Source organism: Muscardinus avellanarius, assembly GCF_963383645.1.
Source record: "Muscardinus avellanarius genome assembly, chromosome: 6".
NCBI lineage: Eukaryota > Metazoa > Chordata > Mammalia > Rodentia > Gliridae > Muscardinus > Muscardinus avellanarius.
Genome location: NC_137791.1, coordinates 109374892 through 109663249, shown reverse-complemented (window position 1 = coordinate 109663249; position 288358 = coordinate 109374892). Strand labels below are relative to the sequence as shown.

The 288358-nt window shown below is 35.5% G+C and overlaps 1 protein-coding gene across 1 annotated transcript; it reads right to left on the bottom strand.

Annotated features, from left to right (window-relative positions):
• Positions 1 to 71933: 71933 nt before the first annotated feature.
• On the bottom strand, positions 71934 to 251353 carry ARAP2 (ArfGAP with RhoGAP domain, ankyrin repeat and PH domain 2; the record flags this gene model as incomplete). The annotated part of the gene is made up of 32 exons (XM_080698069.1): positions 71934 to 72323; positions 75295 to 75429; positions 79810 to 79873; positions 82483 to 82518; positions 84412 to 84494; positions 92025 to 92152; positions 104333 to 104461; positions 107771 to 107888; positions 111484 to 111558; positions 113709 to 113777; positions 115340 to 115487; positions 119273 to 119378; positions 122457 to 122669; positions 126241 to 126404; positions 151058 to 151121; positions 151298 to 151496; positions 152153 to 152255; positions 154200 to 154344; positions 166430 to 166564; positions 167004 to 167178; positions 170390 to 170572; positions 171231 to 171316; positions 174704 to 174903; positions 177028 to 177143; positions 192311 to 192489; positions 200966 to 201086; positions 207401 to 207470; positions 222759 to 223109; positions 228266 to 228357; positions 229756 to 229832; positions 230900 to 230958; positions 250467 to 251353. The coding sequence occupies 32 exons, from the start codon at positions 251351 to 251353 to the stop codon at positions 71934 to 71936; spliced, it is 5100 nt and encodes a 1699-aa protein (XP_080554195.1).
• Positions 251354 to 288358: the final 37005 nt, after the last annotated feature.

Below are 288358 nucleotides of genomic sequence, written 5' to 3'. Positions count from 1 at the left end.
GTGGACAAAGGCTTCTTGAGCCAATGACACTTTATTACGAAAACCCCAATAAATTTATACACTTCACCAGTAAAGTTAAGTGAAAGGGGGGCGGGTGTCTTTCAGCTGGCTGTTGGCCTTTGAAGAATTAACTTCTGTTCCTCTCCAAGGTCCCAAGGTCTTGTAGATAAGCAGTTGCAGGTGGCAGCCTCCCAGAATAGTCAAGGCTTGGGAGCTTCTCGGGAACTTTTCCTGGAACTTTCCATCTTTTGGGCTCAGTTCATATAGCAAGTGTGGGGAAATGTGGTGATTCAGGTGGATGTGATGGAATTTCTTCAGGTGTTGGTACCTTATCTTCTAAGTCTGAAAGCTTAAGCATACTCACAACACAGTTTGGCAGACAAAATACCACAAACAACACCACAAGGTTCTTAGTTTTAATTGTTAGATGTATTTTCTTAACTGCTGAGTACTCTTCTTTAAACAACAAGCCTATTAAAAGTCTACTTATCTTTAATAATCCACTTCCCTGTCACAAACTCTCTGCAGCCTGCTTCTAACTTTCTAATTCCTTTCTTTCCCAGTTGGGACTTTCTTATGATAAGCTCTTTTTTATGCAAAAATGCTTTTCTTATTCTTACGGTATTTCTTTTCCTTCATACATATATATTTAAAATGTCTGTCCTTTATTTTGTAATATTTATTTCTAATTATGCGGCCAGTTTTTCTATCTCCTGGAATGCTCACACTGAGGTAAAAGTTAACAGTCTTTTTCTTTGGGTCTATTGTATTTGGGCAGCTAAGTTGTTTCTTTAAGGTCACACACAAGGTTTTTCTCTGTCTCTAGGCAGGATTTCAAGGGTAAATAATTATTTTGAACTGAGCTACTTTTGCCAGAGTTGATAGATAGTGATGAAGGTCGGAGGCCATTTGTGATTGCTGCAGCTGGGGTGCTTATCACAGTACCTGAATTCTGGCCAGTTTCTCATTATTGTTGAGCAGAGCCAAGGACGTTTAGACAAATTATTAGAGAGTTTATTTCCATGGACTCAGTTTCTTTTTATAGTTCTAATTTCACATCACTGGAGCAATTCGTGTAGAAAGTTAAAAGGAATAATAGTGAAGGGTATCTAAAAGTGGGGGGTACTTTGGCCAGAGACGACACCTCCTTCTCGGGGCGTTTTTGCCGATTTAACTATGTGGAGTGGGGGTCTCAACACATAGATGCCAAGGCATCAGGATGTCTTGGCACTTGAGAATGATATCTTTCTGAAGTTTTCCCCAGAAGCAAATCCCGAATTGCAGTACAGGACTTTATTTGAGAGGTGATCTCAGGAAGCACAGATAGATTGGACATTTGAGACAGGGAAGGAGAGGAAGCCAAGGCAGTGTGTAAATAAGCAGGTGTCCGACAGGGGCAGCTGCAACTCAGTTCAGCTGGAACCTCTAAGGAACACTAGAACATTTCTTAGAGTTGCCCCACCCATGGAACAATACAGTGAGTTATATTTTTTCAGTGACTATAATTTTATTTTTTCAATGACAACATTGGACCTTAACGCGCCAATGTTCTTATCCTGTCCCACACAAGAACCAGACTTGCTCTAGTGAAAGGAGAAAGCTCCAAGGGAGAGAACTTCAGAACACTTTTTATTGGGAAGACAAATGTATGTACTAAAGAAAAACCAAGAGGGTAAGGGAAATCCCTGCAGAAGTCAGTAACACACAGCCATGTGATATTTCTATGAGCATTAAGTATACCTATAATGTATCTGGAACACCCCTACCACATAGTAAAGGCTAAGGAAATGACTATTTGTTGGGAAATTAGTTTTTCAAACGCCCACATTCATTGTCATAGAGTGTTTGGAGTTAGAGGGAATAGGAAGAGTCTAGGAAGCAACATGTCTAATGAGACTAGAGCAGAGATTACTGACTAAAGAGAAAGATTCAGTGTTTTCCATTTATCTTCTTCTTCATTCCTACTTCTCCTCCATTCCCATGACTTTCCATTTATTTTCTCCAGTCTCTCAATTTCTGCGAAACCCACTTAACTCATTGGTAAAATTAGGATAGCGATACTTTAACCAAAAGCACAGGAGGGAAAAGTATGAGATTCATGTAAAATAGAAATTGATGAGAAGCTGGGCGTGGTGGCACACACTTGTAATCCTAGCATTTGAGAGGCTGAGACAGGAGGATGGCAGTTTGCAGCCAGCCTCGGCTAATTAGTCAGGCCCTTTGCAATTCGTTTCAAAATAAAGGATAAAAAATAAGACTGGGGGTATAGCTCAGAGGTAGAATGACCCTGAGATCCATCCTCAGTACTGCAAAAAAAAAAAAAAAAAAAAGGAAAGAAAAAAAGAAAAGAAATTGATGAGAATAATTGTGAAGGTACCGTTTGTAGAAGCAGGAAGGAAAATAGTAAAATTTAAATGATTCATAGAACAACAAGTGTCTTTTCATAAGAGCTGGGATGTTTCATTGTAACATCATAGTACAGGCATGATTCACAAGTTTGTGGTGACACTGCTTTAAACAAACAGTGCTGCCAGTCTTTAAAAAGTGTCACACACACATATAACTAGGTAGAGTGCAGAACACTCGATAATCTCGATAATGATAATAAATTATTATTTTTTGCCCTTACTATATCATACTTTTATTATTTTAGAAAATACTTTTCCATACAGTAAAACAGTGAAAGTGTTATGCCCCAGCAGCCTCATACATCTTGTGTTCATCTATCCTCTCTCTCTCTCTCTCTCTCTCTCTCTCTCTCTCTCTCCTCTTCTCCCCTCCCCTCCCCTCCCCTCTTCTCTCCTCTTCTCTTCTCTTCTCTTCTCTTCTCTTCTCTTCTCTTCTCTTCTCTTCTCTTCTCTTCTCTTTCCTCAGTACTGGAAATTAAACGTAGAGATAATCTATCTCTGAGATACTGTTCCCCCAAGTCCTATTGTATTTGTATTTTTATTTTTATACAGGGTCTCACTAAGTTTCAGAGAGCCTTTCTAAGTTGCTGAGGACAAATGCAAACTTATGTTCATCCTGTTTCAGCCTCCCAAGTACTGGAATAAAAGATGTGTGCAATTGCTCTTGGCTAAAATTATATTTGATTTTAACATTTTCTCTTCTGTTTGATTTAATCTTGTGTTATTATGTTCACCGTGGCCCTAGAAGCAACAGCCTATACTACATATACAAATATATGACATGCATGTATATCTGTAATATATGCCACATAGCCTATGCAGGTAGCAGGAGATACCATCTAGGTTTGTGTAAGCACACGCGATTATGTTCATACTACAAAGAAATTACCTAACAATGCATTTCTCCAAATGTATCCCTGTCATTAAGCAATGCATGACTGTAATTTGTTAGGATGGGAGAAATGTCTCAGGGATTAAACACATAGATTTGCTCCCTAGGAGCCATCACCTAATACTAGCAATAATTATGGACCTTGTGTCTGAGCCTTAATGACAGAAAACATCCCAGCATGGAGCTCTCAGCTGCTGTCAGTTTCTCTTTCAGTCTTATTAGTTTATCAAGATTAGAACAGTCACTCCAGCAAGAGGGAGAGTGACGGGGTCTATCTGGTGGGCAATAGTGGAGGATCTTAAGTCATTCTCTGTAGCTGCTTAGTCAGTTTTGATTGCTATACCAAACAAAACACCATACACTGGGTGGGCTAAAAACAGAAATTGATTTATCACAGTTCTGGAGCCATGAAACCCCAAGATCAAGGCACCAGCAGAACAGCATCCCATGAAGGCCTATTTTTTTCCCTCATAGTTGGCACATTCTATCTGTGTCCTTCACATGATGGTGAAAGGCGAGAAAGTCTAGGCACTGCCCACTTATGAGGGCCCACTCCTGGGACCTCACACTCTCCAAATGCCCCAACTTCTAGTGCAAGTATTTAATGGTTAGATTGAAACACATGAATATTAAGGAGACACATTCAAACAACAGTGGTAGGAAAACTCAAGTTTTCTACTGTATTTTTTCCTCAGAATTATCTTCAATTCAACATATGCTACCAAAATAAACTATTTTGATTGTCACTTTGATTGATCTGGAATAGAACATGTATTTGACTGCAAGTGGTGCTATCAATCTACAGACCTTTAAAGGGCAGAGCAAGACAAAGAAATACCTGTAGGAGGAGTCAGGAGGGCTGGATTGCAAACCTGCTTACTTGCTATTAACTTGCTATTGATTATAAATTTTTTACCTTAAAATGGCAGTGAAAACACCTGTTTGGGCTGCCCTATGAGAAAGTAAGCAAAACTAAAAAAAAAAAAAAAAAAAAAAAAAAAAAAATCATCATTACAAAGAGACACCATCTCTTCTCTCTACTCACTCTTTCTTTACACCTAGTACTGGGATTGATAGTCAGCACTTCATAAGCATATGGCTTTCAACACTGTGTTATATTATTTAAAGATAAGATGTACCTAAGTCACATTATATCTTATCCTTTAATTGCCCTGTAATTCTCATTGTTCCTTTTTCCTCTCCCCTCTCTCCTCCCCTCTCTTCTTCTCTTCCCTTCTCTTCTCTTCTCTTCTCTTCTCTTCTCTTCTCTTCTCTTCTCTCTCTTCTCTTCTCTCATACTAGGAATTTAGCCCAAGGGTATTCTACCTCTGAGTTATAACTTTAGCTCCTTTTATTTTTTAATTATAAAAATAAACAGGGTATTACTAATTTACCTTATGCTGGCTGGAACTTCCAATCTTCCTATCTCAGCCTCCCAAATATTGGTACTATAGGCATGTACTACCAATCCTGATGTATTTTCTCTTTCTTGATCTTTTTTATCTCCAATTATCCTCTAACTTTATGTCAATTGCTACTTTAAGAAAGATATCAAGTTAACTGATAAATTTTCAAAAATTACAAATTGAAAGAAATATCTAGCTATATATGAATGTATATATGAATGAATAAACAATTATTTCTTTTTCATATTGCAGTTGCTAAAGTTACAGGTATAAAGAGATATATTAGTACATGTATAATAAGAGTTTAGCCTACACTTTAACATTTAAGCATGATAGCTGTTTTATTAAGTATTTGCACAATATTGTCTTCAGTCTCACTTGTCGCCTTCCCTCAGGGATATTAACAGAACTCTCAGAGGTAGAACAATTCCCCAGCCTTCAGTGAAGCTAGATGTTGTCACACATACCAAGTTTGTGCTGAATGGATGGGAAGAAATGTATATGACTTTCAAGTCATTTATATCCTTATTCTTACTATGTGAGAAGTCCTGACAATGTGAACAGCCATATTTAAAGCCAGTGGCGGAGGCAAATTATTGAGAATGGCAAAACTGCCCAGAAACATAGCATTTTCAGATGTCCTCTCTGCACAGAACATTTCCAGATTTCCTCCCTGCACTGAGCCAGGTAACATGCAAGAGAAAACATAAAACGGGCGTGGTGGCGCACACTTGTAATCCCAGCATTCGGGAGGCTGAAACCTGGAGGACGTGGTTCGCGGACAGCCTCAGCTACTCAGTGAGGCCCTCTGCAACTCAGTGAGAACCAGTTTCAAAATAAAGAATAAAAACTAGGGCAGGGGGTGTAGTTCGGAGGTTGAATGCCCCTGGGTTCCATCCCCAGACCCGCAAAAAAAAAAAAAAAAAAAAAAACATAAACAAGTCTTTCTTAAGCCACTAAAAGTTTAGTTTTTGTTAGAATATATTAGTCTAGCCGGACGTGGTGGCACATGCTTGTAATCCCCATGCTTGGGAGGCAGAGACAGGAGGATCGCGCAGGTTCGAAGCCAGCCTGGCTGGCTTAAGAGACCCTGTTTCCAATTAAAAATATAAAATAGGTCTGGGAGTGTAGCCATGAGGTAGAAGGGTTTCCAGCACTCCCAGTACCACCAAAAGAAAAAAAAAAGGAATATATTAGTCTACTCATTAACAATATAACACAATTTCTAAAATTATTTTATAAAATAAAATAAGTCATTAAATTAGTACCGAAAAGAAATGCTGCACTTCTAATAATAAAAATGGAAAGTAACACTTGACAAATCTATTCTATTCTTGACCCACACTCTAGTAGGAAGAGAAGAGCATGATTCTTTTCCCATTGGAGTTTCCTCTCTAAATTGTAGCTTACAGTTTTAAATTCAGATAAATAAGTAAATAACCTTAAGTTCTATTATTTTAAAAAGCCAAAATCATGGTAGAAGGAAAGAAATATAGAGTAAGTCTTTCAAAATTTTCTTTTTTCACTTTCTTCACATTTCTGCTGGATCCTTTCTTTATCCAAAGGGTTTTATTTACCATTTTCCAGCTCCACTCCTTCACTGAGTTTCTGTATACTAATTCTTAACAATTATATAAAACATCCATCTTTCCTTCCAACAAAATCACCTCCCATATATGAACTGATTTGAGTGAGCTTTTGGTTTTGGAACAAAATGGCTCTTTAGTGTTATGCGTGGATATAGAATGTTCCCTAAAAGAACCATGCATTGATAACCAGGTATGATAATCATTGAATCATGAGGGTTCTAATTTGGTGAGTGAATAAATACACTGTAGTGGATTTAATGGGTGGTAACCAGGTCAGGTAGGGTGTGGCTGAAGGACGTGGGTCACTAGAGGCATAGCCTTAGGGATTGTGCATATACTTTTGATCTCCCTTCAGGATGTGAGAGCAGCGCCCTTGTGTTCTTTCTCTGCTTCCCACTTCATGTTCTGAGATCTTCAGATATCACCTGGCCTAACATCTTCTGTTGCTGAAAGCTCTGGAACTGTGAGCAAATAAATCCTCTAAGTTGTAATGGCCAAGTGTTTTGGATTATAGCAATGAGGATACTGAATGAAATACTAAGTACATTGAAAGGTAAACTTTGCAAACACATATAAATATATTATTTAATTCAAATAACCTCTGTAGTTATAAAACATATAATTTTATTGTTTTTTTTTCTCTTTTTGGTGGTACTGAGGATTAAACCCAGGGCCCTGCACCTGCTAGGCAAGCGTACTACCACTAAGTTATATCCTGCAAAACATGAACATGTGATCTTTATACAACATATGCAAAGATTTTTATTTTAAAATGAGATTTTAAAAAGTCTTTTTAAGCATAGACAATTCCAAGGAAAATAACCTAAAATAGCATTTCAGTATGTTTCTTCACAAAAATCCAATTTGCTCAGCATATTGTCATTTCTGAAGGTCTTTCACATACTCTAGAGCAAAATGGAAAATTACATCTTACTATAGAAACTTGTACTTCTTTAAGTACACTCAAGTGTATACAGTCACATCTCATAAATTTCCCAATTTATTGCTCAGGTGCTCACAAGGGTGATCACAGAATCCAAAATTTTCCAGATGAATTGTGAAGGTTAAAATTCCATGTGCCATCCTGACATCTTTGAGTCTTTTTGGGCTCCAGAGGCCTGAGTTCTCCAGATGTGGCCACATAAGTGCCCATCGAAGAAGAATGGCCAGTTGTTCCTTTAAGAAATATATCAGCTGTGTTCCTCCCAGTCCTTCGTGGGCTTACCAGGTTTCTCTTCCTTGCAAGTCCAAGAAATTACTCAAATAACAAATCATATCCTCCCAGAAGAACTAGGGGACACCTTACACTCTTGATACAATAAAGCCTACCTCTCAAGCAGCCATGGGCTTATGTTGTTCCTGGGTGAAGTCTCCATGTGGTTTTGCACAGTGAGAGGTATCCTCCCTTGGGCTGTGCGTACATGTTGCCAATAAATTGCTCTCTGTCTCTCTACATGGGACCATGCATTGTATGTTTAGCCATCTTGTTCTATTTAGGATAGGGATCCATCCTTCACCAACAGAGTAAAAGGTAATTGATCAAAACTCCATCTGAAGCCAGGCAGGGTAACACACACTTATAATCCCAGAGTTTTAGAGGCTGACAAGAGGATCACACAGGTTCAAAGCCAGCCTCAGCTACTGAGTGAGGCTTTCAGCAACTTACTGAGTCCCATTTCCAAATAAAGTATAAAATAAGTCTGGGAGTATAGCACAGAGTAGAAAAGCCCCTGGGTTCCAACCTCAGTACCACACACACACACACACACACACACACACACACACACACACACAAAACAGACTCCATTTGAACAGGGCAACAGTGGTGCATGCCTGTAATTTCAGTATTTGGGAGGTTGAGAAAAGAAGATCGCACATTACATATCTGCACACTGTAACTTAGTGAGACCTTGATTCAAAAATTAATAAATAAATAAATAAATAAAATAAAAGGGGGCTGGAGGTGTACCTCAGAGGTAGATCCTCTCTTTGAGAACACACACACACACACACACACACACACAATGCACACACACAAACACACACACACACACACACACCCTGTTCTGAGGCTTCCAAGTACCAAAATAACTGGAAGCCTCAGGGACCAGTTCCAACAGTAGAGCACAGAACTCAGATCTAGTTAATTCACTTGGCCTTTGCCTCTTCCGGCTACACATTACCACCAGTGGAAAGGAGCAAGTAAAGGACAAATGCTTGCCATCTGGAGGAAAGCCGTCTTCCTTCTTCTGCCACTGATATTGCAGTCCTTACCCCATTCGCTCTTTGTGGACCAAAACCACAGTTCTCGTGATTTACATTAACTTTCTTTTTGTTGTTTCCCAGGGTATCTCAAAGTTTTGTGTATCTTAAAAGGATTTTCAGCATAAATAATAGCTTGAGTCATAAGCAATCCTCTTATATATAACCTTAGTCATTTTTATGAGTTCATTTTATGAACCCTGAAGTTCATTTAGTTTGTAGCTTAATTATTTTCCCTCCAATTGGCCATAATCTTAAGCATTTTGTGTTCCTTTCAACCAACTACGTATGTTAAACTGCTGAAGTGCTGAGGGAATATTGGTTTCTTTCCTTTCACATGCCTTGAGCTTCTTATTTAATTTTTAATTAGTACAATGTAGTCATACATCTCAATAGGGTACAAGATCATAGAGGCATGCATGCACACATCACTCATTTAGCCCTTCCCCAATTCCCACCCCATTCCCTCCCCACTCCCTCCTTCTCGTGTTTGGTTTATTGATTGACTTTGATATGTTTGTGAATGTACATCATGTACATTAGGGAATTTCCCTCTTCCTTCCTCCCATCCACCTTGGTTAGGTCACCTTATTTGCTCATTTATAGTTTCTCCTTTGTTGAGAGTTCTTCCTATGACCCTTTTCTCCCTAGCTCTGCATATTAGATAGAGCATCTGATTTGTGTGTGTGTGTGACTGACTAATCTCACTTAGCATAATGTTCACCAATTCCATCCATTTCCCTGTAAATAATATAATCTTATTCCTTTTTATGGCTGAATAAAATTCCATTGTGTACATATCCCATAGTTTTGTAATCAATTCATCTGGTAATGAACATCTTAGCTGGTTCCATATTCTGGCAATTGTGAATTGTGTAGTTATGAACTTAGATATGCATGTGATCCTTATGAAAATGTATTAACTATCTAGTTGCTAGCACTGTATCTCAATCATGCATTTGTCACAAAGCCACATTATTTTTAAATATGCACCAAGTCAGAATGCCCATTTGCATGGTTAAATATGAGTTCCAATTCATTTCTACCTGGAGCATATGAGAGTTTGCTCAATGAATTAACTAAAACAGTAACAGAAATGTAGATTGATCTATTTGTCAACACACAGATAACAGAAAGGAACATTGCATGGTGGTAAAAGATATTTTTATCTCTGCATATCTGGAAGGCATACTCCAAAAGAAATAGAATGCTAGCCAGATATCTAATTTTATTTTTTTTAATTTTCATACTGGTGCATTGTAGTCCTGCATCGTAATGGGGTAAAAGATGATAGAGGCATGCATGCACACATCATTCACTTAGCCCTTAACCAGTTCCCACCCTATTCCCTCCTTCTCCCTCCTTCTCATGTTTATTTTAGTGATTGATTTGATATGTTTGTGAATGTAGTTAAAGTAAAAAAAGTTAAAGTAACCACATTTTCCAAAAGAAAAATCTAAATGTGCACAATTAATTTTAATATTATAGCTTATTTAACCCAATTTATACAACATGTGATTACTTGGGTATATAACCAATGGTTAAACATTCCTTATTTATGCTAAGTCTCCAAAATTCGGGGTTTTACACTTACAGTACAGCTTAATCTGGACTAGCCCCATTCAGAGAGCTCAGCAAGCACATACAGTAATTCTATAAGGAAAATGCTAGAATTCTTATCCTAAATTCATTTGTTATTGGTACTATAATTGTCAAAATGCTCTGCACTTGATTTCTTTATATGCTTACATGTAAATTAAAGATGGTAATAATATTTTCTAGTTCAAATGGTTGTTACTGGGGTTAAAAGTGTATGTAAGAATAGATTAAAGCACCAGGAATATTAAAACTTATTTAGAAGTAATGAATGTACCAGGATCAGAAGTACAGCCTCTTTTTTTCATAATTTTATTTTCTTTCCATTAATGTGTGCTAGCTAGAACTGATTGATTTTATTGTTAGCATGGAGGAAGTTGCAGACCACAGGGGCACTTTCCTTTTAATGCATTAAAATTTCCAACTAACCAAATTTTAATTAAAAACCTGACGAGGTCACCCTGACTTATTTCCTTTTATTTCATCCTCAGTTCTTTGACTTTCTCATGACACTGTTCTTATCCATCATCTTTTGTTCCTCTCTTCACATTTTATACCACTTAATTATGTGACCTTGGTCAAGTTACTTGATTTCTCTGAAACTCAGTTTCCTTTTTTGTAAAATTGAGGTCAGGAAACCCTTTTATATTTGCAGTCTTTGTGATATTCAATGATGTTGCATATGAATATACTTATACAGGGTTGGCCCTTCTTATAAAAAACTAAAGTAAATTTAAATATCTGTCTACAGCACTATACTCTTTTGGATTCCTTTAAGTATTCATCATGCAATTGTAATAAGTGCTTATACACAAGTGAGAACAATAGGAACAATTTCCAGTGAACTTGCTTTGCACTGTTATCAGTGATTTTGTTGCATCTGTTTATGCAGGCGAATGTAGACACACAGGTACACAGACACACTCAGGCACAGACATGTATGCTCATACACATCACTGAGAAAATTGTCAAGAAAACTTTGACTCACAAACGAAAAAGATTTCTAGAGTTTATCTACCTTCTTCAGTAAATGAGTTGAAAGAATTGTAAGGTTGATCATTTCTAAGATCTCATAGCTATTAGTGAAATTGTTCAAAATAGAATACTGAACTGAAAATTGTAATAAATATATGGTAGTTGTGATTTTTGCAATATATTGTATATTATTCAAATAGCTATTAATATCTCTTTCTATAAATGATCTGTGTATTTCATTGTAATCAATAAAAAGAAGGGATTTTTATTAAAGATTAAAATACAAACTACGAATACAAAGGAATCTACCTTTCCTCTTTTTTAATCAATATTTTCAACCACAAGACACTTAGTCTCTATATAATAATGCCTTTGAGCTCCTGCACAATGCTGTTCCTGGGTTCTATACTTTCAGCTTGACTTGCACACCCACTGAAAGAAACTGTTGGGAATTTTCCATATCTGTGAGAACCTAAACTCTTTACTCCTGAGCTTGTGATTTTCATGTATCAAAGGAGCCCTGACAAAGTGACTCGGGGCTGCACTCAGGACTAAACACCCTGCAGTGTAGTCGCTGGTCGGCTAATAAAGACTTTGTATTTGGCTTAAACAAAGTCTGAGTGGTCTTCTCTGGTGGTCATTCTATAACTGGAGAATGGTTGGAATTAATTAAAAACACTAATCTACACATTTGAGAAGCCTAATGTACTTATATACAGAACAAACACAAAAAGACTTGTACCCAGACATGTTATAGTCAGAAAGGTTGAAAGAAAACTATGAATAGAAAACCTTATAATCTGTCTGAGAAGTAAGATTCATCACTTAAAAGGTCACTGCAATAAGTTTAACTCTTATTAGAAATGAAGGAGAACAGATGTTAGTGGGTTGACATTCAGAGTACTAAAGATAAAAAAAAAAAAACTGGTAGCCAAGAATGTTACATAAAACCAAACTGCCTTTTAAAATGGAGGTAAAATATGCTAGACATGAAGGTGCATGACTATAAACTCAGTACCTGGAAGGCTGAAACAGGAGGATTGCAGGTTCAAGGTCGCCTCAGCAAATTAGCATGATTCTCAGCACTTTAGCCAGACCCAACTTTTTAATAAAAACTAAAATGGGCTGGGGGTATAACTCAGAGGTAGAATGTCACTATAGTTAATGCCTAATACAAAAAAGAGTAAGTAAAATAATTAAAATAAGTTTCAGATGAATCAAAACAGAAAGAATTTATTGCTGCCAAATCTTTTTGAAGAAATGCTTTAAAAGGTTTGTAAGGCTGAAAACAAATGACATCAGAAAGTAGTTAAAACACACACACACACACACACACACACACACACACACACACACACACCAGAGTGTCAATAGACATAATTATGTAAGTAAAAAAACCAACATAATTGCATATTTCTCTCTTTTTCCTAATTTTTAAAGTAATTGCAGAAAACAATATAAATATAATTGTGCAGTTAGACTTACACAAAAATGAAATGTATTTGACAACAACAGCAGAAGATGTGTGTGAACAAACCATAATGGAGTGGGGAAATGAAACAAGATGGTAGCAGAACCCACAGGGGAAAATTAGGACAATACGAAATGGTAAGTGAGAAAAATAATGTAAGATATTTAATAAACATATATTCACGCTCTTCTAATCTCAGCTTCTTTGCAAGACATAGGACTATATAGAGTCATAATTTTAATAATTCATTGCTGGGTTCAATATATATATATATACATTTATAATAATAGCACCAAAAGGGGAAAGAAAGGGAATAAAGTTTTATAAGAGAAAGTTTCTGTTATTTGAATAAACTTTATTTTAAATCTGAGTATATCAGGTATGATGGTGCACATTTGTAATCTCAGTACTTGAGAAGCTGAGACAGGAGGATCTCAGGTTCACAGCCAGCTTCAGCCACTTAGCGAGGCCCTCCACAATTTAATGAGATCTTGTTTCAAAAAATTTAAAAAATAGACCTGGGAGGTATAGCTCAGAGATAGCATGCCCCTGGTTTCAATTGCTAGTACTAAAAAAAAAAAAAAAAGGAATAGAAATAGCTCAAAATATTTAAAAATTTTAAAGTAGTTGTTACTCTAAAAATATCTAGTAATGAGAAGGAGAATGAGATAGGAGAAGAAAAAGAAGCAAAAGAGACATCTGAAATACAAAAAGCAAACTGGCAGATGTAAATTCAATCATGTCAATAGTATCATTATATGTGAATGAACTAAACGTTTCAAGCAAAAGTTAAAGATAATCAGACTGCATAAAGAAACATGAACCAGAGCTAGGTTGTGGTGACTCACACTTGCTTATAATCCCAGCTTTTGGGAGGCTGAGACATGAGGATCTGGGTTTGCGGACAGCTTCAATTACTCAATGTGGCCCTTTGCAACTCAGTGAGACCCTTTTTCAAAATAAAGAATATAAAATAGGGCTGGTGGTATAGTTCAGAGATAGAATTCTCCTGGGTTCCATTCCCAGTATTGCAAAAAAAAAAAAAAAAAAAAAAAAGTAAAGAAAACAAAAAAGAAGAAACACGAACCAGCTAAATGCTCTTGATATTCACTATGGATTCAAAGAAATAACCCCCCCCCCAAAAAAAAAAAAAAACTAAACAAGAAGCCAGGCATAAAGATTGAAAGTTCTAGGCTTATCTGGGCAACTTTAGAAGCCCTGTCTCAAAACAGAGTAAACAGAGATGCAGATGCCAGTCAATGGTAGAGTGCTTGCCTCACATGCACAAGATCCTGAGTTCAATATCCACTACTGAAAATTAAATTAAAATTAAAACTGAGAATAATGAAGGAAGAAATAAACAATTCAAAAATAATAAAGACACAAGCATTGGCTTTTAATCATAGAGCAAGTAAGCAGAGAATGAACAAGGTAATGGGTACATAGAAAACCCTGTGAACCATACTTAGCTGCTATCTATGGAACACCTCCTCCAAGAATAGAAAAATAAACATACTCCTCAATTGCCTATAGAACATCCTTAGAATAGTCAGTATTTAAGGGCATAAAAAAATGTCTCAATAAGTACCTCACTCAACCTTCTCACTGCTATAATCCAAATACTGACCACACAACTTAGAGAAAGGAATAGTTATTTGCTCATAGTTTTTTGGTTTTTTGGAGATTCTGGGTTCAGTTCACATGAAGCCAGGATCTGAAGCTCAGGGCACGGCAGCAGGACACGAGAGAGAGAGAGAGAGAGAGAGAGAGAGAGAGAGAGAGAGAGAGAGAGAGAGAGAGAGAGAGAGAGAGAGAGAGAGAGAGAGAGAGAGAGAGAGAGAGAGAGAGAGAGAGAGAGAGAGAGAGAGAGAGAGAGAGAGAGAGAGAGAGAGAGAGAGAGAGAGAGAGAGAGAGAGAGAGAGAGAGAGAGAGAGAGAGAGAGAGAGAGAGAGAGAGAGAGAGAGAGAGAGAGAGAGAGAGAGAGATTAGGAAAAATGAAGTTCTACCCTCAAATAATGGAGGCAGAAAGCAGAAAGAGCATTGGAGGGAAAGAATACATAGAGTCCTTGAGGCCACACCCTATAGACCTCTTCTTATCAACCAAGCCCTGCTTCCAACATTGTGGCTATCTTTCCTTGAGGAATAAAGCTAAGCCATTTCAATAAGTTTAAGTAGGTTGAAATTATACAAAGCATGAGCTGGGTGTGCTGGCATAATCCTGTTATTGCAGTAATTGGGAGGCTGAGACAGTAGAATTGCAGGTTTGAGGAGAGCTTCAACAATGTAGCAAGGCTCTTAGCAACCTAGTGAAACCATGATTTAAAAAAAATGTGCTAAGAGTGTAGCTTGGAGGTAGAATACCTCTGGGTTCGAATCCCAGTACAACAAAAGGAAAGAAAGGAAGAAAGAAAGGAAAGAAGGAAGGAAGGGAAGCAGGAAGAAAGGAAGCAAAAATTTAAATATATTTTGCAACCACAGTTGAATTAACTTATCAGTCAATAATAAAGTTTATAAATTCACAAATATGTGGAAATTAGCTCAGTTAAAGTTTGCCATGGATTTTTGCATATCTTCAGAAGTAGTATTGGATTTTTTGTGTCATTACAAACCACAGACATCTTGTATATGATATTCTTATATGTGTTCCATCACACAAGTATATTGGAGTGACATTTCTTGATGATTCTATTACTTTTTTGTCACTAGAATTCATGTGGCAACTTTTTAACTTTTTCTAAATGTGCTTTTCTTATTAAGCACTTACTTTTCTGTAGCCAGAAAAATGCAACTCTTATTTATGATATACTTAAAATCAGATATAACCAGGTATAGTGGCACACGCTTGTAATCTTCACACTTGGGAGGCGGAGACAGGAGGATCGCACAGGTTCCAAGCCAGCCTCAGCTACTTAGTGAGGCTCTCAGCAATTTACTGAGACCCTGTTTTCAAATAAAATAGAAAATAGGTCTGGGAGTGTAGCCCGGCAGTAGAAAGCCCCTGGGTTCCATCCCCAGTACCACCAAAAAATAAATAAATAATAAATAAAATAAAATCAGATATATGCATGTGCCCATATTATTTCATATTTAGAGCTTGCATTCCTCAACCTAGTTTTTGCTTAAATGTATGACCTACATTTTTATAGATATAGTTTTGATAAATATAAATTCTTAGTTTCATAGTTGACATAAAACCAAAACTCAAATAAAAAGAAATAGGTACAACAAAGTTAAAGTTAACAATATAACCAAAAATACTGGAGAAACTCATATCAACAGATTTATTTTCAAGCCATGCATCTCTCTCATACACAATACATAACCTTTCATATAGTATCACCAATTATATTTTCTAAATTTATAATGATTCTCAAACTTATGTTAGCTTCCACTACTTTGATTATATCCTCATAATTTTTCATCCAGACCATTAAAAATATTGCCTAGATGCTTACCAAAAAAGAGCCTCATGTCCCTCACATTATGTTTTCAAAGAATATTTCTAAAAATATAATTAATAACAATGATAAATTCAGCAAATTCCCCTCCAGAAATTTTTTTCAGTCTGAAGTATTGCATGTCAATTGGAACTGTGACATATAAATACACCTGAAAATATATGTTTCCAAATATATAGATGTTTTTAAATTTTGTTTTGTGTTGCTACAGGTATAGGACTAATTTAGAAGAACAATACATTTTAGTTATAAAATATAAGGCACATCACTGGTCTAATTGAGAAGAGATTGATATTTAGCAGAATAAAATATGTTTCACATGAGAGCATAACAGAATTGGAGATTGCAACTGGCTGTTCCTTAATTAGAGTGGATATCATGAAAACTAGAGCTTTCAGAAAGGAAGAGAAGGATCTGTAACTTTATGGCGGTAACTCTCATTGCAAAGACTGACAGAGACAAAGCTATTAATAGGTTACTTGTTATAGATGTTGGCATATTTTTTAAACTAAATACTTGACATTTGTTTTTGAATTTGTTTATTTTTTTAGCGCTATAATTATCTTCGATGAACCCAAAATCCCTATGTTAATTTGCTACAAACAATATCCTTGGGAAAGTAATTTTGAAAGGTACCCCATATTAAGCAAGGCAGAGCAAAGACAGAAAAGCAGACAGGAAGGAGAAACCAAGAGTGCAGAATAAAACTGAGATTCATATCAAGAGCTAGAGGTCATAGAAAATATCCATTACTTATTGGACATTAGTAAGAAAGTTGAAATTATTTGTTCAAATTTCAACAGTAGGTAAACAAGAGGGCTGGGTGGTATTATCTCACTCCAAAGGCTGAAAAACTTGGAGACATTTTGAAAGATTTCACATGAAACTATTGGCATCATTATGTCTATGATATGGGAATTGGGAGGTGAAGCAGGAGTGGGGATAGAGGGCAAGAGGTCACTTTTTCCTAGATTTATGTATTTCTATATGTTTCTTTTTGTTTTGGAGTGCTGAGATAAAATCTGGTTTATCAAGCATGTTAACACAGAACTTTGCCACTGAGCCTCACCCCAGCCATTTCTATATGTTTTAGCATTTTTTTTAGATTTTGATATCTATTTTGTTAGAAATTTATTTTACCTAGATTGAAATATATTAATATCAAATTAAAGAAAGTTTTGCTTTTAACATTGTGCATTTGTCTTCTCCTTGTCCAATTTTATTTCTTTTGTTAATAGATTCATCAGATTTACATATACATACTTAATATTAGCCAGGTGTGGTGGTGCATGCTTGTAATCCCAGCATTTGGGTTGCTGAGACAGGAGGATATCTGTTCAGGGACAGCCTCAGCTACTTAGTGAAGCCCTATGCATCTCAGTGAGACCCTATATGTTTTAACTTTTTATAACCAATTATATTTGATTTGAGTTTATTATCTCCTTTATGCAATGTTCCCAGATTCTTCTTTAATAGGGAGAATTAGTCACTTGTTTCTCTGTGAACTTCTCAAAGGGAAGAACCATGCCTAGCAAAGCTTTTGATATATATATTTGTTAAATGATAATTTGATTCAATATTATTCTTTCACAGATTATATAGATGGGCCACAAAAATAAAATGGTTTATTTAAGGTAGTTTCCCAAACTGCAGTCCTGTGGAACACCAGGATTAGCACCTCCTGAGAACTTGTTCAAAAATGCAAAATCTTGAGTTTCAATTCAGACCTAGAGATTCAGAAATTCTTGGGTTACACCCCCGAGTCAGTGTTTTGCAAGCTTTCCTGGTGACTCTAATGCATGTCCAAGTTTAAAAACTTATTTGACACCAACATGCTTAGTATGAATTAGGCAAAAATAGACACTTAGAAATGAGAGCTTTTATCAAATTATAATGTATCACATGTAAAAAGGGACCAACTGACTAGCTCTTCTTCAAATGACTAACTTCTTCTTCTAATAGCTCTTTTTCAGGTTAATTTTCAGTTTAGAACAAAAAAAATCCCTTTATTTTTATATTTGTCTCAGTATTACTCTGTGGCTACATAAATTATCTTTGTCATAATGCTAAAACATAAAGTGAAATTATTACCCAATACTGGGCTTCTTTATTGACAAGTAAGGCATTTTATTTCCACAAGCAAATCATTTTAAATTATATGTTTTTGATCTTAATAAATCCAGTTATAACTAATTATATTAGCATAAAGTTGTCTCTATGGAAACTTGAATTTTATTGTCTATGCTTTAAATACTTGGGCTTGCAATTATAAATTTAGAATGTTGATGAATGGGGTTTTCTATATGATGTCTTTTCTATAATGACGGTGCATGCTGTAGCTAGCAAGTTATAGCTTTCGTAGGGTCCTTCAAACATAATTATTTTAGAATTTATAAACCAAGATGCTTGAGTAAGAATTTCAATATTTTTTCTCATGCTTATGGAAGAAGACACTTTATTAAGAAAAAAATAACTAGAACCACATCAGCTGGAAAGAAGTCATAGGTGACTGGGGCATGGGATGAGGGTGCAAGTGAGACTGTACTCTTAGTTGCTGTGGCCATGAAAGATTTCTCCCACAAAAAAAAAAAAAAAAAAAAAAAAAAATCTGGGTTTCTCCAGCTACTTCTTTGGAACAAAAAAAGAAATCCTCAATGTGTAACTACTGGTATCATCCATGCTACCCCACATTTTATTTCTTCACCCATATAAAGGCTATGTTTACTTGCCTGTTTAATTCAGTTCTTGTACATCAAGTCAGTATATATGAACCACTTAAAAAAAGGAAGTAATACGTAAACATTAATACAATCTTAATTCTAAGGTCTTCTGTGTCTCAAATAAATCCCCAAAAAGGAGAAAACCTCAGTTTTAAAAAAAAATTTTATTGGTACATTGTAGCCAGACGTCCTAATGGAGTGCAAGATGGTAGAGGCATACATGCACACATCACTCAATTAGCCCTTACCCAATCTCTGTTTTAAAAATATTAATTCTCATTAAAAATAACTATGGGCTTCAAGTGTAGCACATCACTTTATTTTCCCATACTTGTCATTCTTATAAAATCACACTTTTGCTTTATCAAAATAAATTTCACAGTGTTTCAGTCTCTCCTTTCAGCAGTACTAAAAGATTGCTAAGAAATGGATGGTCTTTATATCACTAATGAAGAAACCAAGAAACGTAAACACAGTTGTGTATTCTTATCACAACACTGATTTCAAAATTCAAATCTAAAAGCTAGTAAAGTTTTTTTTATTTGTTGTTTAGTAAGATTTTGTTTTATTTTATTGGTTCTGTATTTTACCTCATTCAAATTAAATTTTATTTAACAAATTTGCATTATTGTTTGCAAATAGCAAATCTAATTTTCCTATTAAGGGTAATTTAAATAATACTTTATTTTAAATTAGAACTTCATCTTGATTTCAACTTCAAGGACTATGCTCATTAGTATACATTATAATTTATAGAAATTATTTAATTATTTTACAAAACTATTTTTGCGTATGTCATCACGAGGTTTATAAGGAAAAGTGATGTTTATCATGCCTTGATTTAAAAAACTCTAAATGATATTGTGAAAAGAGTTTTGAACTCAGTAGCATTTATTCCCAATTCGGTCTTGACATTCTCTCTAAAAAGTAGATATAAACTATGACCCTTCTCTGACAGGGCTACAGGTGATTTGCAATGCGTCTATCAAGAGATTTTTTTTATCCCAATGGATGGATTAATGTCTAAGCATCTCACCAGGTGTCCTTCCCAAAGGAAGTTTGTTTATACTGGCAGGTGTCCAAGTGTTTCTCTCTGACCTGTGTCCAATCTATTTCTGTCAAAATAGCCACCACTGTCTAAGAGAGCCTTAACCTAGAGAAAAGTTATGGAAAGGTATATTAGTTTATGAAACATAAAGAAGCAACATGTCAAAAATACATGACATAATAAAAAATGTTTATGACACACATATTCATGCGGAAAGAGACTATTGACAGGAACCAAAAGGAAAGTTGCAAGGACAATAGGCTTAACCAATAGGTGGAGAGCTAAAGAGAGACGAACCAATGGGAGGAGGCCTTGTGGGGGGTCCATAGTAATAGCCAAGCAGGTTTCCCATGGCAAATTTTAATAGGTGGGTTTAGAGAAAGTAGATATTCCTTGGTGGTCACTCTGTAATTGAAAGGTTGTCATTGTAGCATATCCACTGAGTTCATGCCAGATTCAGAGGTTAATGGAGCAAGTCAAATATAGCCTGCTTCTAAGAGTAGGAACACATAGAAGAGTGATCACTGTGAGTCAGTTAAATAAGGCAGATCCCTAAATTGATGACATTGAGGACCTGGACTGAGGTACAGTATGAGAAACTTTGCCAAGGGTGACTAACCCTACTTAAACCTGCATTCAAAATGACAACCTGAAATGACAAAAATTTACTATAGCCTTCAAGATAGAAGACCTGTATTTTACCTTCTTCCACAGAGATTCCGTTTTCTTTGTGTGTGTGTGTGGTACTGGGTGTGGAATCCAGGGGCTTTTCTACCTCTGGGTTATACTCCCAGACCTATTTTATACTTTATTCGGAAACAAGGTCTCACTAAGTTTCTGAGAGCCTCACTAAGTAGTTAAGGCTGGCTTTGAACCTGTGCTATCCTCCTGTCTCAACCTTCTAAGCACTGGGATTACAAGCATGCACCACCATGCCTGGCTTGAAATTTCTTTTTTAAATGGAAATGATATTAAATACTATGCAGAATTTAAATATAAGGTATCATCTAAACCAATAGCTACCATATGAGGGAAACTCAAGCAATAATAGAATCTAAAATGTATAGAGTATACTAACTGTACACAAAATTCCAATCAAGGAATAGTAAATTGTAATTCTATTCCATCATAACTTTTATTTCTTAAACAATGTTTTACTCAGCAACTCACAAACAGTTGGACACATTTTCACATACATAACTGGTAAATATCAATCATTTCACATACAGATAAAGTATGATTATAAATGACAGAGCCACTCCCAGGAAGATGGCAACCGAGAAAAGCAGCGTTTATGAGCCCTGCTAAAACTCAATCTCTATTGCCACAAAATTAGTGCTTTTTATAGCCAGAAAACGCCACCAGCAGAGAAATAAAAAATGTAAACACAAGGGACAGAGAAAAAGAAGTCTAGAAGAACAACCAGAGACCAGAAATCAAGCCCGCAGTGCAGCAGTGGGGCAGTGCCGGCACCATCTTCCCTCACAGCACCAGGATCCAGAGAGGAAAGGTAAACAAGGAGCTGAAGTGAGCAGCTGCAGATCATTCAGGTGTAATTCAGCAGTTCTTTCAGCGCAAAGAACATCCCAAACTCCCAGTGGTCAAGCTCATCACGCCTTCCAGAGACTCAGAACAGAGCTCAAAACCAGAAAAGAAACATGCCAGCTTCACAGCCACAGGTGTGACAGCGGCACCATATTGCCAGCAGCAGCAGCGAGTTCACTGCACCCTCGACAGTTCCTGATCAACACACACAATAACCATGAGTGAAATTGCGGCCTCTAAAGGAGAAATCCCTGTACTGCACACCCAGGGACTTTGATAATCTCCTTGGGTCTGAGATTTTGCAGTCCAACCCAGTGAAGGAGTAGTAGTAGCAGAGATACCACACCCTAGTTGCAGCTCCCCATGGGAAAACGCCCAGCCTGGCACCCCCACGGTCTAGCGCAGCCTCGATTAAATTCCTGGGTCTGAGACTTTACGATACAACCCAGTAAAGGAGTAGTGGCAGCTGAGATTATCACAGACTCGAGATACAGAGCACCCTAAGTGAAGTTGTAGTGACCCAGGAAAGGCACAAAATTCTGAAATCATGGGAAAAAGGAACAATAGAGCAATGAATGCTCACAACCCTATATTATCAGAACCTGATAGCAAAGAATTTCAGAGATCTCCAGAAGATCAAATCAGGAATATAACTGTAGAAATAATACAGGACCTTTGAAAAGAATTTAGAGAGAGCCTAAAAAGACATAAAGGATGCAATCATTGAGGTAAAGGCCTCAATACAAAGTATAAACAATCAATTAGACCACATGGAGAATAGAATCTCGCTCCTAGAACATGATAACTCCAAAAATGAATGCCTAATTTATAACTAAAAAAAAAAAAATCATACAGCAGGAATCTAACATTGAAGAAATATGGGCCCATTTTAAGAGAGCTAACCTAAGAATAATCGGAATAGAGGAGGGAAAAGAAGGTGAAACCAAAGGGATCAATAATCTCTTCAAAGAAATAACCTGGTTTGCAAACCATATAATATCAGAAAAGCTTTAAACATATATTTAGTTAGTATCAACAGTAATCTAGACAATCAACGATATAGACAAGATCTTTACTCTAAGAAGGCTTGTGTTACAACATCTCAAGATAAGCAATTGAAAGGTCCAAAATATCAAAAATTGTAATGTGCAGTGGAAGAAAAAAACAAGCTAATGTAAGGAAAAGTGGTTTAGGGTTTATTGTAGACTGGAAAAATGATTGCAAGTCTACTTTAGATTGGATTTGCTGGAGAAGTAACTCAAGTGAAAACCAAACAGCAAATGTGGCAATCCAGGTACAGAATTTCAAGGCAGAAGATTCCAGGTAGTAACAAAAGCTAGTACAAAGGCCCCAAAACAATCACTTAGTGCATTTATAGCAACAGAATGACACCCAGTGTAACATAAATAGATTTAGTCTATGGAAGATGGCTTTTTAATGAAGACTAAGTGTGAAAGTTAAGTGGAAGACAAGTGATAGGTTAGACAGTCTTGCCAGAATGTGGATTCTATTTTAAATGTACAGTCCAGAGTTTTAAGCAAAGAATGACATAATATAACAAGAATAATTTCCATCTGTTTTTTTTAAAAGGTATTTGGATCATATACTCCTCCCAGGCACATCTATTGAATCAGTTATTACAATTATCCAACGTCTTCCAAATGTTCTCAGAAGCATTATTTTAGGATGCTGACATATTGCATTGGATAGTTCTTAGAGGCTTTGAAAGATATCTTAGATGTTTGATGTGGACATTTTCTTTCTAATGTTTGTCCATTCTAGAACACTTAGGTCTAGATTACTTAAACATTTTTCTTGCAATTAATTTTCACACTAAGTTAAATTTTATTGTACTTGTCATGGTTGGCAAAACACTAGTGAAATCCATAGAGTATTAATATTATTCAGAAACATGGTTTAATAATTTTTTGCTATCATAAATATTGACTATAAAGGCTAATGAAGAAAAAGAAACATTCTGGGTAACATAAGAGCACACACTTTAAAGATTATAAGCAGGCAAAAATAATGGAATCTGGCCGGGCGTGGTGGCGCATGCTTGTAATCCCTGCTCTTGGGAGGCAGAGATAGGAGTTTCCGAAGCCAGTCTCACTGGCTTAAGAGACCCTGTTTCCAAATAAGAATATAAAATAGGTCTGGGAGTGTAGCCCGGTGGTAGAAGGGTTCCATCCTCAGTACCACAAAAAAAAAGGACTCTACCCTATTTGCATTAAATTGGTTATATTTTGCTCACCAGCACATATTAAACCTTGTTACAAAAGGTTTAATAATTTAATATTGAATGGTGAAATCTTCCAAAGGAAGCGAAGTGTAGGGGAAAAATCAGGCAATATTTGTTTTGTCTCATGATTAAGCTGGTAAATAAATAAGATGAAGGTGTAGATGCCTTGTTAAATTGGTATAGTGCACAGCCACCTCATTTCCAAGAGAGGAAAATGTAATGCCATACATCTTGCATAATAGTCCGTCTCTGGTAAGATGAGTTGATAACACAACGGAATTTTTCCTGGCTTTACCTGACAGAAACTTGATCCATCTTTTAGCAAGAGCAATTTTTTCTACCACATTCAGCGATACTAGCGTCTGAAGGGCTTTCTTATCTCATTTCTTATTCATCAATCTTCAAAAGACATGTTGGAAACAGCAAAATGTAAATCTCTTCATAACTAAATTAATCCAATTCTTTTCATTTGTCTTTCATATGACACGGCCTCTTTGTCAGCTGAACATATGTAACAAATGCATGTCATTTCTGAGCGCTCAAAGAGCAAGATCTAAAAGAGAGATAATTTCTTTTGACAAATGTATGTCAACACAAGAAACTACTTTTTTTCTGATGATTTACTTGTCATGTATTTTTTAATTACTACCTACACATAATTTATGGAGGAAGACTATGATAATCACTTTATATATCATTCCTCTGATGAACATATTTTCTTGAGTTTCTTAATTTAGTATTTTGTCAAAATGGATAAGAAAAAAACCTATAACTCTATACTGTCAGACTTTTCCATGAAATGTTTCTATTAACATGCAAATTTTAACCTTTCACCTGATATTAACCAAAAATCTTGCACTATGAAATTTAATTGAAGAGACACAATTCATAAAAGGAATGTAATTTCTCTAATAGATTGTTTGATTTCCCTTACATATTTTTACCATCTGACATTTAGAATTATTTTTTTAAGAATACTTCCATAGCAAATATATAAACAATCTGTATGCTCTAAGAAAATAAAATTCTATGGAAGTAATATCCAATTATCACTAATATATAATTTTTTACTCATATTTCAAAGCAGTTTAAAATGTTTATATGAATAATTTTTAGAATCTAATATCTATTAAAATTAACATAATAAAGAAAAATATTGATATGTTTCACTATTTTTATGCTAGAACTTATTATAAATTAGAACTACATTATTCCTCAATATACTTTAAATTTTCTCTGCCTCATCAACTAAATATTTTTATTTAGTTTTTTCTATCAGTATTATAATGCCATGAAAGATATAGAAAGATATAAAATGCTTTATACTTTCCTCTAAAAATAATATAGTTTAAAATTTCTAAAGATAATTTTAGGTATCTTTGAAAAAATATATAACAGTTAAATAGAATGTATCAAATAATGTGAGCATAATTAGGCAAATATAAGATAAAACTAAATTCATAAAAATCAACATATAAATGAAGCTGTTCACATTTTATATTATAAAATTCTATACAATTGCCATAGATTGATCAAAATCTTGCCTACAAGCTGTTTAATTGACAATTCAAGAAAGAAAATTAGGTATGTCACATATTTCAAAGTTCCCTTAAGATGAACATCATGCCCACTGTGAAGAAAAATCTTAATTGTTTCCAATACTATTATGAGGAAAATAATGTCTCATAAGGGTCTCAAAATAAGAAGTCTGTAAAAACTTCAGTGAAATACATCTTCAAATCTTTAGGGTCTCTTTTACCCACAGCATTTCTCAGACCTAAGTTCAATTCCTAAAAATAAATTCATAAACAAGAAATAATGCAAAAGGTTTCTAGGAAACACATCCAAGTGATATTCTTGGATGATGTTTTGAGAAATAGAAATCAACAGTGTACTAGTCAACTGTTTATCACAGTGACAAATACCTGAGATAAACACCTCAGAGGAAAAAGGATTTATTTTGGCTCTGGACTTCAGAGGCTCCAGTCCACGGTTGGCTGGCTCAATTGCTTTGGAGCTGAGGTGAGTCAGAACATCATGGCAGACTGTAGGAGAATAAAGTTGCTCAGCTCATAGCAACCAGAAAGTAGGGGAGAGAGAGAAAGAGAGTGAAATAAAAGGGGCCAGAGTTAAGAAATTCCCTTCCAGAGCACAAACCCAATGACCTATTTCCTTCAACCAGGTTGTACCTCCTAAAGCATCCACTACCTCCAAATAGTCCACTCTATAATCAGTGGGCTAATCTGGATTTGGATTTTTCCAAATCTTGATTTAGAATTTTGGATTTTTCCAAAATCCCCACCTCAGAATACTGCTGCATTGAGGACTAAGCCTTCAAACATGAAACTTTGAAGGACACTCCAAATCTAAGCTATCTAATAGGCAGGTAGCTTGATTCTTTACTTCCAGGACAAAATCTTAACTGAGAGATGAGATGGAAGGTTTAGCAGATCCAAGGAGTGCAATATAGATGTGGTTTTAAAAGAGCCATGTTCTGACTCCTCATATAAGGAAATTGTGCGATTAACTTGGAGCCAGAGGTCATTTGCACCATAATTTTGAATCCACTCTACAAGAAAGATGGCTGGTCAAAAAGGAAGTTTGTGCTTTCTTGATTTTTAAGAATATTGTTTTTAATTGAAATTATGGTCATTATAAAGAACACTTGTGGAGAAACTGTCAGTATATTAGCACTATTCTGAACACCTGAGGGGCATCTACTATTGGGTTGATAACATAAGTATGCAATTTTTGTATGTACAAATGGAATTTCACTCAGCCATAAAGAAAAATAAAATCACTTCATTACAGGTAAATGTATGGAACTGGAGAATATTGTGCTAAATGAGATTATTTAGTCACAAAAAATAAGAAATCAGATGCTCTTCTAATATGTGGAAGCTAGGAAGAAAAACGGGTTATAGGAGGGAGTCAAGATGAAGAAGGACAAACTACAGATGAGCAAATAAGGTGACCCAACTGAGGGACATGGGAGAGGGAAGAGGAAAATTCCTTAATGTACCTGATGTACCTTCACAAACATATAAATGTCAACCACTAAGCCAAACATGAGAAGGAAGGTGGAGAGACCAAATGGGGTGGAAACTGGGGAAGGGCTAAAGGAGTGATGTGTACATGTATGCCTCTACCATCTTGTACTCCATTAAGATATATGACTACAATGCACCAATAAAATTTTTTTTAAAAAGAAAATAAGATTAAAATTAGCCTGAGGTGATGTGACTAGTGGATTGTGGAACTGACAATGGAGGCCAGGATTTCTGGCTCCAATAACTGGAATGATTCAAAGCATCTATTTTAAACTTCAAAAACTGCTTCACTTCACCACGCAAAATAAAATATAATTTGGAATTTTTTTTTTTGTTTGAGAAAAGCTGCTCTATATAAGAATAAATTACTTGGGAAAATATATGAAATATTATTTGCAATCATGCTAAAGAAACAACTCTTTTGCAATACTGGGGGAAGCAAACCTATCTATTACAGAATTATTAAAATATGTCCATGGGCTGGGTCTATGTATGTGAATATAATTTGTCATTAGAATTCAAAGAAAATATTAATAAAATTTTTCAAAGAACAATGAAAAACTGAAATTGTCAATTTATTGATATAAATTTGAATAAAATATCTAAATATAATGGAACAATATCAAAGTACAATATACTTAGGTTGGTATCTGTAGTGGGTTGAATTTTGGCCCCAAAATATATGTCTACTTGGAATCTATGAATATGACCCTTTTTGGGAAAAATGTCTTTGCAAGTATTAAATAGATTTGATTTAAGACACTTGATATGATATCATCCTGGGTAATTCAGGCAGGATTTTAGCCAAAGACAAATCTTCTCATAAGAAGAAAAGACAAAGACAGAAAGAACAAAAATTCATGTATAATTGAGGCATAGACTGAAGTACTGTTACTCCAAACTAAGGAATGTCTGGAGCCACCAGATACTGGATGAGTAAGGAAAACAAAATTCTCCTTGATTCTTTAGAAAGAGTAATTTAGAACTTCTGACCTCGAGAGTGTGAGAGTAAATTTCTGTTGTTTTAAACTATCTAGAGGTATGAGAAAGTAATTTTTTCTTGTTTTAAACTATCAAGTCTAAGAAAATTTGTTGCAGCAGCCCTAGGCTAACACAGTACCTGTCGACATAGGCATAATGTACTGATGAAATGGTCATTTCAATTGACAGTTGTTTCTCTATGTAATTAAATGTCATGGATCAGAAATACACTATGTTTTCTTAATGAGCAAAAATTATAGTATTGAAATGAGAATAAAAATAATAAAACATGTTTACACATAAATGCATACTTATGAAAATAATAACATTTACTTGTAATTTTAACAATGACAGTATAAAATAATTTACAAAGAACTGATTTACAAGGATATCAAAGCTTTGAAAATGAGTATTCTAAAAGAAGATTGCTTTTTATCTACTTTAGAATATCAAATATTGTTCTGGGAAAACAAGGTACATAAGAGAAATCTTTAAGCATGGAGAAGGTGATTCTATACACTATATTTCCCCCTTGTTGAAATGTAACACAAAAGCTCCTTTTTAAAATCATATGTGTAATATTCATAAAAGTTTTCAGCTTTTTCACACTACTTTTCTATATTTCTTTGTGATTTTATCCCCTCTTCTGCCAATTTTGCAGCCATCATTATTTCATTGGCCCTCAAGTGTGTGTTCTCGAGTTCTCTTGCACCCTTCATTTCAAAGGTAGACAAAAGCTGAGAAGAAAGGGGCATTTTCAGAGAAAATTGTGTGTGTGTGTGTGTGTGTGTGTGTGTGTGTGTGTGTGTGTGTTTGGATGTGTGTATGTTATCTGTTAAATATATATTATACAGCATGTGGTAAATACTGTGTATATTTACAATATACATACATATAATTGATACATGTATGTAACAACTGAGATGGGTAAGTACTTTCCAGAAACAAATATTATTATAATATTATTATAGTATTATATGGAACTACAAAAATAAATAAGGTAAAAGCTAGACGAGATTTTTTCTGCTTATCTTCTGCATTGTTCTAATCCTGTTATTAATTAGCATCCTTTCCAGAGTTCCGCTAACCAAGTCCATATACTAATTAAGAAACTATAAACTGCCTACACATAAAACATTTTATGGATTTTTCTAAGAGCTTTATTTTCCTGTCCTAGTCTTAACTCCATGTGTGAAATGACAATCTGAATTACACTCAAGCACCAAACTACTCATCTACTGAAGATCTTTGTGGCTATCAAAACTAAGACTCCGCCAGGCATGGTGGCACACGCTTGTAATCCCAGCGCTTGGGAGGATGAGACAGGAGGATCACACAGGTTTGAAGCCTTAGTGAGGATTTCAGCAACTTAGTGAGACCCTGTTTCCAAAAAAGTATAAACATAGGTCTGGGAGTATAGCCCGGAGGTAGAAAAGCCTCTGGGTTCCACACCTAGTACCAAAAAAAAAAAAAAAAAAAAAAAAAAAAAAAAAGACTCCTCTTTCCTGCTTCCATCCTGTTTCAATCTTGTCAATTTTACGGGAGGTCTCAGGGTTTTCCAAACTGAATGGCATAATGAACATTCTTTGCCTTACAAACAAACTCAGCTTCTTACATAGATAAATAGCTTTCCCCCTCAGCCTCTGAAAATAGTCATCAATTCTATTCCCCAAATATTCCCAACTTTCTGCTTTCAAGGTACATGACAAGACAGTTCATTTGCCAAGTGAATGGACGTGCCTTGGTCAGCATTGCACAAAAAAGAGTGGAGCACCGTGTACGCTGCTCAGCACAGAGACTATTGCCAGCCTATGATGGACATATATCTAAGTGAGAAATAAATATTTGTCCTTTCAACCCACTGAGATTTTAAGTTTTGTTTCTGAAACATTGCCTTGTTAATCTATCTTCTAGGCTCTGCTACCATCAAAGGCCCTTCACATTCTGTAGAGAAATGTCTGTATTTGTCTGACCTTTAGCTTATTATAAATTATACAAGTTTGGTATAAAACCTAGGTCAATATTTCATAAGATATGTTCCACAGTATGTTTGCAGAAAGTAAAGTTGCATATAGCTTCATATACTCATTAGCATATTAAAGCTCTGTGAATTCCCACCACAAACAAGCTCTGCCTTAAACCTGGCTTATACATTAAGTTTTCTAGTTACATCATACCATGAAACTTTCTTGGGTACACCTAAAAGCCCACTTTTGGCAGAATATCAACCTGTGCTATCATTATTCATTTTAGGCAGGGAGGAAATGTGGTATGATTGGGGTCTTCAAATGAACTCTTTACTGTCTTTCTTATATTGGGAACTGTGCTAACAGACATTACTGTTATATTATTTAAACCGTACGTATAATCACATAACCCTTTAGACAGAGTAGTATATTTCATATTTTTAAATAGTTGTAAAGACAACCCACTAGTAGAATTCAGGTAATCTCAAAATCAAGAAAACGGACTTTCTTCACAGGGAAAAAGACATAGATGTCAGGTTTAGAATATTTCTGAAATAAATTAATGATAGTAAATATATTTTAAAAATATAAATGGTACTAATATATCTCCACAATTTAAAAAAAAACATGTTAAATATTTCAATCATTCTAAAATATCTAAATCACAATATACCAATGAATATGAAGTGTTTCTAAGTATCTTAAGTTGTCATTATTAAACAATTTATAGAGAAAGTATAAGTTGTAAATATCATAATGAGTGAATTAGCATTTTTATGTTTCTTCAGAATTTATCAGTTGTGATCGCTACCTTTTAAAGAAAAGACTATAATCTTCATTTGTATGTTATTTGGGTAGATATAAAATTTTGCTGAGGCAGAAAGTATTAGTCTTATAACCTCAGAACATTTCATTTCTCTGAGGTTCAACTTAAGCCTTAGATATTAAAATACGTATTTTGGTAGAATATGTGCCATTTTTCATAGCTAAGCACATTATCTTAAAAATTCTAGCCACCAAGCCATCTTCATTGACATCTTTATAATGCCAATTACTTTTCATATTTTCCTGGTGCTGATAATGCCTTGTTTTATTCATATGAATATCCATGAGCCTGTATATTTCAATGCACTAGACATATTTTCTGCATGGATTTTCCTGCAGATCTTAATACCAACCTGCATAATTTTATAAAATTTATAACGTAAGCACGTGCAGCCCACACTGTGTTTCTCATCCACTCATATTTTTCAAAAAGTAAAGCTCCCAAAAGATCAGAAGAACTGTTTCAAAGGGCTATGTAGCCCTTACCTATATTCCCTGACATTTCCAAAGGGCATGCTTCTTCATGCTATACATCTGATTCCCCTATGAGTAGAAAAGAGATTTCAGAGTTGCAGAACAGAGTGCACACCAGGTGACTTGTGTTACTGGTGGTCACAACTGTCTTGGAAATAGTTTTTTCTTATTCTGATCTAAATTCTATCTTGTGGTGGGCATGGAGAGTTTTCTCAAAAATTCATGATATCAAGTTTTGCTAAATCATCCAAAAAGTTTCGTGATGCCTTACTTTACCAAAGTTTATTCAAGTAACATATTAAGAACAAAGTAAAATAAAATTATAGTTCAGAATTTAGTAAACATGATGTCTTTCAAGTCAATAAAATATACTTTTCTGTGTAAAACCCTTAAAGTGTTAATAATGATACAATATACTGCACATTGATTGTATTTTTAGTTTAATGAAGTTTTATTCTTCATTAATGATATTTTTGTTGAATTATCACTATTAGATTTTAAGGAATAAGAAAATGTTTTTCAGTAAGAGCTCTATAGTTCCTCTTTCATTATCATTAAGCTATTTTAGACATAAGAATTTTATAATTTATAATTTGATCCAGATATTAACACTATGATGAAAATATGAAAGGTTCGCAAATTCAATTCTCATTTGCAGATCTGAAAAATATTTCAGAAATTTTCTTGTAAAATTTCCATTTTTCACAATAGAAAAGGAAGAAGCATATAAGTCTCAAATAATTTTTGAACAGATTATCTACTAAAAGCAATCATTGAATACCTATTTTGAGCAAAGACTTTTGCTAGATGTTGGTATCATAAATATTTTCATTCCTACTTTATACATAGAAATAAAAGAATGCCCATTTCTTCCACTGTGACTTTAGATTGTTCTGGATTTACTAGCTAATGGAATTAGACAAGAAAATCAACAAATAATATGAAGACAAAGAAGAAGAAAAAGAAAGGAAGAGAAAGAATTTCTATTAGCTGACTATTTGTAATATATTAATGCTTAAAAGAATCCATAATAAAAATTAGAATGTTAGCAAAATATAAAATCACTATTAAAATCAATAAATTTTAACTTTTAGCTACCCAGTAGAACAATATTCAATAGCACAATAAAGGTAAAACATCTATATAATGCCATTTTTAAATTTCTGAAAGCTATTAGTGCTTTTATGCAGATATAATAACTCAGATTAAAAATATATGACCTCCCCTGTTTTACATGTAAAATTTGAAATAAATAAAAGATAAACCTCAGTATTTTCACTTATTTGCTGGCATTTCAAACTAAAAAAATTGATTGTACGTCAAAATCACAAAGTAAATTTGTAAAATTTGTGAGAAAACACTAGAGAAAAAAAATCTATATGCGGCACTAACATGCCTGATTTAAAGCAGGCTTACAAGATACTCATTTACAAAGTGACATTCTAGTCCATGGAATTCCTGCACTGAACATCCCCCTTTCCCCATGAAGATATAATAAGTAGGCAATTGTCCAAAAGTCAAGGGAGAGCTATCCCTTAAAACTTGATTAGGCTGGCACCCTGATCTCAGTCTTTCAGCCTTCAGAAGTCTGAGAAAAAATATATTGTTTAAGCTACCTAGTCCATGATATTTTGTTATAGCACCCCGAGCATAGTAGAACACTACGGTAGCAAATTTAATTTTCCTTTTTATAGAAAAAAATGTCTGAACTTGTGTGAGAACTTAATAAAGAAAAGTATAAGCCAGGCATGGTGGTGCATGCTTGTAATCCCTAAACTTAGGAGGTGGAGACAGGGTATCGCCAGCCTTGCTGGCTTAAGAGACCCTGTTTCCAAATTTAAAAAAAAAATGAAAAAAGAAAGAAAAGTACATAAATGTATTCCAAATTATGGCTGGTATTACTCCCTTTTTTAATTAAAGAGATTCCATCTTTACTCCTTAATGGTATTTTTTCATATTTTTCTATCTGCAATAAGATGGACTACTCCATAACTTAGAGGGAATATTTTGTTCATCGGATATTATGATTAGATATAGAATGTCACCTGAAGAGCTCATGTACTAATATTCAGAATTGATGCAATTAAGATATGAGGTTTGTAATCTTATCAGTGGATGAATCCAATCTGATGGATTTACAAGATGGTAACCTAGGCAGATGGGGTGTGGCCAGAGAAGGTGGGTCCCTGAAGGTATAGATTTAGGAATTCTGCTTTTGTCTTAGATTCCCCTTGATTGTTTGTTTTCTCTTGCTTCTGACCTCCATGATATGAAAGGGAGCACTTGCTCTCTCTTTCTGTTTCAGCTACAATTCCCTAAAATTTGTACGCCGTGGATTCACATGAACTGAACCTGAAATCCAAAAAAAAAAAAAAACAAAAAAAAAACCCGAGTAAATAAATCTTCCTTTCATTAAGTTCTGTGGTCAGTCTTTTAGGGTTATAGCAGTGAAAACAGGATATAAGGAGATAATTTTCTGGCAATTCTCTTTGGAAGATTTTTCTGATTATGATAAGATGGACATGGTACATTGGAGCAAATGCTATTTCAAACCATTCTCAGTTTGTTACTTTTAATGCAGGTAGTTGTAATATGTGGAACTAAGAAACTTTACCATGAGAAAAGTATTAAGAGAATTACAAAATACTAATGTAGACATATAGTATTATTGAATCATAAACTGAATGTCAGCAACTGCTGACCTCCAATGTTCCTGTTATTTAAGCCACTAGGAATTGGATAGTCCATTGATTGCATCTTATTTGCTCATGTATTATGTAATTTTTCTAGTAATAAAAGATGCTTAAATAAAAAAAAAAAACACCACATTCAAGGACAGAAAAACCTCCAAAAGGTTGAGGAAGTTAAATATCTGACAGTACCAAGTTTATTGGGTAACCTCTTGCTGCACAACAATCATTTATTTTTATTTTTTATTGGTACACTATAGTGTCACATTATAATGTGGATCATATTGACAATAGCATACAATCACACAGTACTTGGTGATCTCACCCCCTTCACCTTTCCCCCCTCTTAACAATGAGTGTCCAGGTTGACCATGCTACATTCACACTTATACACATATTCAATTGTAGTTCCTCCATTAATCAACCTCAGCCTTCTTCTTCCCCTACCCTTACTTTCTAGCTTTGCTGATGTTTTTCCTCCATTATCTGGAGTCCCTCTGGTATCCCTAATACTCCCTTGTTTGGGTATATTAGAAAAAACGTATGTCGCTTCTCTTTCTGTGCTTGGCTGATCTCACTTAACATAATGTTCTCCAGGTCTTTCTACTTTCAAGACATGATTTTGTTCTTTATTGCTGAGTAGAAATCCATTGTGTATATTTCCCATAATTTTGCAATCCATTTCTCTATTGATGGAGACCTAGGTTGGTTCCATATATTGGCTATTGAAAATTGTGTTGCTATGAACATGGGTATGCATATGTTACTGTAGTTCTCTAATTTTAACCCCTTTGGAAAGATATCTAGGAGTGATATAGCTGAATCATATGGTAGATCCATTCCCAGTTTTCTAAGGAATCTCCACACTTATCTCTATGGCTGATGAACTAGTTTGCATTCCCACCAACAATGTAAAAGAGTTCCTATTTCCCAATATCCTTGCCAGCATTTGTTGTCATTTTACCTCTTTATGCTTGCAACTCTGATTGGGGTTAGATAGAATCTCCGTATAGTTCTAATTTGCATTTCCCTGATGGCAGATCATGTGCAACATTTTTTCATGTATCAATTGGCCATTTGTATTTCTTCTTTTGTGAAGTGTCTATTCAATTCAGTTGCTAATTTCTTGATTGGGTTATATGTTTTGCTAGTGTAGAGTCTTTTGACCTCTGTATATATTCTGGATATTAGCCTTCTATCAGAGTGGTGGCTGGTAAAACTTTCTTCCATTCTGTAGGCTTTCTCTTTAAGTTTTTGATGGTTTTCTTGAAGAGCAGAAACTTTTTAGTTTGATGCCATCCCACTTATTAATTCTTGCTTTAATTTCCTGTGTTTTGGAGGTCTTGTTGAGAAAGTTACTACTTGTACCTATATGTTGGAGTATTGAAAATATGCCCTCCTCTAATAGCTTCACAGTCACTGATCTAATTTCCAAGACATTGTTCCACCCTGAGTTGATTCCTGTGCATTGTGAGAGGTAAGGATTTAGTTCCATCTTTCTACAAATGTATAGCCAGATTTCCCAGCACCAATGGTTGAAAAGTCTGTCATTTCTCCAGTGGATGAGTTTGGCCCCTTTGTCAAAGATCATTTGTCTATAAAGTGGGTGGACTTGTTTCTGTATATTCTATTCTATTCCATTGGTCTATGTGCCTGTTGTGTCAATACCATGCTTTTTAAACTACTATTGCTCTGAAATATAATTTGAAGTCAGGGATTGTGATGCCTCCTGCATGGTTCTTATTGCTGAGAATTGATTTAGCTATTCTGGGTCTTTTCTTTCTCCATATAAAATTCATGACTGATTTTGCTAGGTCTATGAAGAATGTCAGTGGTTGTTTGATAGGAATTAAAATGAATCTGTAGATCACTTTTTGCAGAATGATCATTTTGATTATATCTATTCTACCTATCCTTGAGCAAGGGTGATATTTCCATCTTCCAAGGTCTTCTTCAATTTCTTTCTTTAATATTTTATAGTTTTCATTGCAGAGGTCTCTTACATCTTTGGTTAGGTTTATTACTAGGTGTATTATTGATTTTGAGGTTATTGAGAATATAATTGTTTTATCTATTTCTTACATTGTGAATTTATTGCTGACACATAGTTCTTCTATGTGGACACTCAATGCTATAAACTTTTTTCTTAACACCACCTTTAAAGTGTCCCATAAATTTTGGTATGTTGTGTCTCAATTTTCATTTAATTCCAGAAATTTCTTCATTTCTCGCCTTATTTCTGATCTTATCTACTCATCTCTCAATAGCATATCATTCAACCTCCATGTATTTAAATAGTTTCTTTTTTTCTTCCTGTTGTTGATTTCTGCTTTCATCCCATTGTGGTCTGAAAAGATACAGGAAACTATATTAAAAATTTTGAATTTTCTGGTGCTTGCCTTGTGGCACAGGATTTGACCTATTTTGGAGAAGGTTCCATGGGCTGCTGAGATGAATGTCTCTTCTGCTGTTCCTGGATAAAATGTTCTATGTATTTCTATTAGGTCCATTTGTTTATAATTTTCTTATTTCTGAAAAGTCTTTTCTCATCCTTTGCCTTGAAGATCAATCTGGTGTCATAAATGATGTATTGAAGTCTCCCAATATTATTGTATTTGGGTTTATTTGAGATCTGATGTCCTGAAGGGTTTGTTTTACAAATGTGGGTGCACCCACATTTGGGGCATAAATGTTTATTATCATTATATCTTCTTGGTGAATTGTTCTTATTAAAAAGAAGTGTCTTTCTTTGTCTCTTCTGATGTGTTTTAGCTTAAAGTCTATTTTGTTGGATATCAGTGTTGCTGCCCCTCCTCATTTTTGGTTCCCATAGCATGATATATCATTTTCTGATGGGGCGTGTCTATACAGCGCCTAAGGAGATTCGGCCTGAGCGGCCTACGGCCTAAGGCAAAACTTTAAGTAAAGTGATTCAGCAAAAAAGGGGCAAAGATGGCACCTGGAGGAAGCTAGGAAGGCATGGTTTCCCCATTCATTATGGGTGGGGAGACTGAGTGGTTTTTCCCTTTCTACCTTTAAAGGAGCTTTCCGCACACATGAATGGCTCATGTACTGGCCTGGGATTGGCTGTAAACTACGTGCTAGTGATCTTTATCCCGGATAGGCTAGGCTATTTCTCATGGAAATTCCCCTCGTGGCTTGGTACTATATAAAGGATGGCTTGGATAGAAATAAATGAGATCTTGCTTGACTTGACTCCTGGCTTGTGGGTTGTGTTCGAGTCATCGGTACTCATCATCTCGTCAAGCCCTGTCAGCTGTCGGGCTGGATTCCCGACAATTTTCCATTCTTCCATTTTCATGCTATGGATGTCTTTGGCTATAAGGTGTTTCTGACAAGCAGCATATATTTGGATTATGTTTTTTAATCCACATTGCCAGTCTATGTCTTTTGATTGGTGAGTTAAGTCCTTTGACGTTCAGAGTTGTTATTGAAATATGATTTTTGCTTCCTGTCATTTTGTGTTCTGTCTTCTGTTTGGTATCCTGTTATTTCTTCTTTACTTAGATTCTCCGCTGATCACCTTCATCTTTTTTCTGGTTCTTAAATTTAGTTCTTTTTTCTTGTTTATGGTTTATTTCTTTAAGTATTTTCTCTAGTGTTGGCTTTGTATTCATGAATTTTTTGAGATTCTGCTTATCTTGAAAAACTTTTGTTTCTCCATCAATTCTGAATAATAATCCTGCTGGATATTGCAGTTTTGTTTGGAAGTTGTTTTCTTCCATGGTCTTGATTACATCCTACCATTCTCTCCTGGCATTCAGGACTTGGGTTGTAAAGTCTGGTGAATTTATGGTTTTTCCCCTGTATGTCACCCTTTCTTTTGTTCTCACTGCTTTTATGATTCTTTCCTTAGCTTCTATGTTGATCATTTTGATTATTACATGGTATGAGGAGGTCCTTGTTTGATTTTGTCTTATTGTGTTCTGTATGTCTCCTGTACATTAATGTTCAAGTCTCTTTCCATGTTTGGAAAATTCTCTGAAATTATTTCTCTGAAGAGATTACAAATACCCTTCATCTGTACCTCTATTCCTTCTTCAATGCCTTGTATTCATAAGTTAGGAAATTTCATGTTGTCCCATTAGTTTTGGATGTTTAGGTTTTGTTGTTGTAATGTCTTCTGTATGCTGTTGACTGTGCTTTCAGTTTTGAATGAACTTTCTTCTAAAAGTAATATTCTGTTTTCCATTTCATCTAATCTTCCAGAATTTCTTTCCATTGTTGTCTTCATTTCATTTATTGACTATTTCCAGGCCACTTTTTTATTCTTTCTTAATATCTCCATTTCCTCTTTCATTTCTGTACACTTACAGAAGGCCTTTCATCATACTGATGATCATGATTAGGAATTCTCCATCTTGCATTTCGTATAGGTCAGCATTTGTGATTTCCTTCATTTCCTCACTGTTCCTTGTTCTCATATTCATGGTTCTCAAAGTTTTTTTCTGATATCTTGGAATCTTGTTTTTGTGTACTACTTTGTGGATAATCTGTCTGATCTAATCTTAGCAGTTGGGATATAGAAGTGTAAGCAGGTTTGTGCATGTCCTGAAAAGAGAAACTTCAAAATTTGTCCACAATTACCATCTCCACTAAAATTATTGTAAAATTATGTGCAAATGCTTAGAGATTTCTGGGAGTATTCTAAAATTTTAAGAAAAGTTTGATGATGTCTAACACACTTGAATATATGCATATTTTTCAAACTATAAGTCCTCCTTTTGGAAATAACCTATAGAAAATTTTAAACATGTATACAGGAATGCAGGTATATGGATGAAAATGACAATTATTTTAAATAGAAAATTAGGAAGAATTTTCATATACAACAATTGGAGACATAAGAGTATGCATATAACTGTATAGCAAGTAGTTAAAGATATTGAACTGGAATATATATGTCAGTACATGCTAATTTTTTGCTATTTTAAATTAAAGCACAATTTCAAAAGGACATGTCTAGTATTAGAATATGTGCCAGTACATGTTAAATTTTTTTGCAATGCTGGGGATTAAACCCAGGGGTATTCTACCTCTGAGCTACAGCCCCAGCCTTATTTTTATTTCTTATTTTGAAACAGGGTCTCACTAAATTGTAGTGCAACTCACTAAGTAACAGACTGGCCTCGAACCTGTGATCCTCCTGTCTCAGCCTCTCAAATACTGGGATTACAAACTTGAATCACCATGCCTGGCTAATACATGTGGCTAATACATGTTAAATTTTAAATTTTAAGTTTTAAATAAAACAGAAATTTTAAAAAATGTGTCTAGTATTAGGATTTATATGTCTAAATAGCAATCTAATATTTTTATGGGTATATTACAGTATGAAATTATTAGGAAAGATGTAAATCCCTTTTGGAATAAGATTTATATTTGTTACTAAAAAGGTTACAATGCTGTCGAGTTTTCAACTCTATTTGTAACTGTTTTTAAGGATACTTCTAAAGTATCTTGAACATAAAATTTATAAAACCTACTCAGTATATACATAAGAACCTGTCTCATTTTCTTCCATCCTTCTTGCCTGTTTGGAATCTTTCATAGCTAAAAAAATTAAAATAAGCCAGACATGTTGGTGCATGCCTGTAATCCCAGCATTTGAGAGGCTGAGACCAGAGGATTGTGGTTCTCAGACAGCCTCAGTTACTTAGTAAGGCCCTCTGCAACTTAGTGAGACCCTGCTTCAAAATAAAGTATACAAAATAGGGCAGGGGATGTATCTCAGAGGTCTAATGCCTCTGGGTTCCATTCCCCAAACCAACAAAAAATTAAAATAAAGTATAATTCAAATTGATAAGAGTAATTAGTATCAATGGATTTTATTGAGGAAGGAAATTAGAAAGTTAAAGGGTATATTAGATAAAAAAGACTTTTTCCTTCATACCTTTGATTCTTTTTGAATTTTTATGAGATGATCATGTGTTACCTTTGAAAATATAATATTCCTCCATAATGATCATGCCTTGCTTGAAAATGTGAGATAAATCACACAACCTCTTGGCCATTGTTCGTTTTGCACGACTTGGATGATCCTCATTATGTATTCTTTGAAAGACCTCTGTCTGTTACCCTCATTCCATAAAAAACTTTCAGTTGGTTCCTTATTCCATTTATGAAACACTTTTTTTGACCTTCTCTGGGGCTGTGTGAAATTCTCTATTCTCATAAGAGCCTGACAAGCCTGCATTCATTCTGCCCTTTCACTCTCATTGTCATTTAAAGGTTAGCTGGTGTCAACCCCGTGCTCATTTGTTTTACCATATGCTATTTGAAACCACATAAGCCTGAAAAGCCTGAAGCTCAGGACATAAAGTGATGGTTTAAAAAAATAGAGAAAAAAAGCACTTAATTTTCATGAAACTCATTTTTGAAAATATAATTCAATTCAGTGTCAAATTTAAAATGAAAATTTGATATCCATTTCTTATGAAATCATTAACATGGGTTCATTTAAAATGAGATAGATTCATTCCTATGTGTATTTAACAAATGCTGTAGGGCACCCCCCCAGCCCCGCCCCCCCATCCTTCCGCATTCCAAGCACTGAGTTTGGTGTTTAAAAGACAGCACTGAAAGAAACAAATAACTTTACTTCGTGCACCTTGCATACTGTTGGGGAAAGATGGGCAATAACCAGATCATTAGATATGTCACATCATGATGAGCGATATGGAAGGATTGAGCTAAGACAGGCGCATAAGAGGAGCAGTATTATTCCTTTATAGTGAGTGGTCGTAAGATGTTTTATTTATTTGTTTGTTTGTTTGTTTATTTTGGTACTGGGGCTTGAACCCAAGGTCATTATACCTCTGAGTTATACCCTCAAGTCCTCCCTTTTTTCTTTCTAAATTTTGAAGTCAAATCTTGCTAGATTGCTGAGGATATCACTAGGTTGAAGTTGGCCTTGAACCTATGATTCTCCTGTCTCAGCCTCCCAAGTATTAGGTTTCAGATATGCACTACCGTGTCTCATAAGAATGTCCAATTTATACACTGACATTTAGTTAGAGATTTATTAAAGTGTTGAGAACTTTGTCTCGTGCGTTCTAGGCAGAAGAAACATGTGTGGGGATCCTGCTTCAATTTGTTTATTGAACCCATGAAAGAGCAAGTCACATGACTGCAGAACATTAAATAAAGAAAGGATATAGGAAAAAAAAATCAAAGAACAGATAAGGTCTATGCTCGGACCATACGAGATTTTTTTTTAAGGACATTTATAAATACTTTGTCTCTTACATTTAGTGAAGATGTCATAACAAAGGAATACATTATGAAGGAGAAAGGGTAAAAACAAGAAGACCAGTGAGGAGGCAAGAGATGACAGAGGTTACAAGTAAAATATTTGGTGAGTGAATAAAAAGTAAAAAAATATATAATTTATTGAATTATTTGGATACATCTACTATAATATTTTAAATAAATTCTATTTTGGTTGCCCTAAAATTAAGTTGAGAACATTTATTTTATCATTATACCATATTTTTCTTTGTAAAATTTTTTTATTGGTGCATTGTCGTCATACATATTAATGGGGTACAAGATGGTGGAGACATACATGTACACATCACCCAATTACATCACCATACATGCATACCTTACCCAATTCCCGACCCATTCCCTCCCCCTCCCTCCATCTCATGTTTGGTTTAATGATTGACTTTGATATGTATGCTAAATCATAATAGCCCAGGTGTGGTGGCACATACTTTAATCCCAGTACTTGAGAGACTGAAACAGGAGGATGATGGTTATCGGACAGCCGCAGCTACTTAGTGAGGCCCTTTGAAACTCAGTGAGATCTTGTTTCAAAATGAAAAATAAAAAATAGGGCTGGGGTGTAGCTCAGAGGTAGAATGTTTCTTGGTTTCATCCTAGTACTGCAAACAAACAAACAAACAAAACATCATAATAAAATGATTTAGCTTTTCAGGTGTGTGTGTGTGTGTGTGTGTGTGTGTGTGTGTGTGTGTGTGTATTGGTATTACTGGGGATTGAACCTTAAGTGGGATTTTATTTCTGGGCTACACGCCAGCTCTATTTAATTTTTTTATTTTAAAATATAGTCTCAATAAATTACCATGTGCTGGCTATAAGCCTGAGATCCTCCTATCTCAGCCTTCTAAGTACTGTGATTACAGGTGTGTACCTCCACTTTGAGTACCAGTACCAGGTGTAATTTAAAGTGTACCTACTTTAAAGTGTTTTTAATTCCAAAGTTATTATGACTGTAAAATTTAGCATTTGGGGAACTCTGCTTATTTCTTTCTTCTTTAGAGCACATCAAAAATATAAAAATTAACTGAAGAGTACTATGATGAATTAGAATGGGCCCACTCTGATGTCAATGATTTTTAGGGTCCTAATGTTCTATTCAATATCAGCCCTGGTAGTTCTCTTTTTCTTATTTTATTGGTGCATTGTAATCATACATCATTATGAGGTGTAGAATGATAGAGGAATACATACACACATCACACTTCAAGCCCTTCCACAGTAACATGGTCCTGCATTCAACAATCAGCAGCCTCAAATTGTGACAGCCACTGTATTTCACTGAGAATATCTCTGGAAAGTTCAATTGAGAAGTAAAATACATGTTTGCATAATATTATGAATTATGAATGTAATTGATAGTTAAAATAAATCAAGGATAGGAAAACAACACAATATATTCTGTGGTACTAAGTAAATAAATTGCAAAGATTTTTATTCATGAAAACAGAACTAATATTGAAATGTTGATACTTCTCATGAAAGTTAAATTGATTATTTTCTCCAATGTCTATTATCCCTTTCTTTCATTTAAGTAAAACTTTAGCTAGGCATTTGTCCTATAAAAATAAAGACCACTTGTACCAATTCTTCTTGCATCTAGGTGTGATTAGGCAATTAAGTTCTAGCCCATTAACTTTAATGTTAAGTGACATGAGTAGCTTCTAGCATGTACTCTTAGAACAGGCATGGTTTCTTTTTTCTTTCTTTACATCCTCTTCTTGGCTTGAAGAGGGACATGGCATTGAAGTTTCACCATCAGTGTGGACAAAATCAACATCCTCAGACGGCCTAGAAAAAGAAGTCTCTTGTACAGAGAATATTAGCTTGGAATTTAGGGTGTAAAATGAATTTCTTTTAGGCAACTATTATTTGAGGGTCTCTTATAATAACTGCTGAATATATAGTAAAAGTTTAAACGCATCAGTTCTAAAATACATTTATTTAAAAATTGTCATAAAGGAAGGTTACTTTTATAACAATGCCACTCTTCATTTGCTTTCCTCTTTACTTATGTTTTCCTCAATGGTAGACTTAGTAGTGGAGTTACAGTGAGGCCTTCTTAATAAATCAATTGATATTGTTCTCATTTTTATCATTTACTATTTTTATCATTTACTGTTAGCAGTTGAATAATTACACACAATTATTAAGATAATTTATTAATGTTTATTGTTTTGTCAGACAAATAATGTCAGCTAAAGATTCCATGGCAAATAAGGCATGCATAATTCAAATTTCACAAAACTTTTGGTTTAATAAAAAATAAACAACTTAAAAATAAATTTTAATAATTATGATGTATGTTATGATAGAAGACTGACTGGATAAATACCAAATATAACGGCCATATACATGTGTGTGTGTGTGTGTGTGTGTGTGTGTGTATTATATATATATATATATATTATATATATTTATATATATATTTATATAGTATGTGTGTATATATATATATAGTGTATATATATATAGTTATATATATCAAGGGCCATTATATATGTATATTTATAACATATATATGTGTATGTGTGTGATATGTGTAACATATGTTATATATATATATATATATATATATATATATGATGTGTTTGTGTGTGTTTATGTGTGTTTATATATGTATGTAATCTTTTGTTCTTTTGTGAATATATGTTTGCACACCCAGGAACGAACCTCAGGGAGGCCATTCTACCGTGGCACTAAAATTTTTATTGTTTCCAATTGTACATGACAGAGTAAGTGGTCAGATAAAAAACCAAGTTTTGTGTTTGTTTTTTTAGTCAAGTAAAACAGAAGGTTTATGGGGTTCACGTTGAGGCTACTAAAAATGAAGTAAAAATTTAAATGTAGAGTACATAAAATATTGAAAAGGAAACCTAGGATGGGTGATTTGTAAATAGGAAGAAACAAGAAACTTATAAGTGAATTTGTCAGTGAGTTTTATGAGGCAGTGTAAACATTTGAGAGGGAGATTAGAAAGAGACTAAACTTTCAAATTGTCTAACAGAAAGCTCACAATACTTTGATTTTTTTCAAATTTCAAAGGCGGGGCAACTCCAGATAAATTTATGTGTAGGGATTATAGCTGTAGAGATAGGTAGATATCATAAAGTGGAAGAGAAGATCATTCAGGAACTAGAGAATGAGAGAGCAGGTGCTGGATAAATCTTATCTAGGATAACAGAACTTGGCACAAAAGGGAAACTTGGAGAAAGACATGCATGCTTTCAACATGTGAGAACAAAGCAGCCAATCAAAGGAGAATTCTTGAGGGAGGTTAAACTTCAGACAAATTTGCAGACATAAGTATGTGAGGGTGAGGAAGAAGTAACAACTTGGATTCAATGTGGAGTTACAAGACCACCAACTGCCCATCTCAAGATGAATTACCGAATGATCATCTCTTCAGGAGAAAGTGACAATGAGCACTCTCCTCATAGCAGAGTCAAGTTCCAAGGGCAGTAGGGGAAGGTGGTGCTACAGAGAAAAATTGGAGGGTGAAATGTAAGGAAATAGTATTTTAATATTTTAAATATGAATGTAATGATTGTATAATTATTAAACATTAATCTCAAATTTTGTAGGTGGATAACTCAAGATATTTCATTTTGAATTGTGAAATAAGCTCAGAAATTTGGCATTTGTATTAAACTCCAAGGTTGTAAAAAGGAAAGAATAAAAAAATCTCAGAACTTGGAATGTTTTTTACAGTATTTGTGTGTTTAGGCAAATCAGAGAATAGATGCAGGAGAAAACAGAAGATACAATTTAAAAATTTCTAAAGCAGGCCTCCTTTCTTATTTTCTTGGAATTTTGTTTATCTTAAATTTTTAGGTAGACATTCCGAGTTCCTCCCTTCCCCAGTTCATCTGGGTTAACTTCCATATGCTCCATTATAGTTTATATTTTGTCCTTTATCAACTAAAAGGCAGTCACTGCCATCGCAGTGTCTAAACGTTGTAAGACTTTAAATGTCCTAGTTAGGCTGTTCACGATAAGGCCAAAGAGTTTTCCAGCTGCCATGAATTGGGAAAAAAACCAAGGTCAGGGAAAATAAGATGTCACTTGGGTATCTTTTGAGTGTTATGAAATGGATGAGCACAATCATTTAGTTATGTAGCAGCAGTAATTACAGACATTTGTAACAGTGTATGACAATGAGGCTTTCCATCATGTCCTATGCATCAACTGTTAAGTCTTGAAAAAGAAGCAAATTATTTCATGATCATCGGCATCTTGTTGGTATGCAGCAGGGGGTTAATGTTCAGACAGCTATTCAGATGTTGAGAACATCTGCAAAAAAGGCAGCTGGCAGTATGGCAGACCACAGAGAAATGCAATAAAGTTTTAGTTTCAACCCAAGCAAAATTGGAGATGTCAACGAAATGTTTGCTATTAATTCATATTGCCTGATTTGCATCTTACTGTACCACATGTTGGTATTTCTCCCAGTTGACATTGCCTGATCATGATAATTTTATATTTACTGCACATCAACAGTGAACCTAGGAACATGAAGAACATCATGATGTGGGAAGTTCATGGGCAGAAACTTTAGACAGTGCTGAAGAGTAAGCAGAAAAGTGGAATAAAGGTTGATATTAAAAAATGTAATTAAAGCCAGGCGTGGTAGCACATGCTTGTAATCCCAGTACTTGAGAGGCTGAGATAGGAGGGTCACAGGTTCATGGCCAGTCTCAATCACTTAGTGATGCTATCTGTAGCTTAGTGAAACCCTATTTTAAAATAAAGAGTTAAAAAAGAGGGCTGGGGGTGTAGCTTGGAGGTGGAATGCCCCTGGTTTCAATTCTCAGTAACACACACACACACACACACACACACACACACACACACACACACACACATCAAACTTAATTAGAAAGTATCACTTTATTATCTGATAGTGAATTTAAAGAACTGATATTAAGATAAGGAAAATACTGGTTTCAGGAAGAATGTAAAGTTTAAAATAAGTGATAAGCTTTCGATTCTGTCAAGAGAGAAAGCATACTGCCCTGGAGGAGCCACGCAAGATCACAAACTTGAACATGACTATTACTGTATTCATGAAATGTGTGCACCTTAAAGCAAGCATGTATAAACAATTTGAGTAAGTGCTTTTTCTCTTTATGTGGGTTAGATCCTTAGGAAGGATAAAGGGCAAGCATCATATCAAACCATTCATTCAAATCAATCTTTTGCCACTGGTAGCAACTACAAGGTAAACACCACAGGACAAAGATGATTTCATCTTCCACAATTGCCAAAGTCTGAAGGATTAAAAATTACATTGAATACATAGTAAAGCATTTCTCATAGATACCATGTCAGAAGAACATGAACATAAATGAAACTCCTGACATGTCTATTAAAATAAGAACAGGTGAATTGTTTATTGAATGGGTGGTTGTTATAGTCTGGATCTGGAACGTTCCCCCAGAAGTTCATGTATCGAAGGTGGGTCCCTATTGTAGCAATGTTCAGAGGTGTTGAAGGCATGATCCCTAATGCAGCAGTATTCAAAGGTGCTATTTTGGGAAAGTGATCACATCATGAGCTCTGACTCATTAGTAGATTAATCCATTAATAATTGAATGAACTACTGGGAGTTGGTGTAAACTGAACACAGGTGGAGGGTAGTGGGGAAAAGCAGGTCCCTGGGTGCGTACTCCTCTGGACTATATCTTGTCATTGGCCCCTTCCACTTTCTCTCTTTCCTGGATACTATGAGCTCAGCAGTTCTCCTCTACCATGTCCTTCTACCATATCTTGTATCTTGTCCTTCTACCATGATGTTTCTATCTTGGAGCCAGCCAACCATCGACTAAAACCTCTAAAACCAGAAGCCAAAATAAATCTTTCCTCCTCTAAGTTGTTTTCCCTCAGGTATTTGTGACAGCAATGATCATGGCTGGTAAAGTGAAGAATTTCAGAAACAATGTTAGGTAATGTATAGCATTCAAAATGATCTCACAGTTCAGATTTAATTTTTCTTATATTTGAAAAGAAATAATAAAGCCAAATATGAGTTAAAGAATACTAGGTTAATAAACGATGAACTATAATTTGAACTCAATTATATTACCACCAAACTCACACTTTTTCTACTCTATTTCTACCCCCAATCAAAAAATAAGTATTTAGAATTAAAAAGAATTTTAAATAGCCGGGCGTGGTGGCGCACGCTTGTAATCCCCGCTCTTGGGAGGCAGAGACAGGAGGATCGCGCAGGTTCGAAGCCAGCCGCGCGCGCTGGTTTAGGAGACCCTGTTTCCAAAATGAAAATGTAAAAAATAGGTCTGGGAGTGTAGCCCGTAGGTAGAAGGGCTTCCAGGAACCCCAGTACCACCAAAAAAATAAAAAAATAAAAAAAATAAAAAGAATTTTAAATATAATAGATTTTAAAAACATGACTCTGTTAATATAGGTGGTAAAAGCATATAGATAAAAATAATATACATAACATATATGTATATCCATGACCTTTTTAATGTGTAGACTAGTTTATTTCAATAACACATATTTTTACAAAACATCTTAAATAAGATAGAGTTATAATAATAGAATTATGACTATATGGGTTTCCTATGATTATAGTTAAAATTTGCCTCTTGCTAATCCTTAAAAGAATCAGTATACAGAGGCAACTTTTCTGGCTTTTGTTAGGCATTGATATTTTCAGCAGTGTCATTACACTTAGAATCAATCAATTCAGAGGATTTACTAGTTCTTTCAATAACGAGGTCCGTTGTAAGATTCACTTATCAATCACATATTCAATGGGGGTCTTGAAGATAATTTCATAACCAAAAATAATTATTAAATGAAAAGCTGCTTCTTTTTGCCTATTGCATCCTGAGAATCTTCGGGTATTTTATATTTGCATGAGTTACACTTTCAAAAGTAAGTGCCATAGGAATATTTTAAAACTTAATAGTGATAAAGAAGGAAAACAGCTATTGACAAGTGAGGATAAGCACTCACCATATGGATTCTAACATTTTAATTATTTTGTTCTTTTTCTTTTTAAGGCAACTCTTAGTGGTAATAATTTTTCAACTAATTAAAGACCAGCTGCTACTTAGCAAGCTAGACACCCAATTAGGAATCTGAAACCTGCTAAACAACCTTTACTGCCAGCCAGCTAGCTGATTCACCTCCTGTTGCTGGCATGGAATTGATTATTTTTTGTTTTGTTAAATGCATGTTGTTGTCACACAAACTGCATCTCCAGAATGTTTTTCTTTCAGAAGAGTTGAACCATCTGACATCTTTCTCAATTTCGTTTTTTGGATGATGTTGAGATCTATAGCAAGGTCCTTCATCTATCTTTGTAAATAAAATTGTGAAATGTCTATAGAGGATTACATTTTGCAGAAAGAGAATTCAAAATGTAGAAGGTAACCACCCAAAACAGCTCAGTATTACTTAGTAACTTCCAGTGAGATAATGATATGTAAAATGATTTTCAGATACTAGAAAAAAATTACAGAAAGCTAGTTATATTTCTACTTATGATGAAAAAGCTTGATTGTAAATGTTCATGACTTTTTAAAAAAATAATGAAACAGAAGTGTCAGGATAAATTATAGAGAAATAAACCTTCAAATGTAGTTTCATTGTATGCATTGCTTTTTTACCCCTCTATGAGAATTTGTAATCGTTTATCTTCATAAAAATACAAAATATCCCAAACTGCTGGAGGAAATAATATATTTAGCATTGATGATATTGAAAGTTTTTAAATAAAACATAATATTTAAAAATTTGCTTCTTAGCATTTTAAATAATAGTTGCTGGTTGAAACAGACTCCAGCGGATACATAAATCAAGTTGAAATCCAGAGATAATTGATCATCCGTGACAAATTGACATACTCTTTGATTTGTGATGAGAATTCAAAATTTTCTCTTAGGATTGTCCAATGCCTGGAGAATTCCTATCTGTCAGACACCTTACAAATTGGCAGGAGCTGACTGAGTTACATTTTTAGTCATACTGAATAGTCCTTAATGGCCTGGAAAAGCTGATGCCATTGACAGGGATATCTGACGTGGCGTGAGGGGTGCTGCTTTCTCCCGCTGCCTTGCTTGCTGTGGCAGTTTTCTGTAGCCTTCTTCCCATGCTCCAAGCAACAGTGGGTGCTCAACGAGGATTGCTGATTGGCTACCACTCCATCTGCTGTGACTAACAATGAGTCTGACAGGCCTGCATCCAGGGATTCTCTGGCAGCTCTAGCAAAGGATGAGGACATCACACTGAGTATCAGCAGACTGGAAGCTGTTAAATCTCTCAGCAAGAGATCACTTCTGGCTCAACAAGCCTGGAGTTGGTTTGAAAAAGATATGATGAGGGATTGGAGTCTAGAGCATAGTCTGACTCTTGAGGGGAGGGTGTAAACCACGTCTGTGATGTAAATTATGGCTATCCTTCACCAGGGTGCCTCCCCTGGACAGATGCTGTGGCCAGAGGGCAATTTCTTGAGCTGAGAATTTATCTGCTCAGTGATGACTATTGCTTACCCTAGACATTGAAATTGCCTTTGTCAGCTGTGCCAATAGGGAAGGCAACAGCAACTGGAAGTCAACTTTTATTTCACAATCCTTCATGTCTCTATAATACTGTCAGAGCAGTTTTCTAGAAGGCAGGTCAGATTATGTCACAATTCTCCTTAAGTGCTTAGAGGTCTTCCACTGCCCGAAAGATCACATTTAGGGTGTTAGCATGGCAGGCTCATCCTTCTGTGAACTGGCCCTTGTCTTCTTTTAAACCTCTTATCTGACACAGATTTCCAGATATAATAACATATCTTCTATTCATAATTTATAATTTTCTAAATGCCCTTTTATGAACTTTATAAGCACATTTCATGCTCAGAATAGCTCTATGAGGTAGGTATAGGTTGAGCACTCCACAGTATGAAATTTAGTGATACCACAGTGCAGAAGTCCACACTTGACCTCATGTGATTGGTTGTAGTCGAAACGCAAATACATGAAAAATTCTTTATAAAATTACTTTGGAGCCGGGCATGGTGGCGCAGGCTTGTAATCCCCGGGCTTGGGAGGTGGAGACAGGAGGATCGCGCTGGTTGGGAACCAGCCTTGCTGGCTTAAGAGACCCTGTTTCCATATAAAAAGTAAAAAAAAAAAAAAAATAGGTCTGGGAGTGTAGCCCGTGGAAGTGTATCCTGAGGTAGAAGGGCTTCCAGGAACCCCAGTACCATTAAAAAATTACTTTGGGCCTATGTGTATAAGAAACATAAATGAGTTTCATGTTTAGACTTGAATCCCATCCCCAAGATATTTTATTATGTAGATGTAAATAATCCCAAATCCCCAAAACTCCCAAAGCGGAAACATTTGATTTTAAGCATTTTGATAATGGATATTCAATTGGTTCTATTTATTATCATCTCTGTGTTTCAAAGGTGAATAAACTGAGGCACAGAGGCATCCCCCAAGTTCTCATGGCCAGCTAGATGAGACGGAGATGCAAATCTGTCCATGCTCACTCTGCAGCTTCCCATTCTTCCTCCTGAACATCCCATTTGAAAGCAGGGACCTCCAGGCCTTTCCACCTGTGATTCTCTCCATCCTGGATGTCCTGCTTTCTCCCCGTTGATTTGGCTCAGCCTTCAAGACTTAACAAAGAACTGATCTCCTTATAAAGCAATCTCTGATGCCTCAAATGATAGTTGCCCACCCCCTGCCTTTTGTCGATACTAAACTCAGTGGGGAAAAACTGACCAATAGTTTTCCCCACCACCACCATCACCGCAGAAGCAATGGCAATAGGCCCACTAACCATTTGGTATGTTACTTGTCACTTACTTATCATGCACCTGACACTGTCACACACCAGCCTCTGTCTCCACTATGGTGTTTCACAGATTATGTCACAGGCGAGTTAAAACATTATCAAGAATCCCAAGATGATTAGAGCAGAGCACTAAATGAAGTGTGAGACCCTTTCAGCATGAATATGTATGTGGCTGCACTTAATGCAGACTTGTAAAGCCAGCCCTGTCAAGAACCCCTGGGAATGCTACTTATTTAATTTAATGCTAACACATTAAATGTGGTGCTAGGTTTAGCATGGAGGTACAGGAATGGACATCCTAATATTGAACTAGTTTTGCACTCCCAGAATGAATTCCATTGATTACTATTCTGCTTATAACATTTTGAAGGTATTGTTGGATTTTACTTATTTATTGTTATTTAGCATCTAGGTTCTTAGGTAATTTGTTGCATTGATATTAATATCTCTTGTAGTGTGCAATTTGGCTTATAGCATTTTAATGTGTACATCAATTAATGCTTTTCAATTTTGCTTTATTTTTAAGAATAATAGCTATCTACTTCAATATTTTATTTTATATACTATTATTGATGCATTTTAGTCTCACATCATAATGTAGTTCAGAGTAATAGTGACATACAGCCCTTGGTGGGCTTCCACTCAACCTTCCCCATAGGTGATATTGAGATTGGCACTGATGTTCTCACATATGTATATGATGTCAGGGAAAATGTTTCCTTCTTTATGTCTCCTGCTCTCCCAGCCCACTGTCCCTAACTCCCCTGGGGTTTTCCCTCCATTATCTAACGTCTCTCTTGTGTCCCAGTTACTCCCCAGCCTTCACATATGAAAGAAAACATCAAACCCTTCACTTTCAGTGACTGGTTAATCTCAATATAATGTTTTTCAAGTTCATCCATTTTCCTGAAAATTATGCAATTTTGTTCTTTATGGCTGAGTAGAATTCTGATTTGTGCATATCCTATAATTTTGTAATCCATTCATCTGTTGATGGACACCTAAGTTGGTTTAATAATTTTGCTACTTGAATTGTGATGCTATCACCATGAATATGTATGTATCACTATAATATTATGATGTAAGGACCTTTGGAAAGATACTCAGGAGTGGAATGTATGGATAATAATGTGAATTAATTCCAAATTTTCTAAGGAATCTTCATGCAGAGCTCCATATCAGCTGCACTAATGTCCAATCCCACCAACAGTGTAGACGAGTTCCTGCTACTGCACAACCCCATCAATATTTATTGTTGTTTGACTTCTTAATTATTGCCATTCTGATTGTAATTAGATGGAATGTAGGTTTAGTTTTGATTTGCATCTAATTGCTAATTACGTTGAGCATTTTTCATATACTTATTGACCATTTTTTGTTTTACGAATAGTTTATGTAGTTCAATTTCCCACTTCTTTATTGAGTTATTTGGTTTCTTAGTGTTAACTTTTAAGCACTGTATATATTCTAGATAATAGTCCTCTATAAGAGGAGTGACTGGCAAAAAATTTTCTCACATTTTCAAGGATCTCTCTTTAATATTTTTTTTTTGTTAAAAGAAAGCAACTTTAACATCTTGTTTTAATTTCCTGAGCTTTGGGTATCAAGAGGCTCTAGAAAACTTAAACTGACAAATATTAAGCAAAGAGATACAAAAAGTAATAAAAAGCCTTCCATTCAAGAAAATTCCAGACCCAAATGGAGTCCCAGTTGAATTCTATAAAACCTTTCTAGAAGTAAACTAAATTCCTCACAAATTATTCTATGAAATAAAACAGAATTTTTCCAAACTCCTCCTAGGAGGACAGTATCAGCTTAATATAAAAAACAAACATAATACAAGAAAACAAGATTATGGAATAAGATCCTTAATGAATATAGATGAAAAATTCTAAACAAAAGACTAGTGATACATATTCAAGATCATCTGTCCAACCTCCCACTGGCTACCTATTTTTCAAAGGCATACACAGTTATAGTTAAAAATACTTATCTTCAAGAAATATGAAGGATCAGTGAATGAGAGAAGCGCAAGCCAGTAAGTGGCTTGAAAGACTCATGTTTTCAGAAATACCTAAAGAGAAATCCTTTTGAATATTTTCCCTTGGTGTAAGGTAACATCTGTATGTATGAAGTTTCTTCAGAATCATTAAAGACCCATGATTAGATGTCTTAACCTTACATATTAGCTCAAATGTAACTTCAATGACTCTGGCAACAATATATATCTGTTTTAATTTCTCTCCAGAGATTCTCAAAAGAACTATGTAAGAAGATGCAGGAGGGGTAATCTTTTTTTTTATGCAGCACTTTGAAGATATGAATACAAATTGGAGAGGAAGGTGAAGATGAGAAACAGTACCATGAGTAAAATGTGTATCATTGTAAAAGCTAATTGTGATGATAATTGCTTTCTGCTTTGGAAGTACACGGATGATGTTGGCTCTTACAATGGATTTGTTCAAAGAAATAAAATAGATTGGGCTATTCAACAGTGACTGAATTGTTCATTATGTTAAGAATGGAAAGCAATCTTGTAAAATGTCATCTTTCGCACTTATTTTAATTTCCTGAGAACATTTATGCCAACTAAATGTAAAAATTCCCCAATATCACTCCTACCTCATTAAAGAGGAAAATACTACGCCTAAATGCCTTTGACAGATAGTCGTGTTATTTAAATAATTATCACTGTCGTTTTCAGAGTAGATGCAGACAAGGAAAAATCAGGTGGAGAAGTAAAAGGAGCATTCAAGATATTTGTCAAGGACAGGAAGATAAGGAGGAAGAAGCTGTTCCATGAGGAATCCACCCTCGGCCGCAAATAGCAGCATCTTCAGAGCTCTGTTTCTCTCTAGAATTATGGTGTACCTGCTCTTCTTTAGATTCACACTCGGAAGAGTGACTAAAAACAATGGCAAAGAATAAATCCCTTCCAGTTCTCAAGTTACCAATATCACACTGTTTATATAAATCTGTGCATCTCTTCCAGATTCTGCACAGCTGTTGCTAGTCATCTGGTTGATAAATCTGCTTCCTCTGCAGGCCTGCTTCTCAGGCCTCAGTGCACTTAAACTCTGGGTTAGTGCCTGAGTGATTGGCATGTTCCAGCTCATGCCCTCTTTTTCAGCACGGGCTGCTATTGCTCATCCATTTTGGGCCTGTGCAACACAGCTCTGGGTGAACCTCGTTTACTTCTGCTGTGTGCTTTGGTGGGTTTGAACTTTGGAAGTCATTCATGGTCTAATGTTGAGCCTGAAAATTCTGCTCATATTTTCAAGCTGACCTCCTATCCATACTCCACTGTTGATTTATTCCCAGGCTTTGTGACAACCTTTCACCCCCTTTCCCTTACACCAATCTCATTGTATAATATGACTGTGCCAGGGGGCTTTGTCTTAAAATTATTCTGGGCTTTCCAAAGCACACTTGAGTTAGCAACTCATTGTGAGGAAGAGGATTAGCAAGACTGGAAGATATGTCTTAAAGAAGGCCATGAAGACTAAGTTGCAGATACATATGGAATAGCTCTGGGGACACACATTATATTCTGAAACTTAACCTGCAGGAAATGTTTGTGTAGGGGACCAACTAGACTACTAGGAGGTGAGGGCTAATGAAGAAAATAAAATAGTGAATTGCGAGGGTGATCATTCTGCAAAAGTTATAGGATTATTATAAAAAGGTAGAAAAGATAAAATTTATTAGTGTACTTTTGTGATTATTCCTTAACAAAGAAAGAATAATTTTAGCTATTTAAAATTAGTCAGTTTTAGCATTTCCAAATGGACTGATGTTGTCCCCATAAGATAAATTTTTATTCTATTTTCTTTATTTCTTCTAATGAAATCAAAAGAAGTGACTGGCAGGTTGGGAAGTGGAGGATTGAGAAAAAAAAAGTTGTAATGTACAAATTTGTCCATGACATAAAACACACATGTGGCCATACCTATGAGAAATACTGAAGATCTTGGGAAATTTCAAAGTACAGATCTAGTAATAGATTGCTTATATTTTTCCATCATGTAGCATATGAAAAAAAAACATTTACCAGCCTCTTTTACATGCACATTAATAATGCAAAATTAGAGGACCCAAGAGTGGATCATTAAGTGCTGATCAGACAACGACATTATGAGTTCTGGTAGCACTGGTAATAGAGAATTATATTTTCTTCCAAAGGGAGGAAAGATCATTAAAACTTTAATTTGTTTCTCAACAGTTCAATTACAACATGCTTAATCTGGTGGACATTAACCTTATGGGACATAGCACAATTAAAGGACTATTTCAATGTACCTTGCTCTCTTGCATTCGTTCCATCAAAAGATTGGGTCCTTATAACTGTAAGAGATCATTCTTGGATCTAAAATCCTTTATAATATCTTTTTACTACTTCCTATACTCTTCATATTTTTTAGATGCTTGAGGATATTTCCTCAAATTAAATGAGAATGGTTTATTTTAATAAAAACCATCAAGTACGCCTTTTAAATATGGTTCAGTAGACTCCCACTTACTGTCTCCCTTGTGGAACTCATGCTAATGGTCCCTTCTCATCTAAAGTCCTTTGATCACTCACTCATTCAATCAACAAATACATTAACTTCAGTGTATCTTTTTCTCTAAAATGTTTTCTTGACTGCATGTGATGATACCTTTCTGATTTTGAAATCTCATCATGGATAAACAGTCCCACTGTGCTGATAAAGATATCCAAATACTTCCCAATGTTTGTGTCTCTGTTTTCTAATAAAATAATCACTGACTTGATCAACTAATGTATACTAATATTTGGTGAAATTAAAAGAAAACTCAGATAATTTCATTTTTCTTCCTATAGCTCATTCATCTGTTTTAGCCATTGTCATCTGCTGAAATTTGTCTTGCTTGTTTCTCAATATTAAGAAAATAACCTTAGTCCACATGTTAGAAATGACATTTTCTGAAGGCTAATTAAGCAATCCTTTGTGGATACAAGTAATATAAAATATTTTGTATATTTAAAATAAGGGTATGCATAAATTCCTCTGAAGCTAAAGGCATATAATATCTGAAGATTAAGGAAACTGCCAGATATATATATATATATATATATATATATATATATATATATATATATATATATGTGTGTATATATGTGTGTGTGTGTGTGTGTGTGTGTGTGTGTGTGTGTGTTAGGAGAAATTGGTAAATGTATAGTATTTAAGGGAATTATACTGGATTAAACAACTCAGAAAATGAGCACCAATATAGAAAGTTAGAGGACTAAACAAATTTACAGTTGTGTTTATATTGATTTAGCATCTGGGCTTCCATTTTCCAAGTGAAAATGGATTTGGAAGTGGTACAACTTAAGTCATAGTAGCAAAAGCCATTGACTAAAAGAGTTATTTGAGATGTAAGGAGCAAACAATTTATTTGGCAATAGAGATCACTCATGATCCTGACAAGAAGTTTATGGGAGAAATCTGATTAAAGAGAATTACAGAGAAAGTAATAACTAGGAGGCTGCAAAGAAGAATCGTCTGAAGTGTTTTGTTACTGCTATATTGGGAGGTAGTAGGAGGAGTTTATGGTATCAAAAGAGGATATCATCTGTCCTATTTTCTTTTTTTATTGAGAACAATGTTCAATGCTTGGAGGAGATACAAATTCAAGGTGATAAAATATCAAATAGACAAATAATATGCCTCAAGTATATCAACATTTGATTTAAAAAAAGTAGAAGCCTAAAAGATCACTTTATTTAGTTGTCCCAAAATCAGAAGTGAGATTAGAACTAATATAGTCAATCTGTTGCCAGTATTTAATATTCTCAATGCAACAAGGTACTAACACTAATGCTCAAAGAAGTGAAGAAATCTTGTTAAGTTCAGTAAGTCATGCTACAAGTAGTTTTTTTTTTTAAATAGTTACTATTACCTCAAGGTGTCCTTGTCAAGAAATGATAAAAACAAGTTTTAAGAGAACTATCAAGTCTAGACCAGAGAGCAATTTGAGAATTTCCATTATAGACCTCCTCCCCATTAGAAGCAGGCAACTTATCTGTTCTATTTTTTATTTCTATTTGTTCTTTTAGTTAAGATGTGAGCTGTTATAATATATTAGTAGCGTGGAGACAATTATCAACCTATGGAAAAATGCTATTGGACTCTTATTTCACCCCATATACTAAAATTGATAAAAATAGATTCAAGTCTTTTTTTCTGTGGTACTGGAGGTGGAACCCAGCAGTCTTCTACATCCAGGCTATACCCCAGCCCAGTTTTATTTCTTATTTGGAAACAGGGTCTCACTAGGTTTATAAGAGTCTCACTACTTGCTGAAGCTGTCCTCAAAACTGCAATCCTCCAGTTTCAGCCTCCCAGGTACTGGGATTACAAGTGTGTACTACCATGCCTGGCTAGATTCACGTCTTAAATATAAGAACTGAAACTATATTTGGTGATGATACCAAATCCACAGGAATTGAAAGCAAAATAGACAGACAAATGGGTTTCCATCAAACTAGAAAGCTTCTGGATAGAAAAAAAAAAACAATTAACAGATTAAAGAAATCAATTATATATCTGATAATGAGATAATATGAAAACATGAGAAATCCAAATTTTTCATTAATGAGAAAAATAATCCTAATTTTAAAAGTGGACAAAGGAACTGAAAAGACATTTCTCAAAAGAAAACATATAAACTGTCAACAATACATGAAAAATGTTCGACGTCATCAATCATCAGGGAAATGCAAATTAAAATCATAATGAAATATCACCTCACATCTGTTCTAAGGACTATTCTAAAATAGTTGAAAGATAACAAGTGTTTACAAAGGTAATAAAAAGAGGAACCTTATTCATTATTGATAGGGATATAATTTAGTATAAGAATAATGGAAAACAATATGAAGGCTACTCAAAAATAAAATTAGCAATCTCTCTTTTAGATATATATTCAAGGGAATTTAAATCAGTATGTTGAAGAGATGACTGTACTCACTCCTGTGTTCATTGCAGTATTATTCACAGATAAGGAAACAAGTGCTCATGAAAGAATGACAGAGAAAAAGAAAGGTACTAGGTCAAGTAGAGGAAGGACATATAGGTCAAATCATGCTTTATTTATTTTTTAAATATATTTTTATTGGTGCATTGTAGTCAAACATCTCAGTGGAATACAAGACTTGTGAGGATATACAAGCACACATCACCCAATTAGCCTTTATCTGATCCCCATCCCATTCCCTCCTACTTCCGCATTCCCATGCTTGATTTAGCAATTGACTTTGATATATTTGTTTAAGTACATCACATCATGTGTTTTAAAGAGTTTCCCGGAGCTGGGCATGGGAGGCAGAGACAGGAGGATTGTGCAGGTTCAAAGCCAGCCACGCTGGCTTAACAGACCCTCTTTCCAAATTTTAAAAAAGTACAAAAATAGGTCTGGGAGTGTAGCCCGGAGGTAGAAGGGTTTTCAGGAACCCTAGTACCACCAAAAAAAAAAAAAAAAAGTGTTTCCCTCTTTCCTCCTCCCATCCTCTCAGGTAAGTTACCTTAATTACTCCTCTGTAGGGCCCCTTCTTTAACTAGAGTTCCTCTTATTACCCATTTCTCCCTAGTTTCCCCATATTAGGGAAAACATCTGATTTTTTATTTTTTTTTAATGACATTTCCCTGCAGATACAAAGCACTGCAGACATTGATCCTGACCTCGCTGGCCCCAGTACTGACCTTGCTGCCCAGCAGACTTCCATCTCGCCCTTGGAGGCCTCAGCACTGGCCTCGCTGTGCGGAGGGCTCCAGTCTCTGTCACTGTGGGCAGGTCGTCTACAGATGTTCCCTTTTTTCTTTCTTTCTTTCTTTTTTTTTTTTGTTAAGTAGGAGAAAACAGAATATGACTTTTGGCAAAAGCTGGGAGCAGTGGCAATGAATTTTGTCTCCCTTCCGAAGGCAGAAGTCCACAGCTTCACTACGGAGAGTGGACTCCGCTGCTCCAAGTGCACCCTGGCCTCCAGTGCTGTGAAGAGGACCACAGCAGCCATGAGGGCCAAATGTCTTCTGGAACACACAGCGTGGCGGCCCAAGCCTGCTATAAAGGCCTCCCTTTGATACGCCTGAAACGCTTTTTCCACTTAGCACTTTGTCCAGAATTCCCAAGTATGTGGGACAGGAGCAGTCCACTTTCGGGGAGGTTTCCTCAAGAGTTCAAGGTATATTGGACTGGATCTGTCTGCCCCTCCCAAACACTGGTTGCCGCCATCTTGGTTCTCTCCCGAACACCTTTTCTACATATTATATTGTCCAGAATTCCCGAGCATGTGCGGCAGTAGCAGTCTACCTCTGAGGAGATTTCTTCAAAAGTTTAAGGTGGATTTGATTGGTTCTCTGCCTCTTCCAAATACTGGCCACTGCTGCTGCCACCACCACCACCTCCACCATCCTGGTTCTCCCCTGAGCACCTTCCTTACGTAGTATATAGTCCAGAATTCCTAAACATGTGTGGTAGGAGCAGTCCACCTTCGGGGAGATTTCTTCAAAAGTTCAAGGTGGATTGGATAAGATCTGTCTGCCTCTGCTGAATACTGGCTGCCACCACTGCTACCTCCACTGCCATATTGAGCCCTCTTCAATATTTTTAAATAAAAGAAAAAGTACGTGTCTTTTGCAGAGGTTGTGATCTCCCCTCCAAGTGTGGAGGTCCACAGCCTCACTGTGTAGAGCAGGATCTGCTGTTCCAAGTGCACCATGGCCCCCAGCGTGGCGTAGAGGAGCATGGCAGCCAGGAGCACTGAGTCCCCCCTGGATGCGTGGCTGGACATCCTGCCCGGCACTTCTGTGCTCCCTCCAACATGAGCGGAACATTTTTCTTACAGAGTATGTTGTTAATAATTCCTGAGCATGCACAGTTGAAGTGGTCTACTCTCTAATCTCTTCCAAAAATCTCTTTTCTTGTGTGGCAGGCACCTCGCTGTCATCTTGCCTTTAATTCTGCCCTTATCCATTCTCTCTCTTATATTCTAGATAGAAAGTCATGACTGGAAATGTCTCCATATGTTGTCCCAATCAGATATTAAACCAAAATCTGTTGTGCAAGGCTTCTCAGAGGAATGCATGTCCTATTTGGCGGCCACGGTCGCAGCCACCACCATCTTGTCCTCATCCCTCCAAACCATGCTTTAAAGAGCAGGAAATTCTGTTATTTATGATGGCATATAAAAATCTAGAGGACATTATGCTAAGTAAAATAAGCCAGGAATAGAAAGACTGATACTGCACATTGTCACTTATCTACAGATTCTAAAAGAGTTAAACCCATAAAATATGGAGTACAATGGTGGTTATGAGTGTCTGTCAGTTCAAGGGAGACTAGAAGAAAGGGAGATATTAATCAATGGTACACGCTTTTATGTAGAAGGAATAAGTTCCAGTCTTCTATTGCATAGCCTGGTGACTATTTTTAATAACAAATATTTCAACTCGCTTTCATAATCACTTTTAAATGTTCTCATCACAAAGAGGATATGTTTGAGAAGTAACTGGTAAGCTAATTAGCCTGATTTAAGCATTTTATAATATGTCCATATTTCATAACATCATATTTGTCCCTAAAGTATGCAATGTTTTATCAATTAAATTATAGAAACAAATATCAAAAAAGAAAATTTATAAATAAAAGGAGAGAGGACAATTGTCAGAGTGATTTTCAGATGAGAAAATTAAGTCTCAAAGCATTGAGAAACTTACCACACGTTCCACTGCTATTAACTGGGAAATCTGGGATAAATCTCACTGGTGCCATGGATCTGTGGGACATGATTTACATTGTGCAAGATCTCCGTATCCTGTAGACCAACATTTTTTGCACCAGGACACCTGCCCACCACATCAGCAGGTGGAGACCAGGTCTTTGGCTGTCCTCTGCTAGACGCATATGAGCGCCTCCAGCCAGAAATTACTTCTCAGTAGCCCGGAAACTGAAACCAATACAGGCTTTCATTCACCATGGTTCAAGATAGCCCCCATCTAAGAAAAGCTAAGAATTAGTAGGTCCAACCCATCTGGACACAGCTGATTTTTGAGTGTCTAAACTCATTCTAGTGGTTGTATTTATGGTAACTAGCTTTCCCATCTTCATAACATTGGCCCTAATCTAAGTTATAGAGTATTCACTTCTTTTGAATACAAACATTGTATTATGTACCAGTTTTTGGTTCACTCTTTCTCATGTTGCTGACTTCTTTATTAAAAATGCTACCAAAAACTCCAATTATCTGGATTTTAACTCATTTATTCTACCATATTAATTTTTTCTCCTTTGTTGTAACTGTAATCCTTCTTAATCTTGAGATTATTACTTATCACTCAGGTGGACATTGCTCATTGTCTTGTAACCCATGTATCTTAAGATTCAGAAAATAATTAATATATAGTGAGCACATACTAAGATGCCTTTTAGGTACATTATGTCATGCAATTCCACTAGTACTATTATTAGCATTTTTCAGATGAGAAAATGGAAGCCTAGAGTTTAAGTGAATTCATAAAAAACACAATTAGAAAGATATCAAATAAAAAATTTCAAATGGCTAAGTACAATAGCGGCATACAATCAGGATCTTCTTGCCAACATAGCTCTTTCTTTTATATAAAATATGTCTGAATATCCATTATAGGACAGATAAGAGAAGGAATTCTAAAAGCAAAGGAAATCAGACACCAGATGTTTGCGAACAATGCTGTCTGTCTCAGATATGTATAATATTTATGAAAATATGTTTTAATCAGAGCTTATCAAGCAAAATGCACCTAGAATAATGTTAATTATCCCTATCAAAAGCTTCAAATCAATTGGACAATTGACTACACATGTATAGGTATAGTTTCAGACTTTGTTCTGTTTCATTGCTTTATGTGTCTGTCTTTAGAGCAGTTGCATGCTGTTTCAGTTACCACAGTTTCATAATATATTTTGAAATCAAAAAGTGTGATTCTTCCACCTTTATTCTTCTCTGGACTGACATGGCTCTCCATGGTCTCTTGTAATTCCTTATAAATTGTACAACTGTCTTTTTCTGTTTTTGAAAAAAGATGTGTTGGGGTTTTGGCAGATAGTGTTTTGCTTGCAATAAATTAATCTTACATTTAATTAAGACTTGCCTGAACTAACATTTTCCTCCAAGCCTTTGTGAGAAAAATCACTTCAGGTATAATTAAAATATTTGCTTTTCAAAAAATATGTACATTCCATTACTGTTTTAGAAAATAAGTCATTTAGAGAAAGAACATTCTACAAAATGGAAGTTGTTGGCAAAAGTGCTCTCTTTGGTCTAGAAAGAGCCCGCTGCTTTGTCCTGGTCGCACAGATATTCAAAGGGAGGCTGCCTTTGCCTTTTGTGAAAATGTATTTGTCATGAGGAGTATAACTCATTGCCAAAGGATTCCTGCATTTGTCTAAAAGAGTGTTATGCATATGTATGCCTCTGCCATCTTATACTTTATTAATATGTATGACTACAATGCACCAATAAAAAAATTTTAAATGCCCGTTCTTTAGAATTTCTGCATTCAGCTAATTCAAAATAAGCTATCCATGAACTGAGCCATAAATTTCCCGTGTGTGTGTGTGTGTGTGTGTGTGTGTGTGTGTGTGTGGCACTGGAGTGTGGAACCCAGGGGTTTTCTACCTCTGGGATACCATCCCAGCTGCACTTTATAATTTATTTGGAAACTGGGTCTTACTAAGTTGCTGAGAGCCTCACTAAGTAGCTGAGACTGGCTTCAAGCCTGTGCCATCCTCCTGTCTCAGCCTCCCAAGTGCTGGGATTACAAGAGTGTGCCACCACACCTGGCTGAGTCATACATTTCAAAGCTTTGACTTTGCCTCATTGACTAGTATTTAGGTCTATTTAAAATGAGCTGTGTGAAACTAATATATAACCTAGTACACATCAGAAGCTGAAAGGAAAAGAGAACTATCCCATTATAGAACACTTTACAAGAAAGTAAAGAAAATGGAATATAATGCTTGATTTTTCATCTGAGTGCAAACATATAAGTGAATAAATACCTTTCCGTATTATACAGCATATATTTAAAGCTTTTTAAAATAGTTACATTGTTCTTGTTTAAATTAATTATCAATTATTAAAACAATCTTAAGGGAAAGAAGATAATAGCACTTTTGGACTGTATTTGAAACTGCAGTTATTTGTGCATTAATTTTTATTTATCTTATGCATATTTACTCAGTGTATGTTTGATCATTAGTTCTATTGGAAGGCTTTGCAAGATGTATAGGAGATAACCTGAGATTTAGTTTTCTTTCCTAGAAGAAGCTCTTATCCTTTACATATTGACAAGACATTGTTATATTTTAAAAGTGCCTTACTTAATTATTTTACTGTTAATAATACAGTCATTCAACTGCTTAACATTCTAAACACAAATATGCCTACTCTTTTTGGCTTATAGTTTCTGTAGCTGGGGTCTAGGTGGTGTGTATCAGCCAAAAAGTTAAAACTACATCACCTGGAACTCACATCTAGAAATTTTTACTTTTAGGCTTAGAAAATTGGCACAGAGTTCTTGTGGAGGTAGCACCTATAGTAGTTATTTGGATTTCTCTCACAGAATAAGGGCTTTCCCAATGGAAACTCAAACCCCTGAGCCAAGTGTGTTGCTGAAGGAAAACAGGATGATTTTCAGGTGCGGTATTCTATCATTCTGGAATTCTCTCCTCATTCTTCTCAGTGTTGCTTCATGAGTGGATATATTTAACTGCTTCAAATAAATACTAATTTTATTGAAGAAATTATGAAAAATTAATTTGCTCCCCTAAACTTCTTTTTGGAAGATCACAAAAATAAAAGTTGTTTTTCATGTACTTTATTACTGAGGTAGAATCTTAAAAGTATCATGCATTAGGACACTTCTAGATACTTTCACCCAAATGAATACTGTCTCACCCCAAAATCCATTTATCTGTTTAAGTTTTCTAGCAATTTATTTTTGTTTTCTACAGAAATTCATTTATATTTTCTTACTGATGCAGAAATAATGGGACTTTGTTCAATTATTTTTATTTGTATGCCTATCATTCAAAATAATATCCAAACATTGGCGGGAGGGCAACAAGTACTGTATGGATATTTGCCATTATCGACATGATCTACATTATAATGTGAAACTATAGTGCACTAATAAAAATATAAACATTTTTAAAGTACAATATCGAGTACCAATATCTTTTTAAATCTCTTAAAATTGCAGAAGTTTTTCTCCATTTTTTGAAAAAAATTTTCACTGTTCCTCAACATGTCATACTAGCACAAGTTATTTAAGGCTGCCTTTATCATTAGTTGTAATAGATATAAATTTATGGAGTCTTCTTGATAACTAGAGTTTTAGTAAACTTTTGGTTGAATCATTTCAGAACATTGATTTTAATTTAACAAAATTATGATATTTTCCAATTTTGTGATCAGAAAAAAATTTGATTTCTTAATATTTTGTCCTATTCTGTTGACATTATTACTACTAACTTCATTCCACAGTTTGTCTTTCTTTTATCCTTTAATATTTCTCTTCTTTCTTATTTGATCTTTTTTAAATATTTTAAAACAAGTATCTTTTTCTAACAGTTAACTTTGTAAAAATTGGTGTGCATCAATCTATGTAGAAATCTTCGACTTGTAGTAGCTATAATTATCCTTTAAGTGATAACTTAATTAAAACTAGTAAATATTTCTAAATTTTAAGTAGTTGTTTTAACTTTAAATGACCATTTACTATCACTTTATCTACTATTTCTTCCATATTGTAGAGCCCTCACTCTTTCTTCAGGAAATTCAAACACTGTGTGTGATATGGGACTATCTAATGAAGACCAGGTAGGTGAGTATGTCTTAGGCAATCCATGTAGTAAACATTAATAGAACTTTTATAAAATAAAATAAATGCAGATAGCATTTTTTACTCTTTCTTTAAAGGGTCTGTGGACTACTGCTCTGGGACTTGCTTTTAGACAACTTCATGCTTGAAACACAGGGAATGTTAAATTTATGAACTCTGAAAAAAAATTTTTTTTTGTGTTAAGCACTAAATATCCAAGTTGAGTCATTAAACTCTTAAATAGAAGTAACAAACAATAAAATCTGTCATTTATTTGTACAAATATACATATCAGTAATGTAATTTGAATATGAATATAAAAATAAAATTGCCAGGAAATACAAACATCAATAGATTTTAATTAGAACCCATTGGAAAGGAAGTAGAAAGAAGCCAGCAAGTTATTGAACTTATTCATAAAGAGCAAACACTAATTTATTCTAAGTTGTTAGCGTCAATATAATCTACAGCAGTGGACCAATCAATGTTAATTGAATTCTAAAAGGAGCACATGCAGGAAACAGCTTTCACTCTTTTGAACATAGGAAAAGTCAAATATAAAATTAAATATCATTTAATTAAATACGATTTTATTTTTGACAGAAACACTTGACAGTGAATACATTATGTAGGTCCTAAATGCTGCATTCTTTTGTTCCTGACATTTTATTGTGGAAACATCTGAATGTGCAGCAAAGTTGAAAGAACCTTTTAGTGACCATAAAAAAATCCACAACTCAGAAATTACCATTATTTTTATTATTCTTGTCCAATTTTGATTATCTATCTCTCATGAATCCATCTTATTTATACTTGTCTAAAGTACATTGCAAACATCTCAACAACTTTCCCTGAATACTTGAGCACGCATTTATTACATGAAATTTACGTAAAGCCGGTCGTGGTTTGTAATCCCAGCATTTGGGAGCCTGAGACTGGAGGATCGGGGTTCAAGGACAGCCTCAGTTACTTAGTGAGGCCCTCTGCAACTCAGTGAGACCCTGTTTCAAAATAAAGAATAAAAAATAGGGCAGGGGGTGTAGCTCAGAGGTCAAATGCCCCTGGGTTCCATCCCCAGACCCGCAAAAAAAAAACAAATATATAACCCCATTACCATAAGGAACCATATAAGCACTTCTCAAAACATAAAAATAATTTTCACCAAGTGCAAGTGTGGTGACTACTCATATCTGTGCAATCACAGAAGAAATGTCTATGAAGCACATTTTCTTGGGGCATGACGAGAAATCTCCTTAGGGCATGTTAGCTCCTTATAGGACTTTTTATAATGATTGTTGCAGAAATTTGTTTTACAGTACTAATTTAAGATGTGTGTTTTGGGGAGAGAAAGGAGGATTGTGGATCGTGGACAGCTTCAACTACTTAGTGAGGTCCTTTGCAACTCAGTGAGAGCTTGTTTCAAAATAAAGAATAAATAAAAATAGGGCTGGGATGTGGCTTGGAGGTAGAATGTCCCTGGGTTCCATCCCCAGTACCGCAAAACAAACAAAAGATGTATATTGTTGGGAATTTATTACTAACCTTTAATAATTTTAGCTGATTGAAGATCATGATTTTTAATGTATGCAATTAAAGTGTTGGTTGCCATTTGAGCAATCAACAGAAATCATTTCATTTCTACAATTTCAATTGTACTTAATAAGTGCTTTTAAAATATTTAAAAGTTTTTGAATTCCTCTGTCAACATGGGTATGACATTTGTCACTGAATGAGACTTGGTTATCCTATCTACTAGTGCCCAAAAGAAGCTTCAATCCTGGTTATTTTGTAATATGATTACGAACTCTTAGATAAGTTCTAAATTATCTGGAACGAAAGCAGGGATTTGAAAAAGCGAATGGAAGGATATACACTTGCTCTAGGCTGAACACATATTTGAGAGTTTGATTTTGCTGTATGCAGCCAGCATTTACATCCGTCCATGGCAGCATCTCACAGCACAAGTGCACACTCTGAGTGTGAGCCTCAGAGCTTCCAGTTGTACTGAAGGTGAGAAGACTTTAGCCCTTGTACAGACTCTCCTTTCATAGGAAATCTCTCCCTTTGTCTGAATGATGCCTCCTGCTTCTTTAAAGATGACTTTGTATACATTAGTTTGGGAACGAACATCAGCTTTCTGTGGATTAATGTCTACAAAGCAAGTACGTATATCTTCAAGATCTCACTTTCAACCACTGTCTTTATGGTTAATGTGTCTCTGAGAAACAAATTATAGGTTTTGTTGTTTGCTTTTAATTGTTTAGTTCTTTTGTATTTGATGTAAACATCGATATATTTGGCTTTATATATACAACCTTACCTTTGCTTTCAGCTTGATATGCATTATGCTTTTTTCTTTGAATTTTCTTCTTTTGGGTTAAGAAAAGGTATTTTATTTTTCCATTTTTTGTATCTACAGAACATGAATCTATTATTATTTTTCTTATTATTTTTAGTACTGGGGATTGAACTCAGGGGAATTCTAACTCTGAACTGTACCCTATCCCTATTTTATTTAAATTGTTGATTTATTTCATTTTAATATAAAATAAAAAATATACAAAATAAAAATATATAAAATTAAAAGATTAAAAATAGAAAATTAAAACTTAGACACAAAATACAAAAAATTACAAAATACAAAATAATTATGCCTTCTCTGCTAATGCTTGGATATTAGAAAACGCTAAGTCCACTTTTAAGCTAAATTGCATGGGTCCAAATACCAGCTCTTCCCTCTCATTATTTGAGTAATGATGCCTAATCTCTCAGTAACTACATCCTTGAAATGAATCAGAAAAAGCTGGAATAAAATGGCCAAAAAGCAGGTAAAAAGCTTTAACTATGGTATATTTGAGATGTCAGTGGGACCCTTAAGTAAAAATGTGAATTAGAGCCTGGAGGTGAACTGGTATGTGTTATGGTGAAATTCTGACCATCCCCAAAGGCTCACATGTTTCCCAGCCTGCAGTGCTATCGAGAGGTAGTGGAATCTTCAGCATGTGGAGCTTAGTAGAAGTCTGATCACTGGGGATGTGTCCTTGAAGGGAATAGCCTTTCTGGCTGAGGATTTAAGAGGAGTGATAAGTAAAGGAGGAGGAAAACTGCAGGACAGTAGTGGCTGAAGACCAAGAGTAGAATGTGTTACATTCTATTGTGTAAAATGTTAAATATGTTAAGTATGAGTTGTGACTGTGTGAAATGTTAAGTATGATAGCAAGTCAAGCAAAGTGATGAAAACTGTCTATTATGGCTGACACTAAGGTTGTTCTGACCTTGCCTACAAGTTAGAAATAAAAGACTTAATGAAGAGGGTTCAGAGAGAATCAGAAGAGAAAAAAGAGAAGATGCAACAGTTAGACTAAAGCCAGAGGGAAAGGCGAATTCCTTGCCAGTAAGGTGAAAAATGCCACTTTTATCTGATGGTTGGTTTTAAAACAATCTTCAGCTATGATCATGGGTTTAGTCTAGCTGGGTTGAGTAAATTGACTCTGGACTTTCTCTGTTCTAATGCATTGCCAAGTTGTTTTCAGATGGCGCTTGGCTTGGATGTTTATTGGATTAGTAATCTCTATCAGATGATGTGTAAGATTAAGCATCTTTCTTATGCTAAAAAGTGGTTCTTGATCTTAAGAAACATGCCCAACTGGAATTTTGCTGAGCCACAGTTTTGTGATGGTTAGATTGTATTATTTCAGTGCTCACGTTCCTTAGCTATATGACTTCTGAGCTGTCATATCTCATCATGTCTCTCCTGTCCTCATTTTATCATTATAACTGCAGCTGATGCATAAAGGTATTCCAAGATTTGGGGAAACAAGAGCATGAGGATTAACACTCAAGTACCAGAGATATTGTGCGCATCAAAAATCAATATTAACTAGTGAGCATAAAAATCTGGCATATTAGTTTTCTATTTAATATATATAGCATAATAAAATAGCAGAGACTGGGGTGCTTAAACATAAATTTATTTTCTCATAGTCTGAAGGCTGGAAATCTAAGATCAAGATGTTGGTAAAATTAGATTTTTAAAATTTTATTTATATGTGGAACATATTGAAAATGGTATACATTTAAACTATGCTTGGTGCCCTCTCCCCACTTCTGGTTCTCCCCCGCCAACAGTGAGTGTACAAGGTAACCATGTTATATTCATACTTTTACACATATTCAGATGTAACTCCTCCATTAATCAACCTCAGCCTTCTTTCTCTCCTATCCTTCCTTTCTAGCTTTGTGAGATTTTCCCTCCTTTATCTGGACAGAGACGGCCTCTACAACTTAGTGAAGCCCTCTGCAACTTGGTGAGACCCTGTTTTCAAATAAGAAATAAAATTTTGCTGGGGGTTTATCTCAGAGGTAGAATGCCTCTGGGTTCAATCCCCCATACCACAAAAAATACTTAGAACACTTTACACATCAAATGTTTCTAAAGAAAATAATTATGTGCCTTAAGATGAACTTTAGTAATGTATAAGATTCATGACTTATTTCTGGACTTTGTGTTTCTTAATGATTATATATAAATGGGATAGCTGCATACATGACAAAAAATATTCACATCGTAAGCCTAATTCTGTCATCTGTTGAGTGAAATTTGAGTGAGCAATAATATTCAAGCGTGGTGCAAATTTTGATTAGATGGTAGCAGTTTTAATTTTTTTCTCCAGTCATCATAAAAACTAAAAAAACCCCACAAATCTCTAAATGCTACAACTTGCCCAAATGAATTTGATGCATTTTTCAAAAATATTTCCATTTAAAATATAGTTCATATGGCCGGGCGTGGTGGGACACGCTTGTAATCCCCGCTCTTGGGAGGCAGAGACAGGAGGATTGCACTGGTTCAGAGCCAGCCTCACTGGCTTAAGAGACCCTGTTTCCAAATAAAAAATATAAAAAAAATAGGTCTGGGAGTGTAGCCCGGAGGTAGAAGGGCTTCCAGGAACCCCAGTACCAAAAAAATAAAAAATAAAATATAGTTTATGTGAATTTTATAGGTAAAACTTTCATAAGCCATGTACCTCAGCAGCTCATATAGTTATATACCCAACTCACATTTCTGCTTCAATCCCTTTAGCTTGATTTTGAGTTCTCAATGGCATTTTGATGAATCATCATGTAATGATTTGTTTGTAAATCAAATATTTAGAAGTAATGGCTAATAACTAATTCTTGGCATGCAGAAATGAAAGAGTGCCTTCCGTCTATTTGTGTCATATCTACATATAGTCATCATTTAAACTAAAAATATTTTTATTGGTATGTTTGGCAAATAACAAGTTTGAAGCACACATTAAATAAAATTTAAAAAAGAAACAAAAGAATAGATAACCCATTTGGCTTATATCATAATAATGACCTTTAACTTCTGAAAATTGACGCAGAAAGACAACAGTCACATTCAAGTAGACCTGCAAAACGATTTTAATTTTTACTCAAAATATATGAGATGTATCTTTCACTGTTTTCTTACACTTGAAAAACAAAGACAACTGTTCAGAAAGAAAGAGACACAGAAGCTATTATACTTTGTAAGTTCAAATTTTAAAATTAAGGTAAGGCAGGTAAAAACTACAGACACTTTTCCAACCTTCATCATTGTTGAACATATTAATTTACATATGCCTCATTTCATAAAAATATAAATATTTATTAGAAATAATAGTTAAAATTAGTTCTTTAATAACATGATTTCCTGCTTTAAAGGAAGGCTCCCTAATGAAGTCACCTATTTATAAACTGCCCTGCAGTTTTACTTTTTTAATTCCAATTTATTTTGATTTAAAGAATAAATACCACCTACCATAATAAACTAGTCTATCTCCAACAAATGTAAGTGGATAGTATTTTACATTGAAGGCAGTCATCATATTTAGCACTTTACTAAATAACTGAATACTAAATTACTGGAATAACTGAAGAAAGGGCCTTTGTAGATAGACACATTTTTAAGTGTTTTATAAAAAAAAAACTCTTAAAAATAGGGTGGAGGAAAGAATTTCTAAGAATAAAGCTCAGCTATATAAAATAATACTTAATATCAAAATGTATCAAGCCTAAGACAATTTAAAAGAAACTGATGAACTACCTGTAATGAATAAGCTAGTATTGTCTGTCTTAGGAAAGTCATCAAATTTTTAGCTGAACTTTATGCAGAAAAAAAGTAGAGGACTTTGTCATTTTCAAAGGTACAGGGAGAAGACTGCTGCTTTATTCCAAAAAGAAAAATAAAAAGATAGGTTGGAATGTACACTGGTAGCCAGGATATGTATACTAAAGTTAAACTACCCCTCTCTCAATATGGCCATACATTATTAACTTTCAGCTTATTCTGACAGTGCAGCGAAAGACATTACAACCTCATGTAAAAAATAATGCAAAAATCAAACACAACAACAGCAAAAAGACCCTGTGAAAATTAATTTTGTTCGTACCAAAAATAGAATCGGAAACTCTTAAAAAAAAAAAAAAACTGCTTGCATACAGCATCAGTGCAAAGAACATCCACAACAGGCACAGACACACTGTCTCCAACTCAGTGAGTTTCCTCTTAGTGATCACTGACAAACCACAGACCTGTAGTGAATTTGTGCTGTGGCTGGTTCACTAAGATAAGTAGGAACAGCCAGGGCTAGTACTCACTTCTGTTGGCTGAATACTACCCTGGGAAAATATGTAGATGCTTGGCTCCATTTTTAACAAGCAGTTTCTCCTTAATAAGTTCTGGTCCTTAGTGAACTAAAAGGAATCTTAGTTCACCTCTTTGAGTGGAAGGACATTTGCTAACTTCTAGCTTCTTATTTAAAACCCCAGTATTATTTGTTAGGCAGCCATTAAAATAAATCTTCCCCTTTTACAACTAACTTCCCTGTCTTTTCCTTAAGGTAGAACCTAAGTAATCCTAAAAACATATGTTAACTTAATATACCAGGCTTCTCAAAGTGCAAAATATGTTACAGATATTCTTGTAGGCTTCATTTAAACACAGCATTTTATACAATACAATACAGGGTGAGATTTCTCATAAATTACCTCACTTAACAAACAACTACTTTAAAAGGGTTAATCATTTACAATAACCCAATGCGTTCTTACACAAGTTAATACAACTGAAATTACAAGCTTCGTTCAGACTACAATAAAGTTAATTTTACACTTAATCACATATATACATATCTTAAAATACTCTTTAAATGCTTAAGTATAGACACATTTCTTAAATATAGACCAATCTGCCTGTAGACTGATGAGTTTTAATTTGGTTTCTGGTTTGCATACATTGTACACAATATTAAAAAATAATCTGTGAGACAATTCATTTTACTTCTTTCTGCAAAATATCTTCACCCTGTAACTCTTTAGGAAGGGTTCTTGACCGCTGTAGAACCACACTAAGTTCTTCGATTACCTTCGAGGGCAACTTATGATCAGGATCCAAAGTAGTTTTGGTAGTGAGGACCTTGTCCTCAGCTTTCCTCAACGTCTTTAGACCCCTGAGGCCTTTTTGTTGCCCATGCAGGACCTCAGGCTCTGTGTCCTCCAGGCAGTTGAAACTCCGGTGTTTCCTTGTGCGATTTCGAAGCTTATCATCCTTGTGTTCCAAGCACTGGGCCACAATGGAGGCCCTGTCCTTCAAGCTGGGGTCCATGAACTCCCTCTCACGCTTTTCACTGAGCCGCAGCCTTTCAAGCTCTGCTTTTGCACTCTAAAAATAAAATAGAATGTCTCACAGGAAAGCAAGATTTGGCACAATCGATGTTTAAAAAAATACATTCCATCTCACAGTTGATGCTTCCTATACAAGAGCTTATTTCTGTGATGTAGGTTCTAATTTTACTTTGACATAAGTGGCATGTCTGAATTTATATAATGGTTTTCGAGCTAAAGAAAAAAACCTCAAAATGTAGACTGTGGAAATACATTTTAACATGGATTTAACATACCACTTCAAAGATATCAGGCTAGTTATTCAAATGACTCTAGTTATAAACTTGACTCTTAAAACTCATTTCTGACTGCCTGTGCCACCTGTGAAAGCATTCTTAGTTCCTAGAATGCTGTATTCACTGCTTCAAAAGAAAAATGGTGTCTTGGCTTGCTCAAGTAAGCCAGGGAAGTACTTAGTACTAAATCCCCATCTTCGAGGTACACAATACCTATCAACATATTAAAGATGTTGAGAAATATCATAAAAAAGAAATCTATTTAACTTATTTTTCTTATTTTTGTCTCTTCCTAACACATCTAATCAGTAAAATCCCTCCCTAAACTTAATGCCTATTAAGATTTTCCAGATTATATATATATGGAAAATATATATATTGGTGGTACTGGGGTTCCTGGAAACCCTTCTACCTCCGGGCTACACTCCCAGACCTATTTTACACTTTTTTATTTGGAAACAGGGTCTCTTAAACCAGAGAGGCTGACTTCGAACCTGTGCGATTCTCCTGTCTCTGCCTCCCAAGCGCAGGGATTACAAGTGTGGGCCACCACGTCTGGCTACCAGGTATATTTTTAAAAATACCAAAATATGTGTTTTAATATCCACTCTTTTATCGGTGGATCAGAGTGCACAATAATTGCATGAATTTGTAGAGTCCTACAAGTTCCACAAGTATATTGCATCTGGACACTAGGGCACCTCTGATATGGACAAATATAGACTTTTAAAACTAGCATCAGGGTACCTTGTGGCTGGGCAATAAATACTTGGTACACACAAGTTTCCTAGATTTTCAAAGAACATCAAGACTCAATCAACTCTAAGATATGTTTATTTTGGTTACTTATTTTTTCTAGTACTGAAGATAAAACCCAGGGTTTTGTGCATACTATGTAAGCACTCCAGCACTGAGATATATCCCCCAGCCCAGGATATAGTTTTAGGTGTCACAATAATAGCTCTCATTATCCTCAATAATCAGCAGAAAGACTTTTAGACTTCTTAGATACAGAATTTTGGGGCCATATATTAACAAAACAATGAGATTTTAGGTGAAATATAAAGTTTAAAATTAGTGTAAAGGTTATATAACCTTGTGAAAGTTGGGATATGGTAGAAATGATCTATTAAGTGTCAGAGAATGGAGCCAAGTTGTAGTGGCACATATGTATAATCACAGTTCTTAGGAGGCTGAGACAGGAGGTTTGAGGACAGTCTCAGCAATTTAGCAAGACTCTTGGCAACCTAGCAAGACCATGTTAAAAGAAAAAAAGAAAAGAAAAAAAAGTTGTGGTGTAGCTCAGAGGTTGAAAGCTACTTTTGCTTTGCTCCATGACTTTTCTTAAGGCCATGTCAGGGAAACTGGAAGACTTGTGGGTAATATGTATTCCCTTGGTTAGCTTCATTAGGAACCTGTGTGCCTCGGAGTGGATTCCTATGGAATGAGACTCCGAATTTTACAATCCTAGGTTAGTTAAAGAATTCATAGGCCTGTAGAGTGGCTTATTACAAAAACCAAACAACTATAGGTACAGAATGGGCAGAGGGACAAGGTCATTCCTTCTTGGAGACCTACCCTTTGCTTTGATTATATCAGTGCAACAGGACCCAGTTCTGTAACCAAGGACAATTTTCTTTGAAGTATTTGTCCTTTTGAGAAGGAGTATTATAATGTGATAAATTGTTAAGTATATTTCTGGGCATGGAAAACATTAAAAAGATGTTACCACTAGGTTAAAGTGCCTTTAGACTTCAAAAGGCAATTTCAGTTTGGAAAGCAAGAGATGCAAAGAGCCTAATTTCAAATTTATTCTAAAAAATGATATGACTTTTAGATGCCTGTTTCTTTGTTTTGAGGCACTGAGTTAAGGTACTGAGACACGCACTGGTTCCAAAGTGGCTACTGAGTTTTGATAGTAATAGTCATCTTTTTTTTTTTTCCTTGAAGAAACCATATCTCATAGTTTTTTATGTTCTTCTACCCCTCAAAGTGAGAAAGAAAACAAACAGCAGCCTATATGAAAATATCAGTCATTTTTTAAATGTGTAAGGTTTATTTTATAGTTACTTAAATTAAGTAAGACAGTCCATGGGTTCCCACACCACTGGAACTTGATTGTATCACTAGAAAATGTAGTTACTATGGCTCCAGGCATTACATGGCATGGCTTTGCTCTAAGGATGTTACAATTTTTTATTTTCTTTTTGTGGAACTGGGGTTGGAACCAGGGGCATTCTACCTCTGAGCTACATTCCAATCCCTATTTTTTATTCTTTATTTTTGAAACAAGGTCTCACTAAGTTGCGGAGGGACTTACTAAGTAGCTCAGACTGTCCATAAAGTCAGATCCTCCTGTCTCAGCCTTCTAAGTACTGGAATTACAAGCATGTGCTACCATGCCCTGGTTAGGGTATTACAATTTATAAAGCCAATTTCAAACTGTGATTTTTACCCTCAGTGTTACTATAAAATATTTCAAAATGTTTGGCTGAATTAGAGATAAGAAATATACTGTATAGTGCATATGTATCTGGGTAGTCAAAGTTATTGAAATAAGTAGCATAGAGTTACCTATATATCTTCTTGATGTCTCTGATGATTATTATTATGCTTTTCAAAGAGATTATTACTGTGCTTTTAAGGCCAATAAAATTAATGAACTTCGTCACATTATGACATAGAACAACAAATGCATTAATCTAATATGAGGCAACCAAGATCCAAACCTACCTCGATATTCCTCCGAGCTTGGGTTGCATTTCTCTCATGCTGGATGGGAATTAGCGGTAAACCTCCAATCTTGGGATTTTTGGTTATTGAACGTTTTCGTTCCTTTCCAGCTGGAGGGCATATATCATTTTCATGCTGTGGAAACACAATTGTATGCTGTTGGTGTGTGGTTTTCGCAAGCAGTACACCGTGTTAGTCACTTGGAACCTTTTCCATACAGCCACATCAAAGTATCTGTTTTTCATGAGAATGCCATTTGTAATTATGATGTTCACTCTAGCAGCGACATGGCTCCAGGACATGAAACTCTTAAGTGAATGGAGCTTTGTGGTCTCAGTTCAATTTCTAAGTTTCAAATGCATGCCTTCTGCACTACTTATCAAACCAATTGGGGAAAAATATTTGAAGAAATGGCAAATCTCTTTGTAAGAGAAAAATAATATACTTGTCTACATCTCTAGGCCCTGTAATCAAAGTAGCTATACATTTATTTTCTTCCTGCACCAAAGGTGATTTTAATGTTAAAATAATTCGATCTTATATTCCCAAGTCAACCTAAGGCATGGCTATCGGAGAAATTAGCCTTATTTCATGACCTTTTGAAAAATGTTACTTCTTCATCTAATTGAATTTCAAAGAAATGTTATCTATTTACACATACATTTATACTAGAAATCATTGTACAACAGACAGTGCGGCACATTTGTTCACAAATTATTGACTATACATTCTAGCCCACTAAATAATTATAGTTATGACTGGAGAAAAGTTAATTTTGCAATGGGGGAATCAATGTCCACAGGTAAAAATATAAGCTTTTGAGTGATTAATCCCTGAGATATACATATAAGAGAAAAATCTTTAAAGAATTTTTCTATTCCTCAGGGTAGATTAACTTTTTGAAAGTTGGGAAAAGCAAACTGATTTTCAGACAACAATCTCTGAAAGATAACACAGAATACCACGTATAAAATGAGAAGTTTACAGATGCTTTGATGAAAAACAAATTTATAAACTATATAGCTAAATGCCTACTCTTATTTTCCTCAATTTTAAAGACAAATGGGAAAATACCTGTGCTTATATTACAGTGAGTATTTTAATGTATTATTTTATAATGGAGAATTCATTTCTACACATATTAATTCATTTCTACACTTATTTACTATGTACCCACCATCTATTAATATAATACAGTAGTTAATTTATATTGTGAAAGACATTTTCCAGGTTTTGTGCTCATCAACATACCTGTATCATTTTGTTAAATCATCAATACTGCAATGTAGATCCTATTATTATTGAATTTAGTGTTTATGCATAATATATAGCCTTGAATTTTAGTGAAACATTTACCTTGATTCAGCAAATCTATAACGGTAGCCTGTACAATATTTAATCAGAAAGAAAGTCACAAGCTTCATGTTATTCTTATGTCAAGGTTCCAAACATGGTAATAATAACTGTTCCCAACTTGTAAAGCAAGAGAGAACTGGCCAAGAAGGAATTAGGTATTTTTGTGATTTGTGCTCATGATTTCAAACACTTGATGTATAATGTATATGCTATATGATATTTTTAGAAAACTGAGATCATCTTGAAGTCTCAAAACCTGTACCTGCTCTCCTCTGTTTTTTCTGGGTAGCAGGCTGACTTACACTCTGATTTCAGACAGATCTCAGCTCGCCTGTCACCTAGCCAGGAAGCCAATCCCTGAGAACTTTTTCCAATTAGTGCCCTTCCTTACCTCGTCTTATCAAACTTACGTCCATATAAAATTTTACCTGAATACTTAATTTCTTCTCCTCTTTCCTATTTCAGAAACACTGAGTGCATACTTTGTAAAAGGAAATGGGTTCTGCAGGGCAGAAATACACTTGAATAAGAAACAGTCCTTCTTCCTCTCATTGCATTCAATTTAGTAGAAGAGAGAGACATGAAATAATAGTACACATATGTTTCTATTTGGTGCTACATAGGAGAAGCACAGAGTGCTAAGGGTCTAATTGGTCTGAAGGCCAGGAAAGTTTCTCTCTGAACATAATATCTAATCTGAAATCTAGCAGACATTTGAAGCAGAAGTGAGAATAGAGTTAGATATTATAGAAGTGTTCTGTGCACTAGAAAGAACTTAATTGTAAGGAGAATGTACTGTCAATTATTAGTTTTAAATATCCTATACAGCACATAGTTGATCTTATATTTGGGTCTGCTTGGGGATTTGTATTATTCTATTCTTGTATTGTTATTGTTTTTCATAATCTGAGTGTAGTTAAGTGCAGGTAGCAAGTGCCTTATTTATTTATTTATTTATTTATTTATTTATTTATTTATTTATTTATTTATGGTGGTACTGGGGTTCCTGGAAACCTTTCTACCTCCAGACTACACTCCCAGACCTATTTTATACTTTTTGCTTGGAAACAGGGTCTCTTAAGCCAGCACCTCTGGCTTAGAATCTGCACGATCCTCCTGTTTCCTCCTCCCAAGCACGGGGATTACAAACATGTGCCACCACGCCCAGCACAAGTGCCTTATTTCTGTAAACTATTTTCTGTAATTTGCCTACTAGAAATAATAGTTAAAAAGCTAGAGTTGACAGAAAAACAAAAGAACTTTGAAATATATTATATGTAAAATTCAAGGCAAATTTATTGGAATAATGAATATTTTCTTCCCTCAGAGTCTTGGCTTTGTATAAATAACCCTATAGTGTGTGTGTGTGTGTGTGTGTGTGTGTGTGTGTGTGTGTGTGTGTCTGTGTGTGTGTGTGTGCATGCACGCATTTGCATGTGCTGGTACACATACATGAACATGTATATTAACTTTTGCTACTTTGCTGTTTTCCTATGTAAATGAGTCATTCATTCTTACACCTGAGATGGTCTCTGTTTATCTTAATGGCAGAGCTGAATAATCCCCAGAAAAGGAATGAAGAGAAGAAAGATACCTAATCAGGCCAAGTTTTTGAGATGAGGAATGGAAGAATAGTTGAATCTGGGGAAAAGAACTTTGCTTATGTGGATAGTTTTGCCTCTGGATAGTTATTCTTTGAGTTTCAAGAACAGAGTCCACTGACTTAAATTATGAAAAGTAAAATATCAGTCTAGGTGTACCACAAACAGACATTGTGACAGTTTTTTGTCTATATGGTCCCAACTTTACTAAAATACTTCAAATATAGCTTTTTGTTTGTTGTTTAAGTAGAGTCTGAATATCTGAATTTTCAAAAAGAAATCTCTCTAAAATCTAGAAGCCATTCTTTTACTGAAAATGTATTTCCAAGTGGTAAAAGTAGAGACAATCTGAGAAGAGTCATGTTTATTAATCACTGAAAAGGTTAATAAATTAAATGAACAGAGAAAATGGTTTACAAAACAAATAAGGACTAGATTTTGGGGTGGGTTAACTTCTTCCTTGTAAAAGAAACAAGTATTTTCCTCAGTAATAAAGAGTGGCAACTTAATCGTTACCAATGAATTTCAATGATCAGTGAGAAGCAGTAGGGAATTTGGGCCAGGCGAGGTTGGGGAGGAAACCAATCCAATTAATGGGACTACGTAACCCTCACCAAAAGAGTGCATCTTTCTCTAAGGAAGAGACCAAATGGGAAGTTAAGTATAAGCACTGGCCTCAGAAAACCCTGAGTTTAAAGGACTAAATGAACAGTTATGAGCAAACAATGGAGCATTTGTTCACAAGGGCAATGATATCATGCAGGGCTTGTTCAAAGGAATACATTAGTTGACTCATGAAGTATCTAGCGCGCAGTAGGAATTACAGAAATGTACGTTCCTGTCCTTATTTCTGGAAAGGCAGGGATGAGGAGAGTGGAGGAACAAGAAGAGAATTAGGACACTTTACTAAATGAAGATATTTGTGGGACTCTGGGTAGGTGCCAGCTAAGCTCTTCCTTCTTCTGCTACCACTGTAAAGCAATACTACTCTCCTAAGCCAAAGAGCTGAGCTGCCTGGCTAGAAAAAGGAAGCCATAACATAATAAACTCTGTTTCAAAGAGTAATGAATATATTTAAATGTTTACTTATTGCCGGGCGTGGTGGCGCACTCTTGTAATCCCCACTCTTGGGAGGCAGAGACAGGAGGATCGCGCAGGTTCGAAGCCAGCCACGTGCGCTGGCTTAGGAGACCCTGTTTCCAAATTTTAAAAAAAATGTAAAAATAGGTCTGGGAGTGTAGCCCAGAGGTAGAAGGGCTTCCAGGAACTCCAGTACCACCAAAAAAAAAAAATAAAAAAATAAAAAAAAAATAAAGAGACCCAGTTTCCAAAATAAAAAAGTATAAAATAGGTCTGGGAGTATAGCCTGGAGGTAGAAGAGCTTCCAGGAACCACACACAAAAAATAATAATACATTTTTACTTATTAAAAGAATACAGTAATGAAAGTTCATGTCAATAAATTCTCATCAAAAAGTCTTTGAAAATCACTACCATATTAACATTGCCTGTAAACAAAGTTGTTATGCTCTACTGGACAGATGAAACAGATAGCATACCTGGGCAATAAAGATACTGGCCATCCAGTCCATCTGGGTTTGTGAGCTATCACAACACAGGTGCCTGCAAAACAAGGTTTATAAAGTGAATAACTAAAAAAGACAACTGGCTATTCTCCACAGCATGTGTTTGGTGGTTTAGCAATAAGAAATCTCTTTGGATTTCTCTTGATTAAACAAAAGTTTGATATTTCAGTCAAGTGTTTTCTGCTAAGTAAACAATATCAGAATAACAGTGTAAATATGCCTGTTTAAACAAAATACAGCAAAAGGCTTTGGTAACTTGCAAAATGATCAATATTTTTAGAAAGGCAGAAAGTTCAATAAAATTTTTCTTTTTCAAGTATTCAATGGTAAAATATCTTTTTCCCCAGAAACTCTGATCCTAATATACAGATATATAGAAACATATATCCACATATTCTCAAAATACTATGCTTTTAATATAGGTATAGAAATAGTCTTCATTATTATGCTTATAAGAACAAATACACACAGATTTATGAAAAATAAACTACTTATGAAAACCCACCAGATACCAAGTAATACAGATTCAATAAGCTTTTATTGAAATCATGAATAACATAGAGATATTGCCCTTAAGGTTTATGTATTCTCTTAGGAGAGCTGGGCATGTAAACAAATAAATTGTAACATAGTAAGTAAAAGCAAATGAAAATTGAAGGAAGGACAGAAATAGAAAATGTTGGGAGGCAAGTGAGAAGAGGTTATTTTCTATAAGAGGAACATTTTATAACTGATATTAGTGGGACAAAATGGATATTTAAATGACAGTATATACTTCCTATCCCTAGATTATTAAACTAATTTACTTGAAAAAATGATAAAAATGACATTTATTTTATTTTTTACATCTTCTGTGTTTTATTTTTTTAATGAGGATCATATTGAAAATGACATACATTCAGACAGTGGTTTGTGCCCACCCCCCACTTCTCCTTTTCCCCCTCCCAACAATGAGTGTTTGGGTTGACCATGCTACATTCATATTTTTACACATATTTGAATGTAGCTCCTCCATTAATCAATTTCATCCTTCTTCCTCTCCTACCCTTACATTCTAGCTTTGTTGAGGTTTCCCCTCCATTATCTGGAGTCTCTCTAGTATTCCTAATAGTCCGTAGTTTGGGCATATTAGAGAAAACATATGTCCCTTCTCTTTCTGTGCTTGGCTGATCTCACTTAACATATGTTCTCCAGGTCTTTCCATCTTCTTGCGAATGACATGATTTTGTCCTTTTTTTTTTTGTTGTTGAGTAGAATTCCATTGTGTGTATTTCCCATAATTTGCATATCCATTCATCTGTTGATGAGATCTAGGTTGGTTTCATATTTTGGCTATTATGAATTGTGCTGCTATGAACATGGGTATGCATATGTTACTGTAGTTCTTTGATTTCAACCCCTTTAGAAAGATACAGTGGAGTGGTATAGCTTGATTATATGGTGGATCCATTCCCAGTTTTCTAAGGAATCTCCACACTGATCTCCATAAAGGCTGAACTAGCTTGCACTCCCACCAACAATGTAAAAGAGTTGCCTCCGTCCTTCATTAGTCTCACAAAGTCACTATTTATTTTTCATTGCCATAACCTTCCCCTAACATGTAATTATCATAGCATGCACCCATGTATATGTTATAGATGCAACAATGAGATAGATGATGTTTAGAGGCTAGCATTATATGATTAGCCTCTGAGAATGTTAGAGCTAGAGTTTCAAGAAAGAATGGCAGTTGATTCTTGTGGTTCATCAGGGAGATAAGGGAAATCATGAGGGAGAGGGCAGAAAGTATCCTGGAAGAGGGGTGCGTAAAGAGAACACAGGTAATACATACATACATATTAAGCAGTAGGCAATATAACACAATTAATCTTGTTCTATCATGAAGTACAAAAGAGAAACTCCTGGGACATGAAGCTGATGAAGGCACATTGACAGGGCCTTGCCTGCCATGCCAAGAGTCCTGTACTTTGTCCTGCATTAGGTGGGATTTACAGAAGAGTTTGATCATACAAGAGAGACACAATGCATTGGAGAAATGTTCTTTTGGTTGGTGGGTGGAGAAGGTAGTAGAAAATAAAAGAAAAATCAGAAGGATGAAGAGCACATAAGACTTCTAGACTTATGCGGGCAGCTCAAAAAAGGCTTAGCCCCTAGAATACAAGGGTAATGTGGATGACGAGGAAGAAGAAGCATTTAGTACAATCTCTGGAAGACTGGCAGAATATGGCTGGCATCAATGAAACAAAGTACATATACAGGAAAATACAGATTTGAGGCCAGAATTTTTTTTAACAATCCTATTTAGCTTGTTCTTACCCTTTTATGAAAACTGGATTTTGCTTATCTCCTAAGAGCTGGATTTTACAATCATATACTATCTATGGAGGAAATCAGATATAGTTTATCTTAAAAGGCATTGCCAAAGAGGATACAGGGATACTGAAATAGACCCAGATCCTTATATAAATCATTTTTCTTCTTCTTTGATTGCTAGTATTTAGAAAGACTTTAACTTCTCATAGGTGAAATATTTCCTGTCTGTTGTTCTATCTGTTAATAAGAACTATCTGCTAAACAATTAAGTCATTCTCTTACTGAAATTGTCACCAGTATATCAAATCTAAAAGTTGCCAGGTGTTCACTTACCAGTGATGCTTTTCGCAGTATGCAGTCAACCCCCAGCTGCATCACATAAGAAGAAAGACACACAATACATTAAAAATAACAATTTTTACAAATTGAAACAGGATTCAATCTTAAGGAGATGAGGTTCAATAAAAGTAATGTATATTAGGAGAGATTTTTACATGTGATATTTTAATACATGTGATTCATCTAAAAGTGAATGCTAAATAAATGTTAAAGGTCTGGTTACAAATTTATATGGTCTAAAGAGAGACAAACAGAAGGACTTTTGCAAGGTTATAGGACAGAGGGAAAATCTCTATGAAAATATTCTTTTTTTTTGCAGGTCTGGGGATGGAACCCAGAGGCATTTGACTTCCGAGCTACACTCCCTGCCCAATTTTTGTTCTTTATTTCGGAACAGGGTCTCACTGAGTTGCGGAGGGCCTCACTAAGTAGCTGAGGCTGTCTGTGAACCACAATCCTCCGGTCTCAGCCTCCCAAATGCTGGGATCACAAATGTGTGCCACCACACAGGCTGAAAATATCCTTGACTTAGTACTTTGGGTTGGAATATGGGTTGTCCCAAATGGGTCTTTATGCTGAAATCATTGCCTGTATGGCAATGTTGAAAGATGATATAACCTTTATAAGTTGGGGCTTTGAGTTGGGCGAGGTGGTGCACATGTGTAATCCCAGTAATTGGGAGAATGGGACAGGTAGATTGCAAGTTTAAGGGCAGCCTTAATAATTTAGCAAGATCCTCAGCAACTTAGTGAGACCCTGACTCAAAATTAAAAAAAAGGGTTTTGGGGTATAGTTTGTAGATAGAATGCTCCTCGGTTCAATCCCCAATAACAACCGCCACTAAGAGATGAAGTCTAGTAGGGGACACTTAGGTTACTGAGGGCACATACCTGGAAACATTTAAAGTAGTTCTCATATAACTCCTTGATAATTCTGAAAGGGCTGTGATAAAACTCAAGTCTGGCCCCACCTAGCTCTCTCTGGCTTCCTGCTTGGAGACAGTCTCACTGCACATGTTCCTGCCATTGCCATTCACCAGGATGAGATGCGGCTGAGAAGACCCTCACCAAAATTCAGCCCATGTAGGCACGGAACCTCCCAAACTGTGAGTTTGTATCTGATTTCAGCCATTTTCATAAATATTTGTACTTATGCCGTGTATTAGGTTTGGGTTATTATGTAGCCTGCCTCAGAATATATACTGGGAGAAGGCAAAGAATGTGCTAGTTTTAACATATGAATATATGTGCTGGGCTAATAAATTAAGTGTGAAGGCAAAAGTAATTTTTAGTAAAGGAATCTGATAAGTACATACAATTCATTAGAATGTTTCATAAGAAGAACAGTAGGGTGAACATTTATTTTCTACTTGAAGTGATTTTGATAAGAAATTATAATATAAACTGAATGCTGGGTAAACAAAAAGTATTAAAGAGTCATGGAGCATATAAGAGGCACCTACATCCTCTCTATCACTTACATGCCATGTGTTTAGTACCAAAGTAAGCACAATGCAGAAGGCCAGTTATAGAGCCAGGACCCAAACTATCTGAAAGCCAAGCATCCAAGCCAAGCTTTCTGTGCTTCTTGTGTGTAGCCTCTCCTAGAAGAGTCCTGATGCCCCTGGGCTCTGCTCTGCCCAGTCAAGAAATGGGCGCTGGGGAGTCCGTGTCCTTCTGGAGTGATAGGGCCTTCTGAGGGTTTCTTGCTTTCCACAGGAAGATAGCAATCACCAAGGAGCTTGACCTTGATCTCTGTGGGAATGTCATCTCTCCTTATCTACTTGCACAGGTCCCTTTAAGTGCCACAGATGAAGCAACTTAAGGAATTTGCCTAAAACTCACATTATAAAGTTAGACTAATGCCTAACTAATCCTTAAATAGATTTATTTTCCCCATTTTTTGTCTGCTTTCAATCTTTACCTTGTTGGAGGCTTCATTTTCTTTTTCACACCAAGATAAAACTTCATTGAACTCAGAGAAAACATCTTTTCATGTTTACTGCTCTGTAAAAAAAGATAACTTGCAATTAAAGAGATTTTACAAATATCTTTATATTTTTCTTGATATTAACAACTGAGATTAAAATTGTTTAGTTTCTACAATGTATCTTTAATATAAGACCAAGTTTTAGTAAATAAAGAGTATTTTTATTGTAATATGATAAAAGTAATTTCAGATACATTCAATATGTATACAATATATATACACACAGATGCATACCTTCATAATTGGTTACCAAAAACACTTGGGGACAGATATGCATCAAAACTGATAACTTTGGTATAATAAAATATATTTGTCATATATTATGAAACATTATCATACCATCAGTGTTATCTGGGGCAGGACTCTGTAGTCAAATATATTTGAATTTCTATGCTAAAATATATGATATTTCATTTGTTGTGAGATTAATAAATAAAGTCCCTGGACATATTCATGTTTGACAACAAATGTAACATAATTTTTGTACATTTGGTTTTAAAAACTATAAAAATGCTATGTACCTTTATGGACACATACTGAAATATCTTAAATATCTATTGTAATTAAAATTATAACCAACAATTAATTCAAGTCAAGTATGAAAAAAATACTATTTTTTGAAGCTTCAACAATTTTTTAATTAAAAAACTAGTAGGAAAATGGAAGGAAAGAAAAAAAACAGCATACTTGTCGAGCACAAAGGGGAGCCCAAAAATAGAACTCTCAAAAATTTACATTTTGCCATGAGTCAATTACATTTTCTCCACACCCCTCTTAGTATATTTATCTACACTTAAGTAAATATTCAAAAAAGTTAAAAGATGCTTAGATATATTTTCTCATAGTTGTCTGCAAAAAGATGCTTAGATATATTTTCTCATAGTTAAGTTGTCTGCAAAGGCAAAATAACACTTTTATTTAAGACAATATGAAAATCGCATACATCTCACTATTTCCTCTCAGACACCTGCAATAGAGCTTATAAACCTAATAGCTGTGGAAATAATTAATAATGCAACATTCCCCTTATCCTAAAAATTCTCAAGAAAATCTTACACTTCAATCTTGTAGGCAAATAGCATTTATAGCTAAAAGCAAGGGTTTTCAGGTTGGAGAGAACATGGTATAAATTAGGCTTGTTTCCTACTAGCTTGTGATTTCACAAATCTTTCTGATTCTCTTTTCTTGTTTGTAAACTGGGACAGCAAAAATACCAACCACCACTTCAGTGTGATCCTCTTGTCTCAGCCTCCTGAGTACTGGGACTACAAGCACGTGCCACCACGCCTGGCTGTAATCCCACATCTTGATGCAGTTCCGGGTGAGAGAAGCCGACGTGCACACAACACTCACTGAGCCCTCCCCAGCTCACATCCTCTTCCCTCCTCCTTCCTACTTTCTGAGCTTAACACGTCAATTGGCTTTGATAAGTTTCTGCATGTACATCATGTCTACTGAGGTGTTTCTCTGGTCCCCTCTCCCGTCTCCCTCAGTAAGGTCACCTCCTTCAGTATACAAGGTTTTTCCTCCTTTGTCTGGAGTCTCTCCTATGTCCCATTTTCTCCCTAGTTTCCACATGTTAGGGAGAACATCTGACTTTTCACTTTTTGTGACTGAGTAATGTCACTGAGCGTAATGTTCTCAAGTTCCATCCATTTCCCTGCAAGTGACATAATTCTGTTCTTCTTTATGGCTGAGTAAAATTCCATTGTGTATATATCCCATAGTTTTGGAATCCATTCATCTGTTAATGGAGATCTTGGCTGGTTTCATAGTTGGGCAACTGTGAGTTGTGCAGCTATGCATTAAAAAGAGATATGTATGTATTACTCTGGTAGATTGGTTTCCATTTTTTTTTTTTGGGGGGGGGTTAGGTTCAATCCCATTCTTCTAAGGATCCTCCATACTCTTTTCCAAAGTGCTTGCATTATTTTTCAATCCCGCCAACAATATAATATAGTTCCTACTTCTCCACATCCTTGCCAGAATTTGTTGTTGTTTGTGTTGTTTTTTTTTTTTTTTGAAGATTTAAAGAAGCTTATTAAAAAGAGAGAAATACAGAAAATAGTTACAGCCCCATGCCAAAATGGCATGAGGTGGGAGGGTGGCCCGGGCCAACTCACCACTCCCCATTGTTTGTGTTTTGAATGATTGCTATTTTAATTTGGGTTAGGTGAAATATCAGGGTAGTTATAAATAATCTTATATAAACTGCAATATAGGCATTTGTTAAGATCCCAGAACAATGCTCAAAAATTCCACACAGCAAATAGCTCAACTGAATATTAAATTCTGTATGTTAAAATATTTCTATCATGTATTTTTATAATATCACATTTAAAAAGGGTAGGAAATAAGTGTATAAAATTAAAAAACTGTTTTCCATTGAACCAAAGGTTAGGAGAATTTAGAAGAAATACATACAGGAAAAGTAACCAGGAAGATGACCATTAATAATACTTTGGTGACCAATGGATTCTGTGGCAGCGATTCTAAGGCTTGAAGTCTACATGTCAAATTTGTCCCTAATCACAATCATCACTGAGTTTATTAATATCATTGAAGATTTTTAAAATATGTATTTCAGACTATTTTAACCCTTATCACTAGGTTTCTTGAATTGAATATGCCAAGAACATGATTATGTCTAAGATTTTTATTAAAATGATTAAGATTTAAACTTGTATTTGGTAGTTATTTGCATGTTTGCTTTGTTCAACAAATTATCCACATCTTATTATGCATTTTTCAAGTTCAAATGGGACTCATTTTTAGATGTTGATTTTTGTGGTCGGCTAACTTGCTGGATTTTAAGGAAGGACATTTTAAGTTTGAACTGGCTATTATGGAACAGTGAGGTCCCTTTGTATGGTAGTAAGTATTCACTACATATTATTTCAGGAGAAAGGAGCCAAATACTAGGAATACTTGAAGTAGAGGTGATTCCTGGCTACCTTTATCAGAAGTTAAATCAGATTACAGCTGAGGCTAATGCCTTCTCTAATACTTTAAACAGTTATTTCCATGGACCCATTACCAACCATAGCAGCAGGGAAGGATGAGGCAGTGATTCCAACAGAATGGGGAGGATGGCACTTATATTTGAAAAAGAAACACAGTGCGTAAGCTAGGCCTTCTTTATGCAGGACATTCATAACTCCAGAGCTGCCTACAGTTTGAAGACCTTTTGTTTACAGCAGGTTGAGAGATTAAAGTCATAGAGCCAATTCCCCTAGCCATTCCTGGCATACAGGGTCATTCATTTATATCATATACATGAATACATGAAGAGGAACTTTAAAAATCCTGATACAAAGTGTTATAAAAGTGAATTTAATTTGGAAAGATACATTTGCTGCTGGCATACTACAACTGTCTCTTTGGGTATGTGTAACTTCTGGATAATTTCTTTAGGAAGTTCAATATACTCGAGTGCTATGAAGTTTGTAACATGTTGTTTCAGTCACTAGATTTCAGTGTAACATCTTTAAATAAGTTAATTAAGTGAGTGTGCATAAAATTATTCCTGTGGCTAAAAAGAGTTTGCTTATTAGTTCCTGTAACTTTTTATAATTTGCTTTTTTTCCTGTCATTAGCAGTGTAATGGCAATATTCTTTGAAACCTCTCACCTTTTATGTAAATCAAGTCTGAAAACATTTTAATTAACATTTTTATACAGAGAAAACTTGGAAAACAAAATATATCTTCCCCTGTGTATTACTCTAATTTGTTGTTAATGAACATTCATAAATTATCGCTAATTAACACAGTCACTTTAAATATACTTCTCACTTCGCAATTTCTACTCCTTTCTCAGTAAATCATTTTCTAAATATATATGCACATTCATACATTAATGGCAACTGCAAAAAAAAAAAAAAAAAAAAAAACAGACCAGAGCCAAATCTTTACTCAAACAAGCTGGGGAATTTAACTATTGATTATATTATTGTGCAATTACTTGAAAAATGAACACTGGCAATGATTTTACTATCAGTGAAATGACATATATGCAATATAAAAATAACCATCAAGATAAAATCTCGTGCTGAAAATAATGCATCTTTGAGTTTAAAGAAAAATCATAACCTCTCATTTACTTTCCTTAATGTGTAAATTAAAGTATGATGTGCATTGATTTAGTGTGATGAATGTTCAAATGAAACTTTCAAACACTTAATAATTAGATCATAACTCCATAACCTGTGATCGATATATTTTTTAAAAGTATATTTTGCTTCCTTGAGGAGTATTAACTTTCAGACACAATCTTGAGACTGACATTGTCTACCAGCATACAGTGGCTTTGCAAACATTCTTTTAGAGCAGGATGATCTTTAAAAACATACATACATCCTTAAAACAAAATATATATTTACCAAGGTATATAAAATTGTTAATCTCAGAAAAACAACACATGTATAAGAGTTTCTGGCCCATGAATAGGTTTCCCTGTGGCAAATGCTAAATTCTATATCACCTTAGTGGATAATACTATAAACAACTGAATTATATGTATAATTGTTCTTGAAAATATTTGGCACTAATGAAGTGTAAAGGACCTACCCTCTTAAAGCAAAATTTTGTCAGTAAACAAACCAAGATAAAATATTGCAAACTTATTAAATTTCCTTAGTGAATTGGTTTGAGGAACCTTTCAAATCTGACACCTGAGAATGATTTTTTTTTTTTTTTTTTTTTGGTACTGGAGATTGAACCCAGGGACATTCTACCACTGAGCTACACCTCCAACCCTATTTGTTTTATTCTTTATTTTGAAACAAGTTCTCACTAAGTTGTGGAGGGCCTCACTAAGTAGCTGAGGCTGGCCACGAACAATGATCATCTTGTCTCATCCTCCCAAATACTGGATTACAAGCGTGCGCCACCATGCCCGGCCCTGGTCTTGGGCAAATCAGGTAATATCTTTGTGGCTCTGTTACTCATGTGCAATGTATAATAACAGTAATGATTTTTCTGGGTGTTATCATACAGATAGCATAGCCTAATCCAAGTGCACCACAGAGAATTCTGCTTTGCATATAGAGGCCATCTGAACATTAGTCAGCACTCTCTTGTCTGCACTGCTGTTAATGCTACTGCTGGCTAATAGTTGGTTCTAGTGACCTCCCATTGATGTACTATGAAAAAAGGAGTTAATTGTTTAGGACTAAAACAATCAGTGTTGATGTTTAAATACTCCAGGATGACATTCAACTGCAAAAGTACTCCCTAACCAGGCAATTATGTATCATTCAGAACAACCACTAAAGATATCAGTCGATTTATTGATGATCAAGACATGTGGTCCATTTCTAGAGATCAGACAAAATTAAATCAGATTGTATTGTAGATGGCTAATCAACTGTGCCATAACTTTTTAAACTTTAAGATACACAAATCTAAAGCTTATGCACCTTAAAATCTGGTGTGTTCCATTCATGTAACTCCAAATACTTATATGCACCTTATTTTATAAACTCTACTATTCTTTTACTGAAGACATGGTAATAAACAATAAAAAAATCCCTTGACACACAGAAAAATTTCCTTCTTGATCTTACAAGTGGAAAAATAAGATGAAAGTTGAAAGATAGTATAAAACATGCCTTTATATAGAGAGCGATAAGGACTGCAGAATTTATGGCTGTTTTGTTAGCCCTCTGGATGGAAATTCCATTGCTTCCAATGAAAGCAAACTTGGGATGTATACACAAAGTAGGAATGCTACCAATATTTATTTATGCCCACACAGAAAATATACGAGGGGAAAATATATGAGCAAAGTAGCTATAGCATGTGAGGAGCTCATCAGAAGCCACAAGAAAATGAGGCTACTGCTTTGGAATGCTACCTACCAGTTCTTTTTTCATAATAGCAGATGTTCTAGTCTGGTCTTTCTTTGTATATCTCTACAGAAAAACATAGTTGAGCATAATTGACTTAAAGTATGCAATAAGCAATGTTCATTCAACTGAATTTCATAATTCAGGATTTAAAAACTAATCTTTGGATCCTGCCGACTGCCATTCTACATTTAAAACGATTGCCTCCAGACTGATTAAAGTTCAAAGAAGAAGAGATGTTACTGCCTAGATGTGACCACCACTCAAGAAAACGTTCTTCTGTTAAATAATGTTTTGAAGATTCACCAATGTTGCAGCATTCATTAGATTTCATTCATTTTTATTGATGAATAGTATTTCATCATACAAATATAATATTTCCCCCTTGATAGACATTTGAAATGTCTATTTAGCTTTTATGTATAAAGCTGCTTATGAACAGTCTTGCACAAGTGTTTTTGTGGACATAATACCTAGGAATAGCATTTCTGGGTTATGGGAAAAATGGATACATGATGTTTTATTAAAATCTACTAAACAGTTCTACACAGAAACTGTGATTTTCCTTTCCAACAATTACTAATAAGAATTGGTGTTTTCACACATACTGTTGTCAGATCAATGTGTATAAAATAGTATCTTTTAGCTTTAATTTTAATTTCCTGATGACTAATGATATGAGAAATCTTGTGTTCAGTGGCTTATTGGATATTTCTATATGTTCCTTCAAGTAGTGTCTGTCAAGTCCTTTACCAAATGTTGGGCTATTTTTCTTATTGTTAATTTGGAAGCATTCTATATATACTGGAAATGAATCATTTTTCATATATATCTATATATCTCTCTATATATATATATCTACTATGAATATATTTTTCAGTCTTATACTTATTCATATTCTTAGTGGTGAGCATGCTATAATTACTATATATGAAATATTTCACAGTGTAAAAAGTACTCATACACATATTTTTGTTTAAGTATTAAAGCAACCTGGCCTGAAGAATTCATACTATGATCATCATGTTACAGATTCAGAAATTGAGGTTAAGAGGTTAAGTTACTTATTCACACAATCAGCTCTTAGCAGAGATGAGATTTTCTGATGTTAAATTCAATATTCTTATAGCTACATCATTTATCTGACTCCCTGGTTTTAACTTTAGTTCTTTTCCCTACTCTACAATTATATAAAAAAGAGCCTTTAAGGAATTTAAATTTAAATAAAATAACCCATAAGATTCAATTAATAAATGTAACATTATGGAAGTCATTAAAATAAATAGGAAAGATACTAAGATTTATGAAAACTTTTAGGTTTGCCTTTTTATGCTATTTTAATTTCCATTAGCTAAACTTAAGCCTCTTTTGCCTTGGGGTATAACATATTCTCTCTTAATTTTATTGACTAAGATGCCAATTTATATGCTAGTTTATGTAACACATATTAAACTTTTCTTCAGGGCTTATGCCATTCTCTGTCCTAAAGTATTTGAGGTGCTTAGAAAGGCCATACCAAATTACCCACTGTATTACTGAATGCACTAAAATCATATCCCAGAGGCTGAAAAGAATCATCAGCTTACCATGCATTTTATTTACTACAGGCAGAGACTTTGAGAGAGATGGCTAACAGTGGTATAAAATAGGAACATTCAAATGAAAATGCATGCATGTCCAAATTCTACTAGTACAATTACCTTTGGGTCCTTGTACAGAAAGAGATATCCATCTCGTAAAACAAAATATCGGTCTTGGAACTTATTTCCAGACAGTATTTTAGATGGTTCTTCCTTGATTTTCAGGACTCCTTCTTTGATACTTTTCTCTGTAAAGTAAAGCATTGCTTTTATTAATTGGGCGTATTTTCACTTATTTGCAGTACAATATAAAACATTTATACATTTTCAATTTTAATAATACAAAATAGTAACTATTTTTCTACCATAAAGCAGCCTAAAATGAATTTATGGGAATCTGATTTGTCTGTTCTTTATTATATGTAGGCCTGCCAATTAGCTACGAGCTGGTCAGCACATGAAGTTTGGTTATTATAGATTACAGTGTACTGGAAGTGTGAAATATATACCAGGCTCAAAGAATTTGGTCACAGAAAAAATATATCACTATTTTAAATGTTGATTTTTATGCTGAAGATACTTTGGATTTGAGGTTGAATAAAATATAGTAGTAAAATATGGGAAACTGTTCTAAGTTTAAAACAATGTTGGTTAAAATATTTGTAACTTCTTGCTTGCTTTGGCAGAAGACTGCCTTTCTTGAGGGAACTAAAGGCCTTGGTTCCCCTTTGCTATCTGAGCTTTTTTTTTTTTTTTTTACTGTTTCACTACACCTTTTGCTTGCTTTGCTTAAGTATAGAAGACCGCCCCAAGGAGGGAGCTGTAGACAGCAACTTCTGCTGCCCCTGCAAAACTGCCAGATACCAACTTAACTTCTAAGGCATTCCTAAACCAATGCTCAACACCTTAGTCAGGGACCACCAAAGATTTAATGACCCAATTTTAACTCTGTAAACTTGCAATAAACGGAAAAGCTAAGTTTCATGTGGAGAGATTGGCTCTCCTGCCTTCTCCCCTCTCACCTCTTTGAGACCAAGAATAAAGTCTCAAGAGCATTTTTTTCATCGTATTTTATTGTCCCCTGATGGTTCAGAGCCCAGCAGTAAAACAGTGAAATTAATTTCAGCTGTTTCTTTATACTTTTTTATTAAAAACATGGCTACCTGGCAATTTAAAATTACATATGCAGTTTACAGTGTATTTCTTTTGGAAAACACATATATAAACAATGCAAATACATAGGTACAAAAGGAAAGCTCTTTAGAAATTCTAACTCAGGAATCCAGGAATTCTTAATAGATTGGGAAAATATTCTGCTAATTTGAGACAGGTAAGAGTAAGAAACGCAAAAATGCTTTGGTAAGGTAGATTAAAAACATATTTCATGTGCATTATGGTCAGTGTGCCCCATTTATAAATCATTTAACCAACTATATTAGAAAACACTTTGGTGAGAACTCATTTGTATTTTATCAAGTATAAACTTATCAGTATATCTTCAACCTAAAACTTCCCCCTGAAACCCAGATATTCAACTGCCTACTTGAAAATTGAAGAAGAGTGGAAAGAAAAAGAGACGAAAACAGATAACTATGACATTGTCATATGGTGTCAACTTCTGTTTTTCCTGTAAAATAGAAGACACCTATTCTGCAGGATAGCTGTGGCCCTCACACTAGGTAATGTACACAAATGTTGTAGGAAAGAATACCGTATCAGGATTAGGACCGTCTTCCGCAATTTCCTGATATCATGGTGATGCAATTTTAAATATCCATGTGTGTTTATGAAATTTACAGAATAACTTGGGGGAAAGTTTTACTACCAATATCACTAATATGTATGGGGAGAGAAGAAGAGGAAGCAGGGTGAGATATAGAGGGAAATACACAAGTTGTATTTCTATGATGTGCATGTTTCTATAACTGTTACTCTCATTATGATGAATAATGCAGTGCATCAATAGAAACTTTTTTTAAAATAAAGTATTTTAGTTGTATATTTAATAAGCTTTGATTTATTTGGGGAAAACCTCTACTATAATTAGCATAAAAAATCAAGAGGCAGCCAGACATGGTAGTGCACACTTGTAATACCAATACTTGGGAGGCTGAGACAAAAAGATTGGAGGTTACTGACCAGCCTCCATTACTTAGTGAAGGAAACTTTGTCCTAAAAATAAAGAATAAAAAAATAGGGCTGGGATGTAGCTCAAAGGTAGAATGTAAATCCCTAGTACTGAAAGACAGTCAGACAGAGAGAGAGAGAGAGCGAGCGAGGGAATAGGACTATTTTCTTACATAATGACTAAATGAAAGCAAAAATCTCTGGGAAAATCCTGACAAAAAACAAAGCACAAAGGTAATTAACAAAACCAAATGATTCACAGTCCACATACAGGACACAGATAGCATGTTTCAAATCATAATGCCAACTAAATGGGTTCTTTTTAGGTATCTTACAACAGTAAAATAATTACTGAAAGGCATACTGCTTAAAATTGCCTTCTCTTAGCATTCACTTCTATAGAAAAACAGTTTAAGGGCTATTTTATAGCTAAACAAGAAGTATAAAAAGAATAGTAAGCAATTTAAAAAATGTTGAATAAACAATGACTTAGTTAATTTAGAACAGAAATTCAGAGAAAGGTATAATGAAATTGTAAGGTACAGATATTGTATTCTGCTTAATATATTCAAAACCCATCCATACTTTACAATAGTACCCTTATCATTTAGATTATTTTTCAAATTAATAGATCTTTTAAGTTTTGTCAATAAGAAAGAAGCATAAGTCAATAAAAAAGAAACTGGGCATGGTAAAAAAAAATGCGTTATCCCAGTACTGGGGAGGCAGAGACAGGAGGATCATGGTTCAAAACCATGGTTCAAAATCAGCGTCAGCAACATAGTGAAGTGCTCAATCTTAGCAAAGACCTTGTTTCAAAATCAAAAATAAAAGGGCGAGAGTTGTAGCCCACAGGTAGAGTGCCTCTGGGCTCAATTCCCAGCAACATAAGTGTGCCAACATGCACGCGCGTGTACGCATACACACACACACACACACACACACACACACACACACACACCAAAAACTAGGGACATATACAGTGCGTCTAACTAAACAACTCTTAAGTCAAAGAGGCAGGCAAGCTTAGGTAGAAAATACTGATTTTGCATACCTATTGGTTAAAGTTTATTTTAACAGAAATTGTATGCAATTGAGTATTAAGGGACTTGGAGGGAGAGAAAGAAGATACAACATGTATGTTTTCTGTGGTTTTTTTCTTTTTTCTGGTGTTGGGCATTGAACCTAGGGGTATTCTACCTTTGAGCTACAGTCCCAGCTTAATTTTATTTGTTTATTTTGAAATAGGGTCTCACTAAGTTACTGAGGCTGGCCATGACCCTGTGATCCACTTGTCTTAGCCTCCCAAGTAATAGTATTACTGGTATGTGCCACTAGGCCTAGCCAGGTATGTTTTCTTTTTATTGAAAAAGAAACCAGTTAATATATAAAGTCAATGTAAATAAGTAAGCCATTAAGTACACTATGCGGGAAAACTAATTTGTGTGTGTGTGTGAATATTAATGAATCTGAAGACTTAAAGCACTTCTTCAAGCATTTCATTTCTCCAGAGAATGATCCTAGTATGTACCATAATGGGTATTATTTAATTTGCTACCTTTTTGTCTCATTCTAATCTACACAAGTTGGATTTGGAAAAATCTTGACTTTAATGCCTGCTCTTCCAAAAGATGGTCATAAAGAGATATAAGATCTCCATGCCCCATCTTCTTCATGTCATAAAAGATCTAGTATTTGTGAAAAACTCCTATGACTAGTAGGAAGATTAAATGAAATAGTATATGTAAGAAGCAAAAAAAAAAAAAAAAAAGAAAAAGAAAAAGAAAATATAGCAGCCAGCAAGCAAGCAACTTACTGTCTACCTAGCACAAAACAAACACACGGTAACTATGAGCTCTTTCTATTTCTTAGCTTTGATCTTAAGTAATGAGGGGATATATGAGTAAAACTATGTTTTAATGGACCATACAATTCTTTCTTCTCTCAACAGAAAATATTATTTCCTAGCCAGGCATGGTGGCGCACGCTTGTGATCTCAGCATTCAGGAGGCTGAGACTGGAGGATCACAGTTCGCGGACAGCTTCAGCTACTTAGTGAGGCCTGTCACAACTTAGTGAGACCCTGTTTCAAAATAAAGAATAAAAAATAGGGCAAGGCATGTAGCTCAGAGGTCAAATGCCTCTGGGTTCCGTCCCCAGACAAGCAAAAAAAAAAAAAAAATTATTTCCTCTAGCCTGTACATTATTGAAAAAAATTTCCTCTGGTAAGCTCTTCCCTTTTCCAGAAACCCAAAGTGCTAATGTACATAAATGGGCAGCCTTCATGAATGACACCCTCTTGGAAATTGCCAAACAAAGTCATTAGGCAATATTTGTAGGGTAACATTTAAAAACTCCCAACTTCAAAATTATGCATTTTTCTTTGGGATTGATTGCACAGAATATCTGTATTCCTTTTATTTTGGAAGAAGTAGAATTTCTTATATTTCACTGTATAGAATTCTATAGAATTGATTCATGATAGATTTTAATAAAATTTCTCAACTGCATAGAAACAAAACTGGATATATGGTTCCTTAGGAGTAAACTACTTATTGCTTTCAATTTTTATTAACAAAGAGAGATTTATTTTAGAACACAGTAGGTAAATAGGGATTTCCTTAATCCTATAGCAGATAATAATAAAAAGCCTAATGGACACAAAAATATTGTGTTACTCTAAGAAAGTAGTTTTAGGCTATATTAAATACACACCTCACACTAAATTCCCAATTGATTTTTCTTTTTATTATTTGTATGGAAGAGAAAATGGTTATCAGAACTAGAAGTCTAATATTTTTCGATAATTAATTATCTACAAGTAGATAAATTATATAATTATATAAATAACTGTTATATAATTATATGGATAATGATATAAATTATATACTATAGCTACAACTGAAATAGGTATGACTAGAAAAGTACCAGAGATTTATTTTCATTTTACTGATAATGCAGGTGAGAAAGGCAAAAAGCCACTTTTCTATTGTTTTATTATTACATTTATATACAATAAACTATTTCTAAAATAAATTTAGTATTTGATCTATTTATTTTATCTTAAATTAGGCTGTAGTTTTGAGTATACTTTTTTTTTTTTTTACAGTACTGGGGATGTGGGGATGGAACCAAGAGATTTTCTATCTCCAAGCTACACCCCCAGCCCCAATTTTTTATTCTTTATTTTGAAACAGGGTCTCACTGAGTTGCAAAGGGCCTCACCAAGTAGCTGAGGTTGGCCGTGAACTGTGATCTTCCTGTCTCAGCCTCCCAAATGATGGGGTTACAAGCATGCACCTACAGGCCTGGCTTGAGTATTCTCTTAATAAACACAAAGACAATATTTTAGAGTTTTCAGGATTTTAGTGTATTTTAATCCCATGTGAGTCTTTCATGCAATTTTTTTTCAAAATAGAAGTACAAGTAGTATCTCATAATATCTCATTTAGAAATGTGAAAATTATAGTTCACAGTGCTATCTGACAAGTTTAAAAGTAGCCATCATAGAATTAGAATTCAGATCTCATAATATCCATGAGAATTCTGTCTTCTACATTAGGATAAGGAAAACATAGAATGTTATCCCCTGTAATAAGAGACATTCAGTATTAGATGTCCGTGATCTAGATGAAGTGTTTTTCTGAATGTGAAAGCTTTCTGTAAACACGCTGGCTTATAGTAGTCATTGACTGTATGCTTATGACTTGGTATTTAAAAAGGCTTCATGCACTTTTTGTACTTCTGGGTACAGATAATGCTTAACAATCTTTTAAATTTTTTTTTCTAAAGTAGATTCCTTCTTGTATAAAACAAAAAGCTAATAAAACTTACCAATTGGTTTTTCACTATGGAATTATACTATCAGAAAAAGGATATTCATAGTCTATAATGAATACCAAAGACTATCATAAATTTCCAAGAAAATGCTTTCACTTGATGTGGGCTAGGTCTTACCTTCAACCTTTTATACCTCTTTGAATTTAAGATTTGATGGGGAGTGGAAAGTGAATAATTTTAGTTTGACTGTGATGTATGGACTTGTATTACTTGCCTGAAATTCTTTTTTTTCCCCCCTTAAGTCCACTGATAGTGAAGGGCTTCGCTTTCCAGGTCTGGACTTACCAAAAAGCTTTACATTTTTAAGTATTATAGTACAAATTTAATTCAAAAAACATCTGTCATATGCAGCAACATAAGTTTAAAAATACATAGAGATCTATATTTGAGTTACAATTTATATGATTAAATTATTTCTTCATTTAAATCATTAAAATTTAACTCTCAATTATATTCTATTGGGGTAATTTTAAAGACACTAGTGATTAAAATAAAACTTTAGCAACATAAATTATTTATTTTTGAGCTTAAAACACTAAACTCATGGCTTACTTGAGACAGAGATATTGAAATTTAATATAAAAAGTCATGATAACAAAAGGTGGTCAAATAAGAATAGCTATGACAAAGTCTAAAGAGCAACCGAAATGAAGTTTTATTATCCCTATCTCAATGTCTCAGCTTTTAATTCATAGAGTAGAAATGAAGTTTGAGAACTATTATCTTTATTTTCAAGTTAATTAACTTCTCATTATAATAATGGCAGTGGCATAAAATGTCTCTGAGGAATAAAATGCTGCTTCTGAAAAACACAGAATTGATTTTTAAGTAGAGGCAAAGCACAATTCTTCAACTCCCATATACTTCTATAAAAGCAAAGTATGCTATCTCATTACCCAAAGTGAATGAGCAGAAATTAAATGCTGGATGATTCCAAAATCTATTCCTACTTATGATGTCTACATTTTAAGTGGTTCAGATAAAATGAGAGAATTGAAGAACGTAAAGCCCCAAAACTACTGCAAATACTTAAATGAAAACATTCTTTATTTAGAAAGTAACGAGTGCATTATACCAAACAGAAGTATATGCTAGTAATTCGTCCCATAAAAGTCAGAAAAATATCAAAGAATTAATGAAAGATAACACATATATTTGTATCTATACAGAGTTATAGATATAAGAATAGGGGCACAGAGAGTAAAATTTGTGGCAACTAAATGAGGTCGGGGACAGACTGCAAAGGATGCTCCAGTGACTCCTTTATGTCTGTTTTATTTTTGTTTGTTAGTTTGTTTGTTTGTTTGGGTGTTAGGGTTTGAGTTCAGGGACTCCTGCACACTGAGCATGCACTCTACAGCTAAGCTACATCCACAGCCCAAATTCTCTGTTAGAACAAGATGCTAACACATTAGCTATTTGTTATTTAGAGAAAAATGTAGTGCATCTCACTAACTTTGTCTTCAAACTACTTTTTTTGTACCTGTCCCATAACATTGAAAAAAAAAAATTCTTGAGAATAAAATAAATGTTTAACATCACTTGTCTTCTGCTTTGAAGAATTATTTCTAAAATGATTCTAGTTTTTCTCCTAACATACTGCCAAAGAAATAACATTTACTTTCATTATTTCCTTTTACAGTCCATAATTTTTAAGAGTAGTGGTTCCTGGGTGCTGCAAGAAAGAACCACGGAAAGGAAATTATGACTTAGAGAAATGATTATAAAAAAGAGATTACAGCCGGGCGTGGTGGCACCCCCGCGCTTGGGAGGCTGAGACAGGAGGATCGCACAGGTTCGAAGCCAGCCTCAGCTACTTAGTGAGGCCTTCAGCAACTTAGTGAGACCCTGTTTCCAAATAAAATATATAAAAGGTCTGGGAGTATAGCCCAGAAGTAGAAAGCCTCTGGGTTCCACTCCCAGTACCACCACCACCAAAAAAAAAAAAAAAAAAAAAAAAGAGAGAGAGAGAGATTACACTAACACTTTTATAAAGGGACAATCCCAAACTGGGCATGGTAGTGCAAAAATGTAATTCCAGCACTTTGGAGGCTGAGGCAGGAAGATTGCAAGTTCAAGTCCAGTGCACAATAATTTAGTGAGATCCCATTTCAAAATTAAAAATAAAAAAGGCTGGGGGTATAGCTCAAAGGTAGAATGTGGGAGTAGTAGTAGTGGGAGAAGAAGTAGAAGAAACAGTCCTAAATTCAAACAAATACAAAACCAACCATAAAGAAAAATATTATTTTGCTTTGCTTTGACAATCTGAATAAAAATCAAACTCTAATTAAAAACATTCATGAGCTGGGCGTGGTGGTGCATGCTTTTCATCTTAGTATTTGGGAAGCTTAAACAGGAGGATCACAGGTTTGTAGCCAGCCTCTGCTACTTACTGAGGCCCTCTGTGACCTAGTGAGATCCTGTTTTAAAATAGAGAATAACAAATTGGGCTGGGGAGGGTAGCTCAAAGGCGGGATGCCCCTGAGTTTCATCTCCAGCACCACAAAAAATTATGAAAAATATATTGGACAGAAAATTAAATTATTTTATTCCTATTTTTGCTTAAAAATGGTAACTACTAATAGGAAATGGTTCCATGAACATATCACCTTTGGTATTACTCTAATATCTCTTTCTTTTTTCTTTTTTGTGGGTCTGGGGATGGAACCCAGGGGCATTCGACCTCTGAGCAGCTACACCCCCTTCCCTATTTTTTTATTCTTTATTTTGAAACCAGGTCTCACTGAGTTGTAGAGGGCCTCATTAAGTAGCTGAGGCTGTCCACAAACTGCAATCCTCTGGTCTCAGCCTCCCAAATGCTGGAATTATAAGAGTGCACCACCATGCCCAGATTCATTTTCTCTGTCTGTCTGTCTGTCTGTCTCTCTCTCTCTCTCCCTCTCTCTCTCTCTTGCATAAAGACCCAATTTCTTGAAAGAACTACCAGACAGTATAATAACAAATAGGTGCATATTAGATCCTGCTAAATAAGATATGGACAATTCACAAGAGTTTATATTTTCTGCTCAACTAGAGGACATAAAGAGATAAAAGGGTAACACAACTTTACTGACACTCCAGAGAATGTTTCATCCAAATGTCTGAAAATATCAGTTAAGCCTGTCACTTTTAGTCCAGTTTTTACGCAACATGCTTAATCTAGACCTCATAGACTTGATGTTTTCCCAACAAAAGGACTAATGCACTTCACATCAAGACAATGCAACGAATATATTAACACCCAATCTTATTACCCAGTTTGTGTAAAGTCAATGTACAGCTTGCCACTGTATAGCTTCTTCTTGACTTAAACAACTTAAAGATTTTACTCCATGTGATTGATATAAATCAGATTGTTTTGTACAATCCTGTTTTTCACCCAAAGATTAATAGCACTCAATGCTATCCTAGGGCTAGGATATACAGAAAACCCTACACTCATAAAACCCTACATACACAAAACCTTTTTTTCTATCAGAAGTTTCTAAGTCTTATTTATCATACATTTTTATTCACATAACCAGACCACTAACATTCAAATAACAGCTAAGGTATTATATGAAGGTATAAATTTCAAACATTTTGTGATGTGCAAAAATAGAAATTTTTCTTTCTTTCTTTCTTTCTTTCTTTCTTTCTTTCTTTCTTTCTTTCTTTCTTTCTTTCTTTTTTAACAATTTTTTATTGAACATAAATAGTATACATTTAAACTATATTTGGTGCCCTCTCCCCCCCGTCCCTGTTTTCCCTTCCCCCCTCCCACCAACAACAAAAAAAAATAGAAATATTTTAAGCTAGGCGTGGTGGCACACTCTTGTAATCCCTGCCCTTGGGAGGCGGAGACAGGAGGATCAACAAGGTTCAAAGCCAGCCACTTCCTCTGGCTTAAGAGACCCTGTTTCCAAATAAAAATATAAAAATAGGTCTGGGAGTGTAGCCCGGAGGTAGAAGGGCTTCCAGGAACCCCAGTACCACCAAAACAAAACAAAACAAAAAAAAGAAATATTTTAGAATATTAGAAAAATATCACTGAAACGATAAAATTAGGAGGAAAAGTTATCTTATATTACAAAATATGGGAAGTGATAATATTGACAGGACATGGTTTGTAAGCTCAATTTTATTCTTTCCTCCATCCCTTTCTTCCTTTTTTCCTTCCTTTTGTTGGATATAAAGATTTCTCAGGCCCATAAACATGCTAGGCAAGTGCTGTACCCAGTAAGTTACACACCCAGCTCAGTAAACTTTTTCTTATGCTTTTTCTTTATTCAAATATTAAAATAAATTTTGAGGACTAGAAGAGATCTTACAGAGCTCTCAATGGGCACCATTGTATTCTGAGGTTGATGATGCCTTATAGAGAGCCGTCTTGTGTGTTTTTTTTTTTTTTCAGAATCTTTAGAATGTTTAGAAGAATCCACTAAATATAGAGTCTTGTATTTCCCAACCCACCTCCAGTTGTGAAGTCAGACATGTCTACAGACTGCTAAATGTCCTGAGCCAGCAAAAGCATTTCTAATGAGAACCTCTGCTCTATGAGATCCACTCCAATGACTTCAGACATCCTCTACTGCAATCATTAGAGAGGAACAGGGAGGGTGTGGCTCAAGGTCAGTGGTATCAGAATCAAAAAATTTAAAATAAGATCAAGGTCTCTAAAAAGCTAAGTTTCTACAGCAAAAAGAATAATACTTATTTTTTGTATTTCGATGTTCATAAGAACAGGGTGCATTTTCTAAAAATACTTTCATGTGACCATAAATACAAAGGACAGTATTATGATATCAGAAATTCATTACAATAGCTTGGGTAGAGTTAGGAATTCACGTGACTCATTTAGCCCTTATACTGTGACTCTTGACTATGATAAAATCTCATCATGCTGAGTAGGTTACAACATTTTAGAACTGCACCACCATCCCTCACCCCTTAAATTTTGTTTTAAAAATAATTAGGTGGCAGACGAATCTGTTATCAGAACCAATAACTATAATTTTGATCAAGTTACTTAACTTCTCTCATCTTTCCTTTCCTCTTTTGTAAAATTCACATAAAAATATAAAGGTCAGGAAATTTTTTAATGTTTATTTTTATGCTTTTATGGTTGTGTTGTAGTCTCACATCATAACGCAGTTCATAGTTACAGTGGCACTCATGCACACGGCACTTGGTGAGCTTCTCCTGGCTCCCTCCTACTCCCCACTTTCCCATACAAGATAATCAGATTGACAGGGGTATTCTCCTATATATACATGATGCCAATGAAAATGGGAGCCTTGGTGTCTACAAAGCTTGGCTAATAATATGTGATTAAGGCTACTGTTATTATTACTTATGTAGGTTATGGAAAACTTTCTACTAAAAACTTGGATTCTTAGTTTTTGAGGTTGACATATATATATAAGCCTGGCTGGAATCTTTTTCAGGTTGTCAGTTGATGACATAGGAATGGTAGGCTGAAAAATAAAGTTTTCTGATGTATATTCACAGACTATCTTATATGGTTCGCCTATGCTAGCTAACTTCTTTTTAAACGGTACAATGTGTCCCTCCACCTCAATGCATAACAAGTGATATTGCTGGAAATGTTTTATTTGTATTTGTTTTCCAGTGTCACTGCAAAAAAAGAAGTGACATTTACAATGAGCACTCGATACTGGAGCCATATTACTTGAACTTCTTGAATGGCCAGAAATTTTTCAAATCTAATAATAAATAAAGAAGAAGTCTCCATGTGAGATGTACATTCATAAACATATCAAAATCAATCACTTAGCCACACATATGAAGGAGAGAGGGAGGAGAGAAAGGGGTAGGAAGTGGGGAAGGGCTAAATGAATGATGTGTGCGTGTATGCCTCTACTATCTTGTACCCAATAAGATATATGACTGCAATGCACCAATTATAAAAAAAGAAAAAGAGACAACAACATCAACTTTAAAATTGGAAAATATAGCCGGGCGTGGTGGTGCACACTTGTAATCCCAGCATTTGGGAGGGTGAGACGGGAGGATCGCGGTTCGCAGACAGCCTCAGCTACTTAGTAAGGCCCTTCGCAACTCAGTGAGACCATGTTTCAAAATAAAGAATAAAAAATTGGGCAGGGGGTGTAGCTTGGAGGTCAAATGCCTCTGGGTTCCAGCCCCAGACCCGCAAAAAAAAAAAAAAAAAAAATTGGAAAATATATAGGCATAAATACAGCAAACAACTCCTAAAAACATGAATCATTCATCCCCCAATTTTAACTTTGTACCATAAAATTGAACAACTGTTACCACATGGATACATGCTAGGGAAATTTCCTTCTTTCCATATATTCTTCTTCTCTACAATACCATGTAATAAGATTCTGTGTGTAGCTATTCATTTTTTTATTTTCAATACCACTTGTGCCACTATAATTACCCCTTAATCACTTGAACTGTCCATCATCCTTACAATGTAAAGCAATGGCACCTACCTCTGTAGTGTTTAATTGTGTCAATGGTTAAGAATTTCTTCACCACCAGATAAGCAGAGCCGGGTTCAGCTAGTGAACTCCACCGAAGCACCTGCTCCAACACATTTTCTGTGTAGTGAAGGGGGCGCTCTGCAAACATAAGAGCCAAATTGAACTGAAGGTAAATATAGGAAGAAAATGTTTACTTTAATATTATAAATGTTAAAAATCCTTTTGAAAGATTCATAGGAAACAATATGCATAATCCTATCTTAGTTACACAATAATAGTACTAATATTATAAGAGACTCCAATACCTAGAACATTATTAAGCTCATGGTGAAATTTACTGTATAAGTTAATCTGTGCAGAAACACTTGTTTGTTATGTAACCATTTAAAAAATCATAATTACTTTCCTTTAGATAATTAATGATTTTCTTATAATTGAAATTAGAAATATTTAATTATAAAACTAATTATAGAAGAAGCATTCCCTTTACATTTGATATAATTCTTTATTCTATTACATGTAAACTCTGAGAAATTATTGGTCCCATTAATAGCTGTCATTTTTAATTTTTTAAATTCTTTATCAAAATTATTTGCTGGTTTTTAAAAGTTTTTATTTGTGCATTGTAGTCATACATTTTAATGGTATCCACCATGGTAGACATACACATACACATCACCCAATTAGCCCTTACCCAATTCCCGCCCCATGCCCTCCCCCCCCCTTTTCATCCTTGGCTTAGTGATTGACTTTGATATGTTTGTTAAAGTACATCATTTACATTAGAAATCACAATGATATACCAGATATCATATATACTGCATATTTTATATCAGTTATCACCTTAAATTCCCACAATAATTCTCTTTAGTACATATAATTCTTACCATTCATATTTTACACATAAGAAAACTAATCATCATAGAATTTCAACTCTTTGTTTAAATTTACATAACTGGTTAAGGTGAGGAACAAAAAACTTGAACCTAAATCTATCTGACTTTAAATTCTCAAATCTAAACTATTACATTTAATTTTATTTTATTCAATTATAGGAACCTCGCCGTACTGGTTTATCATATGGGATTTTGGGGAAAAAAGTGTCAACCTGCTAGGATATTTTTTTGTAGATTTAAAAAGGTTGCCTAAGCTAAGCAAATAACATCAGTTCACAATTTCCCCTTCATTTCTGCATCCTTTCTGAGAAGATGGTAAGGAAATAATGTCACAATGGTTTCAACATTCTGCAGGCAAAAAGACTGATGGTAGAGCAGTTGACTTGACAAAGCAAGGCTATTCTTAAATAGAATAGTGTGTGACATGAAATAAAAACGTACTCTCCTTTATTGCAAGATTAAACAAGTAATGAGACTTCTTAAATATCAGAACATTTATATTAAAAAGGGGCATTACTATACACCATTTCAAATATATGCAATAGTGATAGAACTAAAGAGTTCTTCATGCAATTAAATATATCACAGCAGATATCCATGCTTAATAAATGGGCATGTAATTATTTTTGGTTACAAAAATTAAGTATATTTTTCTGGTCAATATCACAGTATAGTATGAAATACTTCAGAAGAATGAAAACCTTGAAGACACTGGTTCCTAATAAAGAAGAAAGCTGAAAAGATGGGATGAAAAGACTGTCAAGTGCTATCAGTACAAATGGCATTAATTTTCAAATTAAGAAAGAGATAACAAGAGAAAAATTATTGATTTATCAAATATTGTTGGAATATAAATTCCTAGGTATAAACAAATATTAATTTATAATTATATTTGCAACCATGTGTCATGATAGGTTATACAGTGCATCAAGTCACCTGGCATGAGAGCATTGCTACGAAATTACTCTGTTGTATGCTATTTACAGAGTGAAAATTGTTTAAAAAAATTCAGTGTATTTTGAGAAGAACAGGTTATGGATGCGGTTCTTCAGCTGGGTAAAACAAAATGTTATCAATTCTGTGTTAAAATCTTGTCCAAAGAACTTGGCCTTTTGTAAAATAGAGAGCTAATTCATTTCCATCTAAAATAATAACTGTTGCCCTTATACTTTTGGTAGTAATGGCACAGGGTTTCCAGAGAAAATTATGGCTTTCCCAATAATGAAACTTCCAAAAACCCAAATCTGCATCAAACTTGATGTAGAGCTGTGAGAGGCTTTCTCTGTCAAATCCACATAATCAGAGGGTAATAGTACTTTATGTGTCAGTAAGGAAAAGAGGTGGAAGAATCCTGATTAAAATGAACAGGTCTAAATAAATGATATGTGCACATATGCCTCTACTATCTTGTACCCCATTAAGATGCATGAGTACAATGCACCAATAATAAAAATATCAAGCCAGGCATGGTGGCACAAGCTTGTAATCCCAGCATTTGGGAGGCTGAGACAGGAAGATTATGCAGGTTCAAAGCCAGCCTCAGCTACTTAGTGAGGCCCTTTGCAACTCAGTGAGACCCTGTTTCAAATAAACAATAAAAAATAAAGCAGGGGGTGTAGCTCAGAGGTAGAATGTCTCTGAGTTCCATCCACAGACCCTCTCCCCCGAAAATCAACATGGACTAATGAAAGGCAAAGTACTTAATAATCCCATTTCATTCTAATGCTGATTACAATACTACTAGTAATACACCATGGGGGTATTTCAACATTGAATTTTAATTTTTATCTTGAGCTTATAGGTGGCAAGGATTTCCTTTTGGCAGTTTGACAAGCTATAGTTGAAAGTGTTCCAAGACCTTAGTAGATATCATCCAGACAGATAGTGAAGGTACAAAGACATTGTACGTCTTGTTTTCTTCATTTTTTCCCTGACTGTCTTTAAAACCAAATAGTATCATTAGAATGTTAAGCTTATTCAGTACTTGACTACTAGAGTAGTCAAGGTATTTTAAAAAGTCTCTTTACCCTTCAAGGTATTTTTGGAATGACAAATGATAACATTTATGATACAGTAAAGACAGGAAAATGAAAAAGTCCAAAGAGATGCTTTTGCTAAGCTGAAAGGAAATCTACTATTTTAGAATAATAAATAATCTTTTAAATAAGCACTCCTTGTTCTTGTTAAATAAGTGGCATAGAGGAATGGGGTGGATGGTGATTGTGACATTTAGAATATCGTTATAAATCAGGTTACTTGTCCTTATAAAACAAGACTTTATCTCATCAGGCAACAACGGAAATGTCTAATGCTTTATACTACATTTTCATAGTCAATAAAGTAATCTAATTATTTGCATGAGTAAAATCATTGGAAGGAAACCTCAAATGGTGACAACATATAGCAAGACATGCACTGGGGGAGAAGGGGATTCATAATGAGATGCTAATCTTTAGAAAAACATAAAATGCTTGTAATGAGTTGTCACTTCGAAAGAGTATTTCTCCATGCTAGAAGGGATTTAAGAATCCTTTGCATAAAAGTAACTTACCAAGTTCTTCATTTTCAATGACTTCAAATGTGGCCCAAATATCGCCTTTTGTGGGAATGATATTTTTTATTGCTAATATATCATTAGTTAATTCTTCTGCTTCCATCACAGGAGATATCTATAAGAAAAAACATATTTCGTCAAAGATTTTTCAGACACAGGAGCAGCTTTATGCTAGGGCAATAATATTCCTCCATCAAGACTCTTCCTAGTAATAGTTAATTTTCTAAGAATGTTCAGCTCTTCTCCATAAACCATAATGCATTTTAATGTAAATGCAAAGGAATACTACAATATAAATATAATCAGGAAGAATTACTTTTCTTACTTAGCAACTACATTGCTCAGAAGGGAAAAATACATAGTCAAAAATGAAGACTTTTAGCAGACAACAAATCCAACAGCCTTGTAGGAGTAAAACTTATCACTTGTCAGATCCCTAATCAAGAGTGCAGAGTGATTTGGTTTATTATACACAGTTCACTGAGCGCTGCCTGCAATGCCAAGAAGCCCCAGGGTTTTGGTAGTGTGTGGTGTGCCCTTCCATGCCAAGTGACAGATGGTGAGAGATACCATAGTATGCTGGAGCCAGAACTTTAGGGTATAGGGCAAAGTCTGCAGCACCAGCTTGAGGCCCAGCTCCATAAGAGTCCCAAAGCCGGAGGCACCGCATAAACACACCACCTCTTCAGGGACCTTTAGGATTTCTGATTTATTTCTTTACTTTTGGTTTTGCCAATCTTAACTGCATACTGGCCAGAAGCAAGATGACCTTCTTCAGTTAAAATTTTATTATAAAGTTAAACAAATAAATGATATTTTAAGCATTAGAATATAGTAACTGCAACTTACTCTGCATGTTTGAGTAAGAGTGCAGCTTTAAAACATTTTTTAGAGCCGGGTGTGGTGGCTCATGGTTGTAATCCTCTCGCTTGGGAGGCTGAGACAGGAGGATCGCACAGGTTCGAAACCAGCCTCAGCTACTTAGTGAGGCTCTCAGCAACTTAGTGAGACCCTGTTTCCAAATAAGATATAAAATAGGTCTGGGAGTATAGCCCGGAGGTAGAAAGCATCTGGGTTCCACCCCCAGTACCACAAAAAAAAAAATTTTTTAGAAAAGAAATGTGCTCATTTTTATTTTTCCTGATTTTTTATTATTCATAAACCTATATATTGTTGGTACCTAAATAAACAAAACACTTCACTATAGTTAACTCACATTGTTTACTGCTTATATGTCATGGAATTTAGGGCTTGCTTTTTGGGATATAATAATTATACAATGAGGTCCACTCTACCATTTTGAAAAGCTCATTAAATACAAAGTTTTTAAAAAAGTGGCATCTAGGAAAAGTAGAACACTTCAAGAAATAGACATAGTAGATTAATCACTTTAATGATGTTCTTGCTTTGTATTGATCTAAAACTTTTAAAAGGTGTACAGACCTTTATTAAATAAATAATTACTGAAAAACCAAACATATGAAATAGACAGCAGGGAGTGCCTCAGTTTGAAACTAGAAGACAGAAACCCCATGTATGCCCTATTCCAGGAGAGAACTAAAGCCCCTCTTAAAACCACCTAGAACTCTGTGCTTAGGAAATCATTTCTCTACAGAATGCACAGGTAAGTATAAGTAACTTGGTGTGGAGTATGATGGCTGGGCTTGTATTACGGCCTTTTTATCTTTTAATTTCAAGTTAGCATTTGTATACACTGGGGATATCATTTGCCGCGTTTCCTCCATGGACTGAGGTAATAGCCAGCTGAGATAAATGTAAATAAATGAATTTGAAAAGTGTAAGCAATAAGGCAAATGTTACTGATTATTTTTGTTCTATTTATTTTTAGAGCATTTGGAGGTTTTTTTTTATGGCTGAAACTGTGTAGTCTGTGTTCTAAATACACTTAAGATCATGTCAGAACTTCATTCAATTGTAGTAATTGATGTTATAGATTTTGTTATAATTCAGATATAGAATGCCTTCTAGAAAAGTTCATGAATTGGCACTGCAAAAATGGTTCAGAGGTGAAATAATTGAACGGTGAGGGTTCTAATCTCATTAGTGGATAAATCCATTGGTGGATTAATAATTTAAATGGATTTACTGGGTGGCTGCATAGGCAGGTGGGGTGTAGCTGGAGGAGGTGGGCCACTGGGGTGTGGTCTTGTGGATGAAACATGTCCACGGGCCCCTCTTCTCCATCTCTCTGCTTATGGTATCTGTGATGTGAAAGCAGCGTGACCTGCACACTGCCACTGTCATTTGTACTTTGGAGCCAGCTCTATGAACTAAAACCTCTGAAACCAGGAGCCCCAATGAATCTTTCTTTCCCTAAGTTGTGCTGTCAGGCATCTACATCATGCTGGCGAGATTGCTGACTGAAACAGATTTATAAGTGAAATGAAATGAAAATGTGATGCTAAAGGATTTATGTATAAGTAAAGTCATATGTTTTGAATAGCTTTTTTAGCATTAGTAATAGATGTACAGTGATTAACCTGTACTAGTTTTTCATATCCATTATAAAAATCACATATTTAGCATATGAACTATGATGTGGCCAAAGACTGGCAAGGCAAATGCCTAAGGCATTTTATCATGGTGCCTATAATTGTCATATTTCAGCTCTATTTTCTAAGTAAGATAGTTAGTGCCATAGAATCATAGTATATAACTATTCGAGATATCCAAATGAATAATTAAAATTTATTGAATATAACTAAAGTCCATAAATATCTAATGTGGCTGTTTAACCTTGGATTTAAGAAAGATAAAAAGCTGACATTGAATTTAAGTTACATAGCAGAATGCTATTCCTCATATGGAAAAAGTAGTCTTACCAAATAAGAACATGAAACATCACTATTAGTATCCCTAAGGGAGACTAATTACTGGATATGGTAGCATAAGAAATACCTATTTGTTTGTTTGTTTGTTTGTTTGTTTTTGGTGGTACTGGGGTTCCTGGAAGCCCTTCTACCTTCAAGCTACACTTCCAGGCCTATTTTATATTTTTATTTGGAAACAGGGTCTCTTAAGCCAGCAAGGCTGGCTTTGAACCTGCGCGATCCTCCTGTCTCCGCCTCCCAAGCACGGGGATTACAGGCGTGCGCCACCACGCCCAGCAGAAATACCTATTTTTAATTCAGCAAATATAATCAGTATCCTCAAAGAAGAAAAGAGCTATTCAATAGTCAAGTAAATTGGAAGAGTACATGCTAAATTATAGGAAACAAGGGTGGGAGATTAATAGTATCAATAATATACTAGCACAGTAGGATTAGCTATTGATTAAATTATATTGAAAATTTTTCCAAGTGTTTTACATGTATTAGCTTAGTCAATGCTCGTGTCAATGATTTAAATATTAAAATTTCCCTCATTTTATAAGTGAGAAGATTAAGGCTGAAGCCCTTTTAATCACTGGCTTAGTGTTCAGAAGTTGAGAAGTTGAGCTCAGGTTGTTTTCCAGAACCTGCAGAAAACCCTAACTCTAACCTAAAGCACAGAAAATGTTTTATCTCCAAATTACTAAAACATAAAATTCCAAGATGACATTGGTATAAAAATTAATTTTGTCATCAGTCATTGTTTGAACTGGAGAGGTAACATAAAATATAAGAAATATTGGAAAATTCAAAATATGTAAGCTATGTCACACTTGTGATTTCCAACAACACTCTTTTATGTCTTTCTTTAGGACTCACCCGAATTATAATACTACAATCAGGTTCCTTCCTTTCTACATAAACTTCAATCAACAGATCTCCAGCCTGGGAAACCTAGAAAAGGTGATGTGAAGATAGTGCATATAAATAGGAGAAACAACCATGCATGTGCTATTTAAGACAACTATCCAATCCTAATCTTGTTTTGCACGGTTTTACAACAATGAGCTACCTCAATTCTTTCCACAAGCATGATGTGCTTATTTCAATCTATGTTTAAGGACAAGGAATCTACGCAATGTTAAAATCAGTAATAAGACGAGGTGATTTTTAAAAATATTTTCCTCAAGAGGTTAGTGTTTTCAAATACCTTTATATTTTACTGAAACTACAACTCTGTAATAGAAATGAGCTGCTTTTGATGATAGAATTTTCTGGATAAATATAGTAGAAGTGAAAATGAGTCATATGCAAGACAAATGAGGATGCTAATTTTTCAAAAAGATAACACATTGAAACATTGAAACTGGAGGATAAATAAGATCAGAGTGTATTGCTACTACAAATACAGAAAGCAAAATCTTTAGTAAAAACATAAATTTAATAAATAAATGAAAGCAAAATAATAGAATAAAGCAGACAATAGGGTTAGTTTTCATTTTAATTATTTGTGGCCAAGCAGTAAATAGCAGTTTTTCAGGTCATTATATCTCAGAATACAGACTAAATGAAGAAGAAACAAGTCAAAAAATGAAAACGCATGAGATACATAAAGCAGACTGATAAAATAAAATAAAGAGAATTAAAAAGAATCAAATGAATCTATGAATAAATTTTAGTAGCTTTTGTTCAGAAATTCATTAGGTTTCATTTAAGTTCCATAATCATTAACAAATATTATCCATCACACAATATTTTAAAATGATAATGAAGAAATAATTACTCAGAAGTTAAATTTGCCTCCACATACAATTTAATGCATTTATTTGTGAGGAAAACATTAAAAATGTACTTTGAAGGAACATTTCTAAATTATTCTGTCTGTATAGGCTTTCTATGCCTATTTCCATTTTTTCTTTCTCACATTGGATGGTATTGCAAGAATTCTAGAAAGCAAAAGCTAGAGTTGGCATTTTTTGCTTTTCACTATGTTTGCAAAAACAATTCTTCAGGAAAATCACATTTTAAAAATTGGAAAAAAAAAAGGCACAAAGTAATCAGAGTGAAAACATAATGAAAAATGCCTAGGGAATCAAAAGAGGAGTAAGACATACACTGTCAGAAAAATACTCCAGAGAATTTGAATGGATTATAGAAAAATTCAAACAATAGAAGTATTATTCCAAACTTTAACATTTCCCTTTTCTAATTATTATATTATACAGATGACTGTTTTCTTATTTTACTTATACAAAATTTGAAAGCACTCAAGATTTATTTCTTCATTGGAATATGAAAAAAGATAAGAAATTTTAAAAAAAATCTATGATTTATCTAATAACAACATAGATAATTTTGCCAAAGATGTCTCAATGGGGTCTCTAATTAGTAGCACATATTTCAGAACTGAAACAAATATAGTTTAATAAAGAAGCATTTGCCTCACTATCTGAATATAACTATAAACAGAGTACATGTGACCCATTTTTATTATTTACATTGGAACCCTGAGTCCAGTATAATTCCTGGTTACTAGAAGATGCCTAATGATCAGCTTTAAGAACTTCCACTGAATATTCAACAGACAAGGTAAGGTACCTTTGGAAAGCAAGAAGCAAATCTGATGTAATATGACTAAGGAAAGCAAGACAGGATTTAAGAAAGTCAACTTAAGACAAAAATTAGCAGGTGTTACATAGATCACATTAGAAAGTCTGTCATGAATATAGTCGTCTGAGAGTATGCAGAGCAGAAGCATATAAGAATAATTTATATTTTTTAAAACCATGATGGAAAAATCATTATGCTATCTGAATTTGTAATTTATTCTGGTATTTCTTTGGCTTTAAATGCTTCCTTTCAGATCCACTGGCACTTTCAAAAATGTCTTTAAAAAAATCTTGACAAGAAAACTGATTTCCCCTTTATTTTTAAACATCTTTTACACGTACTTATCAAGTTGCAGAATTATGCCATTTTTTCTCAAGCTTCTTTATCCCCATTACTTCTACTTTGCTTCATAATACAAACAACAAATATCTTTGCTTACAATAGAAGTTTTTAGTTTTGTTTAATTCTTTAGTGATCTAACTATTACTACTCACTTGAGTGTCTTTCCACTTGGTAATAAAGCTATTTTCTATGTCCATTTGTTTGACTTGATCTTCTTTAACCTGTTTAAAATATAATTTGGGACATTCTAATAATGTAGAATATAAGAAGCGATGGTACTCATCCTCATATAATTCTTCAGGAACTTAAACACCAGCAAGTTAAAAATGAGAATGGCCATCTTAATCAGCACGAGCCCAAAGAGCTGGGGCAGAAATAAAGCCAATAAGACACAGTCTTATAAAGTTCATAACATGCTTTGATGATATTTCTTTAGGCTGCCGATTCCACCCATGGAAGGTCTACCACTGATGAGATTTAATAAGCAAAAGGGCCTAATGAATGGTTTCTGAAAGTTCTCATAGATAAGAGAGAACTCTCATTTCTCAAACTAAAATGGTCATTAAAAGTGCTTATTAAGTCTCTAACACATAGGTAAAGTTGAGTTTAATAGAAATATAACCATTCAATTTCCATCGATGCATTGGTAAAAATATTGGAATATAAGGAGAGCATGTAAAGCCATACAATATTTTCCTAATTTTTTTCAACATTAGATTATTGCAAAGAAATTGCCATTGATCAAAAACAGTGGACACATAGGAAGAAATAGAGAGGAGATCAGAGAGGAAAGAAAATACAAAAATTCTGGTACCCTTTCCTCTATGACTTAAAGTAAAATGTGTTACTTTGTTTGCTTAAAATAGACCCTTTTCCTTTGCTAAGGAATCTTGTGATAAGTTATTATAATATGAATATAAGAACTCCTAACCCTTTAGGATTTCACTTGATATACCCATATACTCCTTATACTCAGAAAACAGAAAAGTCTTACAAATACAACTTAATAGAATGAAGAGTTCTATATAACAAAACTAGGATATGATTAGTTTCATAATGGAACTTGAATTGGACCTTTGGCCCATACCCACGATACTGAAATGATGCATGGGTTTATTTTCTCTATTTTTATTTTTTGAACTACTAAAGTATTCTAATTTTAGCAGTTTACTGATTAAATAGAAATTTTGTAAAATAACAAATGGAAAAGCCAAATAATTAAAATACCAATAATTTAGTAAAACCATGGAATAATATATGACAATATTTCAGAATATTTTATTTTTTATTTGGAACATAATTAAAACAACAAAAAGTAAATCAAAACCTATAATGCTCTAAGTTGTGTGATTTAACAGTCTGGTGTTTATTACTAAATTTGTTAAATTCATAACTTCACACCTCTAAGTAGACATACTAATGCACACACATACTCAGCTTGGTGTTTATTACTGAATTTGTTAAATTCTTAGCTTCACACCTCTAAATAGACATACTTAATGCATAGATACACTGAGAAGACAAAAAACACTAATATAACCCTATAAATAGTTCTATCCTGTTCAACAGACACCTGATGGTAAACAAGCCTTAAAAGCAACAAAAATTAAATTAATGGCTATAGCTGAGAAATCTAGTTATACTGGAAAATTTAAAGAAACATCAGCATCCTACATTTTTCCTATTTCATGAAGACCAACTAATAATATCCTATAGTAGGTACCTTTCTTTGCAAACAGTAACATCAAAACCACGTTAACAAAGACAGATATAAAATATTTACCTCAAATATTTCAACATAATGATTAATTAGGTCCTCAACTACATTTACTTCTTCACTTGTTTGTCCCTTAGTTTGAAACAAGCAGGATGAAAAGACCAAGGCCAAATTATGGGAGTTCATATGATTGATTTCTGAACACTTCTGAACCCTGTTTGAGAGAGAGATAACGCTCATTATAACACACTTTTACTTAAAAATTTCATAGAACTATAAGCCAAAATATTCAAATTTTGAAAACACACACACACACACACACACACACACACACACACACACACTGAAGCTTAGTATAAAAGGTACAATAGTGATTTAAAGAAAAGTGCATGGTTCTTTCTTCCAAGTAATTTATATTTTACTGTAATTAATAAGGGGAAAATAACTACTACTAAAGACGAGATCAGCACAAATCACAAAGGAGTATTTGATGTTGAATTAGATGATGACCATATCCAGACAGTTTCAGACAGGGAAACCACTCAATACCAGAGCATAAAAGTGTGCACATAAAATAGTATAAAGCTTTGGGACTGCAGCATAAAGGAAAGAAGAACAAGACTAGAAGGTAAGCAGGAAAAATGACAATATAAGTGGATTGTTAGGCATGTAGTAAAGAATTCCAAATCCAGGTTCGAAGCCAAGCTAAATTTTTAAGAAAGCGCATGTCAGAGAAGAGAACACCTGACATCATGACTACAGTTATTCAAAATAGGATATATTCCATCTCAAAATGCAAACTCTTAAAATTACAAGCACACTTTTATTTGCTGTAACAAAGAATGTCGTATAAAAATGAGTAGATCTGAAGTGATATCAACTTCTCAGTAGACCGCAACCTTGGAATCTTCCAATGATTATTAAAAGTATTGAAATATAAAATAGAAGTTCAAAGTGGTTAATGATAAAGCATATGCAGCCATCCTCCCAGGCAAAGAAAAGTTACATTGATATAGACACAGTGGTTGAGAACTGCCACTGGAAGTATCTACTCATGGTCTCTGCTCGCTGGCTACATTTAGCTGCTACTCCAGCTGCTTTTTCAATCATATTTGGGAAATTTAAAAATGCATACCAAAGGAAAAGAGTAAACCCCATTAAAGGAACATATCAGGACTAAGCTAGGTGTTCCTGTCTATAGAGAATATAGATGCTAGCAGGTATAAGAAAAAGCAAAAATGATAGTAATATACATGATAATGTAAGAAATCCATAAGAAGATGCAAAATCACATAGCAGAGACAGGTAGAGCAAGTACAATCATCATATACGATTTACAAGATGCAAAAGGAGCTGGAATTTAATAAAGGAGAATGTAACAACGGTAGATATCCTTCTCAAAACCACTTCTGTACTTTTATCACACCAGACTGCAAATGTCCAGAAAATGTATCTTCCTGTCTGCCTCTGTTACTAGAATCTGGTTGTCATCTCACAGCCAGAAACTCTTGCTTTAATCACAGTGTGGTACATAGTAAATATCTGGAGAATGAAGCTAAGTGGATGTTACTGATGGCAGAAGTGATCTTCTATCTCAGATGGGGATTGAGTTAAATGCTCTAACAACCTGACTTAATCCAAATAGTTCTCCTAAACTTTTTGTGACACTATCAAATATCCCTACCTTTCTTCAGACTTGTATCATTCCCCTTTGGCACTATTCGCTTCTCTTTTCCTTGGTTTTTAATTTAATTGTTTGTTTGTTTGTTTGTTTGTTTATTGCGTTGCTGGGGTTCCTGGGAACCCTTCTTCCTCCGGGCTACACTCCCAGACCTAATTTTTTATATTTTTATTTGGAAACAGGGTCTCTTAAGCCAGTGCAGCTGGCTTCAAACCTGCGCGATCCTCCTGTCTCTGCCTCCCAAGCGCGGGGATTACAAGCGGGCGCCACCACGCCCGGTTTATCCTTGGTTTTAATAATTGCCAAAATTTCTGAAATAAAATGGTAAGAATATAAAATTTATTTTTCTTCCATTACTTTTTGGCTCCAGATGTAGGCCCCAAGTGTTCTATAATAAGCCTGCTCAGTCTGTTTCTTCTTCTCATTTAGGTCTTTTTATCAGAAGCCCAAGGAAATGTTTGCTTGATTAGTTTGTGTGCTTCCTCCCAACCAATCATATCACAAGCAGAAATATATTCACGGGGCTACTATTCTAAGACAGACTTGAACATTCACTTCTTATCACTTAAAGGAATAAAATTCAAATATTGTTCATCACCTACAAAACCTTTTACAACCTCCTTCCAGCCAACTATAAACAGTCTTATCTCCTAGCATTCTTACATTCCAGAAGATATCCTTCACATATTTCTCATGCTTATGTTTTTTTTTTTTTTTTTTTTACAGAGTCTTGCTATGTTGCTCAGGCTGGTCAACAAGTGGGTGGTCTTGAGCTCTTGGGCTCAAGAGATAACTCCTGTTTCAACTTCCTAATTGGATAGAATTATAGGTACAAACCATGGACTCAGCTCTGTACTTATCATTTTTTCATACCTAGTTCAAATGTCTCCTTGAATTTGAAGCATATAAACATTCCCTGAACCTCAACACACAATGAACCACTCATTCTGTATAATTCCATGCTGTGTGCTAAAATTCTCTATATTAAAATGATTCCTAATATCTCATAAACTATATTTGTATGATACAATTAGAAAATCATTTTTAGGCAGGCATGGTGGCCCATTTTTGTAATCCCAGCATTTGGAAGGCTGAAAGAGGATTGTGGTTCACAGACAGTCTCAGCAAACTTAGTGAGGCCCTTTGTGAGAACTTGTTTCAAAATAAGGAATAAAAAATAGGGCTGGAAGTGTCACTTGAGGTAGAATGACCCTAGGTTCTATCCCTAGTACTAAAAAAAAGAAAAAAAAAAAAGAAAAAAATCAGTTTTACAGACTGGAGATGAAGCTCTGTGGTAGAGACCTGCCTAACATGAAAAATGGTCAGCACACATGTGTGCATGCCCCTACACAACAATAGAGCTCATATGCATGAAACCAGTGTCAGGGAAAAATTTATAAAGAAGAAAAGGACATGTTATGATGGAAGATTTTTAAATCTAGACTCTTAATAGAATTCAGCTTTATATAAATTTATTCAAGAAAAACTGCATTCATACAGGGAGAGACAATATTTCCTTAAGCTAAATTAACACTTACTACACTGTTTGTACTAATTCTTGGTGAGATCAAACCAACTTTTAATTTTAACTTAAAGGGTTGTTTTCAAACATCCTCATTCTTCAGAATTTTCAAATTACCATTATATTCCTCATCTCCTTCTAAATGCAGACGGACCTATATACCCTGACATTAAAAATATTCTGACTTTTAAAGGTTTACCATCTGATCAACAGTCTGATACCAAACTATCTAGGGTCACATTATATAAACTGGTAATGAAGAAATGAGAGTTTATAAAGAATTCACCGCAAGAAAATATTGTACTCGCAGACAGATGCTTGTTATAGAATTCTGGTCTCTTAACATGTAAGAAGTTGTTCAATCTGTCTATAATTCTATGCTGTGTGCTCCAAAATTCTCTCTATTAAATTCTCTAAATTAAATTTTCCATTTTAAAGTGTGTCCCCACATCTCATAGGTAGAGATAGGATTATATAATGCGGATTCTATTTGTATGGTATAAGAAAATAATCCCTTCTTCCTCGAACTTCTACTCAAATGAGTGTTAAAATTCTTGTTTATGTACTAGATGCATTTAGAAATGCTACATATGATTACTTCTGATTCATTAAAAAATTCTCCAATGCTATTTAACTGTAAATGTGACTTATAGCAAAGAAGGCAAAAGTAATCATTCTTATGATACAGTGAAAGATTCACAGTCTCATGAAGAAAGTTAGCCACACAATTTTAAAAAGTAACCACTTATTGAGTGCCATGATTGAAATGTCTAGAAAAGTTCATGAATCCACTCACCTGTAAAGGTGTTCAATGATAGCTGCCAGTGTTGCTCGGTTGACCCCTGGAAGACTACGTATAAATGTTCCATACCTTTTAGTTCTTTCCTTGTCTTCTTGCGTATCTGAAAAGGGAAAACATCTCTGTGTTTAAATTAACAACAAACATTGTAAATTTGTCCTTCATCAATACTTAAAAATAAGAGTTAAAAGTGTGGTATAGTAAGTGATACAATCAGGTTTCAGTAGAAAAACATTCTAACTTCTAAAGGAATTACCTGTAATTCTGGAAAAGCTGATATTTATATAAATATCCCATGGCTCTCTGCTGTATTTTTTTTTTCTTTATTGGGGATGGAACCCAGGGGCATTCTACCTCTGAGCTACACCCCCAGCCCTATTCTTTTATTCTGTATTTTGAAACAGGATCTCACTGAGTTGCAAAGCGCCTTACGAAGTAGCTGAGGCTGGCCGTGAACCGTGATCCTATTGTCTCAACCTCCCAAATGCGAAGATTACAAGTGTGTGCCACCATGCATGTCTTGTGCTACATTCTTTTTTTTTTTTTTTTTTTTTTTGGTGGTACTGGGGGTGGAACCCAGAGGCTTTCTACCTCTGGGCTATACTCCCAGACCTTTTTTATATTTTATTTGGAAACAGGGTCTCACTAGGTTGCTGAGAGCCTCACCAAATAGCTGAGGCTGGCTTCGAACCCGTGCGATCCTCCTGTCTCAGCCTCCCAAGCGCAGGGATTTCAAGCGTGCGCCACCACGCCCGGCTTTGTGCTACATTCTTATACAATTCTTTATTTTAAAGTATTTTATACTTCAAAATAAAACACTTTTAAAACAGAAAGATGGAAGAATTATATTTTTAACTACTACTTTATGGACTACTGAAATTTAACTTAACCGGAATAGATTTCATTAATTACTCAAACGAGTGCAAATTGCAAAGCTACACCAAGAATATTTTAACTCTAGCTATAAAGAAGATTTATTACCCACATTTAAAAGATGACACTTCTGTTCTTTTTTTTCCTTATAAAATCATAAAGCTCTTCCCAAAGCTATGAACCAACCCAGAGCTATGACCTGCGTTACCTCTCTGATCTATATAAAGGACCTTTTCCGAGCTCTGCTCCTTTTAACTCTTTGGAAGAGATGAGAGGACAATCATGTAAGTCACACACAGGCCTTAATGCTATGATCTAGACTTAGAGCATGATGACCTTCTGCCTTTCTGTGAACAGAAATGAACTGTTCTATGAAGAGGAAGATGGAAAGGAATTGCCCTATACCCACTTAACCTTGAAGTCAAATCCCTGGAGAAACTAGAGGCAGGAACCCCAAAGTTCTTGACTCTAGATGATGTATAGTGGTGGTTCAGTCTAACCTATTAGCTGACACAGAAAATACAGATCATTCTTCAAATAAATGGCAAAATTCAGGAAAGATTTCAGGTCATTTAGAAAATACTATGTGCAATTAAACTAGCTCAGAATTCAGATACTTTAAGTGTTCTAAGAAAAACACATCATACATCATATAAACAATGGCATGCCACTGTAAGGTATTCTTGCCCTCAGGTGCACAAGACATGAAAGAGTTCCCCGAGGTCACCCAGAGAGCTGTGGTTCATCCTTGTTGGATGCAACATCAGGCACTTCTGAAGTGTCTCTCTGAGCTATATTGGATCTAAATGCAAAAGCCTCAGAGGCCATTCAACCCAGGATTCAAAGCATTTTATGAGCAAATTCTCTTAAAAAACTCACCTCCAAATAAAAGGGGAACACATTTCTTTCTGACATATACCTATCACCAGCCAACTACCTCCTCCTGGAGCACTGACAATAGTAAAGGCTTCTGTATCATTTGACAATTTCAGCAAAGACTCATTTGCTATGTATTTTTGACAACTGATTTTATAATATAAATTGTAAATTCATGTTTTTAAATCATAATAAAATTATCTTAAAACAAAAAAGAGTGTTTTAAGGGAACTGGGCTTAAAGAGATACATTTACCTTGTTACGTGGTTTATATCTCAGAAAAATAGACAATCAACTCTTCTTGTAATAAACTAACCCTAACAATTTGAGAAATACTTGGAGGCAAATAATAAGAGGCAAATAATATAATACCTACTGAGTAGCAATATTACTCTCTTTTTGCAGACATAAGGGTCATTCTTAAGATAACTTGCAAACTACACGTATTTTATGATATAATTTAAAAATTAATTTCTTCAAAATATTAGTTATAATTTAGATTGAACAAAGAAATCAATATAAAACTTGAATCAACTTAAATGTATAAGAAACAAATTTGTAATTACAGTATAAATCAAAGCTAAATTTTTGTCTTCTTTTGTTTTGTTTTGAAACAGGGTCTTACTGAGTTGTGTAGGGCCTCACTAAGTAGCCGAGGCTATCTGCAAACTGTGTTCCTCCAATCTTTGCCTCCCTATTCCTGGGATTACAAGCGTGTGCCACCACACCTGGCAAATCAAGCTAAATTAAAAAAAAAAGACTGAAATATTATATTTTGGAAATGTTACAGATAATATGAGAAAAGCTTTTAGTTCACTTAGAAAAATAAACATGTTACATGTGTATAAATCATATTGTGAAAAACACTATAATACAAAAATGAAAATATAAAGATGAGATTAACGACAATGTTTACATTTAAAAGTGTTTATTGTGCCGGGCGTGGTCGTGCACACTTGTAATCCCTGCACTTGGGAGGCGGAGACAGGAGGATCAGGCAGGTTCGTAGCCAGCCTCGCTGGCTTAGGAGACCCTGTTTCCAAATTTAAATATATATAAAAACAGGTCTGAGAGTGTAGCCCAGAGGTAAAAGGGTTTACAGGAACCCCAGTACCACCAAAAAAAAAGTCTCTTTATTGTGTTTTTTCCACAAAAAAAGTAGCTTAAAATCAATGCATGTTAAAAAGGTTTGAGTGAAATTTTTATGACTCAATGATTTAAAAATCTACTTTTCTAGGGTCATTTCTAAAGTTCTTTCAGTATAACAAGGCTGCTTTACTGTATGATATGAAAGGGAAAAAGCAGAAAGAGTAAAAAAATATTGTTCTGGATGCTAAACACTTATGATAGTTTTCAGGTCATCAAAGACTAAAAGTAAATTTAAATATTAAAGAAGGCAAATATTTATTATGGTCGATTTCATATGTCTTACCTAATGCAGAGATCCAATATGGATACAGCTCCTTTGTAAGCAGTGCATCATCAATGTCAGAGAGGAAGCTCTTCAACACGCCTGTCACATCTTCAAGCTGATGCTTCCCAGCCCTCAATTTAAAGCTTCTTGCATCCTTTTTGAAACTCTCCAGGAGTTCACTTATGCGCAAAGGATCACCATTCTTCTGATAGATATATTTGCAACCTAAGCCTTTGTTTAAAAAAATGATATGAAAAAAGTCTAAATTTAAAATGTACTTTGATATCTTAAAAACATTTTCAAATGTTCTCTTGCCTCAAAACCCTTCTCCACTTAAGTCTCCATTCTGACAAAAATGAGGCCGTTGGGGGTAAATTTCGTCAACCTTTCACCCCCGTGTTTGTGTGCTGATTTCTTTCTGTGCCCATCTCCTCTTTCTTTCCAGTGAACAGCAGGGTCACTTCTTTCTCAACATTACTGATTCATTAAGTGCCTCATATAAATAAAATCAGCATTGCTTAGTAGGTGCAGTGGTGATACAATGACACCAGTGCAAAAGCCTCCCCTAGTGCCCCTCTCCTTGTTCCTTTCAAAACCCAGGAAAGTTTCCTCTTTATCCTTTTTCTACTGTCTTGCATTCCCATAAACTGTTTTGTTACACAATCTTGCTTCTGTTGTGATTTCTTACTCTGTTGAGCACAGTTCATCAGTGATGTCCTTTATCGTACATGCTTTTCAGTTTTTAATTAATGGGAACTTTTTGTAGAACTGAACATGGCAAAAGATCCATTAAATTGTTAAAATTATTTTAACCCGTGACTTTCTTAGTCATGAGGTCTTTCTTTCTTTTCCCTCCCTAGTGTTTCCTCTTCCAGCCTTTGATTCATTCTATTTGTCTAGTCTTTGCTGATCATTCCAGAAATCGTCCATTCTTTTCTCTTCTTGACCCACCCTCCACTCCCAGAAAGACATTTGGTAAACCCATCCAACCTCATCACTTTAACTACTACATATATATATATATTTTTTTTTTAGCTGAGTTTTAATTTCTAAATGTTATACATATGTATATACATATGCACACATGTACCATTTCATAGACATGCAGTGAACAGATTGACACACACACACACACACACACACACACACACACACACACACAAAGCATTTATATTCATGCATTTATAGGCAAACCAAAAAAAAAAATCTCTAAAGGAATTAATTCTCCTGTCACATTCACCATCTCACATTCCAAACCAAACCTTTAAAAAATATATTTTTCCTTAATCTTAGCATTATGGTTCAGATTTGGAAATTTCCCCCAAAATTTATGTGTTAGGCAATGCAGCTAGGTTCAGGGCCAAGGAATAACTGGAGAAGGTAGTTCACTGGGGTTAGGGTGTTGAGAACTACATATGTCCCTGGGCCTTTCTCTCAGTGGCCACCATGAGCTGAGGGGACCCTCTCCACACCACCTTTCCTGCCACTCTGAAGTTTCTGCCTTGGAGCCAGCTGCCCAGACTAAATAGTCTCTTCTTCTTCTCCTCCAGGCCTATTTTTATTACTTATTTTGAAACAAGGTCTCACTAAGTTGCAGAGGGCCTCACTAAATAGCTGAAGCTGGCTGGAAACTTGTAATCTTCCTGTTTCAGCCTCCTAAATTCTGGGATTACAAATGTGCACCACCATGCCCGGCTTTTCACACTATATTTTGACCACATTTACTTTCACAAATATATGAACTTTTCTGAACAGATGAAGCCTTCGCTTACTTACTATGATGTATGTTAAATTCTCCCCTATACCATAAACACCTGTAGCAACCCTGAACTGCTCTATTATAGAATTTTGTTGACTGAAATACAACTTTCTTTTTTGTGGGTCTGCTGATGCAACCCAGGGGCATTTGAACTCTGAGCGACACCTCCTGCCCTATTTTTTATTCTTTATTTTGAAACAGGGTCTCACTAAGTTACAGAGGGTCTTACAAAGTAGCTGAGGCTGTCTGCTAACCACAATCCTCCGGTATCAGCCTCCCGGATGCTGAAATTACAAGTGTGCATTATCACACCTGGCTGAAATATAACTTTCTGTTCACTTATTTTTATCTGATCCATAAATCTACAAACTCTATAAATCTAGGAGGTAAACATTATTCCTTATTCTGTGTATGTACCAGGTGGCTGTAATCCCTAGAAAATCTCAGTAGTACTCCATAAATGGTTGCTTAATACAAAATAAGTAAGTTCTACAAAAAACAAATGTGATTGCATGTCTCATATATCATATTACTAGCTGAGATAATTTTGAATAGCTAGTACTCAAATGGTTTAGTTACTTGAAAAAAAAATTAAGCATAATTTTGCTTATATAAATTAAAACAACTTCTAAGAATTAACTGGTGTATTTTATAAAAAAAATATTTAAATCCTTAAAAACTGTATCACAAACTTGGTCAGGTTCAAAGTCTGACACAAAGAGTACAGATAAAATCTGTTAGATTTTAATGCACAGGCCAGGAAGTTCACGATAAATACCACTCTAAATACTCCGAGGCAACCACCTTCGTCCTGCGATCACTGAATGGTTTTCAGGTTTATATTAAATGTTTCCTTTTAAACATGCTAATAATAATTGAGGTTTTACCAATGTTCTACACATAAAATAATCTTTTGTTGGCTTTATTACTTTAATGTGCAAGTTAATATACGTTGTATTAGAGTTATAAAGTAATAATAATGCATGAGATTTAGTGGAAAACAATCTAATGCTTAACACTTTTAAATTCAAATAAACACTACAAGGGCTTCTGATTTCCCTAGAGAAACATTAAATTGGATACACTGGAAATAGTAAAGTTATTTTAATCATTTGTCAGACTAAGAAAGACCCTATACCATTATGAAGCTGAATGGTAATAAAAATTACCAATGAGGTTATGTTTTTGCTAAAACATAATATGTATATTATACATTTATAGCTCTCTCTATGACTTCTTTTAAAATTAAAAGACCCAAAGACATCTCTAATGCACTTATATAAGGTTACAAAGTGGAAACATTTTTATATTAAAATACAGTTAATACATTTCTACCTTTTAGGATATGAAGAAAAGACACAAATAAGGACAAATTAGAAAGATTTATAATGACCTGAAGATAAATAGTACTTTTTTAGGAATACCAAAGATATCCATTAGAGCATATGAAACTAAAATGAAGCTAAACCATGGGATACAGATTGAGTTGTTTTTACTTGTTAACTATCTATAAAGATAACTTTCAAATAAATTAAACTTACAATATTAATAGCCATACCTCTTAATATAAACATTCAACCAGCAGCATATTGAATAACATCAATAAATAGGCAAGTGCATCCTGTGTGCGTTGCCAACAAGAAGCAAATTATTTTACATATTGTTCCATATGTAAAAGATGATTCGAAAATCATGCTTAGGCATGCTGAGCTACTGAGGGCTTTATTCTAGGCTTGCAACCTCTAAAAAATAGTCTTTACTATTTTTATATACATTTTACAATTTATTCTTTCAATATGTTATTTAACATTTTTATGCATATGAACAAAGAAAGAAATGGTAAAAAGGTATTATACAGTTTAGATTAATTTTAGTGGGAGAAAAAAAGGGCTGTTAGCTGAACAGTGACTGCGCTTTTATTTTTCACTGGTGTACTTACAGATGCAAAGGGCATTAATTCAGTCTGATGGCCGTACCACTTTAGAAACTGTTAGAACGATACTAGGAATTCTAGAGGTTGAATAAAAACTCTGTGATACATACCATACTGTGTAACAAATGCTATACAGCTGTTCACAATAATGGGAACGTCATTTTTGCTGAGCTGCTGATCTTGTAATGCATTACCATCTGTACCTGCTGCTTTCTCAATTGCACTATGCCAGACTGTGAAATCCAACTTGGTATGCCCATGGATGTACAATGTTCTGTAAAGTTTAAAAAAGCATTTCATATTATAATTGTGCTTCTTTAAAATAAATTCTTACTTCAAGACAGATTACCTTTAAATCTACATAAATGTGATCCTGTCTCACCTATCATATGAAAAAAAAAAAAAAAAAACCTTCCTTTACCTTTTCCCTCTGACACTTACCTTGACTTCCAGTTGCTCTTTTGCATGGATAGTCTTAGCTTTCAAAAGAATAGAAGAAGTTCTCCCAATTTATGGTTTCACCTCTTTTAATTCCCCAACTCTATTATTGTGGTTCTGAATAATTGAACTGCTATAGAAAACATGTTAATAGATATTTCTAGCTTTTTTATATTAGAATTTTCGACTCCTTAAAAATATTACCATCAAATTTGGCATTTAAGGCAAAATTCTTTCTGGTCTCTCATTCTTGTTCCAAGCTCATATCCTCTTTCTGAATAACAAGGTTGTGTGTAACCTCAATGCCCACACATACTCCTTGGACTCTCCAGAGATACATAATTCAGGCCAGTGGCTTCACCTCCCCTATACAAATAACAAACTCTCAAAACCCCATTTCCAGGCTGTAACTGTCACTCACAAATTGAATCTTGCTGTAAAGTAAGAGTATATGAGCAGTTAAGATGGGGGACGAGGCTGGGAGTGCAGCTGAGTGGGAAAGCACCTGCCTAGTAGGCACCACCAGCCCCTGAAAAAAGTGAGAACTGTGATTGTAACTTTTAAACTTGAATTTTATCTCTGCCATTTTTTACAATGTTATAAAAGTTATCAACCTCTTTGTGACTCAGTTTTATCACTAGTGAGATGAGGAAAGTAACTCTACCTAGTTCAGCACACAGTAGCTATTAGTCATTATATAATAAAGTATAAATAACACTTTTCCCGTAACATGAAAATGGCAAATTCTCTACTAATTTCACCAGATGTTCAGGATTAATTAAATGCAGTTCCATGTCTTACCCCTCAATCATTGCCACATAAATTGAGTCACAAAATCCTGTTGACTTTAGTCTCCCACAATATTTACCCTGTCTCCTCTTCTTTTCCACATTGTTTGATTTCAGATCTTTACAGTGTTCCTCAGGGTTATTATTAGCCTAATAGAATCCCTTTCCCAACTCTCTACCTTTCTAGCCCCTACTCCTCACTACTAATGCAAAAAGCTAAGGCTTTCCTGACATGGCCTATATTTTCCCTTCTGGCTTCAATTGCCTTTCTTCTATAATCAAAACACACTGAAAACAAAAGCGAAAACATTGTCTTAGGTCTTTGCAATAAATGTTTTCTGTTCTTTGGTGGGCCACTCCAACTCCCCTCTCAAAGGTATGTTCCAGGTGATATTTCCAGACTTCCTATCCCTGCTCTTCTTCTTATAATTAGTGTCACAGTTTCCCCTTATGAATCCCACAATCACTTTGCCCTCTGTTATACCATCTGCTGTATCTGTGTTTTAGTTGCTAGACCCCAAACTTTGTAAAAGCAAGCAAGAAAAAGTACTTCAGTCTCTCTACTTATGCATACTGCCTGACATTTAGTAGACACACAATAACTTTAAAGTCATCCCAAGTATAGCACTTGATTAAAAAATTTAAACAACTACTGTTGTATTTCAAAGATATTTATTTCAAAAAAAAACTCTTTAATCTGGATTCCAGGTTATAAGAGGGCTGCTTTGGATTCAACTCCCTTTCTCCCCCAACAAATATTGAGCTACATGAACTCAGGGGACTCTATGGGGAGGGGAAGAGAGGAGTATAGTCGTACACTCTCTGTCATCACTGGCCCTGGTTTAAAAACGAAAACACATTCATTTTGCAATGCCCCTATAAGGCAAAGCCACCAGCATATTACCACACTCACTTCTCCCCGCAACTCCACTCACTGCTAACAGCAGCTGAACTTGTTAGAATTACTTTTACTGACACTTGTGACTTAATTCACACTTCTTGTTTTTTAAAGTATTTACCTATTGTTTTTATTTTCCACAGCACCATGAACTCTGTGTTTTGTCATTTTCTTTTTGAAGAATTCTGACCTTTGATCTAATACTTCTGACATGGTTTTGTATTTTCATTTATCTTAGATCATCTTTAGCTCAAAAGCATTCTGTTGTTGGGTACATATGTCTAAATGAAATCTATAGTTCAGGTAATGTCTCTGTGAAATAGCATGTCGCTATATTTAACATACTTGTTCAAAACTATGTCTTGATTAATCCAGTAGTTTAAGTAAAGAGGAAAACTTAACTTTTTTATTTTCATTTACATATATTTTAAAGCGATAGTTAAGATTTAAGTGAGACACGACATCTTTGAAAATGCTTATATATTACTACACTGGTTAAGTATTTTAGTAAGCTGTGAAAGAAATTTAAAATGCAATGGCCTTCCTATAATACCAATATGATTCTTTTACTAACTGTGAACATTTCAAATTCTATATTTCACTGCTAGCTGGAAGAAATCCAGTGATGACAAGTTTAGCTGTCTTCTTGTGAACTAGTGTGGGGTAGAAGGAGTAATGACAAGTTAACTCCTGAGTTCACTTGTCAAAGAGTGAATTCTAACATTATCTGGCGCCACAGATGTCTGACACTGAACAGCATCAGCTCAACAACTCTTCTGACACTTATCTAAACTCTGTGCATAGTCAATGATGCACACAATACACTTGCACCATGAGTGCCAACCAACTTTGTGATTTTAAGTATTATCAATCAATCAATTTGTATCTCTGGATACAAATTCCAATGAAACATTCATTTATATCCTAAAATTTGAAAACTTATTTTGATGAATTCTACTTAAAGAAAAATTATTTTAATTGTCTGCTTCCTGAACATAAATTGCAAAGTATATTTCAGAGTCATATAAAAAATATTAGTATATGCTGAAATGAATTGAAACAGTTCAATAAAACCTAGAAACCAAGCCCCAGAACTAATAAAAACAATTCTCCCAAAGTTGCAATATGATATCCACAAAGTACCAACAATCATGTTTGAGAAGTCACTTCACAAATAATAAGATCAATAAATTTGACTATGTATAAATCAATTTATCATAAAGAATCTTTTTATTTTGGTGGAACTGGGGTTCCTGGAAGCCCTTCTACCTCCGGGCTACACTCCCAGACCTATTTTTACATTTTTATTTGGAAACAGGGTCTCTTAAACCAGTGTGCGCGTGCGGATGGCTTCGAACCTGCATGATCCTCCTGTCTCTGCCTCCCAAGTGCGGGGATTACAAGCGTGCGCCACCACGCCCGGCAATAAAGAATCTTTTAAATAAAACTGAAAGGCAAATAACATCCACCACAAATATGACTGAAAAGGATAATATCCTAAGCATTTATAGAAAAACAAAAACCCTAAGTTCTCAAGAGAAAAAACTCATCATTCATGAAAGATAATTTAAAGAAAAAATGCTAATGGCCAATAAACATAAACCAATCTAACAATAAAATAAATGTCTATATGTTAAAAGCATTCATAAACTATTTTAAAAGTATAAGATTAATCATTAAAGAGTAGATCAAGAATAAATGTAGTATCTGAACATAGTGTCTAGATTTACTAGATATTCTGAAAAGATATTTTGCAATAAACTTAAAAATATGTATAGATAAGTTCAAACCGTAGGACTCTACCATAAGCATACACCTCAAATGATGACACAATATCTTTTTCACCTAATATCTGCTTCTATTTTCTTGTACTCATTCACATACTTAAACTAAGACTTGCATTTAGCAGAGCATTTAAAATATGAAAATTAGACTTCCAGGAAGATGGCAACCGAGGGAAGTCGCACATATTAGCCCTGCTGACACTTGATCTCTATTGCTGTGGAAACAGAATCTTGACAAGAGAAAGAAACCAGCAATATTTTGAAAAGAATACAGAGAATTGAAAGGTGGTGGAAACAAGGCTAGTAAGCAGAAGAGAGAGCAGAGAAGTACCCCACCTGCTTCCAACAGCTGCAGGAGTGGCCACCACAGCAGTGCCATCTTGCCTTGCTGCGTCTCAACTGCCAGAGACCCCAGGCAAAAGAGATCATTTAATATGAAGTAAGCAGCTGTAGCTCATTGAATTTTTTTTTTTTTTGGTGGTACTGGGGTTCCTGAAAAGCCTTCTATCTCAGGCTATATTCCCAGACCTATTTTATACTTTTATTTGGAGACAGGGTCATTGGAACTTTAAGTGGTGGGCACCTCCTGTCTGGACCCAACCTGCAGCAGTGTCTGAGCTCACCACATCTTCAAGAGATCCAGACAGGTGCTCAACAACAGCAGATTTAAAATGGTGACTCTGGGCTGGGTGTGGTGGTGCACACATTTGGGAGGCTGGGACAGGAGGATTGTGGTTTGAGGACAGCCTCAGTTACTACTTAGTGAAGTCCTTTGCAACGCAGTGAGATCCTGTTTCAAAATAAAAAATAGGGCTGGAGGTTTCATTCAGAGGTAGAATGCCCCTGGGTTCCATCACCAGTACAAAAAAAAAAAAAAAAAAGAGAGAGAGAGAGAGAGAATAAAATGCTGACTTTGAGTGAGAGAGCAGAGTCTAGTGCACTGAGTTCTAACTCAACCCCTGGGAAGACTGCTTATCAAACAGGGAAGAAAAACAGTTAAAAAAAAAAGTCCACAACAACAACAAAAAATAAAGTTGAAAAATGGCAGAGCCAGAACCAGAATAAATAACAGAAACCTATAAAACTCTCCACAAGACCCCCCAGGGAAACAAAGACCTGAGACCAGCAGCAGCTCCACCTGGGACAGGCTGCACTAGAGGAGCTGGCAGCTGCCAGCACTGCAGGTTCTAGAGACATCCTGGAAGAAACTTTTAAGCAATGAGGCTGACATCTACAGAGCATCAGTGAAAGCAGCCAGCATTCCACCTTACACACAGGCAAGGACCAATAGAAACAGATGATTCAGCTGGACACCTCGGCCACAGCTACAGCATCTCTTCCAGCAGTGATCTGGAGCAACACCCATCAAGGTAAGTTAACAAACCATTTCTGAGAGTAAAGCTGACTGTACATAACTACAGGGGCTTATGTGGCAAAGAAATAGACTCAGGGAGTCTATTTTCAGAAAGGCCTGAAAACTTGGGGTCTTACTCTCAGACATAGTGGGAACTTGAATTAGTAAACAGTCCACAGAGACACAGGGAACTACAATCTACAGTCCGTGGAGCTGAGGTAGGGATGGTAGGGAATACTGTGGTATGTTGACTGGTGGTGCCAGGGTAAAATAGTACAGACTATTGAGTTGCAGATTCCAAAAGCAGTGAGCTCACAGTTGTTTGTGTCTGGGAGAAACAAAGCACCAGCTCCTGAGGTCAGCAAGGGCCGCCTAGAAAGGCTTCCCAAGTCAGAGGTGGTGTCCCTAGAGCCAAGGAACTGAGACACTCAAATTCCTGGCTTGGAACTGTGCAGTCTCTTCCTGCCAGACCTTGGACCTTGGGTGGACAAAGGTGCCATATTGGCCTGACTGCAACAAGAGGCCAGGGCACCACTTGATGGAAGCCAAAAGCTGGAAATTCAATACTCTGACCACCAGCAGTGTGTACTTGGCATGAAGGTAAGCTAGTGACTGAAAGTACCTCATGTGATCATAACAAGCAGATCTAGAATGGTGTCCCAGGGACCATCAAAGCTCAGCAGGCCAGACCATAAGTTTGAAACATAGCAATCTGCCTTTCCTAAGCCTAAGCCCACTCATCGTAAAGGCTAGAAGTCAGCACTCTGCAGTATCACAGGCACACAATACGCAGAGCAGCAATTGTCTCTGGAGCACAAGTCTCAACCAGCAGGCTATAGGCCCTGAGTAAAGCATCACAGACTCTGGCCCTGTGGAGTTTGGGCCAGGGTAGCACAGTCATCTATAGTTAGAGACTGTTGCTTACTTGCACTAAGAACTATATCTAATTAAAGAGATTTTAAGGGGAAAACTCAAAAGTTTGAGTGTTTGAGTCAAATTACTAAGGATGAATATTTACCCTAAGCATAGACTTATTATTAAGGGATAGCAAAAAAACCCAGGACTCATACACAAAGAAGAAAAATATAACAAGTTATTTAAAACACACTCCAAGAATTCTGATAATATGAGAATGAGAAACAATGAGGAAACAATAAATATGACAACTCAACAACAAGTAAGATTACCAATACTGATCTACAAGAAATGCAAGAAAGAGAATTCCAAATCCTGATCTTCAATGATGAAAGGCCTCACATTAAATGTATAGGAAATTAAAGAGGAAATTAAGATCTTAAGAAAGAATCAGTAAAGGCATTGAAGGAAATAAAGAAGTCAATAAATGAATTGAAGACAACAATAGCAAACAATTTTGGAAGATTACAAGAAATGGAAAACAGAATGTTACTATTATAAAACAGTTCAAGTCAGGTGTAATGGCACTTGCTTGTAATCCCAGTGTTTGGAAGGCTGAGACAGAAGGAATAGGGTTCATGGGCAGCCTTAGCTACTTAGTGAGGCCCTTTGCAACTCAGTGAGACTCTGCTTCAAAATAAAGAATAAAATATAGGGCTGGGCATGTGGCTGAGAAGTAGAATGCCCTTGGATTCCATTGCAAGTACCACAAAAAAAGGATACTTCATTCAAAACTGAAATCACAGTCAACAATATACAGAAGACATTAGCATAACAGAACCTAAGTATCCAACAATTATGAAAAAATATGAAGTATCTGAACTTATGGATAAAAGGCACTGAAGAAGGGACAGAGGCATTGAACTAAGGATATGCATAATCTCTTCAGATAAATGATTTCACAGAATTACCAGACATGGAAAAAGACTTAGACATTCACATACAGAACACCATTAAAACCAAAGAAGGACCTCCCCATACCATGTAAAAAAGAATCTTAAAGGCAGTAAAGAAAAAAAAAAAAAAAAAAAAGAAGAATGGATGACATTCAGGGGCAAACAATAAAAATCACTCTAGACTTCACAACTCAAGTCATGAATACCAGGAGAAACTGGTATGAAGTACTAAGTACTACAGACCCTAGAAAAAAACAACTCCCAACCAAGTCTGATATATTCAGCAATGATCATTTAATATTGATGGAGAAATAAAAACATTCTAAAGTAAACAGAAATTTTAAAAATAAGTATAACTACCAAGCCAACACTAGAGAAAATACTTCAAGAAATATATCATAAAGAAGAAAAAAAGAAACAAATTCCAGAACCAGAGAAGAAGCACTCTTTATCAGGTAGACATCTAAAGAAAGAAGAAATAACACTATACCAAGAAGGATACAGAACACAAAATAACAGGAAATAAATCATATTTAGATAATAACACTGGACATTCAAGGGCTTAACTCTCCAATTAAAAGACAGAGACTGGCAATTTGATTAAAAAGCATAATCCAACTATATGCTGCTTGCAAGACATTCATCTTAAAGCCAAAGGTATCCAGAGGCTAAAGGTTAAAGGATGGAAAAAGATATACCATGCAAATGGAGACTGAAAACAAGTGGAGATAGCAACACTGATATTTATTAAAACAGACTTTAAGCTAAAAAATATCATAAGAGATGAAGCAAGTCACTTCTTATTAATAAAGGAACAGTCCAGCAAGAATATATAATGACAGTAAAAATTTATGCCCCAAATGAGGGTGCACCCACATTTGTAAAACAAACTGTTTAGGACATCAGGCCTCAAATAAACCCAAATACAATAATATTGGGAGACTTTGACACACCACTCACATCACTAGATCTATCTTTAAGAAAAAAGTTGGGTAAACACTCTGTAGACCTAAAGAACAATATAAACCAATTTACCAAATAGACATATACAGAATATTTTAGCCAGCAACAGCTGAATATTCCTCTAAGCTGCCCATGAATCCTTCTCCAAAATAGACAACAACAGGAAGACAAAAAGAAATTACAAAAATACATGGAGACTGCATGATATACTTTTGAATGAGAAATAGAATAGAACAGAAATAAGGAGTGAAAGAAATTTCTAGAATTAAATGGCAATAGAAACATGATATACTGAAATCTATGGTGCACACTGATAGTGGTCTTAAGAGGAAAATTTATAGCATTGCGTGCTCATATAAGAAAAACAGAAAGTTTCCAAATAAATAGCCTAATGACACAAATGCACATAAAAAATAAAATGAAATATAAAAATAACTTTGACTGCCAACAATTAAGGAAAGGCTAAGTTATTTATAATCTATCCACCAATATATATGTTTTGTAAGATGAACAAAATACATAATTCTGTTACAAGCATGTATAAGTTCATTTATGCCTTCAAAATATTGTCTCTGGGTAGAAATCTTATGAACATTTTCATTTCCAAATACATACGCACAGCCAAGCATGGTGGCACATACTTGTAATCCTAGTATTTAGGAGGCAGAAACAGTAGGATCACTGATTAATAGCCAGCCTCAGCAATTTAGCAAGCCCTCTGAAACTTGGTAAGACATTTAGAATAAATATATAAATAAAATAGAGCTAGGGGTATAGCTTAGAGGTGGAATGCCCCTGAAATTTATTTTCAGTTAGATAGATAGATAGATAGATAGATAGATAGATAGATAGGGACATCTAAGTCAGTTTTTCACTGAGCTTTTCAACCAGAGAACTAGAAATTTCTCTGCCAAGCTCTTTGTTTATGGAAAGAAACTAGGAACAAGAATTTGCTTAAACCCCAAGATCTAGGAAGAATAATAAATTTAAGCCAAGAAAGTAGGTTTACTGGTCTTACATAGTAGACCCTAGTCTGTGATCCTTTACTTGAGAAATTAGATCTTTATCATTTAAAATCCTGGTTATTAAAGTCAAAAGGACTTGTTGAAGAATTAGAACTCTGATGCTATTTTTTCTTGGAATTTTTATCATAGATAAAATCATAAAACAAGGTTTTTGCCAAATTTATCACCAGGTCCTATTATGGGAATGAACCTTATGATGATCTCTGTAGCCACTCATGACAAAGGTCTATTTCTCTTCTAAAGAAGGGACAGCTTATAGTCTACACTGGAAAGCATATGGCAGGTTGCATATGCAATGGACAGGATTTTGTAAGATGACTTTGAAAGTGTTCACTGTGTATGTTTGCTTTCTATTTCCTAAGCAAGTTCTCAAATCAGAACAGGCTCAATATCTTACTAGACTTTTGATATTTATGACAAAGGATGGATTGTCCTATTGCTGTGAGTGATATCTGGTCATTATAATTTTTAATACACTTGGATATACTCATTTTAATGGTGTAGTTAAAAACACTTTAACAATATCCAACGCCTGTGTAATGACTACCACAATCAATATATGAACATTTCCATTCACAAGACTCCCTCACTACTCTTTGTGGTGAATCTTTTCTCCTACTCACAATTTCAGGCAAAAACTTGTCTGTTAGCCGTCATCATATATTAGCTTTTCAGCTCTAGAATTTCATATAAATGTTTTTTTTTCTAGTACTGGAGAGTGAACACAGGGCCCTGTGAGTGCTGAGAAAGTGCTCTACTACTGAGCAACAACCCTCGCCAGCTTCTGACTTTTTCTTACTCATCATGATGGTCGTAAAATTCATTCATGTTATTGTAATGTATATATTATAAAGCTAATTAGCATTCCATGTGTGAATATACCACAGCCTCCATTTTTATATTTACTCACTAAAGGACATTTAGGTTCTTCTCAGTTAACTATTATAATTTGAGCTAATTTGAATATTTGTGAAGTCATATTATAGACATATGTTCTGATGTATTTTGAGTAAGTGCCAAGGAGCTTATTTGCTGGGATTCACAGTAAGTATACATAAGCTTAAAAAAACTGCTAAAATGTCTTCTAAAATGGGTCTGTTATTTTTAAATCCCATCCCACTTGCCAACACTTGTGTGGCATTTTTTAACCTTAGTCTTCCAGTGTGAGAACATTTATCATATAGATTTTAATTTGCATTTCCATGATATTAAACATTTCTGTTTGTTGGCTCTCCATAGGTCTTTGTTTAGAAGTATATATTCATTGCCGGGCGTGGTGGCGCACGCTTGTAATCCCCGCGCTTGGGAGGTGGAGACAGGAGGATCGCGCAGGTTCGAAGCCAGCCGCGCTGGCGTAAGAGACCCTGTTTCAAAAATATAAAATAGGTCTGGGAGTGTAGCCCGGAGGAAGAAGGGCTTCCAGGAACCCCGGTACCACCAAAAAAAAAAAAAAAGAAGTATATATTCATTACATTTTATTATTATTATTATTATTATTATTATTATTATTTATTAGTGGTACTGAGGATTGAACCCAGGGGCATTCTACCTCTAGCCTATACTCCCCGAACAATTTTATATTTTATTTGGAAACAGGGTCTCACTAAGTTGCTGAGAGCCTCACTAAGTAGCTGAGACTGTCTTCGAACCTGTGTGATCCTCTGGTCTCAGCCTCCCAAGCGCAGGAATTATAAGCATGCGCCACCACTCCCGGCTTTATTAATTATTTTACTGAGTTTTTGTATTATTTTTGCTTGATATGTAATCTTTTAGTATTATGCATACAAGAGGATTATCAGATATATGGCATATATATGTTTACTCCAATTACATAATTTTCATTTTGTTAATTATGTTTAAATAATACTTTCTACTTTGGATAAAGTATAATTGAATATTTTTACATTACAGCATATATATATATATATATATATATATATATATATATATATATATTATTTTTAACTAGCTTCCTTGAATTTCAGTATACCAGTAATCCTAGTACTTGTGTGGCTGAGATAGGAGGACCTCAGGTTTGAGGCCAGCCTCAGCAACATAGCAAACCCTGTTTCAAAATAAAAAAATAAAAATCTGGGTTGTAGATTAGATGTATAATGCCCTTGGGTTCAACCCCCCAGTAAAAGAAAAAGAAAACAGTAAGAGTTAACATCTTTTCCAATTTCTCTATTTGAAAGGACTTTTTCAATAATATCTGATGTATTCAAATTATTGCTACAAATGTGGACATAATTGTCCCTTCTCTTTTAAATATTAAGTAGACCAACATTAAAGTTTTCTCTTTCATTCCTGAAAATGGTAATATGTATTTTCTGCTTTTTATCCTACTTAAGAGTTTTATGGTATTTATTAACTTCCTTTTTTAATTAAAAAAATTTTATTGGTGTATTGTATTCATACAACATAATGAAATAAAAAACTTGTGTAGGCATACATGCACATATCATCCAGTTACCCCTACCCAATCCTCACCCCATTCCCTCCCCAACTCTTCCCCGTGCTTGGCTTAGTGGTTGACATCTATATGTTTGTTTAAGTACATCGTGTGCTTTGGAGAGTTTCCTTCTTCTTCCCTCCCATTCCCTCCATTAGATTGCCTTATTTGTTCCTCTATAGAATCTTCTTTTTTCACCTAGTGTTCCTCCTATGACCCATTTCTCCTCAGCTTTCACATATTACGGAAAGCATCTGATGTTAGAAGTTTATAAATTTAATTGAACATTTCAAAAAACCAGCTATTTATTGTACTGATTTTTAATTTTTTCAATTTTTTTCATATCATTGATCCCTGGTACTCTCCATATTATTTCATTTTTTTGCACTATTTTAAGTTTATCTCAGTTATGTTTGGAAATAGAATATCCCCTGGAAGAGTTCATGTATTAATGTAAAAATGTTCAGAGGTGAAACAATTTTAATCATAGGTTTGTAATCACATCAATGGATAAACCCAGTGATGGTTTAATGGGTTTATTGGGTGGGAAAGGAGGCAGGTAGGGTGGGATTGGAGTAGGTAGGTCACTGGGCAGGTGGCCTTGGAGACCATATATATGTCCTTTTTTTTGTCCTTTGGCTCAGCCTCTGCTTTCTGCAGCCCTGCCCTGAGCTTTGCAGAGTTCACTGGCCTAACATTAACTGAAACCTTTAAAACTTTGAGCAAATAAATTTTCCTTCCTCTAAGTTGCAGTCATAAGGTATTTTGATTCACAACAGTGAGAACAGTGACAGAAATAGCTCTGGTCTTATTTACCTAAATTCTTTAATGTACAAATAAAGAAGACTTATATTAAATAATTTGATTCAATATAAGAATGTAAAATTACAAACTCTCTTTTTATATTTTTTATTGGTGCATTGTAGTCCTACATCTTAATGGTATACAAGATGGTAGAGGTATACATGCACGCATTACTCACTTTGACCTTTCTAACTTCCCACCTCATTCCCTCCCCTTCCCTCATTCTCATGTTTGGCTTAGTGACTGACTTTGATATGTTTGTGAATGTACATCTTAAGAAATTTTCCTCTTACTCTAACCCATTCCCTTCACTTAAGTCACCTTATTTGCTCATCTATGGTTTCTTCTTTATCTAGAGTTCTTCCTATGACCCTTTTTTATCCCTAGCATCTGAATTTTACTTTCAGTGACTGACTAATCTCACTCAACATAATGTTTTTCAATTCCATCCAATTACATATAAATGATGTAATTTTGTTTTTAATGGCTCAGTAAATTTCCATTGTGTACATATTCCATAGTGTAAATCGTGTGGCTATGAACATAGATATGCATGAATTAGTTATATACTTTGTTTTCTTTTCTTTTGGATAAATATCCAAAGTGGAATTGCTGGATCATATGGTAGGTTAATTCACATTCTTCTGAGGATCCTCCATACTGTTTTCCAAAGTGGTTGCACTGATTTGCAATCCCACCAACAATGTTTTTGAGTTTCTACTCCTGCACATCCTTGCCATAGTTTGTTGGTGGTGTGTGTGTGCATATGTGTGTGTGTGTGTTTTGAATGTTTGCCATTATGGTTGAAATAAAAAAAAATCTCAGAGTAGTTTTGATTTCCATGTCTCTGATTGCTAACTATGTTGAATACTTTTTCATACATTTATTGGTACCATTTGACTTTCTTCTTTTGTGAAGGGTCTATTTAATTCACTTGCTCATTTTTTTAAATTTTTGTGGGTCTGGGGATGGAACCCAGGGGTATTAAACCTCCAGGCTACAACCCCTGCCCTATTTTTTAATCTTTATTTTGAAACTTAATCACTTTTATTGAATTATTTATTTAGAAGTAAGTTTCTTGAGTTCTCTGTATATTCTAAATATTAGTCCTTTATCAGAGTTGTAGTTGGCAAAAACTTTCTCCCATTGTGTTGCCTCTCTGTTGAGGTTTTTGATATTTTCCTTTACTGTGCAGAAGCTCTTCAGTTTAACACAATCTCATGTATTTATCCTTTTAATTTCTTGTACTTTTTTAATACTTGAGATTCTAGCCACAGCAATAAGGCAAGAGAAGAAAATCAATGGAGTACAAATAGCAAAAGAAGTATTAAAACTATCCCTATGTGAAGATGACATGATACTATACTTAGATGACCCAATAAACTCAACGAAAAAATTATAGAACTGATCAACATAATAGCATGTCTGCATACAAAATCAATCTTAAAAAATCAGAAGCTTTTCTTGATGCCAACCATAAATGCACTAAAAAAGATTTCCTGAAAAAAATTCATTCAGGATATCCTACATGAAAACTAAATACTTAGGAATAAACCTAACCAAGGAGGTAAAAGACCTCTACAAAGAAAATTATAAAACATAGAAAAGAAGTAATTGAAGAAGACCTTAGGAGATGGAAAAATCCCCCATGTTCTTGGATAAGCAGAATAAATATCATCAAAATGGCCATTCTTCCAAAAGTGATCTACAGATTCAACACTATACCCATTAAAATTCAATTTAAATTCCCATTAAATTAACAGACATTAAATATGTCTGTTATTCCTCACAGACATAGAAAAATCAGTCCTTAAATTCAGTTGTAATAACAACAACAAAAAAAAAACCCAAATACCAAAGTTGTTCTCAGCAACAAACAAAACATGCAGGAGGCATCACGGTACCTGGCTTCATACTATCCTACAAAGCCATAGTAATGAAAACAGTATGGTATTGACACAAAAACAGACACATAGACCAATGGAGCAGAATGAAAGACTCAAACAAATCTGTACACTTACAGCTGTTTAATTTTTGACAAAGGTGCCAAAACATAGACTGGAAAAAAATAACCCCTTCAACAAATGGCATTGGCAAAACTGGTTAACCATATGCAGAAAAATGGAAATAAACTCCACTTTCTCACCCTGCACAAGAGTCAACTCAAGATAGATCAAAGACTTGGAAACCAGACCAGAGACCTTGTAGGAGGGCATAGGTCCAACACTGCAACACATAGGCACAGGTAAAAAGTTAAAAAGTTTCTCAACAGATCTCAAAGACACTATAAACTTCTCTATCAAGAATACTTTATAGTCTTATCATAAAATTTTGATATGTGTCTTCATTGGTATTTTATCAACATATATCTTAATTTTTCCTGTGATTTCTACTTTGAAGTATTGTCATACCTCAGATTCAGTGCATTGAGTTTATCTACTGAACGTTTTAATATTTTACTTTTTAGCTTTAGAAGTGACATTCAGTTCTTTCTCATTTATCTATTTTTATCATGATAATTATCTTTTCTTTTACATCTTTGAAATATTTTCACTATTTAAAATCATCTTTTAGTGTCTTTGACAATTCCACTATCTTTTTCATTTCTGGATATATACTTATCAAGTGGTTCATGATATTTTCACATCATTAATAATTTCAGCTGCACGCTATACATAGTGAAAATTAAGTTACTGAGAAAGGTTGCCATTGCCCTATACAAAGTCTTGATGTTAGTTTTTTTTTTAACCCCAGATAAGTATATTACTTGAATGAGACAGCTGATATCCTGAAGGTCTCTTTAAACTTAGACAAGAAAAAATATCGCCCTTTACTCGACAGCTGGGTTAGACTTTATACTGATATGATCTTGTGTAGTTCTTTATTAAATGCCCTATATATTTAAAGAGGTATTTTAATTTAGTTGCATAAAATTTGAATATAACCCACTGAATCTAAAATCTGGAAATTATTAAACTCATGGCACCCAGAGCTTTAGACTGTAAATATGCAGATAAAACTGAGGTAAAGAAGCAAAGGAACTCCTACACAGACTTTTGTATCTCCATCTACTTTGGCCTCTAACAATGAAAATTCACACTCATGGAACTCCTATCTATAGACTTATGAAATTCTTATCTCTGAACAACCAGCACATTCTGCTTGGGTTTCCCTATTTCCTGTGCCATGGGCTTTGACTGCCTGCAGAGAGAGTCATGGTGATCATAAGGTTTACCTCATTTGTTTCCTCCTCTCAAATCACAGACCAGAAATGGTTATTATTACAAAGCCTGAAAATAGTTGTTTCTTTTTTATCTGGTTTTATATATTGTTGTATGTGCTATGCTAGATATTCCTTCCTGGCCAGAAATAAAAATTTGGCAGGAATATTGTACTTATCATCACATCAATAAATGATCTACATTATAGTTTAGAGAGAGTATGGGTTTTTTTTTTCCCCCCTTTGGGTTTTCCCCCCAGTTTTCAGATAAGAAACTGGGAATCGAAATAAAATTTTAGGAAAAAACAGGGAACAAACAATTATGTAGAAAATATGTATATGTAATCTTATTAAGAATAGCTTATCTGTTCTGAACCACAGAGTTCAAAAAATAGCCTGAAGCACCTGATTCCTCCACAAAGTAGGAACTTCACCTTTCTCTCCTCTCCACATCAAGACAAAGATAAGCAGGTCGGGGAGAGAGAGTCCTGTCACAAGTCTGCTTGGAGCAAGCCTTAATTGGTGTCCTACTAATTGCTGAAAGGATCCACGTGCTCACTTTTAACAATAAGTTTTTAAAGTTTTTAAGCACTTTTAAAAACAAGTCTTCGACACCCTTGTAAAGAGCCTAAATTTTTTTCCAGACCAAGGTAAGTTATGAATTAAATTTAACTGAAAATCCAATATGGTATCCATCTATCTGTCCTTCCAAACCTCCTTCCTCAGGCTTGATCTTCAAGCTCTCAAGAGTAAGACCAACCTGAACTGCAATTGCTAATCCTTTCTGTTTCCCAACTTTTAGAACATTTTGTCTCTCAGCCTCATCTTTTTTTTTCCTATTAAAACCCTATCTAGGATTTAAGACCCAGTTAAATGATTTCTCTTTAAATTTTGTGTGTGTGTGTGTGTGTGTGTGTGTGTGTACACAGACATTCTATCTATCTATCTATCTATCTATCTATCTATCTATCTATCTATCTATCTTTCTATCTATCATCTCCTAATCCTGTAGAGGGTGGAAGAATTTTCATGTTCTTCAATATGTTTTTCCTTCTTAATAATACTTCCTGTTATATAAACATGTTTTGAATAAAATAAAACACAATTTTGAAGCAAAGAATACATACTTTAAAATCTACATTTTGTTAAATAGACACACACTGACTTTGTCTTAATTCTTCTTATTATAAAATAACTATGTAATGTAAGTTTGAATACTTTCTTTTTGTAAAATCTGTAGGGATGATAAAAAAGAGAATCTCTTATGTGTTTTCGTGACATTCAGATTAAACTACCTCTTAAAATTAAATCATCAGAAAGTTACAAAAGCAGTCATGCTGATATTGTGGGCAATCGGCTACTGTTTAATTTGCAATTACATGCACAATTTAGAAACCACTTTAAGATAATTCAGCCTCCAGAGGGTTGCTAACATATCAGCTCCTATAAAACATAACTCAAGGGAAGAAAGAAATATCATATGAAATAAGTTGATACAAAATAAGGAATCTTGAATTTAGGCTGCTAATCTCCCCAAATTGAGAAACATAATCTGTTCCATAATTGTGGAACAAATTGATAAATTGGCTGTTCCCCAGTGTTAGCTTCTTCATGTCTAGAATTTGCAATTAAAACTGAAATGTAGCTGGCCTTGGAAGCCATGAATTACAATTTTATTTACTACAGGTTAATTAAGGACCCTTAAATGAAGACAAAACAACAACAAAGAACACCCATTTCTCTATTCCTGATACACAATGAAGTTATTCATACTGTGTTTATCATAGCCAATAACCTTTAAGCAAAAGCTTGATATTAGATGACCTTGGTAAATGGACATGTAGCTATGGGACATGAAGGTGATGAGCACAGTAGCTTACTTATTAGAAAAAGATACACAGAGAAGTGCATTAAAGTGTAGAATTAGTTTTAGAATTTTTTTGTGTGTGTGGTACTGGGGTTCCTGGAAACCCTTCTACCTCTGGGCTACACTCCCAGACCTATTTTATACTTTTTATTTGGAAATAGGGTCTCTTAAGCCAGCACAGCTGGCTCTGAACCTGCACGATCCTCCTGTCTCTGCCTCCCAAGCGCGGGGATTACAAGCGTGAGCTACCATGCCTGGCTAGTTTTAGAATTTTGAGAACAGGATACTGAAATCCACTGAACATTTCAGTCAAAGTGGAGATTTGTCCAGGAAAATGCTTTCTGACCTCCTTGCCCAAAACATTCACTAACTTATGATACACACTCAGAAACATAGTGGTTTTCTTCCTCACACAAAGAAATCCTGACTAAGCACTAAAAGAAAATCAAAGAATGTAAATCCCAATAACAACATCCAATAGCATGCCAGAATCCCTTAAGTGTAATCAAGAAAGCTTTATTTTCCAAAATAATAATTTTTAAAGAATACACATTAAAGCGACACCATCTGGAACACCTTCTGTTTAGAGCTTTTTAGAGCAAAAATGTTCTGTGTGTGGAAAATATTATTGCAATATTTTTCAGTCTAAAGACACTCATGCTATGCATATAGAGAAAATTACCATAATGACTAAAATATATATTTAAATAAGGACTATATACAGTGGGCAATTATCAACTTGTGAAGTTTTTCAGTTCAAGGCATTCATTTTCTTGCCTTTAAGGAACATTAATGTACTTTAACAAGGGACAAGATAAAAAGATGTTAATTTAATTCATTAAATGTATTTATGATCTCAATACTGGTTGAATCTATTACTAGCAAAAACTCAAGGTTAAAACTTATAGCTGGTTGGTTTCTCTCTCTTTCAAAATTATTCACATTATCTCTATATGCCATCGACATGAATAATTGGAAGCTGTTTTGTTTCTGAAAGCCATAATTTTATCTGTCATTGACAAGTATACCACAATCTTCTTTAGCTTTAAGCCATTATTTCCCAAGGGCCTAACAGATCAAAGGATGAGATGTGAGAGAAGGCAGCACAATGAAATTCCCTTATTTTTGACATGGTACAGAACCAGCTCCCCACAGCTATAATTAACTATTTCTGTTTGAGAATAAGGTGAGAACTCAGTATCACCTATCCTGGTCAGTGATAAGCAGGCCAAAAGTTCAGGAGTTATCTCTAATTCATCCCTCTTCACAAAACAATTGAAAACCATCAGACTATAACCTTTCAAATCTTATTACCAGACCCAGAGAGCTATCAATATCCAATATCATATCTATTCCTCTTACTGAGTTGTTACAAAAGACCTTGTCTCTTGCTTATCCTCTCTCTTATATCTCCTGTTTCTCCCCTTTCTTATTTGCCACCAAAATTTAAATCTGCAGAAGTCTAAACAGTATAAAACTGTACACACATTCCCTTTCTGAGTCAAATCTCTTATCTTACTAATCCTCTTAACTTCCAGACATCTTCAACAAACTGTCCTCACCAAATGTCTCTGTTTTTAGTCAGTTCTCAGGCTTATTCTGATCCATACCTGTTTGATCTCTTCTGTTCTCCCCAAAGTAACCAGATGGACAACATAATACTTATTCAATGGAGTATACAACTTCACCAGCCATGTCCATGGGTAGGATCTGACACTTTTAACCTTCTTTCCTACCTACCCTTCCCTTTCTTCCTCCTGAAATACTTTCAGGCACACATAACACCTGACAGCAACAGACCACACACATGACAATTAGAAAATGAGAATGGAACCTAAAATTTCTTGTCATCTAGTGCTGATGTAACCATTGTAAAATCCTAGTGCAGCACATTACATGAGTGTTGGTTATGAAGCCTGTGTAATCGAACCTAATGTGCTAACAAATATATAAAGGTAGAGAACATATGACTACGTACTTGTATGTCAGAATAACTGAAGATGATAATAAATGACTATGCAACTACTTTACATAATTACTATTGCACAATTTTCATCATTCTTTTAGAGTGTCTTCATTTTACTTATTTTAAAAGTGTACTGTAAAAGAGTATGCTTCATTAGCAGAAACAGAGACATATATTTTTTGTTTACTATGTCTCCTGATTGCACCATTTTCTATTGCCTCGTTTAATCTCATGCTGTCTTTTTTAGCATGGTCCTAGGAGCAACTCGCTTTATCATTTATTTATTTTATATTGGCTTTATACATATGATACCCAGGTATGAAGTAGACTATGACATCTATGTTTATGTAACACACTCTATGATCTTTCAACAACAACATCACTTAAGTAATTTTCAAAACGCATTCCTGTTTTAAGTGATGCAAGGCTACACTATCTTCCTGGATTTGTGACATTACTCTCTCTTGGTTTCCTGCCTCATTTCTCTAAGCTACTCCTGCTATGGCAGCTACTCTTGTTTGAAAACTCTTTCTAACTCCCAAATGAGGTATATTCATCAAGGCCCCCTGCGCATTGCTTCTCTTTTTCTTATTCTACACACTACCAGTGATTTCATCTTCTTACCTCTGTGTACTAGTAATTCTGTTCCTCTAGCCCATTAACTTCTTTTATGAGGATCCGATTCTTAAAATAACTTCCTTCTAGCGATTTCTCCTACGATGCCTCACAAGTACCTCATGTTCAATTTATTCAAACTCATTATCTCCAAGCTTGCCCTGGGACTTGCTCTCTTTCCATCAATTCCTACCTGAAGTACATTTACATAATACACATAACCCATGAGCATGTTTACATGTAGATCGATAAACAGATAAAGGTGTGACCCCACCTCGAACCACACAAGGTGCCGTGTGCCGTGGCAACTGCGTGTTTTTCATTACATCTGGCGTACACCTTAGTGCACTTAACCACCTACTAACCTCATTATTTCTAGTCACACTGTTCACCTCTTTTCACTCTATTTCAGCTTTAATGAGGTAGGCACAGTATGTATACATCATCTTAATAAAAGAACAAGTTTCACAGCATATATTCTCCTTTCTAATAAATCCAGAAATTTTAAATTCTGGAAAAAAATGTTGATTAGATTTTTGAGAATGACCTGTACATAGGTTTCAGTATATCAATACATGCTCTTAAAAACAAACAGAAGCTGGGCTTGGTGGCTTACACTTGTAATCCCAGCATTTGGGAGGCTGACAGGAGGACCGCATTTCACATACAGCCTCAGCTACTTAGTGAAGCCCTTTGCAACTCAGTGAGACCCTGTTTCAAAATAAAGAATAAAAAATAGGGCTGGGGGTGTCACTTGGAGGTAGAATGCCCCTGAGTTCCATCCCCAGTACCACAAAATAAATAAAAACAGAAAACTTTAGGTTAAATTGCAAATTGAACTGACCTGGATTTTGAAATGTTTGATTCTTCTCAATACTGTGTGGGCACTAGAAGTCTGCATAAGTACACAAAAGAGTGTCTGGCATATGGTAAGCTTTGTACATTACCATCCCCATATTACTATCAATTTAGAGAAAACCAGAAAAGCAAATAAAACTAAGATATAAGTGCGGAATGGGTCCAGTTGCTCTTAAGTGTATGACAACTATTCAGAAAGATATTGAGATTAAGTTGGTTATACGTTTATCTCCAAATTTCTTTTGTCCTCGCTCTGGCATATTCCTTACTCCTCTCTTTGATACACTGATTTCAATCTAATTGTTAGTAACACACATAGATAAAAAGCTTTTAAATGATTATTGAAAACACAACGAAGCACCTGTGATCCATCTGGAACTCCACTGCTTTCCACTGTTCCTTGGGCTCAGAGAGTAACTATTACAAATCCATTTTAGCTAGCGTGGCAGTGCATGTCTAATCCCAGTACTTGGGAGGCTGAGACAGGAGAATCTCAGATTAAAAAACAGTCTCAGCAACCTAGCAAGACCATATTTCAAATTAAAAGTTAAAAAGGGATGGAGACATAGGTTAGAGGTAGAATACTTCTAGGTTCATCCTTCAGTATATATAAAAAATAAATATATAGGTTTTATCCCCTGGTTCCTTCAGTCCAGGGAAAAGGTCAATATATATGAAATAACAAAGTTTAGTTTTTCTGGCATCCATGTCTTTCATTCATGAAGTGATGCTCTGCACACAGTGAGCAACAAATAAAATTTATCATTTTGAGTCATTTTAATTCATATTGCTAACATCTTAATTAAAACCTATGCCACAGCCAAATCCTTCATACAATAAAAACAGCTGAAAAAATGCCTTGGCTATCGTAACCTAATAAGTACAGCAAAAAGTACAATAAATTTGACCAGCATGTTTATACTTGTCTACTTAAGAACATAATCTCCATGGGCTCAGATGTCTCCTCTACTGTTGATCATTGTGGATCTTTTTGTTTTTCTTATTTTTCAGCCATGGAAGTAGCAGGAAACAAGCATTCCATAAATATTAATAGACAATGGTAAAAACTGCACTGTGCTAGGAATTTAATGCTAAAATACTATCTACACATAATACTGCCTCTTTATTTCTGAACACATGATAAATAGTACTCTGACAGTAGAGTAAAATCATTATCTGGTACCCAAAATCTGAATCTAAAGTTTCATTAACCATCATAATCCTAGCCATGAATGAGTGAAAATACAAATGGCTGTAAGATAAAAAAAAATAGCACACTGATAAAAATATCTAATCATCCAAGGCTTGCTGTCTAAAGCTGTTGATGTTCTTCCATGGATATGAAGGAAACAGGTTCAGAGCCTTCTGAAAGTCATTGTTCTTGTCATCAGGAAAAAATAAAATAGAAAGCTGGCTTTGTTGTATTTTTATATTATTATTACTATATACATGTTTTATAAATTATCTGGTTCTATTATAGAGCTAAACTTTATAAGTAGATTACAACTAAGGTATTTTTATTTTAAGGCAAATGACATGAAACCAAAAATAAGCAACTCTATTTTCTTTTATAAGATATGATCTGATATGCCTCTGCTGCTCCTTCTTAGGTTCTGGTATTTGATCTTCCTTCTCTTTAAGTCTTTTAAATATTGGAGGCCCTGGGGCTACATCCTCCACTCTCTTTTCTAACTCTCCACTTTATCTCAGGTGAACCTGCCCAGTTCTTTGGATAAACTGCATCAATATGCTATGACTCTCAAAGTTCTATTTCCAGGTGTAACTAGTTCACTAAATTCCAGACGTTTATACACACTCATCAGCTTCACTTTGATATCAAATAGACATCTGAAAGTTAACATTCCCCAAACCAAATTATGGATTTTATGCCCCAAACTCATCAATATCCTACCCAATTTTCTCCATGTGGTTGCTAATTCAGAAAAGAGCACCCTCAATCATGCAATTGCCCAGGACTATCCTTGACTCTTACGCTGATCTATACTACCAGATGCTAATACTCTCCTTTCATACTGTATCCAATTACTATTCAATACTGGGTTTTCAGGTAGCTAATCCTTTGCCTAGCCTCTGTGGCAACATCTTAAGTAGACACCCAGGTTTTCTACGACCCCGCAAACTCATTCCTTTGGAGTCAGAGAATCAGAAAAAAGTAGTCTTTTTTTCATATTTGGAAGAGGATACTGGGAATAGAACCCAGAGGAATTTTATCTCTGACCTATACCCCAGCCCTATTTTATTTTATTTTTTATTTTGAAACAGTGTCTTGCTAGGTTGCTGAAACTCTTGCTAAATTTATGAGGCTATTCTGGAATCTGCAATCCCTCTGTCTCAGCCTCCCAAATACTGGTATTACAGGCATGCACTACCACAGCTGGCTCCTAGACTAGTTCTTTAAAAACATAAATTAGATCATTCTACTTGCCAGCTCTCAGACTGAACAGCTTCCCATAAAACTAAGAATAAAATTCAAATCTTTGCATTAAACCAGTGAGGTCCTATGAGATCTTGCCTGGGGATGTCTCTGAAGTCATTTCTTCCCATTCTCAAACTCATACGAAAATATCCCCAACACAGCAGCTTCTCTGCAGACCATGCACTGGACAATCCAATACTTTCTTAGGGTCTTTAAATGTTCTTGATCCTATGCCCACAGTATCTGGACTTTTACAGAGTTTTCTTCATTTTATTCAGATATTTTATCAAGCTACCTTCTTTTGTTACTCTAGCTAGCACAGAATGCTGCTCTAGTGGACTCTTTCTTTACCTTGCTTTATTTTTCCTTTTGAGACACAGGCAGAAATATTTAGAAGGATTACATACACTCAAAGAAGGAAAGAATAGAATACAGTCTATATCGAGCTGGGCGTGGTGGCGCACGCTTGTAATCCCCAAGCCTGGGAGGCTGAGACAGGAGGATCGCGCAGGTTCGAAGCCAGCCGCGCTGGCGTAAGAGACCCTGTTTCAAAAATATAAAAAAAATAAGTCTGGGAGTGTAGCCCGGAGGTAGAAGGGCTTCCACGAACCCCAGTACCACCATAAAACAAACAAACAAACAAACAAACAAAAGAATACAGACTATATCAAAAGTGAGAAGCCCTGTTTTTCTACCTAGGATTTAAAACTGAGATATGTGATGTAACTTTTTTTTTTTTTTTTGGCCTGCTTACACAGTTACCCCATTACTGTACATGCTTCAGGATAGTAGGGAACTTGGTCTGTTTTTTGTTACTGTATCCCCAATATTATTTGGAGATATTGAAGATTGAACCCAGGGGTTTGTAACCCCCCAGCCCTATTTTTAATTCTTTATTTTTGAAGCAGAGTCTCACTAAGTTGCAGAGTGCCTCACTAAGTAGCTGAGGATGGTGCGCAAACCTGTGATTGTCCTGTCTCTGCCTCCAAAGTACTGGCATAATAAATGTGTGCCATCATGCCCGGTTTCCCCAATACTTTTCTTTTGCTTATTTGGCAGCACTGGGGATGTAACTCAGGGGCATTAAACCTTTGAGATACACCCCAGCCCTATTTTTTATTTTTATCTTGAAACAGGTTCTCACTTAGTAGCAAAGAGCCTCACTAAGTAGCTGAAGCTGTCCACGACCCACAATCCACCTGTCTCAGCTTCTTCCCAATACTTTGAACAGATCTGACAAGTAGCAGATGCTTAATTAACAGTTCCTGATAAACTAAATAAATTGATAAAATCAATATCTATGTCCACCTGAGCCACATGCACAGATAATTAAAGAGATTATTTATGTCTTTCACATAACTACACTGAAAATAAATTTATGATTACCAAACTCCTTTCCAAATACTATTATGTGAGTGCCACAAAGGACTGTAGGTCTCTAGAAAACTATAATTGATCACATTGACTTTGTGATAAAGATACAAAATATATAAATTTTATTAGTGTACTCTTTCTATAAAGAAAGCCCATTCACATATATTTTATATGCATGACTCAGAAAATTTCCCAAAAGTTTGTAAATAATTGTTTCTCTCCCAAGAAAATGAAAAATATGAGATAAAGTATAAAAAGCAAGAAGACACTTACCTCCCTTTTTCTACCAAAAGCAAGACATCCAATTTCTCCCCATTTTGGACCATTGTGCTAATTGCTGAAGGGAGATAAAAAGCATACACATTTTTTTATAATGCTACACAAAATGCCCATACAACACTACTCAGTTCTAAGTTTGAGAGTAAGCTAAAATAATTTGATATAAAAACTATCATAATCTTATACAATAAAGAATGTGTCCAAAAGATAAGAGGGAAGAGACACACATCTTACTTAGCTCTTGCAGCCTTCTTAAGTGCATCCTATCTTCCTGAGCTTCTTGCATTTGAAGGCAAAAACGCAAACTAGACTTGTCCATAGCAAACCAGCCTTTTCTCCACTGATCCAGGGCATGGCAGTCTTTGTAGAAGAGTTGACCAATCAAATCATAGTCAGCTTCTGTTAAGTTTTCAGCAACAAAGGGAACAAAATGCTGTTAAAACAAATACAAAAGAGTAATAAAGACAGTGAAAATAGGAAATTCCTTACCATTTGTTGATAAGAGGGAAGTTGGAAAACTTTTCTATCTTAAAGAGTAATACGCAACCCCAAATTCAAAATAAACAGTTATTTATACTTGCTATAGATCTTAAAACTGAACCACAAAAATGCATTTTCAAATAACAGCATCTTAAACCATTCTTTTCTTGCTATATAGAGTTGAAATAGGAAGACATTCTCTTTGTTGATCTGTGGCATTTTTCAAAATGTCAACCTTCATGTTTTTCTCCATTTATATCTTTAACTGAATCTTTTCCTTTCCCCTTTGTGTACATCATAAATAAGATATCTACCTACAAGCAGACACACAGAAATGACTTTCTATAATTGAAAATATCTTAATAATCAAAATTGTGGACTTATTTTGTAAGAATTATTTTTCTAAGGTACTATACTAATTTCCTGTGTTTCAGGAAAAAGGAACGTACCTCTTAACTGCTGCATTTGACTACAGTTTTTTCAAACCTAAAGAAATGCGGCTCCTCTTTCCAAAAACTTATATTAAATTTTCATAGACCCCTGAAGCACGTCTACAGATTCCTAGTTAAGAATATTTTTCTGGGCTTAGGGATTATATTATTTAAATACCTTGGCTATTGTCTCTGTCCATTTTCTCTGAGCTTGAGATGTTTCAGCTCCAAATAAAAACACACGTTCCGAGGGTAAGTAGATCTCAAAGATATAAACAGGCCTACAGCGGGCATGAATAAAAAGAGACCACCAGTTATGCCTGGCTCTTATGAGAACAACATAGGTCAAGCTTTTGATTAAACTCCTTTTAAAATGCTATGTAATCAACCTGTTTCCATCGCTATTCTATTACTCTGTTGATAGTTTACATTTTATTAAAATGAGCTAAATGGAACACACTAACTCAGACAAAAGGGATACTCTTCTGATAACTCGTTCTGCAGCATGACTTTGCTGATACCCTGGCGTGATCATCAGCTGACTGATTTGAAAAGGGCTCCCCTGAGTCTCAACTTCCCCTGCAGATTACTCCATTTACTTGGACCAAATGTTCAAAACATTCTTAGCACTTATTTTAATTTCATCTTTTTTTTAAACCATAGACCATATTACAGCAACACCCCATGTTCTGAATCCTTTTATGAATTCCCTATCTGCAACTATAACTCTTTCCTGGAACATTCTAAGTACATGTACTACTGTTAACTAAAAATCTCAAAATGTCTTATACCAAAGTCACATTTCTTTTCTTTCTTTTTACTAATTAAATAATTTAATATATAGAATACAATTATTTTAACATTCCACAGTAAGCCACATAAATTGATTATTCATTTATGATACAAGCACTATTAAGACTAAAACAAAAACAAGTTAATATTAAGTTTAACATCAAAATCAACTTAGATTTACTAGAAAGCAATAGATATACCAACTATCACAATATTAGTCATTACATAATAATAACTTATTTAGGAAATTTTATGTAAGTAACATATCTGTACAAATTTATTCCCTCATATAAACATTTTAAATTATTAAGCTCTTTTGGCTTATTTATATTTTGTTTATACATTTTTATTAGCTACATTGAAGAACATGTTGAGAAACTTTCACATCAAAATCTTACATGGATGGTTTCTAAATGCCCTCAGAGAGATTCATTTAAATGTTTAACTGATTCAAATATGTCACATAAACAATACTTAATCTTTTTTTTTTTTTTTTTTTTTGGTGGTACTGGGGTTCCTGGAAGCCCTTCTAACTCCGGGCTACACTCCCAGACCTATTTTTACATTTTTTTAAATTTGGAAACAGGGTCTCCTAAGCCAGCGCAGGCGGCTGGCTTCGAACCTGCGTGATCCTCCTGTCTCTGCCTCCCAAGCGTGGGTATTATAAGTGTGCGCCACCATGCCCGGCTACTTAATCTTTTAATTGCAACTTTTTCAGACCTTTGAAATACCAAATTCGGTTTTTAAGAAATTTAGTTTTGAATATGCTCTTTAATAGACTTGCTCTTTGTTTGTTTGTTTATTTATTTTGGCAGTAGTGTGGATGAAACCTAGGAGCATTCTACCTCCGAGCTACACAACCAGCCTTATATTTTAGTCCTCTTTTAAATTTTGAACAGGGTCTCATTGAGTTGCAGAGGGGCTAAGTAGCTTAAGCTGCCTGTGAATCCTCAAGTCTCAGCTTCCTGAATTCTGATTTCAAGCATGTGCCACCACATCTGGCTCATGTTTTATTTATTTAATGTGAGCCTATTATCACTGAACATTTTTCTTATCTGTTTTTTCATTACACTCATTATACAAATACATAAATTTGCCATTAGAACATTATTTAAAATAATGTATAAATTATAAAAGTTAAAGTACTTCAATGATCAAAAATGGAGTGTTATAAATTTATTTGAGATTATATGAAAACATAATAGCCTTTCATATTATCTAGGATTTTTTAATCTACTACTTTTTAGGGAATTCTCTAAAAATATTCAGACAGTACAAAATGAACAGGCTTCAAGACATGAAACACTTTTACAGGAAGTAACTTAAAAATAAATCATCAAAAACTTTACAGGAAGTAGCAAAATCCTCATTATTTGGTACAATAATTGTCCATAAGTACCTTTCACCTCCTCGCTGTCTAATTGTCTACCTACCCAGTATTCAAATAGAAGTCTTCTTTGTGTATAACCAGGCAGATCACTTCATTGATGTTAATGGTGCCATTAGGTGTGGTAGACTTATCATTTTCATAGTAACTCAAGAAGCCTCCTTCTAAAACACACCACTTTTTATTTGTCTCTAAGTATATAAAAGAAAAGAAAAATAAATTGAGCTAGAATTCATATCTATTAAAAATACACACGGTTTAAAATCATGATTGGATTCAAATAAATAAACTTATTAATTTCCTATTCTGGGTATAGAGCATGATCTTGCTACATGAGGATATCACTGTTGTACTCTCTGCCTTCAAATAATTTACAATATAACAGCAAAGATTAAAGATTGGACCAGACAAAAATGATTACAAATGTCCAGAGAAACTTGTAGATCCATAGGTGGCTATTACAAAGCAACCCTGAAACTGAAAGGACTAAAGTCTGCATAGAGTAATAGGAGGAAAAAAATGTTTGCCATAACATCTCATGAAACTATAGCTATTGATTAGGAAAATAAACAAAGGAGAAAGAGGCAAAAACCATACGTTTTGTTTAGGGAATTCTAAATTTGCTTTAAACAGGGGTCAATATTCTGCGACACACAGGCCCAATCAGACTACCAGCCATTTTTCTTAATAAAGTTTTACTGGAACACAACCACATTTGTTTATGGATTTCTATGTTTATGGACTGTCTATAGTTACTATGCCACTGTAGGAGCAGAGCTGACTTGAAGCAGAAAATGTCTGGCCCACCAAACCTAAAATTTTATTATCAGGCCCTCTTAAGAAGTTTCTTGATCGAGTAGGTGATGATGAGCCACTGAAATGATTTTAGGAATGGAATATAATCAGATTTGAATTTTACACATTCTGCTTACTGTAAAAAGTAGCTGTGAGAAGGTGAGGCCAGAAAAGGGAAGATAGGACACTGGGGTGCTGGGGATCCCCCCAAGGCCTCACTTAGGGGAGTAAATAATTGCTCTTCAGTTGGGGCATGTCCACCAGCCCCAGGACACTGCTGACAGAGTGTAAGTGAGGGATGAAGAGGGCCAGAAGAAGGTTAGTGGCAGTGGGGATGAAGAAAAGAGACTGAATACAGAGACACAGATATGAATGAGGGGAGAGAATGGAGGGGGAAAATATATGTTTTAAGGAGATAAAACATGAATTGGATACAGGAAATAAGGACAACGTACTAAGGACTATATAATTTTTACATACGATTTTAAGGTGAAAATTGATGCCCATTTTAATTTCAAGAAAAGTAAAATAGGAGCTATTTCAGCATATGTAATGAGTTTTCTTTAGAAATACTAAAAAAGATATAACTATTGGAAATCCATGTAGAATTACCAATTAGGCACACTGGCCTATAAATTTGAATCTCGTGGGTAAGGAACAAACTTGATGACTAGAAATCTTTACAATATAAGTGGTAGTTGAAAATATGAAGTAACTATGTATAAAATCTTAGGGCACTTAAAATTATAAAGAATAGGGGATATAGAGGAATCCATGCTAACAATGAAAAGATGAGATGAAACCATGTATAAAAGAGTAGAGCCATTTCAAAAAAGGAATAATTATCAATATTATATATGTAGAGAGATGGGATAAAACAAGGGCTGAGAAACCTACTACTGATCTTTGCATTAGGGAGGAAACTGCCTACTTAGTACCGGGAGTGCTGCAGCCAGTTGGAGGCTGTGTGGAAAGTCAGATGCAGAATTTCTCAGAATGGATCCATAACTTATATAGTGATGAACAAGGTATCACCAGCTCCAATGAAGGCATGATCCATGGTAAGCAAATAGCAGTCAAAAGTTGTTCACTGCCAGGCATGGTGGCGCATGCTTGTAATCCCTGCGCTTGGGAGGTGGGGACTGGAGGATTGTGCAGATTCGAAGCCAGCCTTGCTGGCTTAAGAGATCCTGTTTCCAATATATATATATATATATATATATATATATATATATATATATATATATATATATATATATATATATATATATATATATATATTAGGTCTGGGAGTGTAGCCTGGAGGTAGAAGGGTTCCATCCTCAATACCACCAAAAAAAAAGAAGTTGTTCACTCACATGAACTAAAGATGGATATTTACTTCTCATCAACAGAAGAAAACAAAAACAAAGATAAATAGATCTTGAGGACAGAAGAAACTATACTAGAGCTAACCTAATTTCTCTAGCAAAAATTAGGTTGGGCCTCACTTCTTTTGGGGCTCTTCTCCAACTTCTGCCCATCTGTTTTACCAGCCCCGGGTAAGTGTCTTCCTGCCACATCCTTAGCACTATGCTGACCCTAAGACTGCAGAACTGGAGGTCAAAGACTCTGGATTCTAATACTGCCACTGTCACTACCTAGGAACCCTTGAAAAGAACCTTACCATTCTGTGCCTCAGATTTTTCATCGGTAAAATGAGGGTGAGAGAAACATTCAAATCTCAGGACTGGTTTGATGATTAAATATTGCAATCCATGAAACACACATAGGAAATTGACCTGATATGTGGCTGCTTAACCTGGTAATACATTTTGCTATTTGTAAATGTACCTGCATATTTTAACTATATAATAATTTATTTAAATTTATCCAGAAATGCTGTAAGCTATTTAAGAAGAACTGTGTTTCTATTCTAAAGAACTACCACATTGCTTTGCCTAGGGGAGGTCCATTGAAATTACTATTTTCATAAGTAAGGAAGTTATTAGTTAAAGAGATAGCTCAGAAGAAGCTTCAAACTTTATGAGAAATGCAAAGATAAGGAATGTGTTATAATCAGAAAGATTATAAATGGAATTACTTTTAAGTATAGAAAGATAAGTCTATGCAACTCCATCTCCTCCCAAAACCCCAAGACAATGAAACTAAAATAATACAAAGTAGAATTTCAAAGAATAAAGAGATCTATAGTTCATAAGAAATGTTTTTTTTTCCCTGAGAGGAAATAGCTAGCATATTTTGGTATGCGAAATAAGTGGAAAAAAATACTGTATTTTTCTATAACATTATGGAAAGGTTTGGAGAGGTTCATACCTCGTGAGGTTCAGGACTAAGAGCTGAGATGAAGCTTATATGGGCCATTTGGTCCATACATTTCTCCATAGTGCTAATTAAGCAGCAAAGCCATACACTCTCTTTGTTTATGTGAAAGTCAAGTGAGTTCTTTACAAAAACCAGACCTGTCAGTTTCTATACTAGGATTCTAGCATTGCCCAGAGGCAAAATAAGGTACAATGTAGGAAATACAGTGATTTGTGATGTTATACATACCAAATAAACAGTGATGCCCCGATTACAACCCACACTCCCATACAAAATGTTAGAGCTAGGAATATCCAAGATTCCCATACCAACACTCTCCATGCTGAAGCCTTGACTGTAACCCAGTGATGCTGATTATGAACATCTGACTCCAGACCTGTAACAGGATGTATCTCAGTTGTTCTAAGTCACCACGTTTGTGGTAATTTATTAGAGCAGACATAGTAAGTTAGTAAATAATGCCTAACAATAAAAATGATGTATTTGTTTTCTGTGAGGAAGCTGTGCAGGCATTACATTGGCAAATGAGAACAGATATAAAATAATGGACCCTGGCCAGGCGTGGTGGAGCATGCTTGCAATCCCCACACTTGGGAGGCGGAGACAGGAGGATCACACAGGTTAGAAGCCAGCCACGCTGGATTAAGAGACTCTGTTTCCAAATAAAAAAGTATAAAATAGGCCTGAGAGTGCAGCCCGGAGGTAGAAGGGTTTCCAGGAACCCCAGTACCACACACACAAAAAAATAATGGACCTGCCTAAAAACACCAATTATAGCACTACATTTAGATTTGGTAAAAACAAACAAAAAGACACACAAGAGCTTGTGGCTCATCCTGACACTGACAATTCTCAGCAATCTCAAGGATGCTAAAGGAGAAGTTGTGACATGGGCAAAGAAAATGACTGTGTTTGTTATTAGCCATGGGTGGAAAATAATTTCAAAGGAAATAAGGAAGTCAAGGTGGGGGGCAGCAAAAATGCATCCAAAGCTACAATAAGAATACATAGGGGAGAAGAGGTCTGATGTACTGGAATAGAAAATGACTCCGGGTTAATGAAGAATAACAGAAAGCGTCAAAGAACTGCATATAAAAATATAGTCCACACATAAAAATAAGATCATGAAGTTAATAGGACCTTAAATGTACACATTGAGCTAAATTCAGCTACCACATCAACTACAATGAATTACTGTTTTGAAAAATACAGTAAATTATTCAGTTTAGTAGAACATGACTGGGTGGGTGTCACTATGAAATAAATGATGGTCCATACACATAAAAGAGTCTGATGAAGAAAATAGATATTAGGCTACAAAAATGACAAAGGGAGAGGAAATTATTAATTGTGATGATTTAATTGAGTACTTAACAATGACAATCAGAAATTAAGTCCTAAAGGCGGTGAATGCATTATCTCATTCAATTATAAAAATAACATTGTCACATTGTGGGTAGTTTCTAAAATGATACTACATATTCCATACTTACTTTCTACATGAGAGATTAATGGAAGACAGAAGGATTTGAAGAAGGCTACATCTTATACCTCAGTCCAAACAGACTTATTTTATTCCTACTAAAATTTTTGAGGGAGTACTGGGGAGTAAACCAATAGGTGGTCTACCTCAGAGTCCCCACTTCATCCCTATTTTATTTATTCTATTATGAAAGAGGGTCTCACTAAATTGGTGAGGGCCTCACTAAGTTGTGGAGACTGACCTCAAGCCTGTGATTTTCCTGTACCAACTTCCCGAGTACTGGGATCTCAAATGTATGCCACTATATCTGAATTCCTGATAAATTTTGAAAATTATGCACCAGCATGAGGTGTATACTGCTCTTTAAGTTTTCAAATGGGTTTCACATCAGTATTCATTCCAAAAGTACCCAGATTGCTCCTTTATTGACTTTGTTTAGTGAGTGAAAAGTAAACATCAAAAACATAAGTGAAAAGTTCAAAAAGATGAAAACCAAAAAGAAAACACTTTATAATTTTGGCAATTTGGCATTGCCAAACTTTATTATTATTAATCATTATGATTGGTGTTAGAGATTGAAACAAGGGGCATTCTACCTCTAAGCCACAGCTCTAGGTCTTTTTATTTTTTTATTTTAAACAGGGTTTTGCTAAATCTGAGGGTCTTTCTGAGTTGCTGAGATTGGCCTCAAACCTGTGATCTTTCTGTCTCAGGCATGCACCACAGTGTACAGCATTGCCAAGTTTATTAATATTCATAACTCTTTTTTGATATCCTCTTTTGAAAAACTAAAGCAAAAAGCTTCCTAATTGACCAAGAACAACAAAGTCATCCCATGCATTTTATATTTCCTATTAAAAGACACTACCATAAAAATCACCTGTAATCCCAGTATTTTAGGGGCTAAAACAAGATAATCATATGTTTGAAGCTAGCCTTATTAACATAAAAATAAAATTCTAAAAATTTGTGTTATTTTATAGGTTTTAAAAATACAATTAAAAATCTTTAGTTTGCCAAAAATACTCTAAACAAGTGAGATAAAATATCAAACTCAATTTTTTCAAATAAGTACTATTCTGAAGGAAAATTTTTTGAAAAGTTTAGTTTCCATTAATAAACTCTTTTAGGGCTCTAGAAATTGAACAGATCCTCAAAATTTAAGTTGCTGCCAAAAATTAAATTATCTAAGCAACACTTAATTTGGTATATAGAACATATGAGATCAATAGATAGTAAAAGCTAAGAATGTCTCTAGATTAGATATAACTAACAAAGTCTATGGATTAGATAATTTCATAAGTTTCGTAACTGCTGTAGGTATTTTAGGACCTTATTTATAAATTTCTTCATTGGAAGAAATGCACAGTAAACTATTAGGGGTGAAGAGGATCATGTCTGCAGCTTATAAGAGATTCTGTAATTAAGTGCATAGATTGATTACACATATGTATATAGGAATACATATGTGTGCAAGTGTATTATATACATAAATAACCAGAAAAACAATAATCAGGCAAATATAAAATGTTACTATTTCAGTTATATGAATAAAACAATATGTGGAAATTCTCTGCACTATTCTTGCAAAGAACTTTTTTCTCTTCTGGATATCTCAAACTAAGTTAAAATACCTTAAAATGTTAAAAAATATATACTCAATTAAGCCTTAAAATTTATCATATCATTAAAGTCTTATAGGGGTGTGGTAGAAGAAAGAATATAATACAACATATAACAAAGAGAAATTCTCAATAGGGTCATCAGGTTCTGAAAAACAAATTGCCAAATGTAAGAAAAAAAAAAACTAGCAGAATTGACAAATACAAAGAAATCCTTCATTTGTGCTAAAAAAAAAGCAATAACAGAGGCAAATCATTTCCTAGTGAAAAATGATATATTATTTTAGGACCCTCAAATCCTGAATTTCAGAATATACTCTGAAACATTTTATGAAAAAAATCATGAAGGTCATGGTTTTTAAATAAATAATCACTGCTTCTTTCTAAAACACAGAAAAAGGAAAAACCCATGTACTAATCAAAAAGAACCATGGAATAATTTCAAAATAAGATACTCTGAATGTTAAGAATAACCTTTTTAAAAATAAAACAAACAAACAAAAAAGCAATACAATATTAAACACACAGATAATCGCTGGTTTGAACTCAGAATTCCACTCCCAAGTCCTCTTTGGCAATGTGTAAGCCCGTGAACAGAAAGATGTGTTTGGAATGTCAACTGTCAGGTGGCCCCTTTATGGGGCTAGAAGCATTCAGGGAGGAATCCCCCTCAGACTAGAATGACAAGAAAAAAATTCACTGAAAACATGCAAGCAAACAAATAAACAAACAAACAAAAAAAAACAGCCCTAGGCAATGGTCCTGAATACAACTGAAGCTCCATGTTTCTAAGGTAGAAAAAAAAAAATGCACTCAAAGCTATATCTATTCCATAATTCTAAGAAAGAACAGTGAGGAAAGTCATAGGAAGGGGAAACAGCCAGAATCTTATTTGGCCAGAAAATCGTATTTTGCATGAAGGTAGGGAATGGGACATGGGAGACAGCAGGTTCATGGCAGAGGCCAGGTCCTTAGAGCCTTGGTGACAGGTGTTCTGTAGTTTGTACTTCTCTCAATAGACAAGTGGGAGCCATTCAAAGGTCTTAAACAAACAGTGCCAAATGAGTGATGCATAAAATAAATGTGAATGCAGAAACTAATTATGTAAATTCTAATGGGAAGCAAATGACGTCTCAGAAAAGGTGCACACAAACTCGTTTCAAGTTAGAAATGTGGGATGGAGGAGAGTTCGTCCTGCAGCATGATCATTTCTAACCATTTATTAGCTTTATTTTTATAAGTGAAATGGGCCAGAGTTCAGACATGGCAGGCACAGATATTACCCTTGAGGACTCAGAAGAACAAAGTGGTGACAGAAAATCTTGACATTCCAATTGATTTGGGAAGAAATGTAAAGACTTGGCAAAATGATTTTGGATGATATTGGTCTTCTCTGGCCGATTTAGACATGCAGGCTTAACTTTGAGAAATGTCGATAACCTCCAGGAAACATTCTGTGCTGTAGAAAGTTTACTGTTACTTAAAAATGTCCAAAAACAAAATTGGGACCACAGAATGAGTTACTATCACGCCTCAGCTACTAAACAGACCAAAGCTTTGTGTGATGTAAGTAACACAGGTACACAAGTCAAAGAGGTTGTCATTTCTATTCAGCCATGATGTTTAGGATAGAACAGAGAAAAATTATTCATACAGTGATAACACAAATCCAAGTAGAGAACTCAAGATGCAACCTAGTTAAATACTACTATGGAGTAATACGGATGTTCTAGTTGGACACCTTGGCTATCAGCTATAGCCTATAAAACACATCTAAACTCAAAGGCTAATGGGAAGCCAGAAGCAGCTATTTACATACAATCTTTCTTTTGTTCCTCTTCCTCCTCAGTACCATCATCCTCTCTACATAATTACTTGCCATGATTCTTATACACATTTTATATTCACTGACTCATTGAATCCTTAAAACAACCCTATTTGGTTAGTTCAATTATTACTACACCACTTCCTTGTACCCTTTTCACATGCACAGGGGAGTTAATTTGCTTTTCCAAGGTCACACAAGTACTTTGTATTAAAGCAAGGGCAGAAACCAAGCAGCTGGGTTCTGGAAGCTACACTCTTAACCACTGCACACAGTGCTTCTCTGGGCCTATTTTATATTTGAACCATGTATGTCCACTTAAAAGATGTATTAAGGTAGAGAAGAAGCCATGCCTTCTAATACATTTATACACAATAAATCTGAGGTAGTGAAGATAAAGTTATTAATTTTCAAAACCACAAAGTTATTTCTTGATGAAGAATTTCTTCAAATAATGTTACTTAGAATCCATGGAAACTAGAAAAACACAATAGGAATCCTTTTCATTTAAATGAATAGGTTTCAGTTTTAGAAAAACATTTAAAACTCTACACCCCAGGCTTTTCATACAATAAAATATCTTCAAAAATTCCTCAATGTTAATCTATGAGATTAAATATAAACAGGATAAAATACAGTTTTCAGTAAAGTATATCCCCTCTTTCTTTTAAAAATGCAAACACAGTATAAACAAATGAAGGTAAGATGCCAAAGGGGAAAAATATTGTGGGGGGGAGGGAGAAAGAAAGCAAAGCCAGGGTGCTATTATTCCACTGCTTTGCACTTAGGTTTAACAAGAGCTCTCAATCTTCTTTTTCATGAACACTAAACTGAGAAGAAAAAAAATAAAAAGAAAAACACAGATCAGTCATCACAAGCAAGAGCTAGAAGAACTTCAAATCCTGAAAACTCAAGCTGACATCTGAAGCCCCGGTAACGCTCTGAAGGACCACATGCATTTATATCCAGACTTTTGTCTTCATTTTTAATCATTTTGCTTTATGGCTGTCCTGACAAGTACTGATGGAGTGGCATCGTCCAGGTGCTTGGCTTTCAGAGGCAGAGGTGACAACCACACTTTAATCTCTAAATCTTGCCAAATAATTCATTTTTCCCACAGAGAGGGTATTCAACAGCTGTAACACCACTGCAAAATATTGGGGGGGAGGAACAAATGCAGAACTATGTTTCTCAATTGTTCAACTTTTACTCCATTTTTATGTAAGCTCTTTCTGAACAAAATATGACTTAATGAGCAATGATGTCATTCCACTCAGTAGCCCCCTTCGTATCCCTGGGAAGGGATATTCAAGACCCTCAGTGCCTACCTGCAACTGTGGGTAGCACTGAACCCTAAATACATTATTTTTTCTATAAACACACACCTATGATAAACCTTATTATGAAATAATGTACCACAGAAAATTCTTAATAAATAATTAGAACAAACCCCAGTACCACCAAAATACTACTATACTACTACTACTACTACTACTACTACTAATAATAATAATAATAATAACTTAAAATGTGTTAGTTCTGAAATTTTTACATTGCATATTCTTGGATCTCAAACAGACTTCAGGTAACTGGAACCCCAGTGAAACTATAGATATAATAGAGGACAAAAATATTAACATGTGACTTATACTTTTACACAGCTAGTGACTTGCTTGAAGAAATAGTCACTCATTCAACCAATACATATCACACGGCTATTTTGTAATTTGACATTGTTTGGGGCACCAAAGACTTAATAATCATGAGCAAACCAGAAAACTCCAATACCTCAAAAAGCTTTAACTACAGAAGGAAGGAAAACCAAAGAAGGAGTTATCTTCATGCGATAAATACCATGATGGAAATACAAACACATCTATGGGGAACCTGGGATCAACATTCCTAGACACTGGGAGTCAACTGCTCAGAGAACACACCAGCTCCTCTGTTTCTGAAATGATCTTTAACAAAAAAGTCTATAATAAACTTACAAAAGATGAAAGGAATGATTTAGTTCCAACTTTCTGAAACATAAATCCAGTACTCAATTCAATTAAAAAAATCTGTTTCAAGAAAAATTAAAGCAAACTGATAAGCTTTTAAATATGTTTTAGCCTACATAATGCTGATAATACATTTAAATCTTTAGGAAAATAATATTGTATTTTAAAAATCTCCATTTGATCTTCGTATAAATCAAGTGGTTTGAAGAATGAGTCCATGATATTCCGTCACTTAGAAGAAACATTCTGGAAACTTGTTATTTACAAGTACATTATTTCCTTACTCAATCATTTTAATAATTCTTCTAGTCAATTCACATTTATCCAGATACTTTTAACCTTTTTCTGATAGGTTTTTGACTATATAAGGAGTAATACTGACAGAAGAAATAGGAGATTTTTAAAAATCTCTGTAAAATTTGTTATTTATTATTGATTAGGCTGGGTAAAGGATGGCAATAAAATGAATTGCTGAAAAAACCAAAATATCTAAATTCAAAGCATAAAAATGCTCTTCTAACCAACTGTCCCCTGACTATCACACTGTGATCAAGGAAAAAATATTATAATAATAATTATAACACAAGTCAGGTGTAAAGTTCTGCTTCACACTGAGCGCCTCCATTTTTCATGTGAAAACTGGCATAGCAACAACTAGTTCACAGATTTTATGAGGGTTACAATTAATGAGTACAAAGTACCTAGAGCAGTGCCTTACCTGTAATACTTGCTCACGATAAGACAGATAATATATATTGATTTAAGCACATCTAGTTAGAAACTCTGATTTCTAAAATATTGCAAGACCTGAAACTTATTAGTGCTGACGCAATATTCAAAAAGTTTAGAATTGTGATGTATTTCTGATTTTGAATTTTTGTATTAAGTATACTCAACCAGTAAAGTCTATGCCAATATGCCAAAATCTGAAAAAGTCTCAAATCAGAAACTCTTCAGGTGCCAAGTATTTCCAATAAGTAATACTCAACCTGTATTGAATTTATACTGAAATAAATACTTCAAATGCACCAGTACCAGGTCTAACCATCTAGAGTTTTTCCTCCCATTGTTCCTTTGACTAATATAGCTGAATTATAGCCCCTATGTATAATATACCTTCTAAGCCCCCAACACCTTCCATCAACTGGTCTGCCTGGCTTAATCTATCTTACACTTTCTTTCAGTAAGACAGGCCTCATATGTTCATGCCTATATTTTTCAAATTAGCTCAAATGCATAGAAAATGAGCATAAGGCCTGAGTCTTACTCATTTTTATAATCCAAATGTCTAACATGTCTCACCTAAGGAGCTCCAGGGATAAAGGGATAAATCCCCATTGTGTCCCTGCTCAAATAATTACCCAAATATAGACCATGTTGTCAAATCAAATTGATTCCCACCCTTTTTTTGAAAGCAGGATTAGAATTTATTTCACTTAAACATATATACACAGAGAACCAAACACACACAGATACTTTTAATTAGAACAAATTTATCTATTTGGTATTGTTTAGTATCCTGATTGAGTGTATTCCAGGTTAAGCATTCCTCATCTGAAATTCAAAACCCCAAAACTTTGGAGCACTAATATGATGCTACAAGTGGAAATTTCTATACCATAAAACTGTTTTATGCTTAAATTTATCAAAACCATTTTATAACATGACCTTAATGCTTAATGTTTAAGGTGTATATAAAAGTGAATTTCATGTGTAGGCTTGGGTCCCATTCCCAAGATATGATGTATGTGAAAAATATTACAAAACCCACAACAATTTAATCTCCAAAATACTTCTGGTGCCGAGTATTTCAGAAGAGGGAGACTCAACCTGTAATGAAAACTTGCTAGTTCTTCCTGTGTGTTCAGATTTATCTATAGTATCTCAACAGTTGGGGTGTCCATCTCTAAAGGCAAGGTTTGAGTTTTACATTTTTTGGAAATACCTTTAACACTTGAAACAAAATCAGTTGGCTCTGAAGGTAGAACTCAGTGAGTTCTGTTGAGAATTCACCTAGCATTTAGCCCAGTGGTAAGTCCCTGCTGCTGCACAAGAAATAATATCTGTGCCTAGCAGCATCAATAAATCCTCAGAAAGTATATCTCTACTACAAGATCGAATCTAACATCTTGAGGGGGAAATATAAAAATTTAAACCTAATTGTTTTGATAATGGAATGAAGTTTTTCCCAGTAACAAAATCCGAGAGGAGCAGAAATGATACCTTCAAGCAGTTTTTTCTCTGAGGAGACTCTGGAAGCAGCAGCAGGAGCTTGATACAAGAAGTCACAGAGGAACGTGGACTGGGTGGCTTCTTGACCCACCCCACCCTCAGAATGAATGTCATGTTGAGGGAAATCTGGAAAATCAGAGAAAGAATGCCTTTGAAGTCCAAAATGTTTGTTTATGAATACACAGGTGAGTTTTGAGCCAGGAAAAAGCTGCTTCAAATTTACTGCTGAACAAATATAAAGATTTATTTCACTCTGCATAAAATTTGCAAATAAGCATTTAAGTCTTATTTGTTATTCATATATGAAAATCGGATTTAATTTGGGTGAAAATGATTATGTGGGATTAACTATTTTCATTTTCCATTTATAAGATTAAAGAAATATAAAAAGATATGTTCCCTCAACTTTTTCTTCAAATGATAGAAAATAATATTTGGTCATTACATTTTTATTCATCCTGGTGTTTTTTCTTAAGTTGGGAAATAAACAAGATTTATACTTTGGTCCTTTTAGGAATGTATTTAAAAAAATCAACAGAAGGTTAATGCAGGGCCAAAGACAAACCTGAGAACTTGTTATGATAAAGAAATTCCATTTGTAGACTCTGTCCAGCCTTCTTAGCCAGCAGATAGGGAGTGCTGTGCACAGGGTCCCCAGTAGCACACATGACATCTGCTCCACTGAAGAGTAAAGCCATCGTTTCTAGCACATCTGACTTCACCACAGCAGCACACAGAGCCTAGCCATTCAAAGAAAACACACCACTTTTTAAGGGAAGTAAATGTGATTCTTCTTATTAAAATGAATGAAGTCTGAAAATTCATTTATGAGATGAAGTTTGTATTCATTCTTTCCTAAGAATGCTAATAACATCAATGCTCTAAAGTAGGCAATAGGCACAGGAAGCCTGCTAAGCAAGGATGTGAACTGCAGCCCAAGACCTGCAAGCATCAATTCACGCTTCTATTGCTGCGATGTTTTCCTTCCTCCCCAACCATCCCATCCATCATCACTGCTTTGGAAGACATTTTTATGCTTATGTGTGCTATAGTGGCTGACACTCTAAGAAAATCCTAAACATTTCAAAGGTAATAAGAAAGTATTCACTAAGCGGTTTGTCATATGACTGCTGTTAATATGCTTTTTCTAACATAATTATGGACTACAGCATATTTAAATTATCATTGTGCTTTGAGAATTTGAAAGATGAATACAAAGTAAATTCATTACCTTTCTTTTGGGGGCAGGGAACAGGAAGAGGAAGAACAGTGAGGAAGAGTCAATGAAACGACCATACTGACTTATCCATCATCCTGGTATAAACAACAGCAAAAACCAGACTGGAATCGCTGGGTTGATTTGTTTTCCTTTGGCCTTAAAGTATACAGCTCCCTCTATCTTTGTTCTCATCCATTCCTGGCCCAAAGGGCCAACTCTTAAAGAAGTTCTTATCTTTTCAAACATAGTCTAGCTGACCTCTAGAATTTCCTTCACGTCAGAATTAGGAAGCCTCGAGTCTTATGACTATTTTTGTACTAATTTGCTAGGTTTCACTGAGTGAATTCCATCTCTGTTGGCCTTGGTTTTCTCTCACCTAAAAACAGGGATTGAAAAAAATACCTGCTGCCATTACTTCCACTTCAAAGACTCTGGCTTCGAACCTGCGCGATGCTCCTGTCTCTGCCTCCCAAGCCCGGGGATTACAAGCGTGCTCTCTCACCTCCTCAATTTAATAACATTACTTGTCATTCTCTCTGATCACTTTATTCTTTGCCTTCATAGCACACTGTGTGTGATATTGCATATTTATTGGAATCTAGCTGTTTACCATCAGTCTCCCCTACTTCACAGTCATTCCCATAAGTAACAGCAGCACATCTGTTAACACAAGTGTATTCACAGCACTGAAAAGAAGACTCAGCAATTGGCCAGGGCACAATAAATAACCAATAACATAAATAACATTTTTGCAAAAATCATTCACTGGCACTAAGATGCTAATATTTTGTGTGTGTGTGTGGCACTGGGTTCCTGGAAACCCTTCCTCCCCTGGGCTACACTCCCGAACCTATTTTATATTTTTTATTTGGAAACAGGGTCTCTTAGGACAGCGAGGCTGGCTTCAAACCAGCGTGATCTTCCTGTCTCCGCCTCCAAAGTGTGGGGATTACCAAAGTGCACAACCACGCCCAGCTAAAATGCTAATTTTTAAAACTCCAATATAGTTAGTGGTTAAGTCTCAATATTTAAGCTTCCCTTTAAAATATTTGGAAAAAATGCGCCGGGCGTGGTGGCGCACGCTTGTAATCCCCGCGCTTGGGAGGCGGAGACAGGAGGATCGCGCAGGTTCGAAGCCAGCCGTGCTGGCGTAAGAGACCCTGTTTCAAAAATATAAAAAAAAAATAGGTCTGGGAGTGTAGCCCGGAGGAAGGAGGGCTTCCAGGAACCCCAGTACCACCAAATAAATAAATAAATAAATAAATAAAATAAAATAAAATAAAATAAAATAAAATATTTGGGGAAAATGCAATCACTAGCACTTAATTTAAACTTATCTAATATCTTAGTTTATGGAAGCTGTGTGTGTGACTGAACTTTACTTGAGGACATAAGTGTCCAGTGAGAAGATTCATATTACCCTCCAAGGATAGAACAAATTGGGAGGAATACATGATTTTGTTCTTCAAATTCATCAATTACCTTCCCAAATCCACAATTTATTCTTTACCTAATGACCTCTGGTATTCAGAATTATATTAAACAAAATCCTAAATTTATATTCTTTATTAATCCATGAATTTTAATTATAAATGGTCAGTTATTTTAGTAATATAATTAATACCCATAAAAACAATACCCAAAACAAATTAAATATCTTAATAAAAATCTAGATCTAACTCTCCAGTTACCACCTCTTACCCACCTCCCAGGTTCTTCCCTGGGAATAACCTAGGAATCTGTTTTGAATCTTGCATTCTTTATGTATGCTTTAAATTTAGTTGGTGACCCCATTTTACTAATATACACAAGATACACAAAGACTAACTTGCTTTAGGAAGACTGAACCAACAGAAAAATAATATAAATCAATTATGTATGCATATACAAACATATAGACATATACATAAAGATCTATAAAATTCCATACATATCAATAGATATATTCTTATATATTCTTATAGAGATAGATATCAATATATATATATATATATATATATATATATATATATATATGTGTGTGTATGTATCTATAACTTATATTTTCAATAGTGGACAATGGTCTTCATTTTCCAAAAGATTCACCAAGCATTACCAATAAAAATTTTAATGGAAACCATGAAAAATTACTATCATCTGAGCCTAAAAATAGGCATATAAAGGTGTGTACATTTAATATCCACATAAATGCCTCCTAACACACAGAGCTATAGCAGCAATCTATGACAAGAAAGGGTGAAAGGTACTTAACACAACCATTTCCTTTCATGTCTTTGCCAAAAGATCAAATAGGCAGGATGAAATAGGCATAAAAAGATGTAGGTTCACTCAGCCAAAATCAAGTATGATGTGAAATCAATGACACTTAGCAAATTTTAGTTTGTAACAATAAAATGAATAAATGATGTTAATTTTGGTAACACTATCAGCAACATAAAAAGGATGTCACATATCCTGCCTTTTAAACAGGAGCAGTTGTAAAAAATTTCAGAATAGCAGGAGTAATTCCAAGTTAGGAGACTTAATCATGGAGAAAGAGTTTATCATTCTTGCTAATGAATCCTAAAGAAATGTAGAAAACCAATGGCACACTCTCATAAAAGAATGAAAAATAAAACAATACTCAAACATGTGTGAAATAGCGTTATATTTTTAAATTTCTTATCAAGAATCTTGTCACATGTTCAAGAAGGAATTAAAGTCCGTATCTATTGTTATGTTTTACTCAATACCTTATTTAATTCTTCTTTGGTCAGAGATGCCAAAAGGGTCTTTCTGAATTTTCCTTCTTTGTATTTCTGAGTAATAAAGTTTTTTCTCTTTTCTACTGGTGAGTCCATGTGTAATTCTTCATCTTTTTGAAGGTTACCAGCCCAAAAGTCATTTGCTCTTTTGTTTCCAATGACGATAAAAAGCTGAAATGTCAAAAAATGATGAAAACATATCAGTTCACAAAATATTAGAATCAGCAAAAAAAGACTGACCTCTCAACTCTCTCAGAAAGATAAAGTATGAAAGTAGATACTACATCTATTTTTAATGCTGCCTCGCTGCTCTAAATAATGGCAACCCATTAGCTATAAAATAAATTGCTAGCAAAACAAACTGCAGCAAAAGTAGTCTTATTCTTTGAGACTTACACTAGGACAGATTCACTTCAAAAAGTTGAGTAGGTGGGATTATGAGGTTTAGTGCGAGCAGCTCCTTTAGTGGAAGATGAACAGAAAACAGAGACGAGGGGCAACAAGTTACACTCTGTCGCAGTAAATGACAGAGCTTGGCCAAGACAGAGAATAGAAAGGTGTGCCAAATGTTTACGTTCCATTTTCTAATACTTTACCATGCTGGGATAAAAGGAGGGTTCTACTTTTATTATCATTAGAGTTCTTTTTATTATTTATTTTAAAAATAAGTATCCCATCTTAAAAGCTTTCTGAATGAGTTCATGCTACCAAACAAGATATCAGCAATTTTCATTTTGGCTTCATCAAAAAGCTTGTCAAGAAATTCATGTCACTCCACCGTATACCTCCTCCATGGTCTCTATTCACCACTTAGGCAGCACTTACTTACCTCAATGAGTTCATTGCTCCAAATGCTGGCATCCATTTTTAGACTTCTAACCTTGGAATCTTTTGGTCCCAAAGATCTATGCTGTCCTGGAGTTAAACAAACAAACAAAAAAATACAATTATGATTTAATTTGTATACAAATTTATTTAACTTTGTTTCTAAGGTATGTATACACAAAAGGGTGTACACACATCTTCTCAATTTAAACATACCAATATCTACTTTCCTAAATACCAACAGCATTAAGTGCTGCATCATAGTTTTTGTATAGAGACCATAACCAACCACAATCACAACCAATAGCAATCAGTCATTATCACCTTACATCATCATAAAACTACTCCTATAAAATTATATATGTGTATATACATATTTGATAATCAGCTATTAATTACTAAACATGTTTTAATATATCTCATTAAGTACTTTGTATGTGAACACAAATATTATTCTTTTACTATTAAAAACAGAAGCTAGCTACAAGTCTAATAAATGTACAGTTAGAAATCTGAGATGGTGTCTCTGTTCTGCTAGAAGAGGGCTAAAAGCCCAGCATTCCCTTATCAACAAACCAACATTCAGTCATATATAACATCCAAGTGTATGTGTGATACTAGGCTGAAAAGAAAAACGCTACACATGGCATTGGACTTCTGACATTGTGCCTGATATTAACAATCTTTTAGTCTTATGAGTAGGAGAAGTTCAGTCTTCTCTACATTATCAAGAGTTTGCTCCCTCCTCCTTTTTGGAAGGTGAAAACCTTCTGTGAACAAAGCCATATAACTTCTGTGATAGGCATTTGCATTAGTTTGGATTTTCAAAGACTACCTAAAGGCAGTACTAAAAAAGAGCAAACTTAGAAGCCTGTAAGGGTTACTGAAAACTGACTGCTGGAATAGCTGAGGAAGGAGAGAATGAGCTCTAAGTTGAGGCAGATGAATGGAGAAATAAAATGGACAGGTTTAGAGACACCAAAAAGATAAAACTGGTGGGCTTCAGGTAAAAGTGAATAGAGGGTCCCTTAGGTTTTAAGCTTGAGTGTGTTAGGATAGACAGTATTATTTCTGATCAAGATGGGGGACATATAAAAAATTGCAGTTTTATGCAAGGAGCTGGAGGCAGCAATGAGGGCTCCATTTGTGACATGTTATTTCTGAAGTGTCTTTTGCAAATCTAAGTAGAAATTGTCTCCTAGGTAGGTAATTATAAGTTTAGTGTCCAACAAAGTGAGAATCAGCTGATTTAAAATGAGTGTGGAATTCAAGTGATAAAAATAACATTACTTGGGAACTGCAGAGTCAAAGAGAGTTGATGATGTCCTCTAAGAGAATATACCTACTTCTGGAGCACTGAACAGGAGAGGCAGGCTGGAAAACAATGGCCAGGAGGCAGGACAAATGCACTAATTGAGAATGATATCTCAGAAGCAGAGGGAGGATGGATATTACAGAGAGACATGCTGGCCAAAGGCCTTCAGCATTGCAGAGAAGATGATAAAGATAGGAGAGAACCTCGCAAACTGAGAAGTAGAATATACTGGCATATGTGGCTGAAATTCTTTTTACTGAAGTAGAAAGAAAAGGCTGGTTACAGAATATTAAGGAAAGCTAAAGAAGTTAAAGGAAAGAAGGAAACTTGTGCCAGCTACTATGTAGTCGGAAAAGCATCTGATTTATGAAAGAGAAAAAAAGGACAATGAATGATGCATACGGGGGAATGGGAGTTTTCAGAGAGCTTGATGTTGACAACACAGGCTTATGCAAGTGTGCATGATGAAGCAAAAGATGCCATGGTTAAAAACTCACTTAAGAGAGGGAATTAGTGAGAAGCAGAGAATCCTATGAGGAAGGAGAAAGGGGGCATGTCGAGCAGCCTGAAACAACACAAAGCTATCCGTTCTAATGAGAGTGAAGAGCAGAGAAGAATGAAAAACCTGCAAAGTAGAGCGTGATTAGTTGATGCTTCTTTTTGTTGGAATTCATGCTGTTAACTACGTTGGTGAGGAAAGTTACCTTAGTATTATGAGAAAAGGATACAGGTCTAGCATCAAGGGTTCTAGGCAACTGCAGTAGCTGCAATGCTCATCGTCCTTGCTCAGCTAAGTTTAAGAAATCCTCTCCAAGCACTTAAAGAGGAGAGGATTTCTTTAACTTAGCTGAACAAGGACGATGCAGTTGCCTGCAACCCTCTATAACATTGTTAACATGGACACTCAGTATCAGGAGGGAGGAAAATGGAGAGTCTGGGGGGGGGGTGTCGCCAAGTACTGTGTGAATCTATGCTATTGTCAACACGACCTACATTGTGATGTGAGGCTATAGTGCACCAAATACATACGTACATATACATATATACATATACATATACATATATACATGTAAAACATCCTCTCTAATGACTTGTCGTTGACCTTGGAATCAATTCTAGTCCTGAACTTATGCTCTACCACTCTATTGTAATTACTATGCATACATTATAAAGAAAATGCCATGTCCTTTTCTAGACTAACATAGTGTCTAGTATTCTAGGCCGTGTGTGTGTGTGTGTGTGTGTGTGTGTGTATGGGGGGATGGGGCTGGCAGAGGAGTGGACATCCTGGAAGACTCACCTACAGTTTAGATTATGGCAAACTTTTGCTAAGACCCCTCCGAGTACATTTAGGCTGCAGTCCATGTCCCTCCACTCACTTGAGTGACTGCCTGAGTTCCTCAATTTAACAAGATGCTAGACAGTCCACTGTAAGATCTCAGTAAAAAAGTCTTATTTCTGTTTGCTTTCAAAAGATAAATATTGTTGTATATAAAATTCTACATCAAATTTGTGTTGAGATACCAAATTCAGTATATTAGGTTGAGAGCTCAGAACAATCTTCATGTGAAAAATATGTCTTAAAACATGTGATGGAAGTGAACCAGGAGGGGTGGTACACACTTGTAATCCCAGTACCTGGGAGGCTGACTCAGGAATACTGTAGGTTTGAGACCAGCCTCAGCAACTTAGCAAGGCCCTCTGCAACTTAGTGAAACCCTATCTCAAAATAAAAACTAAAGTAGGACTACGGATATAGCTCAGAGGTAAGACATTTCTAGGTTCAATTCCAAGTACTGCCAAAAAAAAAAAAAAAAAAGAAAAAATATATTGAGGGAAAATAGGCAAATCTTCATGCAACGATGTACACTTGTTCTGGGTATATTCAAAACTAAAAATCTCAAGTGTGTTTTTAAAATCAATACATGGACCAGTAGACACAAAACATGACTTCAGGCTTCATAATTAACTTTAACATCTAAGTTATACCTAAAAGAAGTTCAGTGTTATATGATATTTCTAAACTGTGTTTAAATGCACTAAGCATTCTCTGAATTTTACTTTCTACAGCTGTTGGCCAGAACACATTATATATGATGACAAAGAGCAGTCAGTGCTAATCTGCCACAGAGCAGTGGTGAGCATAACTTGTCACTAATTACCTGCACACTTCTTACAGATGACAACACAGAGATTGATGGATGCCCAGTCAGGGTCCGGGGCTTTACAATCTGCACAGCTCCTGTTGGACTCATTGAACCAAATCTTCTCAGCTACTTCATAATCAGAGAGAGTTTCTGCTATTGATTGCTGCACAGCTTCAATCCAGTCTTGTTTCTCTTTTTCAGACTCGGCTGTAAAGCTGAAACAATTAACGTTTCTGCATTATCGATCTCCCTTGTAAAGGCCAATTAAGCAGGATGTTCAGTTTGCATATTCATTTCACTCGCAAATTAAACAGCAGCTGAACATTATGCCTGCCAGGCATTTCTGGATTATCCTTTCTATTAAAAATCATCTAATTTAACAAATTGTTTCCTTCTAATTTTCCATATTGCTTATGGCTTTGTTTACCTATCTTGAACCAAAATTAACATACATATTTTTCTGACCAAGATCTAATGTGTTCTAGCATTGCTTTATTAGGTCAAAAGCTTAAATGAGAGGCCTTGATTCTTAAACAATGGTTATATAATAATCAATAGGAGACTGTTAGAATTTCAGGACTATGGGAATATTCTGCCAAGCAAATATATCATAGTTTGAAACTAAAATAATCAAAAACACCCACCAGAAATTGTGATTTCTTTAAGACTTAAAATAGATTTTTTAATTAGAAGAATATCCAGATGGCTTTATGAGATTGAGAAAATACAAAAGTTTTAAGTGGTTCCTATTCTAACAAATTTCGAACTCATTTTTAGCCATATTCTGACTTATTCTGGTTCTTAGTATTTATTATAGACTTAACTGGAGAGATAAAACATTAAGTAGGAGTTCACTCCTTCAAGAAACATTTACGAAGGACCTACAATGTGTCAAAAAATGTTCCACATAGTTCACCAACAACCAACAAAATGATCTGTCACGTTAAACCTTTCTGTCCTAAAATTATTTTAAAATATAATGAAAACAACGGATGGCTAGCATCATTTAAATAATTCATAAAAATAATAAGTGGTTTACATATTTTATATTTCCTGAAGCATACCACGATTCCATCCTCACTTAGGAACAAAATTCTTAGTGGTTTGAAGTTCAGAAGACTGGCCACATCCAGTATCTACATTATCAGTTGAAGCTAGAATCTGCATATTTTCCTTTTTTCCTTCTGTAGTGCTGGGGATCCAACCTAGGGCCGCACACATGCTAATCAATGCTATACTGTTGACCAATATCTCCAGCCCCAGCATCTGCATGTGTATAAGTAAAGCTTGTTATTCTTTATCTAGTCATTTATTTCTTCTCAAATTTTAAGCCAGCAGGCATAGTTTAACAAAATACACAACAGATTTAGTATCTTTGAAGCTGTTAGTGCTTCAAAGGCCCGGAACTGTCTCTGACCTGTATAAGAGCCAGAAGTGTGCTGGTTATTGGTGATAAATCAACTAATATAGTTGAAATCAACAGATTTTGACTAGTATTTACTCTCTAAAGTTATAGAATTATTATAGATTAAAACTTAAAAAGTACTTCTTCATTGTCATAATTAAGCAATCACTAGGCTATCAAAATTATGTGTATATATATATATATATATATATATATCTGTATATATGTATTAAGCAAGATATTAAAACATTTGGACCAGTAATTGCATAAGATCCGTATAATCAGTATCCTTTTAAGCTGAGTACCTACCTGATGAAACCATATGCAGCAAATATAAGTATGGATCAATCTTAAGAAAGGGATTGTATTTGATTAGGTTAAAATAATAAAAATACAACTTAAAGACATGATATGCTATTTATTAATTCCTTCTAAATATAAAGGAATGCCCCATATTTATTGATAAAAATGATCAGACTCGTAAAGCCTACTATGAAAAGAAACGACTCGAAATTTAGGGAATAAGTATTTGTGCAGGTTGTATGATCATTCAGGTCACTTTTTAAGGTGTCTATTTTTTTTCCTGGTGGTGGTAATGGGGTTCCTGGAAACACTTCTACCTATGGGCTACACTCCCAGACCTATTTTATATATATTTTTTGGAAACAGGGACTCTTAAGTCAGCGAGGCTGGCTTCGAACCAGCGCGATCCACCTGTCTCCACCTCCCAAGCACGGGGATTACAAGCGTGCACCACCATGCCCACCCAGCTTAAGGTGTCTTTATATGGTGGATAATAAACAAAATACTTTGGAAAAGTAGAAAGACAATTTTAAGTATTCTATAAGGAGTAAAGTCACCACTAGTATTATAAAGATTGTCCAAGCTTTTTATAGTAGTAGAAAAAACAAACAAAATATTTAAAATAGCTTACCTAAAACTCCTATAGGGAGTAATTATTTCAAAAGATTGTTTCACAGTGCGATCCACTTGTTTTACATTCGCTACATTCATAGGAATTATTGTAATACCAAGTCCGCTCTTAAAATCCTAGTATGGAGAAAAATATAAAAAAAAAACAACAAATATTTTTGAAAATACAATCATATTTCTCCAAAATTCAATAATGCTTTACAAATCTTACTACACATATATGTAATTAAACAAATTCAATCAGAAAATGGATTAAGATTGGTCTTTCTCAAAATCTGAAGTACTCATTTTCAATATATCACACTGTGCCATTCTAAGCCTGCCAGTTAGGTTATTCATAAAAGAATGGATTTCTTTCACATGAAAGACAAGTTGACTAGGCCATGGATACTGACACATACTTTGCTTTTGAAAGCAAACTTTATGTACTCACTTTTTACCATTCTGCAAAGAAAACTATTAATAACTCTTATCATGTGCCAATAGTCATCTAGGGGAGAGAGCTAGATGACTGTAAAATTAGCATACTTACTATCTATGTGAATGAGGAGATGTCATAATTTGAATTTAGAATGTTTCCCTAGACCTTATGAGAATAAGACAGCCATGCTGGAGGTGGAGTTTGGTTGCTGAGAAGGGGTCTCTGAGTGTCACCTTGAAAATTAGATATGGTCCCTCTTTCCCTTGCTCTCTGTTGTTTCTGGTCTCTGTGATGTGAGAGCCAAGCACTTGCTCTCTTTCTTTTTTCTTCCCACCCACCACCATGCCCTAAGTTCTGTGGATACAGCTGACCTGACATGAACTGAACCCTGAAATCTCCAGAACTGTGAGCAAACAAATTTTCATGCCTTTAAGTTTCTGTGGTCAGTCAGGTGTACTGGGTCACAGCAGTGAGAATACTGACTGAGACACGGAAAAACAGTGGCTTAACAAGAAAAAGCTTTGTGGAAAGGACAGTTAGTAGACATGGTTGTAAGGCAATAAAGTCCAAGCTGTCTGAATGATCTCTCTTTTTGTTTTGTTTTTTTATCTCTGTGTCATATTATTTTTCTCCTCATTTACTCTCAAGAATTACTTGTTTTGTGAAGTACACCGTTTTATCACATTCTTAATATTTTATTACTTTTCTCTGCCTGCAGATTATTCAAAAGCTACTTTGATACAAAATTACCATTTGTTCAACACCTATAGCTACTGTGTTCATCTATTTCAAGAAAATTAGAAATTGCTCCAAAGGTTACAAAGAGACCACATTTTAAAGTCAATAAAGTCTATAATATATTATCTGCTCATATGGTCTTGGCAATTCAGCTTAATAAATAATCTCAGGATTTTATGAAGTATAACTACCTCAAAAAAGAAATTGTCTATGTGAACATATTAAGGAAATATTATAGATGAGCAAATAAGGGGACCTAACTGAGAAGAATGGGAGGGGGTAAGATGGAAATTCCCTAAAGTACACAATGTACATTCACAAACATATCAAAGTCAATCACTAAGCCAAACATGAGAAGAAGGGAGGGAGGAGAAAATGGGGTGGGAATTGGGGAAGGGCTAATTGGGTGATATGTGCATGTATGCCTGTACCATCTTGTATTTCATTAAGATGCATGACTAACATGTACCAATAAAAAAAAAATTAAGATTAAATGTGCTCTTAATTCCATTCCTTAACTAAATAATGAGAAAAACAGGTATATTAAATGAAAATACACACACAAAAATTGTTTCATATGCAATCTGAACACATGGTAAAGCCTAGAAAGAGTTACAGAAACAAGCAATTCACAGGTGTCTTCTCTCTGCAGAGCCTGCTACACAGGTGAAAAGTACAAGTACTATTTTCCTGTCTCTCTTACACTTATATGTAAGGCCATGTCTTACATGGCCAGTGTGGGTCAATATGGGTGTATATGGGGTAAGCAGAAATTTCTTAAAAGAACAAAGCCTTTTACCCCTTAGCTTTCCATCTTCCTGGGAAAAGACATCAGGAAACATAGAAGCCAGGTCAGAATTTTATGTTATGTAAAAAAATCATCTTTTTAAAATTACCGCATGATAGTCTCTCATCATACTGTAGTTCACAACGATAGTGACACACAGGCACATAGTAGTTGGCAGGCTTTCTACCCGCTCCTTCTCCAATCTTCCTCTCATCTTTCCCATAGAGGGTACTGCGATTGATATTGGTATTGTCACATAGGAACATAATATCGATGAAAGTGATTCCTTTATTGGTTCTCCCTCTCCTCCTTCCTGCCCCAGACCACCTCCCTTGCTTCACTGGAGCGTCTCCTCCATTATCATATCACAACTATAAATCCTTGGTATGGTAAATCTGAGGACAAATACTGTGCCCTGAGGATGACAAAGTATGGAAAAAGAGCAGGAAGATCTCAGTTCTTTGGTTAGGATGGAGTTTTCACTGCCTACATCAGGAGACTGATTACAACAACTCTCTGTCTTTATGAGCTTTCCATTAGGAATTTATGTGTCATACTAATACATTCTTAACTGGTAAGTAAAACAGTTTTATGACAAAATTTCCTCTATGTGTAAAAGCATTCAGTTTCCAGCCACAAAGTACAGAATGGCCTTTCTTAGTTAATTACTTTAAATGCATTAGAATAAGGAAATGGTTTATTTATAAAGCAAATCAATTGATATTTTTTCTGATGAAAGAACAAATGGCTCATTTTGTTAGGAAAGGATAGAAATTGAGAATCAGTAATGTAAAAATTAAAATGCAAAAAATGCTGTGTTGAAAAATAATTAGAATGGGAAATAAAAATAGAATATCATATGATATATCTGAAGGAAAAAAATCAAGGTTTCCTAATTGGCCACATTTTAATATATTTCATCATATCAGCAGGGGTGTACCTGTCGATTTTTAAATGCCCTATCATCTACAGCAATGCAAGTGGATAATGCAGCTTTTGTAAAACTCTAAGTACAGGTGACTGGGAACTAAAGTCCTCTTGTATAAATGAGGAATCAGGGTAGGAGAAGGAAAATGAGATATTCTAAAAACAGCTTTCTGATGGCTCATTTTGATATAGGGATAAACTCTAGAATAAAATGATGTACTTGGACTCAGTGTCCTTCAAACTATTCTCCATAATGAGGACTATGGTAACCACTCCAAATCATATTCTCTGATGGGGGCTTGACCTGCAAGTATTGTTAAGTTACTAAAGGCAGAGGCACATAATCTTCTGACCATGAGACTAGCAGATGGTGAGAATGACAACCTGTTATGGAAACTGATGAGCCTCATCAAGGTTCCTGCCTGAATAGATGGCCCCTCATCTCTACAAGCAAGTCATGAAATGTCTACATCTAAAGCTGTAATTTCTGTTAAAGTGAGGGCCAGATCAATGTTCCACATTTCTCCCAAGCAAGGCAAGGATAATTTTTTTAGCCTAGAAAATTGTAATCCATTTATCAGCTGCTTGCCATGGCCATATGGTTTTGAGTAATTAGAATATCCACGAAGCTCACCAGCACAAATTGACTGTAAAATATACACTAGAGTGACAAAATAAATGTCAGTCATTCTGAGAGCTATTAAATATGAAAAAACTGAATTTTCTATTAAAATATTTTGGTGACATTAAACAATTTTCTCAGACATGATTTTTAACATATTTATATTATTTCTCATTCCTACATGCTAATCACAAAGATCTGTGGTGATCTCCCTTTCATACCCTGAGCTGTTATTTTATAAACCCAAAGGCAGAACAAGAATCTATAAAATTTACAAGAAACCTATATTGGACAATACTGCAAAACACTACATTAAACATCAGAACAGGGTAATTAATTTAAACAGTTGATAAGTCTGTAATGTTTAAATATCTGGAGATAAATCCTTCTCTCTTGCCTTCTACATAATAAAAAAAATGGGGGCTGAGGATGTAGCTTAGTAGCAGAGTATTTGCCTAGCTCCCACAGTATACCTGGTTTCACTATCAGTTTCATAAATAATAATAATAATAATAATAATAATAATAATATGTGTACATGTTTACTTCTGCTATCTTGTACTCCATTAAGACATATGACTACAATGCACTGATAAAAAATTTGAAAAAATAATAATATAATCATGCAATCAGATTATTCCAAAATCATTTGAAATAATTGAAACTACTAGTCAAAAAAAAAAAAAAAAGTGTTCCAGAACACAATGACATGCTGGATCATCAAGATCCTGGTTTGTCTTGGGTGCCAAATTCTATGCTAATATTCAGAAGCTCAAAGACAATCTTCATTGTGCTGTGTGATTATTTTAATATCGATTTGTGTAGTACTCTGAAGTTTGTAAACAGTCATAAATTGTCATCCCATTTTCTGAATAATTCTGTGAAGCAGCAAAGCAGATACTGCCATTTTTAAAATGGGAAAAATAGTCCTGGCAAAGCAATGTTTAGTAAGTACCTAGAGTGTACCATAAGTTTTGCCAAATTCTGCATCTTCTTCACAAAAGTATGGCAAGGCATGTGCCTTGGGAAGTTTATATTCTAGAAGATAATGGGAGAGAGTTGTAATACATGTAATAAAAAAGTCCTAATTATAGAATAAGCATTTAAGCAAACCCCAAAAAGAGAATTGTGTTCATTAAGAAGGCTATATAAAAGAGGTGATGCTGACTGGTTGAAGAAGAAAACCAGTCAGCTCAATATCCAGTTATCTCCCTTTTGTTTCTGTTAATTTGTTCAGAACATAGAGATGACAATAATACCCACAGCATCACTTTGTTGAGGAGTAAGTTAATGCAGTAAAAAAAAAAAAATGCTTAAAATAAGCCGGGTATGGTCGCGCACGCTTGTAATCCCAGCATTTGGGAAGCTGAGACCGGAGGATCGCGGTTTGCGGACAGCCTCGGCTACTTAGTGAGGCCCTTTGCAACTCAGTGAGATCCTGTTTAAAAAAAAAAAAAAAAAAAGAATAAAAAATTGGGCAGGGGGTGTAGCTTGGAGGTCAAATTCCTCTGGGTTCCATCCCCAGGCGCCCCCCAAAAAAATGCTTAAAATATCTGAAACATGGTGTGTACATGCAAGTATGTTTTGTTATTATTAGTTTCTATCTCTTAAATTTGAAGCCAACTGAACAACTGTGTTACCTATTTTTTAAAAAGTTCATTACGAGAAAATGCATGTTCAGAAATGAAATGACTAGCTGATATAAATTCTTTTTTAAAAAATGGAATGAATTGTAAATGTTAAATGATCAAGAAAATTTAAAATAAATAAATCATTAAGTATAATCTGACTTTAAGTTACATTCTCTTTCTGAAAAATAAACACCAGCCAAGGATGAGTCACTTTCTAAATACTATACACTGTATTGAAAAAGCACAGCATTTGGGAGGCTGAGACCTGGAGAATCAAGGTTCGCAGATAGCCTCAGCTACTTAGTGAGGCCCTCTGCAACTCAGTGAGACCCTGTTTCAAAATAAAAAAAGAATAAAAAATAGGGCAGAGGGTGTAGCTCAGAGGTAAAATGCCCCTGGGTTCCATTCCCAAACCCACAAAAAAAAAAAAAAGAAAGAAATAATAGCACAGAAATTCAGTTGGTAGAATTACTATATCATAGACAGCAAGGAACTAAAAACATATTGAAGAGTAAGAAATATTTTACATTTAATTTTCTGTGACAGAATGCTGGTCTCAAAAAGCGCAAATCTGACCACTGGAAGGATGACCATGCCTGGCTTAGGAGAACTGAACATCTCCACATTGACAAATACAAAATGGGCAGAGAGAGGTTGACTTGAGGGAGAATTTTGGCTGAGCCACTTGTGGGCTATAGGACTACTGGCAAATTATTTAGCTTATCTAGACTTCAAATTTCTCATTTATGAAAATAGAGTAATATATATTCCATACAGGATTCATATAAAAATTGAATGAAGCAAAATAAATTAAGGGCTTAATGCCTATAGGTGATCCTTTCATCTGACTAATGTTTCTAAATGCACAATTTATCTTCCACACAAGTATTTCCATTTTATTTATAAATGACAGAGTATTCACACTAATGTTTCAATACTGAATTTACAGATACAAATAGTAGTCAATATTTACCAAGATAGTTATTTATACAAATTTGTTCCAACAGAATATAGATTAAAAGACATTTTAAAACTATATAGTTACGGGGGAAAGCGAATATTTGATTCCTAAAAAATAGGAAGAGTTTGTTAACCCCAATTCTGCTAAAATCTGAAACTATTTTTGGAAATCCTGGATGCTAGTTTTCTGCCAGGCATTTAAGAACTTGGTGCTTAAACATTTGTTGAAAACAGATGTGGCATTGTGTGACATTGGCACCATACTTTCTGGGAAACACCAGATGCAGAATTTGGCCAGATACAGAACCCAGACAATGTGAGGCCACCACCTACATCCTGCGGCTTCTTTCTGTGCCACAAAACCCAGAGCCCTGTGAGGCCTATTTAAATTCTATTAGAATGTCATTCCATGCCAGAAAACCAGGGGACATTTTATTTGGTTGGGGGAGGGGAATGAGTCTCTTGTACCCTGATTTGAACATGCTTAATCAAATGAGTTTCTGTAGTTAAAACCTCAATGCCACAATTATCATCAAATGGATACCCAAGCCCACCAAGCAGGACATCTGGTTGTAATGAATTCCCTAATATTAACATAGTATTTGAAAAACACATCAGGAAAAGGTGGAGTACTGGCTGTCAGAAGCATAACAAATGTAAATCAAAGCCAATTTGCTTAAATTTGCCCCATGGTCATTTTCAAAAATCCCATAAAACTATCTATACCATGTATGTAGCAATACATATATTTCAATGTATGTTCAGATTCAATTACCTACTTTAATTTCTTTACTTAATACTGCTTTATGAAGCTAGGAGAATCACAAGTTTGCAGGCAGCCTCAGCTACTTAGTAAGGCCCTCTGCAAATTAGCAAGACCCTGTTTCAAATTAAGAGTAAAAAATAAGGCTGGGAATGTAGCTCAGAGGTAGAATATCCAGGGATTTAATCACCAGTACTGCAAAAAAAAAAAAAAAAAAATATATATATATATATATATATATATACAGATATATATATATAGAGAGAGAGAGAGATATAGATATATATATATATAAAATCTATCCTGGGTATGTACCACATCAATATTAAGACAAATCATTAATAAAATAATAATCTGTGAGATTTGAATTGATTAAAATGCAATTTATATAAACAAAACTTCTGCATGACAAAAATTAACTGAAATACAAAAAATAAATGAAATAGCTCAGCAAAACAACTATAGAAAATGAACCAGTACTGGGAATGGCCTAGGAAGATTTGAGAAAGCTCTGATTATTAATAGATATATTTAAAAAATAATTGTGTCAAAATGGCAGAACTGGGGAAAGAAAGACTTGGTTTCAGTTTCAGTCAGGAAGCAAACAGCTATTGAAACTTAAATTAACTTAGATGAAAGTAATTAGCAGGTCTATAGGAGAGGAGAGCTAGGACTTCCTCTTTCTAAAGACAGATCTAGATATAATTAGAGAATCTAGTTAGGATGGGAGGAGGTGTCTACCTTAGACCATGGCCTTCCTGAAAAAAGATACCTAGGCAGGAAAGTACACCTTAGCAGGAAAGTAAGGGGAGGCACCTTACAGGGACCTTTACTACTCAGAATTAAGTAAATAAGATGGAGGTCATGTATATAAAAAGTCTGGTCCACCTGTTGTATCTTTGGTGAATTTGTTCGAACCACCCCCTCATGTTACCTTTGGGTACATGAGGCTGTAACTGTCTTCTGTATTTCTATCTTTTTAATAAACTTCTTTAAATCTTCAGCAAGGGTTCGGGCTAATGTATATTTATCCTTATTTCAGGACAAGAACCCGGGCGCTTTTTATCTTTTTCTTTTTTTTGCAGTTTTATTGAGAAATTATTCCTAGAGGTCTAACAAAGATCCCTGGGGGACAGTCATCCCCAAACGGTAACCCTCACCTCCAAACTGTAACAGAAAATATGACATGAAGATTAATATCTTAATCAGATAAAGAGATTAAAGAAACTAAAAAATGGATAATAAATCTCAATGGATAACGATAAATAAAAAAATTCATAGTGAAAAATAATTTCAAAAGAAAATAATTTATAAAAATAATAAATTATCTAGTCAGGAAAACACCTGTAACTGATACCTATTCATGCAGCTAAAAGCACTGCTAATCAAAACAATTGTTTAGGATAGGGTTATGGGAATTCTTCCATCCTACTTCCCCTCACCCCAATAAAAGGAAGACAAGACAAGGCTACTTACAGAATGCTACCAGAAATATTACGACTTTGTCACTGCGCTACTCCTGTCAGAAAGGAAAGTTGCAGAGAGCAGAGTTCTGTGGATTACCATTTGTCCCTACAGCCTAAGGTGGTACCTAGAAATAAGAAGGTGCTGCCTATCCATCTGCTAAGTGAATTAATGGATCCAGAAGCATAATGACTATGGTATAATCTATGAAAATGCAGCTACACCTCCTATTTTATACAAAGTTGGAGTGATGATACAGAAAAGCTCATAATCTTAACACACTGAAGGCATATAAGACGTAAGCAGAGATGAGGAAAAAAAAGAAAGTGTAAGAACTGAAACCGAGTTTGTGATGTGGTGCTAAATATATAAGGGGTAACATTTAATTTATGTTATAAGGTTAGTACATTACTTTGCAACAGAGTAATTAGGTAGAGATTTTTAATGTCAGTTTTGACCATCTCCCTCTCTAACAAATTATTTTACATTATCCTTTCAGTTCTTTTTTTACTTCTTCTTAAAACCTATCTAAAAAGGAAAATATTAAAATGCCTAAGGCAATACCTAATAAAATATTCTGCAAGATATTTCTCCTATATATTCAGGTTTCAGTTCCTACAATGTGCTATTCATGTAAAGGAGATGGAAAATGTGAAAATCTGAAGTTACCAACTAGGAAAACCAAAAGTCCATGTTAAGTCCATGTTGATGTGTATTTATGGAGTTAAGAGCAGTAAGTGAACTGCCAAGGAGGTATCCATACAAGAGGGGCAAGCCCTCAGTGAAGTCATGCCACTGCTCTTGAAAAAAAAAGGAATTCTTTTTAATAAAAACAGTAAAGGCATTAATTACAGTAGCATTTTACTTTCTATTTTAACTTAGATAATATACATTTTTTTTATTCAGTGTTAAAAAAAGGAAAACAACTACTTGTAAAGGTATTTGTAGGGATGGCTACACCTTAAAGATACTTTCTGAGAGTAGAGGAAATGCTACACAGAAAAGATAAACAATAATCTTTGAAAATAGAGTAAGTTTCCAGACACATAAACACAGTTAAAGAAATTTGTAAGAAATGACAAGTGAAAATTTTCTCTAACTGATTTTGAAACATTTTTCTTTAATGTTAACTTTCCAAATGGGGTCTATAATAATTCAATAAGATATACTCTTGTAATAAAAAATCTGCATTAAGACAAAAAATTAAGCAGTTAAGGAAGAATGAATAGGCTGAAAAACTTAAATGTTGTATAAAATTTACTGAAATTTTTGCAAAAAAATCTCATTAACTATAGATTAGTTTAGAATTATTTATCACTAATGATGATCTTAGTTTTCCACAAACAAGTGCTTGTTTATAAGTAAATGTTTCAAATTATTCACTAAGGATAAAGGTATACTTATAAGGTTAATCACAAAAAGAGGTATGACAACCTCAACACATGAACAAAAGAAGTATCAATGTTAATATTGCTGAAGGGCATTTTTACACATTTTTCAATTCCAGAAATATCCTGCTCCTTTTATCTGAATACCTATCAGTTTTGAAGATACACCTCAAAGCAGTCTTTCGCAGTGTGTGGTTTTGAAACCACTTATGATTAGGGCACCTGTCATGCTTTATAGGAATGCAGATTCCATCACTCCATTCCCCAAAGTGTTGAGTCAATTGGTCGGGAATTGGCCCAGAAATCTGAAATGTTGATATGCTTTAGAGATAAGAGCTTTAGAGATAGTAATCTACCTGCTTTCCTCACAGACTGTCATTTAAACCTAAAGAGATTAACTTTATTATCTGAGCCAATTAGTAGGAGAGCAAGAATGAAAACCCTTAACTGCAACCTCCCAGGTTCATCACCTTTGCAGTAGATGAGCTTCCCTTGTTTTCATATTCATTTTTGGTGCATTATAGTCTGATATCATCATGTAGTGATAGTGGCATGCATGTGCACAGAATTTGATGAGCTCTCCCCCAGCTCCCTCCCCATTCATGCTATTGATTCCTCCTACCCCACACATGATATTGACATTGGTAATTTCACACATGTACATAACATCAACAAGTGCTTCCTTCACTGATTCTTCTCTCCACCTTCCTTCCCTAGACCACCTCCCTTGCTCCACTGGGGTTTCTCCTCCATTACCTATAGTTCCTCTTGTTTCTTGATTATTCCCTAGTTTCCACATATGAGAGAAAACACATGACCCTTCACTTTCTGTGAATAGCTAATCTCACTTAACATAATGTTCTCCAGGTCCATCCATTTTCCTGCAAATGACATCATTCTGTTCTTTATTGCTGAGAATTCTATTGTGTGCACCCCATAATTTTGTATTCCATTCATTTGTTGATGAAAACCTAGGCTGGTCCTGTAATTGGCTATTGTGAATTGTGCTGCTAAAAATAAGGATATGGATGTATTACTATAATGTTGGATTTTAGTCCCCTTAGAATGATATTCAGGTGAAGTATAGCTGGAAGAAATAGTAAATCCATTCCCAGTTTTCTGAGGAATCTCCATAGCAACTGCACTAATTTATAATACCACTGACAGTGACGAAGAATTTCTATTTTCTCACATCCTCATCAGTATTGTTGTTTGACTTCTGAATGATGACTGACATTCTAATTTGGGGTTAGATGGCATCCCATTGTAGTTTTGGTTTGCATCTTCCTGATTACTAACGATAATGAACATTGTTTCCTGTGTTTATTGGGCATTTGTATTTTTCTTTTGTGAAGTATCTACTTAGTTCAATTGCCCTTTTATTGATTAGATTATTTGTTTCTTTAGTAGTAAGTCTTTTAGGTATTTTGCATATGATAATATTAGTCCTCCATCAGAGGAATAGCTGGCAAAGATCTACTGTTGCGTGGTATCTGTCTTTAGACTCTTGTTTCCTTTGATGCCATCCCATTTAATAATCCTTGTTTTAAATTCCCATTAGAGGGTCTTATTAAAATTTCTACCTGTGCCTATATGTTAGTGTTGGACCTATGCCTTTCTCTAGTAATTTCAAGGTCTATGGTTTAATTTCTAGGTCTTTGTTTCATCTTGAGTTGACTCTTGCATAATATGAGAGGTACGGATTCTATTCCATTGTTCTACAAATGGATAAACAGTTTTCCCAACACCAATAAGCTACAACTCTTCAACACATGCTTTAATGGCTATTTTTCCACCTCTATCCACTGTCTACTCTCTCTAGAGTTACTCTGGAAATAAATTAGTAGAACTATGTATATAGTAAAAGAAAGACTGATCATTCCTATGGTAAAGTGACATAGGTCCTTTTGTATTGTCTTTATGCATTTATGGAAATGATAAATTCACTTCTTTAATAAAATTTATTTTGTGACAATCTATTAGAATCAACACAAAATAAATAAGATATGAAAGTTAAAAGGTAACACCACTTACAGATTTATAAAGGATAGACTTTTTCCATCACCTTTGAAAAACATATGATTATTATGTGTGTGTGTGTGTGTGTGTGTGTGTGTAAAACTTTAGGAGTTGCATCAATATATTTTGCCATCCCTTGTTTTCCTAAAACACAGATTAATGAACACAATAATATAAAGCCCTTTACATTCAGAAAAAAATGCTTGTTTTTTTTAGAATGCCACCAAGTTGTACACATAATCTGCATTATGTGTGAGGTGACCAATAATCAACTTCTTCTGTAGAAGAAAGCTTATACTAAAAAGTAAAATAAATACAACTGCAATGTTAATTTTCAAGATCTTATCTGGACACAGATGGTCTTTCTTAAGTTATCTACTCAGGCTTGAGCCAAATAGTGTTGTTTGCTTGTTTGTTTGTTTGTTTGTTTTATACTTGCCATTAAACCCTGGGCATTTGATCTCTGATCTACATCGCCAGCCCTTTTTATTTTGAAATGGGGTCTCACTAAGCTGTTGAGAGTCCAGCTAAATTGCTGAGGCTAGAATCCTGTGATCCTCATGTTTCAGCCTCCCAGGTACTAGCCTAACAGGCATGTTCCACAGCTCCTGGCTTGAGCCAATGATTTCTCTTAAGACTATGGAAATTGAAGTGAACTGTCATTTTAATAATATTGAGGTATCTTATTATGAACATGGATTATTTTACCTTTTATTTACACAAGATTTATTTATCATTTATTTCATCAAGATTTATTATGTATGTATATATACATATATATATATATATATGTCTATATAGATGTCATATTCTTATATAAGCATAATTTTCTGTCTTTATTTCCATGGTGCTATAAAACATTATTTTTTAAATGTCCAATCCAATGTATCCATTGTTGACATACAGAAAAACAAGTGTTATGACTATTAATCTCTTATCATAAAAATTTTCTATAATCTTAAAAAAGACAAGCCCAAATCCTTTAAGATCTGAAACTATGGGCAATTATAAAATAAAAAAGGCACATCTGCATGCAATAGTACATATATAGGCACATCCATGCATACAAAAAGACTTTAAACAGAGATATATTAAAAACATGTTTACTTATCAAAGATGAGAAGGGGTTGGACCTTAATGCCTTAGATTTTAAGGAGTTTTGGGTTTTAATCTTGTACTTGGTAGAGTAGATACTACGTTTTGGCACCTCTTGGTAACTCCTGTACTTTCTACTTCAGCACTGAGTTCATCATTCATCACTGACTGGTCTTCTCTGGCTTTTCCTCCTCCAAGTTAAAACCATCTTCCTTCTCAGTAAGCACATTATTTTTAGAGGACCCAACATAATATTCACTATTTATAAATGCTTACCCTAAAACTCTTAGGCAATGAAGTTTGTTACAAAAATAATTATTGGGCTATTTTTTAAAAGGTCAAAAGTAAAAATTTTTCTTTTCAATATAGACTTTAAAAAGACAGCTTGTTATGATTGATAAGAAGCCAAGCTTGGAGATATAAAGTTTTGGTTTTAAATTAACTTTGCACGATGAACTGTAATCCCTAGACAAAGTACCTAATCCTCACTTTTCTCATCTAAAAAAAAAAAAAACACAGATGAGAGTATCTTCCTTCTTATAATAGTACAGAAGATTACAAGGGAATATTTGCAAATGAATTAGCATAGTATGTGGTACTCAACAAATGGTAAATATCTTTTTTGCACTCAATCACTAATACTATAGCAACAACCTCATCTAAATTTTTGCTGGTAATAAACTATAAATAAAATTTTTTAAATACCCATCTTACTTCTAGAAAATAACATAGACATTCTTGCTAATGTGAACAATAAAAGTAATAATGTAAAGTTTTTCAGGTCTGTGAAAGTTAAATAAAAGGAATAATTTGGGAAAGTAACTTCACACTGATACATGCAAATCATGCAGTTTTAACCACCATCTCAATAATAAAAATTTTAATCATCTAACCTCACAGACTGAAGATGCTAGTATTAGGTTAAAAACAGTATTAAGCTGAATATTAATAATTTTTTTTTTTTTGCGGGTCTGGAGATGGAACCCAAGGGCATTTGACCTCTGAGCTACACCCCCTGCCCTTTTTTTTATTCTTTATTTTGAAACCGGGTCTCACTGAGTTGCAGAGGGCCTCACTAAGTAGCTGAGGCTGTCCACAAACCGCGATCCTCTTGTCTCAGCCTCCCAAATGCTGGGATTACAAGCGTGCGCCACCATGTCCGGCTACTATTCTTCTTAAGTAATATGCTAACTAAGTAATTAATATGCCAATAGTGCTAAAAATTCATTCCAATATTAACTGGCTAATAAATTTTATTTTAAAAATTGAATGGATAAGTTTACACTGAAGTTCACAGGTTACCTTGGATAAAGATCTGTAGTAAATTTGTTGGAAACTACTGCTTGTTTTGAATCAATATCTCTATTTTTTGTTGTGAAAATCATACATACTTTACCATAACCTTATATATCATAAAAATTAGTTCATCTCATGTCACATACCCAAAGCACACTGTTTAATCCCATACATAGTTATTAAGCACCTAATTTAGTCTAAGTTGAAAGATTAAAAATAATTTTTCTTCAAAGATTAAAAATAAAAAAAACTAAGTAATAGAGCTAACATAAAATGGTAAAATTTATTTCACCAACTGTCTCTCCCAAAATATTTAAATTCTCTTTCATATTAACCAAATTTAATAGCCCAAGAATTCAAGTCAATTTTATTTACATATATTTGTGTGAAATGTGTGCCTAAATATACGTGTGTATATCTTTACATATGTGTGTATATATATATGTATATAAGTGTATACATATATAAATTCATATATATCACTTGTCTGTAGCAAATAAATTTCCCTACAAGCAACACATCTGCTCAAAAAGAAAAACACACACACAAAACAATCCAATAAAATCCTGTAAAGTTGAGAAAATATAGTACCTGTTGATAATTTTTACCACAAAAATAAAAGAAACACAGCAGGTGCAGAACTGGGCCTATTTCATCAACAGCTGTAAGGTTTAATTGGTTCTTAATTATTTCCTCATGTAGTTTTAAGTTATTTCAAATAAGGAATGCATTTTAAGAATTATTTTCAACAATTCTATTCCCTTTGTACATTAAAAAGGTGATACACATGATGTATATTAAAAAAAATATATCAAAGTCAATCACTAAGCCAAACATGAGAAGGAGGGAGGGGAAAGAAATGGGATGGGAATTGGGGAAAGGCCAAGTGAGTGATGTGTGCATGTGTGCCTCTACCATCTTGTACTCCATTAAAGTGTATGACTACAATGCACCAATAAAAATTAAAATAAATAAATAGGTGATGTTCAATCTCAAATTTGATGCAGGTACATTTTTGAAACAGAAAATTCAACCCCTCTTTTTGATATATTTAGCAGACTACTCAATGCAAAAGAAAGATTCTAAATATGAAAACACTAATAACTCTAACAAATGAAACACAGTTGTTTCTACAATCGAAGAACAGCAATTTACAGTTCATATAAGTGCTAACCTGTTCGTTTTTGCAAAGCCAGACATTGCTTCCCCTCAACACAGTATAAATTTTGGCTTTATACCCTCTCAGTTCAAGATATCCACATTTCTCAGGTGCAGCAACTGCTTGAGACTGTGAGGTAAGGGACTGTGCTTTCAGTGCATTTAATAGTATGCTGATCCAGTCATTTCTCTCCTCTGAAAACAGACAAGAGAAAACAAATAAATCTATACATACACTACACAGACATATAAATATCAACAAGGCCTCTGCTTTCTTTGAAGCAATAATTCAAAATCCTTTACAACAACCAGACTCTAAGTACCAGAGCAGGCAGAGATAATGACTCAACTCTTTATGTGTAAAGAAGTAACAGTAATTCCTCAGTTATCCTCGAACTAGGACTATTGGTTTCTCCAGAAAGCTTATTCAGAATGCAAAATCTCGTGCCCCACTCCAGACCCAATGAATCAGAATCTGCATTTTTAAAGAAAAACTCAGGTCACTTTTTCTCTAAGAAACAGTGTTTTAGATGAGTTGTGAGATTAATTTTTTTTGCAGTACCAGGAATGGAACCCAGTGGCATTCTACCTTTGAGCTACACTCTCTGCTCTATTTTTTTATTATTTATTTTTAAACAGGATTTCACTGACTAGAACAGGGCCTAAGTAGTAGCAGAAGCCATCCACAAACTGTGATCTTCCTGTCTCAGCCTCCCGAATACTGGGACTACAAGCTGTGCCACCACGCCCAGTTAAGAGATTAATTTTTTTTTTTTTTTGTTGGTACTGGGAGTAGAACCCAAAAGCATTATACATCTGGGCTATACTCTCAGACCTATTTTATACTTTATTTGGAAACAGGGTCTCACTAATTTGCTGAGAGCCTCACTCAGTAGCTGAAGCTGGCTTTGAACCTGTGAGATTCTCCTTTGTCAGCCTCCCAAGCGCAGGGATTACAAGCGTGCACCACCATGCCAGCTAGAGATTAAATTTTTAATAGAATAAAATTATCATCCCTACCAAATGGTTAATAAACTGTATATGATAATTTAGCCACTGAAGCACCCAGAATATCTTATATTCAAACCCTGCCTTGATATTCATTTTTCCATTCTGCTCTGAATAACAACAGCATCCCAGCTGAATTGTTAAAACCTGATACTCCGGATAACTTCCTTCACCAATCTAAGTGACCCTCAACTGTGTACCACACACTGCATTAAGAGAACAGGAATCCACTGAGTCCCACAAGAGCAATCATAGCTGTAAGTCAAGTTAGAGTTAAACACATAATGAAACACAAAATGATATAAATGTCATGCAAATGACATCAAATAATATGAGTCGATTCCACTGTGGTAAGTGAATTACTGAAGGTCATACAGCAAGTTACCATTAAATTTAGGACAATCAATGTCTGGCATGGTGGAGAAAGCTTGTAATCCCCGCACTTGGGAGGCAGAGACAAGAGGATTGTGCAGGTTCAAAGCCAGGCTCTCTGGTTTAAGAGACCCTGTTTCCAAATAAAAATATAAAAATAGGTCTGGGAGTGTAGCCCAAAGGTAGAAGGGTTTCCAGGAACCCCAGTACCACCCCCCTCCAAAAAAAAGAGAGAAAAAATTAGGACAATCAAATATTTTAACTCTTATACTACTGTTCTGATATCATGGAGAAAATAAAAAGCTATTCATGTTAGAAACTGAGGATGAGGTTCTAGACAAAACTAGAATTGTGTGAGGGAAGAGCAAGATAGGGTTTTGTGTGAGAAAAATACAAGAACAAAGGCAGGAAGAAGTGACACCTGCTCTGGGACTAACTAAGAGATGAATGTATTTATAGTTTTGAATTCACAAGGAAATAGTGGAAATATGGTTAGAGAATCTGCACTGTCTGGTTAAGATTGTTTCTACATCAGAAGTAAAGGAGAACTGTTTCAGGATTCACAGCAAAGAAAGGCATGATTAGTATACTGGGACTGAACTGGAAGCTTACAGATCAAGAATAAGGCAATGGGAACTTCAGGTACAATGAAAACAACAAAAATGTTAAGGGGAATTTTTAAAAAGCTGGAGTTTGAATATGTCTGGTGAATATTCAAAAAATAATAATGCCAGAATAAAATTAGCTTGCTGTCATGAGTTGGCAAGGCAAAGGCAGGAGGATCCAAGTCACCAACAGAACCACGTCATGATTTCAACACATTGGTGGGAGCATTCAGCCAACTGACCGTAACATGTAAACAAAGGTGACCTCTACACACTAAGGCCCACAGACACAAACAAATGCCTGAGGTAAAGGAGGAGAAATGACCCTTCTCTTTCTGTGTTTGGCTAATTTCACTTAACATAATGTTTTCCAGGTCTTTCCATCTTCCTGCAAATGACATGGTTTTGTTCTTCCTTATTGCTGAGTAGAATTCCATTGTGTGTATTTCCCATAATTTTGCAAATCATTCATCTGTTGATGGAGACCAAGGTTGGTTCTACATTTTGGCTACTGCAAATTTTGCTGCTATGAACATTGGTATGCAGTGGTAGCCACACACAGAAAGAGAAGGAATAAATGTTTTCTCGAATATGCTCAAGCTAGGGAGCATTAGCGATACCAGAGGGACTCCAGATAATGGGCGGAAACCTCAGCAAAGCCAGAAAAGAGGGGTAGCAGAGGAAGAAGGCTGAGGTTAATCAATGAAAAAACTACATTCGCATATGTGTATACATGTGAATATAACATCGTTAACCTGAACATTCAATATTGGGAGGGAGTGAAAAGGGGAAGCGGATGGGTGGCACCGAGTCCTTTGTGAATATATGCCATTGTCAACATGATCCACATTATGATGTGAGACTATAGTGTACCAATAAAATAAAAAAGGAGGAGAAATGTGCAAACCTCCAGTTACGACTACATCTATAAGATTAAAATATAGGCCACCAAAAGAATAAAGAAAGAAAGAAAGAAAGAAATAGTTACCAAGACAATGATTAAAAAAAAAACCCAGACTGATTCTAATATAGAAATATTTTCTAAGAAAGAGTAAGCAGGACCTAAAATAGGACAGTTTCTCAGATCTTGCTCAGCCGGATCTGCCTGTACCAACATCATCGGGGATTGAAATAGGTCTTTATAGTAGACATGCTCATATTTGATCATGACACCAAAATTAATTCATAACAAGTCTTAATTTTTAAGTTATCTTCCCTCTTGCTCATCTTTAAAAGTTCTAAAAATATGTGTCAATGATCAAAGCCAAACTGTTTATTAAAAACACCTATTCCATGAGATTTTTTTTTACAAATATTATGTAGTCTACAAGAAATGGGGTCCATTCCTATATTTCAGTATGACATAGTTATTAAATGTTTCTAGCACTGTTATGTATCCTAAACTAAACAGGTGGAAGTATTCAGGTACCTCAATCAATTCCAATAGGCAGCAAATTACTACGGTTTTTCATATATACAAGCTGACCTAGACTATGCTCAGATAATGGACTACATTTCAGTAATTGCTAAAGAGCTTCCACTTAACTTTGTTATTACTGGTGATCATACGTTTCACACAAAATAATTTTGCCAAGTAAATGTATAAAATGGTTTTTACTTGTTTGCTAGTTTGTCTTCATCTACATAAATCAGTTTGAAAGGTAGATCATAATTTAATGAGCTGGGCCAAAGTGTGGTTTTTAGATCACTGTTACTATATATCTCAATTTCTCATGAATTGATTTGAAAGTAACAATTGGCATTGGAGGGCCTACATATATTAAGATAGCATTGCAACACATGGTTCCCTAAAATTATGTAGCTCCTGAGGGCTTCTGATACTACTAGAAAGTAAACAATCATGAAAAAGAACAAAAGTTAATAGTAACATTCAGTTTATTCTTAATTACTCATGCCAATGGAGAGAAATAATTCAAACAAAATAAAATAAATTACAAGCATTGTTTGTATTCGACTCTGCAATATTTATATCCTTAGACACAAACATGGGGGAATGTGCTTTGATAACTCACATTATTCAGAATTAAATTATAACTCCCCCTTGCACCAGAGGCTTGTGCAAAGCTGGATGCTGAGCTAGCTCTTGCCTGTTTTTCACACTAAGATACAGCGGCACCCGCTGATCCACGGTTTCACTTTTACAGTTCTCATCATCTATGGATAACTGAAATCCCAAGATATCGAATGGGAAATTCCAGAAATGAACAATTCACGAGTTTTAAGTTGCATACCATATAAAGCTATGTGCTAGCTGGGTGTGGTGACACACGCTTGTAATCCCCGTGCTTGGGAGTTGGAGACAGGAGGATCGCGCAGGTTCGAAGCCAGCCGCGCTGGCTTACGAGACCCTGTTTCCAAAAATAAAAAAAGTATAAAATAGGTCTGGGAGTGTAGCCCGGAAGTAGAAGGGCTTCCAGGAACCCCAGTACCAAAATGAATAAATAAGTAAAAATAAAAAAATAAAGCAATGTGCTAAAACCTTGTACTGTCCCACCTCAGACATCAGTCAGCCCATAACAGTTGTGGTACTAACAGTTTGAATATGCCAAATAGAAGCGATAAATGGTTCAATTGAAAAGGTAAATGTACAATAAGGTATTCAGAGACCACATTCACAGGAAGTTTATTGCAGTATATTTTAATAATTGTTCTATTTATTAATGTTTTGATTGTTCTATTCTATTACTAGTTACTGCTGTTAATCTCCTTTTGTGCCTAATTTACGAACTGCATTTTATCATTGGATATTTATGAATAGGAAAGATCATTGTATATGTAGAACTTGATATTACCTACAGATTCAGATATTCAGTGGGGGTTTTGAAATGGATACCCTGGAGGAAAGGGGGCACATTACCACTGTACTTTTATTCTTTCCAGTAAGAAATATCTATTAAGTATCTATCTTGATCTTAGCACTGTATAAAGAATGATTACTTTTTTGTGTGGAACTGGGGATGGAATCCAGGAGCATTCTACCTCCCAGCTACACCCCTACGCCTATTTTTTAGTCTTTTTTATTTTTGAAACAGGCTCTCACTGAGTTGCAAAGGGCCTCGCCAAGTAGCTGAGGCTGTCTGTCCACGCACCACGATCCTCTGTTCTCCACCTCCCGAATGTTGGGATTACATGTGCATGCCACCAGGCCTGGCAAGAATGATTTCTTTCGAAGCTATCTCCAAGTTAACCATGACTTTGCTTATTTGAGGTAGGGAAAGAAGGAAAGGAAGTAGAAAAACCAGAATAAGTGATGTTGTTAGAATGTACATAAAACACAGCAGCAATTTCCTCAAACTGAAAGCACTTCTTGAGGTTTTCAGGGATGTCAGCTTATACAGTCAAATCAAAAAAGGAAGTTCAAGAAAGTCAACAGGAAAGACTTAATATTTTCATATTGTTTTTAACCAAAGGTATATTCATTTGTAACATGGGCCTGATTATATCAGAGATTACTTCCATAGAACCATATAAACTATCAATACGTAATTGTGTCTGGCTTGGTGATGCACACCTATAATCTCAGCTCCTCAGAGGCAGGAGGATGACAAGTACAAGATCATCCTGGGCAATCTAGTGAGACTTTTCTCAATATAAAAATACATACTTTTTAAAAAGGCTGTGGATATACCTAAATGGTAGAGTGCTTGTCTAACATGTGTGAAACACTGGGTTCAGTCCCCAGTAACAAAAAACTTTTAATAAAAATCTAACAAAACTCTGCTGAATGTTTAACTTTGATAGGATAGGACCTAAAACATCCTGCAATGCTAGGCATTACATCAGGAAGTATTGCACACCAGAGTTGTTCATCAGATAGGTAACCATTCATTCTTACAAATATAAACTGCATACCTACTCTATCTACTGAGTACCTACTATGAATACTGAACACCTATATGTCACAGGACTTTTTCTGAGTATCAGGAATGGAGTGGTGAGCAAGGCAGATCATGCCCTACCTCTCCTGTAATGTATACTATAGTAAAAAGGGAAAGACACAGAACTACAGAACTTAGTGAGTGTGATACAGGACAAGTGACATGTGTGATGGGACAACTGAGCATAGGGACATAGGGAGTGCTATTTTATATAAAGTAATAGGGCAAGACTGGGATGGTTAAGCAGAAGCTAATGCAATGGTAAGTGCCAGAGCACAGTAGGAGGAGGCCTTTCTGTTTAAGCTTGGATACTGCTTCTTCATTAGACTGAAGCAAACATTTGGCCTTAAAGTTCATTAAGCCAATTTTTCATAAACCACTATAACTTCTTTCCCAGTTCCCATGAAAAAAATAAAAGCAACCACCCACAGGTATATGGAAGAGGAAGAAAGATCATTTGAAAAAACAAATTTAGTAATGTGTTAAAGGTTCCATATTAATACATAGACAAATAGAAACCACACACACACACACACACACACACACACACATAAATATATATATATATATATATATATATATATTATATGTATGTATACATATACATACTTCTACATACACTTCTTATATACTTATACTTCTATATATACTTCTTTATAAAATATCTAAGTTATTATTATATAAAATAACTTTCAATCTAAGTAACTTATTTAGTAATTCCATGTGGACATGGATGTTTCCATAGTTTCAAAAATTAAAGATTGCCAATTTAATAAGCAAATTCACACTAAAGTTAATGAGGTTTTTATACTAAGATTATATCACAAAAACAAACTGTTTATCACAAAAGGATTTACTGGTCAACTGAAAGTACATAACTTTTACATATTGTGGGTTGACACAGTCTACTTAAATGAAATGTATCTGAGTAACTTTCAGGGCAGCAAGCAAATATGGCTAAAGAGATGTTCACACCAGTGAAAAGCTTTATTTGTTATGTCTATCTTGAAAGCTAGGTATGCAGCACAAGGGACATTCCCTTTCAGAGGCCAAAGGGAGGTGGCAAGCAACTCAAAGAAATAGGTAGTCACTTCTCAGGGCAGCGGAGGTCAAGGCATAAGGGAAGATTGTCATGATGGCCAATCCAGAGAAGCAGGGATCCGAGTTTGGGAAACACAGGAAGAAAAAAGATGTGATTTCAAATACAAGTTCTATTTATCACAAGTGTATCGCAAATGTGGGTAACTTTCTGAATTTCAAGCAATGATTCACATAAGTGACTCCTCACATAGGCAATTCTCAATGAAATGCTCTAGGAGAAGGGTTGGCAGACAAAACTAACAGGACTATTACAAAAACAGACGCCAAATTTAGGCTGCAGGGCACAGTTTGCTGACCCTGTGCCATGGTTTTTGAAAAATTTTCTTAAAATACTAAATCAAGTGAGAAACATTTTATATTAAATGCATTCTACATAGATATAGATATGTATTATAATATAATATTTATTATAGCAATACAGTTTGTTTGCTTGGAATGGGGAGTATTTTTCTTTTTGGTACTATAATAAACCACTAAATTGATATCACAAATCAGTAGTAATTCACAGTTTGAAAAAAGATTGCCCCAGTGTGAGGAGTAACAAGAATGTATTTATTGTTGATTATTTTAAGCAATAATGGAAAGTTTCTAATAATATACGTGATGTGTGTATGTATGTGTTGCAGGATTGTGTTGCAGGATTGAACTCAAGGACATTTTACTTCTAAGCTATACCCATAGCCCTTTGTCTTTTTAATTTTGAAACATCATTGGCTAAATTGCCAAGGCTGGCCTCAAATCTATGATCCTCCTGTCTCAGCTTCCCAAGGACTGGGCTGACAGGTGTGCACCACTGTGGCCTGTTTCAGTAATATATTTGCTGAATGCTACTTAATGTCATGCACTGATATATGTTCTAGAAATCTAATAGTTTTCTTTTGAGACAAGATTAGGGGATCTTAGGGTGGTATGGTCGTGGACATGGATTTTTTTTCTGAAAGAAACAGTGATACCCAAGAACAGTTAATAATATAATAGTTTCCAACTGCAGGTGAATGTTTTTATCTATAAAGTGTATTATTTCAAACTAGTGAGGTTTACAAGAATGACATACGATGATATTCAGCAATATTCATATCAATTTTTAACTTCTTGAGCTTCTCATTGCCCCACTAAACAAAATTCAGAAAATATTTCTCTGTATGCCCTTAGATACAATCCAGAAAACACTTGTTGTCTTTAGATCAATTTTTACCATTGATGTGACCCATAAGAGATGATGCACTTAAAAAAATTCAAGAAGTATAAAAGATGCTCTAAAAATCTGTAACAGATAATTATTGTGTTTGTACATTAAACTAAAAGTCCAATCTACATAAACTTCTGCAAAATCAACATTAATTAGAAAAATGCTTTTATATATTAACTATTTTGCCTTATCAAAACAATAGATGAAAGCGAGATCCCTAAAAACAGAGTCTTGTAGACTTTTTAAATACTATCTACCTATAATTTAGAATGTTTTTGGCACTTAAAATCACCTCACTAAATAAAGGATGCATAAAAGAATAGTAAGCAAAAAATAACCTATTTAGGTTTTACTGTTATGCATATGAAAAAGTACTCATGGGAGTTATTTTAGAGTAATATATTTTAAAGTTTCATCATGTATCTTTTCTACTGGGTCTCTTGATCTGATGAGAATTTAATGTATATACTTTCATAGGGCTAAAGAAATAACCATACCTTCTTTTTCTACTCTAAACACGAAAGTCCTTTGTGTTGTAACGACCTCAAATTTGTTGTCTCCTTGAACTCGTACTGTAGACACAGCAGAAAGGGGAATTATTCCTTTTGAATACATTTCCTGTATTGGTTACAGAAAAAGAAAGGAATATTAAAATACAATTATCTTAACCTTATCAAAAAAGAATGGCACTGTATTTGCAACTGCTTCTCTTTCACAATTTCAACCTAAAATTTAAAACTAACATACAAATTCATTGATTTAATACCCCTGAAGGAAACTATTAAATGCCCCCTTCTTTTAAGAGCAATGTCCATTTTCTCTTTCTTTGGAATAAAAAGACAAATTTAAATACAAACCATGCTAATAGACTAGCAAGCTATTCCATAAACAGCAGCATGTTCTTTAAAACTGGCTGGTCAAAATGATTTGATGGTGTCTGCAGGCATCTGCTGGCCAAAACAGGTACTGTAACTGAGCCATTTCAAACTGCTGCTACTACATATAGAGAACAACAATAAACCTATGAAATACATTGCATTTTATTACTCAATGCTTTGAAATGAAGGTCTTAATATCACACTGTGTTCTCTTTCTATTACCCAATGAGTAAATAAAGAGTGGGGGAAAAAACAAATTTGGCTACTTGCACTTGGCATATGCACATTATAATTTTGCTTTAAAATGTCATTCTTAAGATTTTAATACACTTTTTCTCCATCATCCTGGACTCCCCTGGACTCCCTCAAATCATTTGGCATAATCAACACCCCAATTTCAACTGTTTATTAACAGTCCCAAATTAACTGAGTCCTGTATTGTAAGAAAACTCAGAAAGTATAAATTTCAAGAAGTTTCAAAATGAAAAAAAGCTAATGTAATACAGAGAAAGTTTAAAATCAAATATAAAGTAAGGTATATATGAGTAAGAAATATGGAAATTCTCGGTTCAGCTCAAAAGGGGTGAGGAGCGATTTTTATAAAACTGGTGACATTTGAGCTTGACTTTAAGAGACCTAATCATTAACCAAGTTGATAAGTGGGTGGAAACCAGTCTGATCAGTAAGACTGAATGACACAAGGATAAAGAAAAGAAATAAGATGATATAAAAAGAGAGCCAATAATGAGCCACACAGAGTCAAAAGAGATGAGGCTGAAAACATACATAAAGGTCACATTAAGAACAGGCTCGAGTATTAGCAGGGTTTAGACATATCCTTCTTCTTTCATTCTTTTCCACAGCATTATCCATAGAACCCTCAGTTTGAAGCAGGTCTCCAGTATCTGAAATAACTGGTGAGAATGTACTAAGCCAATCCATAAAGAGAATAAGGGCCGAGTTCCTATGGCTTTGGGCTGTGCACTCCTGCCATAGAAGACATGTAGGGAACAGCTGTCAGCCATGTGGCACTCTCCTGGGAGGGATCTCCTCCTCTGCTAGTTGAGATGCACTGCACACCATCATGCATACTCTTAGTTCTTTAACAATTTCTTCTCCTTCATTTATTTGTCCATCAAAACCCATCCATTTTTAACACCATCTTAAGTATCAATGCCATATAGGCTTTCTTCCATATGTCTTCTCAGACAGCTCAAACTGGACATGATATTTAAACAGTGATTTAGGAAGCTGAATGAACAACTTCATATGGAAAAGTGAGAAGGATGTCAGGAAGTAAACAAGAATACCTGATTCCTTCTTGCTTTCTTTTTTTTTTTTTAATTTCCTGTCCCTAAAAAGGAAAATCCCTTCTCTCTAATTCAGTTACAAACTTCCCCCTTCCCTCCCTCTCTCCCCTTCCTTTTGTATCCATCTCACTTAACATCACTTTCATTTTTGTCATCAAGGGTATATGTAACTGTTCTCTAAGTATCTCAAACTTTAAAGCTAAAGTCATCATTTCCTGAACACCTACCCTCCCTCTATACCTGCCCACTATATTGTCACTTTTCTAGCCAGTGTGAAATTGGATGGGATACTCTTTGAACTCTGATGCTCTTCTGCACTCTCACAACTTGGATTTCTCCCTAAGTCTACACTGTCAACTTGATCCACCACTTGCCAACTCTGAATTCCGTGTCATAGTGGCCATCTTGAGGTTCCCTGAACTTATGGGTACCTTTGCCCCAAAGCAGCACCTTTGCAAACACTGCTTGTTCTGAAAGGAACATTCTTCACTATCTTCACATGGTGATTATTCCTCATCCTTATCTTTCAGTGTGAATATACCTTCCTGAAGAATGTCATTTTGACAAGCATTTCTCTAAGGTCCCTATATTCACCCAGGCAGGTAACCCCAATTTAAGCTAAAAGCAACCTGCACATTTACTTTATAGTAATTATTCACTGTATTTTAAATAGTGATCATATATTATATATTTGGTATAATCAAATATGATCACTTGATTAATACAGTCTCTCCAAATAGAATTTGGGTCATTTATTCATCTACATTCCTCACTAACTTTCTGGTAGTCAGTACCATAGACATATTTTTGTGAATTATTCAATACTAATGTCCCATCAATCACAATTATACCAAACTCTGAGTGGTCATCTTTATTATTTTTAATCATTTTTATCAATTTTTTCTGTATATCAGTCTGTACTCTAATAAACTGTCTGGCATCCTGCAATACTTTCCTAATTTTTCTCCCCACTTTCAGTTTCTTTTCCTTCTATACATCCCTGTATATTATTGTTCAAATGTCTAAATGTCCCTGTATATTATTGTTCTAATACAGAAAATAAAGAACAGGTCATGGAGATTAAGATGAGTCTGGGAGTTTGCACATGATTTTGATGGGTACCAATGGTTAGGGAGGTTTATAGAGAAGAATAGAAAGGCTAAATGAAGAACGGAAACACAGAGGGGAAAACAGAGAGAAGGCATGCTGGACTTTCCCACAGTATATACCCAGACTTTATTGAGAAAGACCATCACAAAGAAATGCATGATGTGACTGTATTACCAAAAGAAGCCCTAAAAATGTAAGTAGGTTAAAATGACAAAACTAGACCACTAATTGCTATAAAAATTGAGAAAAGGAAGAGAATGTCTCTCATGGTCACAAAACCCAAGGAGATAGGAGGGAACAGAGCATCTCTTAGGTCAGTCTAAGGGTCATGCTGTTTAAGTCTGTACTGGCTGACACCCGACAGCAAGAAATCTTAAATGTCTGAAAACATTTACAGCTTATTCCTTAGGTGATCTCTTCCCAATCTTTACTTTGCATAGGAATTAGATAAGCTTATAAAATCCCTAATGAGATAAATAACTATTCACTCAATGTTACATTTAAACTATTTTTCAATAAAGAAAAATCAAGCAGCACTGTAGAAAAAGTAACAAAAAGATTTTCTTTATATCTGTTCTCTTTGAAAAGATTTTTTTAATTTCTTTAAAAAGATAGTAACCCATAAAATCTTACTATGTTTAATGAGTAAATATTCTGATTGATTAATAGAAAAGAATTCCTCAGAAGTGAACATAATATTAACAAGCTAAAATATTATGTCAGTTTAACCTAAGGGAAGTTGTAGTTTCTCTAAAGGCTCATTTATAATCTATTGTGAAATCCCAAGATAAATCTTGTAATTTTTAAGACTGCAGAGTTCATTTTATATTTCTCATGTAACAACATAAACCAGAAAAAAATACACTCAAATCACAATAGATTCAAAATGCCTGAATTTTTCAGAGTGTAAAATTTTCCTTGAGGAAAGAAATTTTAAAGCATCCTTTGAACTTGGAACATAGATATTTAGGTCAAGTATGACATTTACCTATCACTTCGAAACAATGGAAGAAAGAACCACAAGGCAATTCTGCCCTCAGCTGAGCAAGATGGGGGCGAGTTAGATTTCTTAGCAGGGGATAAGATGTCAAGGCTTTGGAGATGATGCCATTTTCTGTGATAAAATGACAGAGCTCTTGCAGAGACTTGATTGGGCAACATTAAGGATAATAAAAGAAACCCAGTGAAACAGGCAGGTCTGCACACTACCTCCTGAACTACCCACCATATGCTCTAGTGCACATTTTTCCACTAAAATACCAAAAACTACTCTGTTAATGTAGCCACTGAAATTGTGCAGCAAGCCAGGATAGTCACCCCGACCACACCTCTGCGTGCCTTTTGCCAGAAGGGCCACAGCAGAAACTATATCTCTTTTAGAAAAGACCTGTCCAGGGTTTGTGTTTTCCCAGGATGAAACCAGTCATCTGGACAGTCAAAGCAAGAAATGTCACAGTAAACCCAAACTTGAATTTTAAAATTTGATATTAAGCTAAATGAGTTTTTCTACTAAGGATAGAGAAGGAGAAAATTTTCATTCAGACACAGTTACTAGAAATTCTCTCTCACATGAAAATAAGAACACCACAACCAAGCTTCGGGGCATGGCTGGCTGCCTGTCCTGCTCCTGAATAATTTCCCTGCTCAGTTCAATCTTACAAGCTCCATCAGATACAGTGACTATACCGCACTCACCTCAATACAGAAATGCCTCAAAACAGTGTGCAACAAACTAGAAATTGTAGCTAAAGCATCCATTCCCCATCTTGTAAACCTCAAAGAGGTGTGCTTAAACCTCTTTGGTGTTCTACTGAGATCACCGCATCACTGCAAAGGGAAACCAAACAACACTTCTCTAAGCCTGAATTTTTTCAGCACTACAGTAAACAGGATGTGTTAGGTTGTAGTATGTGACACTTTTCTGTCTCGAAGCATACACTCTTCTGTCTTTATATATAACCAAGAAAGACACAGTATATGAAACTGCTGTTCAAGCCACAAATATCAATAATGTCAAAAAGTGGAAATATCTAAATAATGAGAAAACTATTTGATTATAAGCAAAGGCTTTAATATTTAAACATTAAAGAAAATGTGTACAGCTAAGGTAAACATAACCTAATTTTAAGATACAAAAATGTTTTATTTATTGGTTAAATATTTTCTTAAGGAAATTTCCAAACATAGAGAATTTAAAAGGGCAATACAGTGAATACCCATATATCCTCTATCTGATTTGGCAACAGCTGTCTCTCAATATTTGAGAGGACTGGGTCCAGTAAACCCTTGAACAACATAACCGAGAAACACTCAAGTCCCTTAAATAAAATGCAATTGAACTTATATATAACCTATTCATGCCCACTTGTAATACTTGACACTGCCAATGAAGTAAATACTACTAAACTGTGGTATATACTGTCATTTATAGAATAAGAAAAAAGTATATACATGCTCAATACAAATTTTCTTTTTTTTTCTTTTCTTTTTTTTCTTTTTCTTTTTCTTTTTTTTTTTTTCTTTTCTTTTTTTTTTTTTTTGGTGATAATGGGATAGGAACCCAGAGGCTGTACTCCCAGACCTATTTTATATTTTATTTGGAAACAAGGTCTCACTAAGTTGCTGAGAGCCTCACTCAGTAGCTGAGGCTGGCTTTGAACCTGTGAGATTCTCCTTTCTCAGCCTCCCAAGTTCAGAGATTACAAGCACGCACGACCACGCCTGGCTTACAGATGTATTTTTAATACTTTGACCTACAATTGATTGAATCCACTGATGTTCAACTCAAAGTTACAAAGAGCTGACTGTTCATCTTTATAATTTTTAACTATGCATGTGTACAAATAGTATATATAGAGTGATAGGTAATATTTGAAAAATGTTTGCAGATATAATAACATTAACCTCTACATCTCCTAAGATACTCTCATACCTAGTAAGACCTGCTCAAAAACTGTCATTAAGACTAAACTATCAAAAACATACTATAACACTTTCACCTAATAGTCAAGACTTTCAATGAGTTAATGTAAACAACCTTCTGTTTCATCTCCCCATCTCCTTCACATACTCTATTCTCTAATCAGAAAAGCAAAACAAAATAAAATCTTAAGCACCGAATGCTATAGTCCACAGTTTCCCATTTTAGCATCTCACTATTCTCTGCAAATAAATCTCAGTCTGTCTAGTTTCTGCATGTATGAAAATTCTCCTTTATTCAAAAGCAAATAAAATATCATGCAAATCTCTCACACCCAGAGTATAAAGCAGCCTTTCCTAGGTTTGCCACTTTCTACTCAGAGTGCGGTTTGTAAACATTCTTTGGTGATCTCTGGGACAAAGGCAAAGTCTTATCTGTCTTTATATTGCTCGTAGTATTTCCTATGGTTCATAAAACAATTTCTGTAAGTAAAGGTTAGATACCTAAGTTAAAAACTCACATTATGTTTCAACAAAAAGTTAATTTATGAAAAGAAGAGGCATGTTTTACCATAGTCTAATTCTTTTCATGCTGATAATCCATCTCTTGTTCTTAAAAATCAAAACACTTCCTTAGTTTCTTTTTTTTACTTAGTTTCTTTAAGTATACTTTGTATTCATAAAATAATTTTCAAAAACTGTGAGAAGTACTTACCCTTTCATTATTGTAGTAAGAAATGCTAAGGCCATCAAATTTAACCCATCTCTTCTGAAACATGCGTTTTCTGTAAAACACATGAAATTGTTACTTTACATTCAAGTACCATGAATGCAGATTTTTGAAAGAGCTTGTAATGCAACCATGTTTAGTATATTCCCATTTTCTGTTAAGCAGGTAGAAAATAATAGGCTATGATAAATCTCAGATTTGGGCATTGGCATATAGGAAAAATTATATGGATAGTGGTGCTCTATGTATTTTTTAAAAATATGCTTTTAACAGTATCTTTACTTGTAACAGTCATATACATTTGTAAGTTTCAGTGAAAACAAGGTGTGGTCACAGACACTATTACTGAACCTATTTCCATTAGTGGAGAATATCCTTAAATGAGGCTAATAAGTAAAGCTTTCATCCCTCATTAAGCTTATATACCTATTTTTCCTTGTTTTTTGCTTTGGTGCATGAATCATATTTTACTAAACTAACAAAGCTTTGTTAATTGAATTTATATAAATTATTAATTTTAATTGAATAAGGATGAACACCCTGTCAAAATAGAGAACCATTTATAGTCACTCAAAATTCAGTGAAACGTTTATATTATTAGAGGATCATATGACAGACAAATGCAGTTTAAAATGGTGACTAACATAAAAAACAAAAGCAAGATAATATAATTATATTTTCTATTTAAGCTTTAAAAATCCTATTTTTTTACTTTATACAGGTGAAGTGAAAAATCACTTCTTAGATTTGTTTTTGTTTTTCTTTATTCTCGTTGTTTCTTGAGTTTAGACAATCTACACATTCCTCTCGTTCTTCACAAGAATTTCAACTTGGACTCATAACTATCTAGAAGCTTTCAGCTTTGCATGTATATAATATATGAAAACTAACATTTTTTAAAATAGACATTTCTAAACATAGAAAGAAACATCTATATATCTACCTCTCCTTTTACAGTCTTCTAATGCACTGACTTTATAAAACTTCCTATGGCTTTCAAAAGACTTTAAAGACAGAAAGAAGAAAAAAATCAAAACCTCCCAGGCACTTGGAGAGTTTGTCTTCCAGCAGTTCCTAGCCACACAGCTGTGATTCATGTCACAGGTACCTCCCACATTAACCATGAGTTAGCAAATGCCTGCTACTTGAGATCAAATTAGACCAAATCTGATCAAACGAAGAAAATTTTTAAGGTTTATCAGTGCTGAAGACAGGTAAGCAGGATTCACAGGTAAGCAGTGAATTAATTATGAAGTAGCAAGAACACATCAGGACCTTCACATCAAATAACCACAGTGACTACCCAGCCCTCTTGCCATCTTAACCTCCTCATCCTTCTGCCTTTTAACTTCTCCTGGCCTGTCTGCTGTGTGTGTCTTCACACTGCAACATCCAACAGTGCTACAGACATCAGGTTTTCACTTCCTCTGACAACCCAACAGTTCTTCAAATTCCCAGCATTAAAAGTTAAAAGGTAAAGAAATATGAAGCGAATGGGCAATAATTATGCACTGCATTAATTAATAGCTTCGCATGTATTTCTTGTTTATTTCTGCCACACTTAAAAGGCAGATACACAAGCCCAAGAGTAATTTTGTAAATAAAGATTTTGCTTTGGGACCACACCCACTCTGCATTGCAAATAGTGTTAACTTAGTGCTCAGTAGCACAAATAATCTTTTATTTGAAAATAAAATAATCAGCATCTATGGGGCACCTAAAGGCCTATGGTCTTTTTATGCTCTCCTTTATTCCCCTTGCTAACTTTTTATTTCAGTACACAAAATTCCCTGATGGCTCAGTCTAAAGCAGATAATAAGGTATTGTCTTTCAAAACACCCTCTATTTTCCTCCTACCACAGAGCAGTTCCTACTTCTATACCTTAGTTCATATGTGCTTAATGTCAGCCTCCCACTGTTGCCCTTATGCTTTACCAGAACAAAGTTCAAGAATGGTTCCTTCTCTACTCCATGATCAACAACTATGAGGTAAATGTGGTACTAAAAGAATTTGTTGAATGAATAAGAAAAGTCCTTTCAGAAATATGGGCAGGATGACAGAAAAATGAAACCTAAATACCCAGCATTTACATGTAATCAGCATCTTTTTTTTTTAAAAAAAAAAGAGTTGGGGAAAAGTAGAGATATTTCTAAAAACTCAGAATTAAATTTAAAGGTTGAAAAAGTAAAAAGTAATAAGTTTAGGGACTATTTTAACATGTCTTAAGGCTGTTGGAATTGCATTCACTGGGATTCATAGTGCTATCTTAGGATCTAAATAGTCTGAGGTCCAAGACATGACCCAAGAGCCAAATATTTTGGGCATGGATAAACAAGGAGGGTGGGAAGAAGGACAGATAGTTCAGTATTGGTTAGGAATAAGTATCAAAAATACTATCATCTGATTAGCTCTCAAGCAGTGAACTGGAAAGATACATTCTGCCCTTGGCTTCTTTTCTTTTAATTGATTTATGTTTTATTTTGAGGCAAGGTCTTTGTAAGTTGTGAAGCTAGCCTTGAAACTTCAATTATCCTTTCTCAGAATCCCGAGTAGCTGGCATTAAGTAAGTACCACCAGACTTAGCTATCCTAGGCTTTTTAAGAAAAACCCAAGAAAACTCAAAGCCCATAGAAGCCTCAACTCCCTACGTACTCTTTATTTTTCACAACCACTTTATTTATCACAACTGTCAGGCAACTATATGATGTATTCATCCATTTTGAACTGAATATGGTTGAAGATGATTAAGTCTCTAATAATCTATGGAGGGATAGGTAAAGAAGCCAAATTCCATCCCATAAAGAAATGGAACGAGAAGCACTCCTGACACCGGTTTCTGCTAATCTCCTAGTTCTCCACTTACAACTCATTCTCTCCCAAGGGTCCTTCCTGACTAACACAATTCCTTTAGACTACCTTGTTCTCTTCCTCCATTTCTTTACTTAAAGACGCTAGGCATAAGAATCTGAATTACTTGAGTTCAGAAAACATTTCTGTCTGGAAAATATATGACTAACACAGTATACAGTATATAGTCTATAAAATGTGCTTAGTAAGTATTTAGCAAATTAATATACTTTCCCTGAAAGCTGCATTCTCAAAGTTGCATTTCAGCTTGGCATGTTGGCACATGCTTGTAATCCCAGTACTTGGAAGGCTGCGACAGGAGGATCTCAGGCTTGAGGAGAGCTTCAGCAAGTAGTGAGACTCTCATCAACCTAGGAGACTCTGTTTCAAAATAAACATGAAATAGGGCTTGGGGTAGAATGCCCTTGGTTTCAATCCACAGTACCACAAAAAAAAAAAAAATCACACTTCATAAATATAAAAGAAAAATGGTACTAAAATACTTCACCTTCATTTTACTTTTTTTTAAATACTAAAGATCAGGTGTTTTATATGACAAAAATGACAAGAGTTTTATATACTTACCTCATTACTATGAAAAAATGAGAGCATACAAAGCTCATGTTAATTTTGAAGTAATCTTAAAATACTTGTTTCATATCATCTTGATTCACATTTTTAATGCCTATTTTGTGCCAGACTCTGTTACCATTTTAAAAATATTATCAGTGCATTGTAATTGTACATGATAGTAAGATTCACAGTGAAACATTCATATAAAACACACATAACATTTTTGTCTGTTTCCTTCCCCACTAATTCCCTTTTCCTCCCTTCTCTTCCCTCCTTTTTCCATCATTCTAGTAGTCTCTCTCCTAATTTCCTCGAGCTCCCTTCTCTTTTCTTTTTTCTCTGTAGCTTCCACATGTGAGAGAAAATGTGCAACCCTTGATTTTCTGAGTCTGCCTTATCTCATTATCATGATGTTCTCCACTTCTATCCATTAAAATACATTTAGTGTCAGCTGGGCGTGGAGGTGCACACTTGTAATTCCCAGCACGTGGAAGGCAGAGACAGAAGAATCACGCAGGTTCGAAGGCAGTCTCACTGGCTTAAGAGACCCTGTTTCCAAATAAAATATAAAATATGTCTGAGACTGTAGCCCAGAGGTAGAAGGGTTCCATCCCTTCTATATATAATGTTTAGCGTTAAAAACAAAAGCAAACTGAAGCAATACCTTGCCAAAATCTCCATCCCTCAGTCCCTGGAAAGCACCATTCTACTCTCTGTTTTTATGAGTTCAACTTTTTTTTTTTTCTTTTTTTTTTCAGTACTGAGGATGGAACCCGGGGGCATTCTACCTCAGAGCTACACCCACAGTCCTATTTTTTAGTCTTTATATGTTTTGAAACAGGGTCTCACTGAGTTGTGAAGGGCCTTGCTAAGTAGCTAAGGTTATCTGTGAGCTGCCATCCTTTGGTCTCCGCCTCCCGAATGCTGGGATTACAAGCATGCACCACTACGCCCAGCCATGAGTTCAGCTTTTCAAGTTTCCACATATAAATGATGTTCATCACAGAATATAAACCTTCAATTATAAATTCTGGAGAATCTAGTATACAACATAATGATTATAGTTGATCATAGATTATATACTTAAAATCTGTAAAGAGAATAGATTTTTTTTTTTTGTGTGTGTGTGTGTGGTACTGGGGTTACTGGAAGCCCTTCTACCTCCGGGCTACACTCCCAGACCTATTTCTACATTTTTATTTGGAAACAGGGTCTCCTAAGCCAGCTCTCGCGGCTGGCTTCAACCTGCGCGATCCTCCTGTCTCTGCCTCCCGAGCGCGGGGATTACAAGCGTGCGCCACCACGCCCGGCAATATTAAGTGTTTTTACCACAGAAAAAAGAAGGGCAATTCAGAAGGGTATATGTATATGGTATGTATGTGTGTATGTGTGTGTATATATATTATTGATGGTAATCATTTCACCATATGTGTATATTATGTCATTGTACTCCACATCTCAAGTACACACAATGTTTGTAAATCATACTTCCAATAATGATGGGGAGAAAATTAACTATTATTCTTTATAATATATACATTAATGCTTTCTTATTTAATAAAAAAATAAGTAAGCCACTTAAAATGCACCTAAAACTAAATTAGCTTATATGAACACTAAATGATCCATGCTGCTTATTTAATGAGTCAACATTCAATTAGCTATTTTCTACACAGAAACTGCAATACTAATTCTAGTACTCGGTTAAAGATAAGAATTTATACCTACATCCTTTCTCACAGAATTATTCCTCTTTTTAGTAAATAAAAACTTGTACTTAATATTGGTAAAACCAACAAATTAAATTAAAAATTTAATTAAGTAATAAAAGGAAGAGTTGGAGAAGTATTTGGCTTCTATGTTCAGTGTTAAACTTTAATTGTTTATTTTAATAAATACTGGCGAATGCTAAATTTTAAAGAATTATCTTTTCCATGTAAGAGTTAAATGTTTCTATCATGTTGTTACAGTTTGAGTTTAAAATGTCCCCCAAAATCTCATGTGTTGGTAGTTCTCTCTCTCTTCCCTCTCCTCCTCCCTTTCTCTCTCTTTCACACTCTGCCATGAGCACAGACCAAATTGGCAGTTTTCCTCCTCTGGGCCCTAAAATTCCTGCCAATATGGTGTCTGCCTTGGAGACAGCCAACCATGAACTGAAACCTGAAATCACTAGCTTAAAATAAACCTTTCTTGCTGTACATTGTGCTTGTCAAGTATTTTGGTGAGAATGAAAAAAGAAAAGCTGACTAAAAATACATGTATTTATAAAAGTCTACTTAGTATTAAGCAATGAATATCACTGGAATTATGTGTGATTTATATACCTATTATTAGGAGTTGGTAAAGTAAGTTAAAATTTTTCTCTAAAGTTAGAGCGCTGCCTCAAATTTCTTTTAACAGCTTTGTTTCATCAATATTTTTCTTAAAGGACTAAGTATAAAAGACAATGCCTCCTTAGCCAATGTTCCTTTTGTTACACAATGAAAAACGGCTCTGAAATAATGATGTGTCATGACAGGGAAGAGATTTTCAGGTTTCAATAAAGAACTATGCTTGGTAAGAAAAATAGCAGCTTTATAATGCTTTGTTCTAGGCACTGTGCCAAGCAAATATTAATGCATTTAATCCTACAAACAACCATAGGAAACAATAATATTATCCCCACCGCACAGGTAAACGCAGAGAGACACTGGTTGATTAAATAATTCACATAAGTCACACAGCTCTTAGAGTACATTTCAGAGTCAAATTCAAGACAGTCTCTTCCCAAAGACTCTTAACCACTACACAAAACAAGACTCCAGCGCATTTGAAGGCCACGCATCCTGAATATCCCTGCAGGTAGTAATAACATTTGACCTCTCCACATTTTATATGTGAGCTCAATTTTGCAAGCAGCTTCAGAATTCCTTCAGGGAAAAAAAAAAAGGTAAAGTAGACAGAAAACACATTAGTCTGGGTTTTATCTTATTTTGTCTTTAGGGTTCTGAAGGGATACATTTCCTTAAGAAGCTTTTTTAAGAATAATTTATAAGGCTTGTGCAATATTATTGAACGGATCTCTATAAACTCTTCTCCTGAGCTCTGGCAGGGCAGGAGGTGTAAAGTTTCAACTGCCTTTATAAAAACAGCTTCCCCACCTGGTGTCAGCTTTTGTTTTCTCAGTATGTGTATCTTAAAAATTCTTTTTTTAACAACACTGTATACACACCCAACTAAATCTCAACTGATGAAGTACTCACACAAAGGCACTCCTTTTAAATTTCACTTCTAAATTCCAGCAGGATTTTTTAAGATTGTATCTTTTTTGTGTGTGTTACTGGGGATAAAACCCAGTGGCATTGTACCACCAAGCTACACCCCCAGCCCTATTCTTTAATTTTTATTTTGAAATATGGCCCCACTGAGCTGCAAAGAGGCTTACTAAGTAGCTGAGGCTGTCTGCAAACTGTGACCCTCTGGTCTCAGCCTCTCAAATGCTGGGATTTTAAGTGTGTGCCACTATGCCCAGCTAATATTACATCTTTAAACTTTAAAAAAAAAAAACCTGAAATTCTGACAGCATGCTTGATAATTATATTATTTTAAAGTATCATAAGCTCCTAAATTGTCACCTTTAAAAATGCTACAACTGGAATGAACCTCAAAGGCATTATGTCAAGGTTATGGCTTTTACTAACCATGGTATATGTTATCAAAAATATACTTCTCAACTGTTCTAAATTATCTTTTTAAATTTAATGGTGCATTGTAGTCATACATCTTAATAGAGTACAAAATGGTAAAAACATACATGCACATATCACCCAATTAGCCCTTACCCAATTCCTGCCCCATTCCCTCCCACTCCCTCCTTCTCATGCTTGACTTAGTGATTGACTGTGATATATTTGTTAAAGTACATCATGTGTATTAGAGACTTTCCCTCTTCCCCCTCCCATCCCCTCAAGTCACCTTATTTGCTCATGTATAGAATCTCTTTCTTTGTCTAGAGTTCCTCCTATGACTTATTTCTCCCTAGCTTTCACATATTAGGGAAAGCATCCAATTTCTTATTTTTGTGACTGACTAATCTCACTTAGCATGATGTCCTCCAGTTAATGCAACTGAAGAAATTTTCTAACCATTAGAAATAAAAAATGAAAGAGCTAGGTTTTTCTCAGTGTTTCAAGGCAGGAGTTCCAACACCAAACTGCCAGATATTCTAGAAGGAAATAATAAGGAGAAAAGTTATAGGAGGAAGAGTCAGAGGGAGAGAGAAAGAAGAGAGAAAGAGAGAGAATAAATTTTATTAATAATTAGAAAATCTTTAAGAACTAAAAATATATATTACATAAAAAGCCTCAAGAATCAGGTTCTAGTACAGGCTCTAAAATACTTCAGATCTATAAGATCACTGACGACTACTATTACTACATTTCTTCAGAAATCTTTAAGAAGCTGTGGTTTACCCAAAGAAGAGGAGGTATGGTTAGAGAGAAATGACATGAGATTCAAATGATGGGAATAAAAAAACAAAACACACATGAGAGACAGGCCTATAGAATCCTCAAGATGGGAAGTGAGGATACAGCTTAGTGACTGTACAACAGGACTCGGAAGAACCAGTCCAAAGGAAACAAATTCCCTGAGAAGGCTACAGGATGATTAAACTCACAAGTACATATGTTCTAATTACTTCAGAGGTTTATACTGCTAGGGAAGAAATTTTAGACAAGTAAACAATTACATAATAAATTAAGCAAATGAAAAACCAATAATTAATAACTCCAAGGGAAGTAGAAGTTATAAGCAAAAGAAAAATTAATCATCTAAGCTATGTGGCTCAAGCATGAATGGTATTTATAGTCATAATGGTTAAAGGTTAAATTACAGATATAATCAAAATATTTCATATAACTTCATTAAAAGGGTAATGTACAGGGACTGTATTTATAGTAGAAGAAAAGAAAACCACTTTGAAAATAAATGAAGAGGGCTACATGGAACACTTCCCTGAGTGCAAGAGGCCCTGGATTCCACTTCTAGTACCACCAAAAAAAAAAAAAAATCATGAACTTCTATGGTAATTAACCCCATCATCACCCATTAACATCAGTGATTAATTCCCAATGCTGAGAAGCCCAAAAAATGAATTAAAATATGATTAAGATATATACTGCAAGGAAAAAGCAAAGAAACTACTAAAAAAGTTCACAAGTGTTTAAGGAGATAGATATATTTAACCTTATTTAAGTATTACACAGTATATATGTGTGTGTGTGTGTGTGTGTGTGTGTGTGTGTGTGTGTGTGTTGAAACATAACATTACCTCATTAATATATGTAATTTCTGTGTGTCAGTTAAAAAACAGGCTAAGGTATATAGCTCAGTGTACAGCACAGGTTAAGCATGGAGGGGTTAATGAGTTCCATCCCAGCATCACAAACTATAATAAATAAAAATAAAAATAACTGAAAATACAAATCAATTTAAAAGTTGAAGGTGACAACCTCTTATAAAAAAGCTGAAGGGGAAGAAAAGGTCTCATGTTGTTTTTTAACATGCTCTATAGAACATCTTGCCAGTTAAACTATTCCCTTACTTTTTAAAGAACTATAAAGAATGAATTTTAAATGTTCAAGGTAAACAGATGGTTTCCTTACCTTGTATTTGTCAAGGTAAAAACTAACTAGGAATAAAACAATTTTCCTTAAAAACAAAAGAAAAATGAGGTTTACTGAGCCCAATTACGTGGGAAGTCCAAAGTTACCTATTATTCCAAATTACCCCACACAGAGAGTCTTGATTTTGGCTTTATCCTTTGATGTGGGTATGAAAATATTGAGTCAGGCAGGTTTGAGTCACACAGCAAATGAACTCTGTCTTGACTACCCTAATTTCAATCTGATTTCAATGATTTATTCATTTTTTACAGCCAGGATGATGAAAAGAAATTAGCCATCTTAATTTAATGGAGATGAAAAGTAAGAATTTTTTTTTTTAACTGCAAATAAGACATTGAAGCTTTTGATTTCCTTGTGGCTGTTTATAAAAGTGATTGGAGAAAGGGCCAATTAATTAGCCAATATAAAGAACTACTTTTTATTAGGGAATTTAAGATTCACTTTTCAGGTTGACAAGGTGATTAACGTGAAACACCTTGGTCAGGAAGAGAGGAGTTCACCATCCACAATTGCCTTTCTCTGAAGACTAGCTATCGGACAGCACTACCAGGTAGTCTGTGGAGCTCCAACACTTGGTGGAGAATCACTCCACTAAATCAGCCTTAGATATTAAGCACTGGCTGGGAAATCACTCACTGACAAAGATACCAACAATATAAGTTCTGAGTTTGCACCAACTCCTGGGCTACCAGCTTATAGGTGGTCTCACTTTGTCTCAATTCCAGATGTTACTTGGACTCACCTTTACTAAGTGCTATCTGAGCTCTGCCTTTTTCATTTTCCCAAGTTTTGTTCAACCTTAATGCATATTGCACTGGTGGTTACTGCCTCCTGGTCCTGGAGCCCAATTTTTCATATTACAGAAAGTAACTTCAACATCTACTTGGTCTTAACCCCTGTTTGCTGTCTCATACCTCAGTACTTTCAGACAGCACCTACCTCAGCACCGTTTTACCCTTTTTAGTTAGAAAAGCATTTCGTTTAAAAATGTCCATTAAAATCTTATCCACTTTCCAAATGCCAATTCAACTGCTACCTCTTCTCCTTGGAGATCTTAGAAGAAATATTTTCTCTGCCTTTTATAAGCTCAAACTGCATTCTGTGACCTTTCAACAGCAATCTTTCTAGTGTGCATTTGGTTTTATCATTTTGGAAAGCTACAAAAAGGCAAGAAATGCATGTTACTCATCTGTGTATCCCTCCATCCATTTGTAAACAAATTACACACTAAGGTTACTAAGCTGCCTCAAAGGCTCAGCTTCTATTGTTCCAGGCTCTTGCTGCAACATCATTCTCCCCAAGAATTAAAAATAATAACTAAATTTTAATAATAATAAAAATAATTATTTTTTTCTAAGAGGAGATTTAACTAAGTAGGAAATAAAAGTTAATATGAAATCCTTAATACACATGTTAGTTTTTGTAAATAGGATCAGTATATTACACTGAATATACAAACATCATTAGAGAAGAGTAAATTTAAAAAGTAAAAATGAAGCTGGGCATGGCAGCACATGCTTGTAATCCCAGCATTTGGGAGGCTGAGACAGGAGGATTGCAGTTCAAGGACAGCCTCAACTGCTACTTAGTGAGGCTCTTTGCAACTCAGTGAGTCCTTGTTTCAAAATAAAGAATAAAAAATAGGGCTGGGGGTGTAGCTCTGAGGCAGAATGCCCCTGGGTTCCATTCCTGGTACAGCAATAAATAAATAAATAAATAAATAAATAAATAAATAAATAAATATCAAAATGAGCACACACTTGTAATCCACATGGGAGACGGAGAGAGGAGGATTGCTGGTTCACAGCCAGCCTCAGCAACTTGTGAAGTACTCCAAGAGTTAGTGAGATTCTGTTTCAAAATAAAAAACAAAAGCTGGGTGTGGTGGTACCTGCTTGTAAATCCAGCATTTAGGAGGTGGATACAGGAGAATTGTGGCTTGAGGACAGCCTCAGCTACTTAGTGAGGCCCTTTGCAACTCAATTAGACCCTGTTTCAAAAAAAAAAAAAAAGAAGTAGTGCTAGAGATATATCTCAGAGGTAGAATGCTCCTGGGTTCCATCATCAGTACCACAAAAATAGATAAATAAATAAATAATAAAATAGGGCTGGGGTGATGCTGGGCATGGTGACACACGCTTGTAATCCCCGCACTTGGAGGCTGAGACAGGAGGATCCCACAGGTTCAAAGCCAGCCTCAGCTACTTAGTGAGGCTCTCAGCAACTTAGTGAGACCCTGTTTCCAAATAAAATATAAAATAGATCTGGGGTTCCACCCCAGTATCACCAAAAATAAAATAAAATAAATAGGGCTGGGGTGTATCTCAGAGGTAGAATGCCCCTACGTTCAATCCCCAGTAAAGCAAAATTGATTTCAATAAAAAAGTCAAAATGATTTCATTGTTGCAGATATTCATAGAGGTTCCAATCTTTCTCCTCTAGAGGAGGGGCAACATACTCAGTCATGTTCTCATTTCCTTAGAACAACATTCAGGATTTTGCCTCTGAGTTACACATTTGGGAAATGCCAAAATAAATTACATACTGTTTTGCAGATTTGCAACTACATAGATCTGAAAATCCTGAGTTTATTAACTACAGCTTGAGCTCACAAATTACAGAAGGCAGGGTTAATCTTCAAAACACAGTTAGAGCTGAGTGTGGTGTTACACAATTAGAATCTTAGCTCTTGGGAAGATGAGACAGGAAGATCACAGATTCAAGAACAGCTTCAGGAAGTAGAGGGACTCTCAACAACATAGCAAGACACTGTTTGAAAAAAAATATTAAAAATAAGAGGGAAGCTAGGAGTGTAACTCAAAGGTAGAATGCTTTTGCATTGAATCCCCAAAACCACAAAAATAATTTAAGAATAGGTATCATTAGTTAAGTTTTTCTTCTGCATTGATCTGTTTGAAACACTACTAATAGACACAATTTCAACATTTTTGAAGTTTCTTTCATACAGTTTTTTAACCAATAGTATTAGGCTATATATTAATTAGGTCATTCAAATATTTAAATAATTTCCTATACTTTAAGCTCAACTGAAAATGTTTCAGCATTTTTTATTGTGATATTATACAATTATTTTTAAATAAATTATAAGCAGTTTTCAATTCAAAATTGGCATTTCCATTTTAAAACTCAATACATACTAAACCATGTGAAATAAGTCCAGATTATGCATTTTATTGTTTTGTTTAATGTTACTCATGAATGAGGACAGTTTATACTGAAAGAATATAAAAAAAAAGTGTGGTTATTCTTTTAAAACTCTAGTTTAATAATTCATGTGCATCTGTTTAAAGAAGAAACAATTATGAGAAAACACAGGCTTTCACTGATTTGTTAATGTCTACCAGTGATCTCAGCACATAGAGATTTTTATTCACTAATACAGTGTTTAAAAAACAACAATTTGTTTTTTAAAATACCTATGAATCAAAATAATTGCTGTTTTAGGAAAATTAAAAGAAAAGTATTTACTGCTAAGTTTTTTTTTGTTTGGTTGGTTTTTTTGTTTGTTTGTTTGTTTGTTTGTTTGTTTGTTTTTGGTGGTACTGGGGTTCCTGAAAGCCCTTCTACCTCCAGGCTATACTCCCAGACCTATTTTATTATTTTTGGAAACAGGGTCTCTTAAGCCAGTGCGACTGGCTTCAAACCTGCACGATCCTCCTGTCTCCGCCTCCCAAGCGTGGGGATTACAAGTGTGCGCCACCACGCCCGGCTACTGCTGAGTTTTTTTACTGATTCACTCAATGACAAATACTAAACAACTACCTGGTGCCGAGCAATCTTCTGCTAGGGATAATCCAGTAAACAAAAGTGGTGTCATTGATTGTCACTATGCGGCTTATATGAAGTAAACATGTCTTCTACCATATAACCCCAGCAGAGGAAAATATTAATCATGGGGCAGCAAAAAAGAAGGGAGTTGTAAGGTTCGTTTTTTTCTATTTTGCACACTAAGAAGACATTACAACAAGAACTTGAGGGAGATGAGATCTTAAGCCAAGATGTTCTCCAGGGTAAGAAATTTAAGAGACAAAGAAAAGCCACTGCAGAGACTCCCAAAAAAAAAGCATTCTCCTGTTTCATTACTATCATAAATTATTAGAGAATAATAAGCAGTTATTTTCCTATTTTGAGATCTACCAAGTAGAGAAGATGGAATATACTTGGTTACAGTATGAGATTTTAAACAACCGTATACTCTGGTTTATGTTTTTATGGGCCATGGGCCAAATATGGTCCACTGCTTTTGTTTATATGTACAACTTTATTGAAATGCAGCCTCACTGACTGGTTATCGATGCCAACTTTCATGCTGAGTAGTTGCAACAGAGAGCATAGAGCTACGAAGCGTAAAGTATTTACTGCTTGACTCTTAAGAGAAAAAGTTTGTTGGCACCTCCTCTATAGAGCTCAGGTTGCATCTCAACCAGAGTCACCTGTGGCCATAAGTGAAGCCAAGCTGTCACCACGACGTAGGGGTTGGGCAGCCATCACCTTGCTTAATTAATGATCATCTCACACATCCCTGGAATAGCCCACAGAGCCCAACTACAAAAGGAAAACATCTGGATTCTACTTAGAATCTAATAAATACATGCTTTTTGCCAACACGTATTTCTTTCAAATCTAGGCAATATAATCATGTAGAAGAGTTGTTAAAGTTTCTTTGTGAAAAAGTAATTTATTTACTTTCATACCTCTATTCATACTTACATCCAGGAGAAAACTTTTAAGCCAGAAAAGCTCAATCATTTCCCCTAAAATGGGGAAATATAAATCTATGAAATTTATAGCATCTAACCTTAGGCAGGTTCAGAATAGAGAGCATGGAAAAATCAAAGTCCTGATAAAAAGAGAAGGAAAATGTTCTAATAGTCCCCAAGGGAGTCGGAAATAGTCAAGCTTTATCCATGTGCCTGGTGCATAAACATGCCAGGCCTGTGAGGAGCGAGACACACCAGAGACCACCAGGAATCCCAGCTGCTGGGTACGCTGTACCAACAGTGTGATGATTCTCGCCTCCCAGTGACACTGAGAAAACTCTCACATCGTCCTAAATACCTATCACAGAAATGAAAGATTTGCAAATAGGCAAGATCACTGTTTCATCCCACCAACATATATAGCTGAGGGCTGATTCATGCTTTTAACATTTAAATAAGCATTAACAAATAACACTGATGGGCAATAAAAATAGAAAATATACAAAGGCAGACTATTTTGTTATCACAGTGTAATCACAAAAGAACATAAAATAACTGATATACTTCAGTATATTCATCATAAATATTTTAAAAGAATGCAGTCATATGAGGCATTAACCATATAATTATTTACAATAAAAGTTGAGGGGGGTTATTTGATTATGAGAGGTTTCTTGTAATAAATATTTTGCTAGTAGAATTACTTAAGATCAAACCAATCTTTGAAGAGTGAAAAAACATTTTCAGAGGGATGGAAAAAGAAAGCCAACACATTGTAGGGATTCACCACATTAGCTACTAAAACATGAGAGGTTTAATCCCAAAATAATTTAACAATTCATGAGGAACATTTCAAGTAAATACTAAAAAAGAATTCAAAAATCAGGACACCAGAAAACAATACTAATTAAATATAATCCCTCTCCAAAGACTTCTCAGTTCTGCAAAATGCTTAAGGGACAGAAGTTTCTTTGTAAACATCTGAAATGATAAATCAGTTTTAAAAGTATAATATTCAAGGGACTCTGACTTCCTGAACAACATACAAAAATCAGAACGCTATATCAGTAACAGCGAAGATCTAAATCTAACAATGACGTACTTTTTCTCCTAACTACAATGAGCCTCGTATTCTCAAACAGAGCACTGTTATGATATGAGCAAAATCCAAACAGTGTGGACCAAGTAATGCTAACTCAGTTTGTGTTGTTTTTCTTTGCTACAAAGTGGGACACAGGATACTGTATTTTGGTGTGAAGTCAGAAAATGACAATAAAAATCTAGATGTGAGGCCATGACTTTCAATTTCCACTTGTTATTCAGAACCTTAATGCAGTGTTGCACTGCACATATCCATTCCCTTATGTCTAAAGAATATCTCTTGAAAACATGCCCTGAAAGTCCCTAAAAAGCCATATATATGGGTTGAGGGAGGTGTGACAGGGTGCACAGAAACCTGGCGGGTTTAGAAATAGATAAACCTGCATTTTTCAAAATATTCTACTTATGAAATAAAACAAAGAAAAAATACATACCCTTGAGGAGAGAGTTTGTCTAGCCACCCTGATTTAACCTTCATTGCGGAAGATCCATAAAAACAGGCATAGGGAGAGATGGCATTTGAGGGAGCGGCCGACGAATCGGCATTTCCACTTGTTGAGCTTAAAGGATAACTGTGCCTATTAGCAGGGTCCGAATTTAACATCTTTTGAGTCCTAGACTTAGACGCCTTTGAATTTTTTCTTCGTAAACTCTGAAAACATTCCTCCACCGTTGAGTATTCCGATTCGGAAGCAGAGTCTTTTGAAAGGTTGTTTTTGTCCTCTCGAGGTATCCAGATATCTTCTACTTTGTCTTCACATTTCTCACTCCTGTTATCATATATACTAAAAAGGAAGGAATGACATTAACATTTCAAAGTGCTATACAGTACTTTGTCATTTCTGAAGTTATCAACAATCATAGAAATTTAACGATCAGCAAAATCTCAGAGTTCAATGACCCTAATAGTTTTTTAAACTTTTCCAGAAAATTAAATAGAAATCTTTTATTACCATCTGACATATCTGCATATTACTAGAAGCTTTTTTTCTTATGTATAATTTGTTTCCTTTTGTAATGGTAAATTAGGTACTGGTGGCAAGCATGGAAACTGACCATATATTTTCATCACAATTTAAATGCTAACAATACAATTAAGTAGCCAGCTCAACCTCTATGCTCTGTGCAACATCACGAACCAAAACTCATCCATTTAGAGATCTTATTTCCAATTTGTTGCCCCCTTATGCTTTTCTCTAATGAACCCCTCAGGTTCTACCATAATGTAATAAAAGGGAATACATCTGATGCTCAGAGCTTCAGTATTATGTTGCAACACTAACAAGGAAACTTACTAAGCCACATTGCAAGCCAAAGAAATAAGAAAAGGTCAATGTATAATCAGAAGGTAAAAGATGCATAAGGCATACTACTTATGGAACACATTATAACAGGCTAAGTATATTCCCATACATTTAAGAAATTACATAGTAGATTCACTGAGTCATTCATATAAAATAACGCTCATTATAAGGAAGGGTTTTTGTGTGTGTGTGGTACTGGGGGTGGAACCCAGAGGCTTTCTACCTCCAGGCTATACTCCCAGACCTTTTTTATATTTTATTTGGAAGCAGGGTCTCACCAAGTTGCCGAGAGCCTCACTAAGTAGCTGAGGATGACTTCGAACCCGTGCGATCCTCCTGTCTCAGCCTCCCAAGCGCGGGGATTACAAGCGTGCGCCACCACGCCCGGCTATAAGGAAGTTTTATAAACAGATATACCCAGGGATGAAATTATATCCTTCTGGATAGTGTTTTAAAATGATTATTTCCTTAAAGAAAGGATTGACCTAGCCCTTCCACATTTTGCATTAAATAGATTCATATCAAATGCATACTAAATATACTCATTATTTGGTTTTAAGTTGAGAAAGTCCACAACAGTGCTGGGCTTGGAAAATCAGAGATGAACCGAAAATTAAATAAATGTCAGGTAATGATTTAGTATGCCAAGTCCCAGTTAAAGTTAAAAAATATAAAATTTAAGTTGACGCCTACAAATTCTGCTTAGCTTTTAATGCAAATAACTAGGTAACTGCCAAACCTCTTGTCAATGATGAACCTCTAAATAGAAAGGACAGATTGTCTTGTTAAAATTCTGCAGTTCAGTGTTATTTTCCTGCCCTTCTCTCCCTTATATTAATATAACTTTTAATCTTTAAAGTGCAGTCACGCAACAGGCATGGTGGCACTTCTTGTAATCCCCATTTTGGGATGCTGAGATAGGAGGATTGAAGGTTGGAGGCCAGCCTCAGCTACTTAGACCCTCTTAAAATTAGTGAGACACTGTTATAAAATAAAGAATAAAATAAGATATAATTCAGAGGTAGAATACCCTTGGCTCCAATACCCAGTATCACAGAATAAATAAATAAATAAATAAATAAATAAATAAATAATAGTAAAGAAATAAGGCGCAGTCATAGTCACCACATTTTTGGCATTTTGGGTAGAGGGCAAGGTTACAGTTAGGATAAGATAAAATAGTCAGTTGCAGAATACCACGATTCAATTTATAGAATATATATTTAGTTGTTAAATGGGTACAGATATAGAGACATTTAGAAAAGGCTTTTAACTTAAGCACAAAAATTATTTTTTAGAACACAGAAAAACGCTATGAGCAAAATGCTTACACCTTTAAGATATTTGAGTCTAGGCTGGCGGTGACAGCGTGACCCCACGCAGCTGCAGACTCACGTAGTCTGGCACAGTTGTGGGTGCATGCACATCTCGTGCATGTGCATTTCATATAGTTGTGTGTGATAACTATGCAAAATGTAACATGCATGTGCAATGACTTTGCAATGTGTAACACACATGTGTAATGATTAACAAAACATAAAACTAACGTGCACATCCATGGTGATATGAACTTTCAGCGTTTTGTGCAGAACCCTATATAAAGATCTGCTCTGTGGAATAAAATCGCTGTTTGCTGTTTATTATCCTCTGGTTAACAGCTCCATGTGCTGTCTTCTCACTGTGAATCTCTGCAACCACAGCTGGCGCCTGACAATTGACATAGTTGGCAAGATAGAGTGCCCCAGCGCCCCTCCAGAAGAGCAGCCCCAGGAAGAACAACTGAGGTGGTAGGAAATGTGGCCCTGGCCTACTTGTGGCTTCCAGTAGCAGACTAAAGCTAGAAGAGGCAAGTGGCAAGTGCATCCAGCAGGACAGACCCCATCATAGGTTGGGATGATGTATCTCCCCAGCTGGAAAACATTAGGAGGGTTGTGGAGGTACTAGAGCCAAATGTCCCAGTAGCTGGAGTTATATGTGTGGCTGACTTTCTCCTAGACTATGGACTAAGCCTGGATAAGGTTCCCAGTTGGGAGAAGAATTGGTTGAACTGAGGACTGTTGGAATTGACTACTGGTCCCCTGAAATACGCAATGTGTCCAGGATCTTTGCTCTATAGTTGAGTACACACCGGGGATAGGTGTGCTATCACAACTGACTGTACAGACAAGTATTGGCGAATTCTTGCTACAAGTGTGTGTGGTAAAGACAAGAGGATTGTGAATGTACAGCAGTACAAGTTACGGGGGCACATGAAAAAATTGGACAAATGATACTAAAGCTAGAAGAGGCAAGTGTAATTGTGTAATTCACCCAACTAACCGCCCATTCAATTCTCTACTGTAATCAAGGTGAAAACCTGATGATTCCTGGCTCAAGACAGTAGACTCTCAGGAGATAAATAAAGTGACACTGCCTCTGCATGCAGCAGCACCCAACATTTTAGAACTGATAAACCACCTGTCATATGAACTGGGACAGTTCCATCCTGCTACAGCCCACTGGTAGAAGCCTACAGCAGGTCATGCCCCAGTGGTACCATATTCAGCCTCCTGGTGGAAGCCTGAGGCTATATGGTTGTATCATTATACTGATCCTCTCATGCTGACCTCTGATTCCCTTAGAATTAGAAGCAGCTGCTGCAGACTCCCAAGCTGCTCTCCAGGATGGGAATGGACTATCAAGGATGACAAGGTCCAGGGAACTGGGTATTCTGTCAAATTTAGAGGAGTTTTCTGGTCAGGTAAAACAGATGATAGAAAAAACAATGATAGGCAGAGAATGGTCCAACAATTACACACATATCTAGGTCTTTGGGGGTTATGAAACAAGGTGCCAGGAATAGCCTAACTGGATTTTGATCACAGTTATCGAAAGGGGCAGAGACCATTTTGCTGCCTTCTTAGCTTGTGAACCTATTACAGGTACTCGGTGAGTATTGGTGCAGGCCTTACTGAAGGTTGCTTGAGGTCCTGGACTTAGACCTCCTGGTTGGGAACAGGCCACACTTTCATTTGGATAACATGGCAGATGTATTTAGAGCAACAGGCATGGTTTTCTAGTAGTCCTATGTCTGAGCAGCTACAAACTCTACTGGGGCCAGTACATTTTGACCCAGCATCCTCCTTTAAACCCACAGAAGTGGGAGATGTCCCAAGCCCCTAAGAGAAAGAGAATGTCCTATATTTTAAAGGTAATAGGGAGCTCTGAAGACTCCTGAGGTAGTAGCAGGAATACCCCCTACTTTGAAGGTAACAGATAACTCTGAAGTAGCAGGAATGCCCTGTAATTTGAAAGTGATAGGGACTCAGAAAATTCCCAAGGTACTAGAAAGAATTTCCAGCACTTTGAAGGTAACACAGAGCTTGGAAAATTCCCACATGTTACCAGAAATGAGGGAAGCAGGCCTCTTATTTCCTGCACTTAAATCGTTGTCCCTGGGCAGAAAGATGTCTGGGACTGGATCTCATGAGTGCAGGCTTCACAGAAGTCACGAGACCTGGGACAGAAGGCCCAGCTGCATCCTCCCTCCAGAAGGGAAGGACATATAGTGGCCAATTTCTGCCCTGCCCTACTGTCCCTGTTAATGGTAAAGGATAGCCTTCTTTCCCAGTCACATGCCTTTGAAAACTTTCCTAACACTTCCAATTGCTGGGTCTGCCCTGAGCTACCAGCGGAGGCAGCAGAAGGCCGAATCATCTGGGCTACTACTGCAGACAACTCGATTACTCCAAGAACTTGGAACTACAGCAGCCCAGAATGGCATGGGCAATGCCAAAGCCATGTAATAGAAGACTTATTGCACTGAAATAATAATCCCCCCTTGGTGGGTTATGCTATAGAAAATGGCTAGGGCTGGTTAATAGGGGAACATGTAGAGCTTATAAGCATAGCATCTTTTTTTGTATAGAGCAGGTAAACTGAACCAATTGAATTCTTGAATGATTACCCCAGGAAATAATGTTAGCTTTCTTTTTTCCAGGGTGTGATAGTATGTTCCAGAAGTGTTAAATACTTCCTGATGGACTCTTTCTTTTTTAATGGTGAAACAACCCAGATGCAAGAGGAGGGCTTGCAGGGTCAAGTGGGGCACTGCTACCATGCAGGGGATGGAGTATGGGGACCCAGACAGAACACAGGCTGGCTGTGACAGCAAGATCCTACACAGTTTTGAACATGTACACTGTGTAATAGTGGGTGCACGCTCAGGTGTGCTGCATATAATTGTGTGTAATAACTATGTAAAGAGTAATATAACATGTGCAATGATTATACTAAATATAACACACATGCTCAATGACTAAGCAAAGTGTAACACATGTGTGCAAAGACTAAGCAAAGCACAACACTCACGTGCAATGGCTAAGCGATATACACATGCGCAATGACTAAACAACATATAACACATATATGCATGCCCAGGTTCATGTAAACATATGCCATTTTGTACAGACCCCTATATCAGGAACAGGTTTGCAGAATAAAGTTGCGGTTTGCTGTTTGTTTTCATCTAGACCTCAGCTTCACTTGCTTTCTTAGTCCTGGGAATCTCATCACCGGCAACCACAGCTGGCCCCTCCCTGGGCACCTGACAATATTTTATTCTAAAAAATCAAATACATTCAATCATGATTCCATACCTGGATTTGACCAAAAAAGAGTTCCTTGTAGCAGTTGTTTCCCCTTTGAGTGTTTCTTCATTGGTCCAAAATTCATTCCTTATAGATCTCTTCTGTTAAAATTAAAAAAAAAACAAAAAAACAATTGCTGTTTAGCCTTCTTTTTCTTTGTAGTACCAGGCCTTGTACATGTTAGACCAGTGCTCCATCACTGAGTTATACACCCAGCCCTTTTTAATTTTATTTTGAGACAGAGTCTTGCTAATTTGCTGAAGCTGGCTTCAAAGTTACAATCCTCCTGCCTCAATCTACCACGTAGCTAAAATTCTAAATGTGTAACACCACATCAGGCTTGGAGATGTTTTCAGTGCAGCAATATTTTACAAATATGTAAACTATCAGCTGTGTGCAATGGAGCATGTTTGTAATCCTAGCTACTTGGAAAGATGAGGCACGAGGATCACAAATTTGAGGCTAGCCTCAATAACTTACAGACAGCCTGTCTCAAAATAAAAATATAAGACAAGGAGTCAGGATGTAGCTCAGTGATAGAGTGTCATTAAGTTCAATTCCCAGGAGAGAGGAGAAAAACATAAAAACAAAACTATCAACAACATCTGAGTTTAGTTTTATTAAACGTTTGTTTAGACCAATTTTCAGTCAAAAGTAAATTAAGAGTACTATATTAAAGAATAAACTTTTGGTGTATTTTTAGCCATTTTATTTAAATCATTAACTTGTCTTCTCAAGTTAGAAGAGAAGATGTTAATAAAAACAAAATTCATGTACTTTTATTTCCTTGCTATATTGTGTTCTTCCAACTGGCCGTTTTTTAAGACCAGGAAATAAAATAGCAAAATAATACATATAATAGCAAGGAAAACCTAAGTGGCAAACTGTTTAAAATAAGTAAATATATGTCTACACACTTAGGAAGTCTTCATTTGGATATAAAGCAGAAAAAAATCTGAAGTGTTTATATGTTTTATGATTTACATGTTTTATGGTTTGTTATATGTTTTTGGTTCCTTTTTACGGAAGAAACTATCTGTGAAAAATTTTTTAAAGTTTCTGTCCTATATTTATAAAATCAAAATAAAATGTGTGTTAGAATATATAGTTAAACCGGGTGTGGTGGCACACGCTTGTAATCCCAGCATTCGGGAGGCTGAGACCAGAGGATCGAGGTTCGCAGACAGCCTCAGCTACTTAGGGAGGCCCTCTGCAACTCAGTGAGACCCAGTTTCAAAATAAAGAATAAAAAATTGGGCAGGGGGTGTAGCTCAGAGGTCAAATACCCCCGTGTTCCATCCCCAGACCCCCCAAAGAAAGAATATATAGTTAAAGATACAGGTTTGCCAAAATTTAATGAGCATAAATTTTACTCTCTGAAAACTTCATCCTTTAATTTTCTTCCTTTTTCAAACTGCTTACAGGAAAATGAAAAGACACAAATAGGCAATAGAGCAAAGAACTGATTATGGAGAAAAAATAAAATGTATGAAACTAACCTTGGAATTGTCTTGTCTCTGGAAGAGAAAGGTCTCTCCATAAGGAAAGACGGAAGATGAATTCTCCTCATTTGAATCTTTTGGGGAAATTAAAGAATGAAAATGGAAAAGATGAATAATGTCAAATAGTACAGAAATAAATAAAAGGAAAAGAGCATGTGTTTAATTACTTAAAAGCAATATCATAACTTACACTTAATTCTATGAGATTCCCAAACTATATTAACACTTCATACCGCCAAATCAATTCTCCTTACAATACTCACTGTATAAAACCACTCATGTTAAAACCTTGCCACTAATTCTTAAATGGTAATCAGTCTTTTATGTTCCTTCTCACCTCTAAGATCCACATTAATATAACCACATATACTTACTAAATACGACAGATACTGCCATGGTGTCGTTTACAAAGCTAATTCCTAAATAAGATAATATTATAAAGCACAGGATCTTAACACTATTATAATATTCAATAATCAATTACAAACATTCACTAACAGTTGGATGGCACTCAAAATCTCAGAATCCACTTAACATAATCCCTCTAATACCACAGCTACTAATATGCATGTACATGATTTTTTTTTTCAAGAGAATTTCCACCACCCTTGAATTACACTTATCTACAAGAAAGGATTTACAGTACTTGTATTTCTGCTAGGCCAGAGAAGAATATCCAACCCTTTGCCATTTTATTGTCAAGAAAAATGTTCCTGAACTTATATAAGCAGGGTTTTCAAAAAGAAAGAAAATCTTCTGCCAACAACTGATTTACCACAGCAACAATGTCAGCCCTTTCTTGTTACCATAGCAAAACCACTTTTCCATATTTCTTTGTCCTTTAGCTCAGGTTGCCAGAAACCATTTAATTTAGTTAAATGGCTTCAACTGTGGCTAATGATAAATGATACTTGTATAAAAACTCTTCTTATATAAGCTGTGCAAATTTCCAGGAGTCTGAGTATATATTACTTTTCTATTCACTCACCTATTCAAGTATTGGAAGTACTATGAACACCAACAGTCCCATTCTTCCCTAAACCACAGGTGGGCTGCCCTCTCAATCAGAATTTTAATGTATTTTTTAAGACTATCAAATGAGGGCTAACTACTTACAGAGACTTTCAACACAAAAACTCACTTGGCAGTGTCACAGGTTTTACAGTTGAGGTAGTAACATTTCTTCTCTCTCGGAAGTAGCTGTAAAAAAAGGGGAAAGTTATGAGTTACAATTTAGTTTTTTGATAAAAAGATTTATTACAAAGATTTTCATTCATCTAGGTCACAGGTTCCCAAAGTGAGCAACATTTCTCCTGGAAGTTGCTAGAATTAAATATAGATGCATAAAAGAATGCAAAATTTTCACTGTCTTTCTGTTTATTTGCTGAAAGAAGGTAGTTTTTTAGAGAAATGGTAAGTTTTGTCTTTTTTCCTTAAAAGGAGATGTAGAAAGCCAAATAAGTTTGGAAATCTATGATCTAAGTAGAGATACCAATATTCAAAAATAAGTCCGATTTGAAATTAACAGAATGGCTATATTCCACAATTTGATTTTCTATTTAGCTTTAGAGAAGGATATTTCACTAGATTTTACAAGTACTTACTCTTCATATCTGATACTCGTAAAAGAAAATGAATGTATATATCTAATTTTAGTGTACACACAGAATAGATTTTAAAATGTTAGCCATACCTCTGAGATAAATTTACTAACTATATTTCTATATTTTTGTCGTTGTATATGTTTTGTAGTTGTTTTGTCATGTTGAATCATAAACTGTCTGGTCTTATGATCATATATGAAAATATACCCACAACCTTCTTTCAAAGATCATGAAGTTTTGGGAGAGATTTATTACATATTATTAATAACAATAAAATATGATAACAACAATGGCAGAGATGAACACTTTAGAAATAGAGGATAAAGAGTACATATGAATTCTATTTATTTTTCCACCTAAAATGTAGAATCAGGACATCCTGAACTTCTCTTAGATATATAACTACCCTTGCAAGTAACTAAGCCAGGAAATAATAATGGTAAGAGCAGAAATCAATCAAATAGAATACAGGCAAAATTTAGGCCAGGCATGGTGGCACACACTTGTAATCCCCGCGCTTGGGAGACGGAGACAGGAGGATCACTCTTAAGCCAAGGCTGGCTTAAGAGACCCTGTTTCCAAATTAAAAATATATATATAAAAAATAGGCCTGGGAGTGTAGCCCTGATGTAGAAGGGGTTCCAGGAACCCCATTACCATAAAAAAAAAATACATGCAAAAGTTAACTCATTGTAACCAAACCTTCTCTCCTTAAATGATCAATAAATAACAAGTTTCAATAAAACATAAGAGAAACAAAGACAAAACTAACCAATATAATAAATGAAAGAAGCCGGGCATGGTGGCACATGCTTGTAATCCCAGCATTTGGGAGGCTGAGACCTGGAGGATCGCGGTTCGCGGACAGCCTCAGCTACTTAGTGAGGCCCCCCCTGCAACTCAGTGAGACCCGGTTTCAAAATAAAGAATAAAATATAGGGCAGGGGGTGTAGCTCAGAGGTCCAATGCCCCTGGGTTCCATCCCCAGACCCGCAAATAAATAAATAAATAAACAAATAAGTAAGTAAATAAATAAATGAAAGAGAAGATATCACTATTAGTACTAAAAAACTTAAAGGTATACCTTTGGGTTATTTAAGAAATCTATAGGCCAATGAAGTCAAATATTTAGGTAAAATGAACAAATTCCTAAGGAGACTCAAATTATCAAATCTGATAAGATTAAACAAAAGAATTAGTAGTTCTATTAGAAAAATTGAATGCATTAATTTAATCACCTAACCACAAAAAAATGCAAGCTCAAATATTTCATTGGTTAATTCTAAGAAATAATTAATAAAGAAAAAATTTCAAACCCCTGCAAACATTTTTGAGAAATATGACAGGAGGGAATAGTTCCCAACTCTTTCTATAAGGCCAGTGTAATTGGTAACCAGACCAGTCAAAAACATTACTATAGACTAAAAATCCCTTATAACATAGATTAAAAATCATTAACAAAATACTAACAAGTAAAATCCAATCATATAAAAAAATATAGGCAGGAATGACGGCACATATCTATAATCTCAGTACTTAGGAGGTTGAGGCAGGAGGATAGCAATTTAGCAAGACCTTCTACAACATAATGAGATCCTATTTCAAATTTTTAAAAAGTCAAAAACAGGGCTAAGAGTGTGGCTAAGATGTAGAATGCCCTCCTGGGTTTGATCCCCAGTACCAAAATAATGATGATGATGATGATGATGATGATAAATTATAAATAATCAGGTGTGATTTACCATATGAAATCAATGTTAGTTAAACACTGGAAAACTCAATATAATTCACCAGATTAACAGAAAAAGGATAAAATTAACATGTTTAAGACAATAGACCCAGAAAAATAAATGAACAAAATTCAATATCTATTTATTACAGATTTTTAGCATGCTAGGAATAAAGGAAAACTCTCTTAACCTAGTAAAAGGTATTTGTAAAAACTCCACACTATAACTCATAATTAAAGACTAAGTGGTTTCCTCTAAATCTGGAAGCAAGGAAAGAAAATTTGCTTTCACTGTTTATTTTCACATCATTTCAGAGGCCCCAGCCTAGGCACTAAGATACTTGAAAGAAACTAAAGGCATGCAGATTAGAAAAAAGCAGGTGCCTTGAAAGGAAAGAGTATTTTGTAAGAATTTTTTTTTATTCTCCCCCAAAGTTTCTCATACTATTAAACTCAGCAAGGTCCCAGGATAAAGAGTAAATATAAATAAAGTCAATAATATTTCTATATACTAGCAATGACCTGGAAAAATAATTTGAAAATACAACACTCTTTAAAATAGCACATAAGTAGCTGAGGCTGTCCGCGAACCACGATCCTCAGGTCTCAGCCTCCCAAATGCTGGGATTACAAGTGTGCGCCACCACGCCCGGCTTAAAGAACTCTTAAATAGATATATCATGTTCATAGATTGGAATGCTCAATATTCCTAAGACATAAGTTCTTTCTATATTGTTATATAGATTCTACAAAATCCCAAACAATATTCCAGTAAAGCTGTTGAATAGAAATTAGCAAAGCGATTCTAAAATTTACATACAAATACAAATTACTTAAGAATGAACAAAATAACTTGAAAGAATAACAAAATCAGACTTACATAAATCAATATTTAGTATAAATCTACAATAATCAAGTCAGTTTTCCATTGATGAACAAAAGACATAAATCAATGGGATGAAATACAGAGTTCACATATATTTCCACACATTTATGACCCATTGATATTTTTTATAAATGTTCTAAAGCAATTAGGTAGAGAAAGGATAGTTCTTTCAACAAATATGTATAGAACTGGATATATCAGTGCAATAAAGGAAGCAATGTTATTTATACCACACATAAAAATTAATTCAAGCTGGGGATGATGGTGCATGCTTGCAATCCCAGTACTTGGGAGGCTGAAAGAGGAGGATTACAGGTTTGAGACCAGCTCCAGCAACTTAATGAAGCCTTTAACAACTGAGTGAGAAATTGTTTCAGAATAAAAGATAAAATAGTGCTGGAGATGAATCTCAGAGATAAAATGTGTCACACACACACACACACACACACACACACACACACACACACAATTTAACCCAAAATGGAGTGTAGACCTAGATGTTAATGCTAAAACCCTAAAAATTATAGGTAACAAAGAACAATCAATATAATATCTGAGTAGGCAAAGATTTTTTAAGTAAGATACAAAGATCAAAACTCAAAGAGTTAAAAAATTTTTCAATTTTCAATTTAATGTAAGTTTTCAATTATTAAATACTTAGTTATAAGTGCTATGTTCATGTATGTCATTGTCAACAGGATTTATATTATAATAAGAGACTATAATGTACCAATAAAAGCATAAAAAGTTACAAAAAATTAAATATATAATTTTATGCTTCTGAAAAGTGACTTGTCACAAAATATAAAAAGAATCCTTATAGTTTAGTAGTAAAATATACAACTCAATCTTGAAGCAGAGAAAAATCTGAAAAGGCATTTGCCCAAAAAGGTATAAGAATATATAAAAACACCACATACTTACTGGAATCGCTAATGTTAAGGTTGGTGGTAACAAGTATCATCAGATAACTAGCAAAATTAGAAAACTTAAAAAAACTATTGACAGGAATAAAAAGGCATACGTCCACATTGGAAAACTGCTTGAGAGGTTTTTTGTTTGTTGGTTTGTTTTTGAGGTACTGAACATTGAACTCAGGAGAATTCTACCTCCAAGCTACACCCTCAGCCCTGTTTTTGTTTGGTTTGGTTTTTTTGTTTTCTTAAACAAGTTCTCACTAAGTGGTGAAGGACCTCAAGAGGTTGCTGAGGCTTGCCACCAACCTGCAACCTTCCTGTCACAGCTTCACAAGTGCTGGGATTCAATCATGCATGCACTACCACGCCCAGCTAAAAGTCTCAAGTAAATATAAACATTACATAACTTAAGCTCTTAGCTCTTCTAACCCTGAAACCCACAAGAATCAAAAATATCTATCCATTGCAAGTCCACACAATGGCTTTATTCTCCATAATTAGAGATATGAGACAATCCAAATGGTCATCCAGAAGTGAAAGATAAACAAATAGATGTAAAGGCATCGAAGAGTTTAGTTATGACCCAGCTTTCAAAATAAGCAAGAAAAACTACCAAAAGGAAACAAATTAATAATGAACATAATATGGAATTTATTTTAAAATTGTCTTGCTGAGTAAAAAAAGTCATGTGCAAAGAAGAGCATCCTACACAAGTCTACATGGAGATATGAAAGAGGGATAGGGCAGCAGATAAACACTAAGGAACTTTTAGGTGTATTGTAACTCCTCCTATTCTTGATGATAGGAAAAGTAAAGGTTCATGCACCTTTCATAACTCATCAAATTACATGTTTGATTGGTTATAATATACCATACAAAACTGTCAGGTTCATGGTTATATGCCTATAATTTCAGCTACCTGGAAGACTGGGGCAGAGTATCACAAGTTGGAAGCTAGCCTAGGCAACTTAGCAATACCCTGTATCAAAGCAGAATAAAAACTTAGGCATGAATCTAAGATCTTCAATAACTCAACTAGAAAACTACAAAATATTATTAAGAAAATGATAGAAAACCTAATCAAATAGAATACACAAAAGAAAGACTATTACAAAGTTTTTGATAGCCCCTATACTAATCTATAGGTTCAATACATCCCAAGAAAAAGAATGAAAGGGTGTGTTTGTGTGTGTATCTGTGTGTGTGTGTGTGTGTGTGTGTGTGTGTGTGACTTAACAAACTGGTTCTAAAATGTATACTAAACACAAATATATAAATATAAATGTACTTGCCAGGCATGGTGGAGCACACTTGTAATCCCCACGCTTGGGAGACAGAGACAGGGGTATTGCACAGGTTCGAAGCCAGCCTCGCTGGCTTAAAAGACCCTGTTTCCAAATAAAAATATATATATAAAATAGGTCTGAGAGTATAGCCAAGAGGTAGAAGGGTTCCATCCCCAGTACCACCAAAAAATTGTATAAAAATAAATAGATAAATATGTATAATAAAAACTAATAACAACTAAGGCTTTTTTTTTCTTTTTTGCAGTACTGAAGATGGAACCTAGGGGCATTCTACCTCCAAGCTACACCCCCATCCCTATTATTCTTTATTTTGAAAAAGAGCCTCTCTAAGGAGCTGAGGCTGTCTACAAACTGTGATCCTCTGGTCTCAGCCTCCTGAATATTAGAAATTCAAGTGTGCAGCACCACGCCTAGCTCCAACTAAGGCTTTTTTTTTTTTTTTTTTTTTTTTTTTTTGCGGGTCTGGGATGGAATGCAGGGGCATTCAACCTCCGAGCTACACCCCCTGTCCTATTTTTTATTCTTTATTTTGAAACAGGGTCTCAATGAGTTGCAGAGGGCCTCACTTAGTAACTAAGTCTGTCTTTGAACCACAATCCTCCAGTCTCAGCCTCCCAAATGCTGAGATTACAAGCGTGTGCCACTATGTCCGGCTTAACTAAGGCATTTTTGAAGACTATCTCAAGAACACATACTCTTCCAGGTATCAGGATTTATTATAAAGTTTTAGCAATTTAAAGATTGTATTACTGTTCAAACAACAGAGAACAGATTACTGAAGTAGTAAGGATCCCACAACAAATCACCATTTTCTCTTAAGACAAACACATTATTCTCTAGTAAGGAAAAAAGCATGATCATTTCCATGAATAGATCAATGTGTGTGTGTGTGTGTGTGTGTGTGTGTCTTTGTGTGTGTATGTGTCTGTGTGTGTGTGTGTTTAATGTAATAAAATTTTGCTCCTACCCCTAACCATACATAGAAAGAAATACAAAAAGGATTATAAATCCCAGTGCAAAAGGCCAATGAATAATTCTAGTATATGTATATATAACAAAATCTGTATGTTAAGTAAAGATTCTTGTTGTATAATTCCATTTGAATAAAATTCTAGGATAGGTTAAACTACATTAAAGTGAGATCACTGACTGCTAACACCAGAGATACAGTAATTTACCACAAACGATCACAATATATAAATATATTATGTCTGAAAACACAGTTTTAACTCTAAAGGAAAAAACAGTGAAATTGAATAAATTGTTAAAATATGAACTTACATTCATTAAAAGTTCATCACTAAGGAACAAAAAAGTAGTATGTAAACAGGAAGATGTACTGGGCAAATGGCTCATACCTTTACTGTATTGATAACTCTTTAAAATCATTGTGAAAGAGAAAATGTAATTCAAAAGCACTACCAAAAATAAATCAAATGGGTAAAACCTGAAAAGGTACTACATGCCAAAGAAGACATTACATGGTCAATTGCCAATACATACATTAAAAGATATTCAACTGCATTAGTCATTAGAAAATGCTAATTAAAAACCACAATAAAATACCATTAAACATGTATCTACATGACTATTTTAAAAAGAATCAAGTATTCTTAAGGGTAAGAAATAAAAGGAATGGATGAATACTGTGTTGCAAACATAAATTAGTGCAACTACTTTATAAGGCCATTTTGCATTATTTACAAAAGTAGAAGATAAGCATATCCTATGACACAGCAATCCTATTCCTCAGTATACTCAATAGGTGTGCATGTAGACACACTCCAAAGATAACCACTCAAATGCATGTGAAAGGAAAAATGGCTAAACACGTGGTGGAAGAGTCACACAAGCAACACTGTAGAACAATAAGTGCACAATTCACCATAGGCAAACTATGGAACCAGCCAAGATGTCCATCAACTGATGAATGGATTACAAAACTATGGGATATATACACAGTGGAATTTTACTCAGCCATAAAAAACACAGTTACATCATTTTCAGGGAAACGGATGGAACTTGAGGACATTATGCTAAGTGAGGTTAGTCAGTCACAAAAAATAAGAAATCAGATGCTTTCCCTAATATGTGAAAGCTAAGGAGAAATGGGCCATAGGAGGAACTCTAGATGTAAACAGACATCCTATAGAGCAGCAGACAAGACAACCTAAAGGAGGGGATGGGAGTGGGGAGAAGGAAATTCTCTAAAACACACTATGTACTTAAATATATCGAAATCAACCACTAAGCCAAGCAAGGGAAGGCGGGATGGGGAGGGAATGGGGTGGGAATTGGGTAGGGGTTAAATCGGTGATGTGTACATGTATGTACACACAAGTTTTTTACCCCAATATGATGTATGAATATAATGCACCAATAAAAATAAAAAAACAACCTAACATACAACAACATTGGCTCATCTCAAAATTTGTATGTTGAGTAAAGATGCTTGCTGTATAACCATTTGTATAAAATTCTAGGATAGGTTAAACTACATTAAAGTGAGATCACTGGTTGCCTGACACCAGAGATAGAGTCATTTACCACAAATGATCACAAGAGAATTTGCTCAGATTGGCAGCTGATGGGAAAGTTCTCCATACCTTGTCATGGTAGTGGTCAAGGGAGTGTTCACATTTGTCAAAACTTAACATATATACTTAAATCCATTTGTTATAAGTAAATCAGATCTAAATAACACTGATTTGTAAATATACATATGTTACTTGTAAATATACATATGTAAAGCAAAGCATTAAAAAATGTTGAAATAAAATTATCTCCCAAGAATAAGAATGTATAACATGGTATACTCATAAAATATTTTTCAGTGAAAATGAAGAAACTATAACTACAGGTAACAACATGGATAAGTATCAAAGTTAAGCGAAGTGAGCTTGACTTTTAAAACATACTTAGGTGGTTGTATTTTTAAGTTTTCAAAATAGGCAAAGCTACATCATTTTGACATATGTCCCTAACAAGTAAAATTTTGTTTAAAAGGAAGAAAGTGATTGCCATTTAAGATCAGGATAGACATTTCCTTTGGCAAAGAAAAGGCACAGAATTGTACTGAGGGGATAAAAGAAGGCCTTTATCTGTTCAAAATCTACAGATTCTTGGTACATTTTTACAATTGTCATCATTTCCTCAAACAGAACACAAGTGCTATGTTAATACTTTGTTATGACTTAAACTCTTGACACTCTTGAGTGGAGAGGTACTGAAATTTTCAATCTCTTTGGTAATTTGCACTCATGATAAATATTGATAATTCTTTCCGAGCATTTGCAATATACCAAATGCAGTTCCCAGAATTTTACTTACACACACACACACACACACACACACACACACACACACATTCACAGCATGTACAAACCTACTATTCCATTAGTCATAGGATACCGGTGTTGAGAACTCCCATGGAAAGAAAAATCTGCAGACACACATGTCCACACAAAAGGGTATGGTACTTTCACATAACCTATGCACACCCACCCATATACTTTAAATCATCTCTAGATTATCATATCTAATACAAAGTAAATGCCTTGTAAATCATGGTCCTACTGTTTTTCTTAGAGTATAATGATAAAGAAAAAAGTATACAGGTTTACTATATTTTTTCTTCTAGTGTTTTTGATTTGTAGATGGCTGAATTTATCAATGTGAAACCCCAAACTGCAGAGGGTTAAATGTATATACAGTTACAAATATAGCTCATACATAACTAATCTGGAATTAAAACCCAATTAGTTCAGCTTTATAACCCATGTCCTAAACCAATTAATTAATTTTGAAAAATCAACCTAAAGTTACTAAAAAAGTACACAAATACACATTTTCAACTACTTAAATATAAACATTATTGACATTGCTAATGATTTTTGTTTAACTGCTAGTCATATGTAACAGAGAAAAAACTGATTATTTATTTTTCCCTTCAATATGCACCTATAAGTGATTACCAAATCTGTCAATATAATTCAAATGAACTACTATACATAAAAATTAGCTCAATATAGAAAAATGTTTTGAAAAAATTACATGAATTTATATATTCATCTATAAAAATTATACCCAAAGCATTGTTAGTGGCTTTTTTTAGCTACAAGTCTTATTACTTCCTTGTAACTGCCTTATGAGTTGGACTTGGTATCTTACTCCCTTACAATAAAGAAGGGAGGCTCTCCCAGCCTAAGTTACACACCTAACAGAAACTAAAGCCAGCATTCAAAGACAACTTTTTATCTCTGTCCTTTCTCACCTATATTCTCACCATTTATCCTGAAATGCTTTTAAATTTGAACAAAAAGCTTGGCTGAACTGCAAAAATTAAAAACAAACCAGCAATAGGCATCATCCTCCCTTGCTTTATGTTTTTGTGATTTTGGTTAACCTGAAAGAGTACATAAGCTATCTGCTACCAATGAAAATTCGATTCCCAGAACTTTCTCTGTTTCTGCCTACTTTCTCTCTTATTGATTAACTGCACAGGAAGCTTTCTAGGAATGCACAAAACCAAACACACCCTAGCCCCATGTTACAGGAGAAGGTCACATCTGGAATTATGTTTGTCAGAAACGCTGAACACAATAAAAACTAGATACAATCCACTCTAATCAACACAGGAACTTTGATCACTTCTGTCTTCTTTATATCCACTGGACTGCAACTCTCACCAACCTTTGTAAAGGAATTAACGGGCACACAGCCCACACTCCAGATGAGGCTACTTTTCAAAACACTGGGCAACTGAAGCTTCCACCTGTCTGTGACCTACATACTATCTCTGGGAAAATCATATAAAAGACTCTCCCTTAGGGCAAGGGGTAATATGGTCATTAAAACATGAAAATCTACCATCTTCCAACCTGCTGGCTCATGGTTAATAAAGCTCTTACTTTTGTAATTTTTTTTTTGTGTGTGTGTGTAGTACTGGGGATGGAACCCAGGAGCATTCTACCTCCAAGTGACACCCCCAGCCCTATATCTTATTATTTATTTTGAAACAGAGTCTCACTAAGTTGCAAAGAGCCTCACTAAGTAGTAGCTGAGGCTGTCCGCTGACTGCAATCCTCCTGTCTCTGCCTCCCAAATACTGGGATTACAAGCGTGTGCCACCATGACCCACTCCTTTTTAAATTTGTATTGGTGCATTGTAGTCAAATATCTTAATGGAATACAAGATGGTAGAGACATACATACACACATCACCCAATTATCCCTTACCCACTTCCTACCCCATTCCATCTTCTTGCCTTCCTTCTCATGTTTGGCTTAGTGATTGACTGATATTTTTGTGAATGTACATCATATCCATAGGGAATTTCCCTCTCCCCATCCCATCTTTTTCAGTCAGGTCACCTTATTTGCACATCTATAATTTCTCTTTCTTACATCAATCTGCCTATATAGTCATCATTTCTATCAGGCCAAAGGAAACCCAGCAGTGTACAGTAACAAAATCACCCAGCAAATGTGAACCTAATTTCCATATTTATTAAAGGAGAAAAAAACAGGATCCATTGTCTAAGAATATGATGATGATAAATGAAATAATGCTTTTAAAAAATATAAGGCAGTGCCCTACCCAAGGTAAATGTTAACTGCTATATAGGAGCTTTTAGGGACAACCACCTGGTTTATGAGGAAAGAGGTGACTGTCCCTTTTTGGTTTTTTGGTGGTGGTACTGGGGATTGAACCCAGAGGCTTTCTACCTCCGGGCTATACTCCCAGATCTATTTTATATTTTATTTGTAAACAGGGTCTCGCTAAGTTACTGAGAGCCTCACTAAGTAGCTGAGGCTGGCTTCAAACCTGTGCGATCCTCTTGTCTCAGCCTCCCAAGTGCGGGGATTACAAGCATATGCTACCAAAACTGGCTGTGATTGTCCCTTTAAATGACTTCTAATAAGGGTTCCAGTTGTTTGTTTTTTTGTTTATTTTGTTTCAGAATAGGTTATCCAAGAAAAAAAAAAAAAAAGAAACCAGCCAACATAGATAACTCATACTGAGTCACTCTTCCTGATGACAGAGTGAACTCTGCTCATTCCATAGCTGCTGGAGTCATCCCATCTGCCATTTCTGAACATGTGATGTATGAAGAAGCACAATCTTGAAGTGAGCATGCTCAAGAAGGTGCCAACATCTACAGGTGCTGATAAGTTTTTCCAATACGAATATGCATGAGTATTCCCAATAAAAGCCTCTGGCTTTCTTTTTATATATACTTTTATTGGTGAATTATAGTCTCACATCATAATATAGTTCATTGTGATAGTGACAAACAGGCACACAGCGCTTGGTGGGCTTTGCCCTGCCCTTCCCTAGCCCCCCTCATCCCCATATAAGATATCAAGATTGGATTTGGTATTCTCACATATCTATATATCAATGGAAGTGATTCCTCCATGATTCTCCCTCCTCCCCTCCTCTTCACCAAGACCATCTCCCTGGCTCCACTGGAGTTTCTCCTCCTTTCTGAAGTCTCTCTCTTATTCCTATTAATCCCTAGCTTCCACATATGAGAGAAAACATATGACCCTTCATTTTCTATGACTGGCTAATCTCACTTATTATAATGTCCTCCAGGTCCATTTTCCTGACAATGACATAATTGTATTCTTTATTGTTGAGTAGAATTCTATTGTGAGCATTTCTCATAATTTTGTAATGGATCTGTTGATGTACATCTAGGTTGATTGAATAATTAGGCTAATGAAAATTGTGCTGCTATAAACATAGATATGCAATATTACTAATAATGTTCTTATTTTAGTCCCTTTAGAAAGATACCCAGGAGTCACATAGTTGAATCATATGGTGGATCCATTCCCAATGTTCTGAGGAATCTCCACACTGATCTCCATAGCTACTGTACTAATTTGCAATCCCACCAATAGTGTAGAAGAGTTCCTATTCCCCTACATCCTTTCTAGAACTTATTGTTGTTTGACTTCTTGATGTTTGCCATTCTGATGGAGGTTAGATGGAATTGCAGTATAGTTTTGATTCATATATCCCTGATTTATAATGATGTTGAACATTTATTCATGTATTTATTGGTCATTTAAATTTTTGTGTGAAGTATCTTTTTAATTCAATTGCCCATTTATTGATTAGATTATTTTTTTTAGTGTCAAGTCTTTTAACTACTTTGTATTCTAGATATTAGTCTTTTATCAGAGGAATAGCTGGCAAAGATCTTCTGCTATTGTATAGGGTCTCTCTCTTTAGACTCTCAATGGCTTATTTGGATAATCAAAAATTTTTAGTACTGAGAACTTTGGGAATCTATGCATTTGATTAACACATAGTTCTACAAGTTAATACTGTTGAAGAAATGCTCCAAACACCATAAACATACCAGAGTACATATGTCCTTGATAACAGGTTCAGAAATTGTCTAATATGTAAATGAGCTGGAAAAATAAAGTATATATGTATAGAGCTTGATTTGCAGATGGGGAGGCGGGGTTTACTGGGAATTAAACCCAGGCATGTTCTACCTATAAGCTATATCCCAGCCCTTCTTCTTTTGAGCAGAGTCTCACTAAGTAGAACACATAGTCTGGAACCTATGACCCTCAGTCTCAGCCTCCTTAGTACTGAGACTATGGATGTGCAGCAGCATGCCCAGCTAATTTGCAGATTTTCAAAAACAGGAACTTAAAAGGAAAACATAAAATTTACTCTTTTTCACTTTTCTTTGTTTTGTTTTGTTTGGGGGATCACATGTAGCTAGGCATGTGTTCTAACACTGAGTTACATCCTCAGTCCCCAAATTACTCTTAATGAACTTAACATATCTTCAAATGCAATTATGGTTTAAAAAAACCAAATAATAAAGTCTAAAAAAAAACAAATAACAAAAACATCAATGATTCCAGGTCATATTTGGTAAATGTCTTATTAATATTGTCCCTATTAGTTTACTTTTTTATTCCATAAATCAATTTATTTTTCTGAAAACACATGAAATGTTCACATAGGCTAACCTCGTTTCATACAAACTTTTCCTATGGAACATAATGTGTTCATAAAAGGTCTTTGAAAATGTCTAAGTCCTATTCATTCAAAGGAGAATCAACAAATTTCTACATAAGCAAACCAAAACTATTATTATTGACAGACCTATCTCCTCTTAAAATACAAATATTGAAGCTCTAACCCTAAAGGGACTTCTGTATTTAGAGATGGGGTCTTTAAGTGTTAATTAAGGTTAAATGAGGACACATGAGCAGAGGAACCTATTCCAGTGAGATTGGTTGCCTTATATAAAGAGAGCCCAGAGATGGATGGCTCTCTGAGCCCAGGCTTCTGATGAGATTTCAGGAAGGCAGTTATCTAAAAGCTGGAAGAGCACCTCCATCAGAACCCAACCCTGCTGACCACTGGAGCGCAGATTTCAGACTTCAGTCTCCTGAACTGGCCAAAATTAAATGCCCACTACTTAAGCCACCAAAATGCCAATCAGAGCAGGCAAAGAAACTCTTTGATATTAAAATTAAACTGGTTTGTTTATAAAACTGAACAAAAAAGTAATAAAAATTGTTTCATAGAAGTGAATGTTCACACCTAAAGATGTCTCCCCCCTCCACATTTTTTAAATCACTAAAATTGCCAAGAAAGACATTGGCACAAAGGTTAAATTCAGTAATCTTTCTTTATACATGACACTTGCTTAGGCAAGGTAGTCACATCAAAAGTATAATCAATTGTATACCATATATGAATCATCAAAGTTTAGAATGTTAAAATATTACAGCTATTACAACTGTTAACAGACTATATGCCATTATAGAACTGAATTCAAAAGAAAATTCTACCAAAATCCATAGGCAGCAGTTTGAAAGTGCCTTGAGACCTTTATTTACTCCACACACACAAATCTGAATTGAGAAAGCTAAGGGTGGGGTAACAGAGACAGAGACCCACGATGTGACCTTCATCACGCACAGATAATTCTCAATCAGAGAAGTTCCAAAAAATGTTCAGAGGATAAGAATAAGTGATTATTATAAGATTACAACATATAAGTCTATAGTAGTATCACAGTTTATTTTTCTACGCGCAAAAGTTGCTATTTAATAAATACTATTTTCAAATAAGGAAATTTTTTTTACGAAAAGTAAAGTATAAATGCATGCCTTTAATTTGTAATATCTATCAAGCAGACAGACACACATCTCTCCAAATAATAAATCTATCAATTAAATTTTAATCATTTATATGTCCAAGTCATATTCTGCAACTAATTAGCCTGTGTTTTTAATACTGCTCATCAAGAAACTATTAAAAAAAATAGATCTTGGGATTGGTGGTCATTGTGTTTGCTCTAACATGAACATAAAAAAGTCACGTTGACTGTATTTTTCATTTTCAGTACAGCAAACAATTTATTACTTTCCTTTATACTTTTTTGCTTATATATTTTTGATATTAAAGTCTATAAAATAGCATTACACTGTTCTAATGTCTCTGTAAATTCAGAAGGAAAAAATATAGGGATTTCATTTTTAATAAGAAGTTCAAAGAGCTGGAGGCTGCAGGCTTAGATTTCATCTGTTTCATAACAGTTGCGTTTCCACCACAGCTGAGTGTGCATCCCCTTCCCACGACTTCTATGTCCTTATTTCCCCTTCCTTCTGAACAGTCAGAGGCATTGGATCTAAAAGAGAGGGCACTGCAACCTTTGCCAAATTTAAAATGGTTGCAAGAAAGATGTATAATAACCATTAAACTGGAGAAGAGGGGAAGAAAGGTACTTCTGTTAGTGACTTTATTTTGTGTGTGTGAGTGTGTGTGTGTGTGTGTGTGTGTGTGTGTGTGTGTGTGGTACTGGGGTTCCTGGAAGCCCTTCTACCTCCAGGCTACACTCCCAGACCTATTTTATACTTTTTATTTGGAAACAGGGTCTCTTAAGCCAGCCCGGCTGGCTTCGAACCTGCGTGATCCTCCTGTCTCCGCCTCCCAAGAACGGGGATTACAAGCGTGCACCACCACGCCTGGCCTGTTAGTGACTTTATGGATGGTGGCACACTGCTATAATAGAGGAAGATTGCAGGTTTGTGACCAGCCTTATCAATTTAGCAATACTCTCAGCAGCAAGACACAGTTTCAAAATAAAAAATAAGATAGGGCTTGGAGTGTAGCCCATAGGTTTAATCTCCAGCACCACCAAAAACATTTTTTTTAATTTAAACGATAACAAGATACTTGTTTGTTATAGTCAGATACAGAATGTCCCCTGAAGAGCTCTTATTGTAAAGAGATTTACAATAAATCCATTATTATCTGGGTGGTGACCTAAGCTGGTAGGGTTGACTGGAGAGAGTGGATCCCTGGGGGCATGGCCTGAGGCATCTTCTTGTTGGTGAAGCCCCTTGATTGCTTGTTCACTCTGCTTACGGCCTCCATGATGTGAGAGCAGAGGCTTGCTCTCTTCCTCTCTCTGCCTTGCCCTGAGGTTCCAGGTCTGCACCCTAGCTTCACATGGAATGAACTCCAAGGTCTCCAAATAACTGTGGGCAAATAAACCTTCCTTCCTCTAAGTTGTGTAGCCCATTGTTTTAGATTACAGTGATAAGAATGTTGACAGAGACACTGTTCCTCTGTCCTTAGGACTCTCCCCAGAAGGATCACAAGACAGACTCCTAACTCTCATGGAAACAGCAAGATGCTAGATGGACTTGGGGACTTGCTTTCTTGAACTCCAAAGGACTAGAGAGTGCTGAAAGTGAAGGTGAGGATGGAGGCAGTGGAGACTCCGGCCTCATTCAGATGTGGCCCTCAAGTGATAGGAGTTAAAAAGATATCCCTGATCCCCAGCTCATTGTTCTTCATCTTCCCCAATCCAGCCCTCCAGGGAAAACAAGCAGACAGAGATTTAGAAATAACCTAATCCAAGAATAAAGACAATCCACCGGACTAAAATGTCAACTATGTCAGATAAGTTAGGAGAAAAGGAGGCAGAGAGGGCCCTTGACCAAAGAGAAACAAAGAGCCGCATGTCAGGAAGACTCAGCATCACTTTCCTTCAAGCAGTTCTATAAAATGAGTAATTAGTGATTATGGTGATGCAGGCTTGGAATCCCAGCACTCAGGAGGCGGAGACCAGAGGATTGCGGTTCCTGGAAAGTCTCAGATACTTGATGAGGAACTTCACAACTCAGTGAGAACTTGTTTCAAAATAAAGAATAAAAAATAGAGCTGGGGGTGTCACTCGGGAGGTAGAATGCCACTGGGTTCTATCCCCAGTACCACAAAATAAATAAATAATAAATAAATAAACAAATAAATATTTTAAAAGACTAAAAAATAGGGGCTGGGGGTATAGCTCATAGGTAAAATGCTCCTGGGTTCCATCCCCAGTACCACACACACACAAAAGAGAAAAGCACAAAAGATGCTATAATACCCATTAAACTGGAGAAGAGGAAAAGATAGAAATAATGTTATTTGGTATATCAAATATAAGTTTGTCAATATTATATCTGACTAAAAAGAAACTCACATTCTTTAAACCAGTTTTATTTAAAAAGTCTTAACACTTTAAAGTTGTATAACTGGTGTTGTAACACAGAGAGAACCACAAGAAAAAGTAGATGGTGGATTTTGAAAATCTTTTCATAAACTTGCTCATCATTTTATAGTCTAAGCAACACAACAGCAGTTTCTTTTTTCTTTTTTTTTTCTTTTTTTTTGGTGGTACTGGGGGTGGAACCCAGAGGCTTTCTACCTCCAGACTATACTCCCAGACCCATTTTATATTTTTATTTGGAAACAGGGTCTCACTAAGTTGTTGAGAGCCTCACTAAGTAGCTGAGGCTGGCTTCAAACCTGCATGATCCTCCTGTCTCAGCCTCCCAAGTACGGAGATTACAGGCGTGAGCCACCACGCCTGACAGCAGTTTCTAATTACTACCCCAATCAACAACAAGTTAAAATGGTCGTTTGACCTAAAAGTCCCATTGAAAATCATGCTGCATATATGCAGTATTGAGTTATTCACCACTAATCTGAATGTTACTTCCATTGTAATTTTTAAAGACTCATAGTCACAGTATGAATAACCTTTCATATGATTCAGAGATTTACAGATGAAGGAGTTGACAATGCACCACTCAAAATATGCTATCTTGAGTTATCGCTGTTGAAAAACAGCAGGTTCAAACACATCCCTCTAATGTAGGCATGGCTTCTTAGAAGCAGGGGAGATGAACTTCCCAAGTAAAAGGAGTAACATTTATTTGCATTCCTCTATATGAAAAGTGGAAATGGTAGGAACCTGAAGCAATCTGTACCTCCTTGTTAAAATAATTCTCACCTTTCCAACCTCCCACATGACTTACTTTTTTTTTTTCACAGCTGATACATCTGGTCCAATCCAGTAGTTAAGTGTTTGACTCTACCTGCTTATTTGAGTCTTCGTCTCCTTATAAGGGTTCCCTGGCTAGTTAAAACTTGTATTTCCTGGTAATAATAAACTTGTATGCTTTTTCCCTATTAATCTATCTTATATAAATTTAATTCTCAGATCAAGCTAGGGCCCTCCGACTCTGAAGGTACAGTTTTGTTGTCCCTATTCAACTAAATGAGCATCATAGATTCTATAAAATTCATGAAAAAAAATTGCCCATATTGTCTAAAACTTAAACAAAATGTTTCTTATCTGATGTGATCTTTCTGACTCCCAAAGGATTCTCCTTGGTGTGGACTCACAGTAGACCCTCTCATATGCTGATTCCTTTTGACATCTGAAGACTTGTGATTTTTCACTTAGTTTCAATTAATTTTTAAAAATCAGCAACATATTTTAAAGCTACAAGGTTATATAAAAATTAGTGACTATTCCCAATCCTAATAAATAATCCATTTCTTATATATGCACTCAATGCTTTTAAAATATTTATTAAATGAATGGTTAAGATGTGGTTTATTAAATATGGGCATCAGATGCAGTGGGATGAAGTCTCGTGGGCTTAAATGCCCACAAAATTCTGGGAAAATAATCTAGGACTGTGGTCTCGGGAGTAGAATAGGTTGAACATCTCTTACTTTATGGGGCCTCTGTAAGGTTTAGATAACCCATCAAAAATTACAAAACTAGCATCTACATGCTTAATAAATGGCACCATCACTCCTGGTTCCCAGTAAGCTCCAAACTTTGCTAGTGTCATTACAGAAGTCAAGATAAAGAGAAATTAATTAGTGCCTCTGCCCTCAAAGAGTTTATGTTCTAATAGGAGATACTTAAATTTAACAGAGTTGTAAATTGCCAGGTTTTCTCTTGCCCATGGTAAATTGCTACCTTTTCCCTTACAAATATAACTTGCACTTCAATTACCAAAGGTGCCTAAGGGCAAAAGAAGCAGCAGCAGCTCCAGATTTAAGCCAAGAAAGGGAATCTCGCAAAAATGCCAGCAGAGAGCCAGTGCCTGAACTCTGTAAAGCACTACAGTAACCATCAAACTCAAATAGCTTCGTGTCTCCCAGCAGAGAGACAAGTGCTGGCTCTTAATGGAGAAAAAGAATAAATATCCCACCCCAACCCTGAAGAAAGCCACAATAATTTTCAGCATAAGTTTGAAAAATGGATGAAAGCTTTCTCTGCTGTAAATCCACTTCTTTCAAATTACTCAAAATACTAAAGACCCTAAGCCCTTCTTTGGGGCTGTGGAGTTCTGCTCTCCTTGGACCTGGTTTCACAATGCACAGTCACCATCTTTTTACATCTGTCTTCTGTACCAGACCGCAAACTCTTTCATTCTTCCTTGGATCCTTCCCACCTAGCACAATGACTAGTACCAAGTTCAATTGATGTGTGCTGAATTATTCATTGGTGCCAAGTATTGTGCCAAGCAATAGAGATACAAACATGTTCCCTGCCAAAGAACAAATAATTTAATGTGGAGACAGAATCAGCAATTCAAATCTGAGAACTTTACCAAAGAGAATACTGTGATACCAGGTATGAATAAAAGGTACGGGAAGAAATATCCAAATACAGTTAGGGGATTTCATGCTCCCCCAGTTAAATGAGAGGATGCTAACAAATCCCAGGTATCTATAAGCTAGAAAGAGATATTGAAAAATAATGGGAAATACAAATGGCATGGAGAAAAAGTTTGGAGAGAACAAAGAAAAGGTTGGTTGAACACATAAATACATGTAAGTCAAATCTAGAAGGGAACTCTGAAAATACAATTGTTATAAATTTTTTAAAAATATACAACTTATTTAAAAATTCTTACCTCCCTGAGATTCCTTTTGTTGACCCTGGAATCTCTGGTACAGGCCGGTGTCTTAGCAGAAAAGAGCGAGATGGTCTTGAAACCAACTTGCTTCGACTTCTCATAGGTGCTAGGATGGGCGATGATGGAACATACAAATCATTTACAACCATTTCTCCTTGAAATTGAAAGAACGGGGATGGTGGTGAACTCTCTGATGAGCCATTAGTCCCATTGCCAGTATGTGGTTCTGAAGTTGAGCACTCAGTGTCCGCATGAGGAAGCTTGCTGAAGTCTTCTGATATCAAATCAACTTTTTCTGTTTGCTGCTCTTCAATTGTACAATCCACAGTCTTCTTTGTAAGCAATGATTCTACTTTAATATTTTCACTACCAAATAAAGAATCATGAGAAGAACCCAAATCCACCTGTTGTTCTTCTTCTGGAATCGTGAAATCATGTTTAGAAAGAGATAGCTTATCATCTGAATTAGGAGGTTGGCTATTTTCTATACTAGCATCCTTCTGATCAAGATTTTGGGTAAAGGTCTCCAACTGCATTGAGCTTGGTGTCTGGATACTACCAGAATTGGGAAGTTCTACACAGGAACTCTGATCTAAAGATAGAACATGGTGATTTCTTGATGTGTCATCACCTTTCTTTTTATGAACGTTTGCATATATTGGGATTTCTTGCATTTTAGACAAAAGTATCTGTAACTGTTTAAGTATCCGTCTACGGTGCCCTGTAGGTGATATTCCGATTTCATGCAGTATACTATCATTTATTGCTGCACAGTCCTTCACAGTGTAAAAACCAGACTCTTGGAAATGTAAGAGGTACTGCTCCAAATTGATGCTCATTAGGAAATCTTTGATATCAACATTTACTTCACTGACTGAGGACATAATGGTGGCTTCATTACTAAGCTGAGTTATAAAGACAGCAAAATGAGATATACACAAAAGAGGAGATGTTTCTCTGTTGGTTCTTCTGGTGTTGCTATTGCAGGAAAGTTTGCCACAAGGTTATTTTCTCCACGATGACCGCTTTATGTGTGTAAGCCTGGAAAAGATTAAAACAATCTATTAGAATATTTTAATATAGCTGGGTGTGGTGGTGCACACTTGTAATTCCAGCATTTGGTAGGCAGAGATAGGAGGATCACAGTTCACAGCTCAGCTACTTAGCCCTTCACAACTCAGTGGCCTGGTTCAAAAATAAAAAGACTAAAAATTAGGGCGGGGGGTTAGCTCAGAGTTGGAATGACCTTGGATTTCATCTTTAGTTCTGAAAATAGACTATTTTAATATATATTTGGTGGTGCTTGTACATACTAAACCTAAACTCCACCACTGAGCTACAGCCCCAGCCAAGACTACTTTAACTAATAAAATCTAGTTTTACATTATAAACTTTCCCAGAAAATACAACAGAAATTAGGAGAACAATTTTTGCTGAGTTTGGAATCTTAGCACATTGTTTTGTATGCCTCAGAAAATCAGTCCCTAGTCTAATATGAAAGTAGAGGACAGAAATGCTATGATTCTTTCAACCTGATTTTTAAAAAGGTAAAAAAAAAATACACAAATAGAAAATTGGCACATACTGAACATTTTATTCATCTCACTAACTGATAGGAGATCTAGTAAGATGAAAAGGCTGGTTCCAAGAACATTTGTGGAACAGAATTATTTATACTGGCCACCCCACCACCACCACCAAAAAAAGTATTTTTAAAAACTATTATAAGCCGGGTGTGATGGCGCACGCTTGTAATCCCCGCGCTTGGGAGGCGGAGACAGGAGGATCACGCAGGTTCGAAGCCAGCCGAGCTGGCGTAAGAGACCCTGTTTCAAAAATATAAAATAGGTCTGGGAGTGTAACCCGGAGGAAGAAGGGCTTCCAGGAACCCCAGTACCACCAATAAATAAATAAATAAATAAATAAATAAATAAATAAATAAATAAATAAATAAATAAAATAAAATAAAAAATAAAAACTATTATAACGTCCAAGTACAGTGGTACATGCCTGTAATTCTGGTACTTTGAGGGCTGAAACAGGAGGATCACAGGTTCAAGACAAGCCTGAGCAACTTAATGAGACTGTTTTTGAAAATAAAGAATAAAATAGGATTGGGGATATAGCTCAGTGGTAAAGTGCTTATCTAGCATGTAAAAGTCCCTGGGTTCAAATCTAATTGGTACAGGAAAAAAGAAAAGAAAAATATTAGAACAAGACTAGTAGGAAGGATGAAAAAAAAAAAAACCTGGTTAATGTTCTACAGGGCAATAAAGTGATAATATTTAGTGTTATCTTTTCTACTGAACAAGAATCTATAGCTAACAGGTAACTTCTTAATGTCTGGTCTCTAATCAATCAGCAAATTGTCAGGTCAGGCATAGAGGCTACAACTAAATGAAATATCCTTAGGTTGGACACAAAAGGCTCTGAATGACATTCTTTCAACTTTCAACTTTTAGGTAATATTTCTTAACAGTAGCTAAATATAAATAACATTTCCTTTCAGTATACTTTCTTCGACACCCTTAAAAAGCATATAGAACATAGTTTTCAGGCCAATTGGTTTCACTTCAAAAAAAGCAAGCAGCATTATTTGTAAACAACTAGTATTAAGATATATGTCTTATAAATAATTAGCGAATTCTTAAATACATTAAATAAGAGGAAACATGATAATTCAAAAGTGAGTTTAAAGGTCACATTTTCCTCTGATGTGAACAGCAGATTCAAACAGATTAATTTTTCTCCCTAACAACATCATTAGACTTTTTAAAAAGCCAATTTATCTCAGTGCTGGTTATATGGGCATATTCAGTTTATGAAAATATACATGTGCACATTTCTATATATTGTGTTTCAATAAAAAGAAAAAATTACAGAATATGCATAAAATCATACATGAGAATTAAAATAAGACCCCAAAACAAGGTAAATTTCTCCAATCTTTGATGCAAAGTTTCTGAAAATTGAATATTTTGTGTATGTGTGTGGTACTGGGGATCAAATCCAGGGGCATTCTATCTCCAAGCTACATCCCAGCCTAATTTTATTTTTTGTTTCATAACAGGGTCTTGATAGTTTGTTGAGAGTTTTGCTAAGTTGCTGAGGCTGGTCTCAAATCTGCGATCCTTTTGTCTCAGTATTCCCAGTCCTAGGATTATAGGTATAGGCTTCTACATTCCACCTTGAAAAACATAACTTAAAATAGCAATCTAGAAGGCATTCTTTGGACTCCGCATCATGTTACATGCCAATCGCTCATAAAACTATTGCCTGAACTATTTTAAAATATCAGCAAATATTGAACAACGGGTACAGCATCAGAGAGAAAGCACACTTCTTCTTCAAGCCTTCCTACAGGAACAGAAAAGTAAAATACAAACAGGAGAAAAGGCAGGAAATGCCTGAGTCAATAAGGTACTGCTATGTCAGGCCTAACAGTCCAAAATGTAAAAAAAAAAAAAAAAAAAAAAAAAAAAAAAAAAAAATTAAACCTCAACACCAAATACAAAGCCAAAGCCACCTTGTTTTGTAGATAAATGCTTTTGTCAATTTTTTTGGGGGGGGGCACATCACAAAATGGAAATGGCCATTGCAAAAAAAAATAATAATACAATCCCCAAGTATATCATTCATATATTTATCATTCGTATAGTTTACTACCTTTAGAAATTATAAACAGTATGAAATAGTCAATAAGAGAATTAGAAGCACCTTTTGAGTAGAATAAATTACAAACTATCATAGTCTTGCATATCAGCCTTCAGGAACACTTTCTTAGGACAAAACCAATTTCAATGAAACACATACACGCACCAAGAAATCTCTAAGTCCTCTTCTACTGCAATAGTGGTCCCATTAACCCTGGTTACCCAAACCTAAAGCCCAGATAGGATCCCCAAGTCCATCCTTATCTCCACCACATTCAAAGAAGCAGGCTGGCTACTGTCTTTACCTTACCTCACTGTGGACAAATTACACACACACCTCCCACAAAGCAATTCTGGTCAAATGTAGTCCTAAGGATGGTACCCTGATAAGAAAGGATTTGTATCCTAGAAGAGACACCAGAGGGCCCCTCTCTTGCCTTCCCTGCCACACCCCCACTCTGTAAAGACAGGGTAGAAGGTAGACTTCCAAAAGCCCGGGAGAGAATCCTCACCAGGAACCAAATCAGCCAGAGAGCAACTCGATCTCGGACCTCCAGCCTTCAGAAATGTGAGACATAAGTTCCGATTGTTTAAAGCTTAGAGCAATCTGAGGCATTTTGTTGTGGTACCTAAGCTGACTAACACACTCCTCCATCCTCAGAGCCCTTGCTATGGTTCACACCCTGATTGCTCCTCCTGCCTACCCTACCACAGCAGTCTCTGAACAAATCTTCTCCCACAATCCATGTTCCCACGAACTATCAAAAATCCAAACTCAGCGTGTCACTCCACCTTCTCAAATGGGTGATGTCAAAGCTCTTCAGAGTGTCATGCCATATTCTGCTGTCTAATAATAAGAATAGCAGGTGCCACTGATATAAACAGCAACTATGTGCCAATCACCATACCTCCCCTGTCCTTCCTGCAAGGTGAGAATTCCTAGTACTAACTCCAGGCTCATATTCAACTGTAACAAACTTCCTACCGATATCCTTTGCTCAGAGTAGTTTATTATTGTTAATTTTCATTCCCCAGAAGCCACAAGCAATTTAATAGGTGCTTTCCTTCTGCAGATGCCGTATCTCTTTTTCATGCACCATTTAAAAGTTTAAATAGCAAGTATTACTCCTCTGATAATGCATCATGTGAACATACAAAAGAAATAGAATGAAACATGCCTCTCCAAATATAGCCTTAGCAAGTATCTGAGAAGTTTGCAAAGTGTTTGGAACACCTTTAAGAGATGGAATAAGGTTGGTAGGGATGGCACAAGTGGTTGAGAGGCCTATGTTGTTAGTCCCCCCCCCCCTTTGATGTCCTTGCATGCTTGGTATGTCTGTGTGTGTGTTTGTGCATTTTAGTTTTTTTTTTTTTTTTGCAGTACTGGGGATGGAATCTAAGGACATTCTACCTGCAAGCTACACCCCTAGCCCTATTTTTATTTTTTATTTTGAATTAGCGTCTCATTGAGTTGCAGAGGGCCTCACTAAGGCTAGCTGCAAACTGTGATATTCCTATCTCAGCTTTCCAAATGCTGGGATAACAAGTGTGCACCACTACATCTGGCCAGCATTTTAGTTTTTTTTTTTTTTTCTTTATGCAGGGCGTGGTGGCGCACGCTTGTATTCCCCGCACTTGGTAGGCTGAGACAGGAGGATTGCACAGTTTTGAAGCCAGTCTCAGCTACTTAGTGAGGTGCTCAGCAACTTAGTGAGACCCTGTTTCCAAATAAAATATAAAATAGGTCTGGGTGTATAGCTTGGAAAGCCTCTGGGTTCCACCCCTAGTACCAACCAAAAAAAAAAAAAAAGTCAGCATTTTAGTTTTAACACACTTTCTTCTTTCTTTGCAGTATACCCATATATTTCTTAGTGGCTGAATCAAGGGCAACTCTGCCAGTTGCTCTACTCAAAACCATCTCTTTGCTACCATTCACCATGCTGCACCAGCTAATGAACTAATTATTTGGCTTTTAACTGTCTAACGCCCAAGAGTTGAATGCCAATAGTGTTCAGAGACCCAGCTACTTCCTTAAAGAGCCTAGCCCCAAACATATTTCCAAAGCTGAATTTTTTTCCATCATTTGAGCTCTAACACAACTACTATTTGCTCACAGAACAATAAATACACATTCATACCTCACTTCTTAGAGTACTGCCTTAGTCCATTTGGGCTGCTATCTCTAGTCTAAACTTCATCTACCATAGAAATGTATGACTGCAGAGGTTCCAGAGTTCCAGAGGTTGGTAAACTCGCAATTAAAACACCAAGAGATCTAGTGTCTGGTGAGGGCTCATTCTTTACAGGTGGCACCTTCTAGGTGTTCTCACATGGCAGATGAACAAAAGGGTCCAACTCCCTAAGCCCTTCCTATAAGATCAGCAATCCTATCTGTGAGAGTGCTGCCCTCTTGACTTACTTTCCTCCCAGATATCATCCACTTCTTAATACTATTACCCTGATGTTTAGGCTTCAACATATGACTCTGAGGGAATACATACATTCAGATCATGGCAAAGAGTTAATCACATTCTGCTCATGCTATCAGACGATGTAGAATAAAAGCCAAGACCGAAGCTAGACACCCTGGACAATATCCCAGGACCTTGTGCACTTGGATGAGCATTTAACCTCTCCATGTTTCCTCATCAGGAAAATAGAAATACCTCTATTTCATGGTGCCGATGTGAGAATTAAATGAATAAAAATACACAAAGCACTTAAGACATCAGGTGCACATAATAAAGGCCAGATCAGCATTTGCTATTATTTTATTATCATTCCATAAAACACTCTGCCAAGATGATTGACCCACAAAGGCTTCCCAATAAGTGTCAAATAGTTTATAAACAGACTGCAGTGCATGTTTAGGGAATGCATAACTGTTTGGCATTATAGACATGGCTGTGCGCGCTCATCCTATCCTGACGCAGTTCTGGAAGTAAATGTGGAAGGGAAGTAACATTTAGAAGTACCTGTTATATGCACCAGCGGCTGTGTCACCTAACTGAGCTCTACCTTGAAACTATACCCACATCTGTGTATCAACACTCCCCTGCTCACACCCTAGTCTAAGTCACTATCTCACCCTCTTAGACCACTGCAATAGCCTCCTGGAAAGATATCCCTGATTCTGTCTTGACCCTGCCTCCACACAACAGATTTTGAATACAGGAGCCAGATTAACTTATTTCAAAACACAATTCATCCTTTATCACTCCCTGCAACTTCCAAACTTCATTTCCCCTGGCTTTCCACCTCCACTGAGAGCTACCACACTAGCCCTAATTCTACTGCAGGACCATATCTCTTGGGCTTCCACCTCCTGCAAATCTTTAGCCGCGACATGGAACTGTGGCCCATGGCTCATTCCATCAGTTTGCTAAGTTTCTGATCAAATGTGTCTTCTTGAGAGAGGTGGTCCCTAACCCCTATGAAGGCATGCATGTTGTGGCTCATTGTGACTCATTAGCCTCACTTTAATAGCTATTATGGTACTTAGTACTACCTGACATCTGTGAACTGAGGAGGAGGCAGGGATCTTGTCTACTGCTCACTACGCTAGCCCTGAATTATGAACACTGTCAGGTATACACAGCAGGAACTCAACTGTTTGTTGACTGACTTCTTCCCAGCTTTGCCATGCTGTAAGATGAGAAGTAAAACAATACACATAGTTAAAGCTCATTCTATTTAACCATGCATGGTAGCACATAACTGCATTTTCAGGACTTGGGAGGCTGAAGGCAGAAGTATCACAGGATTGAGAACAGCTTCAGGAATTTAGTGATATCCTCAGCAACCTAGTGAGACCCTATTTCAAAATAATAGAAAGGGCTGGGGTGTAGTTTGGAGGTGGAATGTTCCTGGGTTCAGTTCCCAATAACACACATACACAACTCAGTCTATTTATGTCAGCAAGCATAAGCAACAGAGACTAAACTTAAATGAAAAACTCTCCAGTCTATCCAACATCAAAACAGATCCTAAAGTTAGAAATTGATTATGGCAGGAGGATAGTTGTATCCCTCCAAACCAGTGTGGGCGTTAAAATTTTATGGGTCAAGCCGTACAAGGTGGTGCACGCTTGTAATCCCAGCGCTTGGGAGGCTGAGACAGGAGGATCACATAGGTTCGAAGCCAGGCTTAGCTACTTTGTGAGACTCTCAGTAACTTAGTGAGACCCTGTTTTCAAATAAAGTATAAAACTAGGTCTGGGAGGATAGTCTTGAGGTAGAAAAACCCCTGGGTTCCACCTTCAGTAACACACACACACACACACACACAAAAAAAAAAAAAAAAAAAAAAAAAAAACCTCCTGGATTGGACAGACTCTCCTGTCCTAATTCCGCAAATAAGAAAAACCACCTGCAGTGAGTCCCTCCCTACTTCTCACCCTTTGTCTACCCATTAGTAGGGGAGTTTTGCCTATCCTTTAGGTGGCAATGAAAGAAAATACCTGAAAACCATGGCTTTTAATGAAACTCATTTAATTATAAGGTCATTCAGTTTTCAATACTGACAATATCTGGAATTACCTTTGTCTGACTCTAAGAAAGACCTTATAGAAAAAAAAGAGTAATAGTATAACTGAATTCCATTATATATTTAAACCAGCAAAGAACAAAATAAACCCATGCGTGGTGGCGCACACTTGTAATCCCCGCTCTTGGGAGGCAGGGACAGGAGGATCGAGCAGGTTCTAAGCCAGCCGCGCTGGCTTAAGAGACCCTGTTTCCAAATAAAAAAGTATAAAAAAATAGGTCTGGGAGGGTAACCCAGAGGTAGAAGGGCTTCCAGTTACCCCAGTACCACCAAAAAAAAAGAAAAACAACAACAAATAATATTGCACATATCATAATATTGGAAATTTAACCTCAGCATATTTAGAAACTTCAAATATGATGTGATGAGATAATAGGCCTGAAAATCACAGGATCCCAAGATTGAAAGGACTCTTAAGAGGAGAGCTACTGAAAACTAGGCTGCTAAGTAATAACAAAACTTCTCAATGTTTTATGATACAAGTCTTACAGATTGATCCTGATAACAATGAAAGTTCATTGTATTCCAAAACAGTAGGTCCCAATAGAGTGGAACTATCTCCAGTGTTAGCGACAGAAAATGTGAGAAAATACATTTGTTGATCACAATGACTGAGTAGTACCCGGATGTAGAAAAGATGACGTATGACATCTTACAGTGACAACCAAAGTAGGAGCCTCCGTTTTTACTCTTTTAGATTAGACAACTGATTATTTCCCTATATGGTACCTAGCACTATAGATGACAAAAGATAAACATTTGCTGATAAACTAATTGTGGAAAAGCAGCTAATGCCTTAGAAAATTAGAGGGTTTCATACAGATAAAATGCTGAAAGAACTCATTCAGGCTACAGGTCCACCTGTGCTTTAGTACAGAATAAAGTCACAAGAAAGAGGTATCATGTTGTTTGTACATCAATTAAGCTCACTGTTTAATCCTGAGATATTAACTCCAAGATCATCATCAACTTGACTCCCCACCACCAAGCAGATAAGAAAGTGATTTTAAAATCATGCCTGCTGTCATAGGTCTCCATCCCATAATATAAAGAAGACTGCAAGTCAATCAGCTAGCATCCCTCTCCACTACCACTGACTCACCTGCCTCATTATGTGGCAAAATTAAACCCCATACAGGAAGCCAAGCTCCCTCAACCTGGCCATCTCTCAGAAATGTGGTCTCCCACAAGCTCTGACCTCCTCTGGCCCACGTTCCCTGCCTTGACCACCACTCCTTCCCCTCCTACCAGGGCATATCATTGGCTTTCATTAGTTTCTCAGGCTCATATTGCGAGTAATAGACAATAGTTTGGAGGGGGTTTAAAAACTATCTGTGTAATATCTCATTTAATGCTTATGGTTTACTTAAGAAGAAAATTCCACACCCAAGATCACTCAGTAAATAGTGAAACCATTTTTTTTTTCTTTTTGGTGGTACTGGGGTTGCTGGATACCCTTCTACCTCCGAGCTACACTCCCAGACCTATTTTTATATTTTTATTTGGAAACAAAGTCTCTTATGCCAGCGCAGCTGGCTTAGAACCTGTGCGATTCTCCAGTCTCAGCCTCCCAAGCACGGGGTTACAAGCGTGAGCCACCACACCTGGCCAGGAACCAAAAATTTTAAAAGATGGACTCCCCAACCTGTACTGCTAAATGTGATACCTTCTAATAGTTATACAATTGATCCAATAGTAGAGAGGTGTCAGAGACTTCACGTTCTTCATCTTTTATGGAAAAGCATTTATACTCACTAGAGAAATGTTGCTTAAATATGCCATTCCTTGCGAATTCAAATTTTATATACCTTTCAGCTTGATCATAAGTGTGTCTGTCCACAGAAGTGGTCAAATACAGAAACTTATATCCATGTACACACAATTTCCTGCATTTTAAGTCAATAAAATAATAGGGAATAAATTTGATATCGTTATATGAGGTAACAGTAAGAGAGAGTTTTCTTTATTAATATTTATTTTGCATCTATCACTTCAGAAGTAAAGTGAAAGTGGGATGACAGTACAACTGACACAGCATAACTATATAAAGCCAAACCCTATAGTTAAATAAGACCAAAATGAGTATCCACAGACCACATGGGCAGCCAATAACAAGGATCAGAAACTGCTGGACTGGAAGAGAAAATATTGTTAGAAAAAAATACCAGACCACCAGCTCAAAGATTTAACCATAAATTCAGCAGGAGCAATCCATTGTGCATGGATGGATGGGGAAACAGAATGTGGTTTATACACACAATGGAATACTAGAAAGCCTTAAAGAGCAAGAGTTTTAAAACTTTCTAAAAAGAAATCATGCCACATGCTGCAAGATGGTTGAATCTTAGGGGCACCCTGCTAAGTGAAATAAGCCAGTCATAAAAAGGACACAAGATATGTTCAGTAGTCAAATTCATAGAAATCGAAAGTAGAACGGTGGTTACCAGGATAAACGCAGAAGTGTGTGTGTTGTTTAATGAGTACAGAGTTTCAGTTTTACAAGATGAAAAAGTTCTGTTTCACAACAGTGTAAATATGCTTACCACTGTAGAACTATACACTTAAAAAATGGTTAAGACATCAAATTCTATATGTTTTTACCACACCAAAAAGGAAATGGGAGATAAACGCCCTGTGCACACCTAGACGTTTGTTCTCTCCTTTGAGAGCCACTTCAAGTCTTACAGGTATAACATCACTCCGTGAGGTTTTCTGCCTCTTCCATTCCTCTGTAATCCCTCATTAAGTCCACCCACACAGTCGTATAGATATCACTGTGCCTGGATTCCAAGCCAGACTTCCCTACTTTTTAACTGTGTACTTCAATTAAAGTATTAAACTTGCCTGAAGCTAAGATTCCTCATTTATAAAATGAGGCCATATGTCACATCTTATAGAATTTCTGATGTATTAAACAAGAAAAATAGGTACCTATAACCATACCCGACATGAACTATGAATACACAGTAAATGCTGGCTATTATTATTAATCAGTTATATGCAATATTGCACACTATCGCCTCCATTCTTGTTACTATCACAAACCATGCACTTGGTTTGTGTGGTAGTCTTCAGATGCATAGTAATGTTACATTCCTTTAAATATATGCTATAAATAATTCTAATAACTTACGAGGCACTTAACAGCAGTAAAGCATAGTTTTATTAAGTTAGTAAATTTATGAAGTGGTTAGCATTTTGAGATGGATGATTTTACACTAGGGCAGTTTTGAGATAAAAATGAGCATCTATGAATATGGATCTTAGAATAGTGTCTAACAAATAATGACTACTTAGTAGTTGCTAGGTGGAGAACAACTGAGGTTTGATTTCAAACTAGTCAGATGCTAGAAAAAAATCAGTTAATGTTGGGTCAATTAGAAAGGATTATTCTAAGCTTTGTTTTTAACATTTTACTTATTATACAATCTAAAAAAAAATAATACTCTAAGCCTAGAACTTCATATCTGCTTCCATTTTATATGGTGGCCAGAAGTCTGATTCCTTTACCTAATATGAGAAGTTATCTGGAACATCTTTAATACCTAGACTTACGTGTTTTAGATAACATCTTAATAGTTAAGTGCCTGACAATCTCATTACCTTCAGTATATCTTTCCTCTTTCAAGCTGCCCACCTAGTTTTTAATTTAATTGGCTGAGGTTTGGGACTTGTTTTTTTTTATTATTATTATTCTAAGGGAGAGATCTTTCAAGTAAAGTGGTAATTTGGGGGCAACTGAAGGAAGATTCCAACTTCCAGAGTTTCTTCAGGGACAGAAGTAGACACTATTAAAGGAATGATAAGCTAAAGCTTATGCCACTGAGAAAGACTCCTATCTGTGTGCCCCTAACACCTGGGCACCTGCTTTTGCTGGGGGCTGGCCCTCTCCCTTCCTCCATACAGTCTAACCACATCTGTGTCCTGAGTACTAAACGGAGAAGAACCAGAGCCTCAGGACTCGACTGGAGCTCAGGCACATACTCCTTGGGATTCTGTTCCATTTCACCACTGTTTGGACATAGCTTTCAGGTTTAATTTGCTCAAGTGAAAATAGGCATGACATTATATGTTTGGTACATATATTTTTAAATATATAGTTATAGAACATGCATATTTTTGTATGTATATTATATTCCAATTTTTAAATTTTAGTACAAATGAATACTCACCATCTCTCTGACTTTAAGAGTCACATTTTTAGACCAACAACCAGATGTTTCAAAATAGCCTACTGTGAACATTTCCTCTCTTTGCATTATAAATAGCACCCTGACCTCTTTTCCAACTGAATCTGAGAGCTTCGTATTGGTTCAGGAATTGTCAAATGTCTTTTTCTTATGAAAAGAAAAAGCCTCAAAATGTCTCCTAACGTATTCGCCCATTTATTTATATTTATTCATTCAATAAATATTTAAAGAACACTACTCTCTCCCACATAATAGTGGGAAATATTTGCAGTTCAAGATAACAATATCTATTATCTCATTTTGAGAACAGTGCTAAGAGCTACAACAAAAGTGAAGATACAATGTCTTCCCTCCAAGGGTTTTAAATAAAGGGGTAGATAGAGCTGACAGTAAGCAAAAGAAAATGGCATGCATGTGAACATTCAGTCCTCTCCTGCTTAGCACCAGGAAGAAGGAATATCAAAGTAAAACAAAACAAAACTTTACTTGGAAGAATTGGATGAATCCAAAACAGTACTTAAATCATAATGATGTGAAAATTCAAATTCTGTGACCTTGACTTTCATATGGTTTATGTTTTACTGGCATCATCCTTCAGGAATGCTTAGGACTCTTAAAAAGTCTCAAGTTCACTCCATCAATATAATAAAACACTGCAGCCCATAAAGAGCTTGCAAATGGAGTGGTCAGTGTGGGAGCTAGTGAAGTAGAGATACAACATCTGAACGAAAATAAATGTCACCCAGGTGGCAGAAAAGGAGAAGATAAACATCAGACAACAGCAAAGGGCAGAAGAGCTGGGATGGACCTATGGTGCCACAGGTGATAAAAGGGAATGTCCAAATGGCAGGCTGCAGTCAGCTGTGGAGGGCCCTGATTCTCAGGGTAAGGAGTCTACCCTTAGAAAGAAAGTGGAAAAACCAAACCCCTCCCAGAGGCGCAAGTCACCTGATAATCAGAACAGGCCACGCCTTCTCTTCCACCCTTCTGTAGATGGAACCCTTCTTCTCTCTGCATCCTAGCTAGGTACGGTCATGATCTTTTCTTTGCATTCTATGTTTATGAAAATTACCAGCACCCATAAGCCATCTTATCAAGAGCTGGGGAGGCAGCTGAGTGGTGAGTACTTGTCTTGCAAGTGCAAGGCCCTGGATTTAATTCCCAGTAGACAAAAATAAAAAAATATAAACAAAACCTCATCAGCCCCTTCCTGAATATTCTCTCACCTACCCATCCCCATACATGCATATAAAATAGCAAAGAAATTCTTTCCACCTCCCGCGATTAGTTTTAAACTCCAAAGCTACCCAACAAAGTGACTACTCCAACCCAGATCAGCACTCCTAGGCTCCCTCCCAAGCAAGGGTAAAGATAGCAGCTTAGACTGAGTCAAAATTGTAACACAGCTTAAATTTTCAACTAGAAAGAGTCAAAAGAAGCAAATACCACTGAAACAAAGTAGGCAAAGCCAAATAATTTATATGCTTAATCTGGCCAATACATTTATAAAATGACTAAAGTAATAAGCAATGTGGTAGAAGAGATTAAAGATGGTATTGCATAGCCGCTATTTTCACATCCATCTCATTTGGTCAAAACTAAGACATGCGTCCAACATTATTAAAAAGTGCTCTAGCTGGGGATAGTGATGCTGCGTGCAATCCCAGAACTTGGGAAGCTGAGAGAGGAAGATCACAGGTTCAAGGCCAGCCTCAGCAACACTGCAACTCTCAGCAACCTAGAGAGACCCTGTTTCAAAACAAACAAATATTTTATAAGGGTTGGTGTAGCTGAGAGGCAGAACACCCCTAGGTTCAATCCCCAATAACATCAAAGGTAAAAAAAAGTGTTATACCTAATTAATATTTTACAAGAAACTCCCAAACTCACTACAGTTTAGTAATGTGCTAAGATTGGACCCAATAAATGAATCAATAAATAAATGAGAATTGGAGGAATGTGTTAATAGAAGTTTTTAAAGCAATGATCATCATTTATACTAAGCATTTTTATAGTCACTTTCACCAAACTTTCTAAGTTAAGGAGAAGTGAAGTAGAAAGTAATAAAACAAACATTATAATCTGAATTCTGGACTTAACCACAGTAACTAAAAAGGTTGAATCTGAAAAGTATCCTTGAATACCTATGAACCCCACTCACTGCAAGAAACTCGCCATACCAGAAAAATACAAATTAGTTTATAGGCTTTGCCTTTTTGAACAACCCATATAAAAATCTAACAGGTTTACAGGGAAAGAAAAGAATACAAACACATGCACACCCACATAACTTTTAAAGAGCCACTTTGCTTACCCTCTAGGTACATTTTAATCTAAATAAATCTGAGTATTGACAAATCAAATGTATATAAAAACCCTTTCAGTGTTGGGACCCACCTTAAACGTGTGTGTTAAATATATATTGAAAAGAAACCAGGGAAATATTTCCATTTTAACTCTAGCCTACTTCCATGACCCACTTTTGCTTTTCTTTTTTAAACATTGTTAAACAGTGGAATGTCATGAGACTTTTCTCTCTACATTTCTCTTGTAAAGGTATGATAGTCACGAACACGGGTTTAGAGGTATTTTTTCCTTAAAAAAAAAATAAATAAAAGTTAGCCTCCTTCTTCCAACACCCACAACTTCACCTCCCAATTTCTTATGGGCAACGTTCCATACACTTGAGCTGGTTTAGAGTGCTTAAGTGCGGGGGGGAAATCAATACTGAGCTTGTAAGTACAATACTATTATTGGTAATAACAATGACATCCGATTAAGTGTACTTTTAAAAATAGCTTATTTTCAGTACACTTAAAAAAAAAAAAAAAACCAAAGCATATAATCTACTAAATAGCCTGCTTCAAGGACAAACTTACCAAAAAAAAAAAAAAAAAGTTGCTACCATACAAATTTGCTACGATCTCAGATGCCATTATTCCACAAAACCAACTTATCACTCTCTTGTTTTTATCCAATTCTCAAAGGCTTTAGGTTATAGCTCACAAATACATTTTCACTAAGCCTTCCTCCAATTGAAGAAATAACTCTGGATCGCCACAAGGAGGAGGGAGGAGTGTTCAAGAAAAACAAGCCAGAATGAAATAAAATGAAACTTACTTCAATAAAGAGGATGGACACCAACTCTTCCCAGAGAACTGTCTTCAAAAGTAAACGAGAAAGAGCAGCCTGGTAAACTCTCTCTGGACCGGTCCCGCGAATGGCGTTGGGTGCAGGCAGGTGGAGGCCGAATGAGTGTAATTCAAGTTAATTAATAGGCCTGTCGTCTTCGAGTGTGCATAACAAGCAGGGTGCGGGGGAGCACAGAGACCAGAGCAAAGTCATTATCTCTGTCGAGAAAATAACTTGGTGCCTGAAACTCGCTACAGCTCCATTTTCCGGGGGTGGGGGTGCTGGGTGGATGGGGAGGAGGAATGGAGGAGCAGATCTAGCTATCTATCTGAATGTCACCCTCCCGGGTCAAATCCCAGAAGTAAGTGGAGTTTTCGCCTCACTTACCAAGGCTTCTGGTTTCCTTCTGAGACGCCCACTCGCCGGAGCGAAATCCAGGGGGCAGAAACCGGGGCGGAGCACTTTGCGCTCCGGCGATGGACCGGGACAAGTGCCCCAAAGCGCCAGCGCATCCCGAGGCGCGGCCCCCGGGGACTGTGCGGGCGCGGGGCCGAGCCGGGCGGCGAGGCGAGGCGAGGCGGGAGGCTGCGGGGCCCGCGGTGTCTCCCCGATCCCCGGGGCTGCGGCGGCCGCGCGGGCGGCGCTGTCAGTCCAGCCCGCGCCCCGACCGCCGCACCTGGAGGCGGAGAGCCGGGAGCCCGCTCGGCGCAGCTCCGGAAGCGCCGCCCGCCCAGGTGCCGCGCCGGCCGCCGGGGCCCGGGGGCGGGGAGCCGGCGCGGGGGTGGCCCCGGCTCAGCGGCCCGGGCGGCCCAGCCGGCAGCCCTGGTTCCGCTGCATAGCTGGGAGGCTGACTCAGGCGGCGGCGACCTGGCCGCGCCTAACGCCCTGGCCACCTGGCGCACCTTGACCTGCAGGCGCCGGGCCTGGAGATGCCGCCAGGGTGGCTCCCGGGGCGCAGGGCCACCGGGGCTGCCCACCCCCCGGGAGGGAGCTAGCCAGGCTCTCTCCCTGCTCCTGCAGGCCAGCTGGCTGCTCCGGGAGTGCTAATGGGAGACTGATTGTCAAATGGGCGGAACCTCGCCACTACTGATTATTAGAATTGCTCTACTAAGTACTTTCCCTGTTGCCTCAGCGTTTCCCGAACTTAAGACTCATCTAGGGCGCTGATTCCCAGGCTCAAGCTTGGAAAATCTGGGGTGAGTGCCCCCCCCCCCCCCGGGAGTCAGAGCCCTTTGTATAGGATTCTCCCGCCAGGCATCCCGGTAGCATAAAGAGATTCGGATTCCCAGGTTCTAGTTGAGTTGCTGAGCATCTTGTCCAAGTAGCCGTGGTTTTAAAAGGTCCCCGTGATTTTCAATGCAGATCTGAACTCTTGTCCTTGAAAAATAAAACCTCACTACTGATTTTTGAAATTTTCTTTTCTTTTTTTTTTTTTTTTTGTTCCATAGAAGAAACAGGTGACCAGGCCTCAGGCAACTGAAATTGGTAGGTCCTAGAAGGACTTCTCCCCTTTGATACGCAGATCGTGCTCTTTGAAGTCAGATGGAGAAAGAGAAAGGATATAAGGGATCCCAGAAAACCTTCGCAGACCCTGAATACCTAAGAGTCTGTAAAACCTAGTTGAATTTTAGAAAACTCAAAGGGCTTCTCCTTAGTTCACTGTTTCTTTTTCTAATAAACATCTCTCCAGAGGCCATACTTGAAATACTCTCCCTTAAAAGGTGAAATGCACTTATCCTTCCCCTGTACTTGTTGATGGGATTGGGGAAAGTGCAGAGCTTATTATGAAAATGAGATAATTGGTGAGGGCCAGGGTGTGGGAGGCTTCCCAGGAGCACAGGCCCCCAGGGGGGTTTTCTTTCATCACCTTCCCCCAAACTCCTGCCCAGCAAAGAGCATAGTCCTTCCCTGGAGAGACCTGGCAAAGACAGAAACATCAAATCTCCAGTTTCTCTTAAACACTTCACAGCAAACCCCATTTCCACAGGGCAAGTTTTCTTGACATCTTCAAAACCTCAAGAACTGTCTTTTTTTTTTTTTTTTTTTGGAGTTCTAGAGCGTGTGTGTGTGTGTGTGTGTGTGTGTGTGTTACTGAGGATTGAACCTCTGAGCTATAGCCCCTCCTCTCAGACCTATTTTATTATTTATTTTGAAGCAGTGTTTCACACTAAGTTATTCTATTCTGGCCCCGGTTTGTGTGTGCGTGTGTGCATGTGTGTGTGTGTGTGTGTGTGTGTGTGTGTGTTTGTGTGTTTGTGTGTTACTATTTTACGGGGAATTGAACCCATCCGAGGGGTGATGTACCTCTAAACCTACACCCTCAGCCTTATTCACCGTGCATTGGCCTTGAACCTGCATCCTCCTGTCTCAGCCTCCCAAGTACTAGGGTTGCAGTGTGCTCCACTGCTCCGGGCTAAATTCCTAGAGCATTATAACAGAGATTTTTACTATGTGGCTCTTATCAGGCTTCATCTTAGGTTAGCTCTCTTTTTCTCTTCTTCAGCCCATCCTCCAGGAGTTCACACTTATTTTTATCTTTGTAAGCCATCTTAAATCCTTTCTAAATAAGGTAGGTTATAAATAAACAAAAATTCTTACATCAGTTATAGTACCTCAGAAGGTCAAACACTGCTTTGTCCTCAAGTAACTTCTTTCTTTCTTTCTCTCTTTCTTTCTTTCTTTTTCTTTCTTTCTTTCTTCCTTTTCATCTAATTGGGCCTTCGTGTTTCTTCTCAATAGTATATTAGTTCCTCGGTTAATATTTCGTTGTTATTTTAAAAATTTATTCATGATGGGTAACTTGATAACTTGAACACAGAATCGTTAGCAAGTACAATCTTTGAATTTAGTGTTCTCCTAAGGAGAAATAAAGTTAAGAGTTATAAGGCATACCACTGATTTAATGTTGGCTCTAGGAAGTAAAACAGTACTCCTGGCTGCATACACTGGTCATGTTTTATGCTAGTTTTATGAATCTCAACATATGAAGAAAAATAAAAGATATCTGAGAAAAGATGGTAAAGATCATCTTTTATTAATTGCTTATTAATCAATCAAATGGATTCTGGTCTTTAGCCAAGCATCTAGTGTATATCTGCAACAACTCTGAATTGTGCTTCTTTTTCTAATTTGATAAATGCAGACTTAATTGAATTTGAAGAGGTTAAGTAGCAACTTAATAACTAGTGAGTAAATCAAACACATGGAGGCTGAATTAGTAGAGCATTATTTATTTAGCAGCCCTCACAGCAAGGCCTTTGGGAAACAATGTAGGCTCATGCTTGTAGTTTGTAATCCCAGCATTTGAGAGGCTGAGACTGAAGGATTGTGGTTTGTGGACAGCCTCAACCCTTTGCAACTCAGTGAGACCCTATTTCAAAACTAAAAAAAGACTAAAAAAATGGGCTGGGGTGTAACTTGAAAGTACAATGGCCCTGGGTTCCATCCCCAATCCTGAAAAGAAAAAAAAAAAAAAAAAGAACTAAGATATGATGATCTGTTCACTGCCAAGTCATGGGGGTGTTATGTTCCCAGTAATTTCCATCTGGGCTGGAATTACTCCAAAGGGACCTGCACGCACCCCAGCTTCCTAGACATTTAGTAACAGAGCAGATAGAGCTGCTTTGCCTGCTCTTAATAAAGATGTTGCTGCTTCCATCCCTTGTACCAGAAAGAGATTATTTGAGAGAGTAGAAACCTGCCTCTGCTCCTCCTGGCTCTCTCCTCTCTTCCTTCTTTTCCTCTTTTCCCCTTTCCTTATCTCAGAGGACTAACACTCTTTTGGGCACTTCGGGGTCATCTGTACTTCTGAACACTTTACTTGTAAGAGTTCATTTGAGGATCTGAACAGCTCCTTAAAGAGATAGGGAGATACTACCCGCCTCAAAGGAAAACTTGAGGAAAAGAGAGGCTGAGTAACTCATACAAGTCAATCACTTAAGACCAGAAACGTAAGGAAGGAAGAATTTCAGCCCAGTATTGAGCAAGTAGGATAGCTAACAGTGCTGGGGCTTGGAAGGCCTGCAATGAAAATGGGGCCAGATCATGCAGGTTGCAGCATCTGGGGTAAACTTAATAACTTAGCTGGGCCTTGGTTTCCCAGTTAATTCTAATAACTGAGACTACTTGTACCTATGAGAATTTAATGTGATGCTAAACACCTAGCAAATATTAACTTCTCAGTACCTTAGTTCTATCGTCTTTTCTCCAATTATTCTTCAAGACTAGGAACCACCTTTCTGCCCAAGCCTTCCCAAATCTCTGCTGCCCAAAATCACACAACAAAATTGAAAATAATCTCTCTAATCTCTCTATTTCCTCTAAAAGGAAATCCAATATTATTTTTCAAATGCAGAGGAAATAGGGAAATGTGTATTTATAATATTTAACTCATCAGTATAGGTAAATAGTACTACACATTCATTTAGAAACTGCCCTTCCATTCATATGTTATGAATTACTTGTGTTCAAGTTTGAATATTTGAACATGTAACTTTGACATCCATCAGTAACTTCATCATGGAAAGCATATTTTAAATGATACTTGCTTGTTTATTCTGTTTGCTTTGTTTTCCCCTAAATCCTACGTCACCCATATTCCTCAATCCTATTCTCTGAGGATTAACCTTACCAATAGAGTGCTCACATATAAGTTTTTCTTTCAGTCTATGCTTCCTGGCTAAGACATATTTTTTTTCATGTTCTCTAGCACTTATTGGCTCATTAGCTCATTATCTGTATTAGATGCGAGTCTCTTTGAATAGTTAGCCTAGAAGAAGGTAATTTTTAAAAATTATTTAATTGACCAAACCATATGCATTTAGCATATAGAGTATATTGTTTTGAAACATATCCGATTGTGAAATGAAATGGCTAAATTAAGCTAATGAAGATATTACCTCACATTCTTAATTTGTGTACAGAAAGAAAGCACTTAAAATTACTCTCTTAGCAGTGTGCGTGTGTGTGTGTGTGTGTGTGTTACTAGGGATTAAACCCAGAAGCATTCTACTTTGAGATACACTTCCTGCCCTATTTTATTTTTGTTCTGAAGCAGGGTTTCAGTAATAGCTGAGAGTTTCACTAAGTTGCTGAGGCTTGTGATTCTTCTGTCTCAGCCTCCCAAGTATTAGATTACAGAATGTCCCACTATGCCCAGCTTCTCTGAAATTTTCAAGAGTGCAATACACATCGGTAGTAACTGTAGTCACTCTGTTATACAACAGATCTTTTGAGCTCATTCTATCTAACCCACATTTTGTGTCCTTTGCTGTAATCTCTTGAAATCCTCCCTCCACAACCCCTGGTAACCACTATTCTACTCCGTACGTCTACGAGGTCAGCTTTTATTAGAATCTATATAAAAGTAAGCTCATACAGTATTTATCTGTATGTGCCTGGCTTATTTCACTTAATATAATGTCTTACAGGTTCTTCCTTTTATTCTTAAGGTAAATAATATTCCATCTTATCTATCTTTATCACATTTTCTTGATCTATTTATGGACTACATTTCTCTCTCTTATATACTGATTTTATTTTATTTGGATATATAGCTAGGAGTAATATTGCTGGACCCTGTGGCAGTTCTGTTTTCAGTTTTTTGAAGACCTTTCATTTTGTTTCTCAAAGTGGCTTTGCTAATTTGCATTTATACCCACAATTCACATGGACTTCCTTTCCCACACCTTCCCCAACACTTGTCTTTTCTCTTCATGATAATGACCATTCTCAGGGATGTGATATCTCATTACGGTTTTATTCTACAATTCTCTGATGATTAGTGATGTTGAGCTTGTTTTATTTTTCATACTCTTCTTGGCTAATTATATGTCTTCTTTTAAGAAATATCTATTCAAACCCTTGACCCAATTAGGTTATATATCTTCTTGCTATTGAGTCGTTTTGTTTTCTCATATATACTTTTTTTTTTTTTTTTTTTTTTTTTTTTTGCCAAACTGGAGACTGAGCCCAGGGGCATTTTCTAACACCGATTTATACCCCAGCCCTGTTTTCTATTCTTTATTTTGAAGCAGGGTCTCATTAAGTTGCAGAGAGCCTCACTTAGTAGCTGAGGCTGGCCAAGAACTTGTGATCCTCCTGTCTCAGCCTCCCAAGTATTGGGAGGCAAGTACTTGGGAGGCCGAGTGTGCACCACCATGCCCGGCTCCTTATGTTTACTTTTATACTAGATCATCAACAGACATATGGTTTGCAGATTATTTTCTTTCAGTCTACAGGTTGTCTCCTTACTCTGTTCATGGATTACCTGGCTGGGCAGAATCTTTTTTTAGTTTGACTTGTCTACTTTTTTGCTTTTGTTACCTATGTTTCTTCTGGGGTTCATATCCAAAAATATTGTTGCCCAGACACATGTCATAGAGCTTTTCACCTGTGTGTGTTTTCTTCTAATAATTTTATATATTCATGTCTTTGATTTGTCTTTTCTTTAATCCACTTTAAACTGCTTTTATATATGGTATGAGATAAGATAATTTAATTATTCTGCATATAGATTATATTTCAATACACATAGCGAGAGATGGTCCTTTTTCTATTGTATACTCTTGGCAACTTTGTAAAAAATAAGTTGACAGTAAATGTGCAGTTTTCTTTCTTTCTCTCTCTCTCTCTCTCTCTCTCTCTCTCTCTCTCTCTCTCTCTCTCTCTCTCTCTCTCTCTCTTGTTCCATGCTCTGTGTGTCTGCTTTTATGCCAGTACCTTGCTTTTTTATTACTGTGGTTTTGTAGTTGATATTGAGATTAGGACACATAATTCATCCAGATGTGGTCTTTTGCTTTCACTTGGTTTTTGGTTTGCTTTGGTTTTGCCTTTTTTCAGACATATTTGTACATCTTTATTTTTCCAACTAATTTTCTACACCTGTTTATGATTCTGTTACTGGGAATTTTCTTACAAACACAAGTTCCCCCTTACTTTATATTTAGAAACTATTTTTTTTCATTCATCATAAATATGTAATTAGCAAACTGAAGTATTTTTGTTTGTTATTTTTGTTTTGTAGTACTGGGAGTTATTTTCAGAAGTGCTCTACCATTGAGCTACACTCCATAGCCTTTTATAATTAATTATTTTACTTATTTATTTAGTAGTACTGGGAATTGAACCCAGGGGCGTTCCACCTGAGTCACAGTCCAAGACCTATTTTACTTTGTGTTTTGGTGTGTGTGTGTGTGTGTGTGTGTGTGTGTGTGTGTGTGTGTGTTTACTGGGGATTGAAACCTGAGGCATTCTACCTTTGAGCTTTACCTTCAGCTTTATTTCATTTTATTTTTGAAACAGGATATCACTAAGTTGCAAAGGGCTTCACTAAGATGCTGAGGCTATTTTCCAACATGTGATCCTCCTGTCTCAGCCTGCAAATACTGGGATTACAAGGGTACATCAAAACACCCAGCCTGGAAAAAAATTTATTTTAAAATATAATTTTCAAAAAAGTATTAAGTACTGTCAAGAAAAAATGTAAACATATTTCCTGTCAAATTAATATTCTAAATTTCTTAATATTTAAGAAAATCATTTAAGAACATAAGATTTTCATCGATACTGGTCTACCTTTTATTTTTTTACTACTTATATTTGAGGATGGAACCCAGGGGCATTCTACCTTTGAACTACGCCCTCAGCCCTATTTTTTTTCTTTATTTTGAAACAGGGCCTCAGTGAGTTGCAAAGGGCCTCTGTCTCCCAAATGCTGGGATTAAAAACGTGTGCCACAATGCCAGGCTTTCTTAGTATTTCTAAGATGGAGATTCTGTTGGCCAGGCAGAGTCATAGTCATCATAGATAGCATGCTTATGAACTATATTATAGATGTTTATAATATCATCACTTTATTTGAGTTACTTGCATTGACATTGCTATATATGTTGAGCTTGTCACCTAAAATCTCTTCAAATGGATGCACTAGGTTTCTGCTAAAAGGCAAGGAAGTAGAATAGTGTGATACTGAGAAGCATCTGTGTATAAAAAAGTCTCAATAACATATATAATACATATAAATATATAAATATATACATAATAAAAGCCTGATTATTAGATGCTATCATAGTCAAGGACACAGTGATTTTTCTTTCAGTGGTATAGAAATTATTCATATAGAAAATAGGCAAGACTGCATTTTAGAATCATTCACTTCCTTGCAATTTCTGCTACTTGTTTTATTTTCTATGGAAAAATGTTTTTAAGGAAAATCCATTGCTAAAAGTAATTCTAGAAAACCTACCAACTGTCCAATGGATTTGAAGATGAAATATATTTCCTGGGTATAAAATCATGGCTTCCACATAGATGAGTCATTTCTCATATATGTGTAGTTAAATTCACCAAAAACATAAAAAAATTGTTTCTCTCTACTATAGCTTAAAAATACTGTTTCTATTTTTTCTCTTTTTGCTGAAAATGCTACACTTATAATAGATAATTAACTTTGAAAAGCTCTTCTGATATAAAAAAAGCGAGGAGGAATTTAGCAAAGCAAAAGCTTGGGAGGTAGTAACATAAAAACAGGGTCCAGAAATAGATTTCTTATGAACCTGTGACACTAAGCTGTAAAAGTAAATTTGAAAAGAACTGAATATTATCAGTATAAAAGATAAATGAAGTAAAATAGATAAAGCCTCTATATCACAAGACAACTGTTTTTATAAACAGAGGTCATCAACTAGCTGCCTGTGAGTAACATGCAGGCAGGAAGTCCTCACTATGTTCCAGACCACAGAGACTTCGGCACTTTTTAACTGGTTTCTAAAATTAAGATTATACGTTAAAGTATGGATTTTAGTTTTTCTTAAAAAATCAGGAGGTCTGATAGACCTAAACTTGCACTCAATCAGAGCAAGTCTAAATGGATTGGAGAATTGGCTGCCCTTTTGGACAAGTCCTAAACTCTTTTTTTTTTTTTTGAGGGTCTAGAGATGGAACCCAGGGGCATTCGACCTCTGAGCTACACCCCCTGCCCTTTTTTTTATTCTTTATTTTGAAACCGGGTCTCACTGAGTTGCTGAGGGCCTCACTAAGTAGCTGAGGCTGTCCGTGAACCGCGATCCTCAGGTCTCAGCCTCCCAAATGCTGGGATTACAAGCGTGCGCCACCACGCCCGGCTCTACAAATCCTAAACTCTTTAGTTTGCTGTCGTCTGTAGTCCCTACAAACCCTCTTTCCTCTTGAGGTTATGATTCAGGAGCAACTATGGGATGTTGCAACTATGGGTTGCTCCCTGAAATTAATTATGATCAAATAAAGACAAGCTTGCCTTGAGGTAAACTTAGAGGTTTCTGACACGGAAGTCTTTGAAATATATAGCCAGACAATAATTTAATAACCATAATATTAAGAATATATTATCAGTAAAAGCAGCAGTAGTACAATCATCATGAGTTATTAAAATATATAGAATTGAATTCTTTAAATAAGTCAAGGTACATATTAAACACTTTACAGGTATTATTCATTCAAGTAATTTTATATCTATTTTAAGATGAGTCACAGACACAGAGGTAAACAAAGTGAATCTACTTAACTATTTTCTTGGTATAGTACACTAACTAGATAGTATAGTACACTAACTCCCAAATAACATGTGTACACACACACTATACAAACACATACATATGTGTATATATTTTATGATATTTATATATATATGTATAATATACATGTATATCTATCATTGGTTGCATATTATGAATATAGTATGCATTTTATAGATAAATATATTGCAGATATTCCATAGTGTATAACACATGCATATATGTATTTACATATTTACATGTTTACAATGTATACATGCATAATTATGTCTAAGTCATATTAATTTCCTGGTATTTTTCTCTAACCTCAAAAATTCTGACTGTGTGATTGTTGTGTTTTTTTGGTACTGTGTTTGAATCCAGGGCCATTATACCTCTGAGAATATTTCATTTTTATTTGAAACAGGGTCTCATACTAAATTGCTGAGGGCCTTACTAAGTTGCTGAAGCTGGCCTCAAATCTACAATCCTCCTGTCTCAGCTTCCAAACTACTTATAATGTAGGTGCATGCCTCCATACCCAGCATCTGTGTAGGGTTTAAATTAATACATTTTAGTTGGAATGAAGAAAATATTTTCCCCCTACTCTCAGTCTTTTGTTCATGTGGAGATATTTTTTAACCCTCCTAGCCTCTCTTTGCCCCTTTCCCATCTCACCACACATTCTGCTCCATGACAGTGGAGTTGTGTGTTTATTTGGTGTATCTGTGAGGAAGAGGACCCTGGCTAAGTGAGCCTTACTTTTTCCTCCCCACTTTCTCTCTGTGTGGGCTGCCATTAGGAAACAGAATTCTGTGTTGCTCTTCTCATCTAGAAGAACCATGGGAAGCCAAAATGGCTTTCAGAGCTGACATGTTGTCTAAAATAGTAAAAGTGATATCTAAGTTCTCATCTGTCTGATTGCTTTCTCTCTGTCTCTATCTGTCTGTCTGTCTGTCTCTCTTCCCATTCACTTCAAACCTAGTGCCACAGTATTTGTGGTATGAGGGACAAACACCATGCTATGCTAGAGAAAAGTAAGGAACTGGAACCATTTTTGATTGGTGAATCAGAAAAGTCTTTTTTAAACAAATGACATTTAAAGTGAGAAGTGAAGGATGGGTGGGAGTGAGCTATGTGTGCTGGGCTTGCACGGGGGAGGGCGGGGATTTGTTCCAGGCAAAGAAGCACACTCCTGAAACCTCAGAAGCAGCAAAATGCAGGAACCCTGGAGGAACTGAAAGCAGGTCTTTCAGTGAGAGACTGAAGAATGCAGAACAAGATGAAGTTGGAGGGAAAAGCTGTCACAACATGTAAGGCCTTAAAAGCCATGGCCAGGGTTTGGGATTTTATTACAAGGGCAATAAAAAGTTACTGAAGGAATTTTATAGGAAAGAACATAATTTTTATTTCCTTGTTTGATACAATATCCAAAAAAGCATTGATAGTATTATTATGCCCATATTTCAGCTGAATAAATTGAGAAGCAGAGAGGTTAGGCTGCAAATGTATTAGTTGCTAACACATATATAGGAATACAAGGGCCATCCTCTTAATCACTTTATTATTCCACCTGTCCAAGTGAATTCCAAAGTCCAATGTGCAGATATTTCAGGGCATATGTGCATTTATAGATTATGACTCACAAGTAGTATATATCACATTACATATGAACAATGCACTGTTTTTTTTTTTAATTGTATACAAGATTCTTTCAAAGTTGTAATTCATCCTCTGTGGACAGTACAGTGAATTCAGCCTTTCAGTTTTTACAGTAAAATTCTACTGGGAAAAAGATTTGTTGTTCTAAATGTAAGTTGCCTCTTTTCTGTTATATAAACAAAGTCCATTATTGTCCCCAAGCCAAGTAATTCAAAATAGTGTTGAGGAAGGGGAACAGAGGATAAGAACATCTCAGCAGTTCATGAAAGACTTTTGGTAGATTGCAGAGTAAAGATGCTTACCAAGTTACTTTCTTTGTGTCTAAGAGTGCCAGAAATTGGCATGTGATTTTAAAGTTCATCAACTTCATATTCAGCTTGCATATGGGTTACAAATAACTTGAATGCCAGCCACGTCTGTCATTCTTACTATATAAAACAGAGATCCATGTATTTTGTTTCTTTGTCTAAAAAGCTTTAATTTTTAAAGAAAAATTTTAACACACTTTTAAAGAAAAGACCCGCTATCAGCCAGTTGATCATTTTTCTACGTGTGAGAGATGACATGCCTTTTTAGTTCTTTCAAACAGCAGGTGCAAACCTTCAAAGACCTAACTTACAAGTCTGCATTTCCTTCACTCCACACGGCTTCCGTGGCATCCTGTGTAATGGTTTTGTATTTTTTCCTGTGGAAACTCTTATACCCACACTGCTGCAACTTCAATCTGGTTTATCAATCTGAAAACAGGGTGTCTGCCCAGTAGGTTTTGCAAGTAAGTGTTTTAAGGAATCCGTGGTAGTCATGCCTGATTGAACTGTTCTTTCTTTCACTCATAAAGGAACCACTGCTCGTGCATTCACTCGGCCATGAATGCTTGGCTTTCCCGATACAGTTTCTAGGACACTAGAAAGGAAGATTTTTGCTTTGTATTCATCTCCAGAAAAACAAGAAAATTAAACAGCACTGGAACCAGTCCTTTGTCTTAATGCTTTGGGTAGAGATGATTATTACTAAAACAACACTTTTTAAAAAAAAAAAAGATATCAATTTGATTCACTGGATTATCATCATAAAGTACAGAGTAACCTTCACAATAAAAAGAAAACATTTCAACAATCATCAGATGAGTAAATATTTTATTAAAACAGCAGAATTCAATGGGGAGCAATTAGAGATTAAAAAGAAAAACTCTAGTCCTTTTTCCTTTGTGCTTACCAAACTGTGCTTTCGAGCTTACTCTCCTACTGGCCCTGAATGGCATGTAGGCTAGGTCCCCTAGATGTTCAGATCTGTGCCGATGGCACCAGCATTCTAATTTTTGTGATAAAAATTTCCCATCCGATGTAGCATGCAAGTTAATTCCAGCATGGTTCATTCAGCATAAAGCCTGCTGCACTCCGGAGCCTACCTCAGGTCTGAAGCCTGACTTGGGGTGACTAGCAGAGGGCTAAACATTTTCTTCTCAGGTGCTTGACTCCACCCTCATCCACTAGCTGCTGCATCAGATCCCTCAAGGGTCAGGTCTAGGAGAAGAAGAGATTGAGAGGAAGCGGTGAGTGCAGTGGTAATTTTCTGGCCCTTTCTCTTCTCCCCAATTTTTGCTGCGGCCAGGACTCTGCCTGATGCTCCTGAGAGGCCGATAGTACTTCCTCTCGGGCAGCAGCTTTCTGACACCTCTCTTGGGCCCCTTTTTAACTCTCATTCTTTAATAGACTGTTCCAGAGAACGAAGTCAAACTTCTCTCACATGCTCTACTCCATAGCCTCTAGCAAACTTCAACTTACACAGCTGGCATTGACTTCAGATGGGGGATCTGCTGCCCTGCTTTCATCAGAGCTGTACTTCCAATCTACTTTACACCCCACATCTAATGTGAGGAGAATAATAGATGAGAGCCTTTGGTGAAGCACATCATTTTGTAGGTGTGAATTGGAAAAAGAACATGACATTACTTGAGCGAGATTACTTGAACCTTTCACGACTGCATTACTGTGTGCGTGAATGTGCTATGGGTAATCATGCTTATTAAATACAACCATATTTGTAAGCACTGGGTTTCTATTTATTAATGCTACCCACATGCAAAACAGGCATGAAATTTTTTCTTTCAATCCTCACGCCAACTGTAAAGTTGGATTCTATTATTGGCCTCATTTTATAGATGTGGGTTCCTGAAGGTATAAGAGCAACTTGTCCAAAGTCACCTGCTTTGTAAATAGTAGGGCTAGCATTCGAGCTCAGCACCACTGTTGGATACAGAAACCTGGCTCACTGTAATTACTGCATCAACCCATCTCCCCTTGGGACTGAGTGTTATGAGCCTAAGTAGTGACCGGAGCTGGGCTATTAAAAGGCCTTTTCGCATCCATAGCCAAGGTCTGCCCACATGACAAACATTAACGACAACTTTCATCTCTGTGTTATTGATAGAAATCTTCCACTGAGTGACGCATGTCCTGGGTACAGGCCTATACACGACTGTAATCTTCTTGTTTAATATAAAACAATGACAAGAGCCAAGTCCTCAATCCACTCCCTCACACACCTTTTCACATGGTGTGTCAATAATAGTCAACAATGACTTTATTTCAATTTATGCAGGCAGTTAATGAAATTTAGAACTTTCTTTACTGTGATTTTATGGGTCTAGATATGATAGGCCAATTTATAGGTTCTTCACAATATCTTTGAACATTATAAATAATTTTATTACTCATAACAGTAAATGGCGGGGAAATGGAATTAGTTAATTATATTATCGGGCAGGTCATTTACAAACTGAATTAGTATCATAGTAAAATCAAAGAAAATGGTTTGTTTAATAGGCCAGATAGCATGCAAAAGACTGAAAAAGTTTAAGGTTTTTGGCTCATAGGCATACAGGAATCTCAGTGACAAGGTATAGTGGAGAAAAAAAAAAAAAAAAGTGGAATCAGGCCTGAGAAGAGGCCCTGGGAATCATCATCTCCTCCTCCTCCTCCTCCTCCTCCTCTTCTTCCTCCTCCTCCTCCTCCTCCTCCTTTTTTCTTTCTTTTCCTCCTTTTGTGGTATGGGAGATTGAACCCAGGGGTATTCTACCTCTGATCTCTACTCCTAGCCCTTTTTATTTTGAAACAAAATCTCACTAAGTTGCTGAGTTCTGTTAAATTGTAGAGTCCTGTTAAATTGCAGAGGCTGGTCTCAAACCTGTGATCCTCCAGTTTCAGCCTCCCAATTACTGTGATTACAAGCAGGCACCACCAAATCCAGCTCATATATATATATATATATATATATATATATATATATATATATATATAGTGCAGAGTGTGTACATAGGTTTAAGGAAGCCAGGAGCAGTGCTTCATAGTCCCAGCTACTAACGAGGATGAGGTAAAAGGATCACAAGCTCAAGGTCAGCTGCGGCAACTTAGCAAAACCCTGTCTCAAAATAAATTTAAAAGGGATGGGCATGTAGCTCAGTGGTAGAATGTTGCATAGCAAATGCAGAGCTTTGGGGTTAATTCCCAGCACAGCCAACATAAATTAATTAATTAATTTAAGAAACAAGAGATAAAGCCAAGAAAGCATTTGACAATGCTTTCAATGTTCAGCTTGATGGGACAGTTGCATCAGCAGAAATCCATTCAGCACTCTAAGGGCCCTGCTTCAGCCAATCATAAAATTACTATTTCTAAACAAGAGTTCCAGATTAAATCTATGTACCGGGAAAAGAAAACTACATAATCTGGAACTTGCCTGGAAAATATTTGAATCAATACTGTCTTCTGGAGGTTTAATGACATATATTTAGCATATTAAAGCCTGCAAGGGAACTCTACAGGAAAGTAACTTACTTAATCTTATTTAATTTGGCACTGCCCAGTACTTGGAAGGTGGAGATAGAAGGATCGCAGTTTCAAGAACAGCCTCGGCATCTTAGCTAGGCTCTCAGCAATCTAGTGAAACCCTGTTTTAAAACAAGAAAAATAAAGATAAAAAACGGCTGGAAGTATAGATCAGAGGTAGAATACCCATAGGTTTAATCCACAGTAACACACACACACACACACACACACACACACACACACACAGTCACACACTCACACACAGCAAGTTTACTGATCCACACTTTCAAAAAAAGTGAATCCTATGTAATTTATATCCCACAGGGAGAGTTCACATAAGATCACTGAACGTTCTTGTAGCAAAAGTATTAAAAATGAGTGGAGGAAGGCATAAATGAAAAGGAAATGATCTTTAAGCTGTTACCAGCACACAGATACTCTAGATCTCTTCAATGTTCAGAAACTTCAACCTAGAGAGAGGGCTCAGTATTGCTTATGGGCCTGAATAGATCAATCCACCTCTTCATGGAAATGAAACAAGGGAGTCTCTAAAGATATATTGAAGATTTTTACTTAAAAATTAATTCTGAATGCAATACACCCACAGCCAAAATTAGTTAAGATCATAAAGTTCAATGTCATAGAAAAGTTTATTCTAGAACATTTGTAAGTAGATAATAGCAAATGCTGGTATATGCCCTAATATCATTGAATTATCCATAGGTCATAGTCACATAACTTACAAGAAAATTTTTATGAGGCAATTTGTCAAAAATACATTTTTATAATTGTATGAGTTGACAGCATTTTAATAACACTAGCTAATATTTTGAAAACTTATTTTATGTCAAGTTCACAGGAAAGCTCCTATGTGGATTAACTATCTCAGCCCTCACAGAAAACCACATTTTATAGCAAGAAAGAACTCTCGGCTAGTAAACTTTATAATTTGCCAAATTTATGTATGTATTTATTGAAATCAGGAACAGTCTATCTGTGAGCTACATTCTCAGTCCTATTTTATTACTACTACTACTATTATTATTATTATTATTATTATTATTATTATTAATTTTGAAACAGAGTCTCACTAAGTTGAATAGGCCCTCACTAAATTGCTGAAGCTGATCTCGAACCTGTGATCCTCTGTCTGAGACTACCAAGTATTGGAATTACAGGTGTGTGCCACTATCCTGAGCTTAATTTGGTCAAATTTAAACTGCCAAGAAGAATTTGAGCCAGAATCATCCACTTTACTCAACAGATTTTTTATGTATATGGGTTTTGTATGTTAGAATACTTATTTGGATGTAGTAGCAAAGGCCAGAATAATAATAACCTAAGACTGAAGATTGTTTCTGTTTTAGTTTGTATGTGTCTAGTACTGCGTCAAACTTTTTTTCATTTTTTAAGGATGACGGGTGTCTTCCCATACTCATATGTTGAAATCCTTATATCCAATGTGCTGATATTAGGTGGGCCTTGGGAAGGTGATTCAGTTATAAGGATGGATAACTTATGAATGAGATTATTGTCCTGATCAAAGAAACCCCAGAGAGCACGCTGGACCTCTCCATTCTGTAAACTCGGCAACTCAGAAGAGAGTCCTCTCACTAGAACCCAAGCATGCTGGCATCCTGATCTCATGCTTCAAACTCTCAGAACTATGAGACATAAATTTTGTTGTGGAACCCACCCAGTCTATGGTAATCTCTCATAGTAGCCTCAACTAAGACACCATTTTTATTAACATGCAACATGCATTTCATGTCCAAATGCAACAGCTCAGCTCTCATAATCAAATTCACACTCCAGATGAAAGAAAGTAAAGAAGAGAGGGAACGATGTAGGCTTCTGTAGGCTGGACCTAGATGTCACTCATTACTTTCACTTGTATTCTCTGGGCTACAACTAAATCACATGGCTACATCTAGCTTTAAAAGAGACAGAAAGATGAGAACTTTATACCAGGCATCCATGTGGCTTGATAAAATTCCAGGGTTCTATTACACAAAGAATAAAGAGGGATGTCTATATGAGGCCAACTAGCAGTTTTGATCACAGAATTGTCAATTTTAGGTAGGCTAGTTAATTATAGAAATTGCTACCAAATATGTTGGTTTAGGTTTAAAATAGTTTACAATTGTTATTTTTTTCAGCTAGAAATAACAAAGCCAGTTGGCTGGATTCGCATAAAGTTTGAATCAACAAAATGTTCTTTCTTAATAAGGATGACAAAATGTCAATTTTTTTTGGTATCATGATGGAAGGTACCCTAAATGTCTTCTAAAGTATTAAAGAGTTTTGGAAATTATTTTTTGATTACAAATACTATATCACTACCAGGCTGTTAAGATGTTGTGCTTAAGCATAAAGAATTTACAATGAACTCATATCCATGAACGATATAGGTAAACAAGGAACAAAATTAGTCACTAGCCAGGAGTTGTGGCACATAAACTTGGAATCCCAGTACTTGGGAGGCTGAGACAGGAGGATCACAAGTTTGTGGTCAGACTCAGCTACTTAGTGAGGTCTTCTGCCACTTAGTAAAACCCTGTTTCAAAATAAAGACTAAAAATAGGGCTGGAGGTATAGCTCAGAAGTAGAATGTTCCTGGGTTCAGTTCTCAGTATTGCAAAAAGTAATAAACAATAAAAAATACAGCATTTGGGAGGCTAAGACAGGAGGATTGCAGTTCGTGGACAGCCTTGGATACTTAGTGAGGCTCTTTGCAACTCAGTGAAACCCTGTTTCAAAATAAAAAATAAAAATAGGGCTGGGGTTGTAGTTCAAAGGTAGAATGCCCCTGGGTTCCATCACTAGTACCACAAAAAAAAGTAGTCACTAAAATTATTGACAGTCTTATTTTTCATTGTAATATATTAAATGGATCATCAACTAGAAAACTAAATATGAGAAAGGAGCTATTCATTAATTAGCTTAAAATAGTCACATCGTAGGATTACAGTTTGGAAATAAAATATCCTCCAAAAATGCATGTGTTGAATTCTTGGTTCCCAGTGTAGCAGTTTTCAGAAATCAGGATTTGGGGAAGTGATTTGATCACCAAGGCTTTGATCACTTCAATGAATTAACTTGCTCATAGATTCACAGTTTGATGAAATTACTGGGAGGTGGTGGAATCTGTAGGAGGTGGGACTGAGCTGAAAGAAGTGGATCCTTGGAGCCCCTGTTCCCTTACTCTTTTTCCTTTGCTTCCTGACCACTAAAGGCCAACAGTTCTGCTACACTACACCCTCTGCACTGTGATGCTCTGCCTCACCACAAGCCCATAGCAATGGACAGCCAACTGTGGACTGAAATCATGATGAATACCAATGGCCTCAACTCCCCAATCAAAAGACACAAGGTGACAAACTGAATTAAAAATCATAATACAGTTATATGCTTTCTGCAAGAAAGATGAAGGGCTAGACCAAGGTAATCCATGCCAATGGAACTCAAAGACAAACAGGAATAGCAACTGTGATATTAGACAAAATAGACTTCAAGCCTAAACTTATCAGAAGATACAAAGTAGGTCATTTTTTTATGGTAGAGAAACAATCCAACAAGAGGACATAATGATAGTCAACATTTATGCCCCAAACATAACTGCAAACTCTTCATGACATTAAGTCACACCTAGATCCAAATACCATAATATTGGAAGACTTCAACAGTCCTCTTACGCCACTAGATTGATCGATCTTCTAGACAAAAGGTCAATAACAATGTTTTAGACCTAAGGAACAACTTAAACCAAATGGACCTACTAGACATATACAGAATATTCCACCAAACTACAGTTGAAATCATATTCTTTTCAGTTTCTTGTGGAAGCTTCTCCAAAACAGAACACATCCTGGGCCATCAAGTAAGCACTAAAAAATATTTAAAAATGTGGCATAACCACCTGCATCTTTCAGACCATGAGAGAATGAAAATGGAAACCAACTATAAGAAGATCCAGAGAACAGGACGGCTACAGCAAGCCGAGGTGAGCCACTGCGGAACAGCCAGGCAGGATTTCTCCGCGCAGAGAGCATCTAAAGCTCCCAGTGGCCGAGCTCAGCACACGCTGCAGGGATTCAGAGTAGAAATCAAAATCAAGAAGAAAAACGCCAGCCCCATAGCCGAGGGCGTGGCAGCGGCGCCATATTGCCACCGGCAGCAGCAGCAGCGAATTCAGCGAGGCCAGTACAGCCACATCTGCGTACTCAAGAAAAGTGAGTCAAATTGCGGGCCACAGAGGAGAAATCCCAGTACTGTACTCCCTGGGACTTGACCCAGTGGGAGAGGGGCGGTGGCAGAGATATCACACCATGGGAGAACGTGCAACCTGGCACCCCCCACAGTCTAAAGCAGCCTCTATCGACTCTCTGGGTCGGAGACTCTGTGATACAACCCGGTAAAGGAGTAGTGGGGTCTGAGATACTACAGACTCGAGATCCAGAGCACCTTAAGTGAAGTCATAGTGACCCAAGGGAAGAACCCAGAGAAGGCACAAACATCCGAAATCATGGGAAAGAGGAATAATACTGGAGCAATTAATGCCCACAACCCCACAACATCAGAACCCAATAAAACAGAAAATCAGAGATTTCTAGAAGATCAAATCAGGAAAATAACTGTAGAAATAATACAGGTGCTTCGAAAAGAACTCAGAGAGAGCCAAAAAGAGATAAAGGATGCAATTAATGAAGTAAAGGCCTCAATTCAAAGCACAAACAACCGATTAGAACACATGGAGAACAGAATCTCGCTCTTAGAAGATGAGCAATCCAAAAATGAACTCATAGTTTCTAATCTAGGAAAAAATATCCGACAGCAGGAATCTGATATTGAAGAAATATGGGCCCATTTTAAGAGAGCTAACCTAAGAATAATTGGAATAGAGGAGGGAAAAGAAAGTGAAACCAAAGGGATCAACAATCTCTTCAAGGAAGTAATAGCAGAAAATTTTCCAAACATAGAGCAAGAGGTCGATACAAAGGTCCAGGAAACTTATAGAACTCCCTTTAGACAGGATCGGAGAAGAGGATCCCCACGCCACATAATTGTCAAAATGACCAGTGTGGAAGCCAAACAGAGAATCTTAAAGGCAACAAAAACAAAGGGCCAAGTGACATTCAGAGGCAAACCAATTAGAATCACTCCAGACTTCCCAAACCAAGTCATGAGAGCCAGAAGGGCTTGGAGTAACATATTCCAAACTCTGAAAGAAAACAACTTCCAGCCAAAAATTTCCTACCCAGCAAAACTTTCTATCAAATTAGATGGAGAAATAAGAAGCTTCCATGACAAACAGAAACTGAAGGAATTTATGTCTTCAAAACCAGCACTAGAGATAATACTCAAAGAGATTAACTACAAAGAAGAAATAGGTAACACATACCAGAACCAGAGAAACAAGAGTTTCCATCCAACAGACAATTAAGATTGGTTATCTGTGGAGATTCATTATTTATGTTAGTCTTTTACCTATCTCTAAAGGGTATTGTTTGCCTTTATTGTTGTTAATTTTTAGGATTTCTAGTTGGAATATTAATATACCTTCAGATATAGCAATTGGAAATATTTTATCCCATTCTATTAGTAACTGTTAACTCTGTTTACATTGTCTTTGGATATACAATTTTTTTATTTTTTTATTTTTTAGGGAGTCTGTATACTCCTCTGTTGCCTGTGTCATTGAAATCATAACCAAGAAATCACTGCCAATTTCAATGTTGTGAGGTTTTATGACCCAGATTTTCTCCTAAAAGTTTATAGTCTTAAGATTTCTATTTAGGTCTATTATCTATTTTGAGTTAATATTTGTATATGGGATTAGGTAAGGGTCCAATTTTATTCTTTTCCATGTAATTATTATTTTTAACAATATTTAGTTAAAAGATTAATATTTCCACCACCAAATGTTCGTGGAAACCTAGTCAAAAATAACTTGACAATATAGGGAAGAATTTAGCTCTAGGCTTTTATTTAACTCCAATGGTTTATATATTTGCCTTTAGAATAGTACTACACTGTTTCAATTATTGTAGCTTTATATGGTTTGAAATCAGAAAATATATATCTTCTAGCTTTGTTCTTTTTCAAGATCGTTTTGGGTACCTAGACTCCATATTCCATACTAGGATAGATTTTTTTCTGAAAAATAAATATATAAATATATGATAGTTTCACCTAAAAAATAGAAAAAAATATTCTCTGGTAAGAAAGAAAGCAAAAAGAAATATTGAAATGTTATCTTTAAGTCATCAAAAGCTTGGTATCAAACAAATGAAACTGTTATGTGAGATTATCATTTTTAATTTTAGATAAATTGCCATAATACTAGATGTCAACTACTAAGCCAAGCATGGGAGGGAGGAATAGGGAGAGAATGGGGTGGGGATTGGGTGGGGGCTGACTGGGAAAAGTGTGCATGTATGTCTACAAAAGTATGTATCCTACTATGATGTATGAATACAGTGCACCAATAAAAAAAAAAAAAAAAAAAAAAAAAAAAAAAAAAGAAGATCCAGAGAAACCTCATAAACACATGGAGACTAAACAACATACTGCTGAATAAAGAATGGGTCATAGAAGAAATAGGGAAAAATTGAGAAATTCCTAGAAACAAATGAAAATAGAGAAACAATATATCAAAATATCTGGGGCACCGTGAAGACAGTATTAAGAGGAAAACCTAGCACTGAATGCTCACATAAAAAGAACAGAAAGCCAGGCGTGGTGGCACACGCTTATAATACCAGCATTTGGGAGGCTGAGACAGGAGGCTTGTGATTTGAGGATAGTCTCATCTACTAGTGAGGCCCTTTGAAACTCAGTGAGACCCTGTTTCAAAATAAAGAATAAAAAATCAGGCTTGGAGTGTAGCTCAGAGGTAGAATTCCCCTGGGTTCCATCCCTAGTACCACACACACACAAAAAGAAAGAACAGAAAATCACTACATAAAAACCTAATGAGACACATCAAAGCCCTTGAAAAACAAAAACAGTCAAATGCAAAAGCCCATAGAAGTCAGGAAATCATTAAAATAAGAAATCAGTAAAGTAGAGAATTTTTGAAAATACAAAAAATCAACAAAGCCAAAAGTTGATTTCTTGAAAAAATAAACATGATAGATAAACCACTGGCTAACCTAAACAAAAGAGAGAATCAACCCAAATTACTAAAATAAAAGATCATCCAGCAATACCACTGCTGGGTATCTACTCAAAAGAATGGAAACCAAAGTACCAAACAAATACATGCATATCTATGTTCATAGTTGCATAATTCACAATTGCCAAACTATGGAACCAGCCAAGATGTCCATCAACAGATGAATGAATTAC